At 38.9% G+C, this 244841-nt stretch overlaps 4 protein-coding genes across 9 annotated transcripts in view; 2 read left to right on the top strand and 2 right to left on the bottom strand.

Moving 5' to 3' along the window:
- The first annotated feature begins 8874 nt into the window (after positions 1–8874).
- Positions 8875–97795, top strand: NOSTRIN (nitric oxide synthase trafficking). 4 transcript variants are annotated; one of them, XM_027865942.1, is made up of 16 exons: positions 8875–8976; positions 25275–25360; positions 44774–44857; positions 47818–47880; positions 48545–48626; positions 49897–49959; positions 55123–55221; positions 60244–60369; positions 64793–64891; positions 64988–65113; positions 65568–65676; positions 67039–67127; positions 75266–75391; positions 78613–78730; positions 81842–81931; positions 97195–97795. In XM_027865942.1, exons 1-16 carry the CDS (start codon positions 8950–8952, stop codon positions 97329–97331), a joined length of 1524 nt encoding a protein of 507 aa, XP_027721743.1. In that variant the 5' UTR covers positions 8875–8949; the 3' UTR covers positions 97332–97795. The 4 variants fall into 4 exon arrangements, with proteins under 4 accessions (XP_027721743.1, XP_027721744.1, XP_027721745.1 ...); XM_027865944.1 differs by lacking the exon at positions 8875–8976 and adding an exon at positions 30338–30467; XM_027865945.1 differs by lacking the exons at positions 8875–8976; positions 25275–25360 and adding exons at positions 29938–29957; positions 30338–30467.
- A 15617-nt stretch (positions 97796–113412) lies between these two features.
- Positions 113413–129320, bottom strand: SPC25 (SPC25, NDC80 kinetochore complex component). Its single transcript, XM_027866032.1, has 7 exons — positions 129220–129320; positions 126718–126875; positions 126567–126632; positions 124431–124577; positions 123320–123424; positions 118436–118534; positions 113413–113684 (listed from the first exon to the last, which is right to left on the bottom strand). The coding sequence occupies exons 2-7, from the start codon at positions 126872–126874 to the stop codon at positions 113542–113544; spliced, it is 717 nt and encodes a 238-aa protein (XP_027721833.1). The 5' UTR covers position 126875; positions 129220–129320; the 3' UTR covers positions 113413–113541.
- Positions 129321–166778: 37458 nt separating this feature from the next.
- G6PC2 (glucose-6-phosphatase catalytic subunit 2) lies at positions 166779–177460 on the top strand. The gene is made up of 5 exons (XM_027865712.1): positions 166779–166996; positions 167786–167895; positions 171270–171381; positions 174411–174526; positions 176949–177460. The coding sequence occupies exons 1-5, from the start codon at positions 166779–166781 to the stop codon at positions 177458–177460; spliced, it is 1068 nt and encodes a 355-aa protein (XP_027721513.1).
- Positions 177461–194279: 16819 nt separating this feature from the next.
- The window catches only part of ABCB11 (ATP binding cassette subfamily B member 11), a 115585-nt gene continuing 65023 nt past the window's right edge, over positions 194280–244841 (bottom strand). For 2 of the 3 annotated variants that reach the window (XM_027865671.1, XM_027865673.1), the window contains 13 exons: positions 242315–242516; positions 241353–241428; positions 235109–235211; positions 224892–225050; positions 213199–213303; positions 212938–213099; positions 211348–211551; positions 210300–210541; positions 208361–208517; positions 205512–205709; positions 202050–202256; positions 197691–197837; positions 194280–195578 (listed from right to left, as the gene is read on the bottom strand). In XM_027865671.1, the coding sequence (XP_027721472.1) occupies positions 195378–195578; positions 197691–197837; positions 202050–202256; positions 205512–205709; positions 208361–208517; positions 210300–210541; positions 211348–211551; positions 212938–213099; positions 213199–213303; positions 224892–225050; positions 235109–235211; positions 241353–241428; positions 242315–242516 (2163 nt within the window). In that variant the 3' untranslated portion in view covers positions 194280–195377. Of the gene's footprint in view, positions 195579–197690; positions 197838–202049; positions 202257–205511; positions 205710–208360; positions 208518–210299; positions 210542–211347; positions 211552–212937; positions 213100–213198; positions 213304–224891; positions 225051–235108; positions 235212–241352; positions 241429–242314; positions 242517–244841 lie in introns of those variants that run through there. The other variant, XM_027865672.1, reaches the window with a different exon arrangement.

Raw genomic sequence — 244841 nt, 5'->3', positions numbered from 1 at the left:
TGTGTGTGTGTGTGTGTGTGTGTGTGTGTGTGTGTGTGTGTGTGTGTTAAAAGCAAGCCATCCAGTTCCAATCTGAAAATCAGAGCATGGACCCTGAAAGGGAATCACCTCAAGGGGAAAGTGGAGGTTCCTCTGTCCTCCCTCCCCACTGCCTCTATGGCTTTGGAAGACAATTAGTAGCTCAGTAGGAGACACTTTGTCCTGTAGGGATCAGGACACATACTCCCAGCAGACATGGATACAGTTGAGAGGCAGTTATTTGAGTAAGGAAGCAGCTTTGAAGACTGGGATCTCTAGCCAGAGAGAAAAGAGCTGGCTGTGGACTCCAGAGGTAAACCTGGCAGGCAAGAGCCATGATGCAGAGGAAACAAAGGACTTCCAGTTCTTTGAAGTAGGCAGTTACTGCACTTTTTTCTTCTTTTTCCAGGGCCTGACACAGTTTCTGATATACACTTGGTGCTTAATATTTGCTTGTTGATTAAGTGAGTCAGACAACTGGTGAGCTAGCATGAGTGCAAAACCAGAGAATATTGAATTTAAGAGCTAAAAAAATCTTAGAGATGACCTAACCTCATGGAATTGTATCACTCTAGTAGGCATATCTGCATCCCCCATCTGTGACAGGTTGCTTTGTCAGCAGTTAGGGACACAGGGCTTCGCAAAGGGATTGTGTGCTGCTACAAGCAAGCTGTTAGCTACTAAGCACTTTACCCCTTCCTTCCCCATTATGCCCAGACTTATTTAGTACCATCAGTCACACTTGTCACTCATTGGCTCTAACCCCCCAACCCCCACACTGGCCAACCTTTCAGATCCTGCATGTTCTATCAGCCACCCAAGCCTCCAGGTAAAGGGGCAATATTTACATAGCTACACACACACACACACACATGCCACACCTACACATTATCCTGGAATTTAAAGCAAATATCTACCGGATATTCCTTTGTTGGTCCAAAAGACTGAAGATTAGACTCTATATGTAAGGATCCATGAATATTCATATAGGTGATCAGATGAAGATATAATGTAATTTGGACTAATTTGCATTTGTAAAATGTCCTTGTTCTCATACTTCCCTTGGAAACACTGCCATAGATCACAGCTGTAGGAAGAATGAATTGTTAATTAGTTGTCCATTAGTCTTCATATTTGAGCACTTATTTATGAAAAGCAGATTTGGGTTAATTCTTTTTATGTAAATGAATCCATTTGACTTCCATTTTTACTCTCCAGTAACACCTGGAGCCTTGAAATGAATGTCTTTGGAATTTGGACACATACATTAGACATGAAACACATAGGGCACAGAAACGAGATCTAGTTTGCATCTATAAAATAAGTTAATAATTGACATTTGGGTTCCAATTTGAAAATGATGGAATTTCTGTGAAATGGCAAAAAGCTTATTTCTGGATAATTTCTTTGAACACAATGCAATTTGTATAAACTCCATGTAAAGATGACTTTGGCTGTGACATTTTTAAGACTGGCTATTAACATTAACAGCCTTCGTCTGTGTGCTTGCAGCTTCTTTCGTGGTTTAAAACACTCTTTAGTGATTTAGAACTGCAGAGATAGCTATGTCCAGAGGCCCTGGACATGAAGGTACATTTTATAAAACCATCATTAAAGAGTGAATATATGTATGCACCAGCTCAGGTAGGATATGGAAATCGAGGGACCTAATCCTGGCAGAAACCAGGATGGGAACTTTGTCCAATTTAATCACCACTAGAGTAATGATAGACTGCTTCCCTCTGAAGACTGACTGGTGCAAGCATAGCCATACGATGTAAATACTCTCTGAGGTTCTCTTACCTGAAATGTCAATACCACATAGAATTTGCCTCCCATCTGCTCAAACCAACCACAAGCAAGAGGCTGCTTCCAAGTCTCAGAAGTGGGAGAGTTGACTTGGGATCTGCAAATGTGTCACAGATGAATCTGTCATTCAGGGAGAAAATGGCTCCTACCAAAGCCTCATTCTATTCATTGCACCATAGGAAACCACAAACATGAGGAATTCAGAAAGAAAAAAAAAAAACATGGAAACTTGTTGAGAGCTCATGCAGTGCAAAGAAAGTGGAGCCAATAAGACAGTATGCATAATGAATGCAGTAATGTATATGAAAACAACACTAAGAGGCAGTTGAACTCAGATTAATTACAATGAGCAATCTTGGTTCTAGGAATCAGAAGCACCCTTTTTACCCCTCCCTGTATACAGAGCTGAGGACAGTCGTTGCTCTGCTAATCACTTTTGCTTAACTGTTTTTGTTTTTTTGTTTTTTTTCTGGAAGGGGGTTGGATTTCCCCCCCCCCCCCCATTACAAGGGAGAGGTCAAGGCAGTGTTGCAAGGGAGGTGCAGTATTTTAGGAATTGACTTTGATATTTGCCATTTAAAGCTTTTCTCTGATCTGGATGTATTTATTTTCTAGACTGATTTCACACTATTTCTCATTGGTCAGTCAGTCAACAAATATTTGTTGAGATCCTACTTTGTGCCAGGAACTGTGCCAAGTGCTGGGGATACAAAAAGAGGCAAAAGATAGTTCCTGCCTTCAAGGAGCTCACAATCTAATGTCACTTAATAGTCTAGTCAAACTGATCCTTTTCCTTGACATTCCATCTCCTCACTCCACACTTTTGTATACATTTCCACCATATGAGTAGTGTTCCTGCTCTGCTCTAAGAATCCCTCTTCCTTTCAAGGCTCAGCTCAGATGCGGCCTCCTACAAGATGCCTTTCCAGATTCCTATCTCTCAGGTGTGAGCTCTTTCCTCCAACCCCCAAATTTCTTCATATTTACGTTGCATATATTTTGTATTATGCATCTGAGAACCTGTTGTTTTTCCCCAAGAAGAATCTAAGTTCTTTGAGGGCAGGAACTGGTTCATTTCTACTTTGCACTTAGCACAGTGCCTAGCACATGGTAACTATTTACTATATACTCAGAACTGGAGTCAGAAAGACGAGTTTGAACCCTACCTCAGTCTCTTACTATAACTATGGCCCTACATTCATTTAACTACTATCTACCTCAGTTTCCTGAAATGTAAAATGGGGACAATAATAGCACCTCACAGGGTTGTTGTGAGGATCAAATGAGATAATATTTGTAAAGTGCTTAGCACAGTGCCTGGCACAAAGTAAGTACTTAATAAATGTGTTCCTTCCCCTTTCCCTTCTCCTCTTCCTTCCCTTACCTTTATTGAATTGATGGATATATTAAAAAAATATATAAAAAGCAATAACAACAACAAAAAGAATTTCAGATCTTCCCCAGTTTGATCCCACTCACTTAGGGTTTGACAAGTGGGTCACTGGTAGTGAAGAAGTGGGGAGTTCACATTGATGTGATGCCTTTTGATTTTCAAAGCTTTTTTACATATATTAACTTAATCAGCCTTCACAACACTGTTTAGAGAGGAAATGAGCCAACAGTATAGGTTTTCTCCATTTTTCAAAAGATAGTGAAAACAAATAAAGTTATATACACGTCTGTAAAGGCAACTTGAAATAGTGGCTTTGGAGAGCTGTCCTTGGACCCACCTCTGATACATACTTGCTGAGTAACTACTGGCAAGTCACTTAACCTCTCAAAGTTCTGGGAAATTCTCTAAAACTACCCATTGTGGAGAAGGTACCAACTGGCCTTGGGAAAGGGAGTTTCCTTATCTGGGAGCTCCCTATATCCATGAAGTCATAGGTCTGGTTCTTATCTGACTAGTTGGCTCTGGCAAGTCACTTAATTTATTAGTGCCCTCAGACAAGTCTCTAAAGACTAGAATGTGTTGATGATTCTTTACCTGGAGCTCCCAACCCTAATGAAATCACAATTAGGATTCTTCCCTGTCCCCCAATTAAGTGCATGAATATTCTAAATATCCATTTGGAGCACTAGAAAGGTTCATTGCTTATGGTAGACTGAATAAAGGCCTTCAATAGCAAACCTCAACCCCAATTTAACATATTCCTGCCTATGTTTCTCATGGCTTTGATTTTAAATTAAAAAAGGTCTGCTCCCACTCTTTCCTGGTCAATGCATGTCCTTTTGTCTGCCTCACTTTCCAAAGTTGTCTAGAGCACCCTTTGCCTATAAAGTCAAACTTTCCCTTGACTTCTATAGTACCAACTTTTAAATACTCCTTACTTAAGGAAGTAGACCATAGGCCGGGAACCTGGGTCCTCTAGGTCCTCAATTTCAGCCCTTTGACTGAATCAAAAGAAGATGAGTCTTCCTGACTCCAGGCCTGGCAAGTCACCTAGCTGCTCCATCTTCCATCTATTCTGTATATAAGTTATATGGACCTAGTTATTTACATATTATCTCCTCCACTAGAATATAAGCTTCTTGAGGGCAGGGATTTTTTTTGCCTTTCTTTTTATCTCTAGAGCCTGGCATATAATAAGTGCTTAATAAGTGCTTGTTTGTTGTTGTTTTTTGTTTGTTTGTTTTGTTTTTTCGAGGCAGTTGGGGTTAAGTGACTTGCCCAGAGTCACACAGCTAATATCAAGTGATCAAGTGTCTCAGGCTGAATTTGAACTCAGATCTTCCTGACCACAGAGCCAATGCTCTATCCACCGTGCCACCTAGCTGCCCCATTAATAAATGCTTGTTGACTGACTGAAGTGTGGTCAATGTTGTGGGCTATTGTGGCATAGTTAGAACAGAACTGAATCTTGAGTCAGAGAAGCTGGCTTCCAGTTCCAGCTCTGCAACTTGTCTGTGTAACTTTGGCTCACAGGATTTAGAGAAGATCAGGTTCTTGAGGCTACTAGCCTCATTTTACAGATGAGTAAATTGAGGAACAGAGGTAGCTACATGGTGCAGTGCAGTGAGCACCAGACCTGGAGTCAGGAAGACTTGAGTTCAAATCTGACTTCAGACACTTACTAGCTATAATGACCCTGGGCAAGGCACTTTATACTGTTTTCCTCAATTTCCTCATCTGTAAAATGATCTGGAGAAGGAAATGGCAAACCACTTCAGTATTTTTTTTTGCCAAGAAAACCCCAAAAAAGGGTCATGAAGAGTCAGACATGTCTGAAAAACAACTAAAAACAAAACAAAAACTGAGGAACAGAGAGATATAAGGTAAATAACTTGTTCGGGGCCATATTGCTAGTAAATGGCATAACCAACACTCTAATTCAGTTCTTCTGACTCTACATCCTATGATCTTTCCATTATTTAATGCTGAATTCACTGAACTTTTTTGAATTCTGGTTTCTTCACATGTAAAATGAGGAGTTTTGACTATTAGACTCAATATAACTGAAGTCTATCCCAAATATAAATTATATGATTTCAGGACTTATGGACCAATCTGCTTTGCTCTATTCCATATACTAATAATAATGAAAATAATAGCTAACATTAATATAGTGCTTACTATGTGCCAGGTACTTTACAATTGTTATCTCATTGTTATTACAATTATCTCATATGATCCTCACAACAATGGAGGTAGGTACTATTATCTCCATTTTACAGCTGAGGAAATTGAGGCAAACAGATTAAGTGACTTGCCCAAGATCACACATCTACCAAGTGTCTTAGGCCAAATTTGAACAAAGGTCTTCCTAACTCCAAGCCCACTGCTCTATCTACCGCACCACCTCACTGTCGTTTAATCCTGGTTCGTTGTCTTCTGTAGGTCTGTTATTTATGGGTGACCTAGAGGGAGTAGAGGAGAATGTGGATGGCTTAGCACAGGTCACCACCACCAATGGAAAAACAACTAAGATCATATGTGCTACTGACAATGAGTGAACAATATGATTGTCACCCTGAATGAGTACAACAGTTATTAAAAATTGATTGATGGTTGTAGTGATACCAAAGAGATGAGGTCCCCACCCACCTTGCTGGTTCAGCTTTGTTTCTCCCTCTTTGTTCAGCATTTCCACTGACTTTAAATGGACCCTGAATGTGGGTGATAGACAAATGAACCCTGAAAAGGGATGAGAATTGAATGTTTTTAAGAGCTGGAGTGTTTTGCCAGGCTGACTTAATAGAGCTCTTTACAAGCATGATGCATGCTTGTTCCCTCCTGACATTCTGAGAAAATTCCCTGCAGGTTGGTAAGTGGATCTTACAAAGAAATAGACTATTTGTATTAAAAATTTTCCTTAAAATGAAGTCTCAAAATCAGAGATCACTGGTCGAAAAGAAACCCTAAAAAACTAACCTTACTCTTCCCCTAAAAGGCTACTCTTTTTGAGTGAATAAAGAAAGGACAGAAAATTAAGCTATCTTTTCCAAATTTATGCCCAAGCTTTTCAGTCTCCAACATTAAGAGGGCTAGGAGACAGTTCTGGGCAAGGACCTCTTATCCCTAATCTGAATCTTAATTCCTGAGTGATTTCGTGGTAAGTCTCTAAGAAAAGATCTCTCTCTCCCTCCAGTCTCAGCCTTATAACCCATTTATTTATGGCATCCACTTAACTTAATGCCCTCTGACTCAGACATCCAAGATGGGCTCCCATGAAGTGATTGAGGTGAGAGAAACAAGGGGGCAAGTTGGCTTGTCAACAGGCATAGCAGCCCTTTTGGTCAATTCAACTCAACAAATGCATATTAAGCACCTGCTTTGTGCAAGATACTATTGTGACCAATGAAAATCCAGAGAGACAGTTTCTGGGTAATTAATAGTCAATTTATTAATCACTAAATTGATGGTCAGTGGTCTGTCCCCATAACCAAAAACAAAACCATGGAGATTCCTGAATACTTAAATACATTTGGAAAAGTGGATGGCCCTGAGAGGCAGAGATCAACTCTGACTGGTGAACAAATAATGGGGGGTTGGGGAGGGGAACCACAAGGAGGTGGATTGAAAGCCTTAGGGCTTGATCATGGGATTCAGCTATCTGGACAAAGGCTTCCATCCACGCAGGTCACTCCTAGCAATCTAGACGAAGACCAAACCATCAAACCATTCAAGTTGAACATTGGGGGAAGGGGCGGAAGGTGGGGTTCAAAGGTGAGAGCCTAATGCTTTTAAGGCTGGAATTCCCCTAGATTAGATTCTATTTACACTTTAATCAGAAATGAGCTTTCTTAGTTGAGTGGGTCCAGCCCAAAACTGAAGAGAATGTTGCTGGAAGATTAGGCCAATCTCATCACCCCTCTCCTTCAGAGACTGTCTGACCCATAAAGGCTGGTCCCTGAATGAGGAAACAAAGGGGAAAAAAATCTCAATCTTAAATTTAATAACTGGATATTAATATGAGAGATTCTCTCACTATACTAGGCTCTAGGCACACAATAACAAAAACAAAACAGTCCCTGATCTCAAGGAGCTGCACAACAGACCTGCACAACTTGGCAGTAGGTAGTGGCCAAAATTAAAATAGGCTAAACTTCTTTAAAAGACTAGAGACAGACAAACAATGGTTAGTTATCTCGGGTCATGTGATAAACAAGAGAGTGCGCAGTGGCAACCCTACGTTTTTCACGCACCACGGGAAATCCTTGGGCGGACTGGAGCCCCGTATGTTATGCGGGCCTGATGTACACAAATAAGTCAAAATATGTACAAAGCAATATAGAGTCATTTCAAGAGGGAGAGAGTATTAGTAACTGGGGATCAGGAGAGGAGGTTGGGAAACACTTCATTTAAGAAATGGTGCCTGAACTGAAGTTTGAAAGAAGCTAGAAATTCTACGAGGCAGAGATGAGAAGGGCAGACATTCCGGGCATGGGGTACCACTTCTGCAAATGCATGAAGGCAGGACATGCAAGATTGTGTACAAGGAATAGCTCGCAGGCAGTTTGACTGGAATGGAGATTGTGTGAAAGGCAATAATATAAAATGCTAAGAAAGGTAGTTGTTATATTGTGGGATGTTTCAATGTACCAGACTACGGATTTTTTTTTTAATTTACTCTAGAAGCAGTAGGGAGACCGAAGGTTTTTGAGTAGGGAGATGAAGTTATGTGACCTATACTTTAGGAATGTGAATTTAGCAAGTGGCTGAAGACTGAAGACAAAGAAAACTTTTACCCTTTCTTCTACATTCATAATTCCACTGATGATTCACCACTGACACCTCTACCTCTTTCCACCCCTTCCTTGTAGAATTCTCCTATTTCCTCTATAAAGGGCCTCGTCATGCTCGACTCTCCTGGACACCTTGGGCAACAGACTCAATCAGTATTGATATTATCTGGCCCTATGGATCCCTCCTCTCCACCACCAAATGCCATATAATTCAAAACTCAGTTATAACCTTTGATTTTTTAAAAAATTATTTTTATTTATTTCATTAAATATTTCACAATTACAAGAAAAAAAATTTTAACAATTTTTTTTAAATGTTGAGTTCCAAATTCTCTCCCTCCTTGAGAAGGCAAGCAATTTGATATTGATTATACATGTGATGTCATGTAAAACATATTTCCTTATTAGCCATGTTGCAAAAGAAAACGAACAAAATAAAGCAATAAAAAGAAAGAGATAAAAAATATGCTTCAGTCTGCACTCAGAGTTCATCAGTTCTCTGTCTGGAGGTAGGTAGCATTTTTCATCATGGATCCTTTGAAACTGTCTTAGTTTCAGAGTAACTAAGTCTGTCACAACTGATCATCTTCACACTATTGCTGTTACTGTGTACAATGTTCTCCTATAACCTTTGAATTTTAACCTAGTCTTTAAGTATTTATAGAAATCATTGCCTGACAAAAAACCGTAACAGTTTTCTAGACCTGGAGCTGTTGCCTTACCAGATGGTATTTTGATTATTTTACTCAGGAAATAAATGGGATGAAAGTCCAGGGCTGAAGCTTCCTCTCTGTTGTCTTTGGCAAGAATAATGTGTGCCTCTGTTTACGACAGGCCCTTTTGAATCCAGGAAGTCCAGGAAACACCCAGCCTTGATAACAGCTTTGAGAATGCTGGGACCAAGGTAAAAAGACAGAAGCAAAAACCCACTCCAACATGAAGGATCCGTTGACAAACTGCACAGTGAGTAACTTTGTGTGCATGTTTGTGTGCCAGCATGAGTGTGTGTGTGTGTGTGTTTGTGTGTGTGTGTGTGTGTGTGTGTATGTGTTGGGAGGACAAGGAGGGGTGCCGAGTTGGGATTTATCTATTAATGGATTTTAACTAGTGACTTCACACACATCAGAGCCACCAAACACTACCGGTGAAGATACATAGACAGCTGTGCAAAAGTCTGTGGTTTGCTTTAGTTCAATTTACAGCAGCAAAGGGAGAGGTCAGATTGTCTCTTGCTTCTTAGCCTGGCATGCTTGTAAGTGTTTTTTCATTGTGTGTCTGCCTTCATATTCTGGTAGGCTGGACATGTTCTGGCCAGAGGCTACTTCTGAAGAATACCAAGACCCAGAAAGAAGATTCCAAAGATACAATAGACACAGAATGCAGTGCATGAATAGAGGGGAAAATCTGGAGTTGATTTTTAACATTGAAAGCAACATTTAATGCAGTTAATAATTTAAAATTGAAGTTAATTGAAGACAAGATTTAAATCATTTCTTCGATTTCTTAGAACTTCTTTTCTAATCTCTTATTGTAAAACCTGTTCCTTTCAGCTATTCCTTTTAACATACCCTAGCCCCCTTTTTTTGTAGTTGAAATCAAGGTTTAGAGGCTATATAGTTAAAAGATAAGAAGGGGGAACAGGATCTAAGGCTGAGAGAGAACAATAGTTTACCAAGGAGTTTATTTCAAACCTGGGAAGATCACTGGAAATGGAATTATGGTTAGAAATACAAAGACATTTTTGAGAGTCTTAGCAGAAGCAGTAGAAGGCTAAAGTGAGATTCAAGAAGTACCTCGAAAAAAAAAAGATCAAATGTTCTTTACCTATCTGAGCAGCTAGAGAGGGATTTAGATTGTGCAGAAAACCTGAACACAGGTAGCCCCAAAAGGCAAAGTGGAAATTCTCCTCTTTTTCATCATTTTTAATGAAACAAAGTTAAAAACCTCTCTAATTTGGAACATATTATGACAGGAATGGGGCTGGGGGAAGACAAGAAAGCAAGATGGAAAAGAAAAAAGATGTTATGAAGGATTATTATTTAAATAAGTTTTGATTATCTGACCAGCGCAAGTAGCACAGACCCAAATTAAACAAGATGACAAGGGATCCACCAAATAACCACTAGGAATTGGTACATACTAATAAAGCAGACTTACAAGAAATTATTTGACAATAGAATCATGGAAGGATGTCTAAGATCAAAGGATCAGAGGTTTAGAGCTGGAAGGGACCCTCATTTTAAAAAGAGTAAACTGAGGTCCAGAGACATTGACTGCCTCACCCAAGGTCACTCAGGTAGCTAGTGGCTAAAACCCAGGTCTTCTCACTTCCAGTCAAGTGCTCTTTTGCTTTGCCCTATACAAACCATAGGAATAAAAAGATGGTGGGGCGTGTGACCCTGGTCAAGTCATTTATCCTTTCTAAGCTTCAGTTTCCTCATTTGTGAAACAGGTGTAATACATTGTCAAGCATCAAATGTGATTATTTGTGTTAACAGTTTTGTAACTGTAAAATCCTAGATAAATATCAGCTACTATCATAACATATTAAGGTATTTTATACCCTAATAATGGGCTTAGTTGACAACAGGTAATTGATGCCAGATGTGAGAGGGGGCATTCCTAATCAGTCCCAGATGTGGTGGCGAAATTCCCAGGGCCATTTATCGACACCAGGCTTGAGTGGGGTTGGTTTCCTTATAGGGACCATAAATCGAATGAGGATTTCAGTTGTCTACAAGCCACAATAGTCAGCCTCGAGTTATAACCACTCAGAAGCTGCCATCATTAACTGCTTGACACAGTGTTAAAATGGGTCAGAAAAATATAAAACTGTTACTGCCTATATATTTTATAGGTATTAGTACCACTTAGCCCATGTGACTCCATATTGGAGTCCTATCATTATAACTACAACATCAAACAATATATTTCAGAAGTCACAATGATCATATTTAGTGTTTCTTATCTTCAAATTTATATTCTCTTCATATTTACATTTAGCTCCTTCTAGTAAAAAAAAAATCCTTTTGCCACTGATATGTTTACAATGTTTCAGTTTAAGGGCACATTCAAATCAAACAAACATTTGTTCGTTAGATAATGAGTTCCTAGAGGACAAGCATTGTCTTTTGCCTCTTTTTGTATCCACAGTGGGGGCCCTCTCCAGTTGTCCTGATTTATATCTTGCCATTGGACCCAGATGACTTTAGAGAAGAAAGTGAGGCTGGTGACTTTGCACAGCCCTGCCTCACTTAAATCCAATTCACTTGCAAGTCATGGCATCATCTTCCGGATGTCATGGTCCTCTTTGAGAACGAAAGACAAACAACAACAACAATCCCCAGCATTTAGCACAGTGCCTAGCACAGAGTAGGCACTTAATTAATGTTTGTTGATAACTGCTATAGTGTATAAGGCACAGGAATTATAAGGAAGACAGAGAGAAGATGGGAAAAAAAATATTCAAAAGTGGGCAGAAGAGGGACTAAGTTCCTGCAGAGATAAAAAAATTACCTTCCCAGACCAAAGGTGAACAGGCAAGGACAAGAATTGAGAAGGATTTCTAAAAAACCAATTTCCCCAAAATGCTACTAGTTCCCCCTGAGTGATTACGATAGTTTGTTTTCCTTTGTGTCCCAGTGCTTAGCACAATGCCTGGCACATAGTAGGTGATTAATAAATGCTTATTGACTGACTGACAATTCAATAACAGCTTTGTAGCTTGTGAGATAGGTAGTGAAAGCATTATTATTCCCATTTAACAGATGAAGACAATCAATTTCAGAGAGAATAGGTTACTCCACCACCCACCTTCCACCCACCCGATAAAGTGTCTTAGCGCTGGACCTCAATGCTGGCTTAAACTCTTTGGTCAAGTAGGTCGTTGTGCTGTGTAACGTAGCCCTTAAAGACATATATCATTAACAACAGTATAGAAATTAGTTTGTGCAGGCCTAGAGTGACCAGGTGCAACCCTGGTGAGTTGCTCTGAAGCAGGTTTCTTTCAAACTTTTTAAAAAAGTTCCATCAGCTGTGGGGTCACAGTTCTAATCGAGCACTAAGACTTTCCCCAAGCCAAGTGAAACAACAACCCTATTGCTAATGTAGTTTTGTGATCTTGGGAGAAACAAGAAAGAAATAACAGTAGCTAAATATAAGACTTGAAGATTTGCAAAACATTTTACAAATACTACCTCATTTTATACTTACAACAACCATGGGAAGTAGGTGCTATTATTATACCAATTTTGCAGATGAGGAAATTGAGGCAGACAGTGATTAAGTGACTTGACCAGCTTCACACAATTAGTAAGGCTATGTTTCAACTGGTTTTCCTGAGTCTGGCACTCTGTTAAACCAACCTGACAATAATAACGGTAACAACAATAACTAACATCTATGTGCCAGGTACTATGCTATGAGTTATACAATTATTATCTTATTTGATCCTCACAATAATCCTGGGAAGTAGGTACTATTATTACCCCCATTTACAGGTGGGGAAACTGAGACAGGCAGAGGTTAAATGACTTGCCCAATTTCACACAATTAGTATCTGAGGCAATGTTTGAACTTGGGTCTTCTTGAGACCAGTACTCTGTCCACTATACCTAGCTGACAAAATAAAATCAATGTCTTTCTCTTAGTTCAATACTCAACAAATCTATCATCAACCATCTATTAAGTCCTTACTATGTGCCAGTCTCCATGTTAGATGCTATGGATACAAATATAAAAGAGAGACCCTGCTTTCAAAGAACTTATATTCTAATAGAGTATAAAAGACATATAGTAGGGTAGTGTTGGCCACGGAAAGGAATTTTGGACTAGGTAGCCACAGGATTTAAGAGTGGAGTCTATAGATTGTCAGGCTCTTTCTAGTAGCTGTGGAAGTATTGATTTGATTATTGTTCCCAGAGCAAAAGCAAGAGATAGAAGTGGGGGGGAGATGAGAACATGATATTCATGCAGCATCAGGGCAGATGACAAGATGCTTGGTATGGCTAGATGGGATGTGAGGTTTGATCTAGGTCATCCAAACCATCTAAGTATGGTGGGTTAGGTGAGCTTTCACTCACTCATCCACCAATCAGTATGGCTCTGGCCAATACAGAATAGTTGATTGGCTTAACTCCCCTCCCCTGGGAAGGGGGTGGGGTCTTTGGAGGTTCTGTCTGGAAGATCTCTGTTCCAGGTGGAGAAAGGACGCAGACAGGCGAAACGGCCAGAGGTTTAGGCTGGGGAAGCTCCTATGTCCTGAAAGCTAGTTAGATGCAAGGATGTGCTGTATCTAGATGGAAAGGGTTATTGAGAGCTGATTGTTAAATATTCAGTGTAAGCATTTACAACTTAGAAATCAGCAAACATAAGTCAGGGCTTGATTTGTCATTTTGTTGCTTGTCTAGATGAAAGAAAGTGATGGATGAGATGTTAATAATGCAGATTACACTTAAAAATATGCTGTGCATAAATTTTTTAGGGGGTAGGGAGAGCCAGTTGTTAAACACTTACTAACACATCCCTGCCTAGATGGGGAAAAATTATATGAATAAAAGCCATGGAAAGAGTTCTAGCCTTAGATCCAGGAAACCTGGGTTTGAATATTTACAACATGATGGACAAGTTCAATCCATTTCTCTGAGATTCAAAGTCTATCTGTGCAAAAGACAAATAATATTCATTACATGTGAGCCTCAGTCTCTTCCTCTGTAAAATGGAGACAAGTATACTCCGTGTTACACTACTGCGGTGAGAAAATTGTCACCAAAGTGTATTGGTGTCTGCTCTTTTTTTTTAATTGCTGAACACTGATCAAATTGTACTGTTTATTTTATTGTGCAGGCTTTGACTATATTTAGAATCAAATGACCCCTTCCAAGGGGACAATGACAATATAAGAGAAAAGTAAAGAACTCTATTTAGAAACTTAAAATATGAAGAAAAATTAAATGATTTTGTTAAGACACCTAAATTCCTTCTACTTGCAAAATGCCACCATGAAACCCTATCAAACCTCTCTGTGACCCTGGTGTTCCAGTCTGGAAGGTACCTACAATAACCTGGGAACCAAATTGTTCACCCATCCCCAAAATAAACAGGACTATGAGCCCATCTTATTTCATACCTATGGGGCAGGGATTCTTTTTTCTTTTTATCTCTGGTGTTTGGCATAGTGCAGGGTACACAGTAAGATCTTAATAACTGCTTGTTGATTGATTGATTGACTGAGTAGACCTATCCATAGGTCATTGGGGAGCTAATGTGATTGGGTGAATTTATTATGGGGCCTCTAGCTATCTGTGCTGAGAGTTTGCCAAGGTGCCAGTAACCAACACATCTCTGGAAAGCATAAATTCAATCAAACCAGTCTAATCTCCTCCTATGAAATAGTGACAGGCCCGATAAATCAAGGGCTTCTGATTCTGATTCATACGACAGATAAGTAAAATACAGTTTGGATTAGGGACCAAAGTGGCTTTATGCAAGGCAGCTTTTCCCCACCTCTCTTCTCCTTTCCCTTTTTTTTCTCCTCTTCTCTCTTTTCATGTCCTTTCTTTTCCTCTCCTCTCTTCCCCTTCTTTCTGCTCTCTGCTAAAGGTCTTTCCTGCCTAGATTTTAAGAATCACAGGATTTTTCACCTATCCTTGGAAAGTATGTCTTGATCCTTTAGACAGGGCATATTTCTCAATAATCAGAAGTATTTCTATACAGGATGTTGGGTGTTTCTGGCTGCTGGCAATGCTGCTTCTTCCCAGCTGAGTCTAAAATACATATGGGGAATATATTCAAATAACTATGAAATAACAAGGATGCTTCTTCCCTACCTCTCTGCTCTTCTCCCTTCCTCCTTTCCCCTTCCCTCCCCTCCCCTTCTGTCCTCCTCCCCTTCCTCTTCTCTTTTTCGTACCAGTTCTTAACTGCAGTCATGGAGCTTAGATAAGGTTTCACTAAAGAACGAGACGGATCTCTAATGTAAAATGAAATTGGCCTTTTATCCTGTCATGTTACTCACACAAGGAGAGATTCAAGGCCTAAAGCAAAATTCCCATTTTCATGAGCATGGAGGAACTCGGGCAACAAGGGAAGGATTCAGATGGCCTCAGGAACCATGGATGAATTGGTCTTTAGGTTGTAGGAGCAGGAGAAAAAGAATGGTCTTTGGGAGAGGCCATTCTCAGACAAGGTACACCTACTTCCCCTTTTATCACTCCTCCTAATGGAGTAGGAGATGCCTGGGTCATGATCACCAGTCCCATCATGGTTAGTAAGTAGGTCTGATGCTTCTAGGGAAGAAGTGATTGTTTTCATGTCCATGTCTTGTTGTAGATAAAGAGATAGAAACAGGAAGAACTGAGTGTGTCGTAACTGCCTGGTTCATGAGCCTTGTGGATTTCTAAGTGGCTCAGAAGCTTCAGATGTCTTGTATTATTTCACCTTTACTCTCACAATCGGACTTTTCCACCAAGACATCATGACAAAAAAATGAGCATAAGGAAAACAGCATACCATTTACCCTACAAACACAAGTACCAAGCTGGAACTCACAATCTGAATCATAGAAACCTAGGACATTTGAGGCCCTTTAGTATAGCTGGCATCTGACCTACACAATCTCCAAAACATCCCAAGGATTGGGATAAATTCAGGAGAAACCATAGGATTGCAGATTTAGTGTTGGAAATGACCAGTTCTAAATGAGAAGAAATCTACTCCAACTCCCTCATTTTATATACGTGGATTCTAAGGCCAAGAGAGGTCAAGTGACGTATCCAACGTGCCAGAGCCCCGATTCAAATACAAATTCTATGAATCCAAATCCAGCTGCCTTTTTAATTATACCAAGCTGCCTCCCTCCATTAGTAGAGCTCTTTCTAGGACCCCCAACTAGCATCTTCTTTGGACAAATCAGGGGTAAGAGGATGCGGAATGGGAAAGGAGTTGAAAGCCCTCCCTATGATGGCTGAATGTATGTCAAAGTAACTGTGGACTCATCTCAATTCAGGCTGTGATCTAAAGGTGGATGAGGCAGCTTTGATCCTGTCATGGATTTTAAGGCATGGGCCAGGGAGACACCATGGCATCTCTGTACTATTTGGAATACATGCGGAGGCTGTGAGATCTCTCTGATTTCTTTGATGTACTGTGAGCAGCAGTACATTCAGTACCAAGTTTTACCCAACTAATCTGTATTATACCCAATTTTCTCTACTGCTTGGGGCCCAACTGAATGTAGAATAAATTCTTTAAATAGTACTTTAAAATAGGTTCATATTAATTGCATTAACCTATAATCATTTTCATTTGGCCTTGAAATTTCAGCACCAGTTTTTCTTCCAAATTGAGGGAGATTTTGTTTTGCTTTCTGAGTGTTGAGATAAAAACATAACAATAACAACATTAATAATTAGTAATGCTTATCATTTTTTTTCATTGACATAGCTCCTTATGATTAGCAAAATACTTTCTACCCATTATCTAATTTGATGGTCACAATGACCCTGCGAAGCCAATGGTACAAATATAATTTTCCATTTTTGATGAATGAGAAAACCGAGTCTCAGAGTGGTGAAGTAGCCTAAACACAACTATACAACTGACCCAAGGCAGAGTCTGAATGACTTCAAGTTTGATATTTCCTTCTTAAGGCCATTGTACCTCATCACCTTCTAACAACAAAGATAGTATCTGTGACCTTCAATATTTGTGAAAATGTCGTTTCCTTGTGGCTGAACCCAGAACAACTGGGAATTCTGAAAATGCTTTAACCTGCCATCTTTATATCCAGCACGTCAGAAATGGATTCAGGTTAAGACTAGTGTAGGAAGATTTAAGTAGTTGCTAATTGAATGTCCAATCTTGTCTATGTAGGCTTTAGTCTTCATTTACAGTTTTTGATGACTGAATTTGCTTACACTGAACAGGACCTCAAAGGTTATGATCCAGCTCTAAATCCATGATTACAATAGGTTTTAGTACCTTTTCCTGTGAGGTAGTTAATAATATATTATGTTTATCTTCTGACTAGGGCCAAGTCCAGCCCTGGCCTGGTAGCAAGCCAGCTCTGCCTTTTTTAGCATGGTTGCCTGTGGCAGACAGACAGCTTGACAGCGGGGCTTTTTCGCCATTGCAAATTTGTTTCCAGGGCCTGAAACAATGGGTAATGTCTGTGGCCTTCATGGTGATTTCCAAGGTCCCAGAACCTACTCCCAAGATACTTCTCAATTCGTTCCCTGAGCCTTGAAATCTCCCTAATCAAGGGATTAAGCCTTTCTTTCCATGATCAGATGTAACGCTTTAAAAGTGTTACCTTACCTTGAGAGAGGTAATTCTTTGATTTAGATTTTTTTCTAGGGGAAAGAATTCATTACATTAATAAACATTGCTTAAGGATTTAGTGTGTGCCTGGCTCTGTACTTGACACTGGGCATGGCACGCTCTATACTTGGTGCCAGGGAGAAAAAGACAAACTAACAGAATGTCCCTGCCTTCAAAGAGTTTACATTCTCCTAGAACAAATAAACATGTAGGTAAATTGAAGATAACATGAGCTGGAAGAGATGTGGCACCTAATGAGACAAGATTTGAAGGAAACAGAATTCTAAAAGGTAGAGGTGAAGAGGAAGAGCATTTCAGGTTGGGGGTAGGGGTAGGCAGCCTGTACAAAGGTCAAGACTATAGCAATTAGGTCAATCTGGCTGGTTCACCATAGAAAATGCATTACAGGATATGATTTGAAACAAATCAGAAAGGTCAGCAGGTCAGGACTTCAAATACCAAGCTGAGGAGTTTGTGTCTTATCCTATAGATTATAGGAAACTAGTGATGACTGAGACTGGGGTAGAATCTTAGCCCTGTGCCTTAGGCAGATTCTTTTGGCTATGTGGAGGATGGATTTCAAAGGGATTCGACTGGAAGCAGGAAGATCAATAAGGAGGATGTTGCAGTAGTTTTGGCGGGACGTGAGCAGGGCTTGCACTAGGATGGCAGTGATGTGAGTGGGCAGGAGGGGATATTGAGGTGAGACTGACAAAATTTGGCAACTGATTGGCTATGGGGAATAAGAGAGAGTAAACAGCTGAAGATGAGAATAGGCCAATAGTGGAGACTGGGAGCACCAAACAACTCTCTATTTCATAATTTGGCTTGTGGTTAACCAGTAACAACATTAAGGCAAGTCACTTAACCCCACTGGGACTCAGTTTCCTCATCTGCAAAATGAAGAGTGTCTTGGTGAATTCTAATATCCCTTTCAACTATTACATAATGTATATACATGCTTTGGTCATATCGATTAAGCAATTTATGAATGAATGCATTTTGGGTGGATTCTCTAATTGATTTGTTCTCATATTCTCATCTCTGTTATTTCTTAAAGGGTGCTTTTCAAAAAGTTCATCTTTGAGCTTGACTAAATGGAATACACTAAAAGCTCTTGGTACCACTATAAATCAGTGAGATGTTATTGAGGTCGGTCAATCAGTCAATAGGCATTTATTAAGCATCCACTGTGTGCCAGGCACTGTGCTACATCCTAGAGATACAAAGAAAGGCAAAGGACAATCGCTGTTTTCAGAGAACTCACAGCCTTATGGGTGAGACTACATGTGCACAACTATATGCAAGTAATATACAGGATAAGTTGAGAATAATCAACAATCAATCACATATACATAAATCTTTTTACATCAGGTTAGACCTCAGTCCTTCAAAAATAAACAGTCCCTGCCTAAAAAGGGAGCTTAAGTGGTACAGTATGGATAGAACTCTGGACCTGGAGTCAGGAAGGCCTGAGTTCAAATCCTATCTCTGACATGTATTAGCTATGTGACCCTGGGCAAGTCACTTAAACTTTGTTTGCTTCAGTTTCCTCTACTGTAAAAGAGATAAAAATAGCACCTATCTTACAGAGTTGTGAGAATCAAATGAGATAATATTTGTAAAGCATTGTAAAGCCTATTACATAGTAGATGCTAGATAAACGTCTAATCCCTTTCCCTGTTTTCATTATATTGTACCAAAAAGAAAAAAAAATAAGCTAAAGATGAGTGGAAAAAGTGTTAGATTTGGAGTTAAAAGAGACCCTAATTCGAATAGTGCCTCTGAGTTTTCTAGTTGTGTGACTCTTGACAAGTCATTTGATCTCTTAGCCCTAATAGCTGTATCTGTAAAATGGGGGACAATAGTTTCTGTGACACTTACCTATCTGAGCTGTGGTGGGATCAGATGATATATTTGAAAAGTACTTTGTGAACTTATAATGCCAAATCAGTGACAATTATTATTAATAATGATAACTAATATTTATGTGGTGCTTACTATGTTCTAGGCACTGTGCTAAGTGCTTTAAAGCTATCTCATTTGACACTCATTACAATCCTGAAAGGTAGGTACTATTATTATTTCCATTTTACAGATAAGGAAACTGAAGCAAACAGATGTTAAGTGACTTGCCCTGTATCTCACAGCTAGTAAGTGTTGGAGGCCAGACCTATTAGTGTTACCTACACAGCTATTATTACTAGAAAATTCCTAATTTCAGTGAAAATAGTTTGAAGTCATAGGTATAGGTATATTTAGTTATCTGACCGCAAATGGCCAAATGTACAGTTTAAAATATGGCAAGGGTAGTTTGATACATTCTAAAGACAACTACGTCAGGTGGGCAGCCAGAATCATGGTATCTGGAGGAAGTGAGGAAGAACTCCAGAATGTTGAGTGCACTGCTTGTGGTGACCATATGACAGGCAGGTAGGTTATGTTGGTTCTTTTTTTTTAGTTCATTCAAATTCTTTTTCATTTCTTTCTTTTTTTCATAAACTTTTATGATTTATTTTAAACTTAAATACAAAACAGGGGGAAAATTGCCATGTACACAGCAGAACATGAGAGGATTCAATATAAAGAAATAAATTTCCATTTCAAGAAAACCTGTATAATAAATACTAAACATTATTTTCAAAGCTACCCAGTTTTTCTTTGCTTCTTTGTAGGTTTTTTTGTGTTCTCCGTTGTGCACTTTTTACTTTATTTTTCCTCCTCACTCCCCCCCCACTACCCTAAAGAAGGCTCCAATTAAACAGATACACAATATACACACACACATACACACGTATATGTATATGTATACATATATGTAAATATCTATAAACATATACATATATACACATATAAACTCATATATAAAACTGTACTATGCATATTTCTACTTGTGATCTTTCTCTGAAGGTGGATAGCATCTTCTTTCATGAGTCCAAGTCTTTCCATGTTTTTCTAAATCAACTAGCTCATCATTTTCTATGCCACAGCAATATTCTAACCCAATCACATCCTATCTGACAGACTGTCTGTGAAAACATTTCCCCCCCAATTTTCTGCATTCCTTCTATTCTTGGCTACTTTGGTTTTATTTATACAAGAAAATTTTAATATAAAATAATTGAAATCATCCATTTTACACTTCAACAATGCTCTCTCCTTGTAATGTAGTTTAAGGTTTGATACTGCTTAATCTGTTTCCTTTACATCTTTTCCCCCTGGTTTCTTTGAAATTCCTGGCCTTTTTTTCTTCCAAATAAACTTTGCTATTATTTTTTCTAACTCAGATAATTTTTAAGTAATTTAATTGGGATGGCATTGAATAAATAGATTAGTTAGGTAAAATTGCCATTTTTTTATTATATGGGTTTTACCTACCCATGAACAATAAATAATACTTCAATTATTTGGATATGACTTTACTTGTGTTTGTGTTCATATGGTTCCTGTGTCTGTTTTGGCATGTATAATCTCAGGGATTTTATACTGTCTATTTATTTTAAATGGTACAATGTTGAATAAAGTTGCTGATGCATAATGTAGTTTCCTTATTTTTCTCTTTTGATTAAATCTCTTAGCTTTAACTTTGTCTGAGATCATGATTACTACTCCCATTTTTCTTACATAATAAATTTTACTACTGCCCTTTATTTTATCTGTGTGTATCTCTCATTTTTACAGTGTTTTCTGAAAGCAACATATTGTTGAATTTAAATTTTTAATCTGCTATCCATTTCCGTTTTATGGGTAAATTCATCCCATTCACATTTTAAGTTATGATTATTTGTATATTTCCCTCCTCCTATTTTTCCTCACTATCCTTCTTACCCTATTTCTATCCTTCCTCACTCCTCTGCTTTATTTATACCTGCTACCTTGCCCTCCTATTCCTTAATCTACCCAACCCTCCAAGATTCCCTCCCTTATCCTCTCCCCAACCCTATCCCCTTGCCCTCTTATTCGTTTCTGAATTTAAAAGACTTTTATACCCTTCTAGATATATATTGTTCCTTGTTTAATCCATTCCCAGTGAGAGTAAGGTTCCAGCACTACCCACCCCTCTCCCTACTAGCTTCTTCTGTATCAGTTTTTCCTTTTATGCCTCATTTGTATGAGATAATTACTCCTTTTTATCTCTCCTTATATGGTTTTATTTTTTTTAGAATCACCCCATCATAGTCAGCTCAGGCCAAGCCTTTCTATCAAATTACCCAAATAATGATGACAGTTATAAGAGTACTGATATTATTTTTGCATATAAAAAATAAACAATTTGACTTTATTGAGTCCCTTATAATTTGTCTTTAATGTTTATCTTATATTTCTCCTGGACATTATATGTCAAATTTTTCTTTAAGTTCTGCTGTTTTGTCACAGAAGTCTTTTGTCATATGAAAGTCTTTCAGTTCATTAAATGTCCATTTTTTTTTCATTTAGGATTATACTGAACTTTGCTGGGTAAGTTTTCCTTGGTTGTAACCCCAGTTCTTTTGTTCTACAAAATAAAGTATTCCAAGACCTACAGTCTTTAAGCATAGCAGCTGCTAGATCTTGAGTAATCCTTATTGTATCTTCATGATATTTAAATTGGTTTCTTTTTTCTTGTTGCTTCCAATATTTTCTCCTTAGCCTGGGAGCTTTGAAATTTGGCTATGATGTTCCTGTAAGTTTTCCTCCTAGGATCTCTTTCAGGTGGTAATTGGTGGATTTTTTTCTATTCCTCCTTTGCCTTCTTGTTCTAGAACTTCGGGGCAATTTCCCTTGATAATTTCTCATAATATTGTGTCAGGATTCTTTTTTATTGTAATTTTCATGTAGTCCAACTATTCTTATATGATTTCTCCTTGTTCTGTTCTCTGGATCAGTTGTTTTTCTGATGAGATGTTTCACATTATCTTCTCTCTTTTCATTCTTTTGATTGTGTTTCATTATTTTTGGGTGTCTTAGAAAGTCATTAGCTTTTCCTTGCCCAATTCTAATTTTCAAGGAATTATTTTCTTCCTTGAGTTTTTGATTCTTTATTTCAAGTTGCTTGACTTTCTTTTCATAATTCTTTTGATTATTTTGGATTGCTTTTGTTTTTTTTTCTAATTTTTCCTCAATCTTTCTTATTTGATTTTTAAAGTCCTTTGTAAGTTCTTACAAGAACTCTTATTGTGCTTAGGACCATTTGATGTTTCTCATTGAAAAAGGAGTGGCTTTTTTAGCTCCATTATTTTCCTCTGACTGTGAACCCATATCTTCTCTATGCCCATAGTAGCTATCTATGGCTCAGTTCTTTCTCCTTTGCTTGTTCATTTTTATTTATTGGTTTTTGTTTCATTTTGTTTTTAGAAGCTATTAATGTAATCAAGTTCTAGTCCCGAGGTGTAGAGAATGATGCCCAGAGCCTCAGGTCTTTCTTACTGTTATTTTCTGAGGTCTGTTCTGGGGTCCAACCTTGTGCTCTCCTCTCTACTCCTAGGCCATGGCTAGAGCCTCCAGCCCCTGGTCTTCAAATTATCTTGCTCCCTGCAATTCCTCCAGTGGTGGCAAACTACAGCTGTCTTCTCTGCCCTGGAACTGAAATTGGGTACTCTGCTCTCCTACAAGTGCCCATAGCCAGCAGGGCCCCTGCCTCTCTGCTATTGCACTCACCAGGTGTGTGCTAGCTCCTTCTCCCTGTAGCCATAGCCCAGAATGCTTCTGGTCAGCACAGCTGTGCTTGATGTCCCTCAACAGTGAAAGGTCCTTCAATCTTCTCTTATTCAGCCTTCAATTTTCTCCTACTCAGTGGTCAAACCCCCACACTGTCCATGGGATGAAAGTTTCTAAGGCTGAGGCTGCCTCTCAACCCAGCTGCCCGCAGGGATTGTTGTTTGTTGATTCTGAAGAGTTGGCCTGGAGGTGTTTGCACTTCACTCAGGCCCTGGAGGTCATGTTTTCCCTGGGGTCTTCTCAAGTTGTCTTAGGAGGATGCCTGCTTTACCCCAACTTTTGTTTATTTCCTTTGCTCTTCCTTCCCTTTGAGGCAATAGTCTGTCTTTTCTTTTTTTTTTTTGTGGAGGAAATTTGGAGAACTGAAAGTTTTCTGACCTACTCCGCCATCTTCCCAGAATCCCCTCCTTCAGATGTGCTGTTCACTGACAGAAATTCTCAAATCAGTAAGATCTCTCATAGATGATAAGATCATTGATGAGAACTAAGTAGGTCATTGACCTAAACTGTGCTCAACCCTACTGCATTCAGAGAAGAGGGAAGCAAGAAGAGGCCTTGATAATATAATAACACTACTCATATATTGGCAAGTTTTTTCTATCGAAAGGCCAGATGGGATGATTCCTTTTCCTGAAGGTGATTTTCAGATATGTTTCACAACTGCTAATAAATGCAAATTATTGGCATCCATATCACTCTTGTCAGCAATGCCAAGGTTATCACTGTTTTCTCTAAGGAAAATCTCCCTAAACCCCTGGTCTAGGCCCAAATTCTGCCCCTGGAATCCAAGGTCACAGTGGAAAGTAGGATGTGGGAGCTTTAAAGTATGTATCTGTCTATGGGTTTGTTTGGTTTTTCTTTTTATAATTTATCAGTACATCACTGCCTCTCTGAAAACAGGGGATTGGGTCAGATCATTTCTCAAGATTCCTTCCATATCTGTAATTCTATTTCTGTGGGCTTACCAAGGGATGTGAATAAATGACACTGTGTCACTGAGGAATGACTGAGAGTCTTGTAGATAAAAGGAGAATTTGAAAAGTGGATAGTGATGGAGAGCTGGCCCTGAAATCAGAAAAACCTGGATTCAAGCGCCACTTCTGACACATACTGACTGTGTCACAGTGGGCAAGTCACATAACTTCTCAGGGCCCTAGGCCATTTTCTAAGTCTATGTATTGCAAAGAAGGTGCCCACCTACATTGGCAGAGGAGTGTCCTGACCTGGGAATTTCTTATACGAATAAAAACATAGGTCCAGCCCCTATTGTTATGAAGAATGAGCTCTTTCCCTTAAGCCCCTGAGCTGTACATCACCCAATCCAGCATAGTATTTGCATAGTACAATATAAAGCCCTGTTTATCTAATCCTATCATACCTCTCCAATGGGGCATGTGAAAAAGGAAGGTGAAACTCTCCTACGTTATTGGATGTCCACAATGTGTCAGAAGGGTACACAACAGAAGCCACCATTTAAACTTTCCATTTTGTGTTTAAAATCCTATGATCATTACTGAGAAAATTAACTTATACCTAAAGCCAAAGCATGAAAGCTTTCTTCTTGGCGTTTTTATGTCTGTGTGCTGAATGGATCCATTTTAAATGCTTGGTTCAAGAGAGAGGCTCAGCTCATTAATAAAAAGTTGTTCTTATCACTAGAGGTGAAGAGGACAAAGAGGAGAATGAGACAAAACCTTTATTCACAAATACCTAACTTAAGGTGTTAAATTATAACTCATTTGCATTTTCTGGGATGACAATGTGATATTTCTCAGCAAAGATAAACTAATATTATTGGTTTAGGATTTGGTGGTGAACAGCAAAAATATTTGTCCAAAGTTTCAGTGGTTAAAAAGAAAAAAGACAAATTAAATATTTACAGTCCATTCTAAAGAACCACCTTGATTTCTCCTTCTATATATGTACTTTGCAATCAGGTGGAAAGAATAGGCACTGCTGGGTGTAAGAAACATCTACAATCCATATATATAATATTGCTGATTTTTCATGAAATCTGATCCACATAAAGGATCAGCACAGGTGTACCCAGGGCTAAGTGAAAAGTCCTATGGGATCTTTGTGAGTTGGGCTGAATAGATCTAATCTTCCTTTTAGGATTTAATCCAAAGGACATGTATACCAGTCATAATCATTTAAAAGGACAGTTCCAAGTTTAAAAGTATTGGATTTACAGTGAACCTTTGTTCAACAGCACTCATCTTCCTTCTCTGCGTGTTTTGTTTCAGTATAATAAAGTATACAAGGACCTTAAGGAAGTTTCTCAAAATGGAGAGAATTTCTGCAAACAGCTCACGTACATCCTTCAGCAAAGGTACAGTACAGATGTTGGCAGTGGGGCTGCTATCTCTTTATTTGCAATGAGAGACATGATTGTAGATTTCCAGATGCCCTACTTTCTAGAACGTGGTGTTCTGTATTTTTCTGCTTGAGAGCCTGGTTGGAATAGTGATTATTCTCCATCTCATGGAATATAACTTGGGCTCCATTAAAATGATGAAGCAGTTGTCCTGGAAAAGCTAGTAGTGTCCTTGTTTTTCCTCTTGATACTTGGGCAGCTTGTGTGTAAACTTTTGTGGTGTCCTGGAAAGGGTGTAAAGAGAAAAAATTGGCTCCAAATCAACCCAGGTATGATCTCATTTAGAATGTAAACTCTGTGGTTTTGGAATCCCTGCAGCCCAGCACAGTACCCAGCACAAAACAGATGCTTAATCAATACTTACTGGTGGAGTGATTAGAATGAGCAACAAAGGGGTCTAAAAGAAATCTTAAGGGGTCTTCCAGTCCTTCCCACATGTCTAAACAGAACTGCACATTACCTTACAGATGGAAATCTAACTTATTCTTAGATTTCTTCTGAAAACATGTCTTAATTTATTACAGTAATTCATTTCTGAATTTAAAAACCCTGTAGCCAAGGAACCTTTATACCAAGGAAGGCAAGCAGCCCATTCTGATTTTCTCCTCTCCCCTCCCTTCTTCCCCTATCCCTTGAAAATGTTTGTTTCTCTCCTAATAGCAAAATAAAAGGATTTGCATGGCTACAGGGGGTATATTGGGTGGTGGGAAGAGAAAATGGTCAGAAAATGGCTTTTGGGCAGCTAGATGCTGCCCAATAGATAGAGTGCAAGGCCTGAAATCAGGAAGAGTCATCTTCCTGAGTTCAAATCTGGCCTCAGATAATTACTAGCTATGTGACCCTGGACAAGGCATTTAACCCTGTTTGCTTCAGTTTCCTCATCTGTAAAATGAGTGGAGAAGGAAATGGCAAACTACTCCAGCATCTTTGCCAAGAAAATTCCAAATGGAGTCATTAAGAGTTGGGCACAACTGAAATAATTGAACAACCAGAACAAGAAAATGGCTTTATCAGTCACAAACTAAGTGATTTTAACACAAGATTGACTCAGTATACAAGCAGCAACTTCTACCTCAAAGCTCTGGATTATTCCCCCTGCATAGCCATATCTTGTTGGGTTTTCCTCTACTTTCCTTTTACAAACATAGTCTCAGGATCTGAATAGTCTGCAAGCAGAGGTGTGCTGAACCAGCTCACAAGTGTGTACGTTTCGGGGGAAGAGGAGAAGACAGAGCTGGCTGTTAAACTTTTAACTGCATACCCTTGCCTTCAAGGTCCTCAGTTCAGTATTAGAGTTCAAGGAAGTGTAATGGCATGTTGATTGCTACTGTCATAAGCATACACAGAAATGATATGAAGATACATGTATTACTCACCTTCACTGCCATCTCATTTCTCAGCTCCTCCAAGAAAACCAGCCCTGCTCAGGACTGGTTCAGGTGAAGTCTAAGTAGCAACAGTGGTTTGGGATGTCAATGTTTCATATTCTGGAGCCTTTCCAAATACACTCCAAAAGGATAGGCAAACTCCTTGGCACCTTTGATGCACCAGTTACGATTAGGTGAGATAAGGATGAACACAGGGGTTGGTAATAATCCTTTGGAATCAGGAGGTACCCCTACGTATCCATCAGTCACCTTGGCTGTTTCTGTTTACCTGTCTCTCTTGCTCCCTCTGTCTGCTCGGGGGCAGTCTGCTCGGAATGTATTAACAACTCACCTCTCTTCCCTGCTGCTGTTATTTTAGGTCCATTTTCGTATGTTCTAAGTCTTGACAAGATTAGCTGTCCATCTGTTCTTGGTCACGCCGTTAGTGAACAGTGGCATCCATCCACAAACATTTTTGAGGTTTGCAAACACTCCCTAAGCAAGACAAAAACAGATGCAGGCATTATATGACTAGGGACTTCTCCCTTCATGCTTTACTTGTATGATGGAGATGGGAGGAAAGTAATTTTAAAATCTGAAAAGCATAACAGCTTGGGGCAATTACTTTTATCTCACCAGTAGGAACACGAATGACCTAAACACAAAGATTAATTAAAGTTCTGTAGTTAAATTGACAGAGGAAAAACGATTCTAGGTGTGTCCTGCTTTAGGCAATAGATTAATCCATGGAATCAACACACCTAAGCAGCTACTATATGCCAGGCACTGTCCTACACTCTTGACTCTCCCATACTTTCTCTACAAAGCCCTAGAAACCTCTCCACCCCGGAAGCTCACCCCATGCTTGGACTCGTCACAGAAATTGAAGTACTCTCTGCTCCTGGAGCCCCTCCCTCCTGGAGCTGATTCTTTTCAGAACCCCCATGTTATTTATTTATTCTTAAAAATTTTATTTTTAATTTTGGTGCCTTTCTTTTTAGTTTTCAACATTCACTTTTATAAGATTCTGAGGTCAAATTTTTTTTTCTTCCTCCCTCCCCAAGTTGGCATGAAATCTGATATAGGCTATACATGTACAATCATATTAAACATATTTCTACATTGGTCATGTTATGAAAGAAGAATCAGAACAAAAGGGAAAATAAGAAAGGAAAAAAATAGAAAATAGTATTCTTTGATCTGCATTCAGACACTATAATTCTTTCTCTGGATGTGGATAGCATTTTCCATCATGAATCTTTTAGAATTGTCTTAGATCCTTGCATTGCTAAGAAGAGCTAAGTCTATCAAAGTTGGTCATAGCACAATGTTGCTGTTACTGTATGCAATGTTCCCCTGGTTCTGCTCACTTCATTCAGCATTGGCAGAATCTCCAATTTAAGGAGGGTGCCCAGGCCAGCCATGTCTTCATTCCTCTCCAGGGTGCACCTCTGACTCCATGGGCCTTCTCTACAATACCACCTTCATCTTTCCTCACTTCTTGATTTTCAGTTACCTTTAATGTGTTACCTTCCCCCATCAGAATATAAGCTCCTTGAGGGTAGGGAATGTCTTTCTTTCTGTTTTTATTTGTATTCCTAGCTCTTGGGCAGCTAGGTGCTGCAGTAGAAAGAGTGCTGGTGCCCAGGGTAGAGTGCCTGGCCTGAAGTCTGGAAGGCTTATCTTCCTGAATGCAAGTCTGGCCTCAGACACAACTAGCTGTATGACCCTGGGTAAGTCACTTAACCCTGTTTGCCCCAGTTTCCTCAGAGCCTCAGCTATAAAATGAGCTGGAGAAGGAAATGGCAAAGCACGCCAGCACCTTTACCAAGAAAACTGCAAATGAATCACAAAGAGTTGATCACAACTGAACAACAAAAAAAGGAATGATGTCAAACTCAAATAGAAATGCACGCCACTCAACTATGTGCAAGGATCCCTGAGGGACTTGTATTGACTCACAAAACCACATATTAACATTATCTATATTCTATTGTATTTTTATTTATTTTATTAAACATTTCCTAATTACATTTTAATCTGGTTCAGTCCATTCCCACTCATGAGTGATGTGGGTTGCATGCCATTAGGACTACATGTTTGACACCTCCAATTATGTGTGGGGTGTGTGTGTGTGGGAAAGAGAGAGAGAGAGAGAGAGAGAAAGTGAAATAGAGGGAGAGAGAGAGAGATAAAGAGGGAGAGAGAGAGAGCAGAAGGAAACAGACAAGCTTTGGAACTAATGTGCTGAATTTTTATATACTTTTAAAAAAGAAGCTATACACAATGGAAATTCGTAATTTCATGCACAATCATCTTTTCACATCTGTCTTTGCATATAGAAATGCTTACTTTTATTGGTGTTTATCAAGTTTATCAAGAATGATGAAAAAAATTTAATGTTTTTAAAAATGAACTTCTTGCCCAACAACAGAAATATCATGGACAAATCCATACAATAGCAATATGGTGCTTTTGAAATGGATATTTCCACTGGAGATTTTCACTTTTGGAAGTAGAGAGAGGTAGTACCTGATTTATTTGGAAACAGACTGGACTTAAGAGATCTGAGTTTTAGTTCCAGCTCTGATACTTTAACAGAAAAAAATTTATGAGCTTAGTCATATAGTCATGAATTTTCTCTGGGTCTTAGTTTCCTTATCGGCAAAATGGGAATGATAACATTAGAACTCACTGCCTCACAGAGTTGATGTGGATAAAGTAAGTTTGTAAAACTCCAAGTAGAAAATAAAATCCTTGAGGGTAGAAACTACTTCACATCTCTCTCTCTCTCTCTCTCTCTCTCTCTCTCTCTCTCTCTCTCTCTCCCCAGCAATTAACACAATGCTTCACACTTGATAAAATTGGGTTGCGTTGAAATAACATATAAATTATTTTGTTATTCAGGCATATTGGAATAATGAAGTCCAGGTGTAGAGAGAGAGGGATAGCATCCGGTACCATACAGGTGGAGAATCAATGATTGAGATAGGCTCTTTCAGCTGGCCTAGCAGAAGGCCCTGACTACTTTTTCTATTGGCATGGAAGCTGCATATCCTTGACTTTGCTGTCACAGAATATTTATGTTTCTGATAGGGTGAATAGCATGGTTTTGTTCTTCACTTAGACACCAAGCGTCCTTATCCCAATCAAGCTGTGGGCCTGGGTCATCTTTAATCTGAGAGGTGAGCTGTTTGCTTTCATTTTTCCTCATTTTCAGTGGTAATGATAATGACGATGATAGTTAGCATTTATGTAGAACTTTAAGGTTTGCCAAAAACTTTCCATATATTAGCTCATTTGATCCTCAGAACAAGTCTGTGAGATAATATCCCCATTTTATAGATGAGGAAACTGAAGCTGAAAGAAGTTAACTGACTTCCCCAGGGTCACACAGTAAAGTAAGTGTCCGAGGCAAGATTTCAATTCAGTTCTTCCTGACTCCAGGTCCAGCGCTCCATCCCTTAAGCCACCAGGCAGAGTTCCTGTTGAAATGACATTTTTTTTTGCCTTGATGCTCTGCAATTCCCTGTGTCACACTTAACTTGTTTCCCTCAATTAACAGCCTCAATTTGCCTGTTCCAGCAGAGGCAAGCAAACTTCGATCTGCCTGGAGACACACAGTCATTTGCCGAATGTCTAAGGGCAAAAGGACCCCTTTGCCTTTGTAAACCCGATCAGTAATTGCATCAAAGGTACATTTCTGGCATATATGTCTGTGAGCGTCTGGGCTCCTGCTTGCTCTTGGCTCTAGTTGAAGACACCCTCTGCTGGGGAAATCGATTGCCTGTTGCAAGAAACTGAAGGTCAAATTTTCAAAAAGCAATTCTATCCTCTGGCCTTTTATGTATTTGTAATGGAAGAGGGTCGTCACCATAAGGTTCCATAGGATGAATTCTTTGGACCTCAGAAACTCATGAAGGCTGCCACTAAGGCATGATGGGGTTGTGATCTGCACAGGTCAAAGCAGGCCCCATACTACAAATTGCAAGTTCAGCTTGGTGGGAAGAGGTGGTACCCATTATGCTTGTATCGGGTTGCTAAAGATTTAGAGCTAGAAAAGAAGTTCAAGGTCACTTTTGCCCAATCCCCCATTTTACAGATTAGGAAACAGAGGACCAAAGAGGCTAAGTATATTGCCCAAGGTCACACAGAAAGGAAAGAAGGGATGGTAGGAAGGAAGAGAGTGAAGGAAGCAAAGAAGAAAGGGAAGGAAGGAAAGAAGGGAGATGGAAGGAAAGAAGGAAAGGAGGAAAGAAGAGAGTAAGGGAAGAAAGAAGAAAGAGAGGGAGGGAAAAAGAAGGGAGGGGCAAAGGAAGGAAGCCAGTGAGCAAGGAAAGATTTGTTGTTGTTGTTCAGTAGTGTCCAACTCTTCACCGCCTTGTTTAGGGTTTTCTGGAATGATCTGCCATTTCCTTCTCCAGCTTATTTCATAGACAAAGACCTGGGGCAAGCAGAAAGTTGTCTGAAGCTCGATTTGAAATCAAAGAGTCAGGCCAGCACTCTATGCACTGTTCCACCTAGCTGCCCCAAGAAAGGATTTATTAAGTGCTTAACGTGGCAGAGGCTATGTTAGGAGCTGGGCATAGAATTAGAACCAAAAAGAAAAACAGCCTTGCCCTGAAGAAGCTTGCATTCTAATAGGAGAAGAAAACACACAAAAGGGATATGAAAAGAGGGGGTGGAGTGGGGGGTCAAAATGAAATTAAGGCGATCAGCTCAGGAGCATGGTCTGAAGTCCAGAAACCAGAACAGCACCAGGAGGAGAAAGAAGGCTGGTCAGCCTAAGCTCCTCCACAGAATGGAGACTGCAGGAGGAACTCGTCAAAGGAAGAAGGATGTGTGGCTGGGGGTATGGGAGGAGGGATACCTAGGAAATGGGGGCCTGGGGTGTCAGGTTCTGCAGAGGAATATTCCAGGGCGAGAAGATCCTAGGGTTGGTTGGATGTTGCAGGGTCAGGAGGCCCCAAGCCCTGAGGAGAAATTCCAGGATGAGTCAGAAGCTGGTACAGTTTTGAGGTCTAAACATTAGTGACAGGTTAAGGAGCTAGTAAGTCTAAGAGGTGAGATCCAACCAAGTTCCCCTGACTCCCAAGTCTTGTGATCTTTATGTTAGTCATTGCTTCAATTCTGTGTTGATGGTGGTCTTTCATTCATTTTGCATTTTGTGGCATCAGAAGTTTGTTTAAATGGGCCAGGCTGGAGTTATTTTAATTGTAGGCCGAGTCTTGCGTAGAGGGAAGAAGACGATGTTTAGAAGAGCACATTGCCAGCTCATTTTTGTTCTTTCTTCTAATTTGGCACTAATTTCAACGTTTTCTCTACCCAGTCGAGGCTGTGACTATACACAGAAAGGTAATTTGAAAAGTTACCACAAAGATAACTGCTTGTTTCTTGCCAGTAAAGATGAAGCTAATTTAGTTTTTAAAAGTCATTTTATTTAGTGTTGCATTGTGTTTTAGTATAAAGGCTGGCAGGTTTGGAGTCAGATAACCCGTATTCAAATTCTGGCTGTTCTGCTTAATGCCCGTGTGACCTTGGCCAAGTCACTTAACCTCTCTGTGCCTCATTTTCTTTATTTGTAGAATAAGGTCATTAGACTAGATGACCTCTAATCTCTAAGGTCCTTCCCAACTCTAGATCTATTATCCTAGACTCTTTTTTTGGTTTGTTTGTTTGGCAATTGGGGTTAAGTGACTTGCCGAGGGTCACATGCCTAGTAAGTGTCAAGTGTTTGGTCTGAGGCAGGATTTGAACTCAGGTCCTCCTGACTTCAGGGCTGGCACTTAATCCACTGTGCTGCCTAGCTGCCCCTTCTAGACTCTTTTTGAAGAAAGCGTTCATGATATATAGGCATGGAGTTTCTATGTAGTCTATAAGCCTTTAAGCCCTTTCATTTCTAACTGCTAAACCCTATTTCCCCATACAATTTTTTGGTGTCCTCTTTCCATTGCTCATCTTTGCGATGAAGACATCCAGCATTAAACTATATATTGATTTAATTTGGAGGAGTTTATTGAATTCTTTAGAGAGAAAAGATAGTAGATATTAGGAAGTGCTTGTGAGATTTGGAAAGAGTTAAAAAGGGAGGCTGTGTGTTTTTATTTTTTGAAGATTTTAAAGAAAAAAGATAAACTACTGATTGAATAGATACATTGTATAGGGTCCTCCCTGGTGACATAACTAGGTATTGGTCCCTGGTGGAGAAGGCCAGGATCAGGAATCCAACCAGACCTGAGGGACTGGACAAAGGATGAGACTGGGGAGAGGGAGGAAGTAGATTTAAACATAGGGGGGTAGTAGACAAAATTTGGTTAGTCTAGCGATAGGTGTGTGGAGATATGATTTGAGAAAATCGACCTGAAACTATTTCAGTCCAAGTGAGAAAGTTCAAGGTATAAAAGAGATGAGGCCATTAGAGAACCAAAGCTTAAAGCTAACTGATCCTGGGCATCGATCCAAACTGAGGTGTCTCAGACACTTGCTGGCAGTGTGACCTTGGGCAAGTCACTTAACCCTGTTTGTCTCAGTTTCCTCATCTGTAAAATAAACTAGAGAAAGAAATGGCAAACCACTCCAGTATCTCTGTCAAGAAAACCCCAAATAGCATCATGAAGAGTCTGAAATGTCTGAACAGCAACAGATTTCATTTTGTAAAAAGTGGTTGGGTGAAAAGTCGGACTTGGTATCAATTTAATAGAGTGTTAGAGCTGGAAGCTGATTTAAATATCATTTAAGCTGATTTGTTCATTTTCCAGATGAGGATAATGAGGTCAGTCAGTCAACAAGCATCTATTAACATCTACTAAGTGCCAAGCACTGTGCTAAGCGCTAGTGATACCAAAGAAAGCAAAGTTCAGTCCCTACTCTCAGGGAGCTCACAGCCCAATCCAAGTTAGTTGAAGAGACTTAACTAAGGTTGCCACAAGTGAATGACATAATTGGAACTGTTCTTGTTCCTCCTTCAAAGATGACCAGTGACATCACAGGAGATGTCTTGACTTGTGGTGAACTGGATTTAAGTGAGGCAGATTGCACAAGGTCATCAGCCTCACTCGCTCTTCAGCGTCATCAAAGTCCAATGGCAGAGCAAAAGTCAGGACGACTGATGATGGCCTGGGATGTAGTGGATAATCTTGGTGCCTTCAACGTCTGACCAAGCTCTAAGCACTCCATCGTGCCTGCTTCAGCCACCTTCATGATCCTTGGAACCAACTGTTATCATCCACCCATTGGGGAGGGGGGGAGTCTTCATATGCTTGAGGTAGACATACCCTAACTCATGGACTGGTTTGAAGCGTGTTGGTCACCCTCAATCTGTTTTGGCCCATCTGCTGAGATGATTTTACTGGGTGTGGCCGCTGGGTATGCTACAGCTTCTTGGAGCCACAGGTGAAAGTTGAAACTAAAGGTAGCACAGCATATCCAACCAGTTATAGGAGAACGAGGCCTGTCATTGGGTAACTTCCTGTCTTAGTTAATTATTTTTACTAAGTAGGTGACAGGCTTGGTTAATTCTCTGCTGCAGAAGGAATACGAATTATATTAGCTCTCAGTCCTTCGGGTCCATGCGCCCATTGCCCTGTTTTGTGTTCAGTTGTTTTCATTCATGTGTGACTTTTTGTGACTGCATTTGGGGTTTTTTTTGGCAGAGACTCTGGAGTGGTTTGCCATTTCCTTCTCCAGCTCATATTACAGATGAGAAAACTGAGGCAAACAGGGTTCAGTGACTTCCCCAGGGTCACACAGCTAGTAAGTGTCTGAGGCCAGATTTGAATCCATGAAGATGAGTCTTCCTGATTCCAGGCCAGGCACTCTATGCACTATGGTGATCCCTATCTGCTGCCCACCTCTTGCCCTACTCTAATAACTAGGAGTCAAGACCTCAGATCTAGTTCCAGCTTGGCCATTTACGTGGCTCTGGGCAAGTCCTCAGCTTCCTCATCAAATAAAGGAGAAAATAAAAAACATGAGGACTGGGGGAGGATTAGCCCCAACAGACATCTAAGGTACCTTTCAGCTCTGATGTTACTTGAATCCTAGAAGTCAGATCTGTTGTTTTTCAGTCTAATTTTCTTCTCCCTACATCATCCTGGCTTTCTTAGAAATAGACTTATTTTTATGTTGAAAAGCCATTCCTAACCCAGAGCAGTAGGAAGACTTACTCCCAGGCCATCCCTCCAGTCAAGAAGGTATTGTCCATGGAGACAGGAGGCTCTTTTCATTATAATCTTTATTGATCCAAAAGCACAGTATACCCTCTTTTGGCCTCAATATCTTTATCAAACAGATGAGGGAGCTGAGCTAGAGGGTGTTTGTGGTCCTCTCCAGCTCTAAATCTCTGATCCTATGAACCTCACCCAGTAGCTGTCACTTACATGTTAATTCTTTTTTTTTTCTTTACTTTGGAAGGAAATTATAAAATGCCTAATCCATCCTTACCCTAACCACCTTTCTGGATACTCCATTTTGACATGGCACCATTACTGATGATAGCTTATTTACTTGAAATGTAATTTCCCTGTTCATGATCATGAAAAGTAGTTGGAATGTTGCACCACAAGGAGCATAAGCAGAATCATGAGCAGCAATTTTTGCACTCGGGGCAAATAGTACAAAACATGATTAAGCATAGTTGTTGACTAACTTGCTCCAATGAACTCTATTTAAGACACATTCATTTGGATGGGGGAAGTAGGATGGGCAGGTTGGGGAAAGGAAATCACCTGGATATTGCCACTAGGGGTGGGGAAGAGGAGGAAGTCTGTCATCTGAAAGCTTCCTGTTCTAACTAATTATTTTTTACTCACCAGGTAATAGGTTTGGTTAATCTTCTACTGCAGAAGGGCTGCAAATGATGTCAGCTCTCAGTTCCCTGGGCCCACGTTCCTATTGCCTTTCTCTAGTTCTAATTATCTATGGTTACAGTTCCATCCATATATGTATAAAGGAGCTAGCTTGGGAACCTAGAATTAAGTCTGGATGTAATGGCTATGAAATATGAGGAACTATTTTCAAATGTATCCTTTGTAAAGAAATAGGAAAAGGTTGTACAAATGAGGCATTCTATACTACCTTGCTTCTTGCAATTTAAAAAAGGGGATTCTATTTTCTCAGATGAGCTCTGCCTTGGAAAGTGACAAACACATGATAAAAAGCTGTTGTCAGAGGACAATAAGGAAAAAACGATTTGCAGCAACCTCATTCTTGTGGCTTTGAAGGGCATCCAGCTCCAGCTGCAGGGCTGCCCAGAAATACCAAGGTCATTTCAATTGTGTTCAGCAGGAATTCCATCCAAGAGTGCATGAACTGCTGAATTAGACCCATGTCTTATCTCCTGTCTTTTGTTTCAAATCATAAACATCCTGACTTAACAGGAATCAAACATGAACAGTTAAAGCGATAATGATTTCTCTTTTGAAATGGGTTTAACTCCTGAAAAAACTCCTTGGTATAGGCCATTCAGAGGCCTTGAAGGCTGGGGATGGGGATGGGGGGTGGTATCAGTCTTAGGCTGACTATCCGAAAGTATATACAGAATCATTAAACTTCCTTCTCATCCATCTGTATTCTTCCCCATTGTTCTCTCTTGCTTCATTTTCGTTGCTCCTGAAATATAGAGTGATCTGCTGGGGTTTCACAAATGTTCATTAGGGCCTTGAAATGCCATAGTAGAGACAAGATTTGTAGCCTGCTTTGCTCAGGAGATGTGAATGCTGGATGTTTAAAACCCCTTCAGGTCATCAATAAATTGAGACAGAAGGGACTGATGATAAATCTTCCCTTATTCCGAACACACTAACTCAGGCTTCAAGCCTGCCAGAAAAAGCTAGGTTGGTGGCCTGTGACCATATGATGCCCCCTGCCATATGGCATCCTGAATACAATGCTGAACTTGGAGACAGGAAAACCTAGACTCAAATCCCCTCTATGACACTTATTAGCTATGTGGCTATCAGTCATTCTCTTAACCCAATTAAGCTTTAGTTTGCTCATCTGTAAAAAGGGACTGATATTGTTGTTTCAGTTGTGTCCTATTCTTTGTGATCCCATTTGGAGTATTCTTGGCAAAGAGGTTTGCCATTTCCTTCTCCAGCATATTTTACATATGATGAAATTGAGGCAAACAAGGCTAAGTGACTTGCCCCAGGTCAGACAGCTAGTAAGTGTCGGCGGTCGGATTTGGACTCAGGAAGATGAGTCTTCGTGATTTCAAACCCAATGTTCTATCTGTTGCGCCACTTAGCTGCCACTGACGTCACTATTATTACTGATACCTCATAGGGTTGTGGGATTCAAAAGAAAATATATATAAAGCACTGTATAAGCATCAATTCTTCTTATTCCCCAGGTTCTGAAATCCTACAAGGACCCAAGTTAAAATACTGCCTCAGACATTTACTGGCTGTGTGACCCTGAGCAAATAGTTTAACCTCTCCATTTCCTTATTTGTAAAATAAATTTGTAAATATAAATTTATATTTATAAAATTTATAAAATAGGGACTATAACAACATTGCCTCAGAGGATTGCTGTATGGGATCCAACAAGACAATGTGTGAAGTACTTTGCAAAGCATAAAGCACTAAATAAATTTAGCCTTACCATCATCACCATCAGTAGTCATTCCAGTGGCTCCTTATTACCTCTATGATTAAATATAGACTTCTCTGTGCATCAAAGAAAACCCTTCACAACCTGAATCCAACCCGCCTCTCCCACCTTACTGAACATTATTTCCCTTTGTGTATTCTATGGTCCAGCCAAACCAGCCTCCTTACTATTCCTCACACAAAATAGTCAATCTCCTATCTCTGTGCCTTTGCGTAGGCTGCTCCCCATCCCTGGAAGGCTCTCCTTTCCCCACTTTCACCTCTTAGAATTTCTAGTTGCCTTCAAAGCTCAGCTCAAATGCTTCCTGATTCTCTTCCCCCTTCCCATAACCTCATATTTATCTTGTGTATATTTATATGTGTGTGTATATATTGTCTCCCCATTTAGGCTGTCAACTCCTGCAGGGTAGGGACTATTCTATTTTTTATCTTAGTATCTCTGGTGTCTAGCACGGCGCCCAGTACTTCAATAATGTTCAGTGATTGACTGATTATTGCAAAGCACTCCAGAAATTCAAATATCAGACACCTTCTAAATAGCTACTGATCTACCTGTTACATAGGTACAGATGATAGATAGATAGATAAATAGATAGATGATAGCAGAAATAGATAGTAGATAATGGATGACAGATTATATCTATATCTATCCTTCTAAAGACGGATGGAAGGAAGGGAAGAGAAGGGAAGGGAAGGGAAAGAGGAAGGAAAGGAAGGAACCAAGGAAGGAGGGGAGGAAGGGAGGGAAAGAAGAAGAGGGGAGAAAGGAAAGGAAGAAAAGGAGGAAGGAAGGTAATTTATTAATTGCTTACTGTGTACCAGGCACTGTGCTAAGTTCCAGGCACACAAATACAAGCAAGCAAGAGAGTATCTGCCCTATCCCAAGAAGCTTACACTCTAGAGGGAGAAGACAACATATATAGAGAGAGAAGTTGGAAAAAGAATGAAAGGGCAGGGTGGGGTGGGGGGGGAACCTAGGGATAGCATGGGGCAAGAAGGTGATGTGGAGGCAGGACTGAGTAAGATAAGGAAAAAGCTGACTATCAGAACGGAGACCCTGGGTGGAGTCCTGACTATCAGCTGGGAAGAGGTGGAGGTGATGGGACCAGTAGGACTGGAGGGAAGGAGGGCATTGAGGGTATACTCAGCATCCCCAGACTTCATCTCTTGCCTGCTTAGCAGGCAGTAGTTTCCACGATTCTGACTACTAAGAGGCAAGATTCAAGGCTGTGTCCATTTGAAAAAAGACATTTAATCTACTTCCCCAGCAATTCTCAGTCCCCAAATCCCTGCGCACGCAGATTCTGTGAGGGCAGCACACAAAGAGAGCATCATAAACAAGTCAGGAAAGAGCATTAGCAAAAAATTGGCTGGAGAGGTGTTGGACAAAGCCCCTTAGGAGCGGGCAGGCATAGAAGAACTAGAGGGGCAGGGGAGGAGGAAGATGAGCCCCAGAGAGCTGCTCATTGAGTTCTGCTGCCGACTCCTAGGATATTGTGTTTAAAGGTGAGGCTGCCTAGTGGGAGATCTGCCGTATTGTAATTTAATCTCACCAGCCCATTTCCCTGCTTTTGCAGGAAGTAAGCAAGGGATTCTGGTGCTGAGTACCAAGTGCCCCAGTGAGAATGACTGTCTGGCTCTGAGAAGGCTCGGCCCAGTCTGGGCTGCTTAGATATGAAGAGGGCCTGGAAGTCAAGCCTGCCATTGGGCAGAAGTGCCCAGCTTAGCTTCAGTAAAAGGAGTTCTCCTTTACTTGGTCTTGCTTTGAGCTTACAGCCCTCAGCAACTGTGTGACCAGAGCATCCTGTAACCCTAGCAAGTGAACACCGTTGGCTTGTCCTGTGGCCAGTGTTCTCTTTTTTAACAGGAATCTTTGACAGTTGTTTTGAGTGACCTTGCAAGAGACAGGATAGATTCATCCCTGAGACTGCTTGGTTGCAGTTCTAAATCCTAGAATCCTTGGATCCTAAACTGAGTTACCAAATTTGGGGAAGCCCCAAAGAGCCCTGGCTCCCGAGGCAGAAGACCTGGGTTCAAGTCCTGCTTCTTATGATTTCTACTTGTATGACCTAGGGCACACCTCAACCTCAGTTTCCTCATCAGTAAGATGATGAGGTTGAACTAAATGACCTTGTGAAGTACCTTCCAGCTCTAGTTGTAGGATCTATCTAAGTATTTTTATTAGCTTAAAACATCTCTGAGAGCAGATTCATAACTGGAACCAGGAAGATCCTAAGAGGACATACAAGGAAGCTCTCTAGGTGGCAAAGTGTTTAGATTCTGGGTCTGGCGTCAGGAAGACCTGAGTTGAAATCCCGCTTCAGATACTAACTAGCTCTATGATCCTGACCAAGTCGCTTAACTTCTGTCTTCCTCAGTTGCTTCAACTGTGAAATGGGGATAATAACAGCACCTCCCTCTCAGAGTTGTTGTGAGGAGCAAATGAGATAATATATGAAAAATAAGTTGTTGTTGTTGGTGGTGGTGGTGGTGGTGGTGGTGTGTCTGACTCTGTGACCTCATTTGGGGTTTTCTTGGCAAGATACTGGAGTGGTTTGCCATTTCCTTCTCCAGCTTATTTTACAGATGAGGAAACTGAAGCAAACAAGGTTAAGTGACTTGGCTAAGTGTCTGAGGCCAGATTTGGACCCAGGAAGATGAGTCTTCTGACTCCAGGACCGATACCTATCTCCTTCGCCACCTACCTGCCCAAAACAGAGCTGAAGACTCTGACAAACATCTTCCTGTTCTGTAAATGGGAGGCTTTCACTCAAGTCAGAAATAGCTTTCCAACTAGCACCTGAACTAATCAGATTAGCTCTACATGATTACTTTGCCACCTAGCTGCCTGGCAAAGCATAATGCCTAGCACTAATTAGGCACTATATAAATGCTCATTCCCTTCTCTTCAAAGAAGAGATCTGGTGTGCTCTCAGGCACTTGAGGATGTTGACGTTTCTACCAGCTTTCTCCCTCGATCCTGTGACACTTTCATATTTCTCAAATGGAGCTTGCTGCTAATCAAAAAAGCATTATTTCAAAACTTACTGGAAGTGTTATTCTTAACTTCATTGTTTTAAAAGTCTTTCTTTACAATGAAGCTTTGGCTGTAATTGAGCAAAGAGCCTGCCAGTTCCAGATTGATGGGTTTCTGCATCTTAGTCTTCACATGTCATCCACTAGTCTTTTTCTTACCAAAAGTAGCCAGAGTAAACTGTGCATACCTTTTGTATGTTGCAATACTGCTACTAGGTCTGTATCCCAAAGAGATTAAAAAAGGGGGAAGGTGGAAAGAACCTATGTGTACAAAAATATTTATAGCAGTTCTTTTTGTGGTAGCAAAGAAATTGAAGGGATGTCCATCAACTGGGGAATGGCTGAACAAGTTGTGTTACATGAATGTAGTGGAATACTATTGTGCTATAAGAAATGATGAGCAGTATGATTTCAGAAAAATCTGGACTTACATGAACTGTTGCAAAGTGAAGTGAGCAGAACCAGGAGAATATTGTACACAGTAATAGCAATATTGTACAATGATCAACTGTAAATGACTTAGGGATTCTCAGCAATACAATACCAAAGGACTCATGTTTAAAAATGCTATCCACCTCCAAAAAAAGAACTGTTGGAGTCTGAATACAAATTGAAGCACACTATTCTTCGCTTTCTTTACTTTTGTGTGTGTGTGGTTTTTTTTTTTTTTTGGTTTGTATTTTCTTTTACAACATGGAACTATGTTCTGCATAATTGTATAATTGCATATGCATAACGTTTATCAGTTTGGAGAAGGAAGGGGAGGGAGAGAATTTGAAACACAAAAAAATGTTAAAAATTGTTTTTACATGTAATTGGGAAAAAAATATTATTCAAAGAAAAAAATAGAGTAACTAGAGGCATAAATAACTGGATAGAAGCAAATCAATAACAAGTTAGCAATGGAGCATCTGCAGTCTCAATCCTATTTTAGAAGGTGTCCATGTTATCTTCTACTGTGGAATTATCTTTAGTTAATTTTTGTGGAAATTTTTAGTTAATAACAGTTTCTGGAGGTTCCTGAGGTTGCACCTCAAATGAAAAGAAGCCATAATAAAGTATAACAAATGTAATTAATATTAAAGATAGATTCTAATGCTTGAAAATAAAATATGAAACAAAAACTTCTCCAGTTCATGTAAAAATGGAAAATGTCAGGCAAATTGAACTTAATTTCCTGTGTGTTGTGTGTCTTCAGTAAAAAGTGAGAAGATGAATAATAATATTCCCTCATTTCATTTGTTGATGTCTGTAAAAAGGGCAGCTACCACATAATAAAATTAATGTAATGCTGTAGTATTCTGATCTGCACAGAACTACAAAAGAGTTGGCGCTAAGAGAGCATGCCCCAAGCTCCCTGTGGGGTTCTGTCCAGGCTATAAAGTAATGGAAATTGTGACTGCCAACCTTGGCTTTATTATCTCTGTGGCTTTCCATTATTGGGTTCCTGTTTGGCTAATTGAATCACAATATGTCACATTATTGCCTCCAGTTATAATGTAGAACTAATCCAATTAGTTTGGGTACTATTTGGAAATCTGTTTCTGACTTGAGTGAAAACCTCCCATTTATAGAGCAGGAAGATGTTTATCAGATTCTTCATCTCTGTTTTTGGACAGCTAGGTGGCACAATGGATAGGGTGCCAGGCCTGAAATCAGGAAGACTCATCTTCCTGAGTTCAAATTTGACTTCAGACACTTAGTAGCTGAGTGACTCTGGGCAAGTCACTTAACCTCAGTTTGCCTCAGTTTCCTCATCTGTAAAATGAGCTGGAGAAGGCAATGACAAACCACTCCACCATCTCTACCAAGAAAACCCCAAATAGGGAGATGGAGAGTTGGACACAACTCAACAATAAACAACAGTCATCTGTTTTACAGGGATAGGCTCTGGGTCTGTGATTACCCTTTCATAGGGAGCTCCCAGGTGAAAAAACTCTCTCTAATAATACAAATTGACACTTTCTCTCCAATTTATATTCTTAGAGAGTTGCCTAGAGTGATAACTTGCCCAGGGTCAAACAGACAGTAGGTGTCAGAGATGAGACTTGAACCTAGGTATTCTGGGCTTTGAGGTCAGTTCTTTAATCAATTGCTACACCAGATTGCTTCCCTTTTTAATGTAGTTATTTAATTTCTGCCAGAGCTCAGCCGTGTGTGTGTGTGTGTGTGTGTATGCGTGTGCATGTGTGTATGCTCTTTGATGATGTGTGTCTATGTGATCATGTATATGTGTATGTGTATGTGTTCGAATGTGTTTCCTATGTGAGTATCATTTGAAGAATTTTGGCTACTTAGTCTGGTGAAGAGAAGTCTCTGAGGAGACATGACAGCTGTTTTCAACTTTTTGAAGGGCTGTCCCATACAAGAGAAGTTAGACTTATTCTGTGCCAGGATTCAGAGGATTACTGTTTGTCCTTTATTCTTGAAGAGGACTGTGACATGCAAGTGAATTGGATTTAAGTGAGGGAGGGTTGTGCAAAGTCACCAGCCTCACTTTCTCTTCCAGAACCATCTTGGTTCAGTGGCCAGATATAGATTAGGATGACTGGAGATGGCCCAGGATGCAGTGGGAGACCTTGGCCTTTTCAAGCTAAGGTCTTTAACAGCTCCCATTCAGTGATCACGGATTAATAAGAAATGATGCAAAGAATGGCCTCCTTTAAAAAAAAATAAATCTGGTTTGATCCAGCAATACCACTTCTAGGTCTGTATCCCAAAGAGATCATAAAAACGGGAAAAGGACCCACATGTACAAAAATATTTATAGCAGCTCTTTCTGTTGTGGCAAAGATTTGGAAATTGAGGGAATGCCTATCAATTGGGGAATGGCTGAACAAGTTGTGGTATATGAATGTAATGGAATACTATTGTGTTGTAAGAAATGATGAGCAGGCAGACTTCAAAAAAACTGGAATGACTTACATGAACTGATGCAGAGTGAAATGAGCAGAACCAAGAGAACATTGTACACAGTAACAACCACATTGTGAGATGACTGACTTTGATAGACGTGGCTCTTTACAGCAATGCAAGAATCTAGGACAACTCCAAAAGACTCATGATGGAAAATGGTATCCACATATAAAGAAAGAACTATGGAATCTGAATACAGATGGACACTATGGATACTATTTGCTCTCTTTTTCCTTTGTTGTTTTGCTTTATTGTTTCATTCTCATGGTTCCTCCCATAGCTCTAATTGTTCTTTACATCATGACTAAGGGGAAAATATGCTTAAAATGAATGTATAAGTAGAACCTATATCAGATTACATGCCATCTTGGGTGGGGGGAGAAGAGTGGGAAGGGAAGAAAATTTAAAACTCAAAATCTTGTGGAAGTGAATGTTGAAAACTAAAAATAAATTAATTAATTATCAAGAAACAAACAAAAAAATAGATCTGGGGGAGGGAAAGACCCTTAGGGTTTCTGGCCGAAACAAAAACAATTGCTTTTTACATTAATTCTTAGCCAATCAGGGCCCAAATAATGACCAAATAGGGCTTGGTCTGAGGAGGATAGAACTGGGAGCGATGGGAAGAAGGTTCAAAGGGGCAGATCTGGACTTGGTGTATGGAAGAATTCCTAATTAGTAGAGCTGCTCCAAAGTGCAATGGATTGCCCTGGGAGACAGCGAGAATGCTCTCATCGGAGGTCTTCAGACAAAGACTAGGTGGCCGACTGTTGGCTATATTGTAGAGACAATTATTGGATCATGTATGGATGGGTTGGATGAGATTAAGAGTTCTTATCCTGAACATGAGCATCCGAAGATATAGATTTCAAGGAGCCTTGAACTTTAAAATGACATCTTTATTTCTTCTGACTCTTAACTCAAATTTATCGTTTCTTCAATGTGTATAGGAACTGGTAAATAATAAGCCCTCAGTAAATGCTTGTTGTTGTTGATTATTTAAAAACATTAAGAGAACATATGGGGAAGCAAAGAAAAGCTGAGTACCTTGAAAACATTGTGTAGAATCTATTATACAGGTTTTCTTGAAATGAAATTTATTATTTTATATTGAATCCTCTCTTATGTTCAGCTGTGTAAAATGTTTTTTTTTTCTTTTCTCATTTTGTATTTCAGTTTAAAATGAATAAAAAATTCACAAAAAAGTTTTTAAAATAATTTATCTTTATATTAAAAAAACCCAAACTATTATTCTTAGAAGGGGTTCATTGGCTACCAGAGCACCAGAGGCCTATATGACATAAAATTAAGGTTAAGAACACCTAAACTAGATGATTATGGAGATCCTTTCCAGCTCTGAAATTCTAAGAGTCTGACTTTCATCCTGATTTATGGTTATGTCCTTTCCATTGAACACCCTGTCATTCTGTTGACAGGGCTAACCTAGAGATTACTTATGCCAAAGGCCTTCAGAAACTGGCAGACAAGCTCACCAAAGCACTCCAAAACACAAAGAAAAAGTAAGTAGTGTGGAGTGAGGAGGGAGGTATTACTCTTTAATACTACTACTACTACTACTACTACTACTACTAATAATAATAATAATAATAATAGCAAAGTATGTGTCTCCTTTCTAATTATCAACATGATAGAAATGAATATCTGGTAAGAATGGTAGAACTTGGCAAAGGGTCAAGAAGAAAGTACTTTCCCTCTTTTGTTTTTGAGGGAATCATTAGGATGCTAGTAAGTATATACTTGGAGGTAATCTTCTAATTAAACTTTTGGCCTGTAGAAATGACAATGAACAGGGGCTTGAGTGCAATCACAAATCACAGCTGTTATCATTGGAAAGGGGAGGGAAGAGGAAGCCTTCCAGGACTCAAAGAGCCTTAAAGCATTGTGTGTCAATGGTACCCTCAGCTCTCACAGGAAGCAAATATTGGATCCTATTTTTTGAAGTCAATCAGCCTTTCTGGCATGGTTCAGTCCATTCATTCATTAATATTCAACAAACAGCAATTAAATTTCTTAAAGGCAAGAACTGTTTTTATTTTTGTCTTTGTATTCTAGAACAGTGCCTGCTACATATTAGGCACTTAATAAATATCTATTTAATGTTTGTTGAACTGTCTAAACACCTACTGGGTATAGAAGACAGTGCTAGAAAACTTAAATAATAATAGCTAATATTTATATACCACACACTATGTGCCACACAATGCATTAAGCACTTAACAAATAGTATCTTTTCTACCCTTATAAAAACCGGGGAGGTAGGTGCTATTTATCTTCATTTTACAGATGAGGAAACTGAGGCCCACGAAGGTTAAATGACTTGCCCAATGTCACATAACTAGTAAGTGTCTGAGGCCCTATTTGAACTCAGGTCTTCCTTATTCTAAGTTCAGCACTCTAACTATTGCTACCTAGTTGCCTAAGGTAAGGCATAATGTCTAATCAGCTTACATACAAATAGTCAGATAAGACACAAATGTAGATAATCATAATATACAATATTACATGCAAAGCAAGAGATATATAAAATACATGAAGTCTGAGATGGGACATTGCAATCAATCAGTGGGTTTCAGAGAAGGCTTCATGAAGGAGATGGCATTTAAGTTGGGCCTTCATAAGATGGGTAGAAAATTTCTAACAGATAAAGAGGAGGAAGGAAATTCTAGGGACGGGGTAGTGTTACTGTACCACTAACAGACAATGCTTTAGGGAGAAAAGACATTGCATGAACATAGGTGTAGAGGTAGGAGAGCATAAAAAGTGCTTGGGATATATGAATAGCCCAATTTAGTTATAGCATAAAGACAAAGAAAGGAAGGAAGGAAGGAAGGAAGGAAGGAAGGAAGGAAGGAAGGAAGGAAGGAAGGAAGGAAAGAAGAGAGAGAGAAAAAGAAAAAGAGAGAGAAAGGAAGAAAAGAACAATGATTAAGCACCTGCTATGTTCGAAGTCCCATAGTAAGTACTGGAGATATAATACAAATGTTAATCAACTCCTGCTGTCAGGTGGGAAAAGACAACAAATATAGGAGAGTAGTGGCCAAAGAAGTGAGCTTTGATCAGAGAGGACTCAAGAAGCCTTAAAGCATTGTGTGGCAATGGATGTGACATTGCATGGCAGGGATGGTGAGTAGAGTCATAGAATAGTCGATTTCGTATCCTTTCTAGAGGCAGTAGTGGTTTTGTTACTATTTATTTATTTATTACTATTCCCAGAGCAAAGGGTGGAAATGGGGGCAGGAGAGGGGAGGAGTAGGTATATGACTGCAAGGCTGTTGGCAAGATATCTGGGGCTGATGGGTGGATAGAATGTGGAGCACAATTTGGGCCACCTACATTCAGTTGTTTAGGTTGATAAGAGAAGGTAATTAGGCAAGGTTGTAAAAGTATCATGGCATTAGATTAAGGGCTTAAATGCCAAAAAAACAAGTCTGACATTTCTCAGGGATCCAGAAGAGAATATTTTTAAGCAGATGAGTGTCATGACTAGACCTGTGTATAAGGAAGATTACTTTGACAGTGTTATGAAGTGTGGATCAGAAGAAAGCAAGAGCAGAGGCAGTGAGGCTGTTAGAAAATTGTTATAATGATTCAGGCTGAAGAGGGCCTAGACTAGGGCAACAGAGGCAGAAATATGAAGGAAAGGACAGCTGTGAAAGATGTTGCAGAGTTAGAATTAGCAGGACATGGTCGTTGATTAGATCTGAGAGGGAAGAGGGAAGGGTCAAAGATCACACAAAATTTCAAACATGGGACGGAGTCTTTGGGACAGAAACAGGAAAAGCAGGAGTGCTCAAGGGAAAAGACAATAATCTCAGCTTTGGACATGTGGAATTTGAGATGATGCGAAAGATGGCGCTACAGGGCAGTCAGTCAATCATCAGGTATTTATTAAGCGCTTGCCATTTGGTAGTAGCTTTCTACTTCAGAATCCAGATAGATAGACACATATTTTTAGTTTTATAAATATTTGTTAAAATAATTGACGGATTGGCTCTAGGGTTGCTGGTATCCAACCAAAATGAATGCTTTCATCTTTAAGATTTAGCATTTTTGGTATCTCCTAACACCTAACACCCTCTGCTATCATAATGAAACAGAAACCACTATCTTTACCATCATCACTAATAGATGTATGTTAATGTATTTCCTGGATGCCTGGATTCTCTCTTTTAGTTTTCATCGGAAATGGGTTAAAAAAAAATCTCAAGAAAAAATAAAAAGGCAGGCACAAATTCGATGTGTTTAATGACTGCTGCTGGGTGAATTGTAGCTCCTTCTATTCTAGCATGTAGGATTACCTATGCTTATGGCAAATTTTAATCCTATAAAGAAGTGGCAAGTGGATTGGGGAAATATTTGTACCCACTGCGCACCATGGGGCAGACATGATGCTTTTATTCTATAAAGTTTGTTGTAGAATTACAAACCAGACTCTTTTGCCCCTTGTGTCTACTTCTAGTTGCATTTGTGGTGCCTGGACCTTTGCGTCTGAGAGCATGAAATCAACTGCTGACTTGCATCAGTAAGTGTTAACCACCACCACAATTATTCCAAACCCGAAGGGGGTTTTAAATGTTTTACAATATGTACCATCAACACTTCACATCAGACTTGTCTTGTTGTGTGGAATAGTTACTCTATAAACATACTGGTTTTCCCAGAAAAAAAAAATGGGTGAGTATAAATTCTTTTTTTCCTTGTGTATCCATCCTGTCTTTCTTTTTCTTTCTTTCTTTGTGTCTTTTTTCTCTTTATTTTTATTTTTTAGTTTTCAACATTCACTTTTATAAGATTTTGAGTTCCAAATTTTTTTCTCCCTTCCTCCTTCCCCTCCCCAAGATGGCAAACAATTTGATACAGGCTATACGTGTACAATGACATTAAACATATTTCCACATTAGTCATGTTGTGAAAGAAGAATCAGAGTAAAAGGGAAAAACCACGAGAAAGAAAAAACAACAAAAAAAGAGAAAATAGTATGCTTTGATCTGCATTCAGATTCCATACTTCTTTATCTGGATGAGGATAACATTTTCCATCATAAATCTTTTGCAATTGTCTATCAAATAGTTGGTCATTGTACAGTGTTGTTGAAACTGTGTATAGTGTTCTCCTGGTTCTGCTCATTTCACAGAAAGTGTAAATTCTAACACCATGCTTGCATGTGCTTTACGCTCTGTCCTCAGAAAACTTGGCAAAGCAATTCAGTCAGAAGCGATAAAACCAACTAATCAAATCTTGAGTGCACAAGAGAAGAAGAAAAGAATAGTAAGTCTAATAATTACTGTATTGTTTTGTGGCAGATTTCATTGGCCATTTCAGGGCAACTGGATTGAACTCAATATGGCAGCAGTGATCAATTAATCAATCAACAAGCATTTGTTAAGCACCTACTGTATTCCATGCACTCTGCTAGTCATTAGAGAGAGAAATACAAAGAATGAACAAATCTGTAATATCAAGGAACTTAATATGGGGGAGATAATAGTATATACTCAACAAATGTAAAGAGAATAAATCCAAGCTGAATTAATGTGCAATTTAAGAGTAGGCAGTGCCAAAAATATATGAAACCACAATGCAGAGGATCTCTGATTTTTGTCTGCTTGGGGGGAACTTCTGGTTTGGAAACTCCTTCCTCTGATGTGAATTGCCACTAAATAGATAAATGACTTAGTAGATAAGTCCTGATACATATAGAAGTAGAATGACTTTCCCAGGGTTATGCATCTGTCTGAGGTCACATTTGAATTCAGGTCTTCCCAGCTCCATACCTAGTACTCTATGTACTGGCCCGCTAGCTCCTTAATGCCTACTGCAATCGCAGGGAATGCTGTAACAAGTCAAGTCAATAAGATTTATTTTGTACCTATCCTGTATTGTAGTAGTTACAGAAGACAGAAAAACAAAACAAAAAGCAGTTCCTGACCTCAAGGAGCTTATGTTCCAATGGATCATAAAAGGATCATTGTGTTTCCTAATTCACATTTGTTGTTCCGTCATTCTCAGTCATGTCTGACTCTTTGTGACCCCATCAAGGTTTTCTTGGCAAAGATACTGAGGTGGTTTGCCATTTCCTTCTCCAGCTCACTTTATAGATAAGGAAACTGAGGCAATTAGAGTTAAGTGACTTGCCCAGGGTCACACAGCTCAATAAGAGTCTGAGGCCAGATTTGAACTCAGGAAGGTGAGTCTTCCTGACTCTGTGCCCTAGCTCTCGATTCACTGTGCCACCTACCTGCCTTTCCTAATTCACACACATTTCTTTCAAGTTTTTACAAGATTTCAAAATTTCTTACATCATTAAATTATTTGGGAGTAAAACTTGGATCTTTTCCATATCTTGCAGACAGTAAAACACACAAGAACCAAGATAACTTGGGCTCTTTTCTTGGGAAAGGCATCTGTTGATGGGTTTGGAAATCTCAATGAATTGTGGTCAAGTTCCTGCAGGGCTTTTTGAAGCTAGAATAGTGACTCACTGAGAAGAAAGCACTTTTAAAAATGAAAAACTTTTGTTGTTTTTCTCTCCAATAAGCTGGATAATGAAGTTGACAAGATGGCGAATCTGGTTATTAACAACTGGAGTCAGCAAATTAAGGCAAGTTCCCACACATTGACCTTTGCATAAATTTGTTTGTAGAGTATGTGTATGTGTGTGTATAAATGTGACATTGTGTATTAATGTTAGAATTCTGTTAGAGAAAACCATCTCCTTATCTGAGTAGATGTGTATATATTTGCCTCCCTGTCCAATAATCCCTCAATCTCCATCTCCCACAGAAATAAAGGGGAATGGTTTTGTGTGTGTTTAAAGAGAGTAACTGCACTGAACCTGCTGCTGTGTCCACATGTCCAACAGGCCTGGACTGCAGATGGCCTTAGTTATTTCCTCTCTGACTTCCTGTGCAAAGCAACACATCTGGCCCACTGACCCTCTATTTAGTTGAGTCTAATAATAGATTATGTATTTCTAATTCTTCCTGGCTTGCATAGCATGCCAGAATAGAACCACAGTGGTATGTACTGTATTGAATTCTATATTGAAGCCCTACTTTTTGGATTGGGTAAGTGGATATGGATGGGTATGTGAGGATAAGTACATAGCATGAAGCAAGAGTCTTGGCACTCCCTACTCAGAATAAAAAGCCTCACTACCTTGTGAATCGCAGAAATAAATGTTGACATTTCCTGGTGCTTGAAGGTTTGCCAAGCCCTTGACAGATGCATCATATCATTTGACCCTCTCAACCATCCAATAGTAGATAGTGCAGGTGTTATTGTACCTGTTATCAAGGGCAGGATTCAAACCAAGGTTTTCCTGGCTCCATGTCTGTTTCTTTCCCCAAAATGCCATGTTGCCTCTCAATCAGTGAAGCTCTTTCTTATTCATTCTCCAAATGATTATCATGCACCTCTTTTATGTATCATAGCACCATTACTAAAGGCTGCTGAGGGGTAAATCAATAAAAGCTTCTGTCTTTGTTCTCCAAGAGTTTACAGTTGAGCTGTAGTGACAGCACGAACACGGTAGGTAATATGTTAATACTAGGCAAAATTGGCAGCTGTGGTACAGGGGAAAGACTGATAGCTTTGGAATCCAGAAGATTTGACTTCAAATCCCAACGTAGCAACTTTCTACCTGTGTGTCCTTAGGCAAGGTGAGTTGTTTGTATGGACTTCAGTTGCCTTATCAGTAAAATGAGGGGGCTAGAACAGGTGACTGTTCATGTCCCTCCTGATGCTAAATCTGTGATTCTGAAGGCAAGGTTTTGCAGGTTCTTGGGTAGGGCAGTGATGGATGGATGGAAATTATATTTGAAGGTGCTTATTCTAGCAACTGGTTATAAGGTAGAGTTAGGAAGGAAGAAGTTTGAAACAGGGAGAACAGCTAGAAGGATGAGACAACGTATTCTATGAGACTCCAAATACATTACCCTCAACAAGAGGTTTTGTAGTGACAAGCAATGTTGGCAACCTCCACCTTCATTTTTTAAACCTGAGCCCCTAAACTATGTCCTAGGAGATGGGGTCCAAAGGTAGTGTCGAGCAACAAAAGTTCCTTTGTGATATAATGGGATCATTTCTACTTTTAGGATTTCCTATGATGCTTCCTGTAAAATTGGAGACCTCTTTAGAACCAATAAGTTAAAATACTGCTCTTAAAAATTAGTTATTATACTAATACAAACTGAGTAATGCATATCACAATCAAAAGGAACATCTTTACAGTAAATACTCTCTAAAACCAGTCTGATTAACTAGCGTTTTTACTTATTGCTCACTCTTGGAATTAGGAACTTCTCTAAAGAATGTTTTTTAAGAATTTCTAATCTATGGATAGAGCACTGGCCCTGAAGTCAGGAGTTTAAATCTGGCCTCAGACCAAACACTTGACACTTACTAGCTGTGTGACCTTGGGCAAGTCACTTAACCCCAATTGCCTCACTAAAAAAAAAAAAAAAGAATTCTATTCTAAGAATGAGGGTCTAGATCTATGATCCCAAAGGCAAGGTTTTTTTTCAGGTTCTTGGGCAAGGTAGTATTGCCCTAAATGTGGAAACACAGTGGACAAAAAGCCAGAAATAAGGCCTGAAGAGCTAATGATGTTTCCTAAAACAATTCTTTAGGGGATCTGGGATCTCATAGACTTGGGTATTCCCTCCAAAACTACAGATCACGACCCGGCCATTCCTCCCCATTCTGTGGGAATTCTCATGCACATCCTCCCATAAATTCACAATAGAAGGTCCACCACCATGCTTGGGGTCTTCTTTGAATTCTCTTGGCATTCCTAATGTAGCACCTGGGCTTTCCCTCATTTTCCCATGTGACCAAACTCTTTAATTTTTTGATGGCATCGTTCACATAGCCTGAGAAGCCTAATTCCTCATCTGTAACATGTTGTAATCTGATCACACCCACCATGTGCCTTTTCATTGCCCTTTGGGTGACTCTCAACTTTGATTCTACAGAGACTGTAATGTTCCATGACTCAGAGCCACATGACATCACTGGCAGAATATCGGGGTTAAAAAAAGAAGTTTCTCTTTGTTTCAGAGAATGGCTTGGGGTCATTTAAAGAACTTTGTAATTTCCCAATTTCTAAGTAAATAATTTTATTTTTTGCAAAGCATGGTGGAAGTGCAAAGCATAAAGTTCTGAAGATGGAGATTTTGCTCCATGGTTAGAATCAAAGGAATCTGGATATAAAGGGCTTACAGAACCAAGTGCTTCTCTCCAATACTGACCTATGTGTTCTCCCTTGAATCCAGCTGTCTAAAAGGAAACCATTGATCCTTTCTCCCTTGAGCAACATTTCAGGGACACTATACACATTAAAATTGTTCCAGCTTTGTTTCTCAAGGTGAATGCTAAAGAGAAAGGAGGATAGAGCTGTGGTTATTTATTTTTATAGTATTCCTAGAACTAGAATGAAAAAACATTTGGTAGTCATTTAATTCAAAACTATCTCAGGAATGGACAATTGGAGACAACTGTCCTATCCAAACAAAGCTCTAACAGCTAATTTTATCTCCAGAGAACATTCAGACTGATTATAGACAATACATAAGGTCTTATGAACCTAACCTCAATCTTTACACACGCCCAGGTTTTAAGCATTATTAGCCTCAGGTGATTTACAGAAAGTTGGCACGTGGATTTATTACGATCCTAGGATACCAGCCAAAGTAGTAACCCTTTCTCCTTTAAGAAAACAAGTCATTCCACAGGACATCTGTCAGATACCTAATTGCTCAAAGAGAGTTGTCTAATTCTGGGCAACACAGAGGATTTTTTTCCCTTCTCATAGAATTTTTAAGGGAGCCACAAATTCATTTAATAAATATTTATAAAGCATCAATAATGGGTAAGGTATTATGCAAAGCAATGAGTACACATAGATAAAAAGTAAATGGTCCCTGCCTTCAAGGAGCTTATATTCTACTGGGGAGTAATGACACATATATGGTATGACTGATATAATAAAACTATAAGTATAAGACAAAATGAAATGTGATAAAGGCCAAGACAAGCAAGGGGAGACCCAGACAAAGTGCTCAAGGATATGGTTGCAATCACTTCTAGCTAGCAGAATTGTGGAAGGCTTCATGGAAGAACTAGGACTTCAGCCAGGTTTTGAAAGAAGAAAGGAATTTCAATAGGCAGAAATAAGGAGAAAGCATGGGTCCCAAGGGGGATGTCCTGAATTAATGCCTGGAAATGAGAAAGTGAAAACAGAGAACACAATTGGCTATGACATAGTGTATGAAGGGGATTAATTGGAAATAAGGTAAATTGGAGCTAGCTTGTAGAGAACTTTGAATGGAAGAATGAGTAGTAGTTTGTGTTTTATGATATAGTTTTGAGGCCACTGAAGATTTCTGAGCCAGGAGAATGACATGATCTGACTTGTACATTAGAAAGATTGTTTTGGCAACTGTGGGAAGGAAAGAGTAGAGTAGAGAGGGACTTGTTGAAAGTAATGAAAGCCTGTACAAGGATGATGGATTTAGAATCTAGAGGACATGAGTTCAAATCTCAGCTCAGCAACTCTCTACTTGTGTGGAAGTATAAAAGAAAGGATAAATGTCAGAGATTCGGGAGAATTAGAGTTGACAGGATTTAGCAATGGTTTGGTTGTGGGATGATGTGGTATCACCAATAAAAATGAAGAAATTGGGAGAAGGAAAAGATTTCTAGGGGAAGATGAATTCAGCTTTAATCATGTTGAATATGAGGAACTAGCAGAGAAGTCAGGAAGGAAAGTAAAGATTAAGGCTGTATATTTGGATATCATATAAATAAAAGTGAAGGTGATAAAGGACACCATTGTAAATGGATAAGATCATTATGGGAAACAGTGTAAAGAGAAGACAAAAAAAGAGCCGGATTGTAAGTCCTCGCTTAGGGGTGGAAGATGAGGAACAAACCAATGAAGGAGACTGAAAGGAGCAGTCAGACAGGGAGAAGGCAAATTAAAAGAGAAGGTGCCATAGGAACCAAGGGACGAATGAGTAGGATGGGATGGTCAATGGTGTTAAGTGCTACCGAAATGTCAAGGAGAATGACGCTGAAAAAGGGCAATTGGATTTAACAATTAGTTAAGAAGACACTGGTGACGTTGGAGAGAGAAGTTTCAGTAGAGTGGTTGGATTGAAGTCCAGAATGTAAAGGGTTAAGTAGTGAGTAGACAGTGAGGAAATAGATGAAATGAGTGTTGTACTCTTTTTAGATATTTAGAAGTAAAGGAAGAGTGATATCAAATAATAGCTTGAGGGTATAGGAAGGTCAAGAGAAGGTTATTATTATTGTTATTATTATTATTATTATTATTATTTGGGGGGCAGGGGAAGGAAGACCTAAGCATATTAGTAAGCAGCACAGAAGGAACCAAAGGAGACTTTTATAGCCTCCTTTTGCATGGTTTCCAAGACAGAAAGCCAACATCCATCCTGGCATTTCTCTGTAGCAAACAACCTTGCGCTAAAGTAATGTTTTGGAACCTTGTACAGCCTTCAGCATTTCAGCAAAATTTACAGCCTTCTCAAGAGCTCCAAATATATTAAAAACATATATACTGATTCTCAGGACAAACTGTTAGCTTCTGTAATGTTTTAGTGGCAGGTTTGGGGAAGAGGAACCAAAAATTAGCCAGTCGTTAAAACTATTGTCATAGACACGATTAATCTGAAAATAGAGCAGCTTAGCTTTTGACATACCATTCTGCTCTTTTTAAAAGTTTTGATGTTTTTGATTCTAGGCCAAGAAGAAATTAATGGTGGAAACCAAGAAGCATGAAGCTCTTTTCCATTCTGTAGAAAGTGCCAAGCAATCGGTGACTGAGAAGCAGAAGCGAAAGGTACCTTGTCATAGCCAATTGTGTCGATGCCAGATGTCTTCCTGAGATGGATGTACTTACTCTCCTTGGTAGCAAAAGGACTCCTTCCCCCTGGAAATCTATTTATGATTTTATCAGTTTTTCAAGGTTGATTCCAAATTATTCTTGTTCAATGTGTATTTTAAAAAGATGTTATTTTGTGGGGGAGTCAGGGGACAGATAACTAATACACAATAAATAGTAAAAATTTGTTGTTGTTCAGTCATTATGGTCGTGTCTAACCCCATTTGGGGTTTTCTTGGCAAAGATACTAGAATGGTTTGCCATTTCCTTCTCCAGCTCCTTTTACAGATGAGGATACTATGGCAAACTGGGTTAAGTGACTTGCCCAGGGTCACACAGCTAATAAATGTCTAAGGCTAAATTTGACCTCAGGAAAATGAGTACTCCTGATTTCAGGCCTGGCACTCTATTCACTCTGCCACCTAGCTACCCAAATAATAAATAGACTGTGTATTTTTCATTAAAAAAGGAGCACCTTGAAGAAAATAGGAACAGTGCAGGTACAGTCTTCATATGTTGTGCAAACAAAGGCAAAATTGAACTGCTGTTTGCTCTGGTGAGGTACTGGCGATAACTTGGGTTCTGTGTCAGTATGATTTTACAGGGTTGTAGTTTTTTGCAAATTCTAGTCTTCCTCACTTAAAGACTTGGCCATAGGGTGACAAGTAGGGAACAATGAAACAGCTTTAGAGAAAGCCAAAGAACCTTAGCGTGATAAAATACCAAGTACTAGTAACAGTCTTAGGTGTTTGGAAGGAAGGAATGAAGGAAGCAAGCATTTATCAAGTACCTTCTATATGCCAGGCACTGTGCTTGGTGCTTTACAACTATTATTTCATTTGATCCTCACAACAACTCTGGGTGGTAGGTGCTATTATTATCCCTGTTTTACAGTTGAGGAAGCTGAGGCAGACAGAAAAGTCAAGTGACTTGGCCAAGGTCACATAGCTAGCAAGTGTCAGAGGCTGGATTCCAACTCAGGTCTTCCTGGTTCCAGGTCCCATACTCTATCCACTGCACTACCTAATCCTATGGCAAGGAAAAATAGTGCCTTAACATAGAAAGAAAAGACTGTTGGGGGAATTTAAGTTATGGAGTTCCCAATCTCCCCCGAATTAGCAACTTTGGGGCTCGACAAAAGCTTGTGATGATCTCCCACCTTCCTCCAATAGGCCCCCTAATGGAACCACAGCTTTTCCTTAGATCACAGAGGCAGTGTTGCCTTGCTTTTATTTGGTAACTCTTTTAGTCCCCAAACTGAACAAAGATATTGGATTCATTTTCTCATCTAAACTAATCATGAAAGTAATGGTTGTATGAGAACTAGCTTTGGCATCAAGAATTAATCAACCAATAAGCATTTATTAAGTGCTTTCTGTATGCCAGTCACTGCACTAAGGTTGAGGAATACAAAGCCTTTGCCACAGAATTGTGCCCAGGGACAAGTTCCTTAACTTCCTAACTACCCCAGGCCACTCTTTAAGGCTAAATGACTAGTTTACTTCAGGACAGGGTGTTCTTCCACCAATAAATCCCTGCAGCAGATGTGTCAAAAAGGTAGCTTTACCCATGTACCAGCACTCCTGGGAGCAACCTGAATGACTGGGAAAATTTTAACAAAATAAATAAAATACAATAAAACATAGATAATATTATATTTTAAAACCAAGTCAATATACCACTGGCAGAGATCCTGATGTATGGACCCTGTTTCTATTTGAATTTGACCCCACTGCCCTATAGTGATGAAATCACAGACCTACACCAAGGGGAAAAACAATAAACAAACAAAAAAAAATGAAACCAAGCCACCCTCAGCCTCCAAACCTTCCTACAGCTCTCAATGTTCTGGACCATAAAAATGGAAGGGGAAAAATTCAACCTTCAAGGAATTGGTTCAGTAAAAGATCCTTAAATCCTCACTGAAGGTATTTGCAAAGTTCTTCAAGCAAGAAGTTGAGCATAAAGAAATGTATTTCACTTTTTCTGGCTTCATTTGATAGGAATTTATAGAACAGAAGCAATTCAAGACTTCAGGACCTAGTAATTATGCAGACAGACTAAGCTCAGGTTTCATAGGTGACTGAGATTTCATTAGTGGGAGTACCAACCTAGTCAAGAGGGCTTTGAAAACAATCATTTAGCCAAACATCACCATGGCCAGCTAGGTGGCACAGTGGATAGAGCATTGAGATTCATGCTCAGGAAGACTCATGTTCCTGAGTTCAAATCCAGACTCAGATATTTACTAGCTGTGTGACCCTGGGCAAGTCACTTACCCCTTGTTGCCTCAGTTCCTCATCTGTAAAATGAGCTGGAGAAGGAAATGGCAAACCACTACAGTATCTTTGCCGAGAAAACCCCAAATGGAATCACAAAGAGTCAGACACAACTGAACAAACAATAACCATGGTCACACTTTAATTTTTTTCAAATGCTCCATTAGAAGATAAAAAGTATTCCATTTGATTCCACAAACATTTATTTAACACTTACCATGTACACAAAAAGACTGTGCTTGTCGCTGGGGATAGGCAGTTAGGTGACATAATGGATAGAGTGCTAGGGCTGGAGTCAGGAAGACTCATCTCCTTGAGCTCAAATCCAGCCTCAGACACTTACTAGCTGTGTGACCCTGAGCAAGTCACTTAACCCTGTTTGCCTCAATTTTCTCATATGTAAAATAAACTGGAGAAAGAAATGGCAAACTGCTCTAGTGTGTTTGCCAAGAAAATCTCAAATGGGGTCATGATTATTTGGACATGACTGAACAGCAACAACAACAAAGTCAGGAGGGATATAAAAATAAAAACAGAACAGTTCCTGCCCTTAAGAAGTCTCCATTGTAATGAAATAATACAACATGTACATGAATAAATACAAAATCATTTCAAGAGGAAGAGAGTACTTACACCCAGGGGTTTCAGGAAAGGCCTCCTGTAGGAAGCTGTATATTGAAGGGAAGGGTGGTTTGGGGTACTTGAGCTCTAGAAACCCACTCTGTATTTTATTTTTTTATTATTATTGTTATTATTTTTGCTTTCTGGTGAGGCAATCAGGGTTAAGTGACTTGCCCAGGGTCACACAGCTAGTAAGTATCAAGAGTCTGAGGTCACATTTGAACTAGGGTCCTTCTGACTCCAAGGCTGGAGTTCTATCCACTGAGCCACCTAGCTGCCTCACCACTATGTCTTTTATAGGCCACCCAAGTGACTGTCAAGCAAATGAAATAAAACAACAAAATGAGCCTGAGAGAAATCGCATCTGTTGTTAAGGTTCAACTTTTTGGATGAATGTTCTTTACTACATAGCATCACTCATAATGTTCTTAAATATAAAGTGGGTGAGATTGAAAAGCTTTTAAACTGTATCTGTGCATTTAGAGGAAGCATTTCATATTATCCTCTTCTAAGAGACGCTGAAACACCAGCAATTTCCCTGCCTTCTTATGTCTCATGGGTCTCGTGGTGTTAAGGAGGGTGGGGGAGGGTAAGGGAGATTTGAAAGGCCCTGTAACATAAAGAATGTGAATGTGGAATAGCAAGTTGTACAAAACAGATTTGCAGTTTCATGTGCAATCATCTTATTTTATTATACTATGTTATGGAAATGCTTGTTTAATTCCATAAATTAAAAAATAATAAATAAAACAATATTTTAATAAAATATTTAATACATATTTTATAATTTTGTATTTATAATATTTATATAAATAATTAATAAAGAAAATTATTTCATAAAATAAAAATAAACAATGATAACAATAAAATATTACTATAGATAATGTAACAAAATATTATAAAAATAACAATAAAAAATGAAAATATTACCTAGAAAAAAATGAGAATGTGAATATGGAGTTAGGAGAAACCTGTCCTACCAGTATGACTCCCTGCATGACCATGGGCAAGGTACTTTCCTGATTTTCAGTTTCATCTTCTGTAATATGGGGGATGATAATAATACTGATAGTGGCCTAGTTGAACAGAGTTCAATAGCACATGTGAAGTGCCTTGTAAACCTTAAAATGCTACGTAAATGTCAGCTATTGTTTTTACTGCATATTCTGTTGGGGTGCAGAAGAAGCTTCAGGTTCCTCATCTACAAAGTGGGGAGCTGGGGGCGGAGACTGAACCAGATGTTTCCTAAGTTCCCTTTCTATTCTCAGATCCTGGTCTTCTCTTCCTTCCCTGAGCTGGGAGGGCTGAGGGGGTGAGGATAGAGAAGGTATATGGTCACGGTCACTAACTGAGAGATTTAGTATAGTATGGGAGTTAGAGATAGAAGAGGCATTAGAGCTAAAGTCCAACAACCTCATTTTACAGGTGAGGTGTTTGAGGCATAGAGAGGTAAATTGGCTTGCTCAAGGTCCATGCAGATTGTTAGTAGCAGAGTCTGAAATTAAATTCAGGATATCTGTCTCCAGGGGCAGGTAGGTGGCAGAGTGAATAGAGTGCCAGGCCTGAAGTCAGGAGGTCCTGAGTTCAAATCTGGCCTCAGACATTTACTAACTCTGTGACTCTGGGCAAATCATTTAACTCTGTTTGCCTCAGTTCATTTGTAAAAGAAGTTGTTGAGACGTAAATGGCAAACCAATTCAGTATCCTTGCCAAGAAAACCCCAAATGGGGTCACAAAGAGTTGTTCACAACTGACACTACAAAACAACAGCAAAATCTGCCTCCATATCCAGTATTTTTTTCACTATATCATATTCATTGAACAGGTAATACTTTGAGATCTTGATCTACTATCTGGGAAAACACCTCCATGAGTTAGTTACAAATAAGATGCCAACCTGAATTGGCAGAGGAAGTTTCCTACTCTGAGAGTTCCTATCTCAATGAAACCTCAGGCCTAGTCCCTATCCCTATCTATGAAACACCACCTAACAGGACCAAACAGAATTCTTCCTGCAAAACTGCAAAGTGCTTTGCTAATATATCAGTGAAAATGTAACTGATCTTTTTTTCTTTTTTAGCTGCTCAATAAACTTAAAAAATCAACAGAGAAGCTGGCAAAGGAAGATGAAAGCTATTACCAAAAAAACATAGCCGGTTATACAACCAGACTCAAATGGGAGGCCACTTTACAAAACTGCTATCAGGCAAGTTATACATTGGATGATTTTCTTCCTAGGGGCCTACTGATAGAGTCTTGACAACCAGAGATCAGAACTGTAGCTAAGAGCACCAGTTTCTACCCTAGGCTCTGATTAATCTTGTGGTCTCTACCGTAGGCTCTGCTATTGATAGGCCTTATGACTTTCAGACAAATGGCATTTCTTCTCCTTGCTTCTGTTTCCCTAGTGGTACAATTAGTTGGGAATATTTATTAGTCAAGTCCAATATTATTGGTTGGGGACTCTTCATTTGCTTTGTAGGATCAGAGCAGTGCTAAGTTATTTCTAAGGAGTAGGAGTCCTAATAAGGCTAAGGGATATTGGGGCAGTAAGGGAAGAAGCTTGGGACATGAGAGAAAAGAAGAGAGGGGAAATGAGGCCCAAATTAAACTTAATTAGACTCCCTCACTGTATCTTTGGAAGGGTTAGAAGGAACAAAAAGTTTTGTTAAGGAGAAAGATGAACTTAAAGAAAAGTAGGATATGAAAGATGGAAAGGATAAAAGCATACAAAAGAGATAGGAGGAATTGGTTTTTTGATTTCTGCTTTTAAACAAAAAGCATGCACTTAATTAGCAATTAAGAAGCATTTATTAGGACCATTCTGCTGCATCCTTTCTTTTGTATTTTTGGGATTTTTTGAGTTCCTTACTATGGGAGGGATACAAAGAAAAAGCAAAAATGGCCATTGCCCTCATGGAGCTCCCATCCAATGGGAGAGACAACGTGTACATGCAGAGTCATATACAAGATTCTAAGGTCTTAATAATATGATTGTGAAATGATGTTGGTCCAGACAACCTATGATTTCTAAGGTCCCTTCCAACTCAAAATCCTAAAATCTCCTAGTCAGGAGGTATGTTTATATTTGATAAGCTTCCTTGAAAAAGAAATGTGTGTGTGTGTGTGTGTGTGTGTGTGTGTGTGTACACACATGGAAAAGTTGGATTTAGAATAAGGGCACTTAGATTCAAATCCTGGATTGGCCATTTCTGACTTGAGTATCTTGGAGGAAGTCACTTGATTTCCCTGGGCTTTGGTTTCTTCTTCTATAAAATGAAGGAGTTAGATTAGATCACCTCTAAGACCTCTAGGGGCAGCTAGGTGGCACAGCGGATAAGAGCACTGGGCTTGGAGTTGGGAAGACCTGAGTTCAAATTCAACCTCAGAAACTTCCTAGCTGCATGGCCTTAGACAAGTCACTTAACTTTTATTTGCCACTGGAGAAGGAAATGGCAAACCACTACAGTCTCTTTGCCACAACTGAACTATAATAACAAGATCTCTACACTGTCAGACTATGATCTTATCATCCCTAGTCCTATTCTCCTAAGTGATTCTTCTGTTACCTGATCCCAGACATTTTTTAATCTGAGCAACAGCAAAGCACACAAAGAAATGAATGGTGCCTGAGAAGTTTCTGGAAACAATTGTGACCAAAGGAATTTGGATTCTGTGTCTTACAGGAAACACACAGCTCCCTCCTGAAACTGCATTGCTGATTCACCTTCGGCAGGGTTTCAAAGAAGTCTCTTGGCACCAATTTAAATTTAAATTTTATTTGGTACAGATGCTTATAGTAGACCATTAGGACAGGTAGATGGCCCTAGATTATCCAAGTTCTCTCTTTTTTAAAAAAATTAATGATCAGATTTCTTTTATTGTCACAAAGTTTAATACTTGCCCTCATGCATATAATATACTCACATAAAAGAGCAAAGGGCCACTATTCAGAACAGGGCCTCAGGTCCTGACATGCTGGAAAGCTTAGGCTAAGTGATGGAACATATTTCTGTTGTCCAAGGACCAGCCAAGTGAAGGGCAAGTAAGCCGATTTGCCAGAAGATTGAACCAACTGACGAACTTTTCAAGCCACAAAATCATACAGAAACCATCCACCAAGGCATGAAGGGGTTGCAATCTGCATCGATGAAGGGATCAATCAATCAACCAACCAGATATTATCAAGTGCCTACTATGTACCAGCATTGTGCTAGGGATATGCATCATTGTTGTGTCATTCAGTTGTTTCAGTCTTGTCTGACTCTTCATGACCCCTTTTGGGGTTTTCTTGGCAGGGTACTGGAATGATTTGCCATTTCCTTCTCCAGTGAAAATACAAGTACAAAGAATAAAATAATCCTTACTCAAAAGGAGCTCACGTGCCACTGAGAGAAATAACAAGAGTTATTATAACAAAATAACACATACACATGAATATGCATACATATATACACAAGCACCCATACATACATATGTCTCCATCATAAATATAAAATTAATGCTTCACATTTAATATCTTGAATGAGATTTTGTTGTTGTTTAGTTGTTTTCAGTCATGTCCAACTTTTCATGACACCATTTGGGGTTTTCTCGGCAAAGATAGTGGAGTGATTTGCCATTTCCTCCTCCAGCTCATTTTACATGTGAGAAAACTAAGGCAAAGAGGGTTAAGTAACTTGCTCAGGGTCACCCATAAAGCTAGATTTGAACTCAGTGCTTCCCGACTCCAGGCCTAGCACTATCCACTGTGCCACCTAGCTGAGATAATATATCTTTATAAGCACTATATAAATGCCAGCTATTATTTTCAAGTTTAATAAATACAAACTAGCTAAATACAAGGTAGTTGGTGGGGAGGACGCTAATGGTTGGGAGAAGCAGAAAAGGCTTCGAGAAGAAGATGGTGAATGAGCTGCATGTTAAAGGAAGACGATAGTACAAAGTGGAATTAAGAAGTGAGTGCATTTCAGCCAAACAACATGGCCAGGGAAAAGGCATGGAGGTGGGAAATGAGAGGTTGGATGTGAGAAACAAAGAAAAGACTAGTTGGAGTTGAAGAAGGATTTGAACCCAAGTCTTCCTAAGTCCAAGACCGGTATTCTAACCACTACATCATGCTACCTTTCCCATGATATCAACCTCAGAAAGTTAAGGATATATTTTTACACTTTTCTGTCTTCCTCAATAACCTGTTATGGTCTTATAGCCCACATATTTATGCAAAACAAAAATATCATTGCTAAGCAACTCCTGTTATGATAAGCCAGGAACAGCCCAGTCCAGCTTTGCTAAAGGAATGAATTGTGAAGGTCAGAGATTTTGTCTTGGGCACCCTCCCCCTTCCACATTCAGTGATCCCTTTATCCCCACTTAATATATCCTCCCTTGACCTTCAGGCACTTCATAAATTCATAAATTCTCGAAAAGCCTCCCTATGGCCCCTCTCCCAGGCCTGCCTTTCCTAGGCAGTGCTCTGGTCCTCCTTCCCCATCCTCCACCCTAGAAAAAGCACCAGTTGCATGTCTCATCCTACAAGGAGCCACTTTCCTGTCACACTGAAAAGGCTCCAATCTGCTTATTCATGCCAACGTATGAATAATTTATAAGGCTTAATGTGTTACTCCTTTTAAGGACCCAATTTTTAACAGAAACCTATTCCCTAATAACCTAAAAAAATAAATTTCTCAACATAGAAATCTGGTCCTTAGCAATTATCTTGCTAAAGGAGATATTTTGGGGTTGGAATTTCTTCCCTTCAAATCTCACTGGTTAGGTTGACATATTCCACCTACCCCTCAAACCAGCCCTAGGCCCTCAAACACCCTGAACTTACTGCTACTCTGAGTATTACTATCAACTAAATGGGTTGTAACAAGGTTGTAATAATACAAATGATAACAAAGCTAGTATTTACATAGCACTTTAAGGTTTGCAAAGCACTATACATGTGATATTTCATATGTATATAACCCTGTGGGGTAGATATTATTGTTATTATTCCTATTTTATAGATGAGAAAACTGAGGTTAAGCGGCTTGCCCAGGTCATATAGTAAGTGTCTTGGGAAGGATTTGAATTGGCGCTGCCCCCAAGTCCAGCACTCCATTCCTCTACCACCCAGCTGAAAACAGGGACCATGCCTTAAGTTTCATCTCTTCCAAGTTGCGTTACACAGGGTCTTTCATATAATAGATGCTCAGTAAATATTTACCAATTGATTGATAAAATGAATTTCATAGATTCAATCAAGGATCACATGTCTTTTCTACCCCATTTCTTTGGATTTATGGAAATTCTACTTTCTCCATTACTGCTTTCCTCTCCTTTCACCTGCTTTGTGGCTCCCAGGCAACATATGGCAGGTGGCTAATATGGCAGGACCCAAAGGAACCTGAAAAAAAGTGTCTGAGGTATACTAATCTTAAAGGTGGATCCATGAGACAGTCATGGAAGCATTTTCAACCCCTGGGAAATCTCCACTGGACGGGAGTTTTATGAGCCATTCAATGGCATTATGATGACTGAGTAGTGCTTCCTTTTCCCAGAATGCTCAGTGTGATGTTATATCAACCTGGCACCGTTATTGGTTCATGTCTAACTTAATTGGATTTTATTGTGTTTTTTAGAATGTCCTAGACTTGGAGAAGGAAAGAATTCAACTGCTATGTAATATCTTAAACCAATACAACCAACATGTTTCCATTTTCGGACAAACTTTGACCACTGTGAGTATTGAAGTTTCTTTGTCTCTAGTTATGCTTAAGGCAAGAAGTTTTCTACTTCACTTACCACTGATATCCTGCTTTCCTCCTTTATCACAGGGTCACACCCAACTCCACTGTGCCATCAGCAAGATTGATGTTGAAAAAGACATTAAGACTTTAATGGAAGACACTGCAATTTCAACTACAGAGGAAAAATCTGAATTCTTATTGACTGATTACTTTGTAAGTACGGAATTATAGGAAGCAACATTCACTGGCAAACCTTAATCCAGTAGTTTACTGCTCCCTGGTGATTGGGTGGTTCTTTTGGGAAAAAACACATTTGCCAATAAAAGGAAAATATATTTCCAGGCAACATTGCCAATGTCATTTCCAGAAATTCTGTGATAAAATGGGGGATCCTGAGGACTCTAAAAGGCAGCTAGGTGCTCAGTGGATAGAGTGCAGTTCTTGGAGTCAGGAAGACTCATCTTTGTGAGTTCAAATCTGGCCTCAGACACTTACTAGCTGTGTGACCCTGGGCAAGTCACTTAACCCCAATTGCCTAAAAAAATTAAAAAAAACAAATTCAAACCAAACATAGTCAATATGGGTATAATGCAATGGTATGAAAAAGAATCTCCTGTCTTTCTCCTTTCTCATCAGTACTGTAATACATTCAATATTTTCTGTACAGGAAGAAGATCCTGAAAACGGGATGGATAGAGAGAGACGAAAGTCTTCAATAAAATCAAAATTGTCAAGACTGCAGGAGGATATTGAAAAAGCCTCAAGAGACAAGGAAGGTTTGTAATTATCATTTGGAGTGACCCAGTGGGGAAAAGTACTGTGCTAAGAAATGAGATTTACCATTTTGTTTTAAGCTGGATTTGAACTGAGAAAAATTATCTCATTAAAGAACACCTATGAGAAACTCAATTTGTAAGATTAGAAAAGAATTTTTTTAAAAGGAAGGGAGAGAGCAAAAACTGAAGGTAACCTTGTGGTCTAGTTGTGTACTCCCACATACCTCGGCTGTTTGTTGTTCGTCCTTCATTTTTGAAGAGGACTGATGACATCACAGGGTGGTCTTCACTACATACCACTACTGCCAATTCAAGAGGGGAAGCTTTTGAATTGATTTCTGAAATCAGGGGGGAAAGGAGTAATATTTTGTGGCTAACTGGATCTAACGTTGCTACACAAGGTAACAGTTTTTCTAATTAGGACCTTAGGCACTGTAGAAATCAATGGAATAAAATCACTTACCTGAAAAAAAAAGTTGTATGATGCAACTGGATAGAAATTACTATTTGTGGACTGGGGGTGGCTTGCTATTCAGTAGTTCTATCAGCATATGTCTTGTTTTGGCTCCTGGGTCAACATTTAGCATCATGGAACCTAGGAAGTTAAAGTTGGAAGATACCTTGGAGGATAGCCAGTGCTATCACTTCCTTTTACAGATAAGAAAACTGAGGCCTAGCAGTAGTTAATGATTTACTTTGATCCAGTAACTGATGAGAAGTTTGTGACTTAAGTATGTTGAGTAGTTTGAATATCTGACCCAAGGAGAGCTGCCAGGATGTTAGAAGCCAACCATACCATGTCAGAGTTATTTTCTTAAAACAGTAACAACAAAATCAAAATCTTTGCTCAAAATAACAACAAAAATAAGTGAACATTTTGAGTAGTTCACATGGATAGTCAAATATTTAGAATTCCTCAAACTTCCTTGGTTAAGGTCAAAATAAGTCAATGGATCATAAATGTGTAAATGAAGGGGCAGCATGGCAGAGTGTACAAAGGACTGGCCATGAAATCAGAAGACCTGGGTTCAAGTCTGCCTCTGATACTATGTGAATCTGGGCATGTCACTTAATCTCCAGTTGCCAAACAGTGCTCTATAACTATAGATTATGGACGAGTGGCTTGTCTGAATTGTGAAGGGGGCTCTACGCTTGGTGCTCTCTATGCTGATGAAATCATAAATCTAATCCCCCAAACCAAAGCTAACAACAACAACAAAAAGGTTTAAAAAGTAACTGCAGTTGAGATTTTTAAAAAATTCCAATTGTTACTATATCATCGCTAAGTATCAATTGACTCTATGTGTTAGGGGTAGAGTACCACAGGATGTATATTGATGCTCTGCATGGATGTCCTTTCAGGCCTGGAACGAATGCTCAACGTGTATACAGCAAATCCCTCCTTCTCTGATGCAAAGACCAAGAAAGAAACTGCAGTGCTAGTGGATGAGGTAAATATTTGCAGAGGGCAAGCTCTTTGAGTTTTTATGATTAACATTCTCTTTCTGGAATATCTGTTTTTAGTCCATGCAATTTGTGACCTCAGCCTGCCTTTCCTTTCAGTTGACAGAGAGAGCACATCTGGGCTACAAAGTCATGGTACATAACCTCAACTGAGCCCTGGCTACCACTCAATCATTCTTCTATTCCACCTTTATCTTGTTCTGCATAGTGAACTGCTTCAAAACATTTCAAGTGCCAGTCACCACAAACCATAACCCATTACTTTCCCGAAGCAATACATTCTACTTTCCTACAGGTCTAATTGTTAGAAGGTATTTCCTTACAATAAGCCTAAATCTGCCTCTTAGAACTTAGTGCTTCTCAAACCAAGTTTTGAGACTTTGGCTGACTTTTTTTTTTTTAAAGTCAATCAGGGTTAAGTGACTTGCCCCGGTCACACAACTAGTAAGTGTCTGAGGCTGAATTTGACCTCAGGTCCTCCTGACTCTAGGGCCAGTATGGTTGACTCTTTGTGACCCCGTTTAGGGTTTTCTTGACAAGCATACCACAGTGGTTTGCCAGATGAGGAAACCGAGGCAAACAGGTTTAAGTGACTTACCCAAAATTACATAGCTAATAAGTGTATGAGGCCAAGATTTAAACTCAGGTCTTCCAGAGTCCAGTACTCTATCCACTGTGCCACCTAGCCACCCCCTGAAATCAAGTAGGATAAATCTATTCTCTCTATCAAATTGTTGTTTATCCTTTGTTTTCAGAGAGGACCAGTGGCATCACAGGTGATGTCTTGACTTGCGGGTGAATTAAATTTAAGTGAGGCAGCCCTACACAAAGTCTTCAGCCTCACTCTCTCCTCCAAAGTCATCAAAACCCAATAATAGGACATAAGTCATTCGCATGGATATAATTACCATCTCTATGCTAATGACTGTCTTCCAAATGATAGCCCTTCAAATGTTTAGAGACAATGATCATGTCGCTTCTAAATTTTCTCTTCTCCAAGATAAATATCCACAGTTCCTTCACCTGGTTTTCATAGGCATGTTCTTAAGGCATGTCACCCTCATCTGAATGCTTTCTAGCTGATCAATTTTCTTTTTTTTAAAATAGTATTTTATTTGAGTTCCAAATTTTTCTTCCTCCTTTCTTCCCTTTCCATCTTCTTAAAAAGGTAAGCAATTTGATGTAGGTTATATATGTGCAATCATGTAAAACATTTTCATATTAGTCATGTTGTAAAAGAAGAAACAGACCAAAAGGAAAACACACACACACACACACACACACACACACACACACACACACACAAAATTAAAGTGGAAATAGTATGCGTTTATCAGAGTCCATCAATTATTTATCTGACCAAAAAAAAGTATAGACAATATGCTTTTAAAATTTAATCTGTGTCACTTACATTTTCTCCATAACTTTCTTAAGTCTAGACAATCAGCAAAATGATAAATCAAGTCCTGATTCGTAGTATTTGGCAATTTCTGAAGTTTAAATGCTCACACTGAATATTTAACATTGGCTTTGGAGAGCTGGTCTGAGCTGGCTCCAGCACACCCCTAGTCCTATAGGAACATTTAACTCTCCTTTTTATCCCAATATAGTTAAAAAAAAAAACCCAGCCATTTTCATTGCCCTTCGCATTTCTCTTCAGCTTTAGCTCACCTTGAGTTCTAATGACTCTGGTAACTGTTCTTAAAGGATCACACCATGCTTTAGGGCTAGACCCGGAGTCAAGGAAATCTGAGTTAAAGTCTTGCCTCAGACGTTTATCAGCTATATGACCCTGGACAAATCACTTACCCTCTTTTAGCCTCAGTTTCCTCTACTATAAAATAGGAATAATAATAGCACTTAACTCCCTAGCCTTAAAGGACTACATAAATGTTAGCTATTATGGGTAGCTGGGTGGTGTGGGGGATAAAATACCGAGCCTGGAGTGAGGAAGACTCAACTTCCTGAGTTCAAATCTGGCCTCAGACACTTACCAGCTGTGTGACCCTGGGCAAGTCACTTAATCCTGTTTGCCTCAGTTTCCTCATCTGTAAAATGAGCTGAAGAAGAAAATTGCAAACCTCTCCAATTATCTTTGCCAAGAAAATCCCAAATGGGGTCATGAAGAGTCAGATAAGACTGACAATGACTGAACAACAAAATGTGCACTGTGGGGCAACTGAGTGGCACCGTGGATAAAGCACCTGGCCTAGAGTCAGGCTCACCTTCCTGAGTTCAAATCTGAACTCAGGCACTTACTGGCTGTGTGACCCTGGACAAGTCACTTAATCCTGTTTGCCTTAGTTTCCTCATCTGTAAAATGAACTGGAGAAGGAAATGGCAAACCACCCTAATATCTTTGCCGAGAAAACCCCAAATGGAGCCTTGAAGAATCAGACACACCTGAAATGGCTGAACAGCATTATTATTCTGCATTACCTGCCCTCGCTTCCAACTACTGCACATTTCTTTTTAAAATCTAAGTTGGTCAATGAGTTTTTTGTGTAGCAACATCATTCCCTTTAGACAATTTCTTCTTCTCTTCCTCATCAGAATTGGTTTTCTTTATATCATCAAAATTTCATCCTAGAATTTTAGGCCAAGGGATCCTACCTATCCTTTCTGTCACCTCTTTGAAATCTGCTGTAGCAAAACATAAGGCATATGTCAGTTTATGCCTGGCTTTCTTTCTCTTTTGTATACATTCTTTCTTTTTTTAAGGCAATTGGGGTTAAGTGACTTGCCCAAGGTCACACAGCTAGTAAGTGTCAAGTGTTTAGTCTGAGGCCGGATTTGAACTCAGGTCCTCCTGACTTCAGGGCCGGTACTCTACCCACTGTGCCACCTAGCTGCCCCTGTATTATAAATTCTTAAGGTAGAGTGTTCACTAGGTTCTTATCATCTCCTCTTCAGCAACATCTCTCTCTCTCTCTCTCTCTCTCTCTCTCTCTTCCCTTTCTCTGTCTCTGTCTCTCTGTCTCTGGCTCTATTTCCCTCTTTCTTTTTCTATCTCTATTTCTCTCTCACTCTTTTTCTCTCTATCAAATATAAAGCAAATAAGAATTTCTTGATTTGTTCTAATGACAATTGAGGTTATGGGTTGAATTGCTGACTTCTTTCTTGAGTTTTTTCTCTCATAAATTTTAGTGCATCTATATTGTTAGTCTTCCTACGCCATAGCTACTTTCCTCCTGGATAGATAGCCATAGGCATTTTTATTATCTATTCTTCCTTATTAGTTTAAAATCCCTTTGATTACATTTGCAAGACTTGAGACAAATTCATTCTTCTCAATCTTTCTTAGGTTTGCCCCATCGCTGGATAAGAACTCATTATTCTTGCATTTTTAGCTATGGTCCAGAATTCCAGATCTCATTCTCAAAGAGCTCCTTCCTAACCAACTTCTCTCCTTCATAAATCTATTCCCATCTGACATCCTTCATCATATTTAGCAAGGTTTCTAAGCCCCTTCTTGCAACATGATTTGTCCCCAAATGAATCACCAGAAGTGGTCATTAGGTTTGACAAGGATAGAGAGATTCTCTGTGATGCTCCTCTGCAATACCTCAGGAAAACAATAGATCCTTTTCCTCATCCTTCCCTCAGATCACAGAAAAAGAAATATCTCTGCCACAAGCCAAAGCTACTGTTTCCGCTTTCACCTTTAATTGTATTCCTTTCTGCCTCTTCCAGGACCTTGCTCCCTCATGTCTCTTCAATCTCTCCTCTCTACTGGAATTTATTTTCTAACTGCAAACTTGCTCAAATCTCCAAAATATTAAAAAATTTGGGTCAAAGTCTTGACTCATTCAGTCTATCCAACTGCTATCCCATACCTATTCTCTCTATCATTGTTATACTTTTTTTGTTTTTGGCTAGGCAGTGGGGTTAAGTGATTTGCCCTGGATCCCATAGCTAGTTAGTGTCAAGTGTCTGAGGCCGATTTGAACTCAGGTCCTCCTGACTCCAGGGCCAGTGCTCTATTTACTGAGCCACTTAGCTGCCCTCATTGCTAAACTTTAAAAAAAAAGTTTTCTATAGTAATGCCTCTATTTCCTCATGACCTTCTCCCTGATCCTTTGCAATTGGGTCTCCACTACTCAATGGAAATTGTTCCGTCACCAGTGATCATCCAGTTCCATGTTTTTTTTCATCCTTCTTGACTTCCCTGTAGCTTTGGACTCTGTTGACCACCCACCACCATCATCACTCACATTTACATAGAGCTTCAAGGTTTGCAAAATGCTTTACACTTTGAGATAGGGATTGCAAATATTATCTTATTTTATCCTCACAAGAATCCTGGGAGGTAGGTGTTATTATTACCACTCTTATTTTATAGAAGAGGAAACTGAGGCAGATGGAGGGTAAGTGATTTGTCCAGGGTCCCACGGATAGTAAGTGTGTGAAGTGAGATTTGAGTTCAGGTCTTCCTGACTCTAAGCTTAGCACTCTATCCACTGTGCCCACCTAGCTGCTTCTACTATATCCTACCTCAATGCTTGGCTTAAGAGACAACATACTCTCCTGGTTTGCCTATCTTTCCAACTACTTCTCTGATTCCTTCACTGACTCACCACATTTTTTCTTGACCATTATTTTTGCTAGGGGTGGTGCAGTGAATAGAGTGCCAGGCCTGAAATCAAGAAGACCTGAGTTCAAATTTGGCTTCAGATACTTAGTAGCTGTGTGACCCTGGATAAGTCATTTAATCCTGTTTGCCCCAGTTTCCTCATCTGTAAAATGAACTGGAGAAGGAAATGCAAATCACTCTGGCATCTTTGCCAAGAAAACCCCAAATGGGATCATAAAGAGTCAGGCATGACTGAACAACAATAAAAATTTTTGCCAAGGTCTAAATTTTGGACCTTCTCTTCTCTATAGACACACTGTCATTTGCCAATCACATTCATAGTCAGTTATTCACCTGTTACTTCTATGTAGATGATGTAGCTTGACATTATGGATGTTGTGCTGGCCTTGGAGTCAGAAAGATATGAGTTCGAAATCCTACCTTATGCCCAATTTACTCCCTGGGCAAGCCATTTAACCTCTTGACCTCAGTTTCCTCATCTGTAAAATGGGGATAATAATAGCACTTACCTCCCAGAGTTATTGTGAGGATCAGATGATATAATATTCACCAAGTGCTTTGCAAATTTTAAGTTCTACATAATGGTTGGCTATTATTATGACTTTAAAATCCATACTTTCATCTTCATCTGCCGTTAGAACATTGACACTTGAATTTCTCATACACATCCCCACCTCTAATTCTACATGTCTGAGACAGTTCCCCTTTCTTCTGTTTGTTATTTCTTTCTGCAGCACCACCATTCGTCGTTTCTCCCATTTGTCGCTTTGGGGTTATCCTGGACCCCGGACTCCTCTGCATCTCTCACGTTCAATCAGTTCTGCTCTCTTGGTCTCTGCCACATCTCTCACATCTGTTCTCTCCTCATTCTTCCCACTCCCACTCCCCTAAAACAAGCCTTCACCAGCTGCCTATGCCATTGCAAACCCTTCCTAACTAGGCATACGCCCCTCCCTTTCCTTCTGCCTCGTGTTCATCATCTAGATGCTGCCGAATGAAGATTTTCTAGGGCTAGAACTTGTCAGGCCACTCCTGTGCTCAAGTCTTCGGTGGCTCCATTGGCCTGCCAAATCATGTTCAGATTTCTCTGCCTAACGTTCAAGGCACTGCCTTGAACACAAATCGTTATTACCCTGCCTTTCTTCACCATCCAGAACTCCCTCCCTCCCTCCCTGCACTCGGCACCTCAGGCAAGCTGGCTAACCCCAAGTGACCCGAAGGTGCTTTATACTCTCAAGACTCTATGTCTTTGATCAGGTTTTCTTCAATATCTGAAATGCTCTCCCTTCCTCTCTCCACCTGGTGAATTTCTATTTCTCCTCCTACCCACCCAGCTCAAATGCTCCCTCCTACAGGAAGCCTTTCTCAATCCCCTGCTTCCACAACCCTGCTCCCCCCCCAACACACACACACACACACACACACACACACACACACACACAGAGCACTTTGTCTTGTAACTCTCTAATGCACTTGTCATTCAATATTGTATTTTACAATACAATCTGTTTCTTAGTCCTTTACTAACTGGTAAATTCCTTGAGTAAATGTTGTATCCTGAAAAGTGTGGCACCTGGGATCAGGAGCTCAGACATTTATAAACTCTGTTCCCTTAGGCAAGCCACTCAAACTCTAAGAGTCTCAGTCTCTTCATCTGTAAAATGGGAGTAATTATTCCTGCTCTCACTTACTTCACAAGGGTGTTGTGAGGCAAGCGTTCTGTGAACCTTCACGGGCTGAGAAATATGAATCATTATTATCTAGACTATGCCTCGCATAGTGTTCTACAAACACTAGGTGTTTAATAAGTGTTTGTTGTATCTGATAGATTTGATTGTTAAGTTCATAGTCAAATCAGTCATCAACATTTTGCCACTTCATATTTGGGCAAGGGGTAGATCCCCTTAGAGAAAGATTAGGCAGCCACCTATGTGATGTGATTTGAGAATCATGGAAAGGTCCAAACACCCCCATCTAATCCTTCATAAATACATGGCTCAGACTTGGTTTGAACCTGGATTTCACGAGGATAGGGAGCTGCCCCATGAGAAAATTCCCTCCACCAGTGCAGACTGCAAATTTTCTGCCAACAAGATTCTCGGAGTGTTGACTGGGGCATTGGGAAGTGAAATGACTCGTCCAGAGTCACATAGCTCGTAAGTATCAGAAGCAGCACTTGAACCCAGGTCTCCCTGACTTGAAGCCCAGTTTTCTGCCCATTTCCCCATGCGATCTCTTCCACATGAATCATTTATGAGGAAATTACGGAATGGAAACTAATTGGAGCTACATTGAGATGTGTTAGTGCTGTGGGAGGACTGGAGTGTTCCCAGTGATTAGAGCTTGGTGGGGTTATTCTGGGAAGGCTTCATGGAAAAAGGAAAGGCTGTAGCAGAGTTTCACATGAGTCCAGCTTCTCTTGGCCCACTTTGCTTGCTTTGCATAATACCTAATGACATCTAATACGCCTAAGAGGCCCTGCTGCTGTAGCTGCAGGTTTTTATTGTTTGCAAACCCAAATAAAAGCAGCTTCAATTATTCCGTGATGGAATCACTTAGATATTATGGCTGGGTGCCTTTAATCCATTTTGCAGAGCTGAGTCTCTCTCAGCGGGGGTGCTGTTGCAGGGTCAGGATCATTTCAATTCACTCCTCTGAAAGCCTAATGTTTTTTGGGAAACAAAACAAAACAACAACAACCTCTGCATCTCACCCACTATAAAACAAAGGCTAATACAAATTGCAATGGCACTTGGTACTAAGTTTTTCATGTACTGCAAAAGTAGACCACAGGTCTTTTGTTACTGTTGTTGTTCAGTTGTGTCTGACCCTTTGTGACCCCACAGACCTACTAGCTGTATTGACCTTGGGCAAGTCACCTAACCCTGTTTGTCTTTTCTAGTTTGGTCAGTTCAATTTATTGATCATCCTTAATACTGTTTGTCCTAATATCTGGGGAGAGTACATAAAAATGTAAGAAATGGGATGTTTCTTTTCTTTTGTTCCCCTCAGAGGGCTATGAAACTATAGCCCTTCAACTGTAAGATAAGTTTTAATAATAATAACAATAACTAACATTTACATAGCATCTACTATGTGCCTCAGTTTCCACATATATACATCGGGGATAATAACAGCACCTGTGTTGTGAGGATCAAATGAGATAACATTTGTAAAGCACTTAGCACACTGAGGCAAACAGAGGTTAAGTGACTTCCCCAAGGTCACTTAGCTAGTGTCTGAAGCTGGATTTGAACTCAGGTCTTCCTGACTCTAGGCATGGCACTCTATCCACTCTGCCACCTAGCTGCCTTAAGGTTCTAACCAATGGTAGATATAGTGGTGGGTTAGGCAGGGGAAAGCTACAGTAAAAATGTAAAAGATAAATGAAAATGTACCATTATGGACAAATTAAATGCACACTTTTCTAAAAATCCCCTTGACTTTTGAAAGCACCTCTATTCCTCTTTCATTCTCCAAATGATGTCATGGTATCAGCAGGACTCTCGTAACTAAATGATGTTCCTGCAGACCAACCTGAAGCTAGACCTTCTGCAAGCCAACTTCTTCAAACTGTCATCCGTACTGGCTGACCTGGAGCAGAAGCCTAAACCAACACATCCGTGCAGCTCTTGTATCTCCACGTGGAAAGAGAAGGTAAGGCTCCTACATCTAGGATAAACACTGAGTTAGTGGGAGCGTGTTAAAGTACTGGCCAGGTAACGGAACTACTGGGTGGCTAATTCAGCGTCAAGGTATAGGCAACCGAGGAATGAAACTATCCCCCCACATTTATAGAAATGGAAGAACCGACTCACTGTGGCTCATGAAATCTTAGGGTAAGGGGGAGTCACGGACCCTGAGGGATCAAGATCATGGTACAGTGGCATTGGGAGGAGAACTGAGTAGAAAGAGTAATCAATTTACTTCAATTTTCACAACAAAAGAAATTGTTATCCATCTATTATACAGCTAAGCTTTGTTAATTGAAAATATAAACAAGGATGGAATGGAGTGGAAAATATTGCATGAACTATGTGTTCTCTGTGCAAAGAGTACAAATGAGATGGCATTTGTTTTTACTATAGCTTTATTCCCTTCAAGGGGTAACAAGAGCTATCACCAACAAACTAATGCTAGGTGGTAATCCTACTGAACCCACTTTCCACAATCAGATAAAAGAATGTATTCATTTTAATAATAATAACTGATATTTTGATCACATTTAAGGTTTACAAAACATTTTACACACATTATTCTACTCAAAGTAGGTACTGTGTATAACAATACCTTTTTAACAGATAAGGAAACTGAGACTCAAGGAGTGACTTGCCATAGTCACACAACTAGTGTCACAGGTGCAACAAATTGGTACCGTTATTTTAGATGTTTAAAAATGGTTTGCCTGCATTCCCTCTTCAGAAGGCTAAATAATTTTCCCTTAAATTTTGCTTACACTATTAACTGACTTAAGCTAGCACACATTTTTTCATGCACAGTGCATGCAACTCTACGTGAAGAATCATCATTTGAGCAATTCAAGTTAGTTAGACTTACATGTATATATCACTTTAAGATGTCATGGCTATCTATGTACATAAGTACTTTGATACTTGAAAAGATTTGTGCTTTCATCAGTGTGGGTATTCTCACACCCTCTACCACTCACAACCCCTTCATTCTATAAGAGATGATTTCAGCAGTTATTGAAAACTTTCTGGTGATGATTAACTCAAAACTTAACTGGAGTGGTCCTCAACAAAGTCTATTTCCAGGCCCATACTCGAAACCATTTCAGCTTGATAAGCATCTTGCCAGAGTTTATGGTCAGCTGAGTTAGACTCTGAGATTGCAGGGTCATCTCTATACCACAGTGAGGTACTGGAAGAAGACTTTAGTGGAAGATGGCACCTAAATAAGTGTATGTGATATAGTTGTGCAGTGCTTTTATCAACCTTCAGTACAAACACATTGGGGTGTATGGGAGGGTTAGCATCTCTGGTGTGAGGGCTTGCCAAACCCTTTTTCAAGGCTGCTCATCTCCCTTTGGTGTCCACCCGTCACCCAACTCTCACTTGTGACTCCAAGAAGCTATAGCATGGCAGTGGCCACACCCTGGTAAACCATCTGGGCAGATAGGCTAAACCAGGTTGAGGGTAACTGACAGGCCTCAAACCTGTTGGTGAGTTAGGAGGGGGTGCCTACCCCGAGCATGTGAAGACTTCTCCTGGTGAAATGGGTGAGAACAATTTGTTCCGAGGACCATGATGGGGGTTGAAGCAGGAGCTTTGGAGGGCTTAGAGCTTGGTCAGACATTGAAGACCCTGTATTCCGGGCCATTGCCAGCCCTCTTGATTTTTATCTCACCACTGGACTTTGATGACTCGGGAAGAGAGAGTGAGGCTGATGACTATGCAACTCTCCCACACTTAAATCCAATTTACATGCAAGTCAAGACATTACCTGTCATGTCATTGATCCTCGACAAACACAAAGGAAAACAACAACATATTATGTATCTACATACAATGTAAAAATTACTCTTCTTGTCTCAGTGATTAGTCCAAAGATTGACCAAAAGCCTATGATCATAGCATAAGTGGTCATCTCTTAATGTTCTCTTAATAATAATAACTAGCATTTACATAGCATTTTGATATTTGCAAAGTACTTTACAAATATTATCTCATTTGATCCTCACAATAACGCTGGGAGGTGGGTGCTATTATCATCCCCATTTTTTAGCTGAGAAAACGGAGGCAGATAGGCTAAGTGACTTGTCCTGGATCATACAGCTAGTGAGTATCTGAGGCCAAATTTAACCTCAGGTCTTCCTGACTTCCTGACTAGAAAGAGATGTAGCTAGATGACTGAATGGGTATGTCTCTGGACCTGGAGTCAAGGAGACCCAAGTTCAAATCTAGTCTCAGACACTTACTAGCTGTATGAACCTGGGAAAGTCACTTAACCCTGTTTGGCTCAGTTCACTCATCTGTAAAATGAACTGAAGAAGAAGATGGCAAATCACTCCTCTATCTTTGCCATGAAAGCCCCATGGCCAGTATTGGCATGACATGGTCCATGGGGTCATGAAGAGTCGAACACAACTGAACAGCGACTTCCTGATTCCAAATCCCATGCTCTACCCACTGTGCCACCTGGATGCCTCTTTCTAGTACCTATTGGAAAAGAGTACTGCGACCATAGTGTGAACACTTACCCCAAGGTAATAATTTTCCTTTTTGTGCTGCCTACAATCTTCATATTACCCTCAATCATTTGGACATACAATACTTTAGACTTACTTAAAACCTTTTAAGGCTGAATTTATAATAAACATATTAAGATTTTGTAGGTTTCACATGGAGATTAGAGTTATGAACATTGGTTGTAAAATGATGTCATTGCGGAAATTATGGAGTTGTAATAACAAGAGAAAAATTCCATAGCATCATTCAGTAATATAATGAACATAGTATTTTCACATGAGAGGTAGCCCAGTGGATAAAATGTTAGATCTGGAGTTGGAAAGACCTGAGTTCAAATCCTTTCTCAAACACTAGCTATGTAATCCTGGACAAGTGACTTAGCTTCTCTCTGTCTCAGTTTCCTTGTCTGTAAAATGAAGATGACAATAGCACCTACTTCATAGGGTGGTTGTGAACATTAGATGTGTGTGTGAAATGAGAGAACATGTTAAGCACTTTGCAAACTTTAACATACCAATAAGTGCTAGCTATTATTATTATTATTAATACCCTAAGGAATAGTGCATAAATTATTGAGAAAATTTCTTTAAATTATTATTTTTATTTAGTGGTCAAATTTATGATGACAATAAATAATCACATTTTACATTTATTATTCTTTATTAACAGGACCAGACACATAGTTCAGTAAAAATATCACGTCCTTTTGTGATGAAGAGATTAGAGAATGTTGTGACAAGAGCATCTTCCAGCGAACCGTCAAATAAATCGGGATCTCCAACCTTAGGTAACTTTATATCTAATCCCTAAATTGATTATTGGCTAAAATCAATGCTACATATATCTATGTCAAAGAGAGGGGTTAATGCCAGAAAAATATGTGATATCCATACACAAGCTCTGTGTGCAATCTGATATGTATACCTCCTTCTGGGAGGGTGGTGGTCACTGCCACTGCCAGCACCACATTATCAAAAAGCTGTTTGGAGCTTTTGTAGCTATAATCACCACAACCCTCTCCAAGACTGTCCCCAGCTTGAGAAATACAATTATCTATGCTATCTTGTCTCAACCACATTTGAGGCCAATGGGACACATTCTCTACACAACCCCTTATCTCCACAACTGCTAATCCTTTCCTCCTAACTACCTTCTTCCAGATAGATAGCTAGACAGACAGACCAGCCATTCTCCCTTCTTTAAACTATGGTTATAACAACCATCCTTCCTCCATTCTCCTGGCTAAAAGTTGGCAAAAGGATAGAAAGAAACATATAACAATGTGATGCACTCAGATCTTCACAATTCACTAAAGTATCATGATACAGTGGCTGAAAAACAATGCCATTCATTGTCTAGTAACACGAATGAAAGTCTTGGGCCCTGTGACATTTCCTCATGTAAGCCTATGGTATGACTGGAATATCTTTCCTAGAGAAATCATGTAAGCAACATACAAATTATCTAATCAATATATAGTGAGTTAATGTGGAAAATGTCTTTAAAAATTTAATTCCATATGATAAAACCTTAACATTATACCTACTATAAAATTATAGCTACTGTAAAATTATGCTAAAACCTTAGAATTATAGCTGCTGTAAAATTATAGCTACTGTCAAATTTCCTTTAAGTCAATTCAACAAATACTTGTTAAGGGCCCTAATGGGTGCAAAGAACCACACTAGATACTAGTATACAAAGAGAAGGACAAAACCACACCCTTACAGAGCCTAAATCCTCATGAGGAGGGACACAACATACTTACAAGATAAATAAATAAAAGAAAATTGGAAGAGAAAGAGAATATTAACAGTTGCATAGAATAGGAAGATCTTCATGAAGAAGATGTCTCAAGTTGAACCTAAACTGAAGATTCTAAGAGGCAGAGATCAGGAAGAAATGTATTCCAGGCATATAGGACAGCCTATGCAAAAAATGGGAACTAGAATGTCCAGTTCAGCAAACAGTGATTGGACCATTGATAGTATAAAGAGGAGGAATAAGAAATAATTCTGAATGGAACCAGATTTTAGAGGAGCTTACACGCCTGGCTATTGAATTTGTATTTTACCATAGAGGTAATGGGAAGTTACTAAAGATTTTTGAGTAGGGGAGGGGGGAGTGCGAAATCGGTGACTAAGGCAGCTATGGAAATAAGAGAGGGACTGAAAGATGAGAAACAAATAAGGAGGTTATTGCAATAATCCAGATGAACGGCGATGAGCCTCTCAACAAGGGTGCCAGTATGAGTAGGAGGGAAAAAGGGATAGATATGAGAGAGAATGTGGAGATAGATTCAATGAGGCTTGGCAGCTGATTGGATATAGGGGATGAGGGGGAAGAAAGAGTAAAAAACCTACTCTAAAGTTATGGCTTTGGGTGACCAGGAGGATAGTGCTGCCCTTGAGAGAAATAAGGAAACTTGACAGATGTTTTGAGGGTGGGGAAGATGATAAATATCATCTTGGACATGCTGAGTTTGAGATGTCTACAGAATATCTAGGTGGAGATATGTAGCAGTTGATGGGTGATTTGGGCTTGGAATTCATAAGAAATGTTAGGGATAAATCTATAAATTTAGAAGTCATTTGCACAGAAATGCTGATTAGACATAGGAGAATGGATGCAATCATGAAGACAGAAAAAGAAGAGGGTCCAGAACGAAGACTCAGGGGTGGCCATAATAAGGAGACAGGAGAGAGATAGTGATCCAGAAAAGGAAACTGAGAATGAGTGGTCAGACAAGGTAAGAACTAGGAGAGTTGGATTGACATAGAAGTCACTTTGACTTGAGGGTATTGTGGTGCTGAAGGTGGGTTTGGGTAGACAATGTCAAAAAGCCGAAGAGAAGCCCAGTAGAAAAAAGATTGAGAAAGACCTATGAGATAGAGCAGTTAAAGGATGATTGGGAAACTTGGAGATGACAATTTTAGTCAAATGCTAGACTTGGAAGGCAGACTGCAAAGAGTTAAAAAGTGAGCAGCAATATAAAAAGTGTAGGCAACAAGTATAAATGGCTTTTTCTAGGCATCTGTCTATGAAAGGGAGAAGACATGTAGGATAGTAACTTGAAGGGATGGTGAGGCCAAGTGAGGGTTTTTAAAGCATAGAGAAGATTTGGGCATGCTTGTCGGTAGCATGGAAAGAACCAGTAGGTTAAAAAAAAAAAAGATTGAAAATGAGATAGCAAGAGAGAGAAGACAGAGACAGAAACATAGAGACAGACACAGTGAGAGTGATGGAAGTGGCAAAGATCTAGAGGAGACAGAAGACAGTGAGAGATATGAGTGACACAGGAAAAGGGGTTTTCCTTGGCAAAAGGACAGGTCATCTCTTTCTCAGAGACTACGACAAGAGAGGAGACGATGAGGAACAGTGGAAATTCAGTTTTGAGGAAATGGAGTAGGAAATACAAAAAGGAATGCATTGCTTTGATTTTTTTAAAATTAAGGCTGAAGGAGAGATCTTCTACCAAAAGAGAGTGGTATAGAAGTCTTGAAGAGAACAACTCTGCTCAGAGAGTATTAGCGGAAAGAAGATTCACCATGCAGTGAGAGTCCAGATTAAATGATGTAAATTTTTAAAGGATCCTAATGCTCTAGGTAGTTGAATGATTTCTTCCTTCCCTGTTGAGCTATGGGAGAGTAGGAGCCAAGAAAGTGAGGAAGGGTGGGGTTTGATAAGGCTTCAGCAGTAATGAGTCAGAGAGGCAAATGTTTCAAAGTCAACTCTATAGGGTCAAGAGTCAAGACTATAAGAACAAAGTGAGGTCACAGCAATGGGGTTGGTCTGGCTGAAAGCTTATCAAACGCTGTAATTTAACTACACAGATTTCCTCTGTATTTCTCTGTATCTAATGAAACCTTGTAATAATTGCAAATTAATATATTTCTAGCTTCAGGAATCACCAGTCATGGTAATGGTACATGCAAAGCCTTATATCCATTTCAAGCCAGAGGAGATGATGAGTTAAATTTGGAAAAAGGTAAGAAACCTTTAAGTGCTGAGAGGCCTTTCTCTATTTTAAATAATAACTCCATCAGCAAAGAACTTCCCTTTGTCTTAGTTATGTGCTCAGGCAGTGCTCATTATCTGATATAACTAATGACTGCCTCATGAAGTCAGTGCAAATTTGCTAACCCCACCTTTCAGAGGATAAAACTTTAAGCTCATGAAGGAAAAGGAATTTGGGGAAGGCCATTCAGTAAATTAGTAATTCCTGTGTTTGGTGGTCAATCTCAGGAATTTGATATGCTTTATGTATGGGAACTCCCAGGATCTTAGGCTTCTAAAATGTCAGAGTGAAAAGGGACCCTCGTTAAAATTCTTCATTTTAGAAAGGAAGAAAGGCCTGAAAAAGCCTAGGAAACCTAGAAAGTGACTTTCCCCGAGGTAAAATGGCTAGCTAATGATAGAGTCAAGGGTAAAACCCATGTCTCCCGATTCCAAAGCCTATGAATTTTCCACTATAGTCTGCCACCATTTAAGATTTTAATTTGGCATAGAAAGTTTCACATAGGTATTCTCTAGTGGGCTAAATCTGCCTTGAAGGGGGTTAAGAATAATCAATCAACAATCAGTCATTAAGTCCCTACTGTGTGCCAGGCAACATGCTGAGTGCTACGGAAACAAAGAGAAAACTGAATCAGTTCCTGCCTTCATGGAGCCTACTTTGTATCAGGGAAGACAAAAATGTGTGTGTGTGTGTGCGTGTGTGTGTGTGTGTGTGTGTGTAAAGAAAAAAGAAAATAATCGCAATAATAATAGTCATATTTTGTAAAATACTCTAAAGTTTTCAAAGATTATATATAATATATATATATAATATGTACACACACACACACAATCTCATTTAATCCTCAAAATCACCCTGAAAAGTAAATGCTATTATTATGTCCATTTTATCCATGGGGAAATTGAGGCTAAGGGAGGTTAAGTGAATTACCCAGAGCTACAAAAATGAATAGAGGGTAATTATGGTGGGATGGCACTAGTGGTTGGTAGGGGTGGGGCACAGTGGACTCAGGAAAGACTTCCTACAGAAGGTGCTGTTTGTGCTGAGTCTCAGAGAAAGGAAGGGATTCTGAGAAGCAGAAGGAGAGAGTGCATTCCAGGCTGGGAAATGGCCAATGCAAAAACAGGAAGACAGGACATGGAGTGCCTGTGCTTTCTTTAAATATTCTGCTGTCTCCAATGGTAGGGCCATTAGTGCTAGGGCATATTGTTCATCAGGTGGTCAAGTAATGCTGTTGATGAATGAAAAATGGCTCCAAGGGTCCAGGTCAAACTAAGATGACACTTGCAGCCACACAGGGAAGAAGGCCCTGCACCATGCTTGCTCTGGTCAGGCCAAGGTTACTGTCTGGCTAAAGGTGCAGGTTTCTGCAGTATTTCTCTGATGAAGGGAAAGGTGTTATTCGAGACTTAGAAATATCATCTTTTATAGATCCTTGACTTAATGCTGTTTCTTTAGCAAGCTAGATTGTCACGGGGAAGACAATGAGTCTCATTCCTCTTGGTATCATATTTCGTGCTTAGCACTATGTTTTGCACATAGTAGACACTTAATAGACAGTTGTTGAATTGAAACAACAGGATTATTGACTTTACAAAGTCCAGACATTTGATGCATTACCCTGTTGACCCTCAAAATATTTTTTTGAGGGTGGGGAGGCAGCTGTATGTATAAAGGACTCCTGAGAGTCAGGATACCTGGCTCTCTCCTGGATCTACCTCTTAGTATCTGTTATGAGTTGGGATGAGTTATTTCCACTGGTCTGGAGTTCATCTTTCTTTTTTTCCTCAGATCCTCAACTTTTTTCCTTTTAAATTTAAAATTAAAATAAAATTAGTATTTCCATGTACATAGTAGAACAGAAAGATGATTGTACATGAAACCTATCATGAATCTCAAATGAGAAAGTGAAGCAAGAAAGCATGAAATGCCGGTTATGGACTTTTTGGGGAAAAATTTTTTTTCAGTTATCAAGCATTTATTTTTTTTATCCCTCTTACCCCACCAAAAAAGAAAAACAAACCCCTCATAACAAACATGCATAGTTAAGCAAAACGGATTTCCTTATTCGCCAGTCCTAGAATGTGTCTCATTCTGCATATTAGTCCACCCCTCTGTGATGAGGTGGGTAGCATTCTTCGTCATGGATTCTCTGGAATCAGAATTAGTCATGGTAGCCTGTTTCTCTATACAAGGACACAGGGGCATAAAGGATAAGAGACTTTCCCCAAACCACATTTGTCCTTGTTTGAGCTAAATCAGGGTCTCCTGTCTCCCAGCCTGTGCTTTCCTGATAATTCTGTTAACCTGTTGATTTCCTATTTGGTTTCCTGTTTTCTTGCAAGATGTCCTGTCACTTTAAACTTGGTTCACAATACTTTCTACAAACCAAGACCAGATTCATTTGCTGGCGGCTCGTTAAAGGAAACAGTCCACGGGGGCTATTTGATCGTTAGTTTTTGTTTTGCTTTGGGGTTGTTTATTTTAATCATTGTAACCAAATATGTCAATTTTGTCAATTATATAAAATCCTATCTGCCCATGCCTAAGAGCAAAAGTTCAAGTGAGTTCTCCTAATGGGGGACCGATTACTCTGAACCGAGAAGGTTGCAACAAGGTTTTCACAGCCTCCACTGGCAAGGCCTGGTTACTCCCCCCTGCCCCAGCTATCTGAGAAAAAAGGACTCCTGGGGAGCTGAGGGGAAGAAAGGCTGGGAATCACCTTGTCAAGAAACTGGAAAAGCCGCAGAAAATCTGTTGGGCATGTGTGGGACAGCGACTCTAACGCAATAAAACTCAGAGACTTCTCAAGGAAGCAAAATTTACTCTTTATTACAATCTCGCGAGAAGGGGCGTCTACTCCTCCAGTTCACTACCAGCAGGAGAGAGGCAAGGCACCAAGGACAAAGCAAAATTATATACCCTATTGCAAATAAGCCCCCCTACCCACCACTGCCCCTTAGTTCCCATTGGCTGGGATGCAGAGCTCACATTCTAAGCACGAAAATCTTCCCTGGAGACAAAAAGCAAGGAAACAGGGTATAGCCAGTCAAAATGTATATGTCCTTATTTGGCAAACTTAATACTGATATGGCAGTAAGGGGGGGGGGGCGGATTCCACAGGTTTGAGTAATTTTCAGGAAAAAAAAACTTAGGACTGTTGATCTCTTTCTTTGTTCTCTGGAGCCTGCCTCCAGTTTCCAGACAGCCTCCCTTTCACCACCCTGAGAAGTCTTCACAAAGTCTACACCCCACTCAATCCCTCCTCTTATTTCATAGTGTCTGAAGACTTCTCACACCGTTGTCGATACATTTCCTCAATCAATCTATCTACCCCCTTTTACATTGCATTTTGTATTCCCTTCTTATATATTTGCCCATTTCCTTCCCCATTCTCAACTCCTTCTTCTTGATTTATTATAATCTCCCCTTGTTCCTTCAAAACTCACAACTTGAGTGATATTAGTTAAAACAACTTCATGATCCATGTATCCTACCCAAGATATAAGAAATGCTGTGATTTTCCTAACCCACCATAAGAAATTGTCTCTGAACCCCGTTTAGTGCAGTATACATGATTGGAGAACTATGACTCTTATCTGAATTCAAAAAGAGCTAAGGATCTTGTCATATTTGGCATGTCACATGTCCCTGCCTTTTCCTTTTGTAGTTGGTTTCTCTGATCAGAGCAAGCCGTCAGTAAAAGACATGGGCACAATGTAAGTATGTGAGATCTTGCTATTTTGATCTGAATTTGTAGTCTGTTTAGTGCAGTATAAAATCTGTTCAGAAGATACATTTGCATCCCAGGATTAATGACACCTAATGTACATTGACCATGATTTTTTTGTAGGGACTCAGACATTGAAAGTGATTGAGAATAGTAACCATATCCCACAGTGTACGATTAAGCCAAGCCTCATATACAATTAAAGAGTCTGTAGACCTGCCACATACAAATATATATCCTGCCGGAGCACACAATGAATTTAACCTAGTCCATTATCATCTATCTTCATACAACAGGTGGAGAGATTCAATTTCCCATAAACCCCACCTTCTTCAGCCAGCAAATAATCTAATTAATCTGTTGAGGATATGTATATATATATATATGGGGGTTCTATACCCCTAACTACCATCCTGGACCCAAGCAGCTGGACCAGATGTCTTAATTATTCCATCAGGGGGCCAAGTGTCTCCCCATTCATTAGCATCACCTGCACTGGTCAGGGAGGTGTCAACACTCCTACTTCTGTACAAAACTTTACTCCTAAGAAACCTCCCATCTACCCCGACAAAAAGAAAGCTTTGGTCGGACAAGCCCAATGTAACAATTCCCTGTCCGATCTGTTGGTAAATGGGTGTAGAGCTGTCCCAGTTTTGTGGGGTCCTTCCATTCAAGGGGTTGGTGCTTTAGCTAGTGTCTGGAACTTGGCCGATTCCAGGTCCAAGGGGTGAGGCATTGTGGTCTCAGACAGAGGTTGGCACGCAGCCTGAGCAGTCATCTGGAAATGGAGGGCACTAAGCCTAGAGGAGACAAATCTGGCAAGGAGATTAAGCAGACAAGGGTCAAAAAAAAGTAGGTGCAAATAGGGAACGTTCCCTTAAAACAAGTGGTACAAGTCAAGAGACCAGCAGAGACATTTAAAATCCCTCTCCTGACAGGGGTCTTTACCTGTACAGTGACCATAAAGCTTGTCTCCCAAGCAAGGGAAATAATTCCCCATTGAGAAACAAGGTGTTGAGATCCCATAAAGTAGTGGCCAGTACAAAAGGGGTGGCAAAGACCTCTAAGTTAGTTACATTAGGGAGGGGGTTTCTTACAAAAACTGCCTTAAACAAAAGAGGCTCCTAACTTTAACCTCACAACTGAATAGATACTCAATTTTGTTCCACAAACTTGTTTATCGTTTTCTAATTATACTTCAGAAACTGAATCTTTTACATATGATAAATTCAAACACTAATTTTACTCTTACTTAGGCCATGGGATGACTACAAATTCAGATCAAAATAGCAAGATCTCACATACTTACATTGTGCCCATGTCTTTTACTGACCGCTTGCTCTGATCAGAGAAACCTACTACAAAAGGAAAAGGCAGGGACATGTGACATGCCAAATATGACAAGATCCTTAGCTCTTTTTGAATTCAGATAAGAGTCGTAGTTTTCCAATCATGTAGTATCAATTCCACATCATAGGCAGACTCAGGAATAGTCAGGTGGGAAATATTCCTTCTCAAAGGAACATAATGGGGAAACTGAGCCAGGAGGATCCCATCCTAGATTGACACTAAGATTGTCCTCTTAGCTTTTTCCCAAATGCAGACCTCCACCAGTTAACAGTACAGCATCACATTCCCTCTGAGTAACTTGTGACATTTCTCTCAGATACTGATTTATTGCAGACAACTATATCCAAATTCAAATTCAAAACAAAATTATAGTCCCAAGAGCCTTTTACCTCAAACAGCAAGTTTCACTAATCACAGCTTAAAGCCAGATACAATTAATTTTACTCCCATGGAGTTGCAATAAGCAGGACTCACATACATAAGAGATTTCACTTAACATCTTTCCTTCTCAAATTTAAACTTGTCCTGGTATAAAAGTCAATCATTAGAAATCATTTCTATACACTTGCTAAATCTCAGCAAGCTAAGTTCATTGTTCAGGAACTCCATAACCCAAACAAGTTCTTGCCTCAGGGCAGATGACCTTGCCCACACAGATGGTTTCCAGGGACCTTGGCAAGTTTACAAAATAAGGGGAATTACTCTGTACCCCAGAGAGGGGCGAATCTTGGTGCCCCTGCTTGCTGACCCTCATATCCCAAGGAGGACTGTTTTGAATGGGCAGAGCCAAGCTGGATAAGGCTTTTACCCAATTCCTTCCTTTTTCACACAGTAATCAATTAACAATTCTAGGTTTTCACATTAAAACAGTAACTTCAAATAACTTAGTTAACAATCTTATAACTTTCATAAATGATAAGACAAATTGTTTTAGCTATAACCCCTTCTTTAATTACAGGTAAAGGTAGAAATACCTGGTTTTCTAAATAGCAGTTATCAAACATTATGATACAGGGCTAGCAAGACTGACAAAGTAATATAACTGGTTTTACACAATTTTTCCACCATCCTTTAGTTCCTTTAAGTTCACACTTTAATAACATCCAAATTATGAAAGGCTACTTGACATAACTGATACAAAAGTTTACCAAATTGCAATAATATTAGGTGTTTAAAACTTGAAACAAATGCATTACCAATCAGGTGACTCCAGTTCTGTTGAATGCATTTCCAAATTTCCTTACATAGAAAATCGGGCATCTCTTCACCATTGGCATTGTATACTGGTCAGATCTAATTAAGGAACTAATAATAATAGTTATTAACATTTTTTTTTTTAGTATCTGCCCTCTGCCAGGCATTGTGTTAGGCACCTTCCAATCATATGAAATAAACTGAAATAGTGCCACTTCTAACATATGCCATAAGCATTCTGCAGTCATCATTCTTCCTTTTTTTTTCCATAATAACCAAACACATGTACCACTCCCTGTGCATATTTAGAATCTGTATATATATTCCCCTCCTTACCTTTCAACAATTTTAGGGCTTGGTTTAAAGCGTAAAGTTCGCAGGTTTGAGCTGACCAAATCTTAGGCAAGTTTCCTGCTTCAACTAAAGAATTTTTATCCCCATCTACAATAGCAAATCCATTTTGTCCTTTTTCCTTCCACCACCTGGGAGGATCCATCTATAAACAGATTTACTCTTCCAGGAATCGGAGACTCCTGAAGGTCTTCCCTTACTTTAGTTTGATTCAGGCAACAATGTTCAATATTACTGGATTGCCCTGGGTTGGCACTCAAAAAGGAGGCAGGGTTAACATTATGAATCCAGAAGCTTAGATAAAAAATGCTACTGGATGCCTCTGCCCTCCTCTTATTTGTGCCAAAACTCCAAGGGCTACTCCCTTATCTACATTTACAAACAAATGAAATGGTTTCTCCAAGCATGGTAAAGCTAACACAGGGGGAGAGACTAAAATTCTTTTCAATTGCTCAAAGCTTTATTACTTTCCTCATCCCAATCTATGGGATCTGGTCCCTCATTCAATAAATGTTTATATAAAGATTTAGTGAGAATTTCATAGGAATCAATCCAGTTTCTACAATATCCTACCAATACAAGAAACTTATGGACTTCCCTCTTAGTCCTAGATCTGGGTCCCTTCTACCCTAACTGGATCTAATTTCTTACTTCCTTCACTAATTAAATGTCCCAAATACTTAACTTCCTTTTCCACAAATTGTAATAAATTTTAAAACAACCCATTATCAACTAAAATGGATGTACTACCAAGTCACTTTTGTACAGAAAATCATTCATCTTATCATTAATATGTTGAGACTATAACTTTAAACCACCATATTTTTATACTTTAGTTAAGATTTTAAATAAAAATCTGCTATCATAGTCTTATAACCAAATACACCTCACTAGGTATTTAACAGTTTTCAAATTATCTCATCTTTATCACTAAAAGACCCACTGTAGGTCAAGAGTTACCTTAACACTATTTCTACCTCATAATGGTCCCTCAGATTTTACAATCTAAGAGTTTTAGAAATACAATACAATTTAGAAATACAGTAATAACTTAAACAATAAACTTCAGATAACATCAATTGCATTTCCATATTATCACATATAGAAATGATTGCTCTTATTACTCTTATTACACTTTTAACTTTTAACATTAACTGATAATGCCACATCTCATAACAACCATTATTATTTTTTTTATACAACAGTAAACTTAAATCCAATCAGATCTGAATTTATAATCACTAATGACAAAAATTGAAAAACATTTTTGTTTTAAATCCAATACTCTTGGCCTTTTAAAAGGAAATATTTTCCGCAAATTTATATATTCCCTTAAAAAGACACGTGATGACAATTCCTGCTCTAAATTCTCTTTTTCTTTCTTGTCTTTCCCTTCACATTCAAAAACTTGGCCAGAGTTAGAATGTAAAGAGAGAGAGAGAGAATTTTCTCTCTTTCTCCCTCCCATCCACCTGCTCCTCTGAGGCTGCTGTAATTAGGGAGGGAGAGGGGGAGAGAAAGAAAGGAAACATTTTTCCAAGCAATAAATCCAGCTGCAGCTCTTAGAAGCTGTGTTGCTGCAAAGGGTGTCAGATTACACATGGACACTCACTCATACTACACAGAGACACAAACACAGACAGAAACAAAGCCATAAACAAATCCTGTTTACATTTCCTTGTCCTTTTATGTTTTAATAGTGCACTCAATTACTCAATCTGTTCCCTATATTTTTGGTAATTCATCTCAATCGCTAAACCCAGCCTTAAGGGGCTATCTTCTGGTATACCTTCTTTCTGTTCTGTGGTGCCGGGTTTGAACTGCTCCTTACCCATTTCAAAAATTTATTTGAAGGCTGTCGCCGGACCCTCCCAGGTCAGTGACCTACGAATTTCAGGACCTCACCTCAGGCCCTCAGGACCTCACCTTAGGCCCTTCTGGAGGGGTCACCCCTTCCAGCAGGAGAGAGGCAAGGCACAAAGGACAAAGCAAAATTATATACCCTATCGCAAATAAGCCCCCCTACCCACCACTGCCCCTTTGTTCCCATTAGCTGGGAGGCAGGGCTCACATTCCAAGCACGAAAATCTTCCCCGGAGACAAAAAAACCAAGGAAACAGGGCATAGCCAGTCAAAATGTATACGTTCTTATTTGGCAAACTTAATACTGATAGGGCAGTAAGGGGGGACCGGATTCCACAGGTTTGAGTAATTTTCAGGAAAACAAAACTTAGGCCTGTTGATCTCTTTCTTTGTTCTCTGGAGACAGTCTCCCTTTCACCACCCTGAAAAGTCTTCACAAAGTCTATACCCCACTCAGGCAGGGGTGGCAGCTTGACTAATGAACACACACCTCTCATTGTGGACAGGAAAAAATAAATAATACACCCCTGTAGAATGACTGATTGTTGACTAACAAGGAGCAGTCATAAAGAAAACAATAACCAGTCTTGGAGTCAGAAAACTTGACTTCAGTCCTAGCTCTGACACTTAGCAGGATTGAGACTTCAGGCAACAGAGTTAACTTCTTGGAGTCTCAGTTTCCTCATCTGTAAAATGGAGATAAGACTTTCACCACCTGTCTCAAGAAGTTGCTGTGAAGAAACTATTTTGCAAGACATAAAGTGTTATATAAATGTGAGACCTCATTATTAAAAGGCTTCTTCTTACCACAAGACATAGGAAAATGCAGAAGCTAAAGAATGAGTAGCCTAATAAAGTCTATTAATTTAACTCAACAAACATTTATTAAGCTTCCATGATGTACCAGGTACTATGTGAATGGGTAGGAATGTGAAGAGAAAACTAAATTATCCGGGCCTTTGAGAAAATTGTATGTATCCACACATGTACATATATGCATACCATATAACATATAAACATACACATCTTTACATGTGGCATGATTATACCTAATATGTAGAATATATTATATAATGATAGAAAATTAAATTATTTTAAATTATTCTGAATTAAAGTTTAGATTTAATATATTTGTATAATTTAAATATATATTAGATTTAATGTTTTAATTAATTAAATTAATAAATCTAATCAATAAAATTAATTTATTAAATAGATTTAATAACAGGTTTAGATTTCATATTAAAATATAATTATGAATACATATATATTTTAATAAACATTTTAAAAATTAGTCTGTCCCTCAGACAGCTAGGTGGCATAGTGGATAGAGTGCTTGACCTAGAGTCAGGAAGACCTGAGTTCAAAAGTGACCTCAGACATATGGGCAAGCCATTTAACATCTGTATAACTCAGTTTACTTAGCTGTAAAATGGGGATACCTTCCTATGTTGTTGTGAGGACCAAATGAGATAATATTTGTAAAGTACTTAGCATAATGCATGGCACATAGCAAGCGTTTTATAAATGCTTGTTCCTTCCTCTGACTACCTCTTCTCCCCCTCCCACCCTGACTATCTGCATGATGTAGCAAAACAAATTCCCACGTTAGCCATATCTGAAAATTAGTTTCTTCATTTTAAATTTACTTCTCTGTCCAGAGGTGAGTGGCAGGTTTGGACTCATGATTTATTATTTATTATTGCTGTGACCAAAGTTCTAAAATGTTTCCAAGAATTTTTTTTCTATAGTGTTATTGTTGTGGTCTGAGAGGTTGAGACCCCTCAAAGACTGAAGTACAGGACGGGGTTGTCTGGAATGAATTCACAGACTCAAGCATTCTTTAAGTCAAGGTGGCAAAGATTTATTGTTACGCTTTTCAGCGGGCAAGAATTCTTAATGAACCTGCAAGAGACTGAGGATGGAGCTAGGGTTTATATGGAAAAGGGCATGGGAAAGGAATGCCAGGGACACTGATGAGGTAATCTAAAGGTGCAGGTGTCTTTGGGAGCTATGGATGGGAAAGTACAGGGAGTATACCGGACAGGGAGGGAGATGACAGAGGTATCGATCTTGGGAGTCTGGCAGGGGGAAGAGTACTTGGGCTGACCAAGGACATAACTCCTTGGGCTGGGTAAGGCACCCCTCTCCCTCTGTCTTTATGAGAGAATGCTCTGCAACAAGGGAAAGCTTTCTCACAAGACAGGAACTTACTAAGGAGTTGGGAGGCTTCCAGAGACATGATCTGAGGGCTGGGGCCTGAGCAGCCCAGCACTCTCTCACCCAGCTTTGTGTAGCTGCACCAGGGAGAGAGGTAAGGGTCGTGCTGGGGCTCACACATGAATAACTGCTAGGCACAGTGTCCTTGGGCTGGGGAGTGGTTGTCAGAGGCAGTGTTTCTGAGGCTAGGAAGAAAATTGGGGTCCAAGTACAAACACAAGCACCCAGCACCCCATCATTATCACTGCATACATTGTTCTCCTAGTTCTGTGCACCTTGCTCTACATCAGGTCATAAAGGTCTTCCTATAGGGTTTCCTCCTAAATTGTCCATTTTATCAGTTCTTTTTTCAGTCATTTCAGTTGTCAGACTCTTCATGACTCCATCTGGGTTTTTCTTGGCAAAGATACTGGCATGGGTTTGCCATTTTCTTCTCCAGCTCATTTTACAGATGAGGAAACTGAAGCAAACAGGGTTAAGTGACTTGGTCAGGGTCACACAGCTAGATATGTAGCCCTATCATTTCTTATGGCACAATAATATTTCATTGCATTCAAGCCATTCCCCAATAGAAAGAGACCCTTTTAGTTTCCAGTAGCTGGGCACCAGGAAAAGAGCTGCTCTAAATATATGTGTACCTAAAGATCTTTTTCCTCTGTCTTTGATTTCTCTAGGGGACTGGCCGAGTTAGATAAAGCTAGGCCAAAGTATATGCACAGTTTGGTCACTTTCTTGGCATCTTTCCAAATTGCTTTTCAGACAGAACCAGGAGATCATTGTACACAGTAACAGAAATACTGTAATGATGATCAATTGGGAAAGACAACTCAAATCAATACAATGATCAAAGACAATTCCAAAGGACCCATTATGAAAAATGCTATCTGCCTCCAGAGAGAGAACCAATGAACTCTAAGTGCAGATTGAAGCAGATTTTTTTCACTTTATTTTTCTTGTCCCCCCTCCCCAACACGGCTAATATAGAAATATGTTTTGTGTGATTTCACATGTATAATTAATTGCCTTCTCAATGGGTAGGGGAGGAATGGGAAGGAGGGAGTAGATTTGGAACTCAATTTTTTTTAAATGTTAAAAAATAAATAATACATTTTGAAAGAAACAAATACAAATTGCTTCCCAGAATGGCTGGACCAAATTCTAGTTCCATCAACAGTGTATTTGTGTCCATGCACTCCCTCCAATGTTTGTCTAAATACAATCTACTATGGAATAATTAAAAATTAGTGAGGTAAGTGTCTTATCAGTTCTGTTTGCTTTAACTAGTTACTCTAAAGAAGTGATTTTTGGGGGCAACTAGGTGGAGCAGTGGATAGAGAACCAGCCTTGGAGTCGGGAGGACCTGAGCTCAAATCCAGGCTCAGGCACTTACTAGCTGTGTGACCCTGTGCAAGTCACTTACCCCCATTGCCTAGCCCCACCCCCCCAAAAAAGAAGTCATTTTAATTTTGTGTTTCATTGAAAGCTATCTAACTTTTAGTTGTTTAATAGTTATATTTTTATATGTAGCCCAACATCCCTCCAAAGCTATACCCTAGTTCAGGGGTGAGGAACCTGCCACCTCAAGGCCATATGTGGCCCTCTAGGTTCTCAAGTGCGGCCCTTTGACTGAATCCAAACTTCACAGAACAAATCCCCTTAATAAAAGGATTTGCTCTGTAAAACTTGGACTCAGTCAAAAGGCTACACCCAAGGACCTAGAAGGCCACATGTGGCTTCAAGGCCGGAGGTTCCCCACCCCTGCCCTAGTTCAAAGTACTCTTAATATCAACATGTCTTCTAAACAATAATTCATGAGCTCATGTCCAATGTTCCCCTTTTCTGGATCAAAATAAATTACACATTAATTCAAAGCAACAGGCAGTTAAACAGGATAGTAATCAATAAAAAGCACTTATTAAGACCTATTACATGCAAGGTTCTATAGTAGGTGCTGGACATACAAAACCAGAAAGAAATAATCCTTCCTTTTGCCCTGGTGTACCATCCTCTATCTCTGGAATGTTCCATACAGCCATTTCTGGCCAGACCTATTCTGCAGTGTCCAAAGACCTCTCCGTCTCCCCATTCTCATCTGGGCTGGAAAAAGGACTCATTTTGATTTTTTTCTTGGATTTCCTGACCAAGACCTCATATGGTCCACTTCCTATGTCTGTGTGGAAGAGTTGTGAAGTAGAGTTTGTCTATGCTTTGTGCTTCTCCGCCATCTTTTCATGCCATACTGTTGTTGGGAAAAGGAAAACTCCTCCCCCTACAACTCATACTCCTAGATTGTGTTCAAGCTAGATACACAAGTTCCCAAAGTAGGCAATGCCACCCCCTGGGGGGTGTTGGACCAATCCAGAGGGGCAGCAGTAGCCTCCAGTGCAACTGGGGGGCATTGAATCAAAATAAGGGGGCGGTGAAAGCATAAGGAAAGAAGAGAAGATAAGAAAAATTTGAAAAACTGTTTGTACATGTTTCACCCATGGTATAACAATTAAAGTCATAGTGATTACATTATTTTCCAAATAAACACACAAAATGCAAGTTATAACAGATCAGTGGTCAAGTCCACTGACAAGTCTTAAATAGCAAGTGTTGGCAGGCAAGTGTGTCATGCATTGTTGGGAAGTCCACCAGGCATTGGCAAGAATATGTGCATGTAATGATTCTATATGGTTACACAACGCAATATTGCATCATCAAAATTTCAATGCAGGAAAAATTCCACAAATTTACAATAAATTATTAAATTTAAGATGCATCATTTAAAAAAAATATTAAAAAAATTTTTTGAAACGACTCAAATTAAAAGAACCGTTAAAGGGTTAGAGTACATTTCCATAGGGGTGCTGAGTAAAATTATTTTTTTGAAAAGGGGGCAGTAGGCCAAATAAGTATAAGAACCTCTGAGCTAGAATGAACATCTCTCTGCTTCTGAAGCTGATGCTAGGCTGCCTCTCTGCTGACCTGCTGCTATCTGCTCCTTCCCAGTAGAGCTGCTAAGTTGCTTCTCTGCTGAGCAGAGCTATATCTAGGAGGAGACAATCAGAGATTTTCCTCAGGGCACCAAAATTCAGGGGGTACAGATAGCACTAGGACTCCAACAGGAAGAAAGAGCTTAGCTCCTGATTAACAAGAATCATTAATTAAAACAGGAAACTAAAAGCACTCCCTCTTCCCAGTGGGCATATCTCTCATAAGCGAACTCTTCCCTAATCTGGCCCCTCTCTCAGTAAGGGCTTTCTAACAACAACTCTTGTCCTAGGATCTCCACTCACAAGGTAGTTTGGATCTTGTGTCCTGAAGTCCAAGTTCTTTCCCTGAGGTCTTCTTTTCATTAAAAAGTAGACTTGAAGGTGCTTTTCATGCTGTTTGCCCAAGGTCATCTTCTGGTGTCCACCAAAGGTGGCAGGATTGCCAACTCTTCAATTCAGCTGCTACCACCTGTTGCTTCTCTGCCACTAGGCTGCTTCTTCCCAACAGGGAATATTTATACCTCTTAAGAGAGCCAGTCTATGTCGCTAACAAGTTTCGCTTTTTTATGAGTCAGGTCCACAGCTGTACTCAGCCAGCACAACAGTCTTTGAGGTCAAGTCTATTTTTTGACAGTCTTGTTGTTCAGTCGTGTCTGGCTCTTTGTGACCCTATTTGGGGTTTTCTTGGCAAAGATAATGGAGTGCTTTGCCATTTCCTTCTCCAGCTCATTTTACAGATGCGGAAACTGAGGCAAACAATGACTTGCCCAGAGTCACACAGCTAGTAAGTGTCTGAGGGCAGATTTAACTCAGGAAGATGAGTCTTCCTGACTCCAGACCTGGCACTCTGTGCACTATGGCGCCACCTAGCTGCCCCTTTGACAGTCTTACTCCTCCATGTATTTGGGTTGGGGAGTCAGTAAATTTTTTGCAGTTCCATCATGCCCTGTAGTAGCTAGCACCAGGACCACAATGATTACCCTAGGTTTTCATTTAGCAATAACAGTGATGAAGTGGAGTTAGCAACCCTTGCCTTGCATCCCTGTGGCTATGCTCAGACCCTCCTTACACGAGAAAGCACTACAGGTTGTAACCTTACCGGCAACTAGGTGGACTCAGGGTCAGTGTGACTTGAATTCAAATCTTGCCTAAGATACTTACTATTTGATCCTGGGCAAGTCACTTAATGTCTCTTATCCTCAGGTTTTTCCTTTTCTTTTTTAAATCTGTAATACAGGGATATTAGCACCCAGTTCCCAGGATTGTTGTAAAGGAAATCTGCAAACTATATAAAGCTATTGCATATTAGCCATTGTTAATATTAATAAATATGATATAAACTACAATGTAACAGAATGGGATATTTTGGTTTTAAAACAAACTATTTTGATGTATTTAGGGATACAGAAAAAAGATTCAATCCAGTTACTGCCTCGCTCCCTCCCATCATTATCCCTTTAAAAGGTTTAAGGAAGCAGGCACAGTGTCCCAGACTTCCAAATAGCTGTGGCACACTTATTGTCTAATTTCATGCATTTTCTCAACAGGAGACATCGTGACTATATATGAGAAGCAAAATGAAGGCTGGTGGTTTGGATCCTTGAAAGGAAAAAAGGGCCATTTTCCTTCTGCGTATGTGGAAGAGGTGCCTTCAAACGACCCAAAGTCATCTTCTGAGGCGTAGGGTTCGAATGTGAATGTGCCCCTCCATACATTTAACTGACAGAGGAAGCTATCTTTGGAAATGGACAACTCTTTTCAGGTTTTCACAGTGCTTTGAAGTTTTGATGATCTTTCTTGAAACACGTAATAATCATAATTTCAGAATGGACAGTGGGAATCAAAGAACATCAGAGCTCCACCTTGGACATCAGCTCATTCAGACTCCTCATTTTGCAAAAAGTTACACAATTTGCCTCTGATTTCAGGGCCATTCTAGTGTCAGAGGCAGGACTTGTCGCTCTAGGTCTCAGGCATCAGGACAAAGAAAGACAAAGAAAGAAAGGATATTATATGAATAGGATCAGATTTAGAGCTGGGAGGGAGAGTAGAACAAAACCCCCTCATTTTGGTGATGAGGAAACTAAAGGCCAGAGAGATTAAGTGACTGATGAAGAAAGGAAGGAAGGAAGCATTTACTAAGTACCTACTATGTGCCAGGTACAATGCTAAATAGCATCTCATTTGATCCTTACGACAACCCTGGAAGGTAGGCGCTACTATTATTATTATTAAATTATCCCCACTTTATAGGTGAGGAAACTGAGGCAAACAGAGGTTAAGTGACTTGTCCAAAGTCACACTGCTACTAAGTATCAAAGGCTGGATTTGAACTCAGATCTTCCTGACCTCAGGCCCAGTTCTTTATTCACTGTACTATTCGCCTAGCTCCAAGGTCACAAAGATGCTTAAGAAACAGCTGGGATTAGAAACACAGTCCTCTACCTCTGGTACACTGCTACTCCAATCCAACAAACGTTTATTAAGGGTCTACTCCTGACAGTTGTCTTTTCTAAGGCAACTAGGCAGTGCTGTGGATAGAGTATCAGACCTGGAGTCAGGAAGACTCATTTTTACGAATTCAAATCCTGCCTCAGACACTTACTAGTTGTGTGACCCTGGGCAAGTCACTTAACCCTGTATGCTTCAGTTTCTCATCTGCAAAAGGAGCTGGAGAAGGAAATGGTAAACTCCTCCAATATCTCTGCCAAGAAAATGGGGTCATGAAGAGTCAGACACAAATGAAAAACGACTAAACAACAAATTTTTCATTCTGTGCAAAGTGCTAGCAATCCAAGATCTCTGTCCATAGGGACTGTGTAATGAAAAAAATAAAGAGCTTCATCAGGCAGCCCCTATTACAGAGAGAGTTGGGGCCCCGAGAAGAGAAAAGTTAGTAGGCCGCAGCTGTTCCTGAAGCCTACAGATTGAATGGTGATAATTCATCTAGACACCTTAGAAAATGACCAAAGGCTAAAGATTCACTCCCACAGAGCGAAGGCCAACAGTGCAGATGTAAAGGTATAGGGGGTTCTGCCCTGCTGCCATGTAGGGAGGCCTTCCTTTGAGAATGCTTCAGATGCTACTTTGGAGTGGAGCAAGTGATAAAGAATCTGTATCACTCCACATTCCACCCTATACCATTTTCCTACCTTTTTTTTGATTTTTTTTTTCTCTTCTCCTTCTAAACCTATGAGGAGAAAATTTTAAGGTAAGGCTCACACATTAACTGTACTCCATGGTATTATACTCATACAATGGGATATAAATAGCACAATGATACAGATATAAAAGCTGAAGAGGCCCAGGCTATATTTGCTAGGCGAGGTATAGCTTATAACCTAACAGAAAAGAGCAGAAAGTTTAATTTCAACCTTGACAACGCAGTAGGGGAAGCCTTTTGCACTTGGAATATTATCTAAGTAATAGGTCATTAGCCTCTGTGGGACAAGAGATTTTGAATCCATATTTCTTTTTTATCTTATTGCTTTCTATCAAGACATGATATGTAAAAAGGACTGTAACAATTGAATGTAGTCCACAAATGAACCATTTCATAAAGTAGAAAGCGATTAGGCTGTCTGGACCTTGAGACTATCTTTGGGGATAATCTGCAAAGAAAAAAAAAAAGACATCCTTTTCATTGGCAAACCTATTTTCCTTTGTGAAAATGTTGCTGACTTTTGTATTTTGGAACTTTTTTTTGGCAATCCTTTGTTCATCTATGATTTATTATGAAAAATATTTCCAAGCAAAAGTGCTCTTTAAGCCAAAGAAAAGACACATCTGGTCAGCAATAAAGAATTGTTTATTATCTGCCCAGTCGGTTAGAATGGTTCCTGAGAGGATAATCAGGCGGTATCAATGACTAAAGATTGTAGTGAAGACAGCTCTATCCATTTGGTAAAATACTAATAAGCAAGGATGATGAAGAATTAATATATACTCTGTGCTTCTATACAGAATAAAATGATTTTTAAAAATATTAATGGTTTTAAACTATTAATTGAGTTTTCATAATGTGCTCCATTAAGCAGTTCATTAAGCCATGAATTTTTCAGCTCAGTAACAGCCTGAAATATGAACACTATAGAACAGAGCTAGGATTCCATTGTCCACTTTATAAAGATTGTCTCCATTTTGTCTCTGACCTCCTACAGTCAAAGTCATTTCAGCCCTCATTCTATCAATCAGAAATCTACTCACTGGCAATTCCCTGCATCTACAATAACTCATAAACATAAAAATGGTGTAAAGCAAACTTCAAGAAACTAAAGTGCCTTCTGCATCATCAAAGATTAAAATATATTCTGGATAGTTTTCGTGTTGTGTGTATTTTATTGCCTCCTAATTCTCTGAAATTGGGATACAGATTCATTGTGGCAAAAAAAAAAAAAAGAAAAAACCCTCTTCTCTCAAAATCATGGTGGCTAAAAAGGTGATCAGATTAGTGGGGACAAGGAACGGTCAAGTGTCCGTAAAATTCAAATAAGTTATTGTCCTATGTGACCATGGTCCTCTGAGTGTATCCTGGAGGTTAGGATTTGGGAATGTGATAATTCCTGATGGGGTGGTGACAGAGAGCAGGATTTGTGAAGAATGCAGTATTTTTTTAGATGTCCTGGGCTGGGTGGAGCTGAAGAAAACCCAACCTATATTAATAAAAGATGAATGGACTACAAGAATCAACCTATTTCAAAAGTATTAAGAACACAGAAAAGAGAACTAATAGAACCAGGGTGGGCTCATGGAATGGCACTAGAAAAGGGAAATTGGGGTAAAGCCCATGAATTTAGGGATGTGGCCCTGAGGGGGGCAATCTTCTGTTCTGATCCATGGGCAGCAAATGCCACCTGCCAGTTACTCATGGCAAGTGACGATGCCAACTCACCTGGGGGAGCCTAACCCTAATATTTCTCCAAGACTTATGTGTTGTTACTCTGATGTGGGATTATTATTTATCAGAACACCATCTTGTCCTCTACCTCTTAACCATGTGGTGTGACAAAGAGTTATGGCAGCTAGGTGATAACAGCGGATAAAGCATAGGACTTGGAGTCAGGAGGACTCGAGTTTGAATCCTACCTCAGATACTCCTTAGCTGAATGACCGTGGGCAAATCACTTAACCTCACTGTGCCTCAGTTTCCTCATCACTAAAATGGAGACAATAATAGTACCAACCTCACAAGGTTATTGTGAGGAATAAGTGAGTTAGCATATGTAAAGTGCTTTGCAAACCTTAACACATTACACAAATGTTAGCTAATACTATTATGATGATGATTTACTGAAACAAATGATAGGAGTAGACTCTGTCAAACTTGAATTTGAGTCTCTGTAAAAGCAATATACTTTCCATTCTTACATTTCTTTCTGAGATTATAATGGGGATATCAATTTTATTTTTTTTGGAGGCAGTCAGGGTAGATGTTGTATGTTCTATATTGGAGTTTTCCAGCTTTCTTAGAATAATAACATTATAATTATTATTAACTCATTAAATAAAGCTTTAAGTTTTACAACACACTTTTTTCACAATGACCCTGTGAAGGGAGGTAGTACAAGTACTATGCCCATTTTATAGATGGGGAAAGTAAGACTCAGAGACTTGCCCAGTGTCACAGAAAGCTGGTACTTGTCAGAACAGGTCCTGACTCTAAGGACATTGCTCCTTAGTCTCTGCCACAGTGGCTTTTCCCCTTTATCTCATTTACTCTTGTTTACTTGTTAACATTTACTCATTAATTTTCCTCTCTAATGACTCCTTCCCTCCTGCCTATAAATGAATTCATGTCAACCACATCCAAAACAAAATAGTCCTCACCTGCTATTCCTTCCTTGAACTGGACTATACTTCTTCTCTTCATGGCTACACTTTTAAAAAGTCTACACTCTCCATCCTTGTCTTAACTTCCTCACCACCCACTTCTAGGATTTCATATTCTGGGCTAATCCATGATTCAGGCTCAGGATTAGAATGCAATGAAACAGTTGTAGACCATAAAATGCAATAAAAAAACAACTTTGCTCAAAGTGATTAACATAATTCCTAAAGTTTAAAAGGTTACTCAATCAACTAATCCTTTCCCTCTCCACTTTTATTAAGGCAATTAACAAGGCTGGGTCAGAAAACCATCGCCTCACAGGGTATTTTGCCAAAACTTGGACACCCAACTCCCCGTGGGGCTGGCCTTTTATGCTGCATTCTCTCTCAGAAGAATGAGGGACTTTGTCAACTTTCTGGACTCTCTCGTCCTCAGAGAGGAAGCCTGAGATAATTATTTGTAAAGTGCTTAGCCCAGTGCCTGGCACATAGCAGGTACTATATAAAAGCTACTCCCTTTCTCTTCTCCCCACTCAAAAAAAAAACAAAAACAAATGATGATTCCTACAATGGTGTCCCTACCTTTTTAAGTGGAAAGCAGCCCAGCCAACGTAAAATAAGTACTCTTCCTACCACACCTCATAACCTGGCCCCCAGTTCCACGACTCCACTGAAAGCTGCTGACTTTCATGGGTCCCCATTGACCTTCTAATTGTCAAATTCATGGTTTCTTCCAAGTCCTCATCCTTGACCTTTCCTCAGCATTTTGTCATGTGGGCCACTGCTTCTTTCTGATTCTCTCCTTTAGTTTCTGTGATGTTTCTTTTTCCTTCTCTTCTGGCTCTTTTTGCACCCTTCCTCCTCTCACACCCAAAATGTAGGAATTGTCCAAGGTCCTGTCCTAGATGCTTCTCTGACCAAACTTCGGTCCTAGACTCTCTTCTCTCCATATTCCCCTCTCATAGTTTTAATTACCACTTCTACGTGGATGCCTTTCAAATAAAATATCAGAAACTTTCATGGTACAATGGGTCTAGGTGCACTTAAGAGAATTTTTTTTTAACTTCTCTTTACTCCTTTTCCTACTCTCATACCCATAGTAGCTTGGTGAACTCTTATTTTTTTCTTTTTTTTTGGTGAGGCAATTGGGGTTAAGTGACTTGCCCAAGGTCACACAGCTAGTCAATGCCAAGTGTCTGAGGCCAAATTTGAACTCAGGTCCTCCTGACTCCAAGGCCAGAGCTTTATCCACTCTGCCATCTAGTTGCTTCCAGTGAACTCTTTTCAATGGTACTCAACTAGTACACTCAGACCACATACCATTTGAAAGAATATAACAACAACAATAATAATAACTAACATTTATATAGTGCTTACTGTGCCAGGCACTGTGCTAAGCACTTTACAATTATTATCTCATTTGATACTTACAACAGCTCTGGGAGGTAGGTGCTATTATTACCCCCATTTTACAGATGAGGAACATGAGCATACAGAGGTTGAGTGACTTGCTGGGCATCTGAGGCTAGATTTGAACTCACATCTTCCAGACTCCAGGCCCAGAGCCCTATCCACAGTGCCACCTAGCAGCCTCAGGGAAATATGACAAAGGTCATATAGGAAATATGAAGGGAAATAGAAAGGGAAATATGACAAATACCACGAACCGAAGTTCTATTGAAAGGAAGAAATGAAAGCAAAAAAACCCTAAACCTTCAAATGAGCTACTATTTTCGAAATATTATGCTTTGCTAAGTTGCCTAGTCACTTAGAAGTCACCCCATGTTGATTCTTTCTTCTATCAGTCTCCCCCAGGTGGCCTCAAGTTTTATTCTCTCATGCTCTCTGCTGGTCAAATTCCCTACCATACCTCATTGCTTCCTGGAGAAGGCTTGTGGACTGTTCTTTGCTGCTCTCCATTGCCCTAATTCATAAGATCACAGATGTAAAGCTAGAAAAAACCTCAAAGGCCATCTAGTCTGACCGCTTCATCTTAGAAACGAGAAAATTGAGTCTTAGAGAGAGATTAAGTGAACTTCCCAAGGTCACAAAACCACTAAGATCAATGGCGGGATCTGCACCCAAGTCTTCCTTATTCTCTATCTAGCCCTTTGTGTATTACACTGTCCCCTGTGGTGTCTCTCTTTTAAGTTCATAATTGTACCCAGAAACTTTCTCGATTTTTCCTTTTTTTTGTTTTGGTCCAGAGCACAACTATCCGTTCGTTGATTTCATCAAGTATTAAGCGCCTTCTATATACTGAGCACCATGCTAGGTTTTGAGGGATGTAAGACAGGATTCCCTCCATTATTTCTCTCGTACGGCCTTAGTGTTTGCAACCAAAAGGGGGGGAAAGTGCCTGTCTAGTAGAAGGGACAACTCTTCCTGATTAGCCCCAGGCAAGATACCCTTTTACCCAAGGTCAAAGTGTTCTTGATTCAAAAGCTATCCACTCGTCCAGAAAGTTGACAAAGTCCCTCATTCTTCTGTATTATCTCTCTTGCACACTTCGGGAGGTTTATTCAAATTATCTGAATCTGTCCACAACTGCTACAATTTACTTTGGGTTTTTAACGGTTCTCAAGGCATACATGCCATCAAAGCTAATAACATTTTTCCTAATAAGTTCTGTGGGAGAAACACAGAAAATTCTATTGCCAGCTACACAAGTATTCATGATGATAACGATCCTGAAAGCGTAACACTGATGTTGGTGATCTCATCAGCTCCCATAGGTTCAATTATCATTGAGATGTTGTTAGGGCAGCTAGGTGGCACAGTGGATAGAGCGCTGGGCCTCATCTTCCTGAGTTCAAATCAGCCTTAGACACTTACTGTGTGACCTTGGGCAAGTCACGTAACCCTGTTGGCCTCTTCTATAAAATGAGCTGGAGAAGGACATGGCAAAGCACTCTAGCATCTATGCCAAGAAAACCCCAAAGGGGGTCACGAAGAGACATGACTGAAAGAACTGAGCAACAACATTGGTGATCTCATCAGCTCTCAAAGGTTCAATTATCACTGAGAGGCAGATGACTCTAGAATCCATATATCCAGATCCAATCCCTCTCCTAAACTCCAGTTCGGAATCGCCAATGGCCTGGGGGATATCTCCATTTGGATAACTGGTAAACTTATTTTAAACTCACCACGTTCAAAATGGAATGACATTCCCTCCTAAACCCACTCTTCCTCCTACCTTTCGTATTTAGGTGGCAGAGGGCACCATCTGGGGAGTCACGATCATCCTCCACTCTTTCTTCTCCCTCATGCCTCCTGTATCCAATGGTCACTAAACCTTGCCAACTATCTTACCACCACATCTTTTGCATTGGTCCTTTTCTCCCCACTCATGTGGCTACCACCCTCGTTCAGGCTCCCATCACTTTTTACTTGGACCATCGCAATGACCTCCCATTGGTATCCCTGCTTCTAATCTCTCCTCTCTTGAAACCATTCTCTACCTAACTGCCAAAATAATCTTCCTAAAGCAAAGGTCTGATCATTATGTACTTCCTCGAAACTTTCAGTAGCTCCCTATTGCCTTTTAGATAAAATAGAAGCTCGGTTTGGCAGGTAAAGCCTTTACCAGTTTGGCTCTGGTACATCTTTTCAGAACTATTTCACATCTGCTGTGGGACTCTGGGCAAGTCACTTAACCCCAATTGCCACACACACACACACACACACAAAAACATATCCCAGAATTATTTCACATCATTCTCCTTCCGGCACTAGGCATTCCATCCAAACTGGCCTATGTGCCGCTCCTGTAACTTGGCATTCCATCTTCCACCTCCATGAGCTGCCCAGGCAGGGGTGGGCAACCTGCAGCCCCGAGGTCACGTGTGGCCCTCTAGGTCGTCAAGTGTGGTCCTTTGACTGAGTCCAAGTTTTACAGAACAAACCAGGGTTTGTTCGGGGCTGCAGGTTCCCCAACCGTGGGAGGCTAACCCCTGATTGTGAAATGCACTCTTTCCTTTCCTCTTTTAGAAACCCTCTCTTCCTTCGAGACTCAGCCCATGTACCACCTCCTAACAGAATCCTTTCCTGGTCTCCTTAACTACTGATGTTCTTTCTCTTCTTTTTTTTTTCTTTTTTAGGCAATTGGGGTTAGGTGACTTGCCCAGGGTCACACAGCTAGTAAGTGTCAAGTGTTTGGTCTGAGGCCAGATTTGAACTCAGGTCCTTCTGACTTCAGGGCCAGTGCTCTATCTACTGCGCCACCTAGCTGCCCCTCCTTCTCTTCTTAAACAATCTTTTATCTACGTATCATCGGTTTATGGGTTCAGCTCCTTCTGGGCAAGAACTGCTTGTCATTTGTCTTTTTACTCCCAGCACCTAGCACAGTGCCTTGCAACACAGCAGGGCCCTAATAAATCCTCGTGTAATAGATTGAAAAGAATCTAAGTTCTCTGAGGCTTGGAATCTACAAATAATAGTTGGATAATTTTAAAAATGCCACTGCCTTGTGTCAGAACTAAGAGCCACATTACAGGCTAACTTTGTTAGTCAGCCTTTTAGTGGTTAAGTTATATTTGGGGGGATGCGACATGACCCATGGTATAAATGAATGAATCTAAAAATGCCATGTTAAAATGGTATTTGTTTTTTTAAAAAATACTCTAAATAATAGTCTCACTCTTTAAAATTCTGTAAAATGTTTATATTTTACAGTTTGTAGTATTCTAAACAAATTTCAAGTATCATGAGTAAAATCTTAATTCCTAATTTCCAACAAGAAATATTTCTTTTTTTAATTAATTTATTTTTAGTTTTCAACATTCACTTCCACAAGATTTTGAGTTCCAAATTTTCTCCCCATCTCGTCCCTCCCCCAACCCCAAGACAGCATGCATTCTGAATACCCCTTCCCCTGATCTGCCCTCCCTTCTCTCTCCCCCCTCCTCTTATCCCCTTCCACTTTTATTTTCCTGTGGGGCAGGATAGATTTCTATACCTCATTGCCTGTGTATCTTATATTTCCCAGTTGCATGTGAAAACAATGTTTTCTAATGTTTGTTTTTTAAAATTTTGGGTTCCAAATTTTCTCCCTTCCTCCCTCCCCACTCACCCTCATTGAGAAGGCAAGCAACTCAATACAGGTTATATTTGTGCAGTCATGCAAAACACTTTCATAGCAGTCATGCTGTGGAAAACTAACTATATTTCCCTTCATCCTATCCTGCCCGCTGTTTATTCCATTCTCTTTTTACTCTGTCCTTCCTCAGAAGTGTTTGCTTCTGATAATCCCTTCCCCTAATCTGCCCTCCCCTCTATCAATCCCCCCTCCCTCCTCCTCTTATCCCCTTCCTATTTTCCTGTAGGGTAACATAGCTTTCCATACTCAATTGAGTGTATATGTTATTCCTTCCTTAAGCCAAATCCGATGAGAATAAGATTTACTCTTTCCCTCTCACCTTCCCCCACTTTCCCTCCACTGTAAAAGCCTTTTCTCAACAAGAAATATTTCAATTAACATTTAAGAATCCATCTAGCAGTAAAACACTGCACTGGGCTCCTCCGCCAGTTGTGCTTCTAAATAGCTATTGGGAAAATTGTTCTCTCTGGGCCACAGTTTCCTCATCTGTAAAACGAAGTGGTTGGATTAGAGGATGATCTTTAAGCCCCTACTAGTTCTACAATTTCTATCTCTTCAAATTTAATTTATTGAATGACTGACCTACCGAGAGACAAGGCATGAGGATGACAGTGGCCACACTAAGGGAAAAAGATCCCCGGGATCTTGGCAGAGCCTCCATCACCCTGCACTAAGAGCAGTGCACCAATCAGAAATCTGCATGATCTTCACATATGGACGGTAGATTCCATGCTAGAAGACAGCCTTTAAGGCAACATTTTGCTCTAAAAAGTCAAACACTTTTTTTATAGTCAACAAACAATAAATATGGTGGGATCCTGTATTCTCCACACTTTTTAGTTAATTGAGTGATTATAGCCTTCTGTAGACTAGCATTGGAAAAACCCCCTGTTCTGTTCTTACATTTTCATCTCAGAACACTTAAGACATAGGTAGATTGTTCTCACAAAGGTTTCATAAAGATTAGAAAGTAGGCCTTGGGGTTGGTTGCTACATCTAATCCAATCCAACAATCCTTTACTAAGTACCTATTACGTGCAATGCCCTGTGCTAGAAGGGAAGGGGAGGCAGGGAAAGAGGTATATAAAGACAAAGTTAAAAATAGACATCGATTTCAAGGGAGCTTAAACCTTCTGGAAGGATGCAATTTAAAAACAGATAAATATATACAATATAATTTGAGGAAGAGGAAGGACTAACAACTGATCAGAAAAGGTTTCTTTCAGGATATTTAAGGTTTAGCACTTTAGTTGATAAAAATATGGTCTGTCAGGTTTTGGTAGGTTTTCATTTGAGCCTTGATGCAACCTAGAAGGCAGCATGATGCAGTGCAGAGTGCTGGCTCTGGAATCAGAGGTTATAGGTTCAAATCCCACCTCTGAACTGTCACTTGGACAAATCACTTAAATTTCCCTGGGTCTCAATTTCTTCATCTGTTAAATGAGGTACCTAAAGGTGCCTTCTGGCTTTAGATCTATGATGCCAGTAATTCTAAGAGGTAAAGATGAAAAGGGGAATCACAGGCATGGAGGCTGGAGATGATAGAATGATGAACTCAGGAAACATTAAGTAGGTCTGTTTGGCTGGTTTGGTTGTTGTGAGGATTAAATGAGATAATATTTGCAAAACACTTTGTACAGTGCCTGAAACATAGTAGACTCTTAATCAATACTTCTTTCTTTCCTTCTTTCCAATTTCCCCTTCCAATTACCAATTTCTCAGGCTTGAAGTTGCTATCTTAACCACTAGAATCTCTGCAACTTTTTGGATCTACTATTTAGAGCTTCTTTCCCTACTCTGAAAAACCAAACAAAAAAAAAACCAACCCACAATTCAAGTCAATTGGGATATGCCACTATTACACAAGAGGGGAAAGAGGGGCATTATGTCAAGAAAAGTCTCATATCTTCAGGGGATACCTGAATGTCAAAGTAGGGAAATACACTACAAAGACCAATCAGAGTCAGAAAGGTTCCCCCAAACACTACTTTGGGCCAAGAATCAAGATAGGAATTATAAAACTTCTCAGTGTCATGGCTACAACTATCCAGTTGTTTAGAATGAAGCTTAGCAAAGAGGGAGAGTAGGCACAACTCTGTGGGATTGTTTCTTATAGGATATTACAGAGCCAAAATTCTGAACTCATCTAGTCTATTCATTACAGGGAATAGTGCTAATGCTTTCGAAACTGCCCGTTTATACAGTGGGTTCCAAAACTAAAATGACAAATCAATTTTAATCACTTCCATAATTCTAGCATAACTTTTCATGAAACCTTTCAACTGTAGCATTCAAAATTCTTTCTCAACACACACACACACACATACACCACAATCATGTCATAAAAACTCAAAAACATGCACATGCCTACTTACATTGTTTTTATTTGTATTCTTTCATTCTCTCTTGTCCACGTAAATGCATAGCCAAGTGTCTACCCTTTGTTGTAGTTGTTCAGTTGTGTATGACTCCTCCTGACCCCATGGACCATAGTACCCCAGGCCCTTCTGTCCTCCACTATCTCCCAAAGCTTGTAATACTGTCCACAGGGTTTTCTTGGCAAAGACAATGGAATAGTTTGCCATTTCCTTTTCCATTAGATCACCTTTTGTCAGAACTCTGCACTATGACCCGTCCATCCTGGGTAACTTTGCACAGCATAGCTCATAGTTTCATTGAGTTACCTATCCTTACTCTCTATCAAAACTATGATAGTCTCCTTTCATGAATTTTTTACATATATTCCAAAAGTCCAATAAACTTGGGATCTATAAACCTTAGTAATAATGTGCTTTAGCAGATGGCAACTGACAACTCACTCTCACAAGTTTTTGAAAACAGGTGTGTAAATTTAATAAGCCTACAGAATTAAAATACACATTGATCACAATGGAGGAATTTTAGCTCAAATACAAACATGCAACACACACACAGAATACTGAGGACTCTAGACAAATAGGACAGAGCAGTAAAGATATCTTTCCCATGATCTCGTTGGACTGTAGCTGACAACCGCATGAGAGTCCCTGAACAACTCAGAAAAAGTGGTGCAGAGTCAAAAATACGCCTGATAAGGTCCTCTCTTAGAGAGAAAAGAAGGAAAAATTGCCCTAAATTGAAAAAAAAAAACAGCAGGGAGAAAAAAAAACCTGGCCCTTTCATCCCTTTCCAGTCTTCTTACCCCTTACTCAACAGTCAACACATTCTACTATCAAATTACTCTGGCCTCCCTTGTGTTCCTCACATAAGATACTTCATCCAATTCTGGGCAATTTCACTGGATGTCTCCCATGCTTGGAATGGTCTCCTTCCTCACCTCCACCTCCTGGTTTCCTTTGAGTCTCAGCTAAAATGACATCTTCAAGAAGCCTTTCCTGGTCTCCTTTAACATTAATGCCTTCCTCTGTGATCATCTCCAATTTATTCTGTACATACTATTCATATGTAATTGTTTGAATGCCGTTTCCTCCCATTAGACTGTAAGCTCCTTGAAGGCAGGGACCGTTCTTGCCTTTCTTTCTATCCCCAGATATTAGCATAATGCCAGGTACATAGTAGGCACTTAATAAATGCTTGTTGACTTGCCTAGAAGATGCTGACCTGACTTGAAGACTGTTGCCCTTAGTTCCAAGGATCAATGGATGGTATATGGTATATATGGTATAGCTCAGGAATGTTCAATTCATTCCCTCAATAAATTCCACTGTACTGTGGATAACAAATCTCCAAGCTATTTTCATGTGAAGCTCATTGGCAGTGTTCCAGAATTTACTCATCCATGTTGGGTGCATGCAGATACCCATCAGAGAATAAGATCAAATTAAATACACATGACCATTGCATAGGACGATCTCTCCTTCTCCCTCAAGGAAAGTTTTCTCACTATGACACTGAAATAATTTCAATTCTAAATAATGGTGAAACATCTCCAATTAGTATATTAAAGGTCAATTTTTTTTCATAATTTGCACCAAATCCAGAGTTAATAATTTTGTGATAGTAGTGACTTTTGCTAAGTGTTCATCTCAAAAGCAGAATTCAGATTTCTTGCTTCCCTTTCTGGATAAAAATTCTCCAAACAAAAGTCCTGATGCAGAGATTTACAAAATTCATATAAACCTTCACTGTCGATACAATTTATGTTGGCCAGGCATAAGAAGATAAATCAATTAAAACTTTATAACAGAAAATTGTATAGACTTGAAGGACCAGATTCAAAGAACCTCCGACAATTCCATGATACAGAATGTTTCCACCATTAAAGCTTTTCTTTCTCAAGTAAGCGGTCAACTCTCTATCTCCCTCATCCCTGCCTTTACTTCCCCACCTTCAGGGACACATGCAGAGTCAAACTTTTATTTTTCCTCCAAGATATTTTGCAGTTTGCAAACTGAAGAAGAAAATAATACTTTGCAAACCAGATTGATCCCTGACTCACTGATCAACATATATTTGAACAAAGGACTCACGTGCCAAAAATAATAATAGCTAACATTTATATAAGACCTATTTTTGTGCCAGACACTGAGAGCATTCAAAGTTAACTCTTGCAATATCTTGGCTCTCAGTGTGGCATATCACAAATGTACATATCTTACTGTGTATTATTAATTGCTAACTTCTCTCATAAGGAGAAGGAAGGAGGCTTGTTTAAAGAGCTTAGAGATCCTTAAATAAAATTCACCAAGAAAAATATCTCATATAGCAGATTACAAGGTTTTATATCTACTTATTAATAGATTATCCCCATTTAGATAAAAGTTTAGTTCCTATTCTGGAGGAATCTGCTAGCCATGGACTGTCAGTACAACAATCTTTATAGATGTGGCAAGAAAGAGAAAGGAACATGATTACAGATAATATTCTAAATCCACTATCTCCAATAGCACTAAGTAAATAGTGCTATATACAACTTGGACATACCACAAATCTGGGATTTTGTGGGTAGGGGAACTTTATCCACCAAGCCCGGTAGAGTTTAGGAAATTCATTTACATTTTGCATGTTATTTACTCAGTATTAACTTTGATCTCATTTAATTTAACCTTGAGACACTACACAGCTAATAATCTGAATCACTTCAAGTTTGTCTCACGTGGAAGCAGGAAAAGTGAGCAGACTCAATATAAATGAGTGAAGTAAATGCACCATATCACACAACCTAAAAAAATGCAAATTGTCTCAATACTTTAGGGAAATCTCCAAATTACAGTTTAGATGGAATTTTCTGATTCCAATTATTCCTGAAATATAAAACACCAAACCCATTAGCTGAACACTAAAGCAAATTTTGTGCTGATGTTCTCAGATCTTACTTAACTAGTGGTTATTACAGATTTTGACCATTTTGCCACATTGTAAAATGGCCTATAGCTTAGTTGAACCTATCTGGATCTCATTTCCATCACTTTTACTACTTAAACTGCTTTACTTCCCAATTTAGAAAAATCTCTAAATTATTTATTATATTTCAGCATCACATAGGAGATTTTACAATGTATAACACATTAAAGTATATTTCACCAGCATGCCTTATATCCTAAAAGTCTAATCAGGGTGTGTGTACCTTTTATATATATTATTCATCTTTAAAAACACAACTTTCACAAAATTATTGCATCAGGTTAAAACCTTTAAACTGATTTTCTAGTAACACTACCAGTTCCTAATGAGTTTGTGCACAGCATGGAGAAGACATTTGGAAAGTAATGAACTGTTTCTGCTTGGCCTCAATAGGCAGAACTATGAGAAAAACAGATTCTGGCTTGTTATAAGGAAAAACATACCAATTAAAATTATCCAACAGTGGAATGGACAGTCTGAATTAGAGGGCAGCCCCTCACTAGACATCTTCAAAGACTGAATGACATGTGGCCCTACCATCTCCTATGTGACCTTGGATAAGTCTTCAGTTCTATGGACATGTTTTCTCCTCTATAAAATATGGAGATTGGACCAGATGACCTCCAAGATCTCTTATACCTCTTAAATCTATGGTCTTATCATCCTACCTGTTGGATATCTTGTGGAAGGGATTCCTTTTAGATATAAATTAGATTAGATAGTTTTTGAGACCCCTTTTGACACAGATTCTGTGATCAGCACATTTATCTAGAAATACAATTATCTATCAGTAATCCATGGATCAGATCAGAGTAGTAGCAGATAATTCCCAAATCATTTCTATCTGGTTTTGAAGTTAGAGTTAAATATGGATAAATCAGATGTTTTGGGAATTAATTTCATTTCAAACTAGATAACGAAAATATAGAAAATCATCCCTACACTTTAAGCCTCAAACTTTCTTGAGTATTTACAACCTTTCCATGAATGAATAAGAATGAGAAAGAGGTGGCCATCCTTAAACCCAGATCTTCTAATGAAAAAGAGCAAAACCCAGCTTCAGGTCTTCAGTTTAGGAAGGAGCAAGAACTACAGAAAAAATGGCAACAATTACTTATGAATAAGCACATACCACTAATTCATTCTCACTAATCAGTCTGAATTTTCTAACGATTAACATTGTGATAGCTCTGGCTACCCTGCTTTATCAACTTCTAATCAATTCATGAAGGACCTTTCACACTGCTTTTCTAATGTGGACATTAAGTGAAAAAAATTAATTGGTTCTTATCTATTCTAGTGTAGCTGGTTGGCAGTTGCTAATAAAATCAAGTTTATGGCTCAAGACACAATTCTTCTACTACTGGATAGTTTATATGCTGACCAATGAACTATCAGCAGATGTACCAAATATAAACGTCAAAATATACTATTGCATTCCATTTTTTATTCCCTTCAGAAACAGAGTATTTTTGACAAAATCTGCATTCACAAGTATGCCATATAGTTTTATTAATTCCTGCCAAGCTAAAATGCCACCAAAAATACAAAGAAAGAGTCAGACATAAAATGGTCATTTAGAAGCTTTAAAGGGAGTAGTAAGGAAAAAATTAAAATACAGTCTTTATACATTATTTACACATTCGTTACAGGCCAGAGCAATAAAAGCTTTCCGAACATTGGCAAGGAAAGCCGAAAATTTGTTGGTCTTCCTTATTTTCTCTTGAAATTCTGCCAAGCATTCCAGATGAGGAGCACTATCTGATACTAAGGAGAAAAAAAAATGGAGATAGTTAATAATGTAAAGTCAATGGATCATAAATTCAGAAATGGAAAGAATCTCAGAGGCCATTTGGTCTGACCCTTTCATGTTACAGACAAGAAAACTGAAGGCCACAAGCTTAAGGAACTTGCCCAACATCACAGAAATAATATCTTTTTGTACCTTGGGGATCATTTCAAAACCAGATGCTTACCTTAAGAATAGTTTATTCTATTGTTGCTGCAGATTCCACCTCAAGGAATCAGGGCTGGTATATGAGAATATTTTTTAACCGCCTTCCTGTCCATCTTTCCCATTATTATAGAAAAGATTTCATAAAAAAAAAAGTTGGTCCATTATTCAAGAACTATATAGAACTTTCAATCTTATGAAATTTTAATGTTGCTGTCTATAATTCTGGTAAAAGTCAAACAAGGAGAACTTGTAGAAAACAATGACTTGGTGTTGTTTACATAAGCGTCATTAGCAGGAGGGAAGAGTAAAAAGGCTTTGGGGAAGTCACCCTTAAAACACTCTATCACAAATTCCTGCAATGGTGAGGGATGCTGTTTCTTCTCTGGCTCTCCACCATATAAATGAAATACAAGTGGGATGGAGGAGGGGATAAAAGCCAGAAAGGATGTGCCGGTGATCCATTATGTCATTGGTCCAGAAATCCTAGATTATGTTTTGAATGGAACCGACACATTGAAAGACAGACTATGAAAATAATCTTCTGGAAGGCTAGAAACCACTTGGGAGAAGGCTGCTTTGCTGCCAAATCTACTAACTAATCATGCAGAAAGGCAGCTGAGGTAACACTGCCCAAGAAGCTACACAGCAGCATATGTTTTACAGCATCTCCATGGGGAAACTCTCAAAGAGCCAAAACCAAAGTTGACAGGAGGGACTTTCTTAAGAAGAAGTTTCAGGAGCACTACTATTATCAGGAGCTATAAAACCTTAGGTCCCACACCATCTATAGCTACATTTACACAAAACAGAAACTGATGTTCGTGACGATAATCATGAGATCATCAAGAAAGAGTTAATATGTTAAGTACATCCTGGTTAAGAAAGTAGGGAACTGTCACAGAAAGATAGGTTCAATTGATGAACTGAGTTGGTCTGATCTCAGATAAATGAGTCATATGATATAGAGAACTTTTAGAGAGACATTAAGTGTTCTCATAGGATTTTAATACAAACAGATACATTTTAGTTCTGTATTTCACTACCTTTCGGCCTTTCTCCGCTTTTATTTATGAATAGTCCAATAGTACTATGGGGGTTCCTTCTGCTTTCCATTTAGACAAATGATATTCATAAGAATGAAAGTATAAATCATTCAACCTCTCATCAATTTAGAAAAAAACCTCTCTTCCTTAACCATTGTGATTACTCAAATCGATTCAGCATACATCTTGGAAGGCCTTCCTAAGTTAGAAAAGCTTGGGTCTGGCAACAAACTGGCGCAAGTCAACTAAGTAGGGAATGTTATGGAAGCCACCCTGCAGAAGATACAGACACCAGGAATAAAAGTTAACCTGCTGGTGAGACTGCCTGCCTCTAGTCTCTACCTACTCAAATCCATTCTCCATTAGCTACTCAAGTCATTTTCCTAAAACACAGGTTGGATCATGTCATTCCCCACCCCCCCACCACACAATAAATTCCAGTGGCTTCTTATTGCCTCCAGAAGCCAACACAAAATGCTCTGTTTGGTATTTAAAGTCCTTCAGAACCTAGTCCCCTCTTGCCTGGATTTCCAGTCTTCTTACATCTAACTCCCCAACACACATTGTTCAATCTGGTGACATGGGCCTACTAGCTGTTCTATGAATAAGACATGACATCTCCCAGCTCCAGGCATTTTCTCTGGCTATCTCCCATGCCTCCTTCCACCCCTCTAACTACTGGCCTCCCTGGCTCCCTTTAAGTCCCAGTTAAAAATCCCATATCCATATTCTAGCCACCATCTCAGAAGAGACTTTGGGCTACTTGGCAGCATTTAAAGATGCAAATTTGGGCTGTCCTATTCCCTTTTTCACAGTGAGGATTTCCCTATAGCAAGTACAACCTTTAGAGATCAAGCTGTTGGTCATTTCAGCAATCTTTAAAACAAAAATACCTTTTTCCTTTCTTAAACTGCCAACTCATTGGCACTAGCAAAATTAACTCTTACCTTGATGTTCCACAAAGAAGGCCTTCTTTTAAAAGGTATAATCCATTCTTTAAGAGTATTGATTCTATTTATTGTTTAATTTCACCCTATGGTGATGTTTCACAAAGTTAAAAAAGTTTCAAAGTTCTAGCTTGGACTATGAGTTAACAAGCATTATACATAAGTACTAATGTTCTAATGTTTGTTGAATTAAATTATGGCTGAACTCAAAGGGATAAAGGCCTGAGTTTGACCTGGAAACCACAAAATCAAGTCTTTCAATCTCAGACCTTGTACTTTACTTTTTTTTTTTTTTTAATGGCAAGGCAATTGGAGTTACGTGACCTGCCCAGAATCACACAGCTAGTAAGTGCCAAGTGTCTGAGGCCAGATTTGAAGTCAGGTCCTCCTGACTCCAAGGGCCAGTGCTCTATCCACTGCACCACCTAGATGCCCCTGCACTTTACCTTCTAACATTGGATTACAACTATCAGTAGAGAACTGCTTTTCCCCAACCCTTTTGATCAGTCATTAAGAACTGACTAATATGACTATACACAGCTACTTATAGCACTGGGTCTGGATTCAGGAAGACCTGACTTCAAATGTGACTTCAGACACTTACGAGCTGTTTAATTCTGGGCGAGTCACTTAACCTTTTTTGCCTCAATTTCCTTATCTTAAAATGAGCTGGTGAAGGAAATGGCAAACTACTCCAGTTACCTTTGCCAAAAAAAAACCCAAATGGGATCATGAAGAGTTGGCCATGACTGAAAAACAGTAAGTATTGCTAAAGTGAGAACAATTGAAAAAGCATAATGAAACAAATATCCAAACGAGTATTGTTTCCCTTCCAAAAAGTATCCTTGATAATTATTCTATTAATTCTATTATTCTATAGTAATATTTATTCTAACAACACATTACTCAAATCAGTGGAATTCCATTTTTGGAAATCCATTCTTGGTCAGTGTTTTAGTCAACATATAAGAAAAACTCATTTTGCTGTTCTGTAGTCCCCGAGGAGTCCATGGTGTCAGAGGGGTCATCAGTGTGGATATTAATGTCTCAGGGGCTGGTGGCAGTGGAACAACTAGCAAAGAATGCTAAACTAGGTGCCACAATCATGAAGAAAGGCAGGAGTATAAAAAAGTCAGGAGATGAAACTGACCTTGTCTTTTCACCCTCTATTACTTAAGCTAAGAGTCTGAAGACTTTCTAGAAAATAACTAATTGTACTGATGTTTTCTCAGAGCAGAGAAACCCCACAGAAAGGGCTTTATCAACGTGTTAACTATGAGAGAGGGCAGGAGATACAGAGATGTATACATATACATACATATAAACATGTAGTGTGCGCATACACAGACATATGTGTATATGTCTATGTGTACATGTGTGTATGTGTATAGTAAATGAATACCCCCCCACCTATATATTTGTACCCCCTGCCACCTAATGGGGAAGGGGGGACTTTGCCATTTCTATCCTCTCCATTGTGAATGTCTCCCTGCACAGGACAGTTAATTGCGCAAAGGGGCACGTTATGGAGTTAGCTGAACTTTCCTCCACCAGAGTATGTTATCTAGAGAAGTGAAGGGAAAAAAAGGAAAAGATCTCATTTATGAGACAAGGAGAGCCAGAGAAAACATGAGAATTAAGTAAGATTTCTCATTAGAATTCTAAGGATACTGCCTATTCCTTTAAAATTAAACTTTTTATATTAAAAATATTCCATTTTAATGCTCACCCCTTCATTCTTATACCAGTTCTGTTCTTGAACTTCTCTGGACTTTGAAACTATGTCCCCTCTACTGCTAAGTCATGCTGCTCCCTACGTACCTGGCTGAGGCGCTCACCCTGCCTCACCCAGGGTGTTCCCTGGCACAGCCTACCACCCGCAGGGCTCACTCACCATGGACTATCCCTCTGCAAGGCCTGCCCCTCCCCCTCTTCTCTCTCACTGGTGAGCTCTTCCTGGAGCCTTCATTTTGTGCAGCCCCCAAGCCAACTTGAGTTCATTTCCCTCCCACTTGACTCTTGACTTTTTCAGGATTTCAGAAGCATGTACCTTCCTACCATCTCTCCTACCTCCCTCCTGCTTTTTAGCTCTCTTTTGTGGGTTGTCTTCCCACGTTAGAATATAAACTCCTTTAGACCAAGGACTGTCTTTATTTTTGCTTGCTTTTGTATCCCCAGCAATTAGCACAGCATATAGTAAGCACTTAAATAAATGCCTGTTTCTTTCCTTCTTTACACTGTCCTTTCATCTATAAATCCTCTGGAGGAATCATTTATATTTGTGATCAAGGTACAGCAGGCCCTCTGGTACCCAGTGTCACTCCTCAGGGTCAGCCCCCAGGCACTGGGCCATACTGTGGCCTCCTAGGCAAGGTGTCAATATTTATTTAACTTTGCATTCAGGCCCCATGCATGGTGGGAAAGAAGAGCCAAAGCAAGCCAGACTAGATGGAACAGTAACATCCTGTGGGAATCCTGTACTTGTACTTTTTTTTTTTCATATTTTTAACCAAATGAGATTTTTTAAAAAAGTTATTAAGCTAAAGTACCAATTAAGCAAAATGTACGCACTTTCATAATCCCCTTCTTCATTTATGCACAGGGAAAAAGTAAACGGCTTTTCAGGATCTTTAGGGTCAATTTTTCGGAATATAAATTGAAGTTTCCCACCTGGAATTAAAAAAAGATTAAACTGTTTATTCCACTACTATAATATGCCAGGTTTTACAATTAAGATGAGTTTTTACTACCTCTGTTAGTTAACAACTCCTATCTATAAGGATAAGAAAACCTTTATTCACCCAGCTTCCCAAAAGATAGTCTATCCAGTTGGAAAAGTTTATTTCAAATTGTCCCGAGTTATTTTGAATTTAAAGATTCTTTTACATCAGACATCACGATGCTCTTCACAGCTGAAAGCACAATCAAGTGGCCCTTTCAATTCCCTGAGGAAATTTAAAATGGTAGATTTCAAAGTATGATTTTATATATACTTCGGTTCTGTTCAAAGCTATGCAAAAATAATTTTGAAAAAAATTTGACAGGAAATTCTACAAATCATTAAAAACAGGATTCTTAGGTAGAGCCAAGATGGCAGAGAAAAGGCAGGAACTTGCCTGAGTGCTCCCAAATTCCCCTCCAAACAACTTTAAATCATGACTCAAAACAAATTCTGCAGCAGCAGAACCCACTAATTACATGGTGAAACAATTCTCCAGCCCAAGATAACTTAGAAGGACTGCAGGAAAGGTCTGTCTCACTCAGGTAAAAAGGGAGAGCAGCCCAGCGCAGATGGTGTCCACGCACACCAGCAGGAGGCCCCCAGCCCCTGTGCAAATCAGCAACCAAGGACCCACAGCCCCAGTGCTTCAAGGCTGGTGGCACAGCAGGCCAACTGTGAGGCCACCCACTCCTGATGCAACAGGTGAGTGGCCAGGCCATGAGACCACAGCGTGACCAGGTTTAATGGCCCCAGTACAGCAGGTTAGCTACCACTCCCAGATGCCCCAATGCAGCAGGCAAGCATCCAGGCCCACAGACCCTGGCTTAAGAAGCTTGGGACACTGCCCCCGCACCCTAGGAGCGAAGATCAACTTTAAAAATTACAAAATAGGCTGGAAAATGAGCAAAACGCTCCAGAAAACAAAACAACAAAAACAACAACAACAACAACAACAACAACAAATCCCTGACCATAGAAAGCTACTATGGTAACAGGGAAGTTTAAAACACAAACTCAGAAGAGGACAACAATGTCAAAATGCCTACTTGTGAAGCCTCAAAGACAAATATAAATTGGTCTCAGGCCCAAAAAGAACTGGAAAAGCTAAAAAAAAAATTTTTAAGTCAAATAATAGAGGTAAAAGAAAAATTGGTAAAAGAAATGAGAGTTAGATAAGAGAATCATAAAAAAAGAGTTAACAACTTGGTAAAGGAAACACAAAAAAAAATAGAAAAAGATGTACAAAAATCCACTGAAGAAAACAACTCCTTAAAAAATAGAATTGGCCAAATGGAAAAGGAGATACAAAAACTAATAGAAGAAAATAATTCCTTACAAATCAGAATTGGGCCAGTGGAAGCTAATGATTCTATGAGACATCAAGAATCAATCCAAAAAAAAAAAAATCAAAAGAATGAAAAAAATTGAAGAAAATGTGAAATATCTCACTGGAAAAACAACTTATGTGGAAAATAGATCCAGAAGAGATAATTTAAGAATTATTGGCTAACTGTAAGCCATGATCAAAAAAAGAACCTGGACATCATCTATCAAGAAATTATCAAGGAAAACTGCCTTGATATCCTATATATCCTATAACCAGAAAGTAAACCCACCGATCGCCTCCTGAAGAGACCCCAAAATGAAAACTCCCAGAAATATCATAGCCAAATTCCAGAACTCCTAAGTCAAAGAGAAAATACTACAAGCAGCCAGAAAGAAACAATTCAAAAATTGAGGAGCCACAGTCAGGATTACACAGGACTTAGCAGTTTCTACATTAAAGGATCAGAAGGCTTGGAATATAATATTCTAGAAGGCAAAGGAGCTTGGATTACAGCTAAAATCAACTACCCAGTAAAACCGAGCATAATCTTTCAGAGGGAAAAAAAAATATTGAATGAAATAGAGGACTTTCCTTCAATTTGTCTTTTTCCTTTTTTTTTTTTAGTTAGGCAATCAGGGTTAAGTGACTTGCCCAGGGTCACACAGCTAGTAAGTGTCAAGTGTCTGAGGCCAGATTTGAACTCAGGTCCTCCTGACTCCAAGGTCAGAGCTCTATCCACTGAGCCACCTAGATGCCCCTGAAATAGAGGACTTTCAAACATTCCTGATGAAATGACCAGAGCTAAATAGAAAATTCAATTTTCAAATATAAGACTCAAAAGAAGCATAAAAAGGTAAATAGGAAGGAGAAAACATAAGTTACTCAATAAGGTTAAACTGTTTATATCCTTACATAGGGATATAATGTATAACTTATTCTTTTTTTATTTTTAATTATTTTTTTTGCCTTTTTTGGGGGGGGTGAGGCAATCAGGGTTAAGTGACTTGCCCAGGGTCACATAGCTAGAAAGTTTCAACCATCTGATGCCAGATTTGAACTCAGGTCCTCCTGACTCCAAGGCCAGAGGTCTATCTACTACGCCACCTAGCTGCCCCTATAATGTATAACTCTTAAGGACTGTATCATCATTAGGGCAGTGAGGAGTACGCATAGACAGAGGGTGCATGGATAAGTTCACTTTGATGGGATGAAAAAAAAAAGTTAAGGGACAAGAAAGAGGATTACACTGAGAGAAAAGGGAAGAGAGAGGTAGAATGGGGTAAATTATTTCACATTAAGAAGTATAAAAGACTTATTACAGTGGAAGGAAAGAAGGGAGCAGAGTGAGCATTGCTTGAACCTTACTCTCATCAGATTTGACTCAAAGAGGGAATAAGACACACACTCAGTTGGGTATAGAAATCTATCTTACCCTATACAGAAGTAGGAGGAGGGGACAAGAAAGGAGGGACTAATACAAGGGAGGGCAGATTGAGGGAAGTGATGGTCAGAAGCAAAACATTGGTGAGGAGGGACAGAGTGAAAGGGGAGAGAGAGAGAGAGAGAGAAAGTATAAACAGGGGGAAAATAGAATGAAGAGAAATACACAGTAAGTACACCTGTGAATGTGAATGGAATGAATCACCCATAAAACAGAAGCAAATAGAAGAGGGATCATATTAAAAAACTTAAGAATCCTGTCAGATTTACGGAGAACGGAAGAATTTATGACCAACAAGAGATAGAGAACATTATGAAATGCAAAATAGATAATTTTGATTACATTAAATGGATAAGTTTTTGCACAAACAAAGGCAATGCAACCAAGATTAGAAGGCAAGCAGAAAACTGGGAAAGAATTTTTACAACCAGTGTCTCTGATAAGGGCCTCATTTCTAAAATATATAGAGAATTAAGTCTAATTTATAAGACTACAAGTCATTCCTCAATTGATAAGTGGTCCAAGGATATGAACAAGCAGATAAAGAAATCAAATCTATCTACAGTCATAGGAAAAAAAATGCTCTAAATCACTATTGATTAGAGAAATGCAAGTTAAAGCAACTTTGAGGTACCACCTCACACCTATCATATTGGATAATATGACAGAAAAGGAAAATGATAAATGTTGGAGGAGGTGTGGGAAAATTGGGACACTAATGTACTATTGGTGGAATTGTGAACTGACCCAACCATTCTGGAGAACAATTTGGAACTATCCCCTAAAGGGCAATCAAACTGCGTAAATCCTTTCATCCAGCAATTCCACTACTAGGTCTATAATCCAAACAGAGCAAAAAAAAAAAAAAAAAAAAAAGGGGGGGGGGAAGAATCTGTTTGTACAATAATATTTACAGCAGCTCTTTGGCAAAGAATTGGAAATTGAGGGGATGCCTATCAACTGGGGAATGGCTGAAGAAGTTGTGGTATATGATTGTAATGGAGTATAACTGTTCTATAAGAAATGATGAGCAGGTAGATTTCAGAAAAATCTGGAATGACTTCAATGAACTGATAAAAAGTGAAGTAAGCAGAACTAGGAGAACATTGTACACAGTAACAGCAACACTGTACAGTGATCAACTCTGAATGACTTAGCTATTCTCAGCAATACAATGATCCAAGACAATTCCAAAGGACTAATGATAAAAAAATGCTATCCTCCTTAGGGGGGAAAAAACTGATTGAAGTATATGAATGTATATTGAAGCATACTATTTTTCACTTTTTATATTTTATTTTCATGGTTTGTTTTTTTTTTCCCATTTGGGTCTGTGTCTTCTTTTACAACATTACTAATACAGTAATATGTGTTGCATGACTAAACAGGTACACTATCTCAGTAAGGAGATGAGGGAGGAAGAAAGAAAATTTGGAACTCAAAAATCTATTTAAAATGAATGTTAAAAATTGTCTTTATGTGTAACTTGGGGAAACTTTACATGCAACATGGGGAAAAAATAAAATATTATTTACCAAAAAAATTTTAAAAAGGGTTAATTTTTTTTTTTAAATCCCAAGATTCTTTCAAAATGTTTTTGGCAACATTTCTATCATTTGGACTCAACTTCACAATGGAAAAAAAAATGCTGCCAATAGAGCAAAACTTTAAAACTGGGCAATCTGTAGAGTCAAAACAAAGTAATAATGAAGAAAAAAATTAACAAAACATCCAACTACATAAACTGAAATAGAAACATTTGATGGCTCTGGCAAGATTATGGTTTTAAAATTTATCTAAGTTTACAAAAGAGTGAGAGTTCAAGATTTCATTTCTAAAGGCCTTAAATTCTCATCTGTGTAACAAAGGATACTGACTTTTCCAATCTCATAAAGTATTAATTCTACAATCTAAATCTACATCTACAATGTATTTAGAAATCTGACGTTAAAAATAAAAACTTACCATAAATTTTTCGAATTTCGAGTCCAAGGTGATCTTTATACAAATCATAAGATTTCTGCAGCATTTTCAACTTTTCCTTATTGGCTTTGTTAGCAGTGCAAATAACTATTAATTTTAAAGAAAAAGTGTCAAAAACTTTTTAAACAATACCCAACACACTTCCTGGAAAATCTAGTAGCAAGTAAACATATTAACACGGACATGAATGAAAAGCCTATTTCTATCCACTCAATCTCTATTGCTACTCTTTGTTATGCAGGGGGAAAAGCAGCATTTGCTCTAAAGTGGGTAGAAAAACTAGAGATAAAGAAGACATAAAGTTTGTGGTGGGAAGGAGACATGTTTTAGTGGCTTATATTCCTTGAGATTATCTGCTACCGCAATGAAAAGCAGAGCTCATTTCAAAGCAAACATTTGCTAAGTCCCTACTAGATGTAAGGCACTGTGCCTCATGAATATAGAGTCTTACTTCCTTTGAAATTATTTTGATCTGCTCACAGCTTGAAATAGCTATTCTATTGGATTTACTAGAAAACTACTGTACTAAGGCCATAATTATAAAAATGTCAGGTATGCTATTTTAGGATTTTACAAATGCCACAAAACCAAAGTGAGAGTTTGAAGACATGTGAAAATTAACAATTCAATTATTGACTGCCTACTTAAAAAAATACCCTGCTTCTACAAATATCTTGAGAATCAATTATGTTGATGGTTAAACATAGGTTCCTTCCATGAAGTTTTTTTAGAAAAAGCCACTATACACTGACAAATATACTGGCTTCAAACTCTTAGTTACTCACTATGACTTATCACAAGCTAATCTTACTTGTTGACATTTTTATTCTATTCATGTTAATTAAGTTGTCTTATTATAAACAGAATCTGTGTTAATTCTAGCCCAGGAAGAATAAAAAAAAAACAGATGTTAAGTTCCCACTGAAAAAACTGAATTACTTCCTTGTTCCAGGGAAGGGAGAGACCAGCCCCTTTACAGACAAAAGCAGAACTTAGATTTTTCATCACTCTGAAAGGTGATATACATTCCTATCAATAAAAGAGAGAGCAGTCCAACACTTTAAAACTTTTATTTACAAAGGAAAGTACTTACTTTCTTTTTTCTTATCCAGTGATGCCTTAAGATCCTGTATACTTTTTGTCAGCTTTTCCATTTCCCATTCCTTGTCTCGTATACTGTCAACCAGTTTTGATAAGTTATCTTGTTTTTCTTGAATAAGCTTATTTTGGATATGGATCTCTGTGAAATATATATGTGCATATATATGTATATATGTTTATATATGTATATGTAATAATAACTATTATTAAATGATACTTGGTTACTTACTAAGGACCAAAGCAATAAAGGAAGAGACCAGAAACATTTTTTTAAAGCTTTTAAGTTATTTATATAGAATAATCTATATTTAGGGATACATTCATAAAAAAGAAGTAAAACACAAAGTACTAGAACTAAGGTTTCATGAACCTTGACCACTTTCATAGTATTTTTACAGAAACACCTCTCCCCACCCCAGCTGATAACCCATTCCTTAGCCTGTAACTATAAAAGATAAAACAAAACACTTTCTAAAAAATGAATTGAATAAGGGATAGCATAAAAACTTACATCATGATAGCTATAAAATTGTACATAATAAAAGTTATCTTTAAATGTACAGAAATCTATCTATATGAATATATAGAGATAGCTGCAAGCAAGAGATCAACAAACATTTATTAAGTGCTTACTAGGCACTACATCAATTGCAGGGGTTACAAAGGCAAAAAAAACCAATCCCTACCACCAAGTAGATCATATACTAAGTGAAGACAGCATGCAAACAACTATATACATACAAGAGTCATATGGGACAGAAGGAAGGTAATCTCAGAGAGAAGGTAGTAACATAAGGCAAATCAGGAAAGGCTTCTTGAAGAAGGTGGGATTTTATTTGAGACTTGAAGGAAGCCAGGAGGTGAAGAAGACCACATTCTAGGCTTGAAGGACAGCCGGTGAATAGGCAGGGAGTCAGGAGTTAAAGAGTGTCTTGTGGGAGGAACAGCAAGGATGCCAATATCAGTGTATTGCAGAGTATGTGGAGAGGGTATAAAAAGACTGGAAAGGTAGGCGAGAGTCAAGTTATAAAAGGCTTTATAAGCCAAACAGAAGATTGTATATTTGATCCTAGAAGCAATAGAGTCACTGGAGTTTGCAAATAGTGGGGATGAGGGTGACAGAGTCATACTTTCACGTTAGAAAGATCAGTTTGAAAGCAGAGCAGAGGATGGACTGGAGTGGGAAGAGGCAAGGCAGGTAGAATAACAGCAGGCTACTGCAGTAGTCCAGGCATGAGGTGATGAGAGCCTACACAAGGGGGTGGTAGTAGCAGTGTCAGAGGAGAGAAGGGAATATGTCAAAGATGCTACAAAGGTAGAATCAATAGGATTTGGCAGTGGGGAGTGTGGGCGGAGAAGAGGAGATGAGAGATATCGAATAGTCAAAGATGATGACCAGGTCCTAAGTCAAGGTGACTAGAAGGATGGTAATAAGGAAGTCTGGAAGAAGGGAGGGTTTAGGAGGAAAGATAATGAACTCTTTATATATATATATATATATATATATATAGCCTCCATGTAGTATATCTGTTTCATATGACAAGTAGTCGCCTAGACCAAGGATTTTTAACCTAGGATCCATGAACTTGTTTGTTTTTTTTTAAATATATTTTTATAACTATATTTCAACATAATTGGTTTCTTTTGTAATCATATGTATTATCATATACATTAAAAACATTATTCTTAAAAGGGATCAGTAAGCCTCACCAGGTTGCCAGTGGAGTCCATTACAAACAAAAACTGTTAAGGGGGAAAAAAAAAAACTACCCTAGACCATATCTTGACTATTTCAACCCATTAGCTCCTGGTCTGAAACTTCATCTTGAAATCTCTCTGGGGATCTTGCAATACAAAAGACTTTTATTCATCTAAACCCTGATGATCAGTATAAAGGGCCAAACCCAATGTTCTACAAAGAAGACCACAAGAAAAGCTATTTGACAAGGCTGAAATTGTAGAAGAAATTTAGCAAGGAACAAAAGAGCAAAAGCAATTTAAACTAGTAATGCCACAGCTCAGATTTAGGAAGAAGTTTGAAAGACTATGGCTTCCTTAGGTTCCCATGATTACCACAGAAACAGCCAGTAAAACATACTGGGAGTTATATTAGATGTCAATCACATACTATTTCTGAATTCCAGAAAAGTCTCAACCATTCGATCCTCCTCTTTTATCTTTGTGGATAATCTTTCTGTAAGAAAAAAAATGAAATTTAAATCTCAATCAAATAATGTGACCATAAAAAACAGTAACATACTTCAAGCTGCCTAGAGTACCTGTCAATGCTTCATTGGAGTCTTTATAGGTATCTCTCAGCCCCAACACTTGACTATAGTGTTCATTCAATGTAGTATTTCGGAATCTGTTCCAAAAGTCATTTATACTTTTATTAAATATGTCCAATTCTTCTTCTGTCTTTATGTGAGACATCATGCTACAATAAATAGGATAGAGAAGAACTTGTTATTAATCATATTTTAAAAGTTAATGCAGACAAGTTAACTCATTGTTACAATGAGTGGTATTTTAGGGTACTGCAGAACTACTACAATATACAACTATTATAAGATTTATAAATTACTGTGAGATATTCACTATGCATCACTGGAACATGACTATTATATAACAAGGCAATGGGATTCAATATTATCAAAACTTAATGGTTTTTATTTATCAGGAAGTTAAGGATTGAAGGCACACCCAAAGGTGTTAAATACTATCACCATAGCAGCCCATCTGCAAAGGTCTCATTTGGCAGCCCAAATCTTGGTTGCAGAGAAAACACCTGTTGATTCATTTTTCAGTCATGTTCTACTCTTCGTGACCCCATTTGGAGTTTTTTTAACAAAGACATGGGAGTGGTTTGCCATTTCCTTCTACAACTCATTTTACAGTTGAGGAAATTACCTAGGGTCACACAACTAGTAAGTGTTTGAGGCCTGATTTGAACTCAGGAAGATGAGTCTACCTGACTTCAGGCCTGGTGCTGTATCCACTGTGCCACCTAGCTGCCCACTATTCTACTGTTAGCCTAATGCTAACTAACCAAAAGTATTTTCCATCCAATTGCCACATTTAGGCTACCGTGTGTACTTTTTAGTTTGATTTGAAGAACATTTTATGGCTCTCCGTTGTTATCTAAAGGTGATCTATGAAAACAGACTGGTACCAATAGTCCTGAGGACCACTAGGAGGGTAAAACAGTTCTAAATCTTTTCAAGAAATGACCAAAACGAAGCAGATTTCCTAGAAAATGAGGTCTGAACCCTTAGGCTATAAACCCTGAAGGGTCTGGAAAGGATTTTCCAAACTTAGCTTGCCCTAAATTCTTAACACTAGCTCCTGACTTGAAAAAAAGCCCAAAGTTCTAGAATCATTCTGGCATTCAGAACATAAAATGGGGAGCCCCTCAATAAGCATATTTGTGTGTGTACATATATGTATGCATGTGTTTATGTACACACACTGAATTCATTCTTTCTCCCTAAACTTCCTTATTACCATCCTTCCAGTCACCTAGACTTACAACCACAAGTCAACAAATTTATTCTTTCACTAATACAAACGTTACCTGAGCACTTAGAATGTTCAATGACTCAGGCATTATAGAGACAGAAAAATGAGTAAAATAGTCCAAATTTTCATAGAACTTATGAACATTTCTGCAATTATGTAACTCTGCAACAAACCTCCCCATAAAACCAATATAAATGCTATATGCTCAACTCTATAAAACTCCAAATCAGGCAGCCATCAAATGAATATTCAAAAAAATGGTACAAGAGCCTATTGATAATTAAAAGATCCAGACAAGATCAAATCACATTTAATGGTCCTGATTTCCATATGGCCTGAAGTCACTATTAACCTTTTAATCTCCTACACCAAAAAAACACTACTGAAACAGGTCTTGAACTGTCAGCATTAGGTCTGGGGGATTGTCATCAACCACTGAGATGCTTGGCACCAAGGGAAACAGTTTTCTGGAAAGACTTTTCAGTTTTACAGAAGAAACCCTAAAATCCAACTTTTAAATTGGGGGTGAGAGAGATGAGGCTAGGCCCCTGGACATCTGTGTCCCATGCTCTCTTCTCTCAGTCTTTGGGGTTCAACTAGCTCTGGCTTCTAGCCTCTCCCTGCCCCTTCAAGAAGTCCCATATAAAAATTCCTGAGATCTTGGGGACCCCAGCTCATCCCTCCCCCTTTTGTTGGAGGTAAAATAGAACCCTTCTTAAAGGTCTCTAAGGAGGTCATGTGCCACAGAACACTCTACCAAATCAACAAGTATTTATTAATGGCCTCCTATGTACTACACACTTTGCTAAATGCTGGGGATGAAAAAAAAAGAAAAAACAGCGCCTGTCCACGAGGAGCTTACAATCTGGGGAGTTGTGGGCAGGGCAATAAACATACAAACAACTACGTACTAAAAAAATACATAGAGGATAAATTGGCGAAATCTCAGAGGGAAGGGACTAACGTTAAGGAAAACCAGAAAAGGCAGGGATGCATTGCAAAGATGAGGCCCTGGGCTTGAAATACCAGCTCGGACAGTTATTAGCTGTGTGACCTTGGACAAGTCACTGTTAAATGGCCCTCATCCTCTGAAGCCCCCCGCTCCCCACCCCATCCCTACGGCCAGGCCGTTCCTACCCGGCGCAGCCCACGGACCCCGGGGATCCCCGACCCCGACCCTCCCGCCGGCCCAAAGACAACCGGCCGCTTCGGGCTTTTGACCCGCGTGCCCGGGGCCCGACCTCGCCCCTGTTCTTTCTCACCAGCGGCGGCGAAGTGGGGAAGGGGCGCTCCCGCCGCTGCCCCCGGACCCCCGGACCCCCTGAATCGGAAACTATAGCAGCGACCAACAACACAATTTTGAATGAAGGTGGCCTCCCGCCTCCCGCCCCCGGAAGTGCTATTGAAGTTTGATTGGCTGGCGGCTCAAGTTCTCCGAGTGGCGATTGGTCGACAGCGTTCTCTGTGGTTCTCGTAAAGAGCATGGGGAAGAAGGGCATTGTGGGATTTGTAGTTTTCTCCTCGATATTTTTTGAAAGCCGTACAGCCGTTTCAAAACTTCTCGGTTCTCTTGTGAAGGCTTTCCTGTCTTCTCCGATGCTGCCACTAGGATTTAGTTACATGCTTTTGTCCTACCACTTCATTCAAGTTTAAGGGGCCAGTTCGAATCGCTTTTAAACAGTTTCATGGGACGAGTTTGGCCTTGACGCCAGAAGACCTGGGTCCGAATCCTGCCGGTGCCTTTGTTAAGCCAGAAACCTTGGGCGCGTCTCTTCTCCATGGTGATCCGCGTCTCCTGGGGCGGGGACGGGGCGCTTAGGCTGCGCCCCGCGTGAGGAGCCTGGCTACCGAGACGGGTGGGATGTGGTACCTCGGGACTGAGGGAGGAGGATCCTGGAGGGATGCTGGGACAGCAATCGGCAAGCGTTTTTTAAGCCCCTACTATGCGCCAGTGCACGGGACACACAAATGCAAAAGGGGGTGCCGTCCTCCTGGATCCTAAAATAGGAACAAAGGAACCTCGGAGGCCAACGTGGCCAAACTGCTCCTTTTACAGAGGAGGAAACTGAGGCATTGGGAGATTAAGTGCCTTGCCGCAAGTCACATGCATAGTTGGGTATCAGAGAGGTCTTGTCACTCCACAGCCAGTGTTCTTTCTTTTGTGGCACAAGGAGTAAATTCTATATTGCTGGAAGAAGTCTTTAGGGATTCTTAACCTTTGTGCCTGAGTGTCATGGACATCTTTGACAGGTGAAGCCTATAGACCGAAGCCTCAGAGTAATGTTTTTAAATGCATAAAATAAAATACAGACAATTACAGAGGCAACCAATTTGAAATAGTTACCAGAATATGAAAAAAAAAAACAGTATGCAACCCAGTTTAAGGATCCCTGCTTTAAGAAACTGTGATTCTAGTAACAACTGACATTTATACAGCTCTTCAAGGTTTGCAAAATGCTTTGTATACACTTACATTTGATCAGGACAGCTAGGTGGTGAAGTGTATAAAACGTTGGACCTGGAGTCAAGAAGACCTGAGTTCAAATGTGACCTCAGACACTTGCGAGCTGTGTGATCCTGGGCCAGTCACTTAACCCTGTTTGCCTCAGTTTCTTCATCTGTAACATGAGCTGGAGAAGGAAATGGTAAATCACTCCAGTTTCTTTGCCAAGAAAACCCCAAATGGGGTCAAGAACAGGCAGACAGGAGTGAACAACAATGTTTGATCAAGCAGTCTAACCTCTTCCCATCTTTCAGATGGGGAAACTGAGGCCCCAAAGAGCAGGCAACTTGCCTAAAGTCACTACAGGATAGAAAGTAACCAGCAGGAGTAATAATGATAATAATAGCTAACACTTTTCTAGCCCTTACTATGTGCCAAGCAATGTGTTAAGCACTTAATTATTATCATTTGAGCCTTACAATAACTCCATGAGCTAGGTGCTATTATTATCCCCATTTTACAGATGAGGAAACTAAAACAAACAGGGATCAAGTGATTTGCCCAGGATCACACAGCTAAGTAAGTATGTGAAGCTGGATTTGAACTCTGTTCTTCCTAGGATACTGAGGCTCATTTAACAATGACTTATTACAAGGTCACACAGATATTAACTGTCAAAGCTGGTATTCAAATCCAGGGCCTCATTCTTCAGATCCAGCATTTTTTTCCAATTAATCCCTGCCTTTTCTGGTATTTCTTAACATTAGTGCCTTCCCTCTGAGATTACTCCAGTTTAACCTCTTTATATCTTTTTTTGTACATAGTTGTTTGCATATTTCTTGCCCCACTCCCAACTCCTCAGATTGTAAGCTCCTCAAGGACAGATGCTGTTTTTTCCTTTTCTTTTCATCCCCAGCATTTAGCACAGTGTGTGTGGCACATAGTAAATAAATGCTTGTTGATTTGGTAGAGTTCTGTGGCACGTGGTCTCCAAAGATGGATTGACAAGAGTTCTATTTTACCTCCAAAAATGGGTGAGGGTGTATCCCTCAGCTTCCCCAGATTGCCCAAGGGGTCCATGATAAAAAAAAAAAAAAAAAGCCTAACAACTCCTAGACTAGACAGATGATCTTGGTTGAACTAAAGTCTTGGTTGTTTTTTGTTTTGTTTTGTTCTGTTTTGACTATAGGAAAATGATTACATGTTAACTCCTTTAGTTAGTTTGGTTGAAGGTTGTTTTCTGAATTTGTAGATATAGAGTTTCTTTTAAAAAATATTTTATTTCAATCAGCAAGAATCTGCCATCTCCTCCTCCCACTTCAAACTACACTCACCCCACTCACCCCTACTGGGTCCTCTGCCTTAAATAATTTAACCTCAGTTTTCATCTAGAGGTAACTAGGTGCAGTGGACAGAACACTGGACTTAGAGTAAGGAAGGTGTTTGTTTTTGAATCCTGCCTCAGACACTTACTAGCTGTGTGACCCTGGGCAAGTCACTTAACCTTTATTTACTTTAATCTCCTCATCTATAAAATGGGGATAATAATAGCACCTACCTCCCAGGGTTGTGAGGTTCAAATAAGAAAACATTTATGAAGCATTTTGCAAACCTTAAGGTACTTTTTCAGTGCTAGCTATTATTATTATCATCTATAAGAGGAGAATAGCAATATTACTTCAAGCGCTTATAAAGTACAGTATAAAATGCTAGACTGGAAATGAAGACCTGAGTTCAAATCCAGCTACTAGTTCTTTCTAGCTACATTAGCCAGGATAAATCATTTAGCTTTTGTATGTCTCAAGCCAATCTGTGGAATCTATCTACTAAATCTAGTAGGAGTGACGATATGAATTTTCCAATCATACATGTCCTGGGTGTTATTGTTAATGCCCCTTCTTGGATACAAATAATGTTTGGTGATATGATAAGGCCTGTTTATGCCCACCATGTGTCTCTCCATCATCTACAGGGTCAGCTATGATTTTGATTCCAAAGAAATTGTAGTGTTCCATGATTCACATCCATAAAGTAACACTGAGAAGTGCTGTGATTTCCCATATGTGATCCAGGCCACCATCTTCCTTATATTTAGTTTTGGATTAACTTCATTATCCAGCTGCCGTGCCTATCCAAGATGTAAGTAGTGATTAACCAACTCAGAGTTTCATTCTTCAACTATTTGGATTTTCATGAGTGTATAATTGGGTCAAACTCTTTTCAGTCTAATTGAGGAGGCACTGTAGCATGCTAGGACAATATCATCCATCAACAGAAGCCTCTTGAGGACCTTACCATCTATAGGAAATTCCTCTTCTGTTTGAATTCTGCACTGTATATCCTTCATAGCAATAGTAAATACTTTTGGCAAGCATGTATCTTCATGTTTTCCATCTTTTGTTGTTGTTTGGTTATGTCCAACTCTTCATGACCCCATCTGGAGTTTTCTTGTCAAAGACACTGCAGTAGTTTGCCATTTCCCTCTCCAGCTCATTTTACAGATGGAGAAACTAAAGCAAACAGGGTTAAGTGACTTGCCCAGGGTCACGGCTGGTAAGAGTCTGAGGTCATATTTGAACTCAGGAAGATGAGTCTTCCTGACTCAGGCACTCTTTCCACTGTGCCACCTAAGCCACCCTATTTTCTACCTTGCTTGATGTTAATTGAGGCAGCATGTTGTAAGGAACAGAGTACTGGTCCTGGAGTCAGGAAGACCTGGGTTTGAATCTAGCCTCTAAAACCTCCTAGCTATAATATGGTGGGCAAAGCATTTAACTTCACCCACAAGGCACATGAGGAATGTTTCCCTAGCAGCACATGAACTGGGTTTAGAGTTGAAAGGGAGGCAGGAGAGGGTAAATAACAAAACTATTACAGACTCCAAGCTTTCTCCCATAAAAGTAAAGACCCATCTTTTCCAATTTACTGATGTGTTGCTATATGGCAACAAAACATCCAGGCCAAAAAAAAAAAAAGTATTACCTGCCTCTCCCAATAGCACTATCTTTGAAGAAGTAAAGGTGAATATCACACATAGGACAATAGAAAGGTGCATGATGAGTGAGGAGGTCACAAAATCTAATCAGTTGAGGAACTCTGAAGAATAGGAATAAAGAGTGTAACCAAGGCATTGTATTACTGGAAGAGAAAATGGGCTGGTTACTTAGCAAGAGCTAGGGATGATAAATGGTCATCCAGAGTCCTCGCCTGGTACCATTGCAATGTCAAGAGAAGATGAGAAAGGCCTTTAATAGCATGTTGGATGGATGCCCGGTGTGAACTTCTGGGAGAACATGAACAAGAGTCACACTGGATGGGCAGGGATAGATGAGTTGCAATTTGCATCATTGGAGACACTTCTCAAATCGATGAGTCTTTCTATTTCAAATGTGTTTCTTGTACACGACATATTCTTGGATTCTGGTTTCTAATCCATTCTGCTATCTGCTTCCATTTTATGGGTGAGCTCACCCCATTCACATTTGTAGTTGCGATTACTAACTGTGTATTTCCCTCTATCCCATTGAAGTAGTAGACGATGTTCGGAGTTGGGTTGTCCAGAAAGAATTCAGGAGGCAGAGGTTCTCCTAGTCAAGAGAGCTTTATTGTCGCAAAAGTGGTGGGCTAGTCCTGGGGGAAGACTAACAGCCTGGGATAAGAAAGGGGCTTACTTTTGTACCCAAGTTTTGTGCACTCAGCTAGGGATGAGGGGCATGCTGCTATGTGGGTAGTTAACCACAAGAAAGGATGTCAGGAAAGGGGAAGCAGGTGTGTAAAGGGAAGCAGGAAAGGAGAAGCAGGTGTGTTGGGTACTTTACAAAACAATTCAGGGATGTGGTCACAAAGCAGGGAACTTAACTTGCAACATTCAAAGACATGGGCACAAACATTAGGGGTAAGTCACACACACAGAAAATAACAAGGTTTTCTTGTCGGCAGATAGAGCCCCCTGTTACTGGGCAGACAGAGATTTAGCAAGGCTCTCATTGTTGCTGGGCCGAAGTCAGCCACATCACCGTTATCTTCTGTTTCTGCCCCCCACCTTTATGCTGTCCCTCCTCAAAAGTCTATTTTGCTTCTAAGCACTGCCTCCTTTAATCATCCTCCCCTTTATCATCCCTCCCCCTTTTCTTATCCCTTTTCCCTTTTGAGTAGGTTACATTTCTATGCATAGCTGAGTGTGCACATATATATATTCTTACCTCTTTGAATCAGTTCAGATGAGCATGATATTCAAGTGTTGCTTGCCCCTGCCAATTTTTCCTTCCATTATAAAATTTTCCCCATTCTACTTCTTCCTTTTCCCTTCTCCTAGTACATCTCTTTCTCCCCCCCTTCATTTTTTTTTGTGATCATTCCAACATAATTGGCTCACACCCATGCCTTCTGTCTATGTAAATCACTTTTAACTACCCTAATGATAAAGTTCATGGGAGTTACAAGTAATATCTTCCCATATGGGAATATAATTTTTAACTTTATTGAGTCTCTTATGATTACTCTTTCATGTTTACCTTCTCTTGAGTCTTCTGTTGAAATGTCAAATTTTCTATTCAGCTCTGGTCTTTTCATCAGGAATGCTTGAAAGTCTATTTCAGTAATTACCCATTTTCCCTTGAAAGATTATACTCAGTTTTGCTGGGTAGGTGATTCTTGGTTGTAATCCTAGCTCCTTTGCCTTTCAGAATGTTATATTCTAAGCCCTCTGTTCCTTTAATGTGGAAGCCACTAAATCTTGTGTGATCCTAACTGTGTCTCCATGATATTTGAATTTTTTTTTTCTGGCTGCTTGAAGTATTTTCTCCTTGATCTGTGAGTCCTGGAATTTGACTATAATATATCTGGGAATTTTTACTTTGGGACCTCTTTCAGGAGAGGATCAGTGGATTCTTTCAATATCTATTTTGTCCTCTGCATCAAAGATATTGGGGCAGTTTTCCTTGATATTTTCTTGAAGTATTTTGTGTAGGCTCATTTTTTGATCATGGATTTCAAGAAGTCTAATAATTCTTAAATTATCTCTCCTCTATGTATTTTCCAGGTCAATTGTTTTTCTGATGAGATATTTCACATTTTTTATTGTTTTTTTTCATTCTTTTGACTTTGTTTTATTGTTTCTTGATGTCTCATGGAGACATTAACTCCCAGTTGCTCAATTCTAATTTTTAAGGAATTATTTTCTTCAGTGAGACCTTGTATCTCCTTTTCCATTTGGCCAATTCTGTTTTTTAAAAAGTTCTCTTCAGCGAATTTTTGTGCCTCTTGCCATTTGGCCAATTCTTTTTTTTAAGGTGGTGTTTTCTTCAGTATTTTTTTTTGTGTGCCTCTTTTACTAAGCTGTTAATTTTCTTTTCATAATTTTCTTGTATCACTCTCATTTCTTTCCCTAATTTTTCCTCTACTACTCTTATCTCTTTAACTCTTCCAGGACTTCTTTTTGAGCTTGGGTCCAATTAGCATTTTTCTTTGAGGCTTTTTTTGGTAGCTGTTTTCACATTGTTGTCTTCTTCTGAGTTTGTCTTGATCTTTCCTGCTACTGTAGTAACTTTTTATGGCCAATTAAAAAAAATTGTTTGCTCATTTTCTCATCCTATTTCTTAACTTTGAACTTTATATATCAGATCTGGACTCTGTTCTCCTCGGGGTGGGGAGGCACTGTCCCAAGCTTCAGGTTTTTTTGTGCTGGTGTTTTCAGAGCTAGTTCTGGGAGTCTGCAAGTATTTGGTGCTTCCAAGATGATATGACCCTGGGAGAGGTGTGGTTACTGCTCTTCTGGTCAGCACTCTGGTCTTTACCAAGGCAGGGTCCCTGGTCCCCCACAGTTGCACAAACTAACACTCCTCTTTGCCTTAGAACTATTTTGTGACTGATGCCCAGAGCTCCTCTCCACCCTGGAACTGTGACCTAGAACTTCATATGGCAATAGATTTGACAACCACCACAAACTATACTCAGTGCCAGCAAAAGATCTCCTGAAATCTTTCTTTCTTTTTTAAATAGTATTTTATTTTTTCCCAATTGCATGTAAAGACAATTGTTAATATTCATTTAAAAGTTTTTTGAGTACCATATTTTCTCCCTCCCTCCTTCACTCTTCCCTCCACCCCCAATAGTAAGCAATTTGATATAGGTTATGTGTATGTAATCATGTAAAATATACTTCCACAATAGTCATATTGTAAAAGGAGAAACAAACAAAAAGGGGGAAAAAACCACAAATAAAATAAAGTGAAAAACAATATGCTTCGATCTGCATTCAGACTATATCAGTTCTTTCTCTGGTTGTGGATAGGATTTTTTCATAAGACCTTTGAAATTATCTTAGATCATTGTATTGCTGAGAATAGATAAGTCATTCGCGGTTGATCATCACACTATTGCTATTACTGTGTACAATGTTCCCTTGGTTCTGCTCCTTTACTTTGCATGAGTTCATGTAGATCTTTCCAGGTTTTTTTCTGAAGTCATCCTGTTTGTCATTTCTTATAGCACAATAGTATTCCATTACATGTTCAGCCATTCTCCAATTGATAAGCATCCCCTCGATTTCCAATTCTTTACCACCACAAAAAGAGCTGCTGTAAGTATTTTTGTACAAATAGGTCCTTTTCCCTTTTTTTTTTTTTTAATCTCTTTGGGATACAGATCTGGTAGTGGTATTCCTAGATCAAAGGGTACACAATTTGATTTCCCTTTGGATATAGTTCCAAATTGCTCTCCAGAGTGACTGGATCAGTTCACAACTCCAACAATGCATTAGTTTCCTAATTTTCCCATATCTCCTCCAATACTTTTCATTTTCCTTTTCTGTCATATTAGCCAATCTGGTAGGTGTGAGGTGGTACCTCAGAGTTGTTTTTAATTTGCATTTCTCTAATCAATAGTGATTTAGAGCATTTTTATATGCCTATAGATAGCTTTGATTTCTTTATCTGAAAACTGACTGGTCATATCCTTTTGTCTATTTATCAACTGGGGAATGACTCATGTTCTTATAAATTTGACTCAGTTCTCTCTATGTATTTGAGAAATGAGGCCTTTATCAGAGATGTTTGCAGAGGTAAATTGTTTCCCAGTTTTCTGCTTTCCTTCTAATCTTTGTTGCATCGATTTTGTTTGTGCAAAGTCTTTTAAATTGAATATTCAAATCTTTCTGATTAGTCCTACGACCCCCTTACCATCTCTGGGCTGAGAGCTCCCAAAACTGCTGCTTCTGCTGTGGCCACTTTAGCCCTCCCATGTGTGGGCTGTGGACAGACCTCCACTCCAGTATTACAGACTTCTCCTGCCCACCTCTTAAGTTTGCTTGGGCCAGAAAAATGTCTCACTCCAATTTTTTGTTCACTCTGCCACTCCAAAATTTGATTTGAGGTGTTATCTTAAAGTTGTTTGAAGGGGATTGTAGGGAGAATCCAGCTGATGGCTGCTCCTAATCCACAATCTTGGCCCTGCTTGCTTTCTGATTATTCTTCCTGCTTTAACTTTCTCCTCACTCCACTCCATCCCCTACTCAATACCAAAACATATGTTTGACAATTCATCTGCTTTCCAGATAACTCAAATGGCTTCCTATACTTTCTGGGATCAAATATGAAGTCCTTTGTTTGGCATTTAAAGCTCTCTCAACCTGAACTCTTTCTAGCTTTCCAATCTTTTTACTTTCTGCTTCCCTCCACTAACTTGATAATTCAGTTTTGCAGGCTTGCTGTTCTTCGCACGTGACGCCATCTCCCATATCTATTCCTTTGCACTGGCTATTATCCATGCCTGCAATATTCTTCCACCCAGTTTCTGACTCTTGAGTTTTTCATTTCAAGACTCACCTCAGGCACTAGCTCCTCCAGGAGGCCTTGTGCCCGTCGTTTCCCAGCCCACTCCTATTGCTGCCAGGGACATGTCTTTAAGATTACTTTCCCCATGCTTTGTATTTATCTTGCATATTTTGATTTATATGTGCTATTTTCTCCAGTAAAGTGGGAAAGGGGAAAAGGAGGAAAGGAGAAGAGATAAGAATTTATATAGTGCCTACTATATGCCAGGCACTGTTAACTCCCTCCCTTTTTTTAAAATACATTACTTCATTTGAATGTAAACTCCTTGAGAGTAGGAAATGTTTTGTCTTTATATATATATATATATATACATACACACACACACACATACATATATGTATGTATGTGTATATATGTGTATATGTGTGTGTGTGTATATACCTATATGTGTGTGTATACATATATACATATACATATACATACATACATACATACACACACACACACGTGTGTGTGTGTATATCCCCTGAAGTACCTGGCACATAGTAAGCACTCAGTAGAGGCTTGATTGATTGAGTGATGAATTGTTAAGACGTTTTTCCTTATGTTAAATCTAAATCTTCCTCTCCAAAATTTTTACACTTCTGTTCACTGCTCTGAGTTTTTTTCCTCAGAGGTCAAGGAGAATAAATTTATTCCTTTTCCCACATGTCAGTCTTGCAAATACTAGATGGTAATCATATTGACAAATCTATTCTCTGGACTAAATATATACAATTTTTTTAAGCCATCTTCATATGGCACAAATTTGAGGCCCCTGACCACATTGGTTGTTCTCTATCATATGGTATCCAACTTTTCAATGCTCTTCCTAAAATGTGGCAGCCAGAATTCTATCTAATATTCCAGACACCATCTTGCCAGGGGAGAGTATAGCAACATTGTGACCTCCCTAGTCTGAGGCACTATACCTGCCTTCAAGAAGCCTAGGATTATATTTTTCTTATTGTCATATTAACTCATGCTAAGCTTGCTTTCAGCGAAGACCCCTAGATCCTATTTAGACTAAATCTGATCTTGTACTTGGGAAGCTGATTTTTCAAACCTGAATGCAACTCTTTTCACCCATAACCCAAAGAATGAGAGTATCTTAGGGCTAGAATTTACCTTGGAGAACGTTTATCCCAACCTGCCTTTAAAAGTATAACAACAGGGGCAGCTAGGTGGTGCAGTGGATAGAGTTCTGGCCTTGGAGTTAAGAGAACCTGAGTTCAAATCTGACCTCAGACACCTTGATATGTATTAACTGTGTGACCCTGAGCAAGTCACTTGACCCTAATTATTTCACCAAAAAAGCAAAAAAAACTGTGTTAACAGTGAGGAAAGTGAAGCACTAGCCTGGGTCCACAGAAAAAAAAATTATGTTCTCTCAGGTGCAAAATTAGTTTTCTATGGCTGTGCTCCAAACTAGTTAGAATCTCTTCTACAAAAATCATCCTTTCACTTAATATTTATGAATATTTATGAAGTGCCAACTATAGGCAGTATACTGTGCTCTGGGAGGTATAGAAATGAGTGAGCTATGGTCCTTGCCTTCAGTTAAATTTTCAATTCAATCCAATAAAGATTCAAAACAAAAAGCACCTACTATGTGCTAGACATTGTGCTAAGTGCTGGGGATACAAATAATACAAAGAAAGATAGTCCCTGCCCTCCAGGAGTGTATAATCTAATAGGGAAAGACAACACACACAAAAGGAAGCTGAACAGGGAGTGGGGCACCAGGTAGTACAGGGGCATGATGTTCTGTGGAGTTGTTTAAGGAGCTCCTTCAAGGAGATTACACATTCTAACAGGAGGCCATCTCCAGTCATCCTGATCTATATCTTGCCACTGGACCCAGATGGCTCAGGAGGAGAGAGTGAGGCTGGTGATTTTGCACAGCCCTGCTTCACTTAAATCCAGTTCACTTGCAAGTCATGGCATCACCTTTCTGATGTTGTGGTCCTCTTCCAGAATGAGAGACAAACAACACCACACATTCCACCAGGAGAAATAAGATAATAAACCACCTATCTCGTGGGGTTATACTGAGGGAGATACCTTGTGCTGAGACTTAATATTCCTTTTCACAGTTCCTTGCCCTTGTAAACTTCACCCATCACCCATGTCCCAGAGAAATTTGCCTAAAGGTCAGGCTTTTATCCTACAATTACCACCACCTAAAAGAACTTATTTGTACAAAAATATTTATAGCACCGTTTTTGTGGTGGCTAAAAATTGGAAATTGAGGCGATGTCCATCAATTGGCTCAGACCAGTGAAATGACTTACACACTGTCACACAATTAGTAGATGTTTGAGTCAAGAGTTAATAGGTCTTCTGACTCCAAGGACATACTTTTCCAACAAAACTAGAGTAGTGGAAAAGATGCGCCTATTTAAAGAATAAGTTGCTGAGTTTAATTTTAGAAATGTTGGTTTTGAGATGATGGTATCCAAGTGGAGAAATCACATAGGAATTTGGAAATATGAAACTATCATACAGATCACATTTGAAGATGTAATTTTGAGACATGTTCCTGAAGTCATAAGAGTACATCTGTAAACCTACAAAATAAGTATAGAGAGGGGATCATGGAAGACTGGGAAGAGAGCTTGGGGGAGTCCCTAAAGCTACAAAAACTGTTAGGGTTTCATGGTTGGATGAGATGAGAATTTGTGAACAATGCCATTCCTTTCTCAAGAAAAGAAAAAGCTGTAAACGAAGTTTGAGCTGACCTAAGATTGGGAGTTAATACCAGTATTAAATTTTGCCTGCAAATTATGTGCTGAGAGTTTGAAAATTGTATTTCTGTTTTAATAGTAAAAGAAATTTTATCAGGAGGAAATTAACCTAGTTTCTGAGAAGAACTGTAATTAGGGAGGATTGACAGGGGCTTTTTCCTAGGGTGACAAATTTAGAGGGTACTGATAGTACTTATAGTCCTTCTGGAACTTAGAAATAACACAGCTTAGAACCTAGTTAGCAAGAATTTAATTTTTAATTGACTGTGATTTAATTGGTGTTACTACCACTAATTAGTTCACCCTCTCATCATCTCTCACCTAGATTACTATAACAGCCTCCTAACTGGTCTCCCTGACTTGTCTCTCCTTACTCCAATTTATCCTCCATACACTATCAAAGTGATTTTCCTTAAGCACAAATCCAACCATGTCATTCCTCTATTCTACAAACTTCAGGAGCTTCCTATTACCTCTAGAATAAAATATAAACTCCCATGTTTAGCTTTTAAAACCCTGCACAATCTGGCTCCAATTTATCACCATTGCCATATATTACTCTCCATCCCATAATCTGAGATCCAGCTAAATTGATCTTTTCTCTGTTCCTCATACATATGGGACTCTTATTTCTGGTCTCATCTTTGCGTTGGCTATTCCTCACTCTTAGAATACATGCCCTCCTTGCTTCCACCTCATAAAATCCCTCCTTTCAAAACATAATGGAAACACGGCCTTTTACTCAAAGACTTTTCTGATCCCTCCAACTACTGGTACCCTCATTCCCTAACTACCTTGTCTTTAACCACCTCATATTTATTAATTTGCATTCTGTTTACCTTTATTCCATATATGTTTATACATGTGTGTATATATATGTGTGTGTATATATGTGTGTATATATGTGTATGTATATATGTGTATATATGTGTGTATATATGTGTGTATATGTATATATGTATATATGTGTGTGTATATATGTGTGTGTATATGTATGTATATATGTGTATATGTGTGTGTGTATATATATGTGTGTGTGTGTATATATGTGTATATATGTGTGTATATATATGTGTGTGTATGTTCCCTGTTAGAATGTAAGCTCCTTGCTCAAGTATCGATTTTTTCATTTTTCCATTTGTACCCTTAACATCTAGCACAATGCTTGGTACATAGCAGGTGCTTAATATATGTTTGTTGATTGATTGATTGATGGATTAATAAGACACACTCCCTCTACCAGTACAGCTCAGTTACTGCTCTGCATCTCATAGTCTTAGAGAGCTGTCTGCTGTGATACTAAAAATTTATGTGACTTGCAAAGTGTCATAAAAGCCAGTATGTGACAGAAGCAAGATGTGAACCCATCTTTCTGACTCCAAGGCCAGGCTTCTGTCACTGTGCCGTGTTGCCTTTTAGCTAGAAAGAATAATTAATTAAAATAGGAAGCCACCTGATACTTCCTTTATACCCTCCTGGCTACCATACTATCTCTTCTCTGACCCTGCCCCTCTCTATTCTTCTCCCCTTCACCATGCTCTGAGCATAGTTGGTGCTACTTGTCCGCGTCACAAACATCACTAGCTATACCTCCGATTCTGAGATAGATTATTCTGTTGAGATTATGTTGACATATGCTTAAACCCATGGCAGGACTTTATGTCTTTGCCATCTATTAGTCCTCATGCTTCCATCCCCACAGCCTTAGCTGGCTATGAGAGCTAGCCTATGGCAAAATTCACACTCCCTGCAACCTCTATGTTCTTGTGGAAGAGCTAAAGCCAGCTAGGTGACACAGCAGATAAACCCGCCAAGCCTGGAGTCAGGAAGACTCATCTTCTTGAGCTCAAATCTGGCCTCAGACACTGACTAGCTACGTGCCCCGGGCAAGTCATATAACCCTGTTTGCTTCAGTTTCTTCATCGGTAAAATGAACTGGAGAAGGAAATGGCAAACTACTTCAGTATCTTTGCTAAGAAAACTCCAAATAGGGTCATGAAGAGTCGGACACAATTTTAAAAAAATGGCTGAACAGCAAAGCCAAGTGAACTCCTGGACAGAAATGTTAGGGTACAATTATGTAGCCATTATTCCAGTGCTTTGTAGTCCTGTACTTATTAGACGCTGCTTTACCCAAGTGTTGTGGGTAAAGTTTTACCTTTCCCCAGTGATGTGTTGACCCCATTTTTCCCTGAACTGAGACTGTGAGGATATTTTCCTTTCATTAGTGGGTTAATCCATTTTCTTTGGAACCTAGAAGCCACTGGTTCTAATGCTGACTACACCAGTTCAGCTATGGGAAGGACAGAAGCTGAACCTAGAGCAGGGCTTCTTAAATTTTTTCCACTCAAGACCCCTCTTTGCATTTCCAGTTGTGTGGCCCAAGGGCATGTGCAGTATAAAGTGCGCATGCTTTATGTTCAGAACCAAGGCTGCAGTTAAGTTGAATGATGCACACCGCTGCCAGAAACACCTCCAATCCATTACGCATTTGATTTGAACTAATTTTAGATCATTGTGCATTTAGAGACTTTCTACTGCTGCTAAATTTTTCGTGACCCCATGTGGGGTTGCAACCCACAGTTAAGAAGCACTGACCTAGAGAACATCTTGCTAGAACTGATCTTATAAGAGCCCGTGTGATATCACTGGGGTGTAAAAAATCCTTCATTTACAAAGCTCAACGGGGTCCTAAAATTCAAAAATTTCACCTAAGGTGACTTGTCAGATTTTTGTTGTTATTTGAAATTTATATTAGAAAGTAGTCTCACCATAGCATTGTCTATGTTCTGATAGAATCTGCAGAGCAATGACCACAGTGCAGCTGCTTAGTAAGCAAAATGATATAAGAATTCACAGCCAAGGTTTTTTATATATTCATTGACTGGCATAAGACAGCAGCTGTAGGAACTGCCTAGTTTTTGGTTTGTAGCCAGTATGAGGCTTATTCCTTAACCTTTCATGAGGAAATGCTGCCTAGAGAACCTAGAATACATAGCTTCTCCTACCCTTCCTCTTTAATTTAGGTGTGGCTGGCAATACCAAGGAGTCACTTAAATAATTCCATTAAATTGCCTCACTGAAAGTCTTTGGTATTAGAAGACACAATTAGGAATTACTGAGGGGTCTTTCACAGGCTTTTGAACCAGTGAGAAATAATCATTTCAGCAGGTAACAAAGACTCCCCCCACCCAAGGCATGGTGGGCCTGGTCCTGGGAATTAGGTGAGGGTATAATGGGAGAAGAGGTTCAGGAATACAAGGCCCCTGGTTTGACTCTATCTACATCAACAGAGCTGTAATACCGAGAAGAAAGCAATGCCTTCTGCAACACAAAAAATACTCTGGAGGAATTCTCCTCTGCAGTGGAGCTATATAGAGCTACAGAGGAGTCATGATGTATAAATAATATATGGCATGATCAGAGCTGATGGGGTACACTGAGGCACAATGTCTGGGGTAAGTTGCGTAGGGGGGGCAGAACCCACTTGGTCATGACTTCAGGTGACTAGACTGTTTACAGATTTTGGGGAGATCATTGCTTGTTGGAAGTTGTCTTTATTTTCTAAGAGCTCTGTTGTGAATTTTATTTTGTTTTATTTGTCCTTTCAGTGAAACTCTCCTTTAATTTTATGAGCTGTGTGCTTACAATTGAGTAATTGGTCTCACTATACCACACATATATTTTCCCAGATTTTCTGGGCAAGGGTTATTAACCTAGAGGGAGTGAGAAAATACTCTGAACTCTATATGGACCTTTCAAGCTGTGAGACAGTCCTACTCACACTCTTATTTAATCACTCACCAGGGTGGGTAGTATGATATCCACCCCAGAGGCTCTCTTCTCCTATGTATTAATTACTGAGAACTCATGACTGTATGGGATCAGATTTCTGTCATCTACTAGGGCTTGGTCAATACAGCTCCCCAAATTCTGGAATTGTTTTATGGGGATTGGCACCGAGATTGCCCTGCACATGCAGCTTGAGGACTCAGAGTATCAGCAAAGTATTGCAGCCTCCACTTTGCTGTAATCCTCATGCACACTTCTACATCCTCCAGACCCATATTCAAATAACCCTAAAATGCCCACAAATCTGCCACTGAACTCATTTGCCTCCTCACATGCATAGACTAAAATGCCCTCAGCTTGTGTCACTAACTAATCACTCTCTCCCTGACTCATGACAAGAATCCTTTCAAGCCCTCTGCTCACTACCATTCCAATCACCTCCGTTCCACTTTCTACATAAATTGTCACTTGTCACAAACACCCAAGGGCCAGCTTCCAACCAGACCTATTCTACAGATTATTATTATCAGTTCAGGGAGCAACTGTCACGTATTCAAAATCAATGACAAGTATAAAAATGTAGTTCTGGTCATCATAGGGATGTTTCTGTCCATGTGATCACAATGGCCATTAGTTCAAAAAATTTAGCAAAAATTCACTAACTGCCTACTATGCGCAAGATCTTGTGCTGGATGAGAGGATACTAAGACATAACATGCCCCAACCTCTGCCAACAGCTCCTGCTTTCAAAGAGGCGGATGGACCACGTAAACATGTCAGTAAATGTAAGATAATTTGCGAAGGGAAAGACAACTCAATTTGTAGGAGGGAGGTCAGGAAAGGTTTGGAGTAGAAAATGACATTTGAGCTGAGCTGTGAAGGCAGCTAAGGATTCTAAGAAGCAGAAGTGAAGGAGTGAATTCCAGGTATGGCAAACAGGCTCTGCAAAGGCACAGTGATAGGCAAGGTTCTGGGAAACAGGAAGGAGGCCAGCTTGTCTAGAATGTGTAATAGGGAGAAACCTGAAATAATTCTGGAAAGGTCCGCTGGGGCCAGATTGTGAAGGGGCACAGGAGCATAGATTGAGAGCTGGAAGTGACCTCAGAGGCTGTCAAATTTAACCCTTTCATTTTACAGATGAGGATACTGAGGCGCAGGGAAGTTAAGTGACTAAAGTCACACGGGTAGTTAGTATCTGAGGCAGGACACAAATCCAGGTTTTGCTGACCTCCGGTAATCTGTCCATGATATCATGTTGATGTTGTTCAATCTTTTTCAGTCATGTCCAACTCTTTGTGACCCAATTTAGGGGTTTCTTGGCAAGGATACTAGAGTGGGTTGCCATTTCCTTTTCCAGCTCATTTTACAGATGAGAAAACTGAGGCAAACAGGTTTAAGTGACTTGGGGTCACAAAGCTAGTAAGCATCTGAGGCCAGACTTGAACTTAGGAAAATGAGTCCTCCTGACTCCAGGCCCAGCACTCTCTCCACTGAGCCACCTACCTGGCTGTAAGCCACTATACCGTGAGTCAACTTAGTTTAGTTGTTAAAATGGCTCAAAATGTGTGTCTCATGTTTTCCACTTTATACACATCATTTGTATATACGGAGGCAATGTGACAGAATAGTGCTGAGCTTAGAGTGGGGAAGGTCTGGCCTCTATCCCTGAAAGGCATATGGTCAAAGGACATGAGCAGGCATTTCTCCAAAGAAGAAAAACAAGCTATCGATATTCATATGAAAAAATAAATGCTCCAAATCCCTAAGAATACAAATGCAAATTAAATCTGTGAGGTTCCATCTCACAGCCAATCAGCTTGGCAACTATGACAAAAATGGAAAATGACAATTGTTGGAAGAGATTGTAAGAAGACGGCAGCACACTAATGTCCTGCTGCTGGAACTGATGCGGTTCAGGGGTTCAGGGGTGCTGGGACCCCAAAACACACGGGTCCTGCCCGAAAGAATTCGACCCAAGTCTTTTTTCAGCCAAAGACAAGGTTTATTAGAACAACCGTCACATTGGGCAGACTCTTAAGGAGTCTGAACATGGGTAAGCAGTGGTTAGATTATAAGAATCTAAGCCTTGGCTAGATTTTAACAATCTGAGCATCTTAATAGAGACCAGATTGACCTTATATACAGAAGGACTGTGGGAGGGATCTAGGAGTGGCCAAGTAGTTTGGGGTGACGGGAGGAAAGGTCTAAGGAGGATCTGGATGGGAGTGGCCAGTAAGCTGGGGTGAACAGGACTCCTGGGACCTGGACAATGGAGCCTAGCTAGGATTAAGTGTGGGAAATGGCCAGGGGCCATAGGGAAGTAAAACAATGGAGGGGAGATTGGGTGTAGCCACAATGAAAGGCCAGTTGATGGGATTATAGCCTCAGGCTGACACCAGAGATTTGGCCATGTGGGAAAGTCCGGGGTTTTTCCTTTCTGGGGCCCAGATCCCAACCCCATCAGAACTATGATTGATACGGAGCAATTCTGGAAAGTCATTTGGAACTCTAACCCAAAACTATGCATACATTACTAGTTACATACCATAAAGAGGTAAAAGAGGAAAAGAACACACATGTATACATATACATGAATATAAATACGCCTAGCAGTACTTTTTTTCATTTTATCAAAGAACTGAAAACTAAGGGTCGAAGAGTCCCCATCCACTGGGGAGTGATTAAATAAATTATGGTATATCAGTGTAATAAAATATGATTGTACTGTAAGGATTTGTGGAAAAGCTGGATTCAGAGAAACCTGGAAAGACTTGAATGAACTGACATAGAGTGAAGCCAGCAGAACAAGGAGAAAAATTTATATGATGCCTACAATGTTGTCAAGTTGAACAACTCGTTGAGGACTCTGATCAGTGCAATAACCAACCACAATTCCTGAGGATTGGAGATGAAATAATGCTTCCCACCTTTTGACAGAGAAGTGATGGATTAGAGAGGAGGTCTTTAAATGGTTTTTTTCATGGTTTTCTTTGACAGTCTGGTGACCCTATCTCAGAAAAAAATGTTTTTAGATAGTTGAAAGAAATGCTAACTTACAATTAGAGGTTACTGAAAATAAAGACGTAATTTTTTTCCCATCCAAATTCTTGGATCCCCTGAATTCTAGAACCCTTAGACTAGAGGTAAGAAATGAGACATACATTTCTGGATATGGCCAATCTGTGGATCTATTTTATGTGACTCTACTAACTTATTAAAGGGGAGGTTCTTTTTATTGTGGGAAGGAACTGTGTGAAAGGATATAAGGTTTAATGACAGCACTACAGAAAAAAAAAGAAAGATATGTTAATGAACCACTTAAAATGTACATAAAGAACAGAAGAAGGTTTAGAGAGAAGCACTCATAGCTTTTGGAACTAATGTGCTATATTTATTATATGCTTAAAAAAAACTGATTGTTACTGCCTCTGTTACTCACCTTTGACATCTATATACCTCAGACAATACCCTAGGGCTCATCTAGGGTCTCCTAAATATCATCCAATTGCTCTTTCTTGCTCTACAACAAATTGGATTATCATCTTATGCATGGATATAGCCCCAGGGTTCCATCTTGGCTCTTTTCTCTTTCTGTGATTTTATGTTCTGTTTTCATCATTCCATTGGTTTCTATGTAGATAACTCCCAGATCTATCTGTCTAGCCCTAGTTTCCTACACCTGTTCTCTTTACCAATGGCCTATGATATGGGATCTGGGCCCCAGAAAGGAAAAACCCTGGACTTTCCCACATGGCCAAATCTCTGGTGTCAGCCTGAGGCTATAATCCCATCAACTGGCCTTTCATTGTGGCTACACCCAATCTCCCATCCATTGTCTTACCTCCCTATGGCCCCTGGCCATTTCCCACACTTAATCCTAGCTAGGCTCCATTCTTCCTTGGCCAGGGGGTCCAGGTCCCAAGAGTTCTGTTCACCCCAGCCTACTTGGCCACTCCTAGATCCCTCCCACAGTCTTTCTGTATATAAGGTCCATCTTGTCTCTATTAAGATGCTCTGATTCTTAGAATCTAGCCAGTGCTCAGATTTTCACAATCTAGTCAATAGCCCACAGATGCTCAGATTCCTTAAGAGTCTAGCTAATATGGCGAATCTTTAATAATCCTTGTTTTTGGCTGAAAGAAGGCTTAGGTCGAATTCTTTCAGGCAGGACCCAAGTATCGTGATCTTGGGGTTCCGGGACCCCTAACCTCTAGACTTCATCATTATGACATTTCAAGCTGGAGGTCCTATTGACATCTAAAACTCAGCATACCCCAAACAGAACTTAGTATCTTCTAGTATCTTCTACCTTCTAAACCCTTCCCTGTTTCTAACTTCCCTATTTTTTAGAGTATCTCCAGTCATCCAATCACACATTTTCAACATCAAAGTCATAGTCAACTCTTCCTCTTCCCTTACATCTAATCAGTTGCCAAAAGACTTGTGAGTTCTATCTCCACACTATTTCCAAAAAAATCCCATAAACATTTATTTAAGTGCCTACCGGGTGCCAGGCTTGTGCTAAATCCTGGGGCTACAAGTGATAAAAAGAAACAGTTCCTGCCCTCAAGGAGCTTGCAATTTAATGGGGAAAGATAACATATGAAAAAAAACTGGAAAGAGGAGAGGGACCCAGTGGATATCCAACACAAGGGCACCTTGTTCTGTGCAGTTGAAACAAGGCAGAGCAGGTGAATGAGTCAATCTATTATGTATATATGTACATAAATCATATATATGCATATACATATATACACAATACACACATGCATATACACCTACATACACATGTGTATGCATACACATGTGTATGTGTATATATGTTATTGATGTCATCAATATTATATAATCAATGGAAGATGTTCTCAAGTTCCAACTCCAGGAATTCTCCCCATTAACAAAATCACATATGCTTATTGGAGTTTATAGAACTCAACCCAGGAGTGTTATCTGAAGAGGTCTTTATTGCGGTACTGTGCCAATAAAATGTGTAATAACTGTCTCTCTGACAAAAAAAAGTACATACAACACACTTTTAAATTTAATATGTATTGTTATTTTCTCTAACATTCTTAAGTTTAGACAATCAAAAAACAATAGTATTTGTCAATTTCTGAAGTGCAAATGAATGCTCACACAGAAAATTTAACAAGTGGCTCTCCCCAGTGAACTGGTTCAAGCCGGCTCTAGCACATCCTTGTTTTATGTCGATAAAAATAGTCTATCACAGGAGTCAATGAAAACAAAAACTCTTTTATGATGTTTTGTGGTAGTGGGAGAACAGTAAACTGTTTTTATCTCAGTCTCTGAACTGGAAATACATAGAGCTAAATTAAAATTCCCTACTCAATTCCTTGAGAGTAGAAAGTAAGAATTAGTATCATCTGGCTTGGTGTCATGGCCCACATTTGTAATTCCTGTTACTAAGCTGGTGCGCCTCTGAGCACAGGATTTCTGAGTTTCAGTGACCTGAAATGGCTGGGTATCCACAGTAAATCTGACATCAATGTGGTGAGCCCCTGGGGATGGGAGAGCCACTAGGTTGAGCCTACATGTACGACAGGCAGATCAGCCCAGATGGCAAGCAGAACAGATCAAAGCTCTCATGTTGATCAGTAGTGGTACTGGGCAAAATGGGAAGACAAAACCTTAAAAAAAAAGATAGTCTCTTCTGGCATATAATAACAACATTGTTGATAAACTGCAAAGATATTGCCTTCAGCTTCTTTGGCAAATAAAATGCACAGAACCAATAGCAAACAGACTGAATTAATCATATGTATTGTCTTCAAAGAAGCACTAAAACATAATTTTTTGATGACTTTTGCTTCTTTTAAAGAACATCACAGGATAAAAATGGGAAAGAGAACCTGAAAGATCCATCAAAGAGGAATGAAAAATGAAGATAATGCACAGTTTGTAAGGCCATAGCTTATTATTATTTTCATCATTTTCATCGGATCAGCTACTGGAAAATAGACCCTTTAATTATAGCTCAGGCGCCTTAGAACACTGTTCCCTTTCCAAAGTGATATTATTATTATTATTAAAGGTAAAGTAATCATCCACAAAATTAATCCATAAATAGTATGTACGGGGTACAAATTACTGAGTTCTACATTCCCAGTGGCTGAAATTAGGACAATGACCTAAGCCATCAACATTTAACAAAACAAGATATATCAGAAAGTCAGTCAGCTTATGGGATACAGACTTCTTTTTAACACAATTAAAGAAATACTTTGCTTAAATGGATGTTCACTCCACAAACATTTACTCAGCAACCTCTGACCTTCGTTATCAGGCAGTGTTTGCTTTGATGCAAAAGTGATGGACATCTTGCAGCCAGAGCCAGATATATTGTCAGACTCTGGTCCAGAATTTCTATTACAGGTTATCAGTGAAGACTGGTACAGAGTGTTATGGGGCCTCTGGCTTGGTCACAAGGGCGATGGATAGCGAACTGGCTTTGTCTTTATCAGTGCCATTATCAGTCCTGTGCACAGAGCTCCCCTGGCTATGTTATTTGAACTGTCTAAGCCTTAGACTTTTATTAAGGGGATTCAGTCAAAGGGCCACACTTGAGGACCTAGGGGGCCTCATGTGACCTTGAGGCTGTAGGTTCCCCATCCTGGAAGCAATGGCTAAAGCTATCATACAGTTATTATACTGTATTATCATACAGTTAATTCTAAAACACTCTCTTGTTACCTGCAACTCATAATCTCTGAACTGAAAGCTTGGATAAAAAACACCAGTGGAAGGTTAGCACAGGAAGATTAACGATGAACATACGCCATTGAAAAGTTTGCTTGGAAGCCTGCCCCTCCCCAGGTATTCTCCTTTAGAAATGGGAACTAGAAAGAAGCCAGCTTATTTGTAAGACTCAGTTCAGTCATTTAGGACTAGAATGAATTTGATCTCACAGCTATCATCTTCATTTGTCTGTCGATGGAATGAGATGCCACAGGAGATGGTGACTTTTCTCCTTCATTATGTCTTTAAAAAAAAAAAAAACCTTTATTTTCTGCTTGCAATATGGACAGTAAGTTCAGCCTACTTAGAAAATTAGATAGTGTAGTTCCTGGCATGGTTAATCTACCAAACAACTTAACTGGGGCAAACTTTGTTTGTGGACTGATTTTACAAAGAGTACTTCTTTGGGAGGGTTTACCTTAGAAACAATCCACGGAGCCGAGGTTCCAGTATCATTATTATAGTCACTTTGCATTGTCAGCAAATTCTGACTCTTGGCAAAATCCATCTCAGGAGTGCACTCAAGCAAAAACTGTGGTCTCAAGAAGGCAGGAGGCAGGGCGTACAAAGAACACTGACTCAGAAGTCCATCAGCTCTGGCCCCTGACGCTCACTACCTGAGTGACCTGGGGCTATTTACCAAACCTCCCTGGGATTAGGTTCTCTCCTCTGACAGATGGCCTCTGAGGTCCTTGACGTTTTATTAGATTTATGATCTCAAGATATTTACATTACCCGTAAGAAAGAAGGCATGCTTCTTAGGGGCGGGTGTTACTTTGTGCCTTTGTTTGAGTCTCTGGCACTTAGCACAGCGCCTAGAACATAGAAGTGCTTAATAAATGCTTGCTGACTGATTTGGCAGGTAAACTAAAGGACTGCTTGTATTAAAACAGGACCCAAACATTTTGAGTCTTTAAATAGAAACTGGATGGCCATTTGTTGGGTGTTATAGTGGTGTTTTCTTTCAGGTATGGGTTGGATTTTTGTTATTCAGTCCTTTCAGTCATGTCTGACTCTTCGTGACCCATTTGGGGTTTTCTTGGCAAAGATACTGGAGCGGTTTGCCATTTCCTTCTCCAGCTCATTTTACAGATGAGGAAACTGAAGCAAATAGGTTTAAGCAACTTGCCTGGGGTTATACAGCTAGCAAGTGTCTGAGGTCAGATTTGAACGAAGATGAGTCTTCCTGACTCCAGGCCTGGCACTCTGTGCACTATGGCGCCACCTAGCTGCCCCTATGGGTTGGATTGGATGGAGGCTAAAATCCCTTTCAACTCTACATTCTGTGACTCTGCTGCTGTGTAATCTAAATCAGAGATTTTTAACCTTTTTTGTGTCATGAACCCTTTTTGCAGTGTCTGCCTTCAGCCCAGATGGAGCCTTTAGATTCCTTCTCAGAATGATGTTTTTAATTGCCTAAAATGAGTTACAAAGAAAACAAATTATATTGGAATTAACATATTAAAAAAAATCAAGATTATAGACTCCAGGTTAGGAACCTTGGATCTATATAGAAACTGAAGCTATTTGAGCCTTGTTAGACTGATTTGTCTCATATTCTGCTTTTTATTGTAATTATTTATAGATGGATAAATGAATACATGAAGGGTCTCTGATTTCATCAGTGTGGGGAGCTCCTGGTGTGGGAACTCTTTTCATCAAAAGAGATTACCATTCACCTATGATAAATTCTTGAGAGTCTCCTATTTCCACTGCTAGATTATAAGCTCCTTGAGAACAAGGACTATGTCTTCCTTTTGCTGTCTCCCACAGAACATATCACAGTCCCTTAAACATAGTTACTTCTCAATGCATGTGTTTGCTTATTTTTTTAAAAAAAATAATTCTAAGACTCATTAAGATTAAAGCTATCTGCCATTGGAAGGTTTATTTGGAAGTTTCCTCAGGTACTCTCCTTTTGGAAAGGAAACTAGAAAGAAGCCAGTTTATCTGACTCAATTCAACCTAGTAGGACTTGAATTAATCTGATCTCACTGCCATCATCTTCATTTGTTCTTCCACTTGTATTTACTGGTTGGGGGTATTAGGACAGCCAACCTACAAATCCTAAGAGCATCCTCTATGCACTTTGTTGAAATATCAGACAAGGAGATCTCAGGATCAATGCCAGGATGCCCCTGCTATCTCACTTCCTGTTCTATCAGCTCCTTCTCAATCTCCTCAAGCCAAGTAATACCCAATTCACCAAAACCATTCTCCCATGCTCTGAAGCTTCCTATACCAAAGCTGTTCTCTACATCTATCACCTTTTGTCACACACCGGTAAGATGCCTTAAATATCCTCACTGAATTGAATATAGTCAACCTCTCTTCTCCTCTGTTGCTTTGCATTAGTGAGAGCTGTGGAAGGAAATTTCCTAGCCAAAATTCTCTTCTTGGAAATCTCTCCATCTCCCAGTCCCATAGCTTCTGTTCTAAAGAGTGCTATCTTTGTGTCCTGTTAGTTGAAATACATTAAATAGCTTGGAGTAATAAAATTACTTTCCTTTAAAAAAATTTGTAAGTCAGGCCCTTGAATAAATTAGGTAAACCTAACTTCTCATGAATACAAACTAGGCTTTCACTGAATTTCTATTTTCCAAGGAAATTTCAAAATGGGCTCCATCCTCTTTTGGCTAGTCATTTCCATCTTCTTCCAGATCTCATCTTTCGTGGGACAAATCCTCCAACCATTATTTCTAGAGGGAAAGCAGTCATAAGGAGCAGGGGGGTGAGATCTCTATCACCTCCAGCACTTATTTTATAGACACCCTCTACTTTAGAGATTGAACTCTAGCACTGTTCTCAAAGAAGAAGATTTCCACTCAAAGGCATTGAGCTATAGTTCCGGTGCAGAGCCATCTGAAGGAAGTTGGTCTTGGGGGCAGCTAAGTGGTGCGGTAGATAAAGCACCAACCCTGGAGTCAGGACACCCTGAATTCAAATCCGGCCTCAGACACATAACACCTACCAGCCGTGTGACTCTGGGCAAGTCACTTAACCCCAATTGCCTGATACAAAAAAAAGAAAAAGAAAGTTGGTCTCTGTATTGTTCATATACAAAGAAGCATTCGCAAAGTTAGCATAGTGTCACAAACTGGTACCCTGGGAACTTACCTATCTTGAGGTTATACTACTTAGAGTTGTGCTCTGAGCCTCCTAATCACTGAATCTATTCCTTTAGACCAGCTAGAACGTATCATATGACTTTATAAGGAAGAACAAGAATAATTTACATGTGAGAGAGAACATTGTGACATCAAGAAAGTATGAACCAACTCATTGCATATAATAGATTATTATTATTAAATATCATAAATATATTGCTTTAAGTTTTACAGATAGTTTTACATATATTTTCTCATTTGCTTTTCCCAATAACCTTGTGAGTTAGGTGTTCATTTTTGTTGTTGTTCAGTTATGTCTGACTCTTTGTGATCTCATTTGGGGTTTTCTTGGCAAAGATACTAGAGTGCTTTGCCATTTCCTTCTCCAGCTCATTTTACAGATGAGGTATTGAGGCAAATAGCGTTAAGTGACTTGCCCAGGGTCACACAGCTGTCTGGGTCACACAGTGTCTGAGGCCAGATTGGAATTCAGGAAGACTCATCTTCCCGATTCCTGGCCCAGCACTCTATCCACTGTACCATCTAGCTACCATTTTACAGATGAAAAAAAATTGAGCCTGAGGAAGATGGAGTAACCTGCTCATGGTCCCAAAGCTAGTAAATTCCAGAGGCAGTATTCAAACTCAGGTCTTCCTGACTTCAAAACCCTATCTACTATGTCGTTTAGCTGCCATCAAAGGCAATCATCAAAAGCCTCTTCCTCCCATTTTCTCTATTGCCAACCATCAAGTAACTATATATTTGTCTTCAAAGCCAGCTCTCAGCTTTAGTCATAGAAATTTATATCTAAAAAAAGATCTTAGAGATCATCACCAACCTCCTCATTTTACAAATAAGGAAACTGAGACCCGAAGAAGTGATTTGCCCCAGGTCACAGTTAATGAATGGCAGACCTGGGATTAGAACCCTGGTCCTCTGACACTTTTATTCATTGTTCTTCCTACTCCATCAATCCTTTCTTTCCTTCTTAGTGGTGGCAAGTTGAAAGAGTTGATTCAATAAAAGAATAATCTATCCACCTGTTTATAAGAAAATTTAAGATATTTTGAGACAAACTTTGTATAATTTATTCATTTGTTTATTCATTACAGTTAATGTTTTACCTTCTAATGATCAGGAATATTTAAGGAAAAAACTGTTAGTGCCACTGGCTAAGTAATAAATTTGAAGTTAAAAGTAGCCTTATCTTTGTTATTTTCTTTTAACAAGCAGAGTTTATCTCATAGATTATCTCAATTCTACTGGGTAGAGAGCTTAAAAGTACTACTTGTTCCATTAATGTGCGACTTTGATGGTTTCTTAGGTGATTTAAGTTAAAGCTAATGGATGCATTGGTCTGGATCAGTGCTAGAAAAGTGAGACTAATGGAAGAGCAGCTGTAGTGGAACCATTTGTAATCATGTCATCCAGATAACCCAGTACTCCTGGGATGCTGGCCAAAATTGAGGTAATTATTTTCTGAAGGCCACTAAAGTCTGAATTCAGTCTGGAAGATATTTGTTTGTACTGAGTGGTTAAGTAAAACACGATCAGATTGTTTTCAATAACGAGATAGCCAGATATCTGATTAGTTTCAAAAAAAAAAAAAAAAAAGCCAAATCCATTCTCATATTTGTGGCAAAATTATATTGAACATGAAAAAGACCTTGAAAATCAGTGGTTTTAAGATCCTTTATTCCTCACTGGATCTAAGAGATAAGGTAAAGGTCAATAAATCGAAATAATGTAGAATTATTCCAGACATAGAAATAATTTAGAATTATTGGAACGCAGTTGCAGGTGGTTCATTTTGTGAAAGGAAAATCTCTCCTGATAAGATTTGTAATCAAGTATTTGTTTTTATAATACAGAATACTGTTTTAAAAAATGAGGAAAACTCCCTCCTTCCAGTTTCAATATAAGATAGGTAGATGAGGTAAAATTAAAATCTCAGGAGAGGTCAGTCAAAATGAGTTGTCTGAAAAAAGATTTGGGTGTTGTCTGTCAAGAGATGTCAATGAAAAAAAGGGGAATATAAGGAAAGGGACACAGCAAAGACTATAGTTGGGAAAGATAAGAGCAGAGTTCTCAGTGGGAGAGGTCACAGGGCACAAACACCCAAGAACTAAAAATAATAAAGATTTACTAGGGATATAGTTATGGGAACTTGGTATGAAAGGAAATTAAGGGGATGTGTGACAATAGCAACATTAAGGGAAGCAAACAAGTATTCACTGAAATAAGAGGCTCAGGTTTGTCTAACAGTCGAGAAAAAAGGCTATGTGGTTGGAGGATCAGGGGTTTGAATTAGTAAACAGAAAGTGGAACCAATTTCAGTTTCACTTGTGTGAGAAGGAAAAGTGAGAGTGTGCAAGTTAGTAAAACTATTTTCTAAAGGCTGAGAATTGAGAATCAAAGATCTTGAAAATAAATATTTTAATAGGAAAAGAAGAGAGAGAGAGAGAGAGAGAGAGAGAGAGAAGGAGGCCAAGGAACAAAGGAAAAGTAGGATGAAAGTAGTGTGTAATAGTAGGTGAACATTTTCAACCTGTGGTAAAGTGAAGAACTCATCCCAAGCCCTGCAATTTGGGTGGAGAGTTACCACCTACTGCTGTCTGATTTATAGAAGAATTACAATTAATTTATTATATTTCTAATATCATTAAACACCTAATGTAGTTGACTAGAGGTCATGTCCATTTCCTTAAACTAAAGTAGGTTGAGAAGGAGTGGGATTAGAAGAATATCTTTAGACATGTGCCCAAAGGCAGAACCAAGATACACAGCTGAGGTTTGTGTTCAACAGTCACTTTTTAAAAATTGACATACCATAAGGGTTGTTCTTGTGTTGCTGTGTCCAACTTTTCGTGACCCCATGGACCATAGCATACCAGGCCTTTTTATCCTCCACTAATCTCTTGAAGTCTGTCTGTTGTTATCCATTTCAGCCTCTGCCATCCTCTTTACCTTTTGTCATTTCTTTTATCATTTTAGTGCTGTCCATGGGGTTTTCTTGGCAAAGATTCTGGAGTGGTTTGCTATTTCCTTCTCCAGCGGATCACTTTTTGTCAGAACTCTCCACCATAACCGTCTTGGGTAACCCTTCATGGCACAGCCATATTATTAATATGAATATTGAATGAATTAATGAAAATGCCATGTAAAATATATACAACATAAAATAAAAATGTTATATACAAATGAATTAATGAAAATTAAACTATGCAAATCCCTCTGCCACAACAAGGCAGTGATTGGGGATGGAAGGGGAAGGAGATATACCAGAATACAAACTTTTCCTTTGTTCCTTGGCCTCCTTCTCTCTCTCTCTCTCTCTCTCTCTCTCTCTTCTTTTCCTATTAAAATATTTATTTTCAAGATCTTTGATTCTCAATTCTCAGCCTTTAGAAAATAGTCTTACTAACTTGCACACTCTCTCTTTTCCTTCCCACACAAGTGAAACTGAAATTGGTTCCACTTTCTGTTTACTAATTCAAACCCCTGATCCTCCAACCACATACCAGAATACAACTGTATGAGATTTCTTGTTTTTTTCCTGTTCATTCAAGAGGATTGTTTGATATCCTGGATTCACTCATTCAACAATCATTAAGCAACTATGTACAGGGACTATGATGATTGAACAGTCTCTGCCCTTGAGGAGCTGACTGTCTATCAGACAGATACAAAGTTTCTTCTTACACCATGTTGCCCTCTGCATACTCTGGTCTTGGGGCACTGGCCTCCTTCTGCACCTCACAGACCAGTCCATCTTTCTACATGGAGCATTTTCACTGGAATGCTTTCCTTCCTGACATCTTCCTCCTGGCTTCTCTGGCTTCCATCAGGTCTCAGCTAATCCTACCTTCTTGAAGAAGCCTTTCCCAGACCGCCTTCATCTTCACACCTTCCCTCTGAGACTGTATTTATCCTGTATATATTGTTGTATGTACATAGTTGTATGTTTTCTCCCTGATTAGGCTGTGAATTCATTGAGACTATTTTTTTTTGCCTTTCTTAGAATAGTGCCTTGTACGTAGTAGGTACTTAATAAATACTAGTTGACTGATAGGTAAGAACATGATAATTTAAAGAGACGTTGTACATGGAAGGGTTTCCTAAAAGGACAAGTTGTTTGAACTGAGCCTGGAAGGAGGCTAAAGATTCTAAGAAAAAGAAAGGAGAACAGGTTTGCTGTCTCATTTTTACTGCTTCTGGGGCCATTCAATGATTTACAACATTGCTCATGCATGTGTAGGCAGGATACAGGAACTAAAGGGCTAGTTTGAAACAGGCTCTTAAGCCTTTGCTGGGCTTTTAGCAAAGTGGTTTATCAATGGACTACTTCCAGAAAATGTAAACCTAATCCCGTTACAGATTTATCAATTGCTCCCTCTTTAGCAATGACTTAAAAGTGACTCAATGACCTCCAGTGAATTGGTAGAGAGAATTCATAGTATGTGAATTTTGATAAAGATTGGTGTCTCATCTAAGCCAATAGGACAGTTTAGCAACAGCAACAGAAGCAAGGAGAAAAAAGTTTGCATAGAAGAGATTATTTTCCAGGTTTACCATTTAGGTAACCACCTAATCACTCAACCAATTAGGCTTAATGCCAAGGAACAGGGTACAGAAGGGAGGAATTGGACAGGACAGGAAGCAGCTCTGAGAACTTTCACAGGCTGTTGGGTATTGGGATCTAGGACAGGATAGACCCTACTGTCTTAAATCATATTTAACTATGTTTCTGTGGGAAAATACATTTTGACTTACAAATGAACTTTTTGGAATACAACCTGGTATAATTTGAAGGCGTCCTATATTTGTTTAACCATGGGAATTACAGAGGATATTCATATTAATAATGATAATAAATAGCTTACATTTACATAGTGTTTTAAGATTTGCAAAGCACTTTATAAATTTGATGACATTTTATTCTCATAAAAATCCTGTGAGGTAGGTGCTATTATTATCATCATTTTACAGATGAGGAAACTGAGGCTTAGACAAGTTAAGTCACTTGCCCACAATCACAAGCTAGTAAGTATCTGAAGCAGATTTTAAACAGGTCTTTTTGCCTCTAGAACCAGTGCTCTCTCCATTGTATCAACCACATAGTTTGGACTAACGGATCAACTATATGAATCAAATCATTCTTTAATATTGAACATGACCTCAAAGTCTGGAGAACAAATATTCTTTCAGATCTCAAGGTTTTTTTTTAAAGCTATTAATATATTTTAATTTTTATTTATTTTTAGAATTCAATTGTATTTTATTTTCACTTCCAAATTCTCTCCCACCTCCTCTCTTCCCATCTATTAAGAAAGCAAGAAAAATTAAACCCACTACAAATATGTATAGTCAAGCAAAGCAAATTCTTGAATTAGCCATACACATATATATGTATTTTATATATGTGTGTATATACATGTATATGTACATATGCATGTATATACACACATATATAAAATACATATATGTGTGTGTATACATGTATATGTACATATGCATGTATATACACATACATACATACATACACACACATCCCTCGATGTACACTCTGAATCCATGACCTCTCCCTCTGGAGGAGGATAATATATTTCATCAGATCATAAGATTTAAAATTTTAGAAACTGGAAAGGACCTTGGAGGTCTAGTCCTCTTACTGTTTTCTTATTTAACAGATAAGGAAGTTAAAGCATGGAGGGGCTAAGTGACTGTTTTCACCTTACTTACATAGAGGTAATAATTGAAATTGTGAGAGTCAAAGGCATTGTGAGTGGGAAAGAGAAGAGAAAAGGGCCCAGGACTAAAACTTGGAGGATGCTCACTAGGAAGGAGAAGGAGAAAGAGGATTGTAAAATGGTGGTCAATGAGGTAGAAAGAAAAACAAGATAGTCTTGTATCAGAGAAAGTAAAGGAAGATAAGGGAAAGGAAGGTGGCGGGCCACCAGGGTTCAGTGCAACGTAGAGCACTTCCCCAACAATTTCTCCCTATACTCTCCCTCCTCTATAGAGCTCAGCTCAATCCCTTCTTGTTCCTTCTCTTTTTCTGACCTCTCCTTAAAACTGTCTTATGACATCCTTGTTTCAATAGTGATAAAAATAAATGTTCTTATCATTATTATTATGAGAAAAATGAATGGAAAAAAGAATTTATTAAGTGTTTACTCTGTGCCAGGCACTGTGCAAAGCACATTCAAAGAAAGACAACCTCTGCTCAAAGAGCTTACATTCTAATAGAGGAAGACAACACCAGGAAGGGGTGTTATGGTCTAGGAATGCACAGCAGTGCTGAGTAGAATCATAGGGCTTTTGATTGACAGGACATTGCCTTAGGAGACGCAACAGTAATGTTGATTGGATTACTGTTTCCAGGGCAAGGGAAAGAACTGAGGTGGGGGATATGTGCTCAAGGAAGCACGGAAGGAAGATGGCAGGTGAAGCAAGATCAGGTAGTGGGCCTTTTGGGTATGGTGAGTTCTTAGCAATTAGGACACCATTGCCCCAGGGCTGAGAGAGAAAATGTGGCATGAGGTAGAGAAAACCCATCTTAAAGTCAGGGAGATGTGGGTTCAAATTTAGACTTAGGCTATACTTGACATGTCCTCATGATGTGGCTCTGAGCAAATCAGTGTCCCTTGGGCAACTTACTAATGGCTATAAATTTCCCAAGTGCTAATCTGCACTTGCAAGGGGAATTTCTTCCATGTGAGTTCCCTATACCCATGAAATCACAGGTCCAGTTAAAAAAATTTCAACTCACGTTAATTTATAGTGATTTAAGATTTACAAAGTACTTTACATATATTATCATATTTGTTCTTCTGTTAACTGTCTTTTAACCTTGCTCTTGTCCTCTGAGGTTCTATCTGTTTCCTGGCATTAGACTCTCTGTAAGTTAGCTAAGTAAGGCACCAAGCTCATTTCCATGCCAAGCACATCCTGCCTGCAGAATATTAAGTAATGAAAGAGCTGAAAGTTTAATTTTTTAAGATGATATTGCAGAAAAGGAATGCATTTGACATCATTCACTGTAAACAGAAATGGATCATTCATGCCCTGATTTAAGGACAAATTGAGGTTGAAAATGAACATTATAAATAATGCAATACTAACACAGCTTGAAAAAAAAAATCGAGAATAAGAAGAAACTACGACCAAAGCTCATTACTTTATGTCTTTGCCCACGGCTCATTAAAGACACTGCAAACAATTTAGAACCTGAGTCTGCAGAATAGCTAGAAGCAAAAACTCAAGATAGCCAGAGTCAATTAGTGATGCAGAAGAGGGATGCACCTTTAGCCTGTTTAAAACCAGTCTTTGGCAAATCTAGGATATCTTTTCATCCTGATTTCACAGAATAAAAAAATCACACATACAAAAATGAAAATTCAGATTTACAGGGCTGAAAGGCAGCTGTAGAAGTCACATAATGTATCCCTTTGTCTCTCTAACGGATGGCACAGAAACCATGTCTGAAAGGCAATTGTCAGCCTTGGCTGTCTAAACAGCCCTAGAGAACGCGTCTGTACCCCGACTCTTGTTTATAGGGTCAGCATTATGAACCGTTAACGTTCTCTCCCAGCCAAATGGCTTACAATCACAGCCAAACATGTCTTTTGCTTCTACTTAGATGAGCTCAAATAGTTGGAATACTGAGACCAGAAAGCTGGGGTTCTGGCAGCTTCCTTGATAACATCTGAACTGTATTGACTTAATGATGCTTTGTTTATGCATGTGTCAGAAGTGGAACCTGAACCCAGATGTTACTGGTTTCTGAGGCTGGCTCTCTATCCATTGAGTATCTATATAGGAGGTGTTTAATAAATGCTTGTTGTTTGATTTAATATTCAAAGAAGTTAAGTTAAGCGTTGTTTCACTATGAATACAAGCCATTTTAAAGTAACATGAGTTACATCAGCTAAATTCATTCTACTAGTGGAGAAGAAAGAGACTGGGAGTAAACAGAGCTGGATTTACACCCCTTCCCCATTCTGACTCTTGTTGTTTAATATTTTGGGTCCTTATAATCACCTCTCTTAACCTTAGTTTCCTAATCTGTGAAATGAGGATCATAATTCTTACTTCAAAGTGTTATCATGTAGGAGATACATTGCAACCCTTAAAACACATCGGTGTAAATTATTATTATTATTACACAACATTATGCTCAAACAAATATTCAGAGTGGACTAACTAGGAGTGAAATGGGGCAATTATAGGGGAAGGGCAAAATTTTGTGAGAGCATACAAAAGGCTAACTAACTTCCTGGTTTTTTTCTTCTTCTAAAATTTTAAGAATCAACTTGAACAGTTAGTCTCAGAGGCCTGGTGAGAGTTCATACATGTAGTGAATGAAACTAAGTTTTGTTAGATAGTCATTAACAAGTCAAGTTTGGAAATGAAATGATGGGTACAAGTTAAGCCCAGGAGAAAAACCACAGAATTATTAATATAATACCAATGTTTGCATCCTGAATAGAACAGATCTATTTATGGAACTGCTGTCATTTAACAAATGTTTATCGATTGTCAGATTGATTCCACTGGCCAGTGACATGGACAAGACTAAAATCAAGGTCTGTCCTGTTGCTGTCAAGACAATCTCCATTTCAAGGTAAGAATGTTTCCGCTTTAATTATTATTTGTTCAACCTTTTCCCTAAGAAGTTCAATTTCAATTCAATTCACATTTATTATGCAATTACAAATTGTAAGACCAGAGAAAGGTGACACAGACTTTCCTTATAAGAAGCTCGCAATCTAAAATTGTAGAAACAATGCATATATTATATACATCTTATTTTATATTATACATATATTATAATAGAATATATTTATATAATATTAAATTATATTCATGTTCATTGCATATTATATACATATATGCATACATACATTTAGTCAAACAAACAAAAATGATGGTGCAAGGGAGGATGATGTAAATTATATTTTTATGGGCAGCTAAGTGGTATAATGGATAGAGATCTAGTCCTGGAGTCAGAAGACCTGAATTCAAATCATAGCTCTTGAGTGACCTTGAGCAAGTCATTTAACCACAATTTGCCTCAGTTCCCTCAACTGTAAAATAAGGATGATAATAGTAGGTACTTCCCGGGGTTGTTGTGAGGATCAAATGAGATAATATATAGAGAGCGCTTAGTACAGTGCCTGGCATACAGTAGGCTCCATATAAATGCTCGCTATTAAGTTATAAATGCACAGGAGAAGACCAGGTAGGAAGGTATTAAATTTTTAGGAAGGAGAAGTAACTTTCCACTGGACAAAGCAAGGAAGGCTTCATAGAGGGGGTGGTTCCTGTGGTAGGCTTGAGGTAAAAGCCTCTTTGCATTCTAGGAAATCACATTCATACTCCTTCTATCCTCTCTCTCTGCTACCTCATTCCCTGCTACTGCACCAGATGGGCATTACCAGCTCCTGCTCTGGGGCTCTGTGCTCCTAATTGGTGAGAGTTCATCATGTGTAGCTGGCCCCAGATCTGCTGGTGTATGCTAATCATTTTCATGCAATGCCTTGGCTCATAACAATCCCTCCTCCTTTACCTCTCTCCTCCCCACACATACCTCTTGGGTGCAGATATCAAGTCAATCCTATCATTTGTGGAAAGGAATATTCTATGGCTCTACTGACCATCTCTGTGACTTTCCTGAACAAAACATCTTTTCCCAGTCACAACGTTAACTTTGTGTGATCTTCTATTACAACCCGAGGGGACTGAGGGAGGTGAGGGCTATCTTGCTTCTTGCATTTGTGAACTCAGCACTTAGCACAATGATTGGCACAGTAAGCACTTAATAAATACTTTTTTTATTCATTCCTTCATGTTGGATATGTTCCAACTTCCATAAATACTTTCTCTAATTGAGGAGTTTCTCTAAACCCTTGACATAATACCAGTGCATTAAGCAACTGATGCATTCAGCACAAAATTCTAATTAAAAAGGAAAATTCAGCTGCTTTCAAATTCATTTTAACAAGTATTTTCAGAATCTTCTAAAGGTTTTTTTTGGGGGGTGGGAATGAAGGGGGCTGCTTTGTTGTGGTTTTAGCTGGAAACTGGTAGAAATGACTTGAGCAGAATGTATATAAACTGAAAAGGTTAATGGAATTAGAGATCTGAAAGGGCCATTAAGAGGTCATCTAAGTCAACCTTCTCCCTGCCTTCTCATGGGATTTATTATTGCCACTACCCCACCACTGCCGCCATCCTTAGCACATAATATTGCACATTCTGAATGTGCAATTCACAGCACTGCGTTTCTGGCTTACAGTCAAATCTCAGCCTCTCTTTCTGATGCTTACCCGTTCCTTCCTGACCTAGTACATGTGAATGTTTGCTTTGAGGCCTTGTACTAGGGCCTTTTGAACATACTGTTTTTGACAGCCCATTTCCCTAATTTTTCCAGTTTACTTTACATTCTATTCCTATCTTTTGTGACATGAACAGCTCTGCCCAGTTTGTCCTTGCTGCTGCCAACCTAATGAACGTGCTCACAGGGCTCCAAGTCACTGATAAAATTACTCAACAATAATGGCACCCAACTGGTGCTTTAGTGACCTAAACCTTCGCTGTCCTACTTTTGTGTCTCACTAATAATTAGAGTAAATGACATTTAGGAAGAGCCAACCCAGAACAGAGGATAAAGAATCGGTCCTGGCATCAGGGTTTTACTGGGGTTAAGGTTTTGCTTCTGACTATGCATTAGCTGTGCCAAGGGCAAGTCAGTTCATCTTTCCATGCCGCAGGAAATTTGCTAAATTAAATGGTTAATTTGTAAAGGGACCTTCCCATTGGATTAAATCATAGGTTGAAGTAACAACAAAAAATACTGACCTTCATATAGTCAGACAAGAGAATGTGAGCTGCCTGAGGGTGCAGAATAAATGAATGGGGGGAAAAGGCATTTATTAAGTACTATGTATAAAGCACTGTGCACAATTTCTGTTTTTGTCTTTGCATCCTCAGCACTTAGCACAGTGCCTTACTGGTAGGAGACCCTTAATATATATTTTTTAATTGAATTGAATATAGTGATTTAAAGTTTGCAAAATGCTTAACATGGGATTAATTCATTTGAGCCCCACAACAGTATCTGTGAGGTAGGTATCCCAGGGGTTGTTATCCCCATTTTACAGATGAAGAAACAGAGGTTCAGCTTATGATCTCACAGCTAGTGTCTGAATCAGGATTTTAACCCAAGTGTTCCTTTAACTTCCAGGTCTTCAAGTGCAGAACTTGATCCACTATTCCCTGTCGCCTGTAAAGAAATAATAGCAGCTTTTCCTTTTAGAGCTACTAGTTGGTACAGTGGATAAAGCACCAGATCTGGAGTTAGGAAGACACCTTCCTGAGTTCAAATCTGGCCTCAGACACTTCCTACAACAACAACAGACACTTACAAGCTGTGTGACCCTGGGCAAGTCACTTAACTCTGTTTGCCTCAGTTTCCTCATCTGTAAAAATGAGCTGGAGAAGGAAATGGCAAACCACTCCTGTTATCTTTGCCAAGAAAACCCCAAATGGGGTCACGAAGAGTTGGATGTGACTGAAAACAACTAAAACAACAACAAACTTCCTTTTAAAACAACATAAAACCTGGAATTAACAAACTATTTTCCATGCCATAGCTATTTTTTTAGCTGAACAATTGTTACTTTTTTCCTCCTCAAAGACACAATAAATAAACTTACAACCATATTCTATTTGAAATTAAAATGCCTAGATTCGAGGGCTCATTGACATATGATAATGACTTTCATATTCCTCTAGTCAAGCATAGAAAAGTAAATGTCTGACCTTCGGAGAAATGAACTGTGCAAAAACGGCGAGCAAACATGGTCCAACTGCTCACGCAACGAAAAGATGGTTGCGTAAGACATGCATTGTCCCCCAACCCCACTTTCCCCATGACTTGCTGCAAATCAGCATGTACTTCAGAACCTCTTTCCCTCCAATTAAAATCATAAACAGGCAAGCTTTTCACCAGCAAAGGACCAACGTGCCTCCCCCACAGATGGACAGAATCACATGTTGTATTCACAGCCAGACACACCACCTGGGTACCCTATAAAAGCAATGAAAACCACTTCATTTAGTTTCCAATCTCTTTATGTCCAGAATTGTCTTTTTTTAGGAATGGATTTCCTTCACAGGAATGGAATTCTTGTGATTCAACATTTGCAGAAGGACTATCGGGCTTACCGTGATTTTCTTAATTTCATGTCCAGTGTGGGAGATCCTCGTAATATATTTTCGGTTTATTTCCCACTATGGTTTCAGCTTAATCAGACAGTTGGAACTAAGATGATATGGGTAGCTGTCATTGGGGACTGGTTCAACCTTATATTTAAATGGTAAGGCTTCTTTTTTTTTTTCTTTTCCCTCTAAAATCCATTGTTTTTTAGACTGTAACTTTAGTTCAGCTTAAAGGTTTCAGAATACATTCAATATTCTTAGATTGGGGAAGCAGTCTTAGTCACATTGCTATTTCATTTCAGAAGAACTGAACTTACAGGTGAATGGACTTTCACAGTTAACAGCTACTTCCCTAAACCCACTGATCGATTTTGTGACAAGATCAAAGGAAGGACGCTTGCCTGAAGTGCAGGTGGATGACTTCAACAAGATTGATTCTTCAGAATAATTTATACTTCTACTGTATAACCACCCAATAAAGGATGGGCCTCACAGTCAGGAAGACAAATATTTGCTGTGTGAGCCTGGGCAAGCTCCTTAACTTCTCAATACCTCAGAAATCCTTTTAACACTGTAAGTTGCAGAGCAGATGATGATCTACATTGGCAGGAGAAGTTTCCTCACTGGGAATTTCCTGTGCTAATGAAGTCATAGGGCCAGCGTCTCCAAAAGAAAAATAACCACCTCAAGATGACAGAGTGCCTAAGTAAGGAAGCCAAACTCATTTATGGTTAATATTGCAAGTGGTGATGAAAACTAAAATGACTGGCCCCTGTCAGTATGGTAGGAGATGTGCTAGAACCCAAGATTCCCTCAAAAACTCTGTATTTTTGCTTGCTTGGCTATCTCTTTCTTTGGGGCATTTTGTTTGAGAAAGAAAATTTTACCCTAAGAAATGAAAGCTGTGTGTATGGTACATATGTATTTACTAATTTTTTTTAATGTAGGATTTTATTTGGTCATCGCCCTTATTGGTGGGTCCAAGAAACTCAGATTTATACAAATCACTCAAGTCCATGGCTTGAACAATTTCCCACAACATGTGAAACTGGTCCAGGTAAGATATTTTTCAGTAGTTTTAGAATAATGACATGATTCCAATTACCTGGTTTAGAATCCTGATTCTGTCACTAAGTTACAGTGTGACCTTGGTTAGGTCTTTCCACCATTGTATACCAGTTTCCTCGTCTGAAAAATGAGGAGGCTCGATTGGAAGAGCCCTACTAACTTTTAATAATCTGTAAATCTGTGAATAATGAGTTCACACACATTACAGTTTATAAAGTACCTTCCTCATAATAACCTAACAAGGTAGCTAGTGCTCTTATCACCCCCATTTTGCAGATGAAAAAACTGAGGCTTGGAGAAGGTGACTTACTCAAGGTGACATGGTAAGGGGCAAAATTTGAACTTGAGTCCACAATTTTGGATTCAAAGACCAGTGTTCTTTCCCTTTTACTAACAGCTAGTAACACATTGGCTAATAAGCGGAATGATCATCTGACAAATTATTATGGGGCTATAGTAGGGAGTTTAGCATAGCAACTGGCTCATTGTAGATGCTTAATTAATTCTTGTTGAATTGAATAAAGAAAATAATCTGAGCAAGAATTCTTAATATTCCAATGTGAGTCATAAAGATATTCTGGTGCAGAAGGACAAATTTTTTTATGACTAACCAAGCTCTGTTGCATTAACTGCAAAAAATGAAATATGATAATACTGTCCAAATAATTTTGTCGTTTGAGCATTTACTCAGCAGCACAGCAGTGGACTGTATCTTTTAACACCAGCTAACATTCATTCCCAGAACTACAGTGCAATTCTAGAAATGTCAATGTGCATGCTGTTGAGCAATTTTCAAAGGCATTGTAGGTCTTCTGAGAATATCATTAATGGGTAGAGAATGGACTGTCATACACAATATTCCTACAGGAATGATAAGGGTTTCCTGGTATTCCCATTAGCCGGGAAGAGTGCATCTGACCTCAGAACAGTTTTTGTTTAAATTTCTCATCTTTCTTCTCATGCATAAGCAGTGCACAGATAGTCTTTTCTATAAGACCTTATCATAATCTGAATATAAACATTTTAGCCTGAATGTTGAGTTTCTGTCTACAAGAATGATGCTTTTTGTTTGTTTATTTGTTTGGGGGGAAGTCAAAAGAGAAAATAGTATTACATTATTTTTAAGTTATAGAATTATGTTGTGATGTCATTTATTTGCCACAAGATATATGTGTGTGTGTGTGTGTGTGTGTGTGTGTGTGTGAGAGAGAGAGAGAGAGAGAGAGAGTTTGTGTGTATAGTGTTGCACAAAGTTAATGCTATTGGATACACTAGACTAGAATAGAACAGACTGGAATAGAGAGTATGGTGGAAAATGAGATGGTCTTAAAGTGAGGAAGTCCTGGGTTCAAGTTCCACTTCTGACCTCTACTGACTGTCACCCTGGACATATCATTAGACCACTGTTTCAGGAAGCTTTCCAAGACTATAAGTTGAAGAACAGTTCAATCAGCATTGATAGAAGGAGATTCCTTACTGGGACTTTCCCATACCATGAAATCACAAATCTGGATCCAGGCCCCTCCTATCAAAAAAAACAAAACAGGGAAATGGGAATTTACGTTTCTAATTGACTTCCTGGTTTTAGGGTCAATTAATTACCTCTTTGGCCTAGCTGATACAAATACTATGACAACCATTCTTGATGGAGAAGAATCGAAATATTTCAGTTTTGAACAACTAGCTAGTAAACAGCTTAAATATGGATCACGCTTTTTTTTTTCAAATTCATGTGTAAGTTGTTTGGCACATGTACAAATCATGATTTGGTTGCCTGATTTTGGTATAATTGCTACTAGTTTGACTTCTGCATCCTGGGAGCAAAAACTTTTGTGCTACAGAACAGAGAAGGAAAAGGATCATTTTCTTCAGGCCAGGCCTAGGTCAAATTCTTGGGGGTAAAAAAGGTAGAGTTTGCCTTTGGTACTTTTAACCCATCCTTTCTTTACTTCTCTCCCTCTTAAAGGTTTTTAGACGTGTGTGTGTGTGTGTGTGTGTGTTTGTGTGCGTGTGCATGTGCCTTGGTAATCTGGAGAAGCCTATGTACTCCTCAGAATATTTTTAAATTCATAAAATAAAATACATAGGATTATAAATAAAACCAATTCTATTGAAATAGAGTTACCAAAATTAAAACCAAACAAACAAATGGACCCTAGGTTAAGAAAACCTGCACTTAGTGTACTTTTCCTAGATCTTCAGTTATCTCAGATTGTCATCATCCTTTCATGGAGACCAGTAACTCCTCAAATTGGCCTGTGCTACAAAATTATCTGCTTCTCCGTCTCTCTCTCCATGCAAATTCTTTCTTTGTAACTGCTTCTCTCAGCTAAGTGTTAGTAAGAAAGTAAGTTGATTGGATTAATCTAGTGAATGGATCATAGATTTTCCGTAAAACTGCCAGAGAGAGAGGGAGAGACAGAGAAAGAGAGACAGAGAGAGAGAGACAGACAGACAGACAGAGACAGAGAGACAAAGATAGAGAGATAGAGACAGAAAGAGAGAGAGGGAGGGAGAGACAGAAGCAGAGACAGAGACAGAGAGAGAGAAAGAGAAAGAGAGAGAGGGAGACGGAGAGAGATTGCTTGGCAGTACAAATTGATCTTTAATGGGTGGGATTTCAGGCAATGTGATGAAGTAAAAAGAAAACATTTAGACACTTGGAAAGGAGCGATATTTAGGATCAGGAAAGCCACAGTATAGAGAACCTGACCTAGGCATCTTTTCCCCAGAAAGGGGCTCCCCTAAGTCCATCCCTTTTTCATGGTTTCTTTTCTTTTTTTCCTTTTGCACCTCCCAGTTCTCTAAAAGCGCCAGGTGGCTACCATGGCAACAAAGCCAAGACTCTGTCCATATAGGGTTGGCAAGGAACAGCTGTTTGTGTGTACAGGTTGTCTGCTAGTGTCCATTACCTGTAATTAATATTCACCATTTGACCTGTTCATTGTAATAGAAATTGACCCATCCCAGGCCTCCAAAGGGATGTGCTTTGATTTCTCTGTAATTGAAGTCAATGGAAAGATCACTTGAATGCAGGTGGCTATAGATGTAGGCTTAGCCATTTTTGAAAATTCAGGCTTATCAGAACTAATTATTTTGAAAGTCAGGACATTCCAAGAAAAAAATAATATGTTTTTTGTTTTTTTTTTTTAAGTCTGAAGCAGTTTAGCTCAATTCCTACCCTCCCCCACTCCCCATTAGCCAATTTGGGAAGAGGTCACTTTGTCACCAAAAAGTCACTTAGAGCACGGTGGCATTTTTCCTGAGTTATTAACAATTTTCAGCCTCCTGTTCCAATGCTCATTTCCAAAACTTGTTATACCTTCATAACTTCTGAAACGCATCTGTTATTTATTGTTATAGGAAGTCCCTCAGGCCATGCCATGGGATCATCTTGCGTCTGGTATGTAATGGTAACAGCTGCGCTGAGCTACACTGGGGGTCGAATAGATAAATCATCAGTGACTCTGCACAGGTCAGCTTTGGATTGGTTTCTGCAAGATTTCATTTGAATTGGACGTTGTTGAATAAAGCACATTTGCTTTCATTTATCCCAGAACGATGTACTTGTAGTTGTTGAAATATATTTATTTATTCTGGCTCTTCAAACCCCAAACAGCAACATTAATGGAAGATTTATATTTTGAATTAAGATAACCCTCTAATTAGCTCATGGCCATTGTTTCAACAGAGTGTTGGAAATTTTCCATTGATAAATGTCCTATTCTAGATGTCTTTTTGTTACCATAACATAAAATCATTTTTAGTGGCCCATAAATAACTCTTCTAAAAATATACAAGGACTTATTTTGCATGCAAATTCCCTCTTTAAGAAAAACTGGAAGTTTGAAAATGGCTTTCATACTCTTTGAAGGTATCTGTTTACATACAATTATGCCTGCTTCTTTTAATAGTTCATATTTTTTACATTTAAATAGTTAATTTCCTGAGCTCAAAGAAGTTAGTCAGATGTCATCTTTTAAACATTAAGCATGGTATTGAAAATAAAATTTGATTCATTTTGATCCCAGTTAGTCTTAATCAGTGAATTTCAAGGGAAATTGTAATCATTCCTAGTATATAATTTGTCCAGAACGTAGATGTGAAATGTTCTCCAAGTAGTCCGCACGTTACAGGGGACAACCTTCTCCTGGAGCCCTATTTGCTGATGATCTCTTTATAGTATAATTTATAAAGAGGAAGCTTATTCTATCTGACATAGATACATAGGGATCTAGAATTTAAATTTCTGATACTTTCCTATATCTCTTGGTTAGACGGGCATCTTCTTTTCCTTTTTCTCCCCAGTCCTTTAAATCCCACGTTTGAGGAAATCATTCTCTAATCTTTACAATACTTACTATAGCCTCCCTGGGATGATTTATTCACTTAATCTTTTAGCTGCATTAGCTAGCCCTGAAAATTGCTAATAATTTAAATTCATTTAATCTTTTTAGCAGCATATTATTACAATAATTTTATTGATTAATGAAAAATTTTCCAAGTCCCAGCTGATGACACACTCTTTGGAATAATACTGGATATTAGCACAAGTCTTGGCACATTATTAATAATAAATGGTTGTTGATGGATTGATACTTCAAAAATTTCAAAACAGTTAATCTGAGAATCTCCCCAAAGTTTCTAATAACGACATCTGCCCTGTTTGTGGGTATCCACATAGCAGTTAATACCTAAGGTATCCAAAATTTAATGAGTGCAAAAACATCAAGAAAGGTGTTATAATGAATGTGAATAGTAATTTACATTTGCAAAATATCATTCAAGTGGGGATTCAGTTGAAACTAAGTGTTTTCTCTGTCGAATCTCTTTGAGCAAATGTGACTAAACCTAAGCATATTTTTTCTTTTGAACAGCTTTTCTTGATGTGCTTTTCAATGCTTCAAATTTAAGTCTTACATATCCCACCGACTAATTCCTTTCCCTTTCACAAACCACAGGTAATCATAGATGACATTTTATATAGTTCTTTAGCGTTTTCATATACCATCTCATTTGATCCTCATAATAGTTCATTTTACAAATAGAAACTGAGGGCTCGAACAGTTCAATTGACTTAGCCCAAGGCCACATAGAAAAAAAAATACTCATTTATTAAGCACCTACTATATGTTAGGCACTTTACATGTATTATCTTATTTGATCCTTATAGTAACCCTGGGAGTTAGGTGCCATTGTGATTCTCATTTTACAGCTAAGGAAACTGAGACAGAGGTTAAGTGACTTTCCCAGGGCTCCAGAGCAAGTAAGTGTGTGAGGCCAGATTTGAATTGAGGTTCTTCCTGACTCAAGGCCTTAGCAACTGTGCCATCTGGCCATGCATTATTAGCAACTGGCATAGCCAGACCTTACCTCAGTTCTTCTGTCTCTAGTTATAGCACTAGTTGTAATGTAATAGCATGTAATAGCATGCTTTCCTCCTTCCTTTCTTCCTTCTTTTAAAAGTCTCACCAATACCTAGTCTTTCCCCTTTCTAGAAGAAACTTGTGGCCATAGGGCCATATAAAAACCATTCTGAAACACCAGTGATATTCTGGAAGTCACTTTTGGAGTTATTTTAAAGAAGTGGCTGCCTTTTTCCAGTGTTATCATTTAAAAAGGGAAGTTTTGAGCATCATTGCCTTCCATCACAATTGTAGCTTCAAGTTTCCTCGGCCCTTTCCCTTAGATCTCAAAAATAAAAGTATGAATCTAACCCATTTAAACCTTTTTTCATTAAAGAACTAGAAACTGTAGTAAACCTATCTGGTTTATATCAATTATCAATCTAAATACTATCACAAACTAACCTACCAGCAAACAAAAATAAGAATGACTAAAGTTTAGCTGTTCAGTCATGTCATGATCCAATGGACCGTATCATACCAAGCCCTTCTAATCTTCACTGTCTCTTCAAGTTCATGTTCACTGACTAGTTCTCAATCACTCAGAGTAAAAGTGAATGTGCCCATGCTGTCTGGTTCCTATGCACCCCCTCCCCAATCAATAAATACTGTTATAATGTCTAAATTGTCTTTAATTGATAGCATTTATTAAATTTCAGGAATTAAACAGAAGAAACAAGGTGGCACAGTGGATGGAGCACTGGACCTTTAATCAGGAAAAAACTGAGTTCAAATCCAGCCTCAGATATTCACTAGCTATGTTACTCAGCCAGTCACTTAACTTCTGTCTACCTTGATTTCCTTATCTATAAAACAGGTCTACCTACTAGGATTGTTGTGAAAATAAAATGAGATAACATTTATAGAGCACTTTGCAAACCTTAAAGCACTATATAAATGCTAGCTATAGTAATAATAATAAACACGACAATTATTATTATTACATCAAGATGGCCTACTAGTAAGCTTCATACAGAAACCTGCAGTAACTGTTAAGCTTTTCAAATCCTACATAGCACACAGAAGTAAGGCTTTAAATAAAATAATATAACTTTCTTCAATTTTTTGTTTCATATGTGTACTTGTCTTTCCATCACAGACTTACCTGGTCATTTCTTTGGAGTGTTTTTTGGTTGATTCAAATCAGCGTCTGCATCTCCAGAGTATTCATAGCGACACATTTTCCTCATCAAGTTGTTCTTGGAGTAATTGGTGGTAAAAATGATTGCTTTTCTTTAGTTTTATCATTTGAAAGTTTTAGCCTCATCCTTTGGCTGTATGTTGTCAGATCCTCACTGGGACTAAAAGGGGAATGGATTGGAGTTTATGTTGCCTTCTTTAGGCCACTGTAGCCGTGTGCATATAGCATGATGCTGTGGGACCTGAAGAAGTAAAAAATGCCTTTCTGATTTTCTGACTTACGTGCTTGTATAAGCCATCATTTTAGCTTGGGTTTTTAATGTTTGGGCCCAGGGCGGAGTTAAGTATGGTCAACTGAGATGCCATTGTGTGATGGAGCCATCTGTACACGCTTATCCATGGGCTGATGGGCTTCATTGAGCAGCTCCCCATTATTTCAGAAAATGCTGTTTGTCATGACTGGATTTTTCATGTAGCTCCAAAGAGCTAAGGATAATGTTCTATGCACATTAATTTCAAGTGCACAGTAATTTAATGACATATATTATTTGAAATGAAATTTATCTTTGCTGTGGAATACTGGAAAGCCTCGGAGTCAGGAAGATTTGGGATCAAATCCTGCCTCTGACTCATGCTATGGGCAAGTAATTCACCTTTCCACACCCCATGCAATGCTCCAGGACTGTAGGTAACGGATGTGGTGCCAATCTGTATCAAGGGAAGCAGTGTGGCAGAGTAGGTAGAATGCTAGACTGAGGGTTAGGAAAACCTGGGTTTGAATTCAGTCTCTCACACTCCCTACATCGAGTGCCGTACTTGCCAGAAAGACCTGGGCTGAACCCTCCCTCTAACACCTGCAAAGGGTGTGTCTATGTAACCATGAGTAAATCACTTAATCTGTCTCAGCTTTGATTTGCCCATCTGTAAAATAAGGATAATAATAGATATAGCATCTACCTCACAGGATTGTTGTGAAGCTCAGATGAGATAATATACATGAAATACTTTGCAAACTTTAAAGCATTAGGTAAACATTGGCAGCTAGGTGGTACTGTGGGTAGAGTGCTGGACTTGGAACCAGAAAGACTCATCTTCCTGAGTTCAAATCCACCCTTAGAGACTTACTAGCTAGGTGACCCTGGGCAAGTCACTTAACCCTGTTTGCTTCAGTTTCCTCATCTGTAAAATGAGCTGGAGAAAGAAATGGTAAAATCACTTCAGTCAGTATCTTTGCTAAGAAAACCCCAAATGGGGTCATGGAGAGTCAGACACAATTAAAAAATGACTTAATGACAAATATCAGCAGTTATTAGTATCATCATCACTGGAGAGTTTCCACACTGGAAGTTTGCTAAAGTGATAAAACCACAGATATAGACCCCTCCCCCCCCCAAAAAAATCATTCATCAGCACTAGTTAAGTGCCCCACTTACAGTGAGAGGCTTGTTGGCTCTGAATGAATGAAACATCTCTTTTAATATTGGTGGTCACAGTCCCAGAAAGGCAGACATATTGTTGGGTTTAGAAACTGTGATAGCTATTACTTAGAAAAATAGGTTCGGGAATAATTAGTGGATATACTCAAAGGCCGTAAATCACAGACTAGTAGACTATTAGAACTGGAAAGGACCTAAAGAATCCACTGGTTCAACCCCCTCACTTTTGCAGATGAGGAAACTGATGCACTGAGTGGTGTGTCCTGGCTGAGTTTCCAGACCTAATGAGTGGTTGGAGGAGACACTTCTTTCTCAAAGGTAGTCATGGAATGCACAGAGTGTTAAATCAGGAAGGGATCTTAGTCAGCATCTAGTCTAACCCTCTCATTGTACAGGTATGGGAAGGTTGAGCAACTCTCCCAGAGTCACAAAGCTAATAATAAATGGCAAAGCTTGTACTTAGCCCTACTTGTCCAGTTCAAATTTATTCAAAAAGTATTTATTAGTGCCTACTATGTACAAGGCACTTTCTTGTTTAGTCATTTCAGTTGTGGATGACTCTTTGTCGCCTCATTTGGGGTTTTCTCGGCAAAGATACTGGAGTGGTTTGCCATTTCCTTCTCCAGCTCATTTTACAGATGAGGAAACTGAAGCAAACAGGATTAGATGACTTACCCAGGGTCACACAGCTAGTAAGTGTCTGAGGCAGGATTTGAACTCACAAACATGAGTCTTCCTGATTCCAGGCCTGAGGCTCTATCCACTGTACCACCTAGCTGCTCCACTGTATTAGGTGATGGGGATTCAAAAGCAAAGAAATGAAAATTTGTCCCTGTCCTCAGGGAGTTTACATTTTACTATACATACACAGCAGACTTTTTGGTTCTAAGTCTAGTGGTGCTCTTTCCCCAAGGCCATACTGTTTCTCCGAGAATATAATTTCTGGTAAGGACCTTGTATCCCCAGCACTTAGCACAATGCTTGGCACATAGATACTTAATAAATATTTATTGATTGGCAAGAAAGTAAACTCACTTAAAGTTTCTGTGTCTGATTTGTAGGTATGCTTGTGGCAGAAGCATTTGAACATACACCTGGAATCCAAACAGCAAGTCTGAGAACATATATCAAGACCAATCTGTTTCTATTTCTTTTTGCCCTTGGCTTTTACCTAGTTCTCAAACTTCTCGATATTGATCTCCTGTGGTCTGTCCCCAAAGCCAAGAAATGGTGTGCCAATCCAGACTGGATCCACATTGACACAACTCCATTTGCTGGCCTGGTGAGAAACCTGGGAGTTCTCTTTGGATTGGGCTTTGCAATCAACTCTGAAATGTTCTTTCTGAGTTGTAGAGGAATGGATAGTTATAAGCTGAGTTTCAAATTGCTTTGCATGATGACTTCACTGACCCTCCTGCAACTGTACAACTTTGTTAAGATCCCAACCCAAGCTGAGTATTTGTTTTACGTGTTATCTTTCTGTAAAAGTGCATCCATTCCGCTGGCTGTGGTTGCTGTGATTCCTTACTGCATACATGTGCTAATGAGGCCAAGGGAAAAGAAGATTAATTAGGTATGTTGGGGTAAGGGGGAAGAGTTATGTCCCTTCACACAGAACAAATTCCCTTGACCCTCCAGGAGAATCACAGTTAGAGACTTGAGTGATCAACTGTCTAGTCTTATTTTACTGATGAGGAAACCAAGGGCTAAAGAGGTTAAGTGACTCACTCAAGGTCATACAGCTAGCCAGAGGCAAAGCCAGGGTTAGAAGCCAGGTGTTCCAATTCCTAGTCTGAGAATCTACTCATGTATCTACTCATGACTCCATATTTTGGTGCCTTTTGCAATCCTTTCAAAATGGAGGGGAATACTTCAATACTTTCCTTTGAAGACATTTTGGCGGTAGTTAAATCAGTTACAATCTTCAATGAGTTTAGAGTGTTGAATCCCGATTGATCTATACATTGGCATTATTCTGAACAGGTCAATCACCCTAGAAGACACTTATATAATACAGCAACATATATGCAAACATTTTGGGGGAAAGGAAAAGTATGATGGGTTGGTGTCTCAGTTTGCATCTCTTTTTAATGGTACATGTCATGATTCTGCAGATTGGTAGACACCTTTACAATAAATATGAAACAAATATGAAATTATTAAAATATGAATATATTAAATATGAAATCAACTTTTACTCTTTTGGAAAGTGTTACAAAAAAAGGCTTCCTCTTTCCTTAGGCTGTTGAAGTCCTTTATCTTAGAATTATTACCTACAAGCCCTTGGGAGTTAGATAGAAATTCAGTATTACTTCTTATCTCATTCTAACAAAAAACAAGTGAATTGTCTTCTTCAAGGTTTCATCCCAGCTCAGTGGAGCCAATAATAATCCTAGCTCTTAACTGCATTAATCTTTATTTATTCTGCACAATGATCAAAATCTAAATACTTTGAAACTTACCATTATAGATATTGTTGTATGCTCTCCTGAGAATATCCCAATATGGTTTGATTTTTTTTTAATGGACCCAGCCAGTCAATACTTCTGAACACTGAGATGATTAACTGTTTTATCTCCATCCAGTTCATCCTGTTCAGTTACCTCTGACATATAAAAATGCCACATGCTGCTCATTTTAATGACCTAGTTAATGAATTCTTTAAAATAATGACATATTAAATTAATCATAAATATTTTTGATGGTAACATTTTGGATAGATGTTATGTCATTTGAAAAAAACCATCACTGCGGCATGTTGAAGATGACAAATTCAGGTTACTGCTAGCTCTCCTGCGAGTGTATTTCATATGCCAATGCCTTTCAAGGACCCATTTAATATTTTACTTTTCAAAGATAGAAAAGCCTGGGTGGTTAACAACCAAAGCAAGATGCTAGGAGGCAAGGAAAAGGGCCTTTGAAAAAGAGATTATAGATTTCCAGCTGAAAGAGCACTTAGAAATCATATCTATATCTATATATGTATATGAATTATATATACACATGTATACACATATATGTATATATGTGTCTATGTACACGCACATGGATGTGTATGTATATATTGTGTATATATATACATATATATATACACACATTTATATGTATTCCAACCTATTGATTTTTCAAATGAGGAAACTAAGGCCCAGAGAGAACTGACTTCTTCAGGATCACACAGGTAGTAAGTAGAAGAGACAGGATCCTAATACAGATCCTCTAATTTCAAGTCCAGCGTGATTCTTTTTGTGCCATGTTGTTTTTTGTTTTGGGGTCATTTTCTGTAGAAATTGTCTAAGAAGTCCAATTCCCATGGTGATCGCTGGCTAGCTTGCTAGCTGTCTCTGTCTCAATGCTGTATATATGTGAAATCATTTTCAACCATTTAATATACGAAAAGACATTTGTCTTGTTGTACCACCTTTTGCATCCAATCCTGTAGAGGTCATTTACATTTAGGACTGTGCCTGAGCAAAGGAAGCTTGGGTAGCTAACAGTACTTTTTTAGTATTTAATTTGTAGCCTGAAGAGTTCCTAAATGAAGTCAGAGATAAACTGAGTCACCAGCTTCAGAATTGGTGCTGATTTTTTCTGAATCTGCAGCCACAGGGTCTCAATCATCCTTGGTCACTCATAAGTTCTTCTACCAGTTTCTTTCACCTTGAATGCTATTTTTCAGGATGAACAACATTAAAGAGGCCATAATTGGTAGCTTACTTTCTACATCAAGTTACAGGATCACAGGGTCCCATAGGCTCACTGGAAGGAACTTCAGAATCCATCTTGTTCAATCCTCTCATTTTATAGCCCAGGGAGGTTAAGAGACTTAATTCTACAAGGTTACACAGGTAATAAGTGTCAGAGGTGGCAGATCCTCTGTCTCCAGAGTTAATGCTCTTCCCCTATATGATGCTGCTGTCTACTGAATCCTTAACAGCTCCATCCCCTGGCCACAGCTTTAGTCCCCCAGATGGTTGTCACTGTTTGATACAGTTGGTACTGCCTGGAGTGACCCAAATGATAACAAACTTTCTCCGCTACTGAAACTGCCTAGGTAGCTGCGTAACTGCTCTTCACAGCTCTGGAGAAAACTTCTGTTTTCAAGGATGATGGAAAAGACTCAGCTCATTCAAATTTAGCTGTCAGAGGTAAGCTGAATTTAGCTAACTTGCCTTACCTCTAACTTAAATATAAATATTAAAAATGTACCTCTATTCAGACAAAGAATGTCAAAGTGATAAGCCTTCAAGAGAAGAAAACCTAAGCAAGTTACATGAGAATCTATCCAATTAATCATAAATCTTTAAAATAAACACAAAGGAAGCTGCTAATGCTGAAGCAAGGAGAATGGAGATGCTTCCTTTTGAGGGACAAGTTGGTTCAGAAGTCTCGCTTAAACAGTGTTAAGCAGCAGTCCTCTTGACACATCAAAACACAAAAACAGTGCCATTTACCAGCTGTCCAATGAAGCACTGCATTATTGGAGTTCTGGTAGTGTCTTAAATTAACTACAAAGGTTAATTCTTGTGAAATGACAGCAAGTAGGGCTTTAATCTGTTTCTAAGAGTCACAGCCCAGTTTTTGCTCTGAGGCCTTGACATATGAATTAAAATATATGATGATAAAAATATTTACTATATTGAGATACAAGTACACCCTGAGCTTTATGATTAAATGAGATCATATATGTAAAGAATTTTGCAAACCTTAAAATGCTATATAAACATGATGATGTTGATGATGATGATGATGATGATGATGATGATGATGTCATACATATCCTTGAAAGAAACTCAAAGTATATTGATAGATTCTCCCTCATCTCTTTGCCCTTTCTATGTGAGCTAGATAGGGGGCAGCATCTTTTTTTTTCACAGATGGAAAGCCTGAGGCAAAGGTTTACCCCAAATGAGTGAGCAGCAGAGCTGAAGGCAGGACCTGGGTCCCCCTAGCACCTAGTTCAGTTCTTTTTATTTCCACACCTTGAAGCACCATTTTTACAGATAGATTATCTGAAACTATCTTGGTGCTGAAAATGATAGTTACTCTTGACGAAGTACATCCCATCCAGAAGAGATACTTAAGCTGTCGAGGGACACTTACACATGCCATTTACTAATGTGGTAGCTGTCATTAGTGGTTACTTGTGCTAGAAATATGAGAGTGATTGCAGAAAATTGCTGATTGAAAATGTATAAAATCATCTCAGCTTCAAGAAGAATCTGTCAGGCTCGAAACATCACGAGATCAAATTCTAAGAACTGAGAGTCCCCAAGTTTCTGTTCTGTCATATGAAATTGCAGTTTATGTCAGATTAGGGAAAGGCTTGGTCAAAGATGGGGACTAATTACTGTACTTGTCTTTGCTACATATGATGGCGATCCCAGCTGTGACTTTTGATAATGCATAAGAGACTGGTCTAAAAGGGCAGAGATAATCAAATGACTATAGTTCTGGAGGTTCATTCAAGAGCCTAGGAATTACTTTCTATTCTGAAAGGGGAACTTTCTGAACTTTTTACTGAAATGGGAATGTTTGAGTCTTTCACACAGGATATCTGAGATGGAAGGGCAGCTTTTCTTTGGCTCAAAATGTGTCATTTTTTTCCCCCATTAAAAACTTGAACAATATATTCTGAAACATGCTATTGAAAAGTGAGCAAAGCATGAATGGCAGAATCACTATGCCGCAGGGCATGGTGACTGTGGGGCTGTTTGTGAAGATGCAAAGAAGATGCCCAGAGGATGGGCTTGCCAAGGGGAGCATCGATTTTGGCTGTACACCCTACCCATTTACATTGTTGGCTGATGGGAGAGAGGAAGTGATTTATATGCTACGAACGTTCTGTTACTAGATCTACCAAGCACACGTACAAGTGGAGAGTGGATCATACAAAATAATCGAGATTGGTAGTTATTACCACCTATGATGGAAATGAAAACATTTACCACCCCTTGAGAATGGCGTCAACCTTCTGTTCAGACCTGTGGCTATTTGTGTACAAAGAATCAACATTTTTCAAATCCTGACTTTACTTTAAACTTCCATAGTCTCTTATCACCTACATGACTAGTATTATAGTCCTTCTAGTAACTCACAGACCTTTAAAGAAAGCTCACTCCCCGCTGCGTACATATGGCTTCCTTTCACACCTGTCTCCTCCAGTAAGTTCCTCCAATAAGAACAACTTTTGCTCCTTTGATCTTTCTCTCTATCTACAATTCTATTATTCCATCTTCTTACAAATCAGGAAACACTGGCAGGATGAACAATGTTTTTATGTTCTGATCATATTGTAAATCTTTTTTAATTTCTACTAAGCTTTCCTTTTTGAAAGAAGGGTTATTACAGTGTCATAGTCCAAACTCATTAGGACCACTGATTAGTCGCTCACCCCAGCCAGGAAGGCCTGTCTAAATTAAATAACATTTTCAAAGAAGCTTTGTTATTTTCTTGTGTCTCCTGTAATTCAAACTATGTTAACAAAATTAATTCATTCATTCAAAACATTGCCTGGCAGATACCCTTAGGCAATGGCTTTAAAAAAGAAATATTAATTTGTAATTTGTATAAGAATTGTGTGTAAATAATGTTTTTGAAAGCATTTGATGGTAAGTACATCCTTTTCTTAAATATTTTAACTATCCCCTCACCCAACTCCCAATCTTTCTCAGTTATCAGAGCTTAAACTAGGTCAGGGAACTGGATCTTTGACTCAACTCAGGGCATCTATGTTTAGAGAACACAGACAGCATTCATATCCCTTAACAGCTAGAAACAACTGAACTTAGCACTTAGCAAGAATAATTGGATAAAGTATGAAACTGCATCCTCCTTCTGAAGCTTCTTTTCCATCTGGTCTTCTCTCTTCCCCACAGAAGATTCTTGAGGTTTCAGAGTCTCCCCCCACCAATTAATTTATTTTTAAAAAGTTGATTTTAGAGCAAATTCATGATACTTGCCTTGGACTGCTTTTGTGAATCTCGTCCTGAGCACTAAACTTGTTAGTTAGCTCTGATGACTGTTTATCTGGACTGCTAACCCTTGTCTTGTCCCCGACACTATAAATTCCAAATCCGTGAACTCCAATTTAATGAGACAAAATTGCATGCCATTATTACGTGCCCTGCCTTAGTAGTAGGTGTTATGGTCCTGAGGATGCTGCAGTGCTGGCCTCCACATAGATTCTAAAGTGTATTATCCAAGGTTGATGGCATAGAGGGAATCAGCCACTTCAGGCAATTTGAAGTGTACTCATACACCCCCCAACCCCTACTCCCACCTATACACACACAAAGGGTGTGCTTTAACCTATTGCTTAAAACTACAGGAAGACTTTTGAGACATGCTGTGTAATGAGGCAGTTGTAACAGGAAACCCTAGCCCACAGTCCAGAAAGAAGTCAGAGAGAGCCTCAAGAGAACCAGGTAGAGAATTAATTTTACAAATGAGGTAGGGCTTGGAATCAGGAAGACTTATCTTCATGAGTTTAAATCCAGCCACAGACATGTATTATCTGTGTGACCCTGGGCAAGTCACTTACCCCTGTTTGCCTCAGTTTCTTCATCTGTAAAATGAGCTGGAGAAGGAAATGGCAAACCACTCCAGTATATTTGCCAAGAAAACTCCAAATGGGGTCATGAAGAGTCGAACACAACTGAAATGACACAATTGCAACCACAAAAGGTAATTGAGGCCTCGTGAGGCTAAGCTGCCCAAGGCACATAGATAGTAAACATCAGAAATGGGATCTGAACCCAGTTCTTCTCTTTCAGTCGGTCATTAAACATTTCTTAAGTGCCAACTATATGCCAGGCACTGTCCTAAGTGCTGGGAATAAAAATAAAGGCAAAAGACAGTCCCTGTTCTCAGGCTGTACACAGTCTAGTGGGAAAGACAGCATGCAAACAACTTTGTACGAATTGGAGGTGATCAATTGAGGAAAGGCCAGTGCTCTTACCGCTATACTACCCTCTTGTACTGCATCCATCTACTCTTGTCTCTATTGTTCCCCAATTCAATACATCCCCTTTCTTCTGACAGTTTCTGTTTTGCATGATTTTTGCAGGAACTAAGGAGAGGCAATCCCTTAGCTTGTTATAAGAAGAAGCAATAGATGGTCCTGGGGAGAACTTTAGATGAAATGAAAAATTTTCAGGTTAAATAGGAAGTTGTAGGACAGAGGACTTTAACCTATTTTTGTGCAATGCATCCCTTTGGCAGTTTGGTAAAGTCTATGGGGCCCTTCTCACAATGAGATTTTTAAATATGTAAAATAAAATACATAGGCCTACAAAGGAGATGAATACGACTGAAATAAACTTATCCAATTTTTAAAAAAATTTCAAAGATGAGGTTAAGAACCCCATGTTTTAGGGCCACAGGTTTTTTGCTTTCACACCCAGGTCATGGTTAAGAAACCATTTAGCAATGGTTCCTGAAACTCCCATTTTCCTCACTGCTTTCTCCTATATTTTTAAAGCTTAAAGAACACAATCTAGAATTTGGGGGTTACTTTTAAAGTTGTTAGTTATTATTACTATTCCCCAGACAAGACCATGCATATTTAAAAAGAATACTCTATTATTAAAAACTACTGCCTTAATAAATTATTTGGGACTTACAGGAGCTCCCACAGAGCCTACAACTTATAAACCTTATGCATTGGTCTTTGAAACATATTATAACACTTTGCATCTGCATTTTATAGATGGGAAAATTGCTAAGATGGAGATGCTAAGAGAGTTTACTTTAGACATTCTAGTTCCAAAATGACTATTAAAAAAAATCTACCTTATATCATCCTATGACATATGATGTCCTTGTGGTTATCATCACTTTTCTTTTTATAGTTTTTCATCTTTACCATTTACCCAGTCCTAGGCACAGCTGCTCAGGAAGGCAGGCTCAGATGACTATAGATTTGAAGCTGGAGGGGAAGTCAGAAGCCATTTTGTCCAATCGTTTCCTTTTATGGGCAAGATAGGTAGTTGAGGCTCCATGAGGTTAAGTGACTGGCCCAAGGTACCTAGGTAGACGCATGGAAGTAGGATATAAAATCAGTTCTTCTGACTGCAGAACCAGTGCTCTTTCTACTAGACCACAAAATGGTCCTAAGTGAACCTACCCTTGTCACTTTGTATAACTTCTCAACTCCTCCTACCTAGTTCATTTGCTGTTCTGTCTCAATGAACTCTGGGCATGCTCCTGTTAAAGCTCAGTCAATAGAATCCTGGCCTTTCTTCTTCAACTACTATCTTTATAATGATGAAGTAAGCACAGAGACATATCCAGTATCATATTAAAGAGGCCATACCTTTAAAGGGAGCTATGCATGATACTCAGGAAAGCCCCCAAGATGGATTTAAATTGCAAATGATATCATATTCACATTTTGTGATCTTTGAGAAGAAGGAGGAGGAGGAAGGAGGAGGAAGAGGAGAAGGAGAAGGAGAGGAAGAAGGAGAAGGAGAAAGAAGAACAAGAAGGAGGAGGAAGAGGAGGAGGAGGAAAAGAAATTTATACTCAATGATATTTCCCCAAAGATGTGAAGATTATATCGGAAGGTCAGGGAAGCATCATATAGATAAAACTGCAGTGTTGTATCATTCCTTTTATTCTCTTATTTCAGGGCTTTTATTAATAATGGCTAAATATTTCTTCAAATATGGCCCATAATCAAATTTTTATCTCAATACCCCCACCTCTAGCCTGCTAAAATTTCACATTTAAATGAAAATTTGATTTTTCAGTTTCCATGACATTTCATAAAAGAACTCTGTCCATCTATCCTTTTCATACTGGGCCCAATAAATCTTTTATTATTAGTCAACAGGGCAGCATTGAGTTGTTGTTGTTGCTGTTTTAACCCTAGCATCTTTCCAAATAATTGCATGTTTGTACTATGGAGACTTGAGGATGCCTTCCTTTGGGCATCTAGTTATTCTGGCTTTTCTGTTTATGCCAGAGAAGCGAGCTGCTTCTCAATTTCAGTGTCTCCTTCAGGAAGGAGGAAGCTGCTAATTGCAAATCTACCAGCTGGACTGACTTTTCAGTTGGTTTTTTTTTTTTCATTCATTGTTCAGATTGTCCTAGGTCTGATTTATTGGGTTGAATGGTGTATTTGGAATGTTACAGAGCCATTATATATACCCTCTGATTACTCATTATGGACCTTAGGAGTCTACAACTTGCTAATGAGCGTATTACTATGCTATGCTGGCCAGGGCTAATTAGATGATGATCATGTGCATTGCCTTATTTACATTCCATTCATTTAGATTAATTGGGCATTTAATTGAGGACAATGTGAAGAAATTTGAATTGTATTTAGAGGATGGTTTAAGGTACTTTCCCTAAGTATCTAGGCCAGGGGTGGGGAACCTGTGGCCTCGAGGCCACATGTGGCCCTCTAGGTCCTCAGGTGTGGCCCTTTGATTCAATCCAAACTTCATAGAACAAATGGGGATTTGATAGGAATTTGTTATGAAAATGTCTTATCTATCAATATTTTGTCCCCTTTGCTCATCCGTCTCTAGCTTAAATTGTTTTCTTGTCTCTTCTCTTTTTTTCTGTCTTGGTTGGCTGGGGTGAGGTTATGGATGCACATTATACTATGATATTATTATACAATATGACATTATCATATTATATAATAATGTAGTATATCATATTTATATAGTATATATTACACATATCTATTACCATTTTGTACAAAGATTAATTTCAATGTAGTCTATATGTCCTTTGTAAACCAATTAAAATTTTAATGAAAAGAATTCTGGTTCTATGTACTTCATTCCTTTACTATAAAGAGTCAAAAGAAGCAAACGACCAAAATTATAAGGTGATGTAGTAATACCCTCAATTTTAAAGTCAAAGCAGTATTATTTTTCTTTTCCATATTTTCATACTTTTACTAAAAATTTCCATGTATCACATGCATACTGTATTAAATAAGATTAAAAAAATAAGATTCAGAGGTTAACTTCTCTACTTAACTTGTAAACAGTTGTGCTTTTGGCTTCTGGACAGCTAGAATATGAATGCTAGTATAATTTTGCTATTTAGACACAATTTTCAGCTGCAGTGAATGATGGGTGACACTGAGGCATAGCAGATTAGTGGGAATTCCTGTGTATCTTCCCAAGGCTACTTTGATGGGCAGCCCTCATATCGAAGGAATAAAAGGACAGGGGCAGGGAGAAGATTCAGGTTGTGAAGGGTGAACTCAAGATGTTGGGGGTGGGGTGGGCAGAGAAAGCCATCATCTAAACATGAGAAAGGAATCTCCTTTTATGTTCTTTGCATCCTGAGAGGCACTTTAGCATAGCAGATTGAGCTTGACAAAGAAAGATCTGGGTTTGAATCCTGTCTCAGGTATTTGCTAACTGTATAATCTTGGTCAAATCACTTTTTAGTCTCTGGGCCTCAGTTCCCATCCCCCACCCCCCAAAATATGGATAATAATTATTATTATCATCACAAAATTGTTTTGCAGGTCAAATAAGACAATGTATCTAAAATGCAATATAAATGTAAGCTATTATTATCTTGATGTAAGGTACTGTCCTTTTACTGCCCTTTCATATAGAGCAGTTTAGTGCTAAAAGGGGCAAAGGTAAAGAAAAAGGTTTAAATTAACCAAGAAAGGGTGTAAGGTACTGCCACTCTTATAGATGAAAATTTTATTGTCTGAAAGTAGAAAAATAACTTTAATTTAGTAAGAATTGCTAAAGTATGTGTATGAAGAAATAGTTTTCAAATGGGATTTGAACAGTTTAGAACTAAAAATAAATTATGGCATAAACATAGACAAATCATCTTATAAAAGTTGTTGGAAGATTATTTGTATGTGAACATTTGAATAGTTTAGAGGCAACAGAAAAAGAATTTTTTTTAAAACTTAAAAATTTAGTATGAAGAAAATTTCAAGGACGGAAAATGAGATAGTGGATTATGTTGAGAACTTAGATATACATGGCATTATGGTCCTTTAGTTCAGTTTATATAACATATTTTCAACCCTTAACATAATGAGAAATCTGGAGATTGATGAATTTTTTAAAAAGAATGTTGATTTCTTGGAGGAAATTTGTGAGTTGCTATTTTTAAGTGAAAGATGAGTCACTGAGAACCAGGAGACTAATTTAAACCATTGAAAGATATTGGAGGTACAGGCTGAGACTGTCAAAATTGAAGAAATAGCAAGAGGGTAAAAAAAGCAAAAACAAAAGCAAACCCCCAGCTTTTGCCACAGTTGTTTGAAGAGACCACCAGCAGCAATAGTCACTTGACAGTCTTCAGCTGTATGATTCTTGATTGACTGAAGACAAAGAGTCTCATTAGACAAGAACTTCAGGGCCACCACGAGCTAAAGAAACTCTTTAGTAATACCAGTAACTCTTTGCTGACCCCTTCTGGCTTGATAGGAAAAAACCAAAATAGGAAAGACAGGTACTGCTGCTGATGTGTTATTTAAGAACTGGCTAGGCTGGTTTGTCTTGTTCAGCGTCAGCCTAAGCTGTTTGCTATAAGCTCCATTCTGATTTAACAACATAACAATCTGGGAAGCACTGGCCAGGTTGACCTGTAGCACCCAGAGATAACAAGCTTGATGAGCTTTGCAGTTCTCTTACTTAAAGTGAACTGCAATTCAAATTAAGAGGCAGTATTTTCTAAAAGCAAGGATGCTTCTAAATTGAACAGGCTTGTGAATGCTACATTATCTTGTATGCACAAAAGAGGAAGATTCGCCCTGCTACAGAGTAGTGAGGACCAGCAGGCAAGTAGCTAGCCGAGAAGAGATTTTATGGTATGGAGATATTCCCAAATGGAACAGTTCACTCTTATAGGCTGCCCTGAACACATTTTTTTTTCTTCCTCATGTCTTAGCTTGCCAGATTCTTTTTAATTGTGTGCACACTTTCCCCTACAGTTACTGAGTGCATTGATGGGAGAGTATGAACAATGTTTATGTGTGGATTGTGATGTATTTTTATTGTTCATGTGTTAGTTTTAATATATGGATATCTGTGATATTATTGATTTTTTGGCTAAGTAAGTAATTTTATTTAAGCTCTAAAGTCTCATTGTGAGTGGCTGGTTTGTGTAAGTAGAAATACATTGGTGGATACCCAATAGCTAAAATGAAGGATAAGGGGAATGTATTTCCCATCAACTGGGTTACTCCTAGAACTTTGAGAGAATTTGAATATAACTATTGTCAAGGAACCTAGATCAGCCCGTATGAGAAGAGGTTGGGAAGAATGAGACAACTCAAAGAGTACATAAGTGTCCACATGCCCTCATAAGAGGTGTGAAGATGCCTACATGTGGATGTAGACCCTATGTTCACAGTCCCTTATATTTTGGGAGTTTATGCAGAATTTTACCCACCCACTTACATTGACGTGGGAGGAGAGACTTCAGGGCCCATTTGTCAGTCTAATCAGGGTAACTCACCTATAGAAGTGATAGGTCAATTCTAGAAATACCCCATGTAGCTCAGGAACATAGTATGGTCAGCTTTTTTTTAAAAATTGATTTATTTTTAGTTTTAAACATTCACTTCCATAAAATTTTGAGTTTTAAATTTTCACCCTCCTTTGCCCCCTTTCCAAGAAGGCATGCAATCTGATATAGGTTCTACCTATACATTCATTTTAAACATATTTTCACATTAGTCATATTGTAAAGAAGAATTAGAACCAATGGGAAGAACCATGAGAAAGAAAAACAGGGGCAGCTAGGTGGTGCAGTGGATAGAGCATCAGCCCTGAAGTTAGGAGGACCTGAGTTCAAATGTGGCCTCAGACCAAACACTTGACACTTACTAGCTGTGTGATCTTGAGATCACTTAACCCTAATTGCCTAAAAAAAAAGAAAGAAAAAACAAAACAGAACAACAACAAAAAAGAGGAAATAGTATGCTTTCACCTGCGTTCAGACCCCAAAGTTCTTTCTCTGGATGTGGATAGCATTTTCCATCATGAGTCTTTTGGAATTGTCTTAGATGCTTGCATTGCTGAGAAGAGCTAAGTCTATTAAAGTTAGTTATCATACAATGTGGTTGTTACTGTATACAATGTTCTCCTGGTTCTGCTCACTTCACTCTCATCTTTTTTTTTTCTTATCCTCTCTACAAACCACCCAACTGCCACCCTCAAGGTCAAATGGAAGGCAGGAGGCAAAATCTGGTCTTAGAATGAATTAACCATAGGCAGAAGAGAAAAAGATTTCCATTTCCAAGCTAGCCCCTACCTAAGGCAAAAAAAGTATGTTTTTTCCCCTAACAAAATCAATCAGACTCCTCCCCACACTGATTCCTTTAGAAATTAGAGAATATTTAGTTTAAATCAATACATAGAAATGTCTTCTTTCATGAAAGGTCAGTTCCTCTTTATCCAACCTAAAATATTTTTGTCCCTCAGTTTTATGATTTAATAAAATTATTCTCTAAATACATGGTACCACAGAAGCTAGTAATATTGCTGGTTAAATGAAGACAGCCCTTTAAATATAAATGCATCAGGAAGACAGTGTGAATGAAACTGATGATAAAACATGAATATATTCCTTTAAAAGTCATCATTATCCCGAGCTCATTGACAATTGCAGTTAGCCTTTCTAAAAGAAAAAAAGGCAAAAGGTTAATTGAATCAAGGGAGGTTAGTCAAATCACATTCCATAGATGGAGAGTACTTTGGAAATAATGCAATATCTTCTTTTTTAAGGGGTGATAGGTATACCTGGATGTATTATAACTTAATACTGTTATGGTGCCCCTTTGACACCGGAGCTAGAAACATTTTCTCAGGGCACAGGAAATACTCAAACGTTTGAGTCAATCATAAGACCTCCTTAGGTAGGACAGAACTTTTCAATGTGTTACCTTTTTGCATATATACTTGTGGAAGGGTCTGAAATTTGTCTTTGTTCTGCCAATAGTGGCAGGACAAGTTTAAACCACAAGGAAGTGGGAAACAGAATTGATTAGAGGAAAGAATTTCAGTTGCCTCCATACAAGCCGACAACACTTGAGTCAACTTCCAACAGAACAGGGAGATGAAAAATCCCTTTAAAAGGACTGGGGTATTAAGAAGCAGTCAGTCAAAGAACATTTATTGAACTCCTACTTTGGTCAGCCTCACTGGGGATACAAAAGGAGACAAAAGACAATCCCTGCCCTCAAGGAGCTCAGAATTTAATGGGGGAGACAAGTAAACAAATACAAACAAGCTATATGCAGGAAAAATAGGGAATAATTTTTAAAAGGGAAGGCATTAGAATTAAGAGGGGTTGTAGAAGATGGGATTTTAGTTGGGATTTAAAGGAAGCCGGGGAAGCCAGTAGGCAGAGATGAGGAAGGAGAGTATTATAAGCATGGGGACAACCAGAGAAAATGTCTGGAACCAAGAGATAGAGTGTCTGGTTTGAGGAACAGTAAGGAGGCCAGTGTCACTGGATGGAAGAGTATTTGGCGGGGAGTAAGGTGTGTTAGGGGTGGAGACTAAGTTATGAAGGACTTTGAATAATAAATAGAGGATTTTATATTTCATTTTGGAGGCCATAGGGAACCACTGGAGTTTATTGAGTAGGGGAAGGGAGGTGACATGATCAGATCTGTGGTTTAGGAAAATCACTTTGGTGACTGAAGGATGGATCCAAGTGTGAGGTGATGAGGGTTAGTATTTTCTAAAGAATAAGAGAGAATCTACAAATTCTTCTGTAGCACAAATTCATGCAATTCATTTTATATTGGTCTGACTAGGAAGATCTACCAAATGTCAGGCAATTCAATGAACCTGGCTATAGAATAGTAAGTTAGTTACTCACTGAAGTTCCTTGCCATTGTAATGCCAGCTAGTTCATAATTACCTCCCCAGGGGGCTAATTTGTATTCAAGTGTCTTGGTAGTTGGTGTACTTACCAAAATGTCCCACTAATATACTCCTGAAGAGTAGTTTGCATGTTAGAGGATTGTATTTAGATTATACTTACACCACATTATACCACATTACATTTTTCTTTGTAATTTGTAATTTGTAAGATTCACTAGAAGCAACTGAATCTAGTATACCTAATGTGCAATGCTAACAATGGTCAACATAATACATATGATGACTTTTAGTCTCTAAGTTACTTGCAATGTTGCTTTTACCGTGAGTTCTTTTCAGATCACAACTGATGCCATAATCTTTAGCTTTCATAAGTGTGGCAAGCAGCACTTTCTCTACACTGGAGCCAGTGGCTGAGGACACATTTTGACATTATAGAACCACTCAAATCATGGAGACTTGGGACTCATCTAATACATCTAGGCTTACATATCCTAGCAGCCTAATATAAGAGATGGCTTTTCTGATTTCCATTGTCTCTTAGTCAGTGATATTATGTGATAACCAATTATGGAACACCACAATCTCAAATGAAGTAAAATTCCTAATAAAGGACAATGTCTTCCTTAAGACATTTGTGAGTAAGTAGGCTATGACATTTTACCAGTGGTGAATATGAATACAAGAAGTGTCTTAAAATACGTTTTCAAGAGCATAATGTGACTAGAAAAAGAGGTGGGTCAGTAATGTAACAAGAATAAGAAACAAAAGATAGAGACACTGAGCTGGACAATAGTATTAAAATAACTAGAAGAAGGTGTGCCGTGTGTTGGGTGTACACTCTGTGGAAGATTTAGAGAAACAAATGGACAATCATCATAAGAATAAAAAGGCAAAGAGGGGTTGTGATTCAGTTCAATCTGAGATGCATTTATTAAGTGCCTACCATGTGCTAGGCATTGAACATACAAAGACAAAAACAAGACATTTTCTGCCAAGTGACTTATTTTCTACTCACTGGAAGGAGCAATTACATTTATGAAATCACAAATCCATCTAAGTTTTATCTTATGAAGGCTGAAAGGTAATGTACGGGCTAGGCTAGCGACTATTGAGATTGAATGTAAAGAAACACCAATATTTCAAGGACAGTTTCAGGTACAAAAGTATGTCAGGTAGAGAAAAGGCTATAGCCCAGGTGAAGGGTCTTCCACAATCTGAACCAGGAAATGTTGACTTCACTTTCTACTCCAGAGATGATGTCTCAGCTTCTTGGAACTAGAATGTCAGCTAACTCTGGAACTCCTTCCCTGCTCTTCTTCTTCCTGCCCTCCTTCCCTATCCCCAGTCCATATTTCATAGTATGTGGGGAGTAAAAAGCACCAAGCATATTATTGCCCTACCCCTGCAGAGCATGAGAGAAACTGCCCTAATTATGAGAAAACATTGAGCATAATGGAATTAGCTAATTACTCTTATTCCTAAAGCATCTTTCACAGGACCTGTCCAGCTGTGCTTCAAAGGAATAGTGGTAAGAACTCTGTCAGTGCTATACAATGGCTCTTCATTTGGACTCTACGGTGTGTTTGCTTCCATGTTCTTCTCACAGGACTAATTTCTTTTCTCCTTGAGCTACAGCATAGTCCCCTTCACTACAATTCCCTTTTAAAAATTTTATTAAGCACGTGCCATGTGTAAGGCACTGGGGATATAAAGGTAGATATGACACAGCTTCTGCTCTCAAAGAGCTAACAATTTAAAAGGAGAAGAGACATCTATACAAGAAACTGGGAAACAAAGGTGAACATAAAGGCAAAGGAGAGGTCTAGGAAAAGTATTATGAGACTTGAAAGAGAGAAGGTTTTGTGGGGTTGGTGGAATGTGAATGGGGCTATGAGAGAAGGGGAAGGATTGGGGGAGAGGGGGAGGATGGGGGAGAGGGTGGGGTCTTGAATAGATAGAAGTGTGGATATATGGGAGGGGCCGAAGCTGGTCACTAGAGGTCTTTCAAATGTCATCAGTCTAGGTCCTAAACATACTGTTGTGTTCTAAAACTCGTAATTTGGATGCTTGAAATTTGGAACACATTTTCCTAAAGAGAAAATACTATAAATAATCTATGCCTACTCACTAAAGTCTATTTAGCCCATATGTCAGTAAACTTTAGAACTAAGAGCACTACCATGAGTTTGTTGCTCAGAAGCAAGAGACCAGTATGAGGAAGTAGGGAGTTTCCTATTCCTTTCTTAAGCATAAGGAGAGCTCCGGAAAACATTTTGAAATAGATGAGATTTTTTTCCTTTGATACCCTCCTGCCTCCTTTTTTTGCACACCTCTTCTCCCATACCATTGTTCCTATGCTCAAATGTGCAGTCATCTCATGCTATCCAAGTAGCCTACCCAAGCCTGTTCTCTCTCCACCTCAAGCCCAGAGCACCATTATTCATAATTCCTTAATTTCTTTTCCTCTCAATCACAGCATCAGATCTAGAGCTGGAAGAGACGTCATGGACCAGGTTCTACTCCATCATTTTACAAATGAAGAAACCGAGGCCTAAGGAGGCCGAGTGATTTGCCCAAGGTCACACTGGCAGTGAGCATGAGTCAGGGATTTGAACCTGGGTTCTCTAATTCCAGAGACAATAGTCTTTCTAATGGACCGCGCAATCAGTGCTTCAGTTTTCTCAGTGTGGGTAATCATCTCTGATTGAATTATGCATACCAGTGTAGGCCTGATAGACCCTTAGATCTCCCAGGGATAACTACATCTTCAGAAAAGGAAGCTTGGACATCCTTAGGAGCTACTAATTGGTGGAATTTCAAGTAATGTCACATAAAAAAGTGAAAATAATCAGGCAACATGGGGGTACAATAACTTTGGTCAGCCATCACATAGGCAGGCTGACCCTGGTTATAATTTCTCTAGGCTGTTCTTGCTTTTCACAGTTTCTTCCCTCCATCCATTTCTGAAACCACAGATTCTCTATAGACATAAACTTTTTCAAAGCATCTCTCAATGTAGTGATAACAAGGCCTCCACTAAGGGTGTCCAGATAGGTTGAGATGCATTGAGATGTGTTCAGATGCATACTAATGTCTACATTTTAAGTCTGTAGGTCAGAGCCTTTCTGTTCACAAATGTGACTGGAATATATATATATCTTTGATATAACCATTCCTTTATCTCATAACATCATAGGACGATTGATTGAAGGAGCGGGGAATATTTAGTATGGAGAAGTGAAGGATGATGGGGGACATGGCAGCCGTCAGCAGATATCTGAAAAGTTGTCACAAGGAGGAAGGACTGCATTTGTTCTGTTTGCCTGAGAAGGCAGAACCAGAAGCAGTGGGTATGAATTGAAATGAGACAAATTGAGGTTTGATGTTGGAGAAGGCTTCCTAACAATGAATTGTCCGTAAGTGGATCGGGCTACCTAGGAAGAGGGTGGGTTCCTCTTCCTTTGAGTTCTTCACAAAGAGGCTGGATGACCACATGTTGGCTATCTTATAGTAAGGATTCCTTTTGTCTATGGGTTGGACCAGAGGGCCACTAAAGTCTCTCCCAACTCTCAGATTTTGTGCCTCTGTGATCCTCATGGTTTCTTTTCAAAAACAACCTATATTTCAGGTGTGCAAAGTTCTTGAAGGAAGTCAACTAATGGGTGCTCCTGTGGTGACTAGTTTGTAATACACTCCACCTTGGGCCATCAGTTCATTGTGCGTCCCTTTTTCTATCACAACTCCTTGTGACACAACAGCTATAATATCTGAATGTTGGATGGTCGACAGGCGGTGGGCAATGACAATGCACGTCCGTCCTTCTCTGGCTTTATCCAAGGCTGTTTGCACGGTCTGTGAACAAAAGACTAAAAGTTCAAGTGGAGGAACATGGCACCAGGTGTCATCTTGTAATCTGTGCATGGCTTAATACCACAAAAGCCTGATTGAACATGGTGAGGGCATCTTCACCAACATCATCACTGGCATTTATATGGTACTTTAGTGCAGTGGGTAGAGTGACTTGGAGGCAGGAAGACCTGAGTTTAAATCTTGCCTCAGACACTTGCTAACTGTGTGACCCTGGCCAAGTCACTTAAATTCAGTTTCTTCATGTATAAAATGGGAATAATAATAGTACCTACTTCTCAGGGTTTTGTTGTAAGGATCAAATGAGATATTTGTAAGGTGCTTTGCAAATCTTAAAGCACTATGTAGATGCTAGCTTTCATTGCTATTTTCCCAACAACTATCCTGTGAGGTAGGTACTATTATTAATTCCATTTTACAAATGAAAAACTGAAAAGAAATCACCCAGCTAATAAGCATAGACATGGTACTTTGCTAAAAAAAAAAAGGTGCTATAAACATTTTTGGTATATATAGATCTCTCACCTCCCTCTTTGAATTCTTTAAGGTACAAGCCTAGTAATGGTAACACTGGATCAAAGGACATAGACAATTTATCAGCTTTAAGGGAATACTTCCAAATTGCTTTCCAGAATAGTTGGGCCAATTCACAGTTCCACCAACAGTACATTAGTGTGCCTGTTTTCCAACAGTCCCTCCAACATTTGTTATTCTCCTTTCCCTTTATCTTTACTAATCTAATAAGTATTGAGGTGTCTTTTCCCAAATTGTATACCATGGAACTCTGATGTTCCACACAAAGTGAACAAGATTTCCAAGAGAAAATTTTTATACTAGCAATATTTTTCCTTCTAAAATGCCAAATATAAGATTATGTATACATCAAAAATAATTATTGTGCATGACAATTTGTGCATGTAAAAGTAAGCCAGTTTTCCTCTTCTTTTTCCTTCAAATTCCCACAAGTCCTCTCCAAACTAATATTTTTGGGATCCATCAATATTTTTCAAAGCCAAAAGTGTCTCAGGTCCAAATTAATTTGGGAAACAGGTGTAGGGTTTAGTCAATTACACCTGACTCAATGTCCAGTATGTGTGTATGTGTATATATATATATAATATATATATATATACAGAGAGAGAGAGAGAAAGAATATATGAATATATATACATATGTGTGTATATATAGTGTGTATGAATATACATATACATATGGATATATAAATATATATCATCACTTTCTTTGTGTTTTTATGAGTCAGGGCCCCCCTACTCTGACCTGTAACCTTACATCTTCAAAAGATAAAATGCAGAAAGGAGATGGAATTGAAATGCAGATTGAGGCAAATATATATTTTTAGACATGGCCAAGACAGGACTTGGTTTTCTTGATTTTACATATTTGTTACAAGGGTTTTGTTTTCTTTCTTTTTCAATGTTTGGGGGGTGGGGAGATAGAAAGAATGGAGAGAACACAGATATTCATTAATTTAAAAAGATATGTAATTTGAAAAAAGATTAATTTAAAACACTTGTTAGTTAAAAAAATTTTAAAAACAAAATTAAAAGATAAAATTTAAAATAGAAAATTTGGTTTATAATAATCATCATCCTTTGAAAATCTCCATTTGGGTTCCTGAAAGAATTTTACAAATAAGCCTTATTTAATGATTGGACTTTTGCTTATTTGAAATAGCTACATTGAAAACAATATTGTTCTTAACTATTTGTTCAATTGTATCTGACCCTTTGTAACCCCATTTCAGGTTTTCTTAGCAAAGATCCTGGAGTGGTTTGCCATTTCCTTCTCCAGTTCATTTTACAAATGAGGAAACTGAGGCAAACAGGGTTAAGTGACTTGCCCAAGGTCACATAGCTATAAGTGTCTGAGACTAGATTTGAATTCAGGAAGATGAGTCTTCCTGTCTCTAGACCTAGCACTCTATTCACTGTGCTACCTAGTAGTATTGCATGCTTCTAAAAGGAATGTACTTCTAGAAGATTGGGAAAATGACATTATTTGCTACAAACACATTTAAAACCAAAGACATAGACATAATCACAGCAAGACTTTCCATATTCCTTTGGAAATACATACCTTTTCACTCTCTGTATCTAAGGCAGAAGTTGCCTCATCTAATAACAGTATTTTAGGATTCCGAAGGATAGCACGTGCTATCGCGATACGCTGCTTTTGACCCCGAGAGAGCTGGGAACCCTGAGCCCCAACATTAGTTTCATATTTCTGAAAAAAAGTCAATGAAATAAATAAAAAAAAATTTTTAAAGTCAATGAAGCAATGAGTTACTAAATTGGGCCATTGTTGCCATGCCCTATAGGTCCCTAGTTGGCAATGGCTTCACCACATGGCATGGCCTTGTATCCATTTTGCATTTATTATGTATGTACTTATATCTGTTGTCATCCCTGTTAGTTATATAGGCCCCACCCTTACCCCAGCATGGACTTTCAGTTTTGCCTTTTTATCCCCATTGCTAAGCCCAGTAGCTGACACAAAGTAAGCACTTAATAAATACTTGTTAATTGTTGATTGATTGATGACTCAGGTCATCTCTTACTTAGAAGTCATCTAATCCAAAAATTCCATTTTTATAATTTTTGTTAGATATTTTTTATTAGATTTTTAAAATCTAATTCTCAGAGAAGTTAACTGACTTATTTAAGGTCACTAAGGTGGTGGTGTTTAGTTGTTTCAGTCACGTCCAACTCTCTGTGACCCCATTTTAGAGTTTTATTGACAAAGATATTGGAGTGGTGTGCCCTTTCCTTCTCTAGCTCATTCTACAGATGAGGAAACTGAGGCAAATGGGATTAAGTTACTTGCCCAGGGTCACAGAGCTAGTAAGAGTCTGGGGCAGGATTTGAACTCAGGAAGAAGAGTCTTCCTGACTCCAGACCTAGTTCTCTATCCATTGTGTCATCCAGCCACCCTAAGCAGATAATTTAATCTCCTATTTCACTGAAGAGATCTATCACTCATGAGCTTTTTCAGCTCCCTTCCTCCATTCTCCATAACTGCTCAGCATCATCACCCACTTTCTCTTCCCTGATTGTAGTGATAGGAGAGATGTTCCTATTTCTTATTAATCCTGCTACCCATATCTTTGCTTCCTTTACCTCTTCCCATCTTATCTAGGACCTTACTTAAGCAATTATTCTCTCTTTTTTTTGTCTTTCTATCCATCCCTGTTTCTTTTTCTCTCTCTTTCTCTGTCTGTGTCTGTCTGTCTTTGTCTCTGTCTCTCTCCCTCTTTACTGGTTCATTCCCATATGCCTACAACATGTGCACATCTCCAAAATCCTAATGTAACACCCTTGGACCATTACTGAAACTTGGGGCTTGCATGGACCAGATTCAATCCTGGAGGCTTCTCAATGATGAATAATATCTTTGACTCATGTTTGACCCCACCCAAAAAGACTCTTCTGGTAACATGTGAATTTTATTTGTTTTGTCCCTACCCATGGATTCTCCTGGGAACATCAGAATTTTACTCGTGTCTAAAAGACCCCTCAGCTCCTATGTGAGTACTCAGGCTAACAAAACATCAAATATAGAATGTTTTACTTAACACAATAGATTATTCCTCATTTTTGAGAACATAAACTGTCAAAATAACTCTTCCTTTTTCTGACTTGGTTTATGCCTTCTGTTAGTACTTACACAGTCTTCTAGACTTGTAATACTACCCTGTCATATATACCACCCTCATTTATGTTTGATGCTGCCATTTCCAAACCATCTACACTCCCCACCTCCACCCTTCATTTTGACCTTCTGTTCCCACCACTAAAGTGAGACTGTTCTCTCAAAAGTCATGAATGACCCCCTAATTATCAAACCCAATGGCCTCATCATTCTTCACCAATTTCTGAGCTCCAACACTATTGACCACTTTCTTTTCTTGGATTCAGAGACATAGTACTCCCTTGATTATTTTCCTGCCTCTCTGACTGCTCCTTATGCATTTCCCTCTTTGTTTTCTCATCCTCTTTGATCTCTTTCATGTGACTGTTCTCCTAAAGTCTATCTTTGTCCTTTCTTTTCTTTCTTCTTTGGTCATCTCCTTTCCCTCCAAGGCTTTAACCACCAGCTTCTAAATCTGGACACTCAGGCTTGACTTCCTTCTCAACTCCAGACTCACATATCCAACTGCTGGGTATATGGCATGACAACTGACATTTACATAGGCCTTTCAGGTTCACAAAGTGCTTTATATACACAATCTCATTAGATCACAACAGCTCTATAAAATAGGTATTGAAGCCATTTTATCCTCATTTTATAAATAAGGAAAACCAAACCTTAGAGAAATTAAGTAATTTGCCCATGATCACATAACTAGTGAGTTCTGGAAGTGAGATTCGAACCCAGTTCTTTCCTGACTGCAAGACCAAGATTCTTTCCACCATACCACACTGCCTACCATCTGTCCCACAGGACCTTAAACTCAAGATGTCCCAAACTGAGCTCGTTCTATTCCTCCTGACATATGTTCTACTTTTTGACCTTATATTTTTCTAGTCATTCCATGCCCCATATTCATAACCTTGGGTTTACTTTCAGTTTCTCTCTCCTCCACCTCTCATTCACAACTAATGACCAAGTCCTGTTGATTCCACATCCATCACATCTTATATCCATCTCCTTCACTCTATTTCACTACCACTGCCCTAGTACAAGTCTTTATCACCATCCATTCTCGTCCTCCATACAGTCTCTCTGTATATAGTTATTTACATGTTGCCTCCCAGTTAGACTGTGTGTGCTCTTCAAGGACAGGGACTGACTTTTACTTCTCTCTGTGTCTCCAGTGTTTAGCACAGTCCCTGACACATAGTAGGTGCTTAATAAATGTTTATTAACTGACTGACTATTTTAGTCCATCTTTCATTACACTACCAGAATCACTTATGCTTATATCTTGTTGCATTGCTTCTCTGCTAAAAAATAATTTTGAGTGGCTCCCTATCATTTACCAAGTAAAGGTCAAACTTCTTTGACATTCAAAGCTTTGTATAATCTTGTGACACTCTACTTTTTCGGACTCATATTACTTCTCCATATACCTTTCCTTTATTTATAAGACCTATAAGCCTCATTGAGGTTCTCTCTAACAATGGGGATCTAGGTCTGCTCTTCAATTCAGAGTCTTGGAGAGCTGCCTGGAAGTTGCACTCAGAACCAAGATTATCCACTGGTCTATTTCAGAGATATGCCTTTCTGACTCCAAGGGTGGCTTTCTGGCCACTGTCATGTTTCACTTCATGGACTCTATGCTCCAGCTAGATTGAACTCCTCTCTGTCCCTTGAGCTCCCACACCTTAGTGGCTACTCTCAGGCTGTTTCCTATGCGTGTAATGCATTCCTTCCCTGTTCTCTTTGCCAGTTGAAGTCCTATCTATTCAGAAAACCCACCTCAAATATCACCTCTTCTAGAAAAACTTTCCCCAATTTCTCCTCCCTCCAGAATGCACAGAACACTTTGTTTTATAATGTGCTTGTTAGGTAATACTGAATAAATTTCGTTGGTGTCTCATGCCAGACTATCACTTCCTTGACCGAAACTGTTTTATTTCTCCTAGGGTCTGGCACATTGTTCCACACACAGTAGGTGCCTGATAAACATTATCTGTTGTTGTTGTGCTGAAATTATCCTCACAACTTTGTAATTTATAGTAAAGCAACAATATTTGCCTTTCACATCAGGATATGCAATGAATAATTATCATATTGTTTGAGGAGTAGACCAAATCTCTGCAGAGGCTTGGAATCAAAACTATGGGAGCCATTTAGCCAAAAACCTTGGAGCAATGAGCAATAAGCAAATAGGCCCCCCCAAAAAGCCAGTTTTCCCCTCCAACTCTACCCAGAGCACCACTCACTTTTACAAACAGAAAAGTAAGCAACTTCTGTGCCTAGGAGATTCTAAAGGAAGAGAAAAACCAAAGTTAAAGGGGATATTTGCCTCTCTGGGAGGGTCCAACTTCCTCATCTTTATTCTACTCTGATCCCAAAAGAGACACTTGAAATAAACTCTTGGTGATGGAGAAGCACAGGATTAAAGTAGATATGAGTTAGTCCGCAGCACTCGGAAAGCCAGTCTACAATATAGCAGATGCAGCTTATACCTGCCTCCAAGTTGATAGGGCCCAAATGAGGTATTATCTTGCCTGCCAAATTCTGTAAGGTTCTTTTCTCAAGTGTGCTTAATGAGTCTTCCCTCAAAACATAACAGAATGTTGATACAGTACATTTATTTTACTTTGAGAGTAATAAAGTCTGAGTTGCAAGAAAATTACCATGTGTTCATTTACGACCTTGGGTTTCCCTTCCCAGTCACCACTATTCTGCTTTTAATCTTTGCTTCCCTTTTCTGTGGAAAATTCTTCTGGAAATTCTGGGGATGATTCTGGATTCTACTGTGGTACTTACCTCCGGAAGTGACATGACAAAATCATGTAGCTGAGCCTTCTTTGCTGCATCAATGACAGCCTCCATTGGAACGTCCTTAGTGTTATCTCCATACCGGATGTTGTCAGCGATGCTGCAGGCAAATAATATGGGCTCCTGAGATACAATTCCAATTTTAGATCGAAGGAACTGGACGTTAACATGTCTGCTATCATGTCCATCTATTATCTGCCAACAAAGGGGATAATACAGTTCATCATAGTTTGGAATTCCAGCTAGCAGGGCATTTTCCACATTCAGAATAATACATTTCTTCTTAGAGGAAGAGCAGAACAACATTTCACAGGTCTAACAAGGCTTTGATTTGGTTGGAACTTGGCAAAACTACAGCCCTACAAGGGACTCCGATACAATACATCATCTAATGTATGCTTTGGGGCTCTATGACTTTGTTGATGTGGCTACTCTCTCCATCAAGGCAAACCACAAACTATCTAAACCTTAGTCAGTGGTGTTCATCTGTTACTATAACCAAAAAAAAAAAAAATCAGCTGATAGTCAACCTTTTGATGAAGAGTTGACCATATTGGGCTTGGTTATTGGATGGCAGACATATTGACCACCACTGAGCCCATACTTGAAGACTTCCTGCTTGGAAGGACTTCCTAGGGCTTATGTTCCATTGTCCTAGCCCTTAGAACCTCGAAGCACCTATCCCTCCCAGGGTTGTTGTTAGGTTCATATGAGAATGTTTGTAAAGGGCTTAGCACAATGCCTGGCACATAATAGTCACTTAATATCTTTTTATTTCCTTCCTTCCTTCCCTCCATCCTTCCCTCTTTCCTTCTTTCATTCCCTCCTTTCCTTCCCTCCTTCCTCCCTCCCTTCCCCTTCCTTCCTCCTTCCTTCTCTCCCTCCCTTCCTCCTTCCTTCTATCCTTCCTTTCTTCCCTCCATCTTCCTTCCTTTTCTTCCCTTCTTCCTTCCCTCCTTCTTTCCTTCTTCCTTTCCTTCCTTCCTTCTTTCCTTCCTCCCTCCCTTCCCTTTCCTTTCTCCTTGTCTCTCTCCTTCCCTTCCCTCCTTCCTCTCTCCCTCCCTGCCTTCCTTCCCTCTTCCTTTCTTCTTCCTCCCTCCCTTCCTTCGCTCCTTTCTGCTTTCCTTCTAAACAGCACTAAATTTACTCTCAAATAAGCAATGATGGTGGTGGTGGTAGTGGTGGTAGGTAGCGTGTGTGTGTGTGTGTGCATGCACACGTGTGTGTGTGTGTGATTGAACACTGCCCTGTGAGGAGACTCCAGAATGCCACATAGTGAGAGGAGATATAGAGATTCTGGCTTAGAGGGCAGTAAGGCAGGGCCAATATGTGAGATGAGTTCACCTGGTGTGTGGCTACGAACAGGGGTGCGGGAGGAAACTAGACATTTGGCAGCTTCTTAGTTTAACTAATGATTTTATTTCTTTCTATTCTGCTAAAGGAGGAAAAGTACTACCAAAATGTAAATCTAACACATTTTAAAACTGTACACTTTCAAAAAACATTATTTTGAATCTGTACCATAAAACTTTAGTGCCCTGGAACAGAATTCTGATTTCCTTGTCCTGGTTATAGTTTGGTTGAACAGATACAACGCATCTTCTAGTTACTATAGGGAGATAGAAAAGACCTGGTAAATATGGTCTTAGTCTTCAAGGACTTTAGAGTTGTCTCAAGCAATAGGCTTTATGTGAACGGCGTTTTTGGAAATCATATTCTATTCCTTTGAAAAATATTGATTCCACTATAATCTGTTTTATAAATACTCTAGTCAGCAGCTACTTTCAAAGCAGATTAAATATCTTTACTGAAAACGACTAGCAGGAAGTGATGGCAAATACTATGTAATCATTCAGCATTCGTTGAGAATAACTGAGTCCACTTCTCCACTATCTTATTCCTCTTGATCTCACATTCCTGGTCTTTCTTAATCTACTCATATCCATTTGCTTATTTCTTCTTAGCCCTTGTTTGCTTTGCTTTGTTTGGGAATGTGCTTTAGTTGCACCCTTCAGTTCCCATTGTGTCTCTCATCACTGTATTATCCATCTCCATTGTCAGTTTCCCTTCTCCTCCTTTCCCATTCTCTCCTCACACTGTTCTTTGTTTTCCCCCTTTCATTCTTCCCTTCTCGCCCTTTTTTCTCCCCTTGTTTCCTTTCTCCCTCTATCCTCTTCCCTTCCCTACCTGTCTCCCTCTTTTTCTCTTCCTTTTTTCCTCTCTTTTCCTCTTCCCATCTCTCCTTTTCTCCCTTCCCTTCTTCTCTCCCCTCTTTTTCCTCCTATCTTCCCTTTCTTCACATCCCCTACTGCTCTCTTTCTCTGACTCTTTTTCCCCCTCTCTCTCTCTCTTTCTTTCTGTCTCTCTCTCCTTCTCTCTCCCTCCCTCCTCCATTCTCATTCCACTGTACCAATTGCCTAACAGAACTTTTATACGTCTGACACTTTCATGGAGACCCCCCAAAAAACTCAATAACTTGGGGTGGCCTTTAAAAAAAAGCAGCATAAGGAAGTCAAAATAGCAAGCTAAATTCTTCATTTGAACATTCTGCTCCAGCATCTGCAGTATTTATTCCATTTAGATAACAAGGCACTTGAAAAAAAATTATCTATCGGGTCCTTGGGTACAGCCTTTTGACTGAGTCCAAGTCTTACAGAACAAATCCTAAGGGGATTTGTTCTGTGAAGTTTGGACTCAGTCAAAGGGCTGCTCTTGAGCAGCAAGAGGTCTACATGTAGCCTTGAGGCTGCAGGATCCCCACCCCTGATCTACGTTTTTCTTATATTCTACTTTGTACCAACTTTGACCAACTCAATTCACCGTTTCCTGCTACCTTGCCAATTGCCCCTTTCTCAGATTTCCCATCATCCCCATTCTGGTTGGGCTTCACTTTCTGCTTTATTTCCAGGCAAGCCCAGACTTCTCTTAAACACAGTGAGCTCCAGGCTTACAGTGTGACCTGCCGTCATTGCATGATACAATAGTCAGCAGGCTACCTGGAGGAAGGAATTATGGGAGCAAAATCAGGTCAACCAGCAAATGACTGTAAATGGAAAAACATTCACAGGGTTAAGTGTTCAAAGCAAAAGCCAAGGAGTATCTCTAGCCAACTGGAACCTTGGAAGAAAATTTCAGGGGTTTGGAGATAACTAGCTAGATGGCAAGGGGAGCACCTTCTTATATTTCTTATATTTTCCTGTTGTTCAGACTTGTTCAGTCTTACATTTAAAACTACCAAAGACTAACTTTGACCTCAGGTCTTCCTGACTCCAATCTCCCTCTCTATCCACTATGTCATGCTCAACCTGTGATTTCTTTGGTATAAGGGAGCTCTTGGTGAGAAACTTCCTCTATCAATTTAGACTGATTCTTTGCAAGTCTTAGACAATTGCCTAGACTAGAATCCTGTAGCAAACAGGATGGCAGGAAGAAAGCCTTTGGACTGCTTACCACTTTCCCTTTGTTGGGGTCGTAGAACCTCTCCAGCAGCTGAACACAGGTACTTTTGCCACAGCCGCTACTTCCAACAAGTGCGAGGGTCTGCCCAGGTTTAACAGACACCGAGAAACCATTCAAAACTTGTACAGTAGGGCGAGATGGATATGTAAATTTACAATCAATAAAGTCAATGCTCCCTTTGAAGTTGTCCTATGGATGGAAGAAATAGGGAATTACTTATGTTCACATCAGAGCCCAGAACCTTGAAAAAGTACATTAATCCTTTCTTTCTTTCTTTCTTTTTTGGCTAGGCAATGGGGTTAAGTGACTTGCCCAGGGTCACACAGCTAGTAAGTGTCAAGTGTCTGAGGCCAGTTTTGAACTCAGGTCCTCCTGACTCCAGGGACTGTGCTCTATCCACTGTGCCACCTAGCTGCCCCACATTAATCCTTTCTTAAGACACCTTTACCATCATGATGGCAGAACATGCCACTTAGAAATAGGAACTGAATAAAGTAAAATTCTAATTGTGCGCTATTAGATATGGAGGGCAGGGAAGGTCTGAGTAATGAAGTGATAAGAATCTCCTTCCCTTTTATCTGTTCCTGAGTGCATTTCCTTTCCTTGGTCCACTAGGAAAGAAACCAGATCCCAAACTCTGTGCCACTGAAGGCCTACAGCAAAAAAAAAGATATTAATAGGGCATATTTCTTGAATTCATGCCTCCTGATCTATTCACCTTGTAATTCTAGAAAAAAACATCATTGCTTTCCCTGAGAATGACTCAGAAGCAAAACTGCCAGGTCCTATAGAAAGCAGATTTAAATCATGGGCAGTGGAGAGACATGGTGACCTTTAATATTGTTCTGCAATTCACTTACAGTGGCAGGGTTTTTTTCTAAAGGTTGACTTTGCAAAGTTTAGGTTTATTCAGGTCATTTGGTCAACTTTAAAATATTTTTGAAGTTCTGAGTGTGATGTAAGTTTATTCAGCCTTCTTGGAGCAAAGGCAATTTCCACATAATATCCCCTTATCCCCCACCCCCAACACACACACACACACACACACACACACACACACACATACACACTCATATACACATAGTCCATTAAAAAGATAGAAGGACTTAAAATCACTTTGGGAATTATCAGAAAATAAATATTTGGAAAGAGTACCAGATTTATTTCCCTGTGCAACTATTAGCAAGTTATTTAATCTCTTTGGACCTCAGTTTCTTTATATGTAAAATGAGGAGGATAGACTAGATGGTTCCTAAGGTCTCTTCCCAATCTAAATCTATGATTCCATTTTTTGGGGGAAGGCAGTTGGGGTTAAGTGACTTACCCAGGGTCACATAGTAAGTGTCTAAGACCAGATTTGAACTCAGGTTCTCTTGACTGCAAGCCCAGCACTCTATCCACTGAGCCACCTAGCTGCCTCCCATATGATAATAAACATAGTCTAAGGTCCCAAAACAAAGCAAAGACCCTAGGTTTTTTGGAAAATAAAAATTCAATGAAGATTGAACCTCTGATCCATCTATCTATGTATACTTATAGCCACCTGAGACAAGAAAATGCTGAAGAAGGACACTGGAAAATATAAGAAGGTGCTCTATCCACCTTGCCATCTAGCTGCCCCTATGGTCCTATTTTCTAAAGCTCAAATTAATTTCTTTTTTTTTCTTTCTTTTTTTGGCTAGGCAATGGAGTTAAGTGATTTGCCCAGGGTCACACAGTTAGTAAGTGTTATGTGTTTGAGGCCACATTTGAACTCAGGTCCTCCTGAATCCAGGGATGGTGCTCTATTGACTGTGCCACCTAGCTGCCCCTCTTTTTTTTTTTTAAATTAATTTCTTAAGAGTTTACATGTTGCTTAAGATAAGTAGTTAAATCTTACGGAGTTGATTAGAGTTAAAGTTAAATCAAGTCGGGGTTAAAGGTTCAGTGACTTGTTCAGGCTTACATTTAAAACTACCAAAGACTAACTTTGACCTCAGGTCTTCCTGACTCCAATCCCCCTCTCTATCCACTATGTCATGCTCAACTTGTGATTTCTTTGGTATAAGGGAGTTCTTAGTGAGAAACTCCCTCTATCAATTTAGACTGATTCTCTGCAAGTCTTAGAGAGTTGCCTAGACTAGAGCACTGAGTGATTAAATAACTTACTCAGGGTCACCTAGGCAGTATGTGCCAGAGGTAAGACTTGAACCTAGGTCTTCTTGGCTCTAAGACCTGCATTCTAACTACAATGGCATACTACTCTTCATAATTCAATACTGTTAGATGACAAATATATTTCAGGATTCCATTCCAGAACAACTTCAATAGAAACATGGCAAGTACATCTGCTTTCATTTATCTTGAGACAAAATATATTTAATGTTTGTTGTTCAGGCATTTTCAGTCATGTCTGACTCTTCATGACCCCATTTGAGGTTTTCTTGGCAAAGATACTGTAGTGGTTTGTTATTTCCTTCTCCAGCTCATTTTACATTTAGGAAACTGAGGCAAACAGGGTTAAGTGACTTGCCCAGGGTCACATAGCTAGTAAGTGTCTGAGGCCAGATATGAACTCATGAAGATGAGTCTTCCTGATTCTGGGCAGGCACTCTATCCACTACACCACCTAGCTGCCCATATTTAACATTACATGGAGTTTAAAACAGCATGTATGTTGCTATGAAAGGAAGTTCTAATTCATTTCCCTCCTGCATAGGCATGAATTCAATGATGAGAAATTCACTTGAATAGATATGAATTTGTAAAATGCATGGATTTTATAGACTGAGTTGGGCTGCCAAGGCTGAATGAATGACCAAGCTGAGTGTTACTGCCTGCACTCCCATTTCCATTCTTACCCACTTTTCTCCTGCATGGCTGTAGACGTTGATTTTGGGACAATAGTCTAAGAGCTGGAAAAAACGTGCTGCAGCTATTTTAGCTTTGGCATAATTTGGAGTGTAAGAAGAGGCTCTTCCAAGAGCGGTTCCACTGGTCACCACTGCAGAGATCACCCTATGGATACCCAGACAGTAAAATCAATTTACTTCAGGAAATACTTGAGAAGTATCCGTACTTACCATAACAGGTACTATATTGTGCACTGACACTCACATCCTCTAGAATAAGGGTTCTTAGCCTTTTTTTGTGTGTTTATGGACTCCTTTGGCAATCTGGTGAAGACTATGGAGCCCTCCTCAGAATAATGTTTTTAGTTACAATAATATAAAACACATGGAATGACCAAGGAAACCAATTATATTGAAATATAATTAATAAAAATTCATGGACCCCATGAAATCTATCCATGGACCCCTCTCCCTTTTGGAATTCATAGATCTCAGGTTGAGAACCCCTGATATAGAACTCTAATGGCTCCACATTCTTATCATTGTGGACAATTCCTCCAACAAGGAATACTACAACCCAACAGTGACTGCCCATCCTTTGAGATGCTTATCCATGAACTCACAGAAATTCACCACAAGATACGCAGATAAAAATGACCCATTCCCTGCTCCCAAAGAACTTTCAATCTAATAGAATCAGTCAGCAAACTTCTATTCAGAATTTACTATATGCCAGGCCCAATGGTAGTCCCCCTGGGGATACAAAGACAATATTAAGGATCTTATGATTTAGCCAGGGGGGCATAACCATTGAGCATCCATAGAAGGGGTATATAGTCTGCCAAATGCATCAGGACCTGTGCCAAGCATTTGATATTGCCTGTGCTTTTGTCTATATGACTGAAGTGTAGCCAGGTTTTTGCCCTAAGATGCCCTTTCCTCATCCTAAGTAACTGCATAGCCTATAATGAAACAGTGACAGGGCAAGGACCTTGTTATGTGGGTGGGTTTGTCTCAAGGCTCAAACAATCTGGCATGGCTGCTTCAAAATCCCATTTTGTAAACAGAAAATATTTCTGAGATGGAGGGAAATTAGTGAGAAGAAAGAGTATCATAGATAGAAAACTGGAGGCAGCCTCAGAAGCAATGCCTTTATATTACAAATGTTGAAACTGAGGCTCAGGGAGGCTAAGCAATTTGTTTGTGGTCACAGATGCAGGAAACATTAGAGGCAGAATTTAAACCAGATCCTTTGATTTGAGACCAAACCAGATGGAACATACAGAAAATTTTGTTTGGCCCAGGGAACAAGCCACTAAACAGCTCATTCCCATCAGGAATGTTTTATCTGATTCTCTTTAACTTGATACTCTCTGAAATCTCAATCTTAGGCTCCTGTAAGCTTTGGAATATTTAGTCAGTTTTCGACTGTGTCTGACTATTTGTGACCTCATTTGGGCTTTTCTTGGCAAAGATACTGGAGTGGTTTGCTATTTCCTTCTCCAGCTCATTTTACAGATGAGGAACTGAGACAGACAGGGTTAAGCGAATTGCCCAGGGTCACACAGTCAGTAAGTGAGTGTTTGAAGCCAGATTTGAATTCATGAAGATGAATCATCCCACCTCCAGGCCCAGCACTCTATTCACTGTGCCACCTAGCTGCCCTAAGCCTTGGAAACTAAATGTCAAAATTACACATTTCCGACAGTCACAGGAAGGCTTCAGTTCTGAGGCAAACATCATGCCTCCTTGCTGATCTTTACTGTCTCTAACTGAGAGCAATTGGCTAGAAACTTCCCCCTCTTGGCAAGTAAACGGAAAATGAAAGTGTGCTCTTCATTGGAACATCTTGTTAAGTACAGTTTTTGGACTGGCCTGAGCCGGTTGGTCTAATCTTCACTGACACGGAGAATTGCCCCCTTCAGAGATATGGTGTACAAATTATTACCTGAAGACATAGCTGAAATGAAGTCCTTCATGAGGAACCAGATATCCCCCATATCTGTAGGAGGCTGAATTGGTTATGAATACTATGCCTTGTGAAAAACCAAAGCATAATCCATAGATATTTGCTTTTCGGACAGCTGTACTAAATAGCTTTTCCAGTGCCTTCTCATACGCTTCAATGAATCGAATTTCCTTTCCTATGCCAGCAACTGTGCGGATATTACTGAGAGCTTCATTAGAAATCTGAAGAATAAAAAATAGTCTCAGAGAAAACAAGAAAAAGAGAAGAAATGACTGTTGTGTTCCTGGTACACCGATGGCATACCCATATGGCCAACCACACAATAACCTTTCCTTTTGCAAACCAGAGTTGGTTGCAGCAAGTCAGAAACCAAAAGGATAGTCCTTTCAAACAGAGTATGAATGTGGATACTATGGCTCAGGATGTTTATTAGAGTGACTATACCTGGAGTCTGCCTGATAGAAAGACTGACCCAACTAACCATGGGAATCAGCATAGTTGTTCAGTCATGTATGACTGGTTGTGACATTAAGGTCCATGGGGTTTTCTAGGCAAAGATACTGGAGTGGTTTGCCATTTCCTTTTCCAGTGGATTAAGGTAAAGAGAGGTTAAATGACTTGCCCAGAGTCACACAACTACTAAGTGTCTGAGGCTGGATTTGAACTCTTCTCAACTCCAGACCCAGCACTCTATCTACTGAGCCACCTAGCTGCCTCCATATAATAATAAAAAACATAGACTGAGGTCCTAAAACAAACAAACAAAAAAAAACCAGTTGTTTTTTGGGAAATAAGAATTGAAAGAAGATTGAACCTCTGACCTATGTTTATTTATAGACATCAGAGACAGCAAAATGCTGAAGTAGGACATTAGAAAATAGGAGAAGGGTTGGTGGGAACTTTTTGGGTTGGTAAAACATTTCGTAGGTCAAAAAGTTCTTTACCCCGTGAAAAGCTAACATGCTGCCTGACTGCTTCTTAATCAATGTGATCCTGAAATTCAGATACCTCCTTACACCCCAATTACCTGGCCAGTAGCTTCTAAGACATGCTTGTCCAAAGAGGCAAATCCCGTCAACATTCGAGCTTGTATGGCACCTGATAGAGCCAGGAAGGGGAGGAAGCACGATATCACTAAACTCAGTTTCCAGCTGAAGATAAATGAAATGACCAGGGCCACACCAATATTTGAGAGGGAATTGACGATCATCCCAATCTGAGTTCCAGTAGCCTGAAAATCAAACACAACCCAAGGCAATGATTGTTATGATATAGGAAATATATTACATGTGTTCAAGAAATGCAAAGCATTGTTATCAACATGGATCAGCATGGGTGTAACTCACTTTAAAATAAATCCAGTAAATGAAATTCAATATGTTTTTGGTTCTCCAAAATGAATTCCCTTAAAAATCGAACTCCTTTAGTAAATTTAAAATATACTGCAAAGCATTCCCATGTATTAATAAAAACCCCCAATGGAAATAGAAACAAAAGGTAATCTGTATTGATCTAACCAACAAGGGATTCAATTAAGGTGTAATGAAGGATTTCTGGATGGGGAAGGCTATAAGGCACTGAATGGGCCCCTAAGGGAGGTTGTGACATTTCTTTCTCTAGATTTGCTTAGAAGTCTTATCTGTCTGGGAGGTGGTTAAGCTGTTAAGGCAGGAGCATGGATTATATGACCTTTACAAGTCCCCTCCATGGTTTGAATCCTTTGATTTCTGAAGCTCTAAAAGAAAGAGTGGCATGAAAACTAATCCATTAAAAAAGATTCTTGGTTGGTGAGAGGAATAGAGAACACTTGCTTTTGTTTTCTCTGATCAGTACTATTTACCACACTCACAAGAACTAATAGCAGTCATATGATATACCCATGGGTCAGGAGAAAGCTTTCTCCCAACTTTTTCCTGGGAAATGGATACAAATAATAAAATGAGTAACAGAAAGTATAAATTTGTGGTGGGAGTAGGGGTAGGGTGAAGTATGGTTCCTAAGAAAATGCTGGTATTGTACTTGAGTTAAGTGAGACAAATCAAATTAAATAGTGCTGGGAATCTAGATGTCTAACTTTTAAAATGTGTTGTTTCATCCAGCATGTCAGAGTGAGTCCCTTGAGCAAATCTGTGTTTTGTTGTGTTCAGTAACTACCAATTAGGACTGCTCATTCTTTTAGCTCAGTTCCCTTGACCTGACTTTTACCCCAGGAGCCTGAGAGAGTGGAAAAGGCCTTTTACTTCCACAGAAATCATACTCCAAACCAGGGAACATATGACCTTGGAGAATTTGGAATTTTGTTTGCCAAGAATGGGCTCAAAGCTCCACCAATCATAGGCAAATTCTCCTCTGTTAAGCATGTCCTATGAATTTCAAAAACTTGGAAAAGAAGCTGCAATGCCTGGGGGAAAAAACCATTAGCCATAAGGACCTTTCGAAAGACATGGGATGGTATCCATTCATTGCCAATCTTAGAACTGATTGAAAATACGACTTCAGCACCTCCCAGATCCTCAAGTACCTAAACCATAGAAAAATATACAGATATTTGAACAGATCCAGGACAAATTCCCCTGGAGTTCTCCTAGCCCCACCCTCCTGCTGTCTGAAGACTTACCGCTTGAACTTGAGACGCATCTGTAGCAAGTCTCGTTGTCAGAGCTCCAGGGCTATTCTTTGCATCATCAAACCAGCCAATGTCTTGCCCTAACATGGCCTGGAAACCAAGTCTGCGTAGCCTTTTGGTGAGCAGCTCTCCAGATTTGGCAAATGTATATCCCTAAAGCACAGAGAGTTTATTGACTGAGTTTTAAAAGGGGGGAGCAATGGAATTTTTAAAAAATATGTTTTTTTAAATTATTAACTAAAAGTTCATTACCTGTAGAAATTGAGTGATAAAGGACATAATTCCTAATATTATAAAGAATATGCATAATCCATTAATCTGACGCCTTTGTTCCTCCTTATCAAGAAGAGAGAAAGTCTTTGGGAAAATAACAGACAACAAAGAAATGTTTCATAAATAACATGTCCAACGAAATGACTTCATAGATGTTTTCAAATGCACTTTGGATTAAAAACATTTGTTTTTGCTTAAAAACAAAATGCTGAAGTAAAATGTTATAAATCTGCTTATAAAGCTAACTTTATTTCTTTATGCAGCAAGAGGTACAATCAAGAGTCAGCATGGCCTAGTCTAATAACAGCTAGAGCAGGGGTAGGGAAGCTATGGCCTTGAGGCCACATGGGGCCTTCTAGATCCTTAAGTGCGGTCTTTTGACTGAATCCAAAATTTCCCTTTCCCCAACCCTGGACTAGAGTGTTGGTCTTAGAATAGGAAAGACATTATTTCAAATCTTGCCTGTGACCCTTATTATTAGTAGTTGTAAACATGGTGAGTCCCTTAATCTCTTGGACCTCAGTTTCCTCATCACTAAAATGAAGGAGGTGAATGAGATAATATCCAAGGTCCTTTCCAGCTGTAGTGTCTATGATCAATTTTTATTTAATATTCATAAATACTCCAAGATCCATAAATATTTCAATTCTTATTTAATGCTCATAAATACTTAAGCTATTCTAACAGTACTCAAAATGCAATTAATTTATAATATGCATGTGTGTGTGTGTGTTTAAATGATAGATGCAATGATGATGTTTTTACTTTCCATCTGGACCCTGTCTGTTATTATAGCTTTATAGGAACCACATATAGAATAAGCAATGTAATAATTTCCAATAGTAGCAACAAATGTTTATCAATCTTATATTTGCCTGTTACTAGGACAGGGTATCAATATTATAGTAAATCTGTTTTTATAATATTTACTATGCCCACCCTATCTCCAACTAGTCCAACCAGATTATGTTTCCAAAAACACAATTTTAATCATGTTTCCTCCCCCTTCCTCCCTGTCCCACACACATCTACTCCAAAACTCCTGTGGATTCTCATTACCTATCGAATAAAATCTAAGCTTCTTGGTCTGGCATTCATGGCCCTTTCCAGTCTGTATCAAATTTATTGTTCCAACTTTATCTTCCACTACTCCCCTTCATAAATATATATAATATATAGGTATATATAATGTGCCCCAGACAAATCAGACTATTTATTATTCCCCAAACATACCTCACAATTTCCCACTTCAATGCTTTTGTTTTTTTCATTGCCTCTCCTTAGGATACCCTTCACACCTAGGAAAATTTTCGCTATCCTCTTCAAGATTCAGCTTGAATCCTACTTCCTCCCTGAAACATTCTCCATGATCACACCAGCCAGAAGTGAATTGTCCCTGTTATGAGTTTGACCATTGTTTTGCCCAAATGTCTCTGATAACATATTGTATTAAGTTAGATATTTGTGTAAATGTTTTATTTTCCCTTCTTTCTTTGAAGATAGAAAGCATACCTTATAGAGTTCATTTTTCCCCCTTTGCAGTATATAACACAGTAATTTGCACAGTGTAGGAACTTGTTGTTCGTCCTTGGTTCTTGAAGAGGACCAATGACTTCGGGAGGGTGATATCTTGACTTGTAAGTGAATTGGATTTAAGTGAGGCAGGCCTGTGCAAAGCCATCAGCCTCACTTTCTCCTCCAGAGCCATCTGGGTCATATATAGATGTAGATACAGATATAGATATATAGATATACATGTATATACACACACACACATATATATGTGTATATATACGTCAGGACAACTGGAGATGGGCCCAGATTCAGTAGGAGAATTGTCCTTTTTAAGCTAAGGTTTTCCCAGGTCTCAGTCTGTCTGAGGCAATACCCATTCAGTGATTAAGGCTAGGTAAGAAATAAGGCAAAAGATGGCCTCTTTTACCTACTAAAAAAAAAAAAAAACAGTCTGGGAGGGGAAGACCCTCAGGGTTTCCGGCCAGAACAGAAACAATTGCTGTGTACATTCACTCTGGAGCCAACAAAACCCAAACAATGACCAACAGAGGTTTGGGTTGGGACCTATCATTGGCCAATCAGTGAGATTTGGGTTTAAGGCATAGCCAATAGTTCCATTTGAATCCCAATGGGCTATCAAAGCCTGGTTTTTCCAGAGCTCTATTTCAAGAAATTAATATTCCTTTTGGCAGAGCACCCACATGTAAGTGTATGATTCCCCATGCGGAGGGAGGGAGGGAAGAAGGAAGGAAGGAAGGAAGGAAGGAAAGAAGGATTGCCTAACTGGAACTGGCCAGTGATTTACACAGTGCAGGAACTGAAATATGTGTGGAATGAATGAATATTATGTTTATGTAAAATTGGGCATTTTGTTCCAAAATCAAATGCTCCTCTTTACAGTGGTATCTAGGAAGAGAACAGCACTATGGGAAGTGGTGTCTGGCCTCTAAACTGCAAGCTGGAGTCCAAATCCACACATTTCCTCATCCCTCTTCATTGCCTACTACAGTGTTCAATTCTTTCCTTTTGGTGCATCCCTCAGAGTTGGTCTTCTGATTTATTTCCTTCCTTATTTCCTTCCCTGTCCCCGAAGGACTAATTTAAAGTACAATTAATTGGCAAATAAAGTTGCTTATCACCTAAAAGCCACCTCTACCCTCCACATGAGCTTTATGCCTTTTCCCCACCCCTGACTCTGGGCTTCTGATTGGTAGCAACCAATGCCAGAGCAAATCCACCATATATACATATATATATATATCTCATCCAGACCCACAGTGTTGCTGCTTCACCAACCTATTTCAGCCATGCCTCCTTGGTCTAGCTCAGGGAACAATGGTCAATCAACTAGATTCAATCAATTGCCCTATGATTCCATTTACCACTTCTGTGACTTCCCAGACCAAAACATCCCTTCTAGGTCACCACTCTCCATTATATGTTATCTTCCCATTAAAATGTAAATTCCCTGCGGGCAGAGACTTTCTTACTTTTTTGTATCTGACTCCCCAATACTTAGCACAGTGTCTGGCAGATAGTAACTACTTAACAAAATTTTTTTTTAATTTTTCTCAATGGAAAGTCTATAGGTCATGGCACAGGCCAAGTCCTACCAACCCTAATTCATTCACCTTAGGTTCCAGCTATTTTCCAGTATATAATGGAGTTTGGTAGTGAGTCATATGAGCTCAGTTTCAGGAGGGAATAATTTTAATGATGGATATGAACTCAAATATCTTATGGAATAGGGAAAACTAAGACATACCACTGTGATACAAACATCCAAAGACCTGCCATCATTGGTTTTTACTGAGACACATTGGCATTCAATGAAATGGATTTCATGTATGGAAAAATCCCATTGACTTTTTTGGCATAAAGGTAACTTTGAATGAATGAAAAGTTTAAATTAATAGACTTTTAAAAAAAGAAATACAGTTTCATTATTGAGTATTGCCACTAAAACCAGAATAACAAAATGTTACTCAATAGTGGCCCAGTGTGATCCACTTTAAATCCAGATTAAAATTATTGCAACTAGCAATAGAGTAGAATGCTAAATTTGGATCTAGATTCAAATCTTGTCTTTATCACTTATTAAGTTATGACCCTACTCTAGTCACTATAATCTCTCTGAGCCTCAGGCAACGTTTTAAGACATGTCCTTACTTAAAAATGGGTTGCAATCTACTTTGGCCAATGAGATCATGGATTCCTGAAGTAATTCAATTAACTAGCTTATCAATCATTTCTATGATGGATTTTAAGTACCTGAAAGCATTTTATTTCCTTAAATAATTTAAACCTCTCAAAATTTATTACAGTGTTAAAATAACTTAGCAAACCATTTGCTTTAGTAAAATAAAATATCCTTTGCCTGACCCTTGGGGTGGTTTCCCAAGGGTCTGTTTTTAACTCCTTTTTTCTCTATACTCTCTCCTTGTATGCAGTTGCTTCACAAAAATCTAGATGTTTAGATCTGATTGCTTTTTTTTTCCTAGTGAGGCAATTGGGGTTAAATGACTTGCCTAGGGTCACACAGCTAGTGTCAAGGATCTGGTCTGAGATCAGATTTGAACTCAGGTCCTCCTGACTCCAAGGCCAGATCCCTATCCATTGTGCCACCTAGCTGCCCCTTCTAATTGCTTTTCTAAAATCCAGGTGCATCTCCAGCTACCTATAAGAAATCTCTACCAGGATGTCCTGCCATCATCTCAAACTCCCACGTTCCAAAATCAAGTTTTATTCTTTTTCTCCATAAACATGCTTCTCTGATTTAATTATTTCTGTCCATGGTGTTGACTCAATTACCTATGTTTGTAATCTCAGTATTGTCTTTGACTAATCTCTTTCCCCCAACTCATTTTCAACTAGTTACCAATTCTTGCCACCCAGTCACCCAACTCCTTTTCATTCCCCCTGTCACTATCCTAATACAGACTTCATCACTGTCTGTAAAAACTATGGAAAAGAAGCCTTTTACCAGATCTTTCCAGCTCTGCTCTGTCCTGTCTCCAATCTTCTTCACTGTGAAATGGTCAGCAGAAATGGGAGAAGATTCTACAGCTGCCTATGACAGGGAAGTCATTGCTCTTGCAGGCTACAAAGCAGCAGCTGGTATGGATCCATGGCCCTTGGTTGTAGGAAGCAGTGGGATGGGCCTGGCAAGTGGTTGCTGCTAATGAATAATGACCACTCATACTGTCGTAGTATTTTAAGAGTTTGCAAAGCACTTTATATATGCAATTTCATTTGACCCTTGCAACAACCATGTGAGGTAGATGCTCTTATTAACTCTATTTTACAGATAAGACTGAGGCTGAGATGTTAAATAACTTGCTCAAGGTGGTAGCTAATAAGTATGTCTAAGGCAGGATTTGAACTTTGCTCTCCCTAATGACAAGTCCAGTACTGTGTGAGCTTGGAAGAGTCAGAATGGAATGATGAGGGACAATGTGTGAACGGTATTTTTCAGGCCAAGAAGAAAGTGCATAGGAACAGGACCTGGTGGGTGGGCATCTCGGATAGTGGTTATCCTGACTAGGATCTTGTATTATGTTCCTGTAAATGTGTTAAGTGGGAGCAGCCTGTGTGGATCCTGACAGTTTGTGAAGCCCATCCCTGGTTGGGGATTCTGGAAGGAAGGGAGTGTAAATGGCGAATTGTCAGAGCAAGTATAAGTACCCATTTAGTTTCAGTGCTGATTCCCCACTGAGTGAGTCAGCTGTTTATGGACCATGATGCTAGGATTTCAAATGCTCAGTGTTTGATTGGCACATTGAGTCCTGGATGAGTCCGTTTGGAGCTCAGTATGCTCAGAGGACTTGAAGTAGAGGATAGTGATTGTGGAGGACTGCAGAGCGCCTGTGTCCTTAACACAATCCATACTTTATAATACAGCCAGAATAAGTTTTCCTTTGCCTAGATTTTGTCACACCAGACCCTGGCTCTGCAAATCTTCTGGCATTCTCTGTGTTCTATTTTGTTCAATTCAGTCCCCTTTGCCTGACATTCAAGGATCTCAACAATCTCATGCCAACTGCCCTTCTCACATTCTATGGTCCTGCCAAACCTGATGACATTCTGTCCCCCTCCTGATAGCTACCATTTTTGTGGCACTTTAAGATTGTAATGTACTTAACATTTTATCCTCACTACAACTCTGGGAAGTATGTGCTATTGTTATCCCCATTTTACAGATGAGGAAACTGAGGCAGACAGAGGTTAAATGACTGGCCCAGGATCACATAACTCAGGTCTTCCTGTATGCAGCACTCTAGTCACTTGAAATGGATTACAGTGTCCCCTAACTGCCTCCTGTCCCAATGTCTTCTCAAAATGCCTTTTCCCCCATGTATCTCCTACTTTCTACTCCCTCCAAATTCCTGCCAATTCTTTTTTTTTTTCTGGCTAGGCAATGGGGTTCAGTGACTTGCCCAGGATCACACAGCTAGTAAGTGTCAAGATCTGAGGCTGCATTTGAACTCAGGTCTTCCTGACTCCAGGGCCGGTACTTTATCCACCGCTGCCAATTCTTTAAAGACAAACTTTAAGCCACAAGCCATGAAGACTTCAAGTCTAGTCTCTGACAATAAAAGACTGTGTGACCCTGGGCAAGTCAATACATCTTTCTCAGTGCTCTAGGCAGCTCTTTAAGACAAAGGAATTGCAGAGAACTGCCCAATCTGCATTGGTACCACGAGATTTCCCATGGGGCAGTTCTCTATGCTAGTGAAATCAGAGGTCCAGGCCTTATGCCTGTCTTTAAAACCCAACTAAAATGATACCTCCTTCATGAAACCTTCCTCCTCTAGGCTCACATGACATTTTGTCAAGTCAACAAGTGTTTATTAAGCACTTACATTTTGTTTTGCAACTCTTTAATTCTCTTATGTCATAACTGTATATCTCATCCTAATAAACTATAAACTACAACCGAGGGTCTATGTCTTAGTTATATCAGTATGGAGGTATCTGGATATTTAAATCATGTATAAATAACCTTTTAGCATAGTGCCTGACCAAATGATTACAAATTCCAAATTAGTGGAGTCTAAGTGAAAAGTTTTACTTTTATTACTGATTAGTAGAATGAGATAGAATTTGGCACTCCTAAGATCCTATGACTTTCCTCTTGTGAAGAGTACATGTGGAATGATCTCAGAACAGATCATAGTAACTTTCTCCCATTTTGATGTAACATGATTCCATTGTTTAGTGGGAAAGAGTTTCATGAGGGGAAAAAACAAATATGTTTTGCTTGGATCTTAAGAAATCCTCTTTTAGTCCCCTTGTATGCCAATATTATCCAAATGAAATAGTAACTCATCAGAGTCATGATCCAGCTATTAGAATCCTAGAATTATAGGATATTAGAGTTGGGAGGGACCTCAGAGCTCATCTAGTTCCACTGACTCATTTTACAAATGAGAGGTTTGATGATTTGCCGAAGGAAGGACACACAACTCATTACTGGCCACAGTTCAAGAAAGAAGACCCTGTTATTTTAGACAGAGAGATCTGGTAATTTCCCTTTGTGTCCTGTCTCTGCCTTTTAGCCTTACCCAGCTTCACAGAGGTGTACAGTGGAGAAGAGCCAAACTTGGCAAGATCCATTGTAATGACACTTGGTGAATACTCATCTAAAATCCACATTGATTGTCCACTGTGTGATAATGTTTTCAAGTCCAAGGAAAATGCCTTTTATGAAAACAAATGCAGGCACCTCCTGTCACTAACGGTTTTGCCATGCTATCATCCTTGGAGAGAGTCCTGAGGACTCTCTCCAGCTCACCCTATCTTTAATTGCTGAGCCTCTGGGCAGGCATCTCTACTACAGAATGGTCACTTAGATAGCTGGGGATGTAGAACTGAAGCTGTAACATCTGCTTTGGGGGAATTTTGGCCAATTTTCTAGCCAGCCAAATGAGATCCAGGGAAAGAGAGTCAGTCACTTGACAAACGATGCTTTACACTGAGCTAGGACTTTATCTGGATTAGGAACCCAGCTCTGAATAGCTCCCAAGGCTTGGCTGGGTTTTCAAAGCACACTGCGGTATCAGCGCAACAAACACGTGTCCTGCATGCATTAGTTAACTAGGATGAAAGTAGCTCACTTATAAATTGGCTATTTTCTGGATGGGAAAATTAGACCTCGAGTATGAAAACAACATGCAGTTATTGAAATGCACATGCTAATTAGCCCTGTTAGGACAACCAGAAACAATCATCTTTAGCAAAGAGGGAAGACAATAGAGGTTGCTGGAGCACCAGATTCTTGGCTGATGCAGCCTTACTGGACCATGACCAGCGAAGAGGCTGGGTTCTTTCTTTCTACTAGCTGGTTGCTTGCCCTGCTCTTCTGGCACTAAAGGAAAAATGCCACAGTCTCAGACTGCGTAAAAAGCTGCACCTTCTCCTCTGTTCTATCTGATCGATCGTTCCACCAAACTCTGAGATGGCCGAGTCTGCTACCACCAGGAGGCAGTGTGCTCAAGCAGGCCTATGGCCAGTGGCTGCAAGCTGAGGCACTAGTTCCGCCATGCAGATTCCCTAACCTTGGGCAGATGACAGGGGAAATCACTGAATACTAATGATAGAAAAAGTCTTCTAAGGCAACTAGATAGCATGCCAGGCCTGGAGTCAGGAAGACTCATCTTCTGAGTTCAAATTCGGCCTTAAACACATAGTAGCTGTGTGAGCCTGGACAAGTCATTTAACCCTGTTTGCCTCAGTTTCCTCATCTGTAAAATGAGCTGGAGAAGGAAGGGGCATCCCACTCCAGTATCTTTACCAAGAAACCACCAAATGGGATCACAAAGAGTAGGACGTGATTGAAACAACAAAACGCCAACCTACTCCTTGTATAGATGAAAACGATGAGGCTCAGAGAGAGATGAAGCGGTTTGCCCAAAGTGATGCCATTAGGGAATGGTAGTACTGGGACTAGAATTCCCAACCCAGTGTGTAGGTTAGTGAAAAAAAGCACTGGATTTGGAGTTAGATAATCAGGGTTCCTATACTGGTTATTCTTCTTATCATCATAATTGTCATCATTGTTTTCTCCATCACCATTATCATCATCATCATTCAACCTTAGCTAAGGTATTTTATACCCTTTGGATCTCTGTTTATTCATCTGTAAAATAAGAGGATTGGACTAGATGAATTTGAAGTTTCCTTCTAGCTCTAAAAGTTTATGATTCATCTTTTTTCATCATACTGCACGGTGAGAACTCAGCTAAGCAGAGCCATCAAAAACTGGGTTTTGGTACAGGGTAAAGAATACTGGAAGTGGAGTCAAAATATGAGTCTAAGTCTCAGCTCTAAAACTTCTTATCTATGGAGAGACAAACAGGCATAAAGCATTGAACTTCAAGCAAGAAAGATCTAGGTTCTAATCCTACCTGTGTCATTTACTGGTGATGTGACCATACGCAAGTAACTTAACTTCTCAGAGCCTCAGTATCCTCATCTATAAAATAGATACAATAATACTTGTGTCTATGTCACAGCATTATTATGATTCTCAGATGAGTTAATCTATGCATCATAGGAACACTTTTGACATTAATGATTCCATTCTGTTGAGACCATATGGGTTCAAGCCCATAGGTAGTAAATGGCTGTGTTGTACAGATAACAGAAAAAATTATTTGAAAAACCTGAAGTGCTACATTAATTTCAATTGTAATTATTGTATTGCATGACTGGGTAAACAACAATGTCTCTGACTCTAAATTTTCTCATCTGTAAAATGGGTAGAATGTTGTTGTTGTTCAATCATGTCTGACTCTTTGTGACCTCATTTAGGATTTTCTTGGCAAAGACACTGGAGTGGTTTGCCATTTCCTTCTCTAACTTGTTTTACAGATGAGAAACTGAGGCAAATAGAGTTAAGTGACTTATCCAAGGTCACACAGTAAGTATCTGAAACCAGATGTGAACTCAGTTCTTGCTGACTCCAGGTCCTGTGCTTTTTTCACTGCATCACCTAACCGTCCTTAAAATGAGGAGTATAACATGTACTATTTGTCTCTCAGGGTTGTTACAAGAAAAGTATTTTTTTAAATTCTAAAGCAATAATATAAATGTGTATATATGTATATATGATGTATATATAAATAATACAAATATAAATTTTGAACTCTGCTCTCTTTTTAGAAAATGTCCTTGAGAGAATAAAGATTCAGATGAACCTCCTATCCCACCTGCCACTGATTCTATATCAGGTGTTCTTTACTTAAAAAAACTTTTTTTGAATAACTAGATTTCAATATAATTAGTTTCCTTTGCGATCCTATGTACTATATTTTACACATTTAAAGTATTCTTCTGAGAAGGGACTTATAGGCTTCACCAGACTATTAAAGAGGCCTATGACATTAAAAAGGTGAAGAATTCCCAAGATAATATTGTCCAATGAAGACTGATTTTCAGAGACTCAGCAAAGATCCTGAAGCACCAGAGAAAGATTCAGTTATATTCCCTGTACCATCTTCCTAAGATGATAAAGGAGACTTTTTAGAAAGGTCTCATTTTAGAAAGATATTTAACAAAAAGTACTGTGGAAATTAAAGGGTTCTAAACCCTCAGTTGACCAGAGAATCAAATTAAAGCCTCTCTTTCCCTGAGGATTCCAATTATGCTATTCTGCTAGTTGTAAATAATGCTTCTCAGTGTATGAATAAGTAACCAATGTAATGAGAAGACTAAATTCTTTAAAAGATGAGGGCATATGGCCTCCCAAAGAAATAAAAGAGGGATAGGATTTACATGTACACAAATATTTATAGTAGCTTTTCTTAATGCTTCCCAGTGTATGAATAAGTGACCAATATAGTGGGAAGACTAAATTTTTTAAAAGGAGCATATGCCCCCCAAAGAAATAAAAGAAAGAGGGATAGGATTTACATGTACACAAATGCTTATAGTAGTTCTTTTTGAGGTAGCCAAGAATTGTGAAATAAGGACAAATCCTCCTTTTTTGGGAATGGAAATGGTTGAACAAATTGTGGCATATGAATATGTCATAAGAAAAGAAGGACAATTTCAAAAGAAATTGGAAAGGTCTCTATGAACTAAGGCAAAGCAAAGTGAACAGAAGTAGGAGAAAATTTACACAGTGATAACAGCATTATAGCAGAAAACTTTCCAAGACTATAATATGCTGATCAACACAATGATCAACCATGAGGCCAAGCATGCCATCCACCTTCTGACAAGTGATGATTCTAAAGTGCAGAAAGTAACCTTTTTTTTTTTAAAACATGTCTAATGTAGAAATTTGTAGCTACATAGTTAGAGATTTATTTTTCTTTCTTTTCTTCCTTCCTTCCTTTCTTCTTTTTTTAAAAATCTGCACAGTGGAGTAAAGGGGTGTTTTGGAAGGGACAGAGGCAGGTTAATAAAAGTGCTAAACAAATTAATAAAAACCAAGGCTGACATCTTGATGACTGAATTAGCAGAGTGTACAAACATCCAGGATAACCCATCTTCCTTCTTTTAACCATGTTGCACTTACTTCATTGGTAATTCTAGCAGAGAGAGCAAGGGTAAAAGTTTGATGGAAGAAAAGATGGAAACAATTGGCTAAATGAAAACTAGGAATTATTTTTGTATTTCATTTATCCAGGATCTCTCAGTTCTAGCCCTCATTATCACACTTCCCCTTTATCGCCAGCGTGTATTCAGGTTAGACCTGAGTGCTAGCTGTAGGCACAAAAATTATTCAAAATGTGAATACCAAGTTATATTTTGCACTTCTACCATTCTACAAGGAAGAAAATTGCCTCCATTGGATACTAATGACATTGTACTCTCTAGACTGTCTGCCCTATTTTCTGGTCTGATTGCTTTGTAGGCAAATTGTCTTTTGCCACTATTTAAATTGCTTTCCTGATATCTTTTATACAGACCTTTTGATTCTATGAATGTAATGCAAGCCCAAATGAGAGAGCTCTGCTTTGCCTTTTTATATTCTCAGTGAGGAAAAATATTCTCCTTGTTAAGAAAAAAATATATAGCTCACAACCAGCAAGCAAGAAGGCACAGCTAGCAATTTCCTGAGGCTTTTTTTTGCTGGTAGAGGAAAAGTGCTTCTAATGATACAGAAACAAAGAGACTGGAGGGCAGTATAAAAATGCATAATGTCTTACCCCAACAATCTGGCTGAATAAAAGAGCATAGAGGGGATTGACTGCACCATTCAGAGCTGCTCCGAAGGAACCTGCCAGCATGTAAGGCCATTCTGGAATGTTGTACTTCAAAATCCTCATAACTGGTGCAGGTTCAACTTTTTCTTCAGAAGGTTGGTCCTTAAGACGGGAAAAGGTTATAGTCATTATTAAATCAGGTGGGCACTTGCAAATGTCATAGGCTACATATACTTAGGAGTTATTGTTGGCTAAGACCTGTAACAAGCAGAAATGATTACTAAGTTTATTAAACATGGTTGTGCTTATACTTCTTTTTCAAAATAGAATTTTATTTTTCTAATTACATGTAAAAACAATTTTTAATATTCCTTTAAAAAATTTTGAGTTTCAAATTTTCTCCCTCTCTCTCTAAAACAGTAAGTAATTTGATGTAGGTTTAAATCTCTCTCTATATATGTATATATATGTATATGTGTATATATATATACACATATATATATACAATCATGTAAAACATATTTACATATTAGTCATGTTGTGAAAGAAGAAACAGACCAAGAGGAAAAAATCACGAAAAAAAATAAAGAAAATGAAAATAGTATGCTTTGATCTACGTTCAGATTGCATCAGTTCTTTCTCTGGTTGTGGATATCATTTTTCATCATGAGTCTTTTCAGATTGTCTTGGATCATTTTATTGCTGAGAATAGCTAAGTCATTTACAGCTGATCATTGTACAATGTTTCTTTTACTGTATACAATGTTCTCCTGGTTCTGTTCACTTCATTTTACATTGGTTCAGGTAAGTCTTTCCAGGCTTTTCTGAAATCCACCTGTCGGTCATTTCTTATAGCACAATAGTATCCCATTACATTCATATACCATAACTTGTTCATTCATTCACTAATTGATGGGCATTCCCTCAATTTCCAATTCTTTGCTACCACAAAAAGAGTGGCTATAAATATTTTTGTTCACATAGGTCCTTTTCCCTTTTTAAAGATCTCTTTGGGATACAGACCTGGTAGTGCTATTGCTGGGTCAAAGGATATGCACAGTTTGCTCTCCAAATTGCTCTCCAGAATGGTTGGACCACAACTTCACCAACAGTGCATTAGTGTCCCAATTTTCCCACATCTTCTCCAATACTTATTTTCCTTTTCTGTCATACTATCCAATTTGATAGATGTGAGGTGGTACCTCAGAGTTGTTTTAATTTGTAGTGACTTAGAGCATTTTTTTTCATATAATTAGAGATAGCTTTGATTTCTTCATCTGAAAACTGCCTGTTCACATCCTTTGACCATTTATCAATTGGAAAATGACTTGTATTCTTATAAATTTAACTAAGTTCTCTATATTTTTGAGAAATGAGTCTGCTTATACTTCTAAAGGAAAGATGAATACTTAGCTATGTTTTAAGGAAAAGATGTTTTCATTTAACTCACTAATACTCATAATTAAAGAATAGTATATTTGAATTTCCACATCTTATATTTCTTAACTAGGTCTAGGATTTATCCATTACTTTAATATACTGATGCCTTTCATCAGATATTGGATATTAGAGTTATAAATTTTTCCTTCATAGTAGAAATAGTATCTATAAAACCCCATTCAATCACTGTTGAATCATGACTTTACTCATTGTTATTCCTGGAAAAGTGAGGAGAGGAATAAGCATTTATAAAGCACCTACTATGTACCAGGTACTGTGCTAAGCACCTTACAAATATTATATTACCACTGGATCTTTCATCAATTACATGTAATATAAAAATACAGACAGCATGTTAATTTATCTATAAATTTAATGAAATATTTTAAAATATTTATCTTTTGCCTATACTACATGAACTATAAACTATTGATCAGTGTTCTTTCTTTCATAGACAAATAACTCCAGTGAATTCTATTTCATAAATATGCCAGATGTAAATAGGGAAGAATTTTCAAATATTTTATACTTGACCCTCTCATTTACTAAGTCAAAAACAAATATCAGCAAATAGAAAACTAGTTCACTTAATTTGACCCACAGTTTAAGTGTAACAAAGGAAGACAATTTAGGTTAGTGGTATCATTTGCTATTGCATCCACTCATGTTATCTCATTTTTAAAATTTTCCCTCACCTTTTGTATTCTCTTGCTGTTCATTTTCTTACTTAAGCTTTCTGCTTGTCCAACTAGTCAATCTCAGAATTATCTACCATGTTTAATTTCGTCCATTATTGTACTATTCCAAAGGAATGTCTGATACTTGCCAACTGGATCACACAATAACCAGCAATTTTGGGGGGTGGGCGGGAATTGGCAGAATTCTTATCCTTAGTGACGTTAGCCAGGATGTCATCAATCTCTGAAAGTACTATTCTGGATCCACCACCTACTAGCCTAACATGATGGGAATTTCCTTGGAGTACTAGGAATTGATAGTCTCATAATACTGAACATGTCTGTAGACCAGAATTTCTTTTTTATTTATTTATTTATTTATTTTTTGAGATTGGACCTCTCTATCTCACATAGCCTGAAAGTGCAATGTCTACTAATGGGTCTGATTCCCCTACTGATAAGCATGGATGTTTTGAACTGCTCCATTTCTGACCTAATGTGGTTCACCCTTCTTTAGTCAGCCTGGTTGCCTCCGTCTCTCAGGGACTCACCATATTGATGCTGGACTCAGTATGGACACAGGATCAGCTTTAGCCCTACTGCATCTCAGAATCCCTGAGCTCAAGAAATCTACCAACTGCAATCTCCCATTATCAGAATTATAGACATTCACCATCTTGCAAGATCAGAGGTTGTGGTCTTGTGATCTGAGAACTCATTTTTAAAAATATTTTGATAGCTACTTTTAATATACTTGGTTTCCTTTGCAATCCTATGTATTTTATTTCATGTGTTTATTTCAAATGAAGGGTCCATAAGCTTCACTCAACTGCCAAAGGGCTCCATGGTACGTACACACACACGCACACACACACACACACACACACACATACACAATTGACTCCCTCCTCTCATTACAATCAAGAATGGCTAAATCCACAGATAACCCAAAAGACTATTTCATCAAACTGCTCTGACCCATACCCCTAGAGATATTAGAAAGAATCAATGTAAATATTTTGTATAATGTCCTTTTTAGCACCTAGAAATGGTGTGTAAAAGTCTTCATCAAGTAAATATATGAGCTGGTGAGCTTGTCGTGCAAGAAGAAAAGAGATGGACAGCTAAATCATAAATTTGTAACCTCAAGATAGTAAAAAGAAACAGAAAGATATCCAGCATGTTGGATGGATCTTGTATTGCAGAAAGAGATGGACAAGAGTAAGACCCAATGAGAACATAAGGCAGGGTTATGATCCATACTGCTGGAGGGAGTACCAAAGGGATCACATTCATCAAAGTATCATATCCTTTTCCCCTCCTTTTTTCATCCCCTTAGATGCAAGTACAACTGAAAAGGAAATTAACCCAAAACTTGAACTAAAAAAGGAGGAAAAACAAAGAACTAGCTAATAATTTTTAAAATGGTAGAAAATTAACCCCCCCATATTAGAAATTTTGTTGAATTTCATTTGAGATACACAAGAGAACAATGAAGAAAATGAAATGATGTATAGGGTATGTTTTGAGGAATGACACAAAGGAAGTTCATCTGATCTCTGGACTCTTATAGCCTGAAATAATAGTAAGAGAGAAAAAAGTTACCCATAGACTGAGGTGAAAATTCCATCATAATCAGAGTTTCTTAGGAATGTTATTATCACAGTCAGTCTGATTAAATCTAATTTTTTTCCTTTTATCTCCATTTTTGAGGATCAGGTGAAAATGTAATTCCTTTCCTAGTCTCCATGCTAAGCTCTAGAGACCAGATATAGGCTCTTCCTACACAAGTTGTTACTTGTTCCAGCCCACAAAGGTCTCCTGCTTTATCTATACTCTTTAGGAGTTACCCATATGCTTGGTGAAGAAAATTCCAATTGCACCAGTTATTATACAATTTCTACCATTTCCTTTCATAATTTGCCTTGATCAATATTTCTAAATGTCTAAGGATAATAATACACCTGTAATTTCTTGGATTGATTTCTTGGTCTTTGACTCCCATCATCAACCCTTCTTTTTCTGTAAATAAATCTGCATGATAACCATTAGTTCAACACTTTTTAACTATATATTATTGGTTGAGTTCTGCCCATGGACTGTCTTTTAATTCCACTCAATGAGTCCTTTCACAGACTCTTTCTAGAAATCCACCATTTTTGATAATTCCAATACTGCCAGCCTTTATTATTCTGAAGGTATATATTGTCAGCCTTTACTATTACTTAGCAGAGTGATGCCTGATTGTTCTAAAAACATTTCGGTAAATTTTTACCACTTACTACTTTCTCTGATAGTGTCTATCAATCCTCATTCTCCTTTTGAGAGAGGAAGTGTCAAACCTTACATAGATCTCCGTTTTGTTTGTTTGTTCTAATTTTTGGTTAGGGTACTTTCCAAATTTGTTATGTATAAATTATTTTATAGCTCCATTATAAGTTCAGCTTGGTATCGCATGGGAGTTAATTGAACTAAATTTGCTCTTCCCATTGAGCTTTGAGTTTAGGATGCTAATAAGTCTCTTGACATATACAGTTTCAGAGTTCTCTTTGATAGTTCTACGTGTGTTGTATATTGCCAAGCAGAGACCAAGGCATATGGAAGGATTGCCTGCATTTGTTGGTTCAATATGATCTCTTTTCAAACTCAAAGTCTTTAGCCTCTACTTTCCCTTGGTATTCATTAAGAATTTTACACTTATCAAGCCCAAATGACATTTCGATATCATTGCAGAAAGATTGTGTGAGACAGAAGCACTTAATATGTGTGTTTTTAAATTGTCTTATGAATCTATATAACTTTTATCCATGTACATCAAGTTATCAATAAAAATATTTTGGTATTAGTCCCTTTTTAAACTTTGAAGCCATTCTCAATTATATTTGGGAGCAATGATGATGGGTTTCAGACTAGGTGGAATATAAGGGGCTTAAAATATCTCTCTGTAAGACGTCATATTTATATCAATTGTTCTTGACATTATTGCGTTCGTGGCATGTATCAAATAGAGAAAACCATTCCATGTGGACATTATGTATTCTAGTCTCATTATCCTTGGGTCTGTTATGAGTGCGTGCATTTGTGATAATCAATAAAAACAATATAAGTGTTATAGCACTTTTGAGTGGCTTCATCAGTAATTACTTAATCAATAATAAATTTCTTTTTAAGTCCCTAGGACTTTTAAGCACATCCTTTTTGTTCTTCAACCAATGTTATTTTTCTGTTAAGGATTTTATTGGCTTTTAGTAACTCAATCTGTGAATTTCTTGAATAAAGTACAACACATATAATTGGTCAGTGATATTCTCATCTTTTAGTACTAGATGTGTTTCTTATCTTTTATCAGAATATGTGTGATGCCTTCTGTTAAGAAAAGTGGAATCAGGTTTTTATCTGAGAGTAAGCTTGTAAAGTTCTTTCTAGCAATTCATGTATCACTGTGAAACATGCAAGCCAATAGTTACAGATCTCCTCCAAACCCAATATTTTCAAGTTTTTAGAGAACCTAGAGCTTCAATCACATCCTTTTATGTAGTTGTTCATTATATTAATGGTACACAAACTTTCTGTTTTATGTTTGATCCAAGTTGTGTTTTTGTTGTATTGGACTTCTTATGAGCTATCTAGCCTTTCTCTCCCCTTGTCTCCCATTGACATCACCTGAAAGGACTGGTAAGAGAAAATACATCCAAGTGGGAGCAGAGAGAGAAATAACAAGGACAAAAACGGACAAACATGAACGCAGATAGATACAAGAGGACACCCACCAGAGCAAAGAAACAATTTCAGGGAATGTGACCTCTCTGTGGTGGAGAGAATGCTGGCTATGAACTCTAGAAAAGCACCAATCTCAGAGCCTAACAGAGACCTACACCTGAGGAAAACTTAATGAGCATTCCACAAAGGGAGAAAAGAACTCTCATTGCCTTGCAAGGTACCTTCCCTCGCAATATGCCCTACATTTGTGCCTCACTATCTTTATACTTTAAATTTGAACCCATTCTCCCTAGGGACTTTGTGCATGCAGTAGAAAAGTATACCTCAGCTTTGAGAAGAATGTTTTGTACCACTTGTTGTTTTTTTCTTTTTTTTTTTTTACGATATCTATTTAGTAAATATCTTTTGTTAAAAGCTTATTGAGGGTATTAACTGATTATCCATAGGAATCATACTATGGGATTCATGAAAGACTTGGCCCCTCAGGGTTACCCTGAGAACATTGAGAGAATCATAACAACCACCTTCTTAGGGTGGGACTTGGTCTAACAACTTAAGTGCAAATTGATAAGTGGCTCCAAAGAGATGCTACACTTCCTTTCAGTTAGTATGAGAGAATGTATTCTCCTACATGCATCCATGAGAATTCATCATAGCTATAGCAAATACCAGCTTTTCTGAATTAGTCTGGTTTGGTATAGTTGACCTACTACTTGGATTCATGTTATCAAATCCCAAAGGAGCTTTTCAAAACTTTGTGTTCTTATTTCCTCTGCGCTGTAATTTGAGACGTCGATATTATTTTTGTTGCTTGTTTCAATATTAAATAGAATTTCCGGAGATTATGTTAAGTAGAAATTTTTGATGAACTGAGATTCTTCAACTTTCTCTCCTCTGATTTTAATAGTAACTCAATTTCAGTTCTCATTTCATCTAACCTGGATTCAGGGAAGAAGTTGTTTCTTGCAATTGCCCTAATTTGTCTTTAATGTATTGCTGTGATCTGGAGCTGTTGTAAAAAACAAACAAACATAACAGGGAAGATCTGTTTGTAATTTTTTCAACATAGTATTAGAGAATAGGGACAACTATGTGGTACAGTAGGTAGAGCACTGGGCTTAGAAACAAGAACACTCATCTTCATAAATTGAAATTTGGCCTCAGACATTTACTAGTTGTGTGACCTGGGGCATCTCGTTTAACCCTATTTACCTCAGTTTGCTCCTCTGTAAAATGAGTTGGAGAAGGAAATGGCAAACCACTCCAGTGTCTTTGCTGAGAAAACCCCAAATGGAGTCATGAAGAGTCTGACATAACTGAAATAACTGAATAACAGAATAATGAAAGCATTTGTATCTCTAGTCCATTCTATGTGCACTTATGGTTTGCTTGTTTTAGTCAAAGGTCACTGCTATCTACACTAAAACATTTCCAATAGATAGGATATTGGTATGTTCCGATATGTTCTGATGCGTCTTGTCTTCTTGTGGCACCAGAACACAATACAGGGTCACTCGTTCCACTCTATTCCATGTTAAGCTGATCATCAGGACAGCTTCAAGCAGAATCAGCCAGCAGCTTTATCCCCTACTCCCATCCCATCCCACATTGTGGGCTATTCCTTTGACTTTTAGTAAAAGTTGTATCACACTGATTGGATATCACCAAAGCCCAATTCATCAACTTTTCAGGTTTCACAGGTACTATGTCTGTCACCATTGTACATTATTCTAATTGGCATTGTTTTGCTTTGCCATCTGCTATCTCCCTCTAGTCCTCCACCTCTAATCATAACATAGAACTGAATCATTTTTACTATTGTTGTACACACTTAACAATGATTTATATTCCATGTTCCTATTTAAGAATGTAAATGAATGGAATGCCTTAAATTTCTATCTTTCTAAAAAAAAAAAACCTAAAGAATCTAAAATAACTAAACTCAGTTTCTTTTTACTAATATGCTTTTAAATTTTTTTTTCCTTTAGCATCGGTGGCCTTCAGTAGACTAGAAGGGCATCTATCCCCATGGTTGATAGTCAGGTGGTCTTGACTATATCTCTTTTTTTCTAGAAACAAATTCTCATTTCATTTTAAAGATCTAGATATTTCTACATACAAATGGATAAGGACCTTATTTGCCATGGACAAATATAATGCAATTGATCTTATTCTTCCTAACTTCCCTATTAGTGTCAAAAGGTACTATTATGTTCACAGCCTAGGTGGTATCCTTGATTTTTCAGTCTCTCACTCCACATATCCAGTTAGTTACAGTCCTCTCCTTTCTGCTTTCACAACATCTTTCATAGACACCTCTTCTCCTCTGACATTGTCACCACCTCATTCCTGGATTATTCCAATGGTCTGCTAGTTTTGACCCCCTGCTTCAAGTCTCTCTCTACTCTATTCCATCTATTAGACTGATCTTCCTAAAGTACAGGTCTGACCATGGGTCTTGACTATACCTTGAGGTTCTACTGTGAACTCTATAGACTTAAAAAATAAAGAATTTTATTTTTCTTTTTGAATGGGCCAACTGCTTAAAAAGTTATTTGGAAAAACCATTAAAAAGGCAAAAATTGGAACTGAATTGTCTTTAAAATGGGTGTTTTGACTTTGGTCAGAGGTTAATATCTTTCTCCTCTCAATAATTCTTTGAATGAGACTCGATAAAATGCAGTCATTCAGTGATTGTCAATGGGAGTGTCATAATGACTATAGAAGAATCCAGGACTGAAAGTTATATGATATCTAGAATGAGTAATACCATATGGTTCTCATAAACATTTTCTATGACTCATCTTCTTTTTTACAAGAAAACTGAGATCTATAATCATATTCAAGCCTTCCTAGAAGTTGAATAATCTTCTATTTGTAAAATGACTCTGCATTAAGATAAAAGAGGACCTTTATACTTCCTCCTGCTCCATCTTTTGTTTGTAAACCACACTATAATTCACTCCCTACTTCATAATGGGTCACAAATGTTCACAATTACTCAAGGCAAATTCCAAATTCCTATAACCAAAATGGAATCTGAGATTTTGTTAAAAGAAAAAATGCTAAATGAACAGTTATCTTACTAAACACAAAGTCATGAATTCTGTTGGTTCATAAAATTATAATATTTTATTGTTTCTTTTCTAACTTGCCTTTATAAAATATTATAGAAAATCTTTGCTCTCATACTAGAGGAAGCTTAAGCTTAAGTAAGCTTAAACAATGTCCATAAAACCCAGTATTTGCTGTATTACAAAGAGAGACATTTATGCATACGTGTAGATTCTTTTCTTGCATCTTTAGTTTTTTGTGCTATGACTTTTGTGCTTTATCATTTGTTTTAAATTTCTCCAAAAACTTGGAAAATTGTGTGTGTTTAAAGAAAGAAAGTGTACCACGAAACAGAATCAAAGTTGCAGAGTTGGAAGGGGTTTTAGGCACTGCATCCAACCCCTTATTTTACAGATTAGAAAACAGAGTCCTAGGAGATTAAATGATTTGGCCAGGGTCACAGAGCTAGGAAGGATTTGAACTCAGGTCTTCCTGAATCCAAAATCAGTGCCCTCTCCAGTATAGTGTTCTGTAAATGACTTTAATTCAGATCTCATTCATTTAGAATGTGTTTTCATTTGGACAACGTTCCAGGGGTGGGGAACCCGGGACCTTCTAGGTCCTTGGGTGTGGCCTTTTGATTGAGTCCAAGTTTTACAGAACAAATATTTTATTTACATTTATTATTTATTTATTTATAATTTATTATAATATTATTATTTATTATTTATTTTATTCTTTATAGAACAAATATTTTATTCCCTTTTATTAAGGGGGTTTGTTCTGTGAAGTTTGAATTCAGTCAAAGGGCCCCACTTGAGGACCTAGAGGGCCACGTGTGGCCTTGAGGCCGCAGGTTCCCCACGCCTGGTAGACTCAAGTTTACCTTTGTTTAGCAAAGCCTTTCTTCCTAATTATGGGAATTATGTGGAAAAGTAGTGCAAATGTTTGTAAACATAACTGCAGGGGGATATTTTAAACCATAAGAGAAAAGGACGTTTTCTGTCATTCTCAAGTATTTTAGAATCACAATTATGTATCAGTAATTAATTTACTAATTATAAGTAATCCTTATTGATTCATTAATGTCCCCTACAAACCTCTATTACACAATACTTTATTCACCTAGTTTTCATTACCGTTAAGTACTTAAAAACAGTGAAAATTCTGACATGTTATTACTTGAGCATAACTCACCCCCAATTATTCTGAGTTAGAACAATTTATTGTAGAAACACCCAATAATTCCATATGCTTAGGTTTAAATGGCATCTGAACGATGTGGGTTATATTTATCCTCAATTTTCCCCATGCATATTTATATCTGACCTTGTTGTCTTCTTCATAAGCAGATATATTATCTAAAGCAGGTAACGGGGGCTGCTGCATTATATTAGAAAGCTGAGACTTGGAACGCTGGCGGAGGGAAGCTCTGAAAACAGAAAGATGAAAGAGAGGTAAGTGATCCAGACAGGTTGGAACGAGCTCCCCGTCTCCTCAGGTTTACACCACGAGCATGAATCGAAAAAAAAAATTAATCCACAAAACTTTTAATCCAGCATTAGTAACAAAGGGTTTCCTGGTAAGATTTGTGATAGAGCTGGGCATTAGGTGATCACCCTAAGATGCAGGCATTCATTTGAACAGTCAGAGGGGCAGAAGTGACCTGCTCACTGATTGCTGAAAGAAGAATCATAAATGGTTAACGCTGGGAGAGACCTTGGTGCGCTACTCTCTTCTTTTTAAAAAGTGGAGGCTAAAGAATGGAGCTACTGCCTAAAAGTAATACAGCCTTTGTGGTCAGAGGCTCATATGTATACAATAGGCACACTCCCACTCCTCCCCACCACCCCTTCCAAGACAAAGCTGTTCTTGTCTTCCTCGTACACCTCTATTCAGTCTGCATGCTACCCTTTCATGATGATTTCTTACACATTTCAAGGCTTTCTTTGATTCCCTGTAATGGAAAACTTGTTGAATTTAGATACCCAAGATCTGGAAATCAATGTGTCAACTTGGGAAAATTCCCCAGAGCTTCAGTTTTCTCATCTGTCAAATGGGGATAATACATAAACCACTTATTCCACATGATTATTATGAAGGAAGTACTTTATGAACCTTGAACTAGGGTGATTTTTAAAAAATTGTCAATGTTATCTTCATTCATTGTAACCTAGTGCTCTAATGTGCTTTGGGACCTCAAATGACAGAAACTGTTTTTGGATCTGATTGATGGGTTTATAAATAGCATACAAACAGCTGGCAGAATACTTGTACACACACACACTCTCAGACACCAGGAGACATGATATCCTCAATTTTCTTCATAGGATTATAGATTCAGAGCTGGAAGGGGCCTTATTTAGACGTCACTTATTTCAACCCCCTCATTTTCCTGACAAGGAAAATGAAACCCAGAGATTTTATCTGAATAGCCCAAGGTCCTCTAACAGATTTATGGGTAGAGCCAGGTTTCAAACTCAAATGTTCTGACTCAATTCAGCTTACTTTCCACTAACTCTAATGCCTTCATATAGATTTTGAGAAGTGAAACCGTGTATATTATCTCAACCCAGAAAAATCAGCTCTCCCCAGAACTGAAGACTGAATCAGAGGGGGCCTAGGAGCTTGGAGCAAGTATTTTCTTATACTCAAGAGGACAAAGGGAGATAATAGGGGTTTTTTTGTTACTTATTTATTTATTCGTTCATTATTTACTTATTTTTACAAATCTAGGGTAAGCAGACCCCCAAGAGCTTTTAAATATACCTATCATTTGTAGATCCTACAAGGATAAACACAGAGGTAGGTAAAATTACACCTACAGAGGTAGGTATCAGGGGTTGCACCTATGGATTAATTTATCAGTCATTCTAGATATTTCTTTGCACATGATTCCCTTCTTCCCTTGAGGGAAAAGGGCATGGTCCAGCCAGATCGCATCACCTAATTTCCTCTGTATAAACACGTTCATGGGTGTAGGGCAGGGTGGTGCCTGGGGGCAACATTGTGTAGGTTCTACATACCAAACACAAGGATCACTCTGTGTAGTGAATATTTTAGTAGAATTGAACCAAGGACATTATCTTTTCATACATGTTCACTCAACTATTGGACCAGTCCAAAAATAGTTGGGATCAAAGAGGGGATACAAAGTTGGTCCAGCCCACAGATGTTCTTCCTCATTGGTCCATCATGATGCTATACTCCACCCCCCCCCATGTATTCTTGGATTCCCTAGCATCAGAGTCCCTTCTTTAGATTAGAGAACATGGGTAGAGTCATTTTTTCCAGAACGAAGAAGTGAATACAAGACAGGTAGGTTTCAACCTGAGAAAAGTAGAAGACACACCAGTGGGTGGTGGTGGCAGTAGCAGTAGAACGCTAGATTAGAAACAGAAAGACCAACTAAGAGGCTGTTGCAATGGAGCGGGTAAGTGGTCATAAGGGTCTGAACTAAGGGTAGAGGCTATGTGAGTAGAGAGGAGAGGATGAACATAGGAGTGGTGGTCAAAGATAGAACTGACAATGTTCCTTTCCTTAGAAGTTTGTAATGGCTTTCTATCATGTCTCATGCCACATGATGTAATTGTGAGCACTGAGGACAATTCTTAAAAGTACGAGTGCCTTATTTGTTTGCAGAACACTAATTTCAGGTGACATGATAGAATTCATTTACCTAACATTCTATTAAGGGGGGACTGAAATACTGCAGAGATGAATCCAATCTTTTAGCACAAAATTTTTCATAAGAGGCAGGGTGACACACTGGAAAGAGAACTGGCCCTTGAGTCAGAGGATCTGGGTGCAAATCCTGTCTTTGACACTACTAATGTGACCTTAGGAAGGTCACTTAACCTCCTGAGAGCCTCAGTTTCTTCTTTCTTCATCTATAAAATGAAAAGTTGGGACAACCCCTAAGGTCTCTTTCAGCTACCAGTTTAGGCCTCCTCACTCATTCCAGTTAATCTTTTCTACCAAAGAGTAACAGTTCCTTTACTATGTGTACATCTTTCTGTAGGTATCAGTTCGTGGTCATTGAAAAAGTTGTTGCTTTTAGAACTCATCAAATAGAAAAAGTACGTTCTAGAATATGACTAATTAATACAAATGGTAAACATTAAGCAGACAAATTAGAATGTTTATTGTGACTTTAATCTGAAAACTCAAACCAGTATCTAAAAATTTGTTAAAAAAAAAATCCCACTTCCTCATTTCTATCACCCTAGACCAGTCTTGGTCCTAGACCACTTTTGCTATTTCCTTCTCTGAATGCTTAACCTGGGAGTGAAAATAATATTCAGATTATTTTCTTTGTTAGAAAAGATAGGCTGTTATCTTCATCACATTTGTGATTTTTAATTTCCGTTGGTAAGCAATGTGGCCGAGTCAGGGAGTCAGACTCAGAGACAGGAAGACTTGACTTCCAGTCTTGTCTCTGGAACCTAATGACTGTGACCCTGACAAGTCCACTGGTCCTCAGTACCCCAGTGACTCTTTATTAAGGAGATCAGTTGCACAAGAGATGCTGATCTGCATTTTTAAGGTGAGTCTCCTCACCAATGTCATGAAAGGTCTAGAGCAACAATTTTTAAAAAATTCCATTTAGGACCATTCCATTGAAATCAAGAACTTGTGTACATAACTATAAGATTACTGGTTGTTGTTCAGTTATGTCTAACTCTTTTGACACTATTTGGGGTTTTCTTGGTAAAGGTACTAGAGTGGTTTGCCATTTCATTCTCCAGCTCATTTTACAGATAAGGAAACTGAGGCAAACAGGGGTAAGTGATTTGCCCAGTGTCCCCTAGCTTGTAAGTATCTGAGGCTGGACTTTAAACTCAGATCTTCCTGACCCTAGGCCTGGCACTCTATCCACTGTACCACCTAATATGAAAGGTCAAAAGACCTGACTCTGGGCACAACATTTAACCTGAGTTTCAGTTTCTTCATCTGAAAACATGGAGCCAATAATATTTGCCCTATCTTAAGGGCTGTTACGATGAGAACATTTTGTAATATCATATAAATGCTATTCATATATGAGTTCTCCAGAAAGCGGGAAGCAACCCATGTGTTTGATGATCAAGGAGTGGTTGAACAAATTATAGCACATTATTATAATAAAAATTATTGTACCATAAGAAAGGACACATATGAAGGATGCAGATGATAGGGTGCTCAGGACTCAGCCCGAAGGTTATATCTCTGGAAGCCTCCCAATTTCTCAGTCGGCCCCTGTCCTGTGAGAAAATTTACTCTTGTTGCAGAAAACATTCTCTTATCAGAACTGACAGAGGGGTGCCTGGCCCAAGGATTTTTGTCCCTGTCTTCCTCCTGCCAGATCCCCAAGGTCCATGCCTCTGACAACTCCCTCAACGTCTGGAATACTCCCTACATCTTCCCATCCATAGCTCCCAAGGACACCTGACCCCTTAGATTGCCTAATTAGTATCCCTGGCATTCCTTTCCCCTGCCGCTTTTCCATATAAACCCCAGCAACATCTTCAGTCTCTCACAAGTTTCCAAAAGGGACCCTAGCCCACTTTTTTGCTAAAGTGTAACAATAAACTCTTTGCCAAGTGATTAAGAGAAGTCTTGAGTGTGTAATTCATACCAGGCTACTCTGCCTTGGCATTCTCGGGTCCCAACACCCCACAACTTCATCACAGAGAAATGCAGGAAGACTTAAATGAAATGATGCAGAGCAAAGAAAGCAGAATTAGAACAACAATGTCCAGGATGTTCTAAAAGTCTTTGTACGGTTTTAAACAATTAAAGATATTAACATTTTAAACAAATTGTAAGTAATTTGTAATTTATAGGTTATATATGAAATTTCATTTTGTTTGAATGATTTTGTTGATTGGTGCTAAGTTTAAGATAAAATGTAAGCTATCATTATCAAAAGTTTAACATATATGATGACAGAAAACTGCAAAGCATAACATAATGGTTTTGACACTCAAAATTTTTGTATGCCTTTCACTCTTCAGAGTCCTTCAAGTTAAGTGAATGTTTTGTGGGAAGGTGACTTTTTTCTAAAAAGATGTATCTTCAAAATGAAAAAAAGAAAGAAAGAAAATTTTGCTACAAAGGAAAGCAACCATGTTCAGAATGCTGAATGAGTTGGTATTTGAATTCAGTTTTTTTTTTTTTTTTTTTTTTTAGGCAATTGGGGTTAAGTGACTTGCCCAGGGTCACCCAGCTAGTAAGTGTCAAGTGTTTAGTCTGAGGCCGGATTTGAACTCAGGTCCTTCTGACTTCAGGGCCAGTGCTCTAACCACTGTACCACCTAGTTGCCCCTGAATTCAATTTTAAAGAGAATATTTTTATCAGAGTCTCTTGAAACTTTTTATTAAACAATTAACAACTGAAATGAGACAGTCATATAAGTGAGCATCTTCTCAGGGCACAGACTTTAATTAAACGTCCTGGAAATAGTGCAGACAATGGGAGAGACATGCCCTGATATTTCATTAATTGTGCTATTAGACTCCAATCTTAACTCAAAAGAAAACCCTTAGAGACAATATATTGATAACAAATATAATTTGACTGAATTCTTTATATCCACATCTTTATTGTTATGTGAGCAATTTGATTTAAACCTCAAATTTAAGGTTCAAGATTAGAGTTTAGCATTTTCCCAGTAAAAATACAGAGCTATACCATTAGGGTGAACAACCTTATTTATGAACCCAAGGAAGTAACGAGTTGCTCAACAGATCTTTGGAAAACCTATCTTGACTGCCCCACAAAATACTTTGCTCATTTAATTCAGTAAAAAAAAAAAAAAACAGTGTAGGATGTCTGGTGGATTACTTTGGCAACAGACTTTTTAAAAAAAATTATTTGTGTTTGTCAGAGTGTGGTGCTAATAAAGAAAAATTCATGGGTTTGATTTTCAAGATAAAATTATATAACAATTGGTTTGGGGGAACGAAAGACTAAAAACAATTACTTTTCCATTTATCAACTTTCTAGGCTCAACAAACAATTCTTTGATCCGTTATGACCTCCCTCTCCCTTCCTCCTCCACATGATCAAGAATATCTCTTGCCTCTTAGAACACCTAGCTCCCTTTAAGGCTCAGCTCAAGTGGTGCTTCTTACTAGGAACCCTTCCTAATCCTCCCAGTTATTAGTCCTCTTTCACATATCCCCAAAATACAAATTACTTTGTATTTACTTATCAGTATGTACGTTATTTCCTGCCCTCCGCCCTCCCCATCTCCATCCCCATAGAGGCTCCTTGAGAACAGAGATTGTTTCATTTCTATCATTGTATCTCGAGAGCCTGGCACAGTGCCTGGTAAGTTTATTTATAGGTGTTTGAGCAACACTTTTTGAATTGCACCCTCAGAGAAGCCTTCAATTAGATTGAGAAGGAAGCCAGCATAGACACAATCCATTTATTTGCTGATTGTTGATGGGCGTGTGCTTCAGGATCCTTCTTTAAATTCTGTTCACTGATATGTGACCTTCAGAATTATACTAGTGGAGAACACAGTTTTAGAAGAACATGGAGAAGTTTTGAAAACCGTAAAGGGCACTGTGTGGTTTAGGCTTACCGTAGACTGTCCCGATAACTCCCCCTTTGGAAGGTCTGCTTTCTCTCAAGTCTGGAATCTTCAGGCACATCATCTCCTGTACAAGATAGCACAAACAACCTTTTAGCACATGGTGAAAATAGAACAGATGATAAGGAGAACCATTTATTGTGATGTCAAAAATGGCAACTGCAATATGCATGTTTGTTCGGCGTAGATAATACTTATTACCACCATCGGGAAAAACAAGGCTTGTCACCCATATAGCACCACTGAGCTAAAAATGTCCAATTCCTTGGCATTTAGTCAATGAGATTCCATAGTGTCCTATGTATTGTCCCCTCAGGAAGAAAAAAAACATAATGAGAAACATACAGAGCCTGGGGACAACTTCTCACGAAGGACAGGCAATGGAAAACAAAGCCAATTTAGACCCACAGAGTCATGCAGGTGAAACTAAATGGACACATAGTTGACTCTGTAATGCACAATGTGAAGGGGGGAAGTTTGTATTTATTTAGTTTTAAAAAAACTTTTAGGAAGGAAGGAAGGAAACAGACATTTATTAACCACTTTCTATGTATTAGGCACTGTGTTAAGCACTTTGTAAATATTATCTCATTTGATCCTCTGGGATCAAACCCTGGGAGGTAGGTGCTATTATTATATCCCATACTTGAAGAAACTGAGGCAGACAGGGGTTAAGTGTCTTGCCCAGAGTCATACAGCTAGTAAGTGTCTGAGGTCATATTTGAACTTAGGCCCACGTTCTATCCACTATGCCACCTAACTGTCTCCCAAAAACACAAAACCAAAAACAAAATACATACACACACACACACACACACACACACACACACACTTTGGAGATCTCATAGCTTTTGAGATCTCTACTTCTGTGTAAAGTGCATAGATACACCTGAGAGTCACCCTCTGTCCATTTACAAGCCCACTTCACAAGAGTAAGGAAAAAGGACACTTGCCTTCCACTGGCTTTTCATTTAAATTTTGGTCTCCTTGACTTTGCAAAGTCACCAGAGTGAAGTAAACACCTTTCCTGTTCAACAGCTCCTCGTGGGTGCCCCTCTCAACAGCCTTTCCAAGTTCAAATCCAATGATGACATCTGCAGTTCGGACAGTAGACAGGCGGTGAGCTACTGTGATTGTAGTACGTCCATGCTGACCCTGTGAGAAAGAATGGGTAACATTTTTTCTTTATTAAAAAATTAAATTTTATTTTTTTTAACGTCCAAAAATTAATTTTCTCTTCCTCCCATCCTCTCCCACCAAATTAAAAAAATCTTTATGAGAAACATGTATAATGAAGACAAACAAATTTTTTCATTGGCTGTGTCCAAACACATATATTCCATTCTGTACCCTAAGTCCATTATTTCTCTGTCAAGACATGGGTAGCATGGTTCCTCACTGGTCGTCTAGAATCACTATTGGTCATTAAGTTGATCAGAGTTGGGCAATACTTTAATGAGAGAAAACTGAATAAAGACCAGGAAACACTGAGTCAAATTTTCTCCTCACTTCCTTAGGATGCTTTAATAGATCAGAAGTTTGCTGTATAGGAACCAACCAACTATGCATGGACTAGTTTGGGCCATCCCACGGTCTGATAGTCAAAAAGGGAATCTCTCTTTAGTACCTGCCACTGATCTAGAACTGAGAATGATAAAAAAGAATAAAAAAAAATTCAAATACTTTAAGTCCTCTAAGTTATTTAAAGGTTGGCAGTATTTCAATCTTACAAATATTCAACTACTAGGTTCCACAATAAGAATGAAATTTTCAATATATCCCTGACTTATTTAGGTCAAAAGAAAACAAATGCCTTTTAGACATGCAACATGTTTCCGGAACATGCAAAAGAAACAGAAGATGGATATTGTCTCTGACCTCTGAAGAGCTTACCTTCTAGTTCTGACCCCTAAAGGTCAAAAACTTACTTGTAGAATAATAGTCTCCAAACCTTTTTTTTCCAAATTTTTTTTAAAATTTTAAACTTAAATACTAAAACCTAAATAATCAATAAAAGAAGAAAAGAAACATATTATAAACTTAAATATTAAAATTTGAATACAAAATAAGAAAAGAAAAAAATTGCCATGTACACAGCAGAACAAATATACAATAATAAATTTCCATTTCAAGAAAGTCTATATAATAAATACTATCCATTGTATTCTGAGCTGTCCATTTTTTCTTTTCTTCCTTGTAAGTTTTCTTTTGTTTTCTGCTGTGCACTTTTTACTTTGTTCTTTTCTTTCCCCTACCTCCCCCTCCCCACCAAGAAGACTACAATTAAGCATGGATATATAAATATATGTATATATTCACATGTATGTACATATACATATATACACATACATGCACACATGCATATACAAATATATACACATATACACACCAAGATATATATATATACATATACACATACATATATGCATTTAAATATACATACATATACTTAGATGTCTATGATCATACTCACATATAGACATATACATTCATATGCATCTATGTAAGATCATACTATATCATGCGTCCTCTGTTTCTCTGAGGGTGGATAACCTCTTCCTTCATAGGTCCAAGTCTTTCCATATTTTTCTAAGTCCACCAACTCATCATTTCCTACACCACAGCAATATTCCAACCCTATACTGTCTAGTTATTTTAAAAAGTCTAAAACAATATTGACTAATATGGCTGACATATAGTGTAGTTTCCTTATTTTTCTCTTTTGATTAAATCTATTTTAGCTTTAACTTTGATTGAGATCATGATTACTACCTCTTTTTTTCCCCAAATAAATTCTACTCCTGTTCTTTATTTTACATTTATGTGTATCTCACATTTCCTAATCCTCTTGACTCCTCTAATTTACTTCTACCCACTAACTTGCCCTCCTATTACTTAATCTATCCCCCTTCCAAAGATCCCTCTCTTATCTTCCCACTCCCTTAATCTAAACACTCTTCTATACCTCCACTTATCTTATTTATTCATCCTCCCCTCTAAAAATCCCTCCCTTATCCTCTCCTCCTTTCTATCCCTTTAAGATTTTATTTCTTTCTGAATTTAGAAGACTTTTATACCCTTCTAAATATATATGTATTATTCCCTCTTAAACCTATTCCCTATGAAAGTAGGCTTCCAGAACTACCAGCCCTGCCCCTCCTCATCTAATTCTTCTGTGTCACTTCCTCCTCTAGTACCTCATTTGTATAAGATAATTTCTCTTTTTACCTTTTCCTAAATGGTTTTACTTTTTAGAATCCTATCATACTCAGATCTACTTCACTCTTCCTTTTGAACTACATAATTACTTATAACAATCTTAGACATACATTTTATATTTCCTCATATAAAAAGTAAACAGTCTGTCCTTATTGAGTCCCTTATAATTAGTCTTTGATACATACCTTATATTTCTCTTGGATCTTATATGTCAAATCTGCTAAAGTTCAGGGTTTTTTTTTTGTTTTTTAACAAAATCCT

The sequence above is a fragment of the Vombatus ursinus genome, unplaced genomic scaffold (genome assembly GCF_900497805.2).
Source record: "Vombatus ursinus unplaced genomic scaffold, bare-nosed wombat genome assembly UNPS02014779.1, whole genome shotgun sequence".
Classification (NCBI taxonomy): domain Eukaryota; kingdom Metazoa; phylum Chordata; class Mammalia; order Diprotodontia; family Vombatidae; genus Vombatus; species Vombatus ursinus.
The sequence above is the reverse complement of the archived record's forward strand: the minus strand, read 5'-3'. Positions and strand labels throughout refer to the sequence as shown.

Bases quoted from the DNA above. Each gene is read 5' to 3' on its own strand.
- NOSTRIN (XM_027865942.1), top strand. From the start codon at position 8,950: ATGAAGGATCCGTTGACAAACTGCACA. The intron at 47,881-48,544 runs GTAAGTGTTAAC...CTCTGTCCTCAG, and splicing joins TCAACTGCTGACTTGCATCA to AAAACTTGGCAAAGCAATTC. The intron at 75,392-78,612 runs GTAAGGCTCCTA...CTTTATTAACAG, and splicing joins TCTCCACGTGGAAAGAGAAG to GACCAGACACATAGTTCAGT.
- SPC25 (XM_027866032.1), bottom strand. From the start codon at position 126,874: ATGATGTCTCACATAAAGACAGAAGAAGAATTGGACATATTTAATAAA. The intron at 123,425-124,430 runs GTAAGTACTTTC...TAAAATTAATAG, and splicing joins ACTGGATAAGAAAAAAGAAA to TTATTTGCACTGCTAACAAA. The intron at 118,535-123,319 runs GTAAGTTTTTAT...TTTTAATTCCAG, and splicing joins CGAAATTCGAAAAATTTATG to GTGGGAAACTTCAATTTATA.
- G6PC2 (XM_027865712.1), top strand. From the start codon at position 166,779: ATGGATTTCCTTCACAGGAATGGAATTCTTGTGATTCAACATTTGCAG. The intron at 167,896-171,269 runs GTAAGATATTTT...TTATTGTTATAG, and splicing joins AACATGTGAAACTGGTCCAG to GAAGTCCCTCAGGCCATGCC. The intron at 174,527-176,948 runs GTAAAAATGATT...TCTGATTTGTAG, and splicing joins TGTTCTTGGAGTAATTGGTG to GTATGCTTGTGGCAGAAGCA.